A 288,358-nucleotide genomic window follows, 5' to 3' on the forward strand; every position below is an offset into this window, starting at 1 on the left:
ATCAGATATTTATATTATGATTCATAATAGAAAAATTACAGTTGTGAAGTAGCAACAAAAATAACTATGGTTGGGGGTCACCACAACATAAGGAACAGTCGCAGCAATAGGAAGGTTGAGAACCAGTGATTTAGATGACAATTCATTCCGTCCAAAGTCTCTGGGGTATTCTCACAACTTGACACTTCCAGTTTGGTAATAAGGTAATTCCTCAAAGTATAATTCATGTAAGTAACCCACATTAAATAATCCGTCTTGAATTGTGTGGTGTTAATGGGCTCTGGTGGAAGTAGAAAAAAGAGTTGCAGTAAGGGAGAAAGAAGGTAGCAAAATAAAGAAGGCTGAAGGCAGAGTGTCTTCTTAGCATGTGGATAGTTCTAGGTTTTGATTCCCAGCACCACAGATAAGTACAAGTTACATACGATTTCAGTGCAGCTAGTGAGACCTAGCTAGCTCAGCCCTATGCTCACAGCTTTTAAGGGATATTTATAAAGTTGAATTTTATATTGTGCTTTTTGGTGAGTCTCAAATAGTTTAGAACATATAGCTAATAAAATCCTTTACAGTGCCTTAAAAACACAAGTATTATCCTCTTATTTTTATCTGAAATTAAAAATAGTTGTTTTCCTTTCCTGCTAAAGATTGGATGTGACTGGTGATAACATCACATAACTATTTTTAAGATAGGGTTTCACTGTGTAGCCTAGGATGGCCTCAAACTTTGAGCTGTCGATCCTCCTTGCCTCAGTCTCCTCTGAGTGCTAGCATTATAGTAAACAAAATTTATCAGTGTGTTTAGGCTATTGTATATAGTGCATTCTCTCTCTTGCCTTAACTACCAAAATATCATGAGGTTCCAGGCATGTGCCACCACACTTCAAAAAAATTTTTTTTTTCAAATTTAGTCACTATTAGGCTTTAGTTATCTGGGTATGCTGTTAGTTGTTACCACTTTCTATACTGGTCATGAAGTGTAGATGGAGCGGCAGGGCTGCGTCCCGCCATCCGGCTAGCTTTCACCCGAAATAATTACACGGAAACTGTATTCTTTTAAACACTGCCTGACTCATTAGTTTCAGCCTCTTATTGGTTAATTTTCACATCTTCCTTTAACCCATACTTAGTAATCCATGTAGCACCACGAGGTGGTCGCTTACCAGGAGAGATCTTAACTTGTGTCTGTCTTGGAGAGGAGAAGCATGGTGACTGCCTGAAGCGTCTGCCTTCTCTATCCCAGCATCCTGTTCTGTCTACTCCACCCACCTATGTTCTGACCTATTGGGCCAAGCTTTTTTTTTTTTTTATTAATTAACCAATGAAAGTCCTCCATCAATGAAGGTAAAAATAACTGGAGATATGGAGGGTCTTGTGACAGGCAGGATTGCTGAGCTTGCTAACTTCTAGTTTAGTTGATGTACATTTCTTATTTTTTTTTCTTCACGTTTAGTCTGCCATCATCCAAGGTTTGATTATTTCAGTGCTTGGCCTTTATACCAGCACAGAGAGAAAAGGGAGGTTATTCTGATCCTTTAAACGACTTTCAAAACAAAGGGGCAGGGAAAATTGATGACTTTGACAGACATGGATAATAAAAAGTTGCAGTGATTTTAGAGCTGTCCATCCTATTTTTAGTATTTTTCCCCCAGCATGTAGGATAACAGTAAGCATTGTAGGATTTGGCTGCACTGTGGCATATTTGATTTACCACTTTAGCAAAAAAGGTGAGAATCATTGTTTTCTTCCAAGTTTGGTGACAACGAGGAGGACGAAATATCTGGTGTAGTAGTTTCTTTTCCACTCTTCTGGCTTACTCTAGTGTTCAAGGGAAAGAAATACGTATAGTGAGAAGTTTCCATGGTATGTCACATTCCTTAAGTCTTCAAGTAGGCCTGCTAGAAATGAAGATGGATCATCAAACAATCTGTAGATTAACAACCATCCAATAGTTGGTTACAGATTTTATCTTAGTGCCAGATTCTGTACTTTAAGGAGTTTTCTTGAGATTTTGTACAAGACCCTCAGATGCAGAGGCTGCTGAGCTTGCCAGCAGAGCTGGAAGGGCCTAGTGGTTAAAATACCTGAGACTGTAAAGTGACTAGCAGTTTGGCAGGTCATGGTGAAATGACATTAAACCAGGTAAGTTAAAGTCCCTGGACTCCAGTGCACACAGTGGTCTCTGAGATGTTTGGCAGTGCTTTTGTTACTAGGACAAAGTCAATTTTAGAGGCCCTTTTCCAACTTCCAGAACTTTTGACTCAAGTTTTCTGCAAGTGAAGTTTTCTAGGTTCTGTAGGAGCCTGAGGGACCCCAGGGAAGCTGGCCATCACTGAGGCAGCTTCTTTCTGTGCAGAGAACTGTGCTTGGACTTGTTTCCAAGAGAGCCTCCATACGCTGAGGGGTGTAGAGTGCGGACCGCAGACTGGAGAGTGATGGCAGCATGGACTTCCAAGGAAGAGCTCTGCACAAGGTTTGCGACAAACTGGAGGGGTCTCCTGTGCTGAATTACTTAAGAGCATTTTAGTTCCTAGTGCACTTGGAGCAATCAAAGCCTTTACAAAGCAGTGTGCAAACTAGAGCATCTCTACACACCATCCTCCTGTGTAGATGTTGGCAACTACTCTTCATCCACTGACTGAAGCTTTCCACATTTCTCTGAAAGACTTGACGTTACTATTTTATTACCCTTGTTTCCAAATTCAGAGGGAGACACAGGTTCATCTGCTTCATAATCTTCAAAGGAACTGAAAGGACAAAGCAAATGTAGTTAATTTTTTAAAATAAAAACATCTGGATACATGGCAATATAGCAAATACAGAGATTTGGAAGATCAGCCTGATAAAAATCACCTTCACATAACTAACTGGCAGATTACCCACAGTGAGCTGTTCTGAGGAGGTACCAGTCTAGAGAAGCCTCTACCTGCTCCCTAAAGCTCAAGTCCATGTTAGGATTTGTCAAAAGCAGAATTAGGAGTTTTAAGAGTGTTCTCACTGGTATTTCTACAGAGGGGAACTTTGTCATTGACTGCTGTATTACAGCCTCCCTCCTCGGGCCCTGTGGATACATTTAGATGTGCAAGTGTATCTGCTGTGGACTTCAAGTCTGCCTGTGGATTTTCCTCCTAATTCTCATTGCTCCCTTTAAGCTTTGAAATGCCATGACTCCTAGATTCAATATTTATCTCTTGTGAATGACGGTTGCCTGCCCTGAGGTACTGAAGTATCCTGATACTAATTTGAGCCTAGAAAATGTGATCATCGACTGAATTATGCCCCCCACCCCCTTTTGAGACAGGGTTTCTTTGTTTAACAGTCCTGGCTATCCTGGAACTCACTTTGTAGACCAGGCTGGCCTCGAACTCACTGAGATCCATCTGCCTCTACCTCCCAAGTGCTGGGATAAAAGCTGTGCACCACCACCACCACCGCCCAATGACTGCATTATGTTTTATGTTAATACTTAACTTCATTGGTGTAGCCTTGTTATTTGGACCTTGCACATACTAGAGAATTGTTTTATCCTTGAGCCATTGTTTTATCCAGCCCCCTAAATTGTTTTTTTTTTACATTTATTTATGTGTATAAGTGTGACCTGCATGTTAGTAATGTGTACCTTTTGTGCCCATGGAGAAGAGGGTATTGGATCCCCTGGAACTGGATTATAAATGATTGTGAGCTGTCATGTGGGTGCTGGGAACTAAATTTGGGTTCCCTGCAAGGGCAATAAGTACACATAACCACTGAACCACCTCTAGCACTCCCCCCCCCCCCAATCCAAAACATTTTAAGTAGAGGATAGAGGTTTAAAAGAAAAGCCTACCTAATCTTTGGAAAACTTCCCTGTGATTCTAGCTTGTGATGCTCAAGCTTGGTTACTGCAATGTGTTCCTATTGTACTATTCTCCATCCTCGGCATCTGTGGCAATTAAATGTACTAGGTAAGGAAGCAATATGAGAGCAGTATTGCTTTATGGGGCATGGAGTGGCATCAAAGTTAATTTTAGCAATGATAAGTGACAGGAAGACATTTTTTTTTTCCCTTGGTCCCTTTCTGTGTGCAAGCTGCTAGTGTCTAAAATACTTCAGCATAGGTCTGAGAAAAGATGTATTTTCAGAGTTAAAGTCAGAAGTGACACCAATTCAGTAAGTTAGTTGAACTCAAATTGCTGAGCTCGAACCAAATGCTAGAATACAATGTCATGGGATGAATGGAAGCAGCCTCCTTGAGCTATGGTGGCCTGATGGAGGTCACTTGGTGGATTTAAACATGGGTTATGGAGCCAAGATTCTAAATTCAGATTCTAATCTGCATCTGATTACTGTGTGACTTTGGACATGTTACTAAACCTCATCTTTTCTTGACTCATGAGCTTCTGACTACCAGGTAGGGGTGCTAAGAATCTGATACATCAGAAACTACCAAATGTAGCTCTTGTTTTCATAGAGAAGTACTAGGGCTTAGAGTATGACTGTGACACACAACCCTATTGGGGGCAAGAATATTTGTGAAAAAAGCCAGCCCCTTCCCTCCAACACCATGTAAGCCTAGTTCCAGGCCAACCAGGTAAGGTTACGAAACAAATTAAACCAAAAGGGATGGCTCAATAACAATTCTTTTTGTTGGTGCTGTGGAAACCTCATTAGATAACACCTGGAGATACCTTTGACTCACAGCTGGGAGGATCTGTGGGCATCTAGTTAGTACAGTTCAAGGATAAAACTAAGAAGTCAGCCACCTCATAGAATCACCCAACTTAAAACTGGTGCAGTTGAAGACTGAACTACATCTTTACCTCTTCAGCAACACTGTGAACAGGCTGTGGACTAAACTCTTTATTTGAACTTCTGGGCAACTATTGTCTTTCCCATGGTTACTCACCACTTCACCTGTGCTGCTAAGCCTCCATAGATCTGGCTGCCTACTAGAGGGTGACCACATACGGCTTAAGCCTGAACTTACTTTCCTGCTGATCTGTTTCTCCCTGTTAACAGTGAGCCATGTACCACTCACAGCCAGAATCCCAATAACCCAATTATGTCCTTTTCCTTCCTCCCCTTTTTGAATCCAGCCAGTTTGCTCAGCACACTATACCTATGGAGACAGCTGTTTTCCTGCTACTGACTGGTTCAAGGCCCCTGCTTTCTTGTTTGAATAATGTTTTCTAGTGACTGACTTCCCTGGTCTCACTTCTGCATGGACCCTTTGCTGCTGCTATATCCAGATATCATGTTTGGGATGAGTTAAAGCCTTGGGGTTTAATGCCACTCTGTCTTGCAGTTTCCAGTAACCCCTCCCTTTTTGCAGATTGTGTTCATTTTGTTTATCTGAGATGTCACTGAAAAGATTCTCCAGGCTACAGAGGCAACTCATTGGTTACAGGTGTTTACTACTCTTGCAGAGGACCTGAGTTTGGTTCCCAGCACCATTTTGGTGGCTCATGGCCACCTGTAACCACCTACAGAAGATCTGATACCTTTGGACTCCACAGGCACCTGTCTGATCAGACAGAGTCAGTCTGATCAAAACTTAAAAAGAGCAGAGGCAGGTGGATTTGGAGGCCAGCCTGATCTATACAGTGATGTCCAGGCCATCCAGGGCTACATAGTGAGACCCTGTCTTGATTTAAAACAAAAACAAAAACAATTACTTAGCCAGGTGTGGTGGTGTTCATCTTTAATCCCATTACTCAGGAGGCAGAGGCAGGTGGTCAAGCCAGGACAGCCAGGGCTGTTTGACAGAGTAACCCTGTCTTGGACAAAACCAAAACCAAACCAATTACTTTATGAGGTGTTATCATTAAGCCATTTTTTTAGTTTCATTTTTTTAATTGATTTTTATTGAGCTCTACATTTTTCTCTGCTCCCCTCCCTGCCTCTCCCCTCATTAAGCCATTTTTGAATGAGCAGAGGAGTCAGGATAAAAGCTGGCTGGAATACTGAAGAGTCCAGTATTCACTAGAAACAAGTATAAAAGAGCTTTCTTAGGAATTAAGTACAAAAGTATGAAGACAGATAATGTTCAGTTCTTCTGGCAACACCCCTGCTTTTAGAAACTAGCCTTCCTAAATAAGATTTCCCTCTCAAAAACAAGTTTTGGGGCAAAAGTATTATGCTGGTTCTGCAAATTCCTGGGATGGCATCACTACCTAGAGTGAGCAGAGATGGTGCTGGCACATACAAAGGAGTGTGTGTAGTTCAGGTGTTAGCTGGGAGTTGTGGTTTGAGCCAGATTTCTGAAATTCTGATTATAGAAGCAAAGGGCTAGAATATTTCACTCAGGGCTTGCTGTGGGAAATCTTAAACATGGCGGGTATAAGCATGGACTAAAATATCTACTAGTTCTTTACTGTGAAGCCTTTTATAATCCAGAAGTAGAAGTGTGAATTACAGGTTTACTTTCTCGAGACAGGGTCTCTCATGTAGCTTTAAACTCACTCAGGATCCTCCTACTTTTATCCTCTGTCTTCTACGTACTGGGTCTGCAGGCAGGCACTACCACACCCAGTTTATGCAATAATACTGTGGCTAGAACTTGGGGCGCTTTGTGCGTGAAGACAAACACTCTACCAACTGACCTAGCTCTCCACCCTACCTCCCCTTTGTTGAGACAGGTTCCCTCCATATAGCTCTGGCTAGCTTGAAAGTCATGTAGACCAGGCTGGCCTTGGACTCACAAGAGCTTCACCTGTATATATCTCTAGAGTGATGGGATTAAAGAGGCGTGCCACTATGTTTAGTTTATTTTTTGATATATTTCCATTCTTTGAGAATTTCATATATGCATACAATGTATTTTGATCATACTTGGCCCCAATTCTCCCACAACTCCTTTCATATCCATTCCAATCTCCTAATTTCATGCCATTCATTCCATGTTGTACACACACACACACACACACACACACACACACTCTGTCTCTATGTTAGCCTATAATGGCTGAGCCATCGCTCTAGCTTTTTTTTGTTTTTTGTTTTTTCGAGACAGGGTTTCCCTGTAGTTTCTAGAGCCTGTCCTGGAACTAGCTCTTGTAGACCAGGCTGGCCTCGAACTCAGAGATCCGCCTGCCTCTGCCTCCCAAGTGCTGGGATTAAAGGCGTGCACCACCACTGCCCGGCTCAGCTTTTTTTTTTTTTTTTTTTTATCTGTGTTACCCTTATACTCATGGGTGTGGAACCACCTGGCGGAGCATGGTCAACCAGAAGGCATGCCCTTAATGCCTCTTCCTTAAAAGCCACCAATCAAGCTGGGTGGTAGTGGCACACGCCTTTAATCCCAGCACTCGGGAGGCAGAAGCAGGCTGATCTCTGTTAGTTTGAAGCCAGCCTGGTCTACAAGAGCTAGTTCCAGAACAGGCCCCAAAGCTACAGAGAAACCCTGTCTTGAAAAAACAAAAACAAAAAAGCAAAAGAAAAAAAGGCCATCAATCATCAATCAAGCAGAGCTCCTCTGTTCATACTGAAAGTTAATGGGTTTGATCTTGTATTTTAAATTAAAAACATTCCTTGAGCCTTTATTGAAATTCAATTAAATGAAATATTTTGAAAATTGGACATTTAGTTCATGGAACTTTATCTAGTTTCTTTTGAAAATCTTTTATTCCAACTTTAGCAAGTTTCCTGATGTAGGCCTGTGTGATGCTCAGCAGATAGCGGCGCTTGCTGCCAACCTGAGTTCCATTCCCATGACACAGTAGGAGGGAACAACTCATAGGCTGCCTCTGACCTCCACATGTCTATCATGACATGCCCATGCCCATATACATACACACAAATGCAATGAAAGTTCCTAATGTCTACTAACCTACTTTTCTGCCTCAGAAAGTTGATCTTAGTTGATCCGTCTTAATTAAGAACTTTTAATAACGCTGGGAGGTGGTGGCACACACTTTTAATCCCAGCACTTGGAAAGCACAGGCAGCTCGGCCAGCTTGGTTTACATAGCAAGTTCCAGGACAGCCAGGCATACACAGAGACAACCTGTCTTGAAAAACAAAACAACCCCCCTCCCTCAAACAGTAACAAAAAGAACCCATAAAACTCCCAACAACAACCAAAAAAATCCCCCAAAAATTTACAACAGAAAACTAAATAAAGATTATTTTATGTGTGCTTTGCCTGAATGTTATTATGTGTGCCCAGTGCCCACAGAGGCCAGAAGATTCCTGGAACTGGAGTTATAGATGGTTGTGAGCTGCCCAAGTAGATGCTGGCAACCAAACCTGGGTCCTCTGCAGGAGCAGCAAGTGCTGAGCCACCCTTCCAGCCCTTTAAATCTAAAACAAAATACACTTTTGTTTGTTTTGTTTTTAAAGATAAGGTCTCCTTATATAGTTCAGGCTGACTGCCTCAAATCCTCCAAGTGTTAGGATTACAGGTGTGTGCAACTCTGTCTGGACAGAGCAGATCTTATAAACTATCTTAAAGGACGAGTAACTGTGTTAAGGAATACTCCAAAGCAGCAAAGCCCTGTTTTTGAATGCTAGTAACACTGCTACTTAAGTATACTGAAACATAAATAGTTCTTTCTGGATTGCTTGACCAGAAGTGTTTTTGGTTTTTCTTTTTGTGTTTTTGTTTTTTTGAGACAGGGTTTCTTTATGTAGCTTTGGATCCTGTCCTGGAACTCACTCTGTAGACCAGGCTGGCCTCCTGAGTGCTTGTATTAAAGGCGTGTGCCACCACCTCCTGGCCCAAAGGTGTTTTTAAAATTATTTATCATGTGTGCATGATGGGTATGTGTGTGTGAAGTCACATGTGGAGGCAGAGGACAGCTTAGTGAAGTTGGTTCTCTTCACCTTTATGTAGGTTTGGGAGATCAAACTCAGTTCTATAGATTTTAACAAGTACCTTTACCTGCTGATTCATCTTACTGCCCTCTCCCAATATTTAATTTGGATGTGTAGCTGTCTGGGTGTATGTGCCTGTTTATGAGCGCCCATGCCTGTGTATGTGAAAAACAGAAAAGGCTGTTAGTGTCCTCTTCTGTTACTTTCTACTTCTTTCTGTGAGACAGTCTCTCAGAAACTGGGGCTCAGTTTTCTCACCTTGGCTAAAAGCCAGCAACCGGGTTCAGAGCTGGGGTTGCAGGCATTTTTGGGAACATTTGTCTTATTGTGTGGCTGCTGGGATCCTAATTTATTTTGTTGTAGAGAATGAATGCAAGGATGCTAACTATAAATAATTGTGTAGCCTGCTTTCCTCATATACATTTGTGCAGGTGGGACCCTGGACTTTGTGGGTCACTATTGGGTTGGATTTTCATGCTGTTCTCAGTTCTGAGCATCTGTCCTCAGGCCATGCTTATCTGCAGTGTATGCAGCCTTCGGCCTGGAGTCTCGACTGGCTGCTGACTGAAGCCGGAGGTAGAGCATGATACAACAGCAACCTATGACTTAAATGGGGAAGAATTTTGAGTGCCTTTTGAAAGGCTGTGTGTTCTGGGCTGGGGTTACATGCAAGATTGAAACAAGGTTCTCTGCTTTTGAGAAGCCCACAATCTAGTGCTAAGATAAGCAAGTAGGTCCATCTGTTTTCATCATATGCCAGGTTCTCTTGGAAATATTACATACACCGTCTCACATATATAATGTGTCAGTGGTGCCATCCTGTGCTCTGGGATTGCTGAGTATGGCTGACTAAACTCTCCTTTGGTAGAGGTTGAGTAAGTGTGGCCATGGTCACAGAAGCTGTAGAATAGCCACCGCTTTTTGTTACAAACAACAGGCCGAAAGACTTTATTTAGTTATATACATATTGTTCTTTAAATCTTAAAATAGCTTGGTGTGGCAGAGGTTGCACTGTGGAGGGGATACTAAGGCTTGGAGACCCAGGATCACAGTAGTAAGTGGTGGAACAAAGATTTGAATTTAGTATTGCCTAACTCCAAATTTTCATGTGTGTAATGTTACAGACTCCAATTCTACCCAGAATAGTCATAGCTACCATTTCCTGTAGCTGGATGCCAACTGTTTGCCTGTACCATCTCTGAGCCTCACAGTGACTCTGGAAGGTAGTTACCAGGATCTTCTGAAACTGAGCCGGAGGAGTCAGGTAACCCGCCCAGCTGGTGACTTGGCCAGCTCTCAGTGGCTCCTAAGCCTCAAACATTCTTCCCTTTTCTGATATGAATCTGACAATTTCTTTGTGACATTTATTCATTCTGACATCTGTACTTCATGAGAGGAAGCCCTGGGCTGTAGCTGGTAAGGTGTAGAACAAGCCTTCCCCGTCCTCACTGACATCCTAGCACTCCTGTACAGGCTGTGGCTGCTGTCTTCTCCTCCCCAGAGACTTCAGCACTCACATGTGTTCTCTATAAGCCTTATCTCCCACCACATGAGAAGAGGAGTTCGTGATGAGAGCGTCTCATATGTACTGGTTGGATTTCACAGCAGCTGGTGACTGCATCTCCTCCCTTGACCCTTAGCCTGCATCCCTTGTCTCCTCTTTGTTCCATGCACACTGGCACTTTTCTTAGTGCTACCACAACTTGAAATTCTTTTTTGCTTGATCCAATTATATTTTATCTTTAACTGATAATAAGTTTCTCTTGTGCTTATTCAAACATACTATGTATTTAGACCTGCTACCTATTTTTTCCTTTTCTTTAAAGGAGATTACAAAAAACAGAGTTGGAGGATTTTTAAAAAGGGTCTAGAGAGATGGCTCAGAGGTTAAGAATACTTACTGCTTTATTAGAGGGCTAGAGTTTGGATCCCAGCACCTGCACTGGGTGGCTCACATATGCCTGTTAACTTCAACTCTAAGGAATCTAACACCACTACTTTCTGGTCTCTCTGGGTACTCACACAAACACAAACACATAGATGCACACATATAAATAAATCTTTCAAAAATATATAAGCAGTACTTGGTGGTGCACACCTTTTATACCAGCACTGGAAGAGCAGAAGCAGGTAGATCTCTAAGTTCAACGTCAGCCTGGCCTACACAGCCAGTTTCAGGCAAGCCACAACTGCCTGACATGGTGCTTCGAACTGAATTCAGGTTTCTGCAGGAGCAGTATGCACTCAACTGTTGAGCCCTACAGATGAGAGAGATCATCTGAGTTACAACTATTCTAGTTTTCTCCTTTTATTTTCTGGGAGTTAAGAGACTACTTTATGTGGATAACCAAATAAAAACCGTCTCTCATAAGCTCCTATGTTGAACTCTTGGACCTCATGCTTCCCTGCCATGATGGACCTTTGGAACCGTAAGAAAAATAAACTCTTTCTCCTCTATAACTTGGTTTGGTCATGGTGTTCTATCACAGCAACAGAAAGTAACTGAAATATTTCATTGCCTTTGTGGGGGGTGGGAAGGTTTCTGGGGACTAAGTTTAGGGCTGTGCACATGTTAAGTGTTGCTCTACTCTAGCACTGAGCTGCACCCGCAGCCCACAGTTGCTCGGAGCATTTCACCGGTTCCTATGTGAAGGTCCCCTGACTCTCATGATGAGTACCACCTGGCACTTCTTTTAGACATGCTCTCTGAGGACCAGCACTTTGCATCTGTGAAATTCCAGAAATGTGCTGTCAGAACCTCACATTCTTAATAGTGGAATTTTGTTTGAAGTTTTCTTTTTAAAACAGTTTTATATGAATGTCTTGCTTACATATAAGTGCACTACTGTGCACCCTTGGAGGACAGAAAAGCACATTGGATCCCCTGGAACTACATACAATTGTAAGCCGCGATGTGGGTGCTGGGAACTGAATTGGGGTTCTCTGAAAGAACAGAAAGTGTTCTTAACCACTGGGCCTTCTCTCTAGTCCCTAAAATTGTTTTCATAGTAGTACTTGAATGATATTTATGATGTTAAGTTTGACTGCCAATTTGAAGTGACATCTCTAGGCATGCCTGTGAGGGGATTTTTGAACATTAGGCTAATTGAGGTGAGGAGAGCGGTCCTAAATGTGGTGTCACCACTGCATGGGCTGAATACAAGGAAGAAAGGAGTTGAGCAGCAGCATTTATCTCTGCTTCCTGATCAGGGATTCAGTAACAGCTGCCTCTAGCTTCTGCCCCCATGATGGACGGAGCCGGAACAGACTTCTTCCTGAAGCTGGTCTGTCAGGTAGTAAGTAGACAGTCTTGTTTAATTTCTTTTTACATTCCTTTGTGGGTAATTATTGTTCTTACTGAAGATTTTTCAGTTCTTTATTTTTTTGGACAGTGAATTCACTCTCATGTAGGGATTGACAAACTATATGATGAGCCAAATCTACCTTCACACCTGTTTTGGTACAACTGAGCTAAGAATACATTTACCTTTTTAAATTTCAAAGAAAAATCACAGGAATATTTTGTGATGTGAAATACTATGCAATGAGTACCTTCTAGTTTTTTTTAAAGTTCTATTGGAATACAGTGGCAAACATTTGCTCATATTATTATCTGCACACTGTAACAGAACCCATAAGACCTGAAATATTTTTAACTGGGGTAGAAAAAAAATGCTAATTCCTGCTTCCATGCATCTTTTTGTTGCTTCAATAGCTAAAGTTCTAGAAAATATTCCTGTTGTTTTCTAGAGGTGTTTAAAATGCCCAGCATTTCAGTAAAATAACAAATAATATTTTCAACTGTGTCCATTCCACTTGGCATCATGCTGCAGCTTTCACTACAACATTCTTCCTTGGCTGTGAGGTGGCCTACATGCAAGTCTGTCTACCTACGTTGGATCCCCGGATCCACAAGTGGCAAGAATCTGTCTCTGAAAGTGGACCTTTGATCTCCAAATGCATACCACAGTGTACGAACCCTTACCGTTATATCCCCATTTCTAAAACACTAGCTGTAGGCTTTAGGAGCACATTTGCCATTCCTCTGACCACTCATTTTGATTTCTTGTTCTTATTTCTAAATTGACTTCTTCCATTTGTATTGGATCGGTATTTCTCAACTGTCTGGCATTTGTTCACTTGTTGTTGTAGCTGGGATTAGACTGCTGCCTCTGTTTTACTGGTTGCTTGGGAAGGGGCAAGTGGGATCGCTGGTGTTTTCATCAAAAAGGGTTGGGAAGATGGTTTGGTCTGCTCTGTGCTGCTAAGTGTCTTTCAGTGGCTCTTCTTTTTTCTAAGTTCCCCTATTCTTTGCTTTTATCTTTCTTTTAGGGACAGGATGGGGTATACAGAGCTGGACCTATGTGAATGCGACTTGTGGTGTCTTCCTTGTTCTAGGTTTTAGTCAAATTCAGGTAGGGATCACTAAACGCTGCTCCGACCATCTGTAACAACTGCCTCTGTGTACTCTGTTACAAAGAGCCTCTGTTATTGGCGCCTTTGCTCTCATCCTTTTCTCTCTTCTTCCTGAAGCTTTCTTATTTTAGGTTGGCTTCTGATTTTTTTTTTAATTATCATCCTCCAGATGTATCCTAGGCTGTCCCCAACTCATGATCTAGCAGCTTGCTCTCTTGGATGCTAGGGTCACAGGCATGAGCCACTACCATCTGTACCATCTGTAACTCTTATTTACGTGGTGTGGAAGCTGAAAATTGCAGCATACAGCCAGACCCCCTTCTTTTAATCAGAAGGTAGTTTGTATTGCTATTTTTGGATGCTTTGTGTCCTCATATGTATTCTGTGAATACTTTATGGGCAAAACTCAAAAAGATTTTTAGTTTAGGAATAGGAATTAGGAACTACTTTACTATGTCTATAAATAATAGGCTTTTGATTTTTATTTTTGCTTCTTAAGCCTAGTAATATCAAGACAGCTTTTTAAAAGGGTTTTTAAATTATTACTAAAATACTGTTGTTTTTGGTGGTGGTCATTATTCCATAACTGAATCATTTTAAGAAGAAACTTTACCCATTTTACATTCATTGATCTAAAAACATTTGCCTTGTTTAGTTCATCATTTAGCTACGTGGTCTGTGCTTTTGTGTGTATGCTTTGTGACTGAATAAAAATGTTTGAATTTGGCTTCACTATTCTAGGTATTTATTTTAATTAACATCTAACTCTCCCTCTAGCTTGACTTAGTAGCTTTTTAGGGTGTCTGCTGAGACTTGCTAATTAAACATGTATTTTCTTCTGTGTCTCCTTTGAATTGTTACTGTTAATATTTACACAAAATTTATTTTTCTTACATGTATTTCCCAGCAGATTGTATTCTCTTTAATAGTTCTCTAGTTCAGTGGTTCAACCTTCCCTCATTCTGCAGCTCTTTAGTAGAGTTCCTCATGTTGTGTGACCCCAACCATAAAATCATTTTCGTTACTTAATAACTGTAATTTTGCTACTGTTATGAATCATAATGTAAATATCTGTTTTTTGATGTTTTAGGAGACCTCTATAAAGGGGTGTTTAACCGCCTCAAAGGGGGTTGAGAACCACTATTCTAGTTGGTTAGGTTTATTTTTTATATTTAAATTGATTGAATTCTTACTATTTGTTCTTTTTTCCATTATTGTAAGGCAACTGGAAGCAAGGGTGTCCTCCCCCACGTTGTGATTTGTATTTTTTAATTAAAATTTTTATTTTATTATTTTATGTGTATGGGTGTTTTATCTTTGTATTTGTCTGTGTGCTATGTGTGTTTGGAGCCTTTGGGACGCCAGAAGAGGGCATTGGATCCCTGAAACTAGAGTTACACACTGTGGTGAGCAACCATGTTGGTGGTGGGGATGTAACCCAGGTCTTCTGTAAGAGCAGCAAGTGCTCTTAACTGCTGAGCCATGTCTTCAGCCCCTGTGATTTGTAATTTTAAAAGGTGGAGAAACAAGTAGACAAAACTACCCTACAAAAGAGGCAAATCAGACCTTTGACCATTGTTGCATCCCAGTAAATTCATAAGGCACAACTGCAATCAGTTATTATTAATATTCCCTGGATATATTTGGCTTCTGACCCTGCCCCACTTGGGACATTTTTTTTTTACAAAAGAACTTTAAATATGAAACCTTAGTTTTATGACTAAAGAAATAAAAATAATCTACATATTTAAAAATGGGTGTTGGTGATGGTATACTCTACACCTTCAAAAAAGATACCAAAGACACCATGGGCTAGGTACAGGGTCTCCAGTATTTGAGAGGTTCAAGGAGGATCAACAAGTTCAAAGTCAACCTCTGTCTCCCTGTCCCCCCAAAAGGGAATCATGGAAAGATAGGAAATGGTGCAACTCTGGAGGACTAGTTTACATCACCTGGACTGGACATTTCCTGTGTACTCTTCCTTTCTCTCTGTGCTCCAGGAGGCTAACCTGATGGGCCACATCAGGGCCCTCCCTGGTCTTCTGAGGTCATCACCGGCTGCTGAGGGTATGGAGAGGGCCGGACGTGGGCTTCTAGTAGCTTGCTTTCAGGTGAGTTGCCTAGGATTGCAAAATTCTAAATCTTCCCAGGTTCCCTTTTCACACAGCTACTTTTTTTGGCTCTGGTATTTCATGTCCTTGTCCCTTTAGGCCACGACATGGAAATGTTGCCCCACTGCTGCTCAGCATGAGGCTCTGCACCCATCATTGCTTGGTTCCTATAAAACTCTTTTATGTCTTTGTAGACTCTCTACAACCTAGTTTGGATATGCTTATCTGCTTGGTAAATTCTAGGAATTCATCTTATATATTAAACAACATATATATTGGATGATTTATCAAACACTATAATCTGTAACAGTGGAATGTTAAAAATAAAATATCAATATAAGACTGTAAAGTAATGGTCCATATATACAGTAGAATATTAGAAAACTATAAAAACTGAGAAGATGGCATTTTCCCTGCAACTATGCAGACCTGAGTTCATTAGATATAGTACAGCATGTCTGTATTCCCAACAAAGACAAGGAAAAATTAGAATTTCTGAAGTCATAAAAAGTAATAGAAAAACCAGAAAATGTTACAACTGATGAAATGTTCCAAATTTTTGGACAGCTTTCTCTCTTAGCATGATCCATGTGCGGAATTTTCTTTTGACTATTTCTGATAAAGGTTCATTTAACACATGGTTCATTTATTATTTAGGGGAGATTCAGTTCTATAGCCCCCTTTTAACCAGACTGACTGTTACAGAGTTGTGCTCAGTGATCTTGGATTCCATGAAAGGTGTGACTTATTAAAGGAAAAGGGACACCAGGGTATCAGGAAATCAGTGAGGAATGCAAGAGGAAACTGCAGGAGTGTGCTCATCCCAGTTAAGATAGCTAGCTATGTTAGTCAAAAGTGGAAAAACTACAGAAGGATTTTAGAGGCAGTTTTAGTATTCTGCATGGGCAGTTAAAGCCCTTAACCATCAGGAGATGCACTCACCCTTCCTGGAGCTGCACCTGGGCGGACTCCTCTGTGACAAGAGCCTCATACTCCTCAGCTGCAAATCTGTCCCAGTCGGAGGGCTCAGGGCCATCATTTTCAACATCCTGATTAAAAGGAGGAAATTAGAATAAAGACAAAAATTGGACTTAGGGCATCATAAATGTGTATTGCTGAAAAACTCATCTGAAAGTGTTCTAACATATTAAAAGAGGGGCCAAGGTAACACTCCCACAGTGACCTGCACCTGAAATTACAAAATTATGTGTACTAAGCAGCTTACATTATTTTGGTCATGATTCTCTTAAAATAAAACTGTTTTGCCTGCATGTACATATGTGCACCATGTGTATGCAGTGTCTGTAAAGGTCAGAAGGGGGTGCTGGATCCTCTGAAGCTGAAGTTAAGACAGTTGTGAGTTGCCACGGGGGTTCTGGAAACCTGGGTCCTCTGCAAGAGCAGCAGGTTAACTCTGAGCCATCTCTCCAACTTCATGATTCCTTAAAAAAACAAATTCCGTTTGTGGTTATTGTGTGTGTGTGTCCGTGACCTGCGTAGGTGTGTGTGTCACGGTGCATGTGTGGCGGTCAGAGGACAACTTTATGGAGTCTATTGTCTCCTTCCTCTCAGGGTTTACTGATGGTCTAACAGATATTTGCTCATGGCAAAGGAACTTGTCTCTATTCTCATGCAGAACAAGATTTAAAACGGATAGCTTCACACAGGAATCATTAGTACTTGAAAAGGTATTAAATTATCTGAAGTTGTCTATTATGGAGACGTTCTGGTGTCACTTAGAAGGGTAAAGCTGTTTAGCACACTATCTTCAAAGTGTACAGCACAATTAAATCAAGGTCAGTATAGCTTGTTAAGATGTGTTACTGATGTAATTTTTCAAAAGTACTGTTTGGGACATCTTTCTAATGTGAATGCAATTACATGCAGCAATATAATCTAATAGATAGAAAGGACTTAGAGTTAGAAATTACCTGACATGCCTATTGGTTGTGGGTGAGATGTGCTCTTAGTATTTATTTGTGAATTTATTTTGATACAAGGTCTCTCTGTGTAACTCTGGCCATCCTGGAACTTGCTAGGTAGATCATGCTGGGCTTGAACTCATCGATGCCCATCTGTCACCCAGCTCTTAGATCTTTATATTAATTCTCATTCTTTTGTTTATATTCTTTCTCTCTCTCCATCCCTTTTCCCCTCCCCTCCTTCTGTTTCACAGAATTTATTATCTCTTTGATGAAACATTTTAGATGTTATCTTTTTAAATACAGAGATCCCTACATGCGCAGAGCATTTAATACACAGCATGCAGCCTTTGGTACTCAAGCTCTGAAAGTCCAATTTCAGTGTATACCATTACCTTCTGGACTGCAAAAGGATCTCTTTGTTCATGGTCCAAGTATTTCTCCAGGTTAAAGAAAGTGTCATAGAAGATATGAGCCATTCTGCACCTTTTCAGGTCTCGTAGAGTTATTTTGCCTTTGGAAAAACAAATATGCCCTGTAAATTTTACTGATAGCTCTTTTGACAAACAAAAAACCATAAAAACCTCACTGATATTGAAAAGTACATGGGTATGTTGATTTTATTATAAAACACATTAAAAAATCAAGGTGAGTCATTTTTAACTTGTACACACCAGTGAATTTTAAGCACACTCATGGTGGTGTGCAACTGTCAACACTGTGACATGATGCCTCTTCTCCCCACAGTCTCTCCTCAATCCATACTCTCAGTCTCTGTATGGAAAATACTATTTTCCTTTCCTTTCCTTTCCTTTCCTTTCCTTTCCTTTCCTTTCCTTTCCTTTCCTTTCCTTTCCTTATTTTCTTCTCCCCCCCCCATTTTTTTGTTTTGTCTTTGAGACAGGGTTTCACTGTCTAGCCCTGAACCTCAACTCTGTAGATCAGGCTGTCCTCGAATTCAGTGATCCGCCTGCCTCTGCCTCCTGAGTACTGGGATTAAAGGCGTGCGCCACCACTGCCTGTATTAGAAAGTTCTATTTCTTAAATAGTGGATTTGATACTTAAAGTCAAGGAGAGAGAAACTTTAAATTCTTTACTTGGGAAGCCTGTAAAGGTAACTCTGGAAAGCTAAATACATCAGATAATACAGAACTCCGTGTTCCATTTTGTTAAAGGATGAACAGAGCAAAGTTGTTCATTCAGTCTCACCATCACTAGCTGGCTTCACCAAGTCAAGCATCTGGCACAACAGATCATGGAATGGCAAAGGCTCAATGCCCATGGCTTCCATTCGTTCACACTGCTCTTCGTAGAAGTACTCCAGCTCATACATGGAAAGTATACCGTCTCCATCCACATCCATGCAGCGGAACCAATACTCAATGCTAGAAGGTAAAAGAAGAAAATTAACATGGACCTGATAGAGGTTCTTTATTTACTCAAGTACTATTGCATGTTTTAAAAGTAAATTTACATGTTTGTTACAAATATACCTTGATGTGGGATTCCCCTCTGTATGCTATGAATATGTTTTATTACCACTGATTATCAAAGAAGCTATTTCGGCCAATGGCTTAGTAGAGTAAAGCCATGTGGTAAATCTAAATAGAGATAGAGAAAGTAGATGGAGTCAGGGAGATGCCATGTAGCTGTCGAAGGAGAAAGATGCCAGCCACCAGCCAGAACTTTACTGGTAAGCCACAGCCTCGTGGTGATTTATAGATTAATAGAAATGGGCTAATTTAAGATGTAAGAGTTAGCTAGAAATATGCATAAACTATTGGCCAAACAGTGTTGTTATTAATATAGTTTCTGTGTGATTATTCATGTCCACATGGCTGGGAAATGAATGCGCAATCTCTGTCTACAATACCTAGTTATAAAGGTTTGTTAGAAGAAACAGTGGAGGGGTATAGAGATGGCTCAGCTACTAAAGGGTAGGGCTCACGATCAGAAATATAAGGAAAAAAAAGGAAGGTCTCTTCTTCCTTCTATTTTTATATTTTTGGTTGTGAGCCTAGCCTTTAACAGCTGAGCCATCTCTCCAGCCCCTTCCTTCTATTTTTAAATTCCAGAGTTGGTCATTTCCAAAGGCCAATCATTTTGCTTTTTATCTTGTATTTTCAGAGCACTAGTCCACATTCCTCTCCATTTTTCTGTTTTAGAACTGTGTATTAATTTTATACAAGAAATAAGATCTTGGCCTTTATCACTTCCATTCACTTAATGCGGTGAACTTGTTTATTATTCAGAGTTAAAAACAGTACATTCCTTCTAACTTGTTATTGTATCAAATTTCTACCAGTTGTTTAGATCCACATTCAGTCACATCAGCTATTCTAACAACTGAATTTTCTTTAGTTTCTTCTGACTGATTCTCCTATGGTCTGTTTGGTCTCTATGCCTGACAATTTCATCTTGAAGTTCCTTTCACTGCTGTGTCTCTTGGACCTCACATTTCCCCATCTTTTGACATGGCACCTTAACTAGAAATATCCTACAAAGGAGTCATACAGGCAAGTTTTTCTGTGTATCTGTGTGTGCATGTGGAGGCAAAGGTCAGCATTGGGATCTTCCTCAACTGTTTTTCAACAGGGCCTCTCACTAGCCAAATGGGCTATGGTAGCTGTCTAGTGAGCCCAAGGGGTCTGTCTACCTGTCTCCATCTCCTCAGCACTGGGACCACAAATGTGTGCCATGCCTGCCTTTTATTTTAAAACAAACAAACAAAACATGAATTCTGAAGATCAAGTGCAGATCTAACCTTAACCCCAACCCTCTAACTCTAATCCTAACCTTACTCTAACCCCTAAAAGTTAGTTCATTCTGGCATGGCAAGCAATTTATCAAGTGAACCATCTCTCCAGCCCATATTTTTTTTTCTCCTTGCTTCCGATGTTTATTTGGTCCCATCTCTTTCCCTCATCAAATTTGTTACAGAGGGCTTGAGGCCTCCAAAAGGTCCAGGGCAGGCAGGAGATGGGACAGAGAGAGTAGAATATGTTCTTTAGGTACAGAATCTCTGACTGAGGAGTGCAAAGGCTCTGGACCTACCACCAGGAAGCTGTTCATGCCCACAGCCCGAGCCCCCTGGTAATTGCAGGGGTAACTATCCCCAATATGAGTTGCTACTGCAGGTTCTACATGAGCAAGTTGCAAGGCCTCATGGAAAATTCATGGGTCTGGTTTAGGTCAGCCCATAGTCTCAGAAGTCAAAACAAACTCAAAATGTTCTCGCAGGCCAAGGCCTACTAGGATGTCCTCTAGTCATTGGTCAAAATTGGAGATCACAGCCAGCCTCAGACCCCGCTTGCAGCACTCCTTCAGGGTAGTCTCAGCCCCCTCCAACACCTGCCAGGTGGAGGGGCTGCTGAAGTCCTCATAGAGACGATCAGCAATGGGAATAATGGCCTGGGCATCTGGGACCCCTGCCAGGTGGAAGGTGTGGAGGACCAAGTCCTTCCACCATTGACGGGCGGTAAGGCCACAATTCTGGCCATAGTTGGGAAAGTTGTGGCTCTGAGCCTGGTATGCCTGCCCAAAGGCTTGTTCCAGGGCTGTGGCTTCTACCACCAGCCCATGGACCCGGGCCTTGTTGGCATATTCCTCCCCAACAGAACGGCGGAGCTTTATCAGGGTATCCTTTATATCCCATGTCAGAAGACGCATCTGCAGCCGGTGTGCCATGGACAGCAAGGTCACTGTAAGTCACAGATCAAAGAAGACACTAAACTGGTTCACATCTCCTCTACAGCTTCCCAGGCTGTGTAGGTCAGAGTTGTAGGCAGACACGAGGCACTTTGGAAATGTCTTTCGGCACAAGATCCTGGTTCAGGGAAAGAGACCAGAGAGGCAGCGGCTCCTCCACTGGCTCCACATAGACGCCGCCCATAATGTTTTTTGATCTTGCATTTATTTTTTCCTTTAAAATTACTTATTTTAAATAAGTTATTAATATGTAATCTAAAGTGGCCTTTAACTCCGGGCTCCCACGGTTCTGTTGTAGCTTGACTAACGGGGCAGCAAGGACACGGTACTCTCCTGACTCAGATCATGGATACGAAAATGTTCCTTTTCCTAACCTCTAATTTGGTATTTTGGCTAATTCTAGAATTAAAGATTATTAGTGCTTTTCCTTCAGATTTTTTTACCTTTACCTTATTTTGAGGGTGTCTCACATTGTATAGTCCTGGTTAATAAGGAACCATGTAGATCAGACAGACCTGGAAATCAGAGAGATCAGCCTGCCTCCCAAGAGCTGGGACGAAAGGTGTGCTCACCACCCCCTGCCTTCTTGCAGATTTTTTTTTTAAATTTTGAAGCAGGGTTTCTCTGTGTAACAGCTCTGGTTGTCCTAGAACTCGCTTTGTAAACCAGGCTGGCCTTCAACTCACAAGATCCACCTGCCTCTGCCACCCAAATGCTGGGATTAAAGGCGTGAACCACCACTGCCCGGCATTCTTCAGATTTGTAAAGGCACAATTTATAGTCTTGGCTGGGCATGGTGATTTCACAAAAAGAGCTAGGAAGTGTATTTTCTTTTTCCACTTTATGGAATAATTTGAGGATGAGTATTATTAGTTCTTTAAAGGTCTGATAGAATTCTGCAGCAAATCCATCTATACCTGAGCTACTTGAATTTTAGGTAATTATTTTTAGGTGTGTATTTTCAAAAACTAAGTGCTCAGTTTTGTGTGTGTCTGTGTAGGCATATGTGCATGCAAGTGCAGGAATCCACGGAGATGAGATGCATTGTTCCCTGGAGCTGGAGGAACAGGTGGTGTGAACCACCTGACATGGTGCTGGGAACTGAACTGTGGTCCTCTGCAGTATGTGTTCTTAACCTCTGAGCCATCTCTCCTGCCCCAGGACCTGGACTACTTTTTGTTGAGGGTTTTATTATCATTTTTAATTGATCTGATTGTTTATCTTAGATGTTTTTATATTATAGTATCTTGGCTTTACATAGGTAGTTTATATATAATTTATATAATATAATCTATACACTTAAATTTTAGATTTTTCTATTTAATGGAGTAAAAAATTGTTAAGTTTTTAAACTTATGCCATTATAATTTTCTAAACTTCAGTGGTATCTATTGTAATGTGTTTCTTTTAATCTCTGATTTTGCTTTGGTTTTCTCAATCAATATTAATTTTATTTTCAAAGAGCCAATTCTTTCATCCATCTTTTGTATTTTTCATCTGTCATTAATTTTTGCCCTGCTCTTGATGGTTTATTTCCATCTACTGCTTTTGCCTTTCCAAGGTCTTAAGATCTAATTTTTTTTAAGGCCCGTGGAACCATAAATGTCCCTTTAGGGATGACCTTTTACATCCAGTAGGTTTTTGTTTGTTGTATTTTCAATTTTATTCAATTCTAGGAAGTTTTTTGGCTTCTTTATTTCTTTAGTGACTTGCTCATCATCCAATATTGTTTAATTTCCACAAATTTAAACTTTTCTTTTAAACTTTCTTTTGCTATTAATTACTAGCTATATTTTATGTGGTTAGATAGAATACAAAAAATTAATTGAATTTTCCAATTTTTATTCAGACTTGCTTTATGTAGTAATATATAATCTATTGTAGACAAAGTACTATAAGCCGTTGAGAAGAATGTATATTCTATAATGCTTGAATAAAATGTTTTGTAAATGTTTAAGAACAATTATTTATGATGTCATTTAACTCCATCTAGTAGTATTTGCTATATCTATGTATGAATTTAAAATATTATTATTTACATGCATGCGTGTGTAGATAATGGCAGAGGCTAGAAGCAGAAGTGGATCTCCTCTGGAGTTATAGGCAGTTGTGAACCACCCGACTTAAGTGCTGGACTGAACTCAGGCCTCTAGAAGAGAAAGAGGTGCTCTTAAACCACAAAGTCATCTCTCTAGCCCGTTATCTTAAGAAATATTTTATTTTTATTTTATGTGTATGAATGTTTTGCCTGCACACAAGTATGTGCAGCAACGTGTGTTTGGTGCCCTTGGAGGCCAGAAGGATATCAATCCTCTGGAACTGTAAAAATGGTTGTGAGCCACCACAGGGTGCTGGGGCTGAATATAAGATTCTATGCATTTTTTTAAAAGATTTATTTATTTACTGTGTATACATTGTTCTGCCTGCCTACCAGGAGAGGGCAACATACTCATTACAGATGGTTGTGAGCCACCATGTGGTTGCTGGGAATTGAAGTCAGGACCTCTGGAAGAACAGCCAGTGCTCTTAACCTCTGAGCCACCTTTCCAGCCTGATTCTCTGCATTTTTATGTATTGAGCTATGGCTAGGCCTGGTCACTTTACTATGTAGACACCATGCTCTTTCTAAGCTTTGTGCATGTGTTTACACAACAAAAACTTACCTGGTAGGGTTCCGTTTGTCTTCCTCAGAAATCAGAAACCAAACAAAATCTGCATAGCTCATTCTTCCCTCTTTTTGTACTGTCTTTCCTCTGAAAAAAACATGGTTATGAAATTTCCTGAGCAATTAAGAAATAAAATAACATCACTGTTTAGAAATGTACTAAATTAAAAAAAAAAACTCATAAAGCTGGATAGTTCAGAAAGTGCAACCCCTTTGAGGCCTGTCTTATTTTCAAAGGACTACAAGGTGCAACTAGAAGGTATTTGACTAAATGGAAAAAAAAATTATGCTGCTTTTGTGGTGTTAGAGTTTGAACTTAAAGCCTAATACAAGGCAAGCAAGTACTCTACCTCCGAGTTACATCCTTATCCTTCTTTTTACTTTTATTTTGTTATTTAATTAACTAATTAAATAATTTTTGTGAGACAGGGTCTCAGTATGTAGCCTTTAGTGGCTGGAACTCAATATACAGGCCAGAATGGTTGTGAACTGACAGAGATCCATTTGCTTATGTCTCCAAAGTGTTGAGATTAAAGGCATCTGTCACCATGTCCAGCTTACTGTTATTGAAAAGTCTTACTAAATTGCCTAGGCAGACTTTGAACTGACTGTGTGGTCCAAGAAGGCTTCAGTTTGTGAACCTCCTGCCTCAGCCTACTAAGTATCTGGGGATTACAGGCCCATGCCAGTAGGTCTAGCCCAGGTTTCTAATTTGATAATCAATGGAATTAGATATTGTTACTTATATTTTGACATTGCAATAATATTAAGGAATTTATATTTTTTATTAGGCCATGATTTTATGCTTTTTAGATATAATTTGATTAATGGCCCCCACTAAATTATGCAGAAAGCTTTGCTAAAGTGAGAGACTGCTGCAATGTTATATTTCATTTTGAAACTCAAATTGTTTTATTTCACTTTCTATTACTTATTGCTAGCCCACTAAATAAAATTCAAATTTAAAAAATTTTCATACCTTGTTACTGCTCCCGAAAATATTCTTTCAATAATTCTACTTGATGAAGCTAAATGTAAATAAAAATTACAGTTAGAAATATTCCTGACAAATTTGTTTTTATTTGCTAGAGCTAACCCTAAGCCATTTAACAATCTTCCACAGTGAGAATATCAACAGTTAAATTCTTTTCTTTTTTGAGACAGGATTTTATATGTCCCAGGGTGAACACTATTTTGCTATATAACTGAGGATGACCTTGAACTTTTGATTTTCCTGCTTCTACAACTGAGAGCTGGGATCATAGGTGTGCACCACTGTACACAGTTTATGTGGTGCTGGGAATCAAACCCCGGCCTGTATATGCTAGCCAAGCACTCTGTCAACTCACTGACATCCCCAACCCCTCAATTCTATAAAAAAATAAAATTTATTCATTGAAAATTTCATATAATTATACAGTGTATTTTGAGCCTATCCATTCACCTTAAGTTACCTCTCTATAATGCCAAGTGTCCCTTAGTCTGTTTCTCTCCCTATTCCATGGCCTCCATTTTTTAGGTCATTAAACCAATGAGTCCATATCTTCTCATATGCACATGTGAGTATGGGCAAAATACCCAAAGAAGAGTAAGTCTTCCTCCCTCAGTACTAATCAACAATCAAAATCTACTCTGTCAAGGGTGGAACCTTGAAGGTCCCATCCCCATGTGTACAGGAATAAATTCTTACTAATGCATAATTTATACTTTTTAGAAAAATGAAGTAGATTTAAATTATCAGTCACTAATTTAAAAAAATATCAGGCAAATGAATGTACCTGACATCTATTTAGTTATTTATCTAGTTGAGTTCTTAGTTAATTCTGAACATCCTGACAGCTAAGACAAAAATACACAGAATTTGTATTGATCTTGGTATCCAATAAAACAAAACTAATTTTCTAAAACAAGACAAATTTTATCCTAGCATTCAATTCAAGGGAAACGGATTGTGCAGCTCCTGAACCAATGTAAGATGATGGCGAATACTCCAGAGCAGCTTTATAAAAGTTACCAAGACACACCATAAACAAGCTTTTCTTACATTCCCATTCTACAGAGGCTCAGATACAATATTTAAAAGAAATACCATCAATAGGCTTTATTTACAGAGACAGTTAATGGCCTTTGCTGTTGTTATTGGTTCTACCGGGGTACTGAACCCAGGGCTTTGCACATGCTAGTCAAGCAACCTTCCACTGAGCTACATCCTCAGTAACAACTGTATCTTCAGAGAGTATGTTTGTCTTTGATGACAGACCTTAGAAAATGTATTAACACTCCCTTTCTATATTCAAAATAGCCAAGGGGGGAGGGAGGGAAGGAAGAGGAGGGGAGAAGGGAGAGGAGAGAGGAGAGGAAAGGCAAGGTAAGGCCAGAGATCTCTAGACCTGTTCTTTTAACAAGTACCCCAGGCAATGGAATGCACTCTAAAATTTAAGGACTATCAAGGATTTCAATAGAGGGTAGAACCCCCCAGCATCTTTTCTTTTTAGAGTAAGGTATAGTCAACATGAAGATGAGTCAATTTGGCTAGGAAAATTAGAAATATGTGTGTCAGGATAAGCCATGCCTGGCAATATACAGAAGCCTCTACAGTTGAACTTTGACTAATGAATAAATATTTTATACTAGAGACAAATAAGAAAGCTATATAGAAATTGCAAAAAATATTAAATTCTAACACTAACATCTTTAAAGCCAATTTATTTTTACTTTCTATGTATGAGTGTTTTGTCTGCATGATGCCCTTGGAGACTAAAAGAGAACATCAAGTCCTTGGCACTGGAGTTACAGACATTTGTGAGCTGCTATGTAGGTGGGGATGGAGCTCAAGGTTCTCTGCAGGAGCAGTAAAGTGCTCTTAATTGCTGAGCTAGCACTCCTGCTCCCTACCGCCTCTTAAAAAAGGTTGTTTTAGCTTTGGAAGGTTTATTATTCTAAAACTAAAGACCATGTTCTTCAGCAGAATTTGGCGAGTGGACAAAAATGTGGAGTTTTAATATCCCCTTCACCATATCATTATCATCAATCCAGTGGGTTTATACAGTATCTGGAAACAATGCAGGAGAGGGCTTCAGAGCCCATGGGTTATGTGACCTCTGGAGGCTGGCTCACAAACATGGTTAACAGGAAGGTGCATAGCTAAGGCTGACCTGAGACTCGTTATCATAATGATACAAATTAGTACAAAGACTTCCCACCTTTAAAACTGTAGTCTTAAAACTCTGGTCTCTTAAGGTTGAAAACTGACTTTTGGCTAGGGTTGGTGGTGCACACCTTTAACCCCAGCACCGGAGGGGCACAGGTAGGCTGCTCTCTATGAGTTCAAGGCCAGCCTGGTCTACAGAGTGAACAAATAAAAAAATTTATCTTTGTCCATTCTCATTTAAAAATTATGGGCCCTATACAGAGACTTACTAATAGAATTTAAGAAAGGGAATTTCTCATAATGAGGTGAGACAATTTATACAACTTTGACAAAAGGGTTAGTTTTAGCATCTTTAGAATCAGTCACTCACCCTGGTCATTGTATCGAGATAGATCATCCTGGCTGATGTACAGGTCATGATCACCATCTAGTTCCCAGAATTTACAATAAATGACATAGAAATGTTCATAAGAGAAGTAATCGGTGATTTGATTTATATCTTCTTCTTCCTCCAAAAGGGCCAGGGTCTGAAATGGTATGAATAAAACAATTAATTTTTAAATGATGCACAACTACCTGTGGCTATTTTAGAGTCTAGAAAACATCTGTTCATTAATTAGAATTTTGCTTTTGGTAACAAACCAGGAACATTTTGTATGTGTTTTCTTTCTTCTTTCTTTCCTTCTTCTTTCCCTCTTTCCTTTTTAAAAAATCCTTTTCATTTTAATTGTTTGGACAGGAATGTGCTATATATTTTCCCCCATTCCCCTTCACCCTCCTCCCTTGCCTTCTACCCTCCATGCTCCAAATTTACTCATGAGATCTTGTCTTTCTTCCCCTTTCTAGGTGGATCCATATATGTCTCTTAGGGTCCTCTTGGTTACCTAGGTTCTCTGGGGTTGTAGCCTGCAGGCTTGTTGTCCTTTGCTTAATGTCTATTATCCACTTATGAGTGAGTACATATTATATTTGTCTTTCTGGGTCTGGGTTACCTCACTCAGGATGTTTTTTTCTACTTCCATCCATTTGCATGCAAATTTCAAGATGCCATTGTTTTTGACCAATGTGTAGTACTCCATTGTGTAAATGTACCACATTTTCCATTCTTCGGTTGTGGGGCATCTAGGTTGTTTTCAGGTTCTGACTATTACGACTAATGCTGCTATGAACATAGTTGAGCAAATGTCCTTGTGGTGTGAGTGAGCATCCTTTGGTTATATGCCCAAGAGTGGTATTGCTTGTCTTGAGGTAGACTAACTCCTAATTTTCTGGGAAACTGTTATACTGATTTCTGAAGCAGCTGTACAAGATTGCACTCCCACCAGCAATGGAGGAGTGTTCCTTTTGTTTCACATCTTCTCCAGCATAAGCTGTCATCAGAATTTTTTATCTTGGCCATTCTGACAGGTGTAAAGATGGTATCTCAGAGTTTTGATTTGCATTTCTCTGATGAGTAAGTATGTTGAGCATTTCCTAAAGCGTCTTTCAGCCATTTGATTTTCTTCTATTGAGAGTTTTCTGTTTAGATATACCCCATTTTTAAATTGGATTATTTGGTCTTTTGATGTCTAATTTCTTGAGTTCTTTGAATAATCTTTCGTTATTTGCTGCTGAGAAGATAGCATACATAAGTGACCCTAAACATTCTACCAGAGAACTACTACAATTGATAAACACTTTCAGCAATGTAGCAGGATACAAGATTAACTAAAAAAAAATTAGTAGCCTTCCTATATATAAATGATAAATGGGCTGAGAAAGAAATCAGAGAAATAGCACCCTTTACAGTAGCCACAAATAACATAAGATATCTTGGGGTAACACTAACCAAACAAGTGAAAAACCTGTTCGACAAGAACTTTAAGTCTTTGAAGAAAGAAACTGAAGAAGACATCAGAATCTAAAGATCTCCTATGCTCTTGAATAGGTAGGATTAACATAGTAAAAATGGCAATCTTACCAAAAGCAATCTACAGATTCAGTGCAATCCCCATCAAAATCCCAGCATAAGTCTTCAAAGACCTCAAAAGGACAATACTCAACTTCATATGGAAAAACAGAAAACCCAGGATAGCCAAAACAATCCTGTATAATAAAAGAACTTCTGGAAGCATCACCATTCCTGATTTCAAGCTCTAATATAGAGCCATAGTAATGAAAACAACTTGGAGTTGGCACAAAAACAGACAGGTGAACCAATGGAATCAAATTGAAGGCCCTGATATATATCCACACACCAATGAATACCTGATTTTTGACAAAGAAGCTAAAACTATAAAGTGGAAAAAAGAAAGTATCTTTAACAAATGGTGCTGGCATAACTAGATGTCAACATGTAGAAAATGCAAACAGATCCATATCTATGCACAAAACTTAAGTCCAAATGGATCAAAGACCTCAACATAAAACAAACTATACTGAAGCTCATAGAAGAGAAAGTGAGAAGCAGCCTTCAATGCATGGGCACAGGAAACCACTTCCTAAATATACATCCAGTAACAGAGACACTGAGAGCAACAATTGATAAATGGGACCTCCTGAAACTGAGAAGCTTCTGTAAGGCAAAGGACATGGTCAACAAACAAAACGGTAGCCTATAGAATAGGAAAAAGATCTTTACCAATTCCACATCTGACAGAGGATTGATTTCATTTTTTTTTGACACTAGGTTTCTCTATGTAGCCCTGGCTGTTCTGGAACACTCTTTATAGACCAGGCTGGCCTCAAACTCACAGAGATCCTACTTGCCTCTACCTCCTGAGTGCTGGGACTAAAGGCATGTGCTATCACCACTCGGCGCTTTTTTTTTTAAATAAATAGAAATGGACTAAATTTCCTTATTAAAATACTATAAAAACATCTCTCAAACTAATATATATATGCATGTATATATAATGCCCATAAGAGATATGTCTAATAGGGCTAATGAGATGGCTCAGCAGGGGTACTTGCTACTAATACTAAGCCTGATGAATTGACTTTGATACCAGAGCCTACACTGTGCAAAGAGAGAACAGATTCCTGACTTCTGACCTCCATCTGTCCTCACACAGCACACACAAATGTAATAAAAAGTTTAAAAAAATTTCCGAAATAAGAGTCTTATAAAAAACAGACAAACAAGCCGGGCGGCAGTGGTGCACGCCTTTAATCCCAGCACTCGGGAGGCAGAGGCAGGGGGATCTCTGTGAGTTCGAGACCAGCCTGGTCTACAAGAGCTAGTTCCAGGACAGGCTCCAAAGCTACAGAGAAACCCTGTCTCGAAAAACCCAAAAAAAAAAAAAAACCAAAAAAAAAAAAACAGACAAACATAGTAGCTAACTGTTAATAAAAAGAAAAATAGCCAACGATACTAATTGGAAATAAAGTAGAATTCAAGGCAGAAAACATAAAGGACAAAGAGGATTATTTTGTCATATAAGAATACTACTCGGATAAATTATTTTTTAATGTATACAATAGGAAACAATTTTATAAATTGAAAAAAACCATTAAGTTATATAAATCTGTTTATTGAAAGATTATGAAGTAAGCAAAAATTAAATTTATAGCTTTCATAAACACAAAAGAATGTGGTATTAAGTGTAAATTAACTCCTGTTGTTGGTTGCCATCCTGCTCTGCCTGGGTTCCCTAACGAGGAAATGAAGACTGGTCAGAGAAACAAAACAGGCACACACATATACAGTACAGTAAAGCTGGGATCAGGTGGGGTTCTCTAGCACTAGCCTGGAACCTTACATGTTTAGTAGGTACAACATAGGCTGGTGGTTGAGGTTTAGCTATTCTTAGCGGGAAGTCTCTGTAGGTGAGCAGTATCAGGCTGTAAATATCCAGGAGGTGGAAGTCACAGTTGCTAGTCTTGGCACACGCTCATTAATCATCCATAAACACACATACTTGGCCTCAAGAAAAGCTTTGCAATTTCTCTTGAGCCTACTTCACATGGTTAAAGCCTTTGCCAATTTCCCATGGGCTAACTGGTCTTGGAGTTCTCCACAGGCTGTCATCCACTCAGGAGCTCACTCGCTCAGGTCTTCCTCTGCTTCTTAGTTAGTAAACATGTCATGAAAACGATGAGTAGCATTTTTAAGGGTTAACAAGATTTATCAAAGATCCAGAAATTTTTCCTTTAGTAGGCTATTCTAGAGAAATTTTTATTCATATGCACAGAAGAGCAAGATACAAGGATGTTCACTACATCCTTGTAATAGAGAAAATATAAAAATGCCCTAAGTCTCAATAGAGGAATATATAATCAATTACAGCATAGCCGTGCAATCAATCATGCAGTACAGATGGACCAAAAAGGAAGGAATCTCAAGATATTTTTAATGAAACAAAGAGCTGGTTCTTTGAAAAAAAAAATCAACAAGATAGACGAACCCTTATTCAAAAATAACCAAAAAAGCAGAGAGAGAACATTCAAATTAACAAAATCAGAAATGAAAAGGGGGACATATGACCGTGAGGGGTGCGTTCACCCATTGAGACGGTGGGACAGAACTAACGGGAGATCACCAAGTCCAGTTGGAATGGGACTGATGGAACAGGAGACCAAACCGGACTCCTGAATGTGGCTGATGGTGGAGGAAAACTGAGAAACCAAGGACAATGGCAATGGGCTTGGACTCTACAGCATGGACGGGCTCACTGTGAGCCTTGTCAGTTTGAGTTGCTCACCTTCCTGGACTTAAGGGGAGTTGGGAGGACCTTGGACTTAACATAGTGAAGGGAACCCTGATGGCTCTTTGGCCTGGAGAGGGAGGGAATGGGGGTATGGGTGGAAGGGAGGGGAGGGAAGGGGGAAGGTGGAGGGGAGGAGATGGAAATTTTTAATAAAAAAAATGAGGAAAAAGATATAAAAAAATCATGAAATTATGAAAAAAAAGAAAAGGGGGACATAGCAACAGACACTGAGGAAATCCAGAGAATCACTAGGTCATACTACAAAAACAGGTACTCCACAAAATTGGAAAATGCAAAAGAAATGGACAATTTTCTGGATAGGTACCACATACCAAAATTAAATCAAGACCAGGTAAACAATTTATATAGACCTATAACCTACAAAGAAATAGAAGCTGTCATCAAAAGCCTTCCAACCAAAAAAGCCCAGTGCCCCATGGTTTTAGCACAGAATTCTACCAGAACTGCAAAGAAGAGCTAATATTTATACTCCTCAAATTGTTCCACATAATAGAAACCAAAGGAAAATTGCCACTCTTTTTATGAGGCTACAGTTACCCTGATACTGAAACCACATAAAGTCTCAACCAAGAAAGAGAATTACAAACCAATCTTCCTCATGAACACTGATGCAAATATACTCAATAAAATACTGGCAAATCGAATTCAAGAATACATAAAAAAATCATCCACCATGATATAGTCAGCGTCATTCCAGTCAAGCAGGGATGGTTCAACATACGAAAATCTATTATGTAATCCACTATATAAATATACTGAAAGAAAAAAACCGTATGATTATTTCATTAGATGCTGAAAAAGCATTTGACAAAAAATTCAACACCCCTTCATGATAAAAAGGAACATATCTAAATATAATAAAAGCAATATACAGCAAGCCAACAGCCAACATCAAATTAAATGGAGAGAAACTCAAAGTGATTCCACTAAAATCAGGAACAAGACAAGGCTGTTCACTCTCTCCATATCTATTCAACATAGTTTTTGAAGTTCTAGCTAGAGAAGTAAGACAACAAAAGGAGATCAAGGAGATACAAATTGCAAAGGAAGAAGTCAAACTTTCACTGTTTGCAGATGATATGATTATATATATATATATATATATATAAATATATATATACATATATATAAGTTATCCCCAAAATTCTACCAGGGAACTTCTATAGCTGATAACTACCTTCAGTGATGTGGCAGGATACAAGATCAACTCAAAAAAATCAGCAGCCCTCCTATATACAAATGATAAAGAAGCTGAGAAAGAAATCAGAGAAACATCACCATCCACAATAGCCACAAATAACATAAAATATCTTGGGGTAACACTAACCAAACAAGTGAAAGGTCTGTTTGACAAGAACTTTAAATCTTTGAAGAAAGAAACTGAATAAGACATCAGAAAATTGAAAGATCTCCTATGCTCTTGGATAGGTTGGATCAACATAATAAAAATGGCAATCCTACCAAAAGCAATCTACAGATTCAATGCAGTCCCCATCAAAATCCAAACACAATACTTCACAGACCTCAAAAGAACAATACTCAATTTCATATGGAAAAACAACCCAGGATAGCCAAAACAATCCTATACAATAAAGGAACTTCTGGAGGCATCACCATCCCTGACATCAAGCTCTACTATAGAGCTACAGTAATGAAAACATCTTGGTATTGGCATAAAAACAGGTTGACCAATGGAGTCAAATTGAAGACTCAAATATGAATCCACATAACTATGAACACCTGATTTTTGACATAGACGCTAAAATTATACAGTTAAAAAAGTGTCTTCAACAAATGGTGCTGGCATAACTGGATGTCAGCATGTAGAAGAATGCAAATAGATCCATACCTATTCCTATGTACAAAACTCAAGTCCAAATGGTTCAAAGACCTCAGTATAAATCCAAGCACTCAGAACCTGACATAAGTGAAAGTGGACGCAGCCTGCAATGCATGGGCGCAGGAGTCCACTTCCTAAATATAACTCCAGTAGCACAGACACTGAGAGCAACAATAAATAAATGGGACCTCCTGAAACCGAAAAGCTTCTATAAAGCAAAGGACACAGTAAGACAAAAGCACAGCCTACTGAAATGGGAAAAGATCTTCACATCAGACAGAGGACTGGTCTTCAAAATATATAAAGAACTCAAGAAATTAGACATTAAAATATCAAATAATCCAGTCAAAAATGGGGTACAGAACTAAACAGAGAATTCTCAACAGAAGAATTTCAAATGACTGAAAGACACTTAAGAAAATGTTTAGCATTCTTAGCCATCAGGGAAATGCAAATCAAAACAACTCTGAAATACCATTTTATACCTGTCAGAATGGCTAAGATAAAAAACACCAATAATAGTTTATGATGGTGATGGAGGATTCTCATTGGCTAATAAAGAAACTGCCTGGCCCATTTGCTTGGCCGGCCCTTAGGTGGGTGGAGTAGACAGAACAGGAAGAAGGAAGTGAGGTAGATGGCTCAGCCACACCGCCATGCCTCTCCTCAGAAAGAGAGATGCGATGAAGCCAGCCACCAGGTCAGACATGCTGAATCTTTCCCGGTAAGACACCACTCATGGTGTTACATAGATTATTAGATATGGGTTAGTCAAGATGTGAGTAAGAGGCTGAAACTAATGGGCCAGACAGTGTTTAAAAGAATACAATTTGTGTGTTGTTATTTTGGGTTTTAAGCTAGCCGGTGGCCGGGAGCCGGGCGGCAAGAAGCCGCTGGCAGCTCCTCACTACATGATGGTGAGGATGTGGAGTAAGGGGAACACTCATCCATTGCTGGTGGGAATGTAAAGTTGTACAACCATTCTGGAAATCAGTATGGCGGTTTTTCAGAAGTTGGGAATCAACTGCAAGACCCAGCAATACTACTCTTGGGCATATACCCAAAGGATGCTCAACCATACTACAAGGATATTTGTTCAGCTATGTTCATAGCAGCATTATTATTAATAGTCAGAACCTGGAAACGACCTTGATGCCCCTGAACTGAAGAATAGATAAAGAAAATGTGGTACATTTACACAATGGAGTACTACTCAGCAGTAAAAAAATGGTATCTTGAAATTTGCATGCAAATGGTTGGAACTAGAAAAAACCATCCTGAGTGAGGTAACCCAGGCCAAGAAAGATGAACATGGTATGCACCCACTCATAGGTGATTACTAGCTGTAAAGCAAAGGATAAAGAGCCTATAGTTCACAACCCCAGAGAAGCTAAGTAACAAGGAGAATCCTAAGAGAAACATACATAGATACCCCTGGGAAGGGGAAATAGACAAGATCTTCTGAGAAAATTGGTAGCGTGGGGGTGGGGAGAGAAGGGAAGGCAGAAGGGGAGGAGAGGAGGAGGAGGGGAGAAGGGGAAAGGGGAAAGAGAACTAGAGGGAATGGGATGGTCACGATGTGGGGAGGACAGACAGAGAAAAAGGAAAGAGATATCTTGATTGAGGGAGCCATTATGGGACTAGCAAGAAGCCTAGCACTAGAGAAATTCCCAGGAATCCACAAGGATGATCCCAGCTAGGACCTTAAGCAATAGTAGAGAGGGTGCCTGAACTGGCCTTGCCCTGTAGTCAGATTGATGACTATCTTAACTGTCACCATAGAACCTTCATCTAGCAACTGATGGAAACAGATACAGAGAACCACAGTGGAGCATTGGGCTGAGCTCCCAAAGTCCAGTTGAAGAGAGAGAGGAGTGAGAATATGAGCAAAAAGGTCAAGGCCATGATAGGGAGGGATACCGCTGAAACAGCTCACCTGAGCTAATGGAAGTCTTCCAACTCCCACCAGACAGCGAGGGAACCAGCATAGGACCAAACTAGGCCCTCTGAATGTGGGTGACAGTTGTATGGCTGTGGCAGACTGTGGAGTCACTGGCAGTAAGACCACTACTTGTTCTGGCTTTTTGGAACCCATTATCTTTGGAGGGACACCTTGCTCAGCCTAGATATAGTGGGGAGAGCCTTGGTCTTGCCTCAAAGCAATGTGCTGGATTTTGTTGACTCCCCATGGGAAGCCTTATCCTCTCTGAGGAGTGGACGGGGGTCGGGTGAGGTGAGGGGGTGAGAAGGGGGAAGGATGGAGGGAGTAGGAGGAGGGGAGAGAGCGGGAAATGAATTTGACATGTAAAATAAGAAAAAATAGTTTTTTAAAAAAATAAAAAAATTGGTCATGTAAAAACAATGAGAAAAAAAAGAAAAAAGAAAACCCAACCAAATTTATAGGGTAGTAAGTATCTTCCCCCCTCATACTTTAAAAAAAGAATATGAAGGGCCAATAGGATGGCTTAGAGGGTAAAGGCACCTGTTGCCAAGCATGATGACCTGAATTTGACCTGAGACCACATGGTGGGAGGAGAGAATCAACTCTGGCAAGCTGACCTTCTGACAACAACATTTGTATGTGACCTGCACTCCCAATAAATCAATTAACTAATTTAAACATCTCTATATAGGAGTCTCAGAAAACTAAACTATATACTACATAAATAAAATAAGACTACAGGGCTGAGAGATGGCTCAGTGGTTAAGAGCACTGGCTGTTCTTCCAGAGGACCTGGGTTCAATTCCCAGCACCCACATGATGGCTCACAACCCTCTATAATTCCAGCCCTAGGGGACTTGACACCCTCTCTGGCTTCTGAGAGCACACATGTGGTGCACTACATGCATGCAGACAAAATATTTATACACATAAAAAGATAAGTGAATAAAATTTAAGAATACAGATTATGAGTTCTCTCTATGGGAAAGTCCATGGAATGTTGTGTGAAGAGATAAACCAATTTTTGCTTATTTTTTACCCTAAATATATTCACAAGTTAGAATGTTTTGAGCATTTGTTCATGGACTCAGTGGAAGAGTAAGGAGATGGACAGGGAAATAAAGGAAGAGGGGAAAATAAGTTACTCTGTAGAAACAGAACATTTGAATTCTACTCTCAGTTCTGCAACCTACTAGCTAGCTGTGTGCGTCTATGCAAGTTACTCAACTATGCTTGTCTCCAATTATATTATTACAAAAAGAATTTATTAAAATAACAATGATTTGAAGGCTGCAAAGTTGGCTCAGGGGTTAGGAGCACTTACTGCTCCTGCAGAGAGGATCTGGTTCAGTTTTCAGTCCCCACATGGTGGCTCACAATGATTCACGACCCAGTTCCATGGGATCCAACACCCTCTTCTGATCTCCTTGGTAACAGGTATGCATGCACTGTATATCCATATATGCATTAAGAATGTGAGAAATTGGGGCTGGAGAGATGGCTCAGCTGTTAAGAGCTTCTGACACCCTCAAAGAGACATATGTAGGCAAAACGCTAATGACAATAAAATAAAAATAAAAAATATTCTGACTCAAAAACAAAGATGAATAAATAGAATGCTAATAATAAACATAATTTATAAAAAAAGAAAAAAAAGAATGTGAGAAATTGCTGGGTGGTGGTGATGCACATCTTCACTTCGGTACTTGGGAAGCAGAGGCAGGTGGATCTCTATGAGTTGGAGGCCAGCCTGGTCTACAGAGTGAGTTCCAGGACAGCAAGTGTTACACAGAGAAATTCTGTCTTGAAAAACCAAAGAGGGATAGGCTTGAGAGATGGCTCAGTGATTAAGAGCCATGGCTGCTCTTCGAGAGAACCAGGTTCAATTCCCAGCACCCACATGACAGCTTACAACTGTCTGTAACTCCAGTTCCCAGGGGATCCAGCATCTTCACACAGATATACATGCAGACAAAACACCAATACCCATAAAATAAAAAAGGAAAAAAAACATTTTGAGTTTTTAAGAAAATTTCTACCTTCTTAATCCATTTTATAATACCTACTAATAGCCCAGGCAGGTACCAGATTTTCAATAAATATCAACAATGATTGTGATGATGGCTGTTCATTTTAAACAGTGATTCACAACCTTCCTAATGCTGTGACTCTTTAATGTAGTTCTTCATGTTGTGATTACTCCCAATCATAAAACTATTTTTGTTGTTGCTTCATAACTAATTTTGCAATTGTTATGAATCATAATATCTGATATGCAACTTTTATGAAAGGGTTGTTCAGCTTCTAAGGGAATTACAATTCCAAGGTTGAGAACTACTGTTTTAGAATAATAAAATTATTTGTCTATACATTATGGATTGCTATTTTTCTAGGTCTCCAGTGCCTTGTCTTTTCATATGGAAATGAAGATAGGATGAATATAGAGTATAAAAAACTGTTATCAGTATAAGCTTCATTTAGTATGATCCATTTAAAATATATATTTTTTTCTTTCAAATGTGTGAACCATTCCATTTTCTTTACATTTATAGAAGCATAAACAATCAGGTATCAAGATTACCTCAGTAAAAGGCTCCCACTAGTGGTCAATCATTTTTTTGATAAAATAACTAAATAAGATGTAGTATTTCCAGCAGCAACAAGGTAGAGTCATTACCGAGGAATCAAGTGCATATACTTTCATCTCTTTGGTAAGCCCAGTTTTCCTACCTAGTCACTTTCACAGCAGCCACAGGACACCTCCACTGGTCAGAAGTTCTTGAACACAGGACACTTTCTGTCTCTGGCTTTGGCTTCTGTTGCTGCTGCTTATTGGAAACCCCTTTCTATTGCTACTTATCCTGGTAAACTTCTGATATTCACCAAGATGAAGATGATATGCTGATCCTTCTGAGGCTTCCTCTGCACCTTCTCGGCCTATCTATCAATTCAGGTGGAAGTACACTTGTGTTTTTGTTTCATATTGTATGCCTTCAGGCAGAAATCCCGTATTATTTTACCTTAGTAGCCCCTCCCCACCACATGGGTAATTGATAAGTGCTTACATCCTGGAAGCAGTGATAGTCAGTGTTTTGCAATAGAATAAGAAAAAATAAATAAGTAAAATTATAAAATTGTTCTTTATGTATCTTTATGACAGACACACCTGTAAAAAGTTGCTCTTCCTTATCTCTGTTGAAGTAATTTTTCCACTCCAAGATCTGTTGACTGTGTAGAATATCCTCTGAACAACCTGGTTCCAAAAGGAAAACAAAAACAGAAAGGAAATTAAAAATAGTTCAGATGTCTATTACTCTGTGTTTGGCTGGAACCTCCAGCTCACCCCTGCATGATATGGAAAGCCCCATTCCTTTCTTTTATTTTCCAAACTGCACCTTCTCAGAGAATCTACAGCAAAGAAAAGGTGCCAAAAAGTCCAGTTCTTCATTCCTGGTGACTATGACAACTTCCTCCCCTATTGCTGCCAGCAGCCCAAGCTTTTGAGCACACTTGTGCACAAACCCAGCTTGTGGTGGGCACATCATCACCCTTTGTCTACAGTCTGTATAATCTCCCTGCTTTAGTTTGGGCATGTGACTTCTCTTGGCCTTAATCTCTGGGACTGGAGAAGCCACGTGGGAGTTGCTTTATTCAAATAAAGATGCTATACTTTTTCAGTTCTTGATCTGGCTTACTGCACTGGTGGAGAAACCTATTATTGGGGGATAGAAAACCTATTACCCTATCTAAGGCAAGATTATGAATATATAAAATATATACAGTGGTATATCATTTGTGTTTTAATAAATAAAGCTTGCCTGAAGGTCAGTGCAAAGCAACCACACTAGTGAGCCATACAGGCCAGGCAGTGGTGGCACACACCTTTAATCCCAGCAGCCACACTAGTTAGCCATAGAGGCTTGGCAGTGGTGGTGCATGCCTTTAATCCCACACTAGAGAGGAATATAAGGGGGGACGAGACAGGAACTTGCTCTCTTTCAGTCTGAAGATTTCATAGAGGTAAGAGCTCACTAGTAGTTGGCTGCTCTGCTTCTCTGATCTTCAGGTTAACCCCAATATCTGTCTCTGGGTTCTTATTATTTGTGTTACACTAATTTAAGTAACAACTTTTGATACCAATTGCAATTCTGAGTAAAAAATAGAACTGTGTGTTCTAACTCTACATATGTAGTTTGAAATTGCCCAGACTAGTTTTTTTCCCCAAACCCTCTCAGCCTTTCCTCTTAGCTCATCGCTATACGTTCTGTCACCTGGTGCTCTCAGAAATTTTCTATCAGGGACCCACAGCCACCACACTTGCCTTGGATCCAGAGAGGGCAACAACAACCAAAGAATATAACATTTACCCAACAAAGACAAGACCACATATCGACACCAAGAAACTCTTCAGACATCATACTCCAGATGACTAGCTCCCAGCACAAGGAGCAAACAGGTATAACCATTTTAGTATCTAACAAAATAGACTTCTAGACAAAACTAATCAAAAGAGATAGGAAAGGACACTACATACTCATTAAAGGGGGGAAACATCAAGATAACATTGCAATTCTAAACATTTATACACCAAACACAATGGTACTCAAGTTCCTAAAAGAAGCACTACTACAGAGTACTTCCCACTTTGTCCTCTATCAAGCTCAATGTGTTCAGATTAATATTGAGGTCTTTAATCCATTTGGACTTGAGTTTTGTGCATGGTGATAGATATGGATCTACTTTCATTCTTCTACAGGTTGACATCCAGTTATGCCAGCACCATTTGTTGAAGATGCCCTCTTTCTTCCATTGTGTACTTTTGGCTCCTTTATCAAAAATCAGGTGTTCGTAGGTTTGTGGTTTAAGATCCGAGTCTTCTATACGATTCCATTGGTCAACTTCTCTGTTTTTATGCCAATACCAAGCTGTTTTCAATACTGTAGCTTTGTAATAGAGTTTGAAGTCAGGGATGGTAATGCCTCCAGAAGTACCTTTATTGTATAAGATTTTTTTGGCTATCCTGGGTTTCTTGTTTTTCCATATAAAGTTGATTATTATCCTCTCAATCTCTGTGAAGAATTTTAATGGGACCTTGATTGGGATTGCATTGAATCTATAGATTGCTTTTGGTAGAATTGCCATTTTTACTATGTTGATCCTCCCAATCCACGAGCAGGGGAGATCCTTCCATTTTCTGGTATCCTCTTCAATTTCTTTCTTCAAAGACTTAAAGTTCTTGTCAAATAAATCCTTCACTTCCTTGGTTAGAGATACTCCCAGATATCTTATGCTATTTGTGGCTATTGTGAAAGGTGATACTTCTCTGATTTCCCTCTCTGCTTCCTTATCCTTTGTGTATAGGAGGGCGACTGATTTTTTGGAGTTGATCTTGTAACCTGCCACGTTACTGAAGGAGTTTATCAGCTGTAGGAGTTCTTTGGTGGAGTTTTTGGGGTCGCTTATGTATACTATCATATCATCTGCAAATAATGAAAGTTTAACTTCTTCCTTTCCAAATTGAATCCCCTTGATTCCCTTATGTTGTCTTATTGCTATTGCTAGAACTTCAAGCACTATAATGAAGAGATAAGGAGAGAGTGGACAGCCTTGTCGTGTTCCCGAATTTAGTGGGATAGCCTTGAGTTTCTCTCCGTTTAATTTGATGTTAGCTGTCGGCTTGCTGTAAATAGCTTTTATTATATTTAGGAATGACCCTTGTATCCCTAATCTCTCCAAAACTTTTATCATAAAAGGGTGCTGAATTTTGTCAAATGCTTTTTCAGCATCTAATGAGATGACCATATGGTTTTTTTCCTTCAGTTTCCTGCGCATAACCCCAGCTGCACAGACATTAAGGGCAACATTGAATAAATGGGACCTCCTGAAGTTGAGCAGCTTCTGTAAAGCAAAGGACATTGTCACTAAGACACAAAGGCAGCCTACTGACTGGGAAAAGATCTTCACCAACCCTGCAACTGACAAAGGTCTGATCTCTAAAATATATAAGGAACTCAAGAGACTAGACGGTAAAATGCCAATTAACCCAATTAAAAAATGGGGCGCTGAACTTAACAGAGAATTCTCAACAGAAGAAGTTCGAATGGCCAAAAGACACTTAAGGTCATGCTCAACCTCCCTAGCTATCAGGGAAATGCAAATCAAAACAACTTTGAGATATCATCTTACACCTGTCAGATTGGCTAAAATCCAAAACACCAATAATAACCTTTGCTGGAGAGGTTGTGGGGTGAGGGGTACACTCATCCATTGCTGGTGGGAATGCACACTTGTGCAACCACTTTGGAAAGCAGTGTGGCGGTTTCTCAGGAAATTCGGGATCAACCTACCCCAGGACCCAGCAATTCCACTATTGGGAATCTACCCAAGAGATGCCCAATCATACAACAAAAGCATATGCTCATCTATGTTCATAGCAGCATTATTTGTAATAGCCAGATCCTGGAAACAACCTAGATGCCCTTCAGTGGAAGAATGGATGAAGAAACTGTGGAATATATACATGCTAGAATACTACTCAGCGGTAAAAAACAATGACATCTTGAATTTTGCAGGCAAATGGATGGAAATAGAAAACACTATTCTGAGTGAGGTAACCCAGACCCAAAAAGATGAACATGGGATGTACTCACTCATAATCGGTTTCTAGCCATAATTAAAGGACATTGAGCCTATAAATTTGGGATCCTTGAGAAGATAATAAGAAGGTGAACTCCCAAAAAAAGATATAGTAATCCTCCTGGATATTGGAAGTAGACACGATCGCCAGGCAAAATTGGGAACTCGAGGATTGGGCGAGACTGGGCCAAGGGAAGATGGGGAGAGAAAAGCGTGAAGGGGAGAATGGGGAGAGCTCGGAGGAATGGGGTGCTTGGGATATAGGAAGGGTGGATATGGGAGCAGGGAAGCATATATCTTAATTTAAGGAGCTACCTGAGGGTTGTCAAGAGACTTGACCCTAGAGGGGTTCCCAGGTTTCCAGGGAGACGCCCCCAGTTAGTTCCTTGGGCAGCTGAGGAGAGGGAGCCTGAAAAGGCCAGTTCCTATAGCCATACTGATGAATTTCTTGCATATCACCATAGAACCTCCACCTGACGATAGATGAAGAAAATGACAGAGCCCCACATTGGAGCACCGGACTGAGCTCCCAAGGTCCTGATGAGGAGCAGAAGGAGAGAGAACATGAGAAAGAAAGTCAGGACTGTGAGGGAACCTCCAGCTGGCGACAGATGGGGAAGGTGACTGAGCCCCACACTGGAGCACTGGACTGAGCTCCCAAGGTCCTGATGAGGAGCAGAAGGAGCGAGAACATGAGGGAGAAAGTCAGGAACGTGAGGGGTGCGTTCACTCATGGAGACGGTGGGACAGAACTAAAGGGAGATCACCAACTCCAGTTGGAATGGGACTGATGGATCATGCGACCAAACCCGTCTCTCTGAATGTGGCCAACAGCGGGGGCTGACTGAGAAGCAAAGGACAATGGCGCTGGGCTCTGATTCTTCTGCATGGACGGGCTCTGTGGGAGCCTTCTCAGCTTGGTTGATCACCTTCCTGGACCTGGGGGGGAGTTGGGAGGACCTTGGACTTAGCATAGAGTGGGGAACCCTGATGGCTCCTTGGCCTTGAGAGGGAGGGAGGGGAGGTATGGGTGGAGGGAAGGGGAGGGAAGGGGGAGAAGGAGGGGAGGGAAGGGGGAGGAGGAGCGGAGGGAGGGGGGAGGAGGAGGAGGGAAGGAGATGGAAATTTTTAAATATAAAAAAAATAAACCATGAGGAAAAAAAAAAAGAAGCACTACTACAGCTAGAAATCACATATAGACCTTTACATAGTGATAGTGGGTAACTTTAATACCCAGCTCTTTCCAATAAAAAGGTCATGCAGATCATCCAGACACAAATGAAACAGAGAAATGCTGGGGCTAAATAATGTCATAAATCAATGGGACACAGTAGACATTTATATAGAAGAATATACTTTATTCTCAGCAGCTGATGGAGCGTTCTCCAAAACTACCATATTTGGACATGAAACAAGTCTCAACAGATACAAGAAAACTGAAGTAACATCCAGCCTTCTTCCTGACCACCATGGGTTAAAGATGGATATCAACAACAGAAACAACACAGAGTGTACAAATGTGTGAAAACTGAACAACTCACTACTGAGTGAAAAATGGGCAAAACAGAACTCAAGAAGGACTGAATGAAAATGCAAGCATGCTGTCCTCACACCTATCAGACACAATGTCCTCACACCTATCAGACACAATGTCCTCACACCTATCAGACACAATGTCCTCACACCTATCAGACACAATGTCCTCACACCTATCAGACACAATGAAGGCAGTTTTAAGAGGCATGTTCTCAGCATTGAGTGTCTACGTGAACTGGAGAAATCTCAGTAACTCAGTGACACACATGAAAGCCCTGAAACAACAAGAAGAAATAATACCCTGAAATAGCAGAATGCAAGAAATAATCAAATTCACTGATGAAATCAATGAAAAAAAAACCCAAATTACAAAGAATTAATGAAAGTTGCTTTTTTTTTTTGAGAAAAATCAACAAAACTGACAAACCCTTAGCCAAACTAACTAAAAGACTGAGGGAGAAGTAGAAAGTAGAAAAAGACAAGATCTCCTGAGTAAACTGGGAGCATGGGGACCTTAGTGGAGGGTTGGAAGGGGAGGGAAGAAGAAGGATGAGGAATAGAGAAAAATTTAGAGCTCAATAAAAATCAATAAAAAAATGGAAAAAAGACTGGGGGAGAATATGTAAATTAATAAAATAAGAGATGAAAATGGAGACATTATAACAGACACTGAGGAATCATAAGGACATAACTTAAAAAAATCTATACTCTACTGAACTGAGAAACTTAAAAGTGGATGAATTTCTTGATATATATTACCTACCCAAGTTAATTCAAGACCAAATAAGCAATTTAAACAGACCCATAACTCCTCATCTCCTAGCGAAATAGAAGTAGCAATTAAAAATCTTCTAACCAGCCACATAACTTTTGACTTATAATTTGCCCTGCCTACAAAATTTGCTGGGGTAAAGCTGGTACAGAAATTAAGGGAGCAGCTAAATAATGACTGGTCCAGCTTGAGGCCCCACACCATAAGAAGGAGTCCACTTCTGACCCTGACTGAGAGCTAGGACCCAGAGGCTGGACAGTCCAGAGACCTAGGATAGAACCATACATGACTGCAAAAAAAGTCAATGAAATGATTCTGGTATACTCATAGATTTCTGCCTAGCCTAATTGTCAATAGCAAGGTTTCACCCAGCAACGGATGAAAACAGATGTAGAGACCCACAGCCAAGCATTGGTGGCACTTCGGGAGTTCTGTGGAAGAGGGGAAGGAAGGACTGTGAGAACCACAGAATCAACTAACCTGGGCTCACAGAGACTGAACCACCAACCAGAGAGCCAGCTTGGGACTGACCTTGGCCCTCTGCATATACGTTTGTTGTGTAGCTTGGTTGTCTTTTGCAGAACCCTAACAGCCGGAACGGGCTGGCTCTGACTCTGTTACCTGCTTTTGGGACCCTTTCCTCCTACTAGATTGCCTTCTCCAGCCTCAGTAGAATATGAGATGCCTAGTCTTCCTGCAACTTGATATGCCAGGGTTGGCTGATACACAAGGGAAACTGTTCTTTTCTGAACAGAAAGGAGGAGGAATGGGTGGGGGGAGTAGTGAAGGTTACGGGGAGGAACTGGGAGGAGAGGAGGGAGGCAGGGGAAACTGTGATCAGGCTGTAAAAAATAAGTTGATTTAATTAAAAAAAGCAAAGATCAGGGCCAGATGGATTCAGCATAGAATTCTACCAGACTGTCAAAGAAAGAATTAACCTCTGTTCAAATTATTCTGCAAAATAGAAACCGAGGGACTTTTCCTATTTTAAAAAATATTTATTTATTAAATATACAATATTCTGTCTGTGTGTATGCCTGCAGGCCAGAAGAGGACACCAGATCCCATTACAGATGGTTGTGAGCCACCCTGTGGTTGCTGGGAATTGAACTCAGGACCTTTGGAAGAGCAGGCAATGCTCTTAACCTCTGAGCCATCTCTCCAGCCCATCCTATTTTTTTTTTAAGACAGAGTTTTTCTGTGTAGTCCTGGCTGTCCTGGAACTCAGTCTGGAGATCAGGCTGGCCTTCAACTCACAGAGATCCACCTGCCTCTGCCTCCCAAGTGCTGGAATTAAAGACATGTACCACCACTACTTAGCTCCTAATTTGTTTTTATAGGTCACAATTACTCTGATATCCAAACCACACAAAGAGCCAACAAAAAAAAAAAGAAAATTATAGACCAATGGCCCTTATGAATACAGATGCAAAGATTCTAAATAAAGTACTTGCAAATTAAATCCAAGAATACATCAGCCGGGCGGCAGTGGCGCACACCTTTAATCCCAGCACTCGGGAGGCAGAGGCAGGCAGATCTCTGTGAGTTCGAGACCAGCCTGGTCTACAAGAGCTAGTTCCAGGACAGGCTCCAATGCTACAGAGAAACCCTGTCTCGAAAAACCAAAAAAAAAAAAAAAAAGAATACATCAAAAATATTTTCCACCATGATCAAATTGGCTTCATCCCAGAGATAGTGATGGTTCACATGTGTGAACATAATCCACCAGATTGAAAGACAAAAATGACATGATCATCTCATTAGGTGTAAAAAAGGCCTTTGAAAAAAAGCATCCATTCATGATAAAAATCCTGGAGAGATTAGGAACACATGGGACATACGTAATAAAGGCAAGTCTACAGCCAATACCAACCTAACAGAAACTCAAATCACATCTACTAAAAATCAAGAACAAGACAAAAAAATTCACTCTCTCCATACCTAGTTAATATAATACTTGAAGTCTTAGCCAGAGCGGTAAGACAACTGGATAAAGGGAATACAAATAGGAAAGGAGAAATCAAAGTACCTTTATTTGCAGAGGATATAATTTTATACATAAAAGATCCTAAAAACTCCACATCTGATAAACATTTCTAGCATTTTGCTTGATTTGCTAGATACAAAATCAACACACAAATCAGTAGGCTTCCTATATACAAATGACAAACAGACAGAGAACAAGTACTTTTCACAACAGCCTAATAAAGATCTTGGAATAACTCTAATTAAGCAAGTTAGACTTGTGTAAAAAAAACTTTAAGAATGCCAAAATAAATTGAAGAAGATACCAGAAGATTGAAAGCTTTCCTATGCTCACGGATTGATAAGATTAATATTGTGAAGATGGCTACCTTACCAAAAGCAATCTACATATTCAATGTAATCTCCATCAAAATTCCAATTCTTCACCTGACTTTCGACAAATAAGACAAAAATACACATTAAAAAAAAGGACAGCATCTTTAACAAATGGTGTTGGTCAAACTGGATGGTTGCATGTAGAAAAATACAAATAGATCCATATTTATCACCCTGTATAAAACTCAACTCCAAATGGATCAAGGACCTCAGTGTAAGACTTGCTAGCCTGAGTCTAACAGAAATGATAAGTGGGGAATAGATTTGACTAACTGGTACAGGAAAGACTTTCTGAACAAGGCACCAATAACACAGGCACTAAGACCAGAAATAATAAAAGGGATCTCAATGAAGCTGAAAAGCTTCTGTATTGCAAAGGACATTGTCATTTGGGGAAAGCAGCAGCCTACAGAATAGGAAAGGATCTTTACTAATTATGCATCTGATAGAGGATGAGTATCTAAAACTAAAACTAAAAACACTGAACAACAATAAAGCAAGCAACCCAAATTTAAAAAAATATGGTGTTGAACTAAGCAGAGAATTATCAAAAGATGAAACAGAAATTGCTGGAAAACAGTTAAAGAAATGTTAAACATCTTCAGCCATCAGGGAAATGCAAATTAAAACTACTTTGAGATTTCATCTTACCACAGTCAGAATGACCAAGTCCAAGAAAACACATGGTGACACATGCTGGCAAGGATATGGGGAAAGGGGAACATTCATCCATTGTTGGGGGAGTAGTAGATGCGGTTACAGTTACTTTGGAACTCTGGCAGTTCCTCAGGAAGCTGGGAATCATTCTATCTCAAGATCCAGCTATACTTGTTCTGGGCATATATCCAAAAGGACTGCCTTTACATTCTACTAGAGAGATACTTGCTCATCCACATTTAGTGCTGCTCCATTCATAATAGCCATTAATTGAAAACAGCAAAGATACTCATCAACTTATGAATGGATAACAAAAATGTGTTATATTTACCTAATAGAATACTATTTAACTATTAAGAAAAATTAAATTATAAAATTCTCAGGTAAGGGGCTGGAGATATGTCTTAGTGGTCAAGAGCACTGCTTGCTCTTCCAGAGGTCCTGAGCTCAATTACCAGCAACCACATGGTCACTCAAAACCATCTGTAATAAGATTTGACACCCTCTCCTGACCAGCAGGCATACATGTAGACAGAATACTATATACATAATAAATAAATATTAAAAAATTCCCAGGTAAATGGATGGAGCTAGAAAAAATCATCCTGAGTGAGGCAACCCAGATCTAAAGAGACAAATATTATATGTTTTCTCTTCTATGTAATGTTAGCTTTTAAGCTTTCAACATGTGTGCTACAATCTGAAAAACCACAGAGGTTAAGTACTGAGTAAAGGTCTAGTGGGGAGGACCGTTCTCCCAAGGAGGGGGAATAGGATATATTGTATGGAGATAAAAAGGAGAAACTAGAATTAAGAAGATTAAATAGGGAGAGGGATGGAAGAGAAAGGTAAATGGGGGAATATGGGGAGGCACAACTAACACTAAAGGATGTTTAAAAACCTTATGGGAACTTATTACTGTAGAAATGTTCTAAAATATATACATATATGAAATAAATCTAAATGGAGTCACCAAATAATAGGAGAGACAATGCCTGCCCCAACTAGACATCTTATGTTACCAAGTTAAATAAACCTCCAGTGCCAGAATTGAGTTACATCTTGTTGAGACTTTGGTCCTATGGAAACCCCAAATATTACAGGTTATTGCCAAAGGTATTGGCTACTCTCTGCAACCTAATGATAAGTAAGCCCCATTGCCGAAGACATATTTATGTATGTCACTGAATACAGAGAGGTAAAGTTGGTGCTAACTAGAAGCTTCACTCCTGCTGGAATTCATGGTATGGGAATATACTCTACATGCTACCAGAGGAAAAAGGTAATCATCAATTTTCTAGCTACAAACCCTGGTTACCTGTAACAGTGACTTGCCTGGAAGATATAGCAATAGTGGCACAAATGTTATAAAAGTAACCAACCACTGTTCTTTTATTTTTTATTATTTATTTATTTTTTAAATTTGAAACGGTTTCACTGTATAACAGCTCTGGCTGTCTTGGAAATCACTCTGTAGATAAGGCTTGCGTCCAACTCACAGAGATCCACCCACTTCTGCCTCCCAAGTGCTGAGATTAAAGGCATGTGCCACCACTGCCTGGCAACCAACCACCTTTTAATTGGGCTTTAAAAGCCCACACTGTGAGATGAAACCCAGACCTGACACTGCTAAAGCGGCCATGAACCTGAGACTAGATCGTCCATGGGCATAGGGGAAACCTACTACTATTATTCTGCTAAAGGAATATAGCAATAAAATGACTATAATTATATTTTATATATAGTAATTTTATAATTAATATTTCCTTCAAATCAGTATTTTTGTCTGTGATACATAAATATGTAGAAAATATAAAAGTGAACAATAAAGATATTACTCATGCAGCAAAGGCTGAATCTAAGGGAACAGACTGGAGTGAAGATGTCGTCACAATCTGAACGTCTGACTCCTGGGCAGAAGCAGCAGTTGGAATAGAGGACAGAATTAGAACCACTAAGAAGAGCCCTTATACTCATCAAATGCTACAATATAAGGGAGACTTTCCAAAATTAACTCTATATAAAGCAATGGGTTTGTATGAAGTCATGAAGTTACTTTTTGTCAAGTTCTTAGGCTGAAGTGGACAGGACTGATTGATGTATTAGGTAGAAGCCAGAGGTAGCTGGTGTTTAATTTCTCCATTGTCCTAAGCATTCAGATTCAGAGGTTCTTGATGAATGAGGATACATGTTATTTATTTGTTGTTATGAGTTTATATGCACTGCATGCATACAAGCATTCTTAGAGGCCATAAGAGGGCTTCAGATCCCCTGGAACTGGAGTCACAGGTACTTGTCAGTCATCACAAAGGTACTGGGATCCAAACAGCTCTTTTGCAAGAGTAGTAAGTTCTTTTAACCACTGGACAATCTTTCCAGTCCCAAAAGATGTGTCTTATTCAGTGTAGTATCCTCTCCATAAGCTTGACATTAAAAGTCAAGTCATTTAAAAAGAAAAAAAAGGACTCTCAGTACAGAACAGAAATTTCATTTGACTTGGAATGGTGATACATGCCTGTAATCCCAACAGAGGCAGAAGGATCACAAATTAGAGTCCTGTCTGACCTACATAGTAAGTTCTAGGCTAGCCTGGGTTATACTGTAAAACCCTGTCTCCAATAAAACAAAGAAAAAACCATTTATAAAACACCACACGCTCTTTCATAGTCAATTTCTTAAAAAAGAAAGAAAAAAAGAAACAACTACCACCCCCCTCACCAGGTTCTCACTATGTATCCCTAGCTAGCCAAGAACTTAATATGTAGACCAGGCTAGCCTCAAACTCATAGATCCACTTGCTTTTGCCTCCTGAGTGCTGGGATTAAAGGTGTGTACTACTACTTCTGGCAATTCCTACAAAAATTTAAATCTATCTATCTACCTATCTATCTATCTATCTATCTATCTATCTATCTATCTATCTATCTATCTATCTATCTATCTATCTATCGAGACAGGGTTCCTCTGTAGCTTTGGAGCCTGTCCTGGAACTAGCTCTTGTAGACTACTAGGCTAGTCACTAATTTACAGAGATCCGCCTGCCTCTGCCTCCCGAGTGCTGGGATTAAAGGCGTGCACTACCACTACCCAATGTAAATTTATTTCTTGGTTTAGATTATTTTTATTATTATTAAGTTAAAGTATGTATTCTATTCAAATATATAATTTATGAAAGCAAGATATATTATAAAACTTTGCATTATTTTTTTCTCCTACTTTAAAAAATTTTTGTAATATGTAATAAATTTTGTAATAAATTATGTAATATGTTTATGTTAAATGTGATCAGAAGCACCTATATGTAAGTGGGTGTCCATGGAGTCCAGAAGAGGGCAGCACATTTCCCTGGAGATGGAGTTACATGTAGTTTTTTTTCTTTGGTTTTTTGATACAAGGTTTCTCTGTAGCTTTGGAGCCTCTCCTGGATCTAGCTCTTGTAGACCAGGTTGGGAGTTACATGTAGTTTTGAGCTGTCCATGTGGGTGCTAGGGCCAAACTCTGGTTCTCTGGAAGAGTTTTTATCTGTGGAACCATTTTTTTTTTCCAGCCTCTTATCTACCTTTTGGCAGAATTTAAAACTTCCATGTTTTATGTGATGGAGAGATACATCAGTGATTAAGAGCACTTGTTGCTCTTGCAGAAGACCTAAGTTTGGTTCCCAGCACCCACATGGTGGCTCCCAACCATCTGATCCAAGGGATCTGATGCCCTCTTCTGACATCTGTGGCACCAGGCAGGCATGTGATAAACATACATACATGCAAGCAAAATACTCATACATGTAAAATAAAATAAACCATAATTTTGTTAGGTGTGCTCTGTTGTGAGTCTTTGCTAAGTGGCTTCTTTAGCAAAGTAAAATATTGCATTTGCATCTTGCATTTCCCAGTCTCCACATTCTGAGGCTCAACTCCATAGCACATTTATTTGTTTCCCCATTATGGAGTCTGCATTTTTCATCACTGAAGTAGGGCTACCATCTAGTGGTGAAAGCAATATAGCAGCTCTCCATCATGCTTGCTATTTAACATTTTAAAATACAAGAAAATAACAAGAATCATTATTTACTGCCAGTGAGAGGAATGAAACAATCGCTCACCAAGATCTAGTCAACCTGACAGACAAGTTGAATCTATGTCAGTTTCATATATATACATGTGGAAACTAATTCACAATATAGGCCGAAGGGAAATGTTTGACTCTATTACATGCTAGTTTTAAAAGTAGATTAAGTACAGACAGAAATTAACAAAGAATTCTAACTACAGGTGATGAGTGCAGATAGACACACTCAAACAACAGGAGCCTGGCTCTTCTACCTGGAAAGGCATAGTGAATGGAGCACTAATTCATTCTTTCATTGTTATGGCTATGAAATTTCTTCAATGTCTTTCTAAATAACTTGGAAAACTAAAAATTTTCAAAAACTGTGATTTCTTTCTCTGTCAAGAGAAAAGGGGAACGGGTTTAAAAGTTCTTAGTGGTGAGAAGTAGCAATGGCACAGCTTAGTCACTCCAGCCTAAAGTGATAGATACAGGCCAAGCGAGACACCATCTGCGTGAGCCTCAGAATAACTGCACTGCTGATGCCAGTGCCATGAAGAAGTCTTTGAAGGCTTATTGCTCACTTCAAAAACTTAAACGGGCCGCCTGCTTTTTCAAAAGCTGGCATATGTTAGCATGCATAAGCAGAGCATTTATTCACCAACACACAAAACTGCAATCCAAAGGCTGTAATTTACTAGTATTTCATATTTCACTTTCACTCACAATCAAAAGGCTTTTTTCCATTGGTAATGTTCAGGAAATAAAGAATATGGGCTTATTTATAGAGTAATTTTTTACTTAGTTGATGTTCTTTCTAGTCTAAAAACTGACAAAACAGTTACCAAAATAAAATATATATTCCTGTATCACAGACTTTCATGATTTATGTAATTATGATCTTCACTGTTTTTGCTATGAGCAGGCTCTCTTTAGCTTGGTCACTTTCATGCCCAAGAATACAATTAAACAATTTATACTAGACCTTATGTTGCATTTGTTCTAGAAAAAACTCACTGTACTTTAAAAAAATATCAAAGTTCCAACTACTTCATGACATTATTTGACTAGATTTCATCATGGAAAGAGCACTCGAAAGAACAGATAAGCAATGAAAAGTTCTGCTTTTAGATACTCACGGTTATATTTTTGTTTTGACCTATTTGTGGCACTGGGACACTGCATGCCAGACAAGTGCTTTACTGCTGCGCCACACACATTCCCAGCCCTTTATTACTGCACTTCTTCTCTGCACTTCTTTTGGGGGGTTGGTATAAGATTACTGCAGTAGCAGTTATTCCGTATCTCTGTATGGTAGAGTCACATTCTGTACTTCCAAGTGAGTCTTGATACTCCAGTTCATGCTGCTGTCTCAACTGCTCTATTATTGTTAAAAGTACTTTGCAGCTTAATGCCTATTTCTGAGCAATAGATTCATTCTTGTAAATTGGAGACAAAGTAGCACAATATTAACACCAAAATATGAATAAATTATAAACATGTAAGCAATCATATGCAAACACCATAAAAATGGTAACAGCAGAGACAACTAACTGTATCCTATGAGTGACTATTTTTTTGTACAAAAATTATTGAGCTGATTTTCTAAAAAAAAAAATGGGGTTTTGTGGCTTTTTTCTTTAAAATCATAAACTTCTTGGGTCCTAGTTGCTGGAATACCATTGACTACTATAGGTTCAGGCATATCAAAAAATAGCACACTAGATAGAATGAAGAATATCTCTTCACTTTTCTGTTCATTAAGTTCTTTTCTGATAATGAATTCAAAATAAAACACTTTTCAAGATTTTTCTATCTTTTTTTTTTTTTTTTTAAAGAGGACCTTACTTCATGGCCCAGGCTGGTCTTCCAAACTTCCTTCTGCCTCAGCCTCTGAAATAGCTGGAATTATATTCACACACTGAAAAACTTCAGTTATGCTGTTAATGTGCCCTGAGTTTACAGACTAGCTAATAACCAAGACTGAATAATTCCCTTTGGATCTGCAGAATTAATGTAGAATTATTTAAAAAACTTGGTGTGTATGTATGCGTGTGTGCCCACACATGTACGTAGGATGAGAACCACCTGTAGGAGTTCTGAACTGTTACTATGTGGTCTGGGGACTGAACTCAAGTCCACTTACCACTTAGTGGTAAGTACCTTGACCTGCTGAGCCATCTCAAGAATGCAGACTCCTTAAGCAAGAATAATTTCACAGTATTAGGCATGTAGCTCAGTTGTAGGATACCTGTCTAATCTCAAAAAAGAAAAATTTTAAAAAAGAGAATTATTTTGCTTACTTAATATTACATGTGTGGCTGTTAAGTGGCATCATATTTGAGTACTGAACCAGATAAATAAAATATGTAAATAAAGTTCATTTTCTCATGTAGTTTATATTATAGACAGACAATAAGCAAAAAAATTAAATGTCAGAAAAGAGTTAAGAAAAATGAAGCAGAAAGTGATCTGGGGCAATCTAAGCAAGAATCTGGAAGTGAGGGTGAATCAGTGTAATGTGAATGAAAACCTGCAGGAGAGCATTCTATGTCAGGGAGGAGGAGGAGCAAAGCACCCGAAGCAGAAATGGGCTTCCTAGTCACAGTGAGGAGAGGCAGAGGGCAGAGAGTTATTAGCAAGCAAGGTTAGGAATGAAAGGTTGGTTCATCATATGTAAATCAATAAATATAATTGCACCACTTAACTATACTTAAGGACAGAAATCACATGATCATTTTGATAGTACAGAAAAGGAGTTTGACAAAGTTGAACATACCTTAATGATAAAACTACTGGAGAGACAGGCGGTGGTGGCGCACGCCTTTAATCCCAGAACTAGGGAGGCAGAAGCAGGTGGATCTCTGTGTTTTCGAGGCCAGCCTGGTCTACAAGAGCTAGTTCCAGGACAGCTAGGACTGCTACACAGAGAAACCTTGTCTTGAAAAACAAACGAATAAACAAAACCCCCCAAAACAAAAAATCCAAACCAAACCAAACCAAAAAAACTCCTTGAGAAATTAGTAATAGATGGAAAATACCTCAAAATAATAAAAACTATATATGACATATCTTTATGTCAACATTATATTAAAAGGAAAAAAATACTAGTGTTTTTTTTCTAAAATTTGGAACAAGACAAGGATGCTCACTCCCTCTACTCTTCTGAGTCTTAGCTAGAGTAGTAAGAAAAGAGAAAGATATAAAAGAGATACAATGAGGAAAAGAAATAAAACTCTCTATTTGCAGATGACAAAATCCCATACTTAAAGACCCTGCCATAGCTGGGTGGTAGGGTGCATGTCTTTAATCCCAGTACCTGAGAGGCAGAGGCAGGCATATTTCTCTGAGTTTAAGATCAGCCTGGTCTACATAGTGAGTTCCTGAAAAAAAACCCTTACATTTTTCTTTTAAAATTTAATCTTTCCTTCCTTCCTTCCTTCCTTCCTTCCTTCCTTCCTTCCTTCCTTCCTCCCTCCCTCCCTCCCTCTCTCCCTCCCTCCCCCGTCTCTGTCTCTCTGCCACCCCCCCCCCCCCCATATACACATGCCATGGTGTGTGAGTACGGAGGTCAGAGAACAACTTATGGGAGTTGATTCTCTTTTTCCATCGTGTTGTTCCAGGTACCAAACTCTGGTCATTAGGTTTGCTGGCTAGGGTGCTGAGCCTTTTTTCTTTGTTTGTTTGTTTTGGAAACAGGGTCTTTCTGTGTAGTCCTGGAACTTGCTTTGTAGACTTGAATGGCTTTCAAATTCATAGAGATTCACCAGCCTTTGCCTCCTTAGTGCTTGGATTTAAAAGCAGGCATCACTGTCTAGCTGCTGAGTTTTCTTACTGGTCAACATCTTACAAAGTTTTCTAGCATCAAAAGAAAACCAATGGAAAAGCAAAGAAAGATATTTCAACAAGAGGAAACTACTCAAATAATGTAGTAGCCAACTGTTATATTAGAACTATACTCTCAAAATGACAGAATTCTCCCTAGAGGAGACTACCCTGTTGAGATGTTATCTAAGTAAGCCATTGGCAAAGGCTGTCTCATTTGAATCTATCTGTGAATATGAGGTGTGCCTTGAGCTTGTGTTTTGAATACCCATTTGGGCCGAGGCATCACTGCTGGCCTGTACCCTCTTACTCATGATGACATTTACCTGTGACTCACTAGATCAGACTGTACCTCAGAAACAAGGAGTGTGAGCACCTCACAAACTGGAGTTGTGAGCATGCTATTCTATATTCTAGATTCCTACATGGTCTGTTCTCTGTTTACACATAAGCTACATCTCCTTATCTCTAGACACAACGTTAGGGGTCTAGAAACATCATTTTTGAGGAGCTAAACTGTTTTTTTTTTTTTTTTTTTTTTTTTTTTTTTTTTGGTTTTTCGAGACAAGGTTTCTCTGTGGCTTTGGAGCCTGTCCTGGAACTAGCTCTTGTAGACCAGGCTGGTCTCGAACTCACAGAGATCCGCCTGCCTCTGCCTCCCGAGTGCTGGGATTAAAGGCATGCGCCACCACCGCCCGGCGGAGCTAAACTGTTAACAATTATTTTCAGTATTACTTGAAAATGCTAAAGCTCAACCAAATATGAAAAATTCTAAGAGCAAAGACACTGGATAGAAAGGTGGATTAGAGGTTAAGAGCACTGGTTGCTCTTCCAGAGGATCCAGGTTCAATTCCTAGCACCCACATGGTAGCTCACAGCATTCTTGAAGCTCCAGTGGGAATCTGATCCCCTCTTGGCTTCCTCAGGAACCGCATGCACGTGAGCACTGACCCTCATGGAAGTGAAACACTCACAAAAGTAAAAATAAATCTCAGAAAAGAATAATTATATGTTTCATAATACCAGACAGAATATCAGTGCAATTTTATACCACAGACCTCTGTTAAGTATTGACCCACATATGAAAGGATATAAATATAAATAAAATATTACCCATTTATTTTTACTTTTTACCTTCTTTCCATTTAAAATAATCATTATAGCCCAAATTACCTTCTGTACAACAGTGTGAAAGTCTGGATGCTAGACAACAATAAAGAGATGACTTAAGCAGTTTGATTATGACACATCAGCACTCATCTTACCGTGGTGATATAGCGGGAATGGAATTCCGGAGCATCTTTCAGGAAGGTGAGGCCAGGGTGTGTATCTACCACATCCTTAAAAAGATTGAAATCAAAACAAAGTTAATAAATAAACATTAAAAAAATTATTCAGAAACCTTTCCTTCTTGTGGAAAAAGCAGATAGTTGAGCAAATATTCTATTCTGGAATACTGTACAGTACACTGAAAATTTAAGCATGTTTATAATACATGATTTTCTACACACACAATATGCTTAAAAACAAAATTTTAAATTAGCTATATTTGGTGATGTGTGAATCAAATGTTTTAGAAGTATGTAATGTAATTCTAACACATTAAGGGTTGTTTGGAAAAGTTATCCTACAGATCTTGGTAGAGTATACTAAGAATAATGACAGAGACAAGCCAATGAAAATTATTTTGTTTCCTAATCTATAGGCATCAAATTTTTGGGAAAAATAGCACAAAGTCAAGTTAATGCCCATCAGTTTTTATTAAAGTAGTGGTAGCCAGGTGTGCTAGCATACTTGCATTTCTACAAATGAGAAGAGACTATACTGATTTACAGAGTGAGACCATATTTCAAAAGGAAAAAAGAGATTATTCAGAAAAATTTGTTTTCAATTTAAGATTTTGTTTACCTAAAAACCATTATCTTGTTCTCATGGAAGATTATGAGATAAAACTTTTTTATTGTCTAGCTGGAATTTTAAAGAACCTTTACCTTAGAGACTGTTAAGAGGGTCTCTAGGTTCCTCCTAAATTAATAGCCAGAGGCAACTGCAATACCTACCAAAACAGACATATGATGTGTGATGTCCTGCTGTATATATGTTGCTTTTATTGGTTGAGGAATAAAGATTTTGGGGCCAATGGCTTAGCAGCATAAAGCCAGGCAGGAAATCAGAACAGAGATAGAGAAAGAGTAGGCAGAGTCAAAGAGACACCATTACACAGAGAAATCCTGTCTCTAAAAACCAAAAACCAACCAAACAAACAAAAAACCAGAACACACACATAGACACACAGACACCCTACCACCGCCACCACTACCACTATGGAGTTCATTTTATGTTGGCCAACTATTTCTGAGCATGAGGCTTGCCCTGAAGTATGGTTGATAAACTCAATGTCATGCTATTAAGAAAACTGATTTTCTCTCTTCCAGCAGCTATCAGTTCCTCATAGGTTCTTAACTATGGCTGATATTAGTATTTTCAAAGCTATCTTTCTTTTTTTAAGATTTATTTATTTATTATGTATACAGTGCTCTACCTGTATGCCAGAAGAGGGCACCAGATCTCATTATAAATAGCTGTGAACCACCATGTGGGTTTTGGGAATTGAACTAAGGACCTCTGGAAGAGCAGCCAGTGCTCTTAACCTCTGAGCCATCTGTCCAGTCCCTTCCAAGCTATCTTTTCCATTTCTAAGGTTTCATAAGATGTTTCACTGGTTTCTGTGAATGACTAAGGAGAAGGCCGAATGCGGTGGAAGCAGACCTGCTTTGTCTACTTTATACTGTGAGTTCTGTTTTAGATTTCGTTTAACAAAAGATTTCACTACTAAAACAACTATAAAAACCATTCTTAGTAATCTGGCCTCTAGATATATGTAGCTCTACTGACATAGTATTATAGTTGCACCTTACAATAAAAAAGAAAAAAATGTCTTACCAGTCAATGATGTGTACCTTAATCCTAGCTTTTGAGATTAAAAGTTTGATGTTAGCCTGGACTATACAGTAAGATCCTGTCACTAACAAACGGACAAACAACCCCAGAACCAACTAGCCAACCAGCCAAACAAACAACCCGCCCCCACTTTCAAACTCCAAAAGTAAACTCAAAATATATATAATATCAATATATATAATATATATATTATATATAATATATATTATATAAAATCACCTGAAGTAAAGGAATAAAATCCTCCTGTTCCAGATAGCTGCAGCTGGGTTTTGCTAGGAGCCAGATGAACTTAGAGGCATCATCATGATGGTTATTTAGCAACCTACAAAAGAAGCACTAGTTAGTTCTAAAAATTCTATACGGAGCTTATTACTGGAGCAAGTCAGGAAGCATATTTATATGCCAAAATGTTTGAATTTTATATTATCACCTGCCAATTATTCTTTGTGCTTGAATATTTATGGACTTTAAAGAAATAGTATCTTACACTGTAGCCCAGGCTAGATAGGAACTTACAGCAATCTTTCTCCAAAGTGCTGTGATTATAGGCATGAGCCATTATGGCTTAAACGTTTTAATATACTGTATTTGCAACTCAAATTGCTTTATGTGAAGGGTGAAGTTTGCAAAAAAGTTAAAAACGAAAGCTCCTTTCCTAGGGATAAGACTCAAACCATCCTTCACTTAGTCTCCTTACATTCTCACACAGAATCTGGCTTTTCAATGGCATTTTAAGAAGAACTCCCACTAGAGGGCACCCAAACCATTTGGTAACCACAGCAGAGAAGGAACTCTGAGCAGTTTCCTGCAGACTTGCCCATCATGACTTCTTGTTCATTGACTTTTTGCAAAAGTTGTTTTTCCCCAGAGTCGGCGATTCATTTCCATAAAGTGGCATGGCCGTGGTGGCCACGCCGCAGTGCTGCGCTACCCGATAGAACAACTGTCCGCTCTCTCTGAGACAGACTTAACTAAAAACTGGCTGTTTTTCTCAAAGTAAGCATGCTGTCCTTTGTTACAGTCAGCTTCAGCTTCTCATACTGTCCTAGATTAAAAATATCAGCAGATCTATTTCCTGTGTTTAGGTCTAATGTCTCTTTTACTAGACTATCTCCTATTTATTTTCATCCCCCAGCTTGTCCACAGCTTTCTCTTAATAACGCTCACACCTTGCTGTTTTCCTAGACTGCTAGGTGATCTTTTTGCCAACAATAATAAGTTCAGTGACTAAAGATGCCTCTGACAAGGGCTGTGTCAATTATTTACTCTTTTAACTCCAAGTTAATGCTCCAGATGAGGACTTTTCAGGGCCAGGCAGCTACCTGGATAAAGGAAGATCATTGAAGAGAAGCCAGACCATCTAGAAATTTTAAGTTCTTAAATCCTACTACTGTTATTATATGCCAATTACAAACAAAATCATCCCTCTCAGTTCAAATTTTGATTTTGCTATTGGGAAATGGAAAGATCAAGATGAATTCCTCACTATGTTTCTTTGTTTGTTCTTGTGACAGGGTCTCACTAAATAGCCCTGGATGGGCCTGGAACTTGCTATGTAGACCATGGTGGAAGGTTCCTACTATTCAGGCCATAGGATCTTTTCTGGCTCCATGTCCTAGAATGCAAAAATACCACAGAGAGGGAGGGACACACAATTGGGAGGAGAGGTAGAAATGATATAAATATATACTCATGTATTGCTATGGAACAATCTTTTGGTACACTATGAGTATGTATTACTTTCATTTGGCTAATAAACAGCCAAATGGCCAATAGCTGGGCAGGAAGAGACTGAGCTCCAGAACTAGACTAGGAGAGTTTTGGGAAGGGCAGAGTTAGAGAGTTGCTGGAAAACCCAGAGAAGGAAGATGAAAATGCTATACTGAAAAAGGTACCAAGTCATGTGGTAAGAGATATTATATTACCAAGTAGAGATAAGAATTATGGATTAATTTAAGTGTAGGAGTTAGCTAGTAGCAAGCCTAAGCTATTGGCTGAGCATTTATAATTCATATTCAGCCTCTGAGTTGGTTATTTGGGAACTGGCAGGTGGGAAATAAGTGTCAACCTACAATGTTTAAAATTCTCAAAATATTTTTCTTAAAACAACAATAATAATGGAAAACCCAAGGACAAATGATTTTTCTCTGTTAGTTTATGCTTGCTCATTAGTACTTTTTTTCCTTCTTTCTTTGTGCTATTTCTAGCTTACAAGGAAGCCTCTTACTTTTACCTCTACTTAAACACATTTAAAAAGGGATGTTCCTTACATTTTATCAAGGCTATTTTTTTTTCTGCTATAGGAGAGGTGGGGTGACTTTGTAGTATCATCCAGATGGTATAGATTGTCTTAGGGATCTTATATTCCTTGGTATTTGTACAACTCAATCCAAGAATACAATGCTAATCCCCACTGGGACAACATGAAGCAACTGTACCCTTTGGCTTGGGTGTACTTCTTTGAAGAAGTTTATTAACTGGAAGTGTCTTACCCTTATCACTTCAGTCCTAATATAATGAAGAAAGATGTGATTTACTGTTAGATTTTTAAGACTAGGAATGCATAATGCATTTACTAATCACTCATTTTGTTTTCCAACATCATACAACTAAGAGTCATTGTGTAGTGAGTTAGTAAGGGTGTTGTGAATAGACACCAAGACCATGGCAACTCTTATAAAGGAAAAAAAAACATTTAATTGGGTAACTTACAATTTTAGAGATTTAGTCCATTATCCTCACGGTGGATATGATGACAAGAAGGCAGGCATGGTGTTGGAGAAGGAACTGAGAGTAGAGAAGGAGCTACATTTTGATCCCACAGAAAACAGGAAACGAACTGAGATACTGAACGTGCCTTTAGCATATATGAGACCTCAAAACCTGCCTCCACAATGACACATTTCCTTCAACAAGACTACACCTATTTCAATAAGGTCACACCTCTTAATAGTGCCACTCCCTTTGGGAGCCATTTTCTTTCAAACCACCACAGACAGTATGAAGGGATTAGAAGGAACCTCTATGTTTAATTCTGCTCGTATTATGTATGTATTTTAAATAGTAAGAGGACAGCAGCTCCATTTTACTAAGAGGAAGGGTATTTAGGCCAGAAAGGGCGAGGACTTGTATAAAGAAGGGTTATCAGTAAAAAGGAAAGACTGGCTGTGCTGGCTAGTCTTATGTTATAGTGATATTTTATTTATATTTTATAAATAAAGCTTGCCTGAAGACCAGAAAGTCAAACTAAGCCACTAGAGGCCATCCAGTGGTGTCACACATCTTTAATCTCAGGATTTGGGAGACAGAGGCAGATGGATCTCTGTGAGTTCAAGGCCACCCAGAGCTACACAAGATCAATGCAGAAACAGATCCAGGTGGTGGTGACTCACACCTTTAATCCCAGTACTAGGGAGTTATATGCCTTTAATCCCAGGACTAGAGAGGAATATAAGGCAGGATGAGACAGGAACTCACTCGCTTTCAGTCTGAGGATTGCTGAGAGGTAAGAGCTCTGACTGGCTTGGCTGCTTTGCTTCTCTGATCTTCAGGTTGAATTCCAGTATCTGTCTCTGGGTTTTTATTATTATGACATATTACATTATGTCAACTTTACACACAAACTAGAGTTATCTAATAGGAGGGACCTCAATGGAGAAGATGGCTCTATAAGATATAGCCGTAAAGTATTTTCTTAATTAGTGATCAGTAGGTGAAGGCCCAGTCCATGGTGGTGGTGTCACCCCTAGGGCTGGTGGTCTTGGGTTCTATAAGAAAGCAAGCTGAGCAAGCTATGGGAAGCAAGCCAGTAAACAGCACTCCTCCATGGTATCTGTATCAGCTCCTGCCTCCAGGTTCCTGCTCTGTTTGACTTCTTGTCCTGACTTACTTTAATGATGAATAGGAATATGGAAGTGTAAGCCAAATAAATCCTTTCCTTCCCTACTTGCTTTTTGGTCATAGTGTTTCATTGCAACAGCCCTAACTTAGACACTGGCCGTGATCTCCTAGATCCGTGATTCTTAACCTGTGATTTAACGGTTGCAAATTTAACAGTAGTAAAATTACAGTTATGAAGTAGTAATGAAATAATTCTATGGTTGGGGTCACTACAACACGAGGAACCATATTAATAAAGGGTTACAGCATTAGGAAGGCTGGAGAAGCATTAGGAGAAGCACTGTCCTAAATGTTAGTGGTTTAAGGAATGGCACTTGGGGCTTAAACGTAGATTACAGGTTTGCCTAGCAAGCACAAAGCCTTGGGTTCAGTCCCCAGTACTGCACACACCCAGTGCATAATCCAAGAATTTGGGAAATGGAAGCAGGAAGGTCAGAAGGTCTAAGTCATCACTGGTTACCTAGTGAGCCCAGGGCTACACGAGATGTTGCCACAAAACAAAACAATATCTAATAGCTGGTGCCCAAACATAGGGCAAGAATTTCCACATACAGTCTGAGAAAGTTTTATAAAAAAGGATTCTAGACAGATGAGAACAGGTCAAGTGCAACTTCTCGGTAACCGTCTTTACTCCGGTAGGCTGTTTGCTGGTGGTGAGTAAGAGAGGCACGGCTTCTTTAAGAGAGGCTTCCTGACTCAGCCTTAGCAGCAAACACCACATGGCTCTGTTAAGAGGCCAGGCCACCAAACAAATAGTGTTTATGAGCAGCTAGGTATTGACCTAGAAACTCCGTAGAGTTGTGACAATACACATAGTTCCTTCCAATATTTACACCATGAAGCTAGACTCTCAGGAGGTCAAGGAATGGGGTGGAGCCAGTCGCCAAAGCTGCAACTTTAATCCTAACCAGGCTGCTGAGCAGATTAAAGACTCTATGCTCAGAAAAATATAGAGATAAACAGTAAAGACAGATTCAGATGGAAAAAAAAAACTTCTAAAATGGTTTAGTGTCTTTAAAAATATATGTAGGCTTGGGAGAGAAAAGAAAAAGGATAGAGAAAGTCCTTCAAAAGAGAAATAGAGTGTCTGGGGATGGGGCACACCCTTAATCCCACCACTCGGGAGGCAGAGGCAGGTGAATCTCTGTAAGTTTGAGGCCAGCCTGGTCTGCAGAGCAAGATCCAGGGAAGTCAAAGATACACAGAGAAATCCTGTCTCAAAGAACCAAAAATTAAAAATAAAAGAAATAAAGTAAAAAAAGGCCACATAAAGATGGAAAATACGCAGAGAATCTGGATCCTGTATGTTACTGTGCTGTCTTTGAATTGTTTGACTGTTGAGGATGGAGCAACAGCTACTAAAAGCTACTATAATCAAATCAAATGTTTATTTGATTATAAAAGTTGCTGGATTATTCCAAGCTATATATTTTGAAAATGCCTTAACTTCAAAATTTATGTCAAAAGATACGTTACTTTGGAGAAGAGGTTTTGCTTTTGTTTCCACAGGAAGTGAGAGGCTGTGGATTTATTCTGGATTAAGAAAAATAAGGTTTGATCAAGGAAACACCCTGAAAAGTCTTCATTGGGAATGGATGGCCCAGATAATCCAATGTTTCAGAGCACCTCTGTTGTAGTTTCCTCTGAGTTCTACATCCAGAACAGCCTCAAGACTGCTGACTGAGTGATCCAGCCCACAGAATACTCCAGTCAGGACTTCATTATAATCCTAAATTTTCTTTTGGTCCCCATAAGATTATCAGTGCCCCAACCAGTAGGAAGTAGCTTAGAAAACTATGCCCACATTCCCAAAAAACGGATTATGGATATTTGTCTTTGTTTAGAGTGTTGGTTACAAGTTGTTGTAGATAACAGTCAGAAAAAAGCTTAACAAAGGAGATTAAATTCGAGTTCTTATTTTGAAAAGAAAAAAGGGGAAATGATGTGGGATAATGCTCTTGGACACTGTAAAGATTTGTCACTTGTATTAATTAATAAAATGCTGATTGGCCAGTAGCTAGGCAGAAAAGTATAGGTGGGGTGATCATACTAAGAGAATTCTAGGAAGAAGAAATGCAGAGTCAGTCTCTAGTCAGATGCAGAGGAAGAAAGATGAGATCTCAGATGCCTCACTGAGAAAAGGTACCAAGCCATGTGGCTAAACATAGATAAGAATTATGGGTTAATTTAAGTTGTAAGAGCTAGTTAATAATAAGCCTGAGATAAGAGGCCAAATAATTTATAATTAATATAAGGCTCTGTGTGTGTCCTTAGGACTGAATGGCTGTAAAACCTGACAAGATAGAAGCTTCCATCTACAAATAGCATCTAAGGAGGGGATTTAAATAAAAAGTTGGGTTTGAATTTGAGATTATTTATCAGAATATTAAAAGTCAAGAATATTTGATAAGTAATCTAGTCTTTTGTTCCTTGACTGTAGTTCTTAAAAAAGTGGATTAATATCTGTAAGAATTTAGTGATTTTGATAAATCAATCACATATAATTTTCCACTAGATTATTTAAGACTGTAACTATATTTTTCTTTTTTTACCTTTATTCTGGTGTGTGTGTGTGTATGCCTGTGAATGGTGCATTCACAGGGATGTGCAGGTACACGTGCATGTGTGCTGTGGTGTCTAAAGGACATTCGTTTTCTACTACTTTACCTCTTCACTTTATTTTTTTTTTTAAACAGGGCCTGTCATTGAACCTGAAGCTTTAAGTTTCTGCAAGGCTGGAGGCCACTGAGTCCTCGGATCTGCCTCATGTTTAGGTGACAGGCTCGCACAGGCACACCTGTCCTTTCATGTGGTCCTGGGATCCGAGCTCGAGCCTTCCTTCCACTTGCACTCCTATCCACAGAACCTCTTCTCCAGCTGCAGATGTTTTCCTGTGATACACATAGTTCTGCCCATAAAGCAGAGTCTTTATTTACTTTTATTATTGCTGTTGGATTTAAATCCCAAGTCTCTACTTTTATAGGTAAAACCAAGAAAGAAACTGTCAAATTAGTAGCTACTTAAAAATGCATTTTTTAAAAAAATTATGTGTATGGGGTTTTTGTCTGTATGTACCACATACATGAGGAGGCCAGAAAAGGGCTCTGTATACCCAGAATATACAGATTGCTGTAACTGTGAGTCACCAAGTGCTGGAAATCAAACCAAGGTCATCTAAAGAAGCAGTCATTGCTGAGTCGTCTCTCTGAGCCCTCTTACTCACCTACCCTTGAGATAGGTTCTTACTATGTAGCCCTGTATAGCCTAAAACTAGCTATGCAGACTAGGCTGGCTTCAAACTCACAGATCTGTTTGCCTCTGCCTCCACAGAGCTGATATTAAAAGAATTTGTCACCACACCTGTCATTATTTAAAGGCAAAAAGATAAAGGTTTTATAAAGGTATAATTAGTAATGAATCATAGAATTTTCCTTTTTGAACTATAAGACACAAGGAAAATGAATAAGATATTAAGATAAATACTTTTTATAAGGACCACACAATTCTTTGCTAGTCTCAGAATGACTGTTCACATATTTACTTTTTCCACATGGCAATGAATGACTGTGCTGTCACAAATCCAGTCTTCTCTCCTCCTGCAGCCCTGAACATGGGGGCTTTCCAATAGAGTGGACAACCACAGACCTGCAAACAAAAACATACAGAGTAAGCTAAGAGAAGGGATGACATGTCAAGAGACATGGACTTTTACCTGTCATGCAACAGTGGATAGAAGGGCTATTGGGGTCAATGAGAGAGAGGGGAGGGAGCAGGAGGGAGAGCAGAAGAAGAATAGAGGGTTGCATGTTCAGTGAAGAAAGTGGAAAACTGTTTATCTTTTTCCCAATCAATTACCCCTCCCAACAGTAGCTGAAGAAAACCAGCATCTCTCCCTGCCACTTTTACATAATATATATTTCCACCTTTTAGAAAGAAATGACTAAACTTCTGGTTGTATATACCCTTCATTTCTTGAACAGAAAATGTAGTCACTTTTATTACCAGGTCATTTGGTATTAAAACACCTAGTACCAACTTCCTTATTTCTTCTTGCATATTGTTATGAAACGTCAGGTTTACAAAACAACAAACAAAAAACTAAACTAGAAAATGAACTTTAGAGATGGCTAACTGGCTAAGGAAGTACAATGCTCTAGCATGGGGCTAGAGAGCGACTCCCAGCACCTTTAAAGGTGGCTCACAACTGTCTATAACTCAAGCTCTAAGGTTATCTGATACCTCTGATTTCTGAGGGCACTTGTACCTAAATGCATGTCTCATAAACACACACACACACACACACACACACACACACACACACACAATTTGATAGTTTCCTCTTTTGAAAATTCTAGGCTGTGTAAGAAACAGCTATCAAATCTATTTAAGTGATTATAAGTAAGAGATGAAAGGCAAGAAATAGAATGCTATCATTCATTTATATTGGAAGGTCACTATACATTGTCATTCATTTATATTGGAAGGTCACTATACATTATAAAAATTTTAGTAAGAACTTAGAATAAAACTTCAAGACCCTAAAAATCACCATCTTATTTCTCCTAATAAAATGTTCTGCTTTTTAATTAAAAAGTATCCTTCAATACTATCCATTTACTCTTTTAAGAAAGAGTTCTTACTAAATTACCAATTTTTCCTTAGAGGGAAAATTTATTTCCAATAATCAAGAACACATAAATATTAGTAGAGAAAGACTTCAAATCTTCCTATTTTTGTACACACACAGAAAGCTTGTTTCCAGTCTAGGATTTTGTGAAAGGGGGGGGGGGTCACACCTTGTTAAAAGATAAAGATACTTTCACTGCACAGCATTGTTCTGCAAAAGGAAGATTTTCCTTTGGAGGTTGACTAGATGTCTATCTACCTTGGGCTTAGAGGAAGTGTTTCTGGTATGAAATTCTGCGCAGGATCCTGAAGAATACCTAGCTGGACATTGTCTGTCCTGGGAGATCCCAAGACTGCTGCTAGTTCATGTTAGAGATGAAGATGTGGAAAGCAGGGTTCAAGCCAAGGGAGGTAAAAACAGAACAGGCAGAAACAAGAGACTGTTGCCTGTAGGAACAATGAAGTTTATTATATCTATCTACAAGCGGATAGAACTTAGGGTTTCTTGAGAACTAGTGTGGTGGTTCTAATAAAGCAATAGCTACTTGAATAGTCCTTCTATATTGGGAAGGTCATCCCCTTTGACTGAGAATGAAACCAGGAGAGACAAACACTGAGCAGCGAGTAAGGGCAGTGATACATAACTAGCCAGCCTGATCAGCAGAATCAACCCTGCCAAGAAATTCAGTGATATGTTGCAGGCTAGAGTGTCTTACAACCAGAATTTAAGACTGCTTAAGTCCAGAGGCTGAAAGCTTCTACAGAGGTCAAGAATGAGAAATAGTACAGCTTAGCAGCCACAAGATTCTTGTCTATTACAGAAATTATGATTGTTATGGTACAAAGCTTAAAAATTAAGATACTTTGGGTAGCAAACTGACAAATCCACCTCACCCAGTCCAAGTCCCTCTTTTCATGTACAATGGGTTCTAAGGAAAGGCTCCTAGGCAGCCTTAGTGACAGGTCATTGGCTGTGGGGGAGCCATAGATACAAAGTTAGGTTTAATTGTTAACCTGACACAGTCTGGAGTCATGTGAGAAATAAGCCTTGATTAAAGAATTGCTTAAATCATATTGGACAGTGGGCATGTCTTTGGGTGATTATCTTGATTGTTAATTGATGAAGGAGGGTCCAGCCTACTGAGGGTGGCACTATCCTTAGGTAAGTGATCTTGGATTGTTTAAGGAAGCTAGATGAACACTGACCACACAAGGAGACAGCAAGTAGTATTCTTCATGGTTCATGCCTCTAAGTGCTTGCTTATTCCTGCCCTGAATAGTTCAATGATGAACTGTGACTTGGAAGTTTAAGCCAAATAAACCCTTTCTTACCCAAGTTGTTTCTGGTCAGAACATTTTGTTACAGCAACAGGATATAAAAAAAACAGTCAAAACACAAGGGGCTTGCCAAAGAGTTTGAAACTCTAACCATGGAAATCAATCATGAACTTTTCAGAATTAGAAGAGCTCAAGAATCAGGAGAGTCGCCAACTTCAGCTGAAGCCCTCCCAGGAGATGCATGCTTATCACCTTTTGTAGGGCAACTTTTTTTTCCTTATATGAACAGTGTGTATTTAGTCTCTCATATATATATATATATATATATATACAATATATATAGGTTTATATATTGTATACATATATAAGTGTGTGTATATAACATGCAGTTATTTGGTGCACCATCAACTTCAAACCAAGTTAGAAGAGATAAAGATGTCCAGTACATATTAATAAAAAGAAAAAATAGTAAGAAGATACAACAGTTCTAAATATATATGCACCAAAGGTTGTAAACAAATATTAATGGATATAAAATGTCACATAAGTCTTGGCATAATAATAGTGGATTATTTGACATACAGGTAAGACATACAAACTAAAAATAAACAGAAACTTCACTTAAACTACACTTTTAGATGAACAGTATATCCCATGCAGCATATAAGAGAAATGTGTCCCCTGCCTCTAGCATCTGCCAGAAGCCTAGAGTTCTCTAGGATTATACAGGCACCATGAACCCTTCCCATCTCCAGTGCAAGGGCCATGTCATGCCCAGAAGATAGTGTTTATTGTCCTCCCCCATCACCCGACTCTTACATTCTTTCTGCCCTTTCTCCTTAATGTTCCTTGAGCCTTGGAAGGACTAATACGTTATAGATACTACATAGTTGTGTAATCAACAGTATTGTAGGGCAACTTCTATTACTAAACAACTTTCACTCCCTTGGGTTAAGATCTTTTCTCCCAAACCTTCTACTGCTATTCTGCTAAAGGAACATATCAAAAAATGATTCCTAGTGACATATTGCTGTACCCACAGATCAGTGTATCACTCAACCCTCATCAAGGAAGTCTCTTGCAGTAGATGGGAATTAATACTAGTAGACAATGTGCAGAGAGTGAGAGCCTTTGGAGCACTCAGTTCTAAAGGGGATGTCTTCATCAAAGCACTCCTCAAGGCTCAGGGATCTATGTAGGGGAGAGAGCAGAAAGATTTTAAGAGATAGAGGTGATGGATGACTTCAAGGGAACAGGGTCTCTAGACACAACAGAACTGATGCACATCTGAACTCTCAGAAACTGTGGCAGCACACACAAGACCTGTACACGATCAAGCCAGATGGGGTCTCAACAATGAGAGGGGAAGTAGACACAGGATCCCACCCCTAACTAAGAAACTATTTGCAACTGATACCTGCTGGCAATGGAAAACTAGTTTTCTCCAATGTTACCGGGTGTATCAACCACATTCCACGGCAAGCCTGATACCCAGGAGTAGTTGATCAACACAAAACGAACGCCATTGTTTTTGTGGTGAGATTTTTCTTTTTATCATTTTTTGTCTTATTGGTCTTTTGGTTGTTTGTTTTGGTTTTTGTTGTGTATGTGTATATGCATGTATTTATTTCAAAAAGAGAGAGTGCTTACATATAATGTTGGGGGTGGTACTTGGCAGGAGTTGGATAAGGGAAAACATTATTAAAATATATTGCATGAAAAATAATTTTAAGTAAAAAGATACAGAGTAGAAAAAAAACCCAATTTACTAGCTGAAAATAACGAGACAAAAAGGCATCAAACAGTCCTGTCTGCAAATAAAGGGAGAAAGAAAAATATGTTTTCTTCAAATGACTGCTGTTAAAGCACAGGTCTGCAAATTGAGGCGGGAAAGGAAAGAGTTTTCCTCCCTATAACTGCTGTTAAAGTGCAGATATGTCTGTTCATAAGGAATAGTGTAAGTTACCAAGACATTAAGACATGAACTCATTATGATTCAAAGGCAAAACCCCAACAATAAAATTTAACAATGAAAATGCTTTGAAATAGATTAGAAAAGATCATCCTTTTTTCATAGTACCTGAGTACCCAAGTGTTAGTGGCAGGAGACAACTGTCCAAGGGAAAAAATGGATAATGTAATGATGGCCAGGCTCTGGACCTATACTATGATATTTTAAGGAAACACATGGTTAGCTGCATTTGTTGAAAGTAAATGAGTTAGGGTAAAGGGAGCCAGTCGATCAGTAAGAACCTGGAAGTAAGTGACATAAATCTGAGAGCACTTAATGGGGTTTTTAGTAACACAGGAGAGAATTAACCAGTATGAAGACTCATTTTTTAAAGGAAGAAAATGGGTGACAAGTGATATAGAAAATATATTTAGGAAACAGCTTTAGAAGAAGCACGAGTAATAATGTGGTAATTAAAGTTATCTGAGTAAAGAAAACTCGACTAACACCTATAGTTTAATCTAAGAATGGCCCCAAAACAAAAAGAATCTAAAGCAAGGTGGTTCTGATATACACAGGGATTATTTGATATTTGTCATGTTCTTTCAGTATTTTAAAATGGTTTCAAGGCTATTATTTTATTGGGCATTGACATGATTTCCCATGCATAAGAGAGTGGGTGTCTTCATTTTTATGCTACTTTGTAGAAGAGAGATGTAAGTACAAAGGTGCCCCTCTATAAGTCACAGACATAATTAGTCCAGATGGTGCTATACCCTCCAGAAGAGAGGAGCTACAGGGCTCTGCATGATTCAGATGAGACTTTTATTCTTTTCTTCAATGTTATACTGGGTGCCTTGTCTCTGACAAATGCTCTTCCTGTTGCTCACTTTCCATGCCTACCCTACCCTGTTAGCTTTATCTTCTATTCACTTTTCCCCATCGTCACTTGAAGGTATGTGAAAAAATTATAAAATTTAATTTTATAATTAAAACACACTAAAAATTTAACCAGACATTAGTGGACATTAATTTCTCTGTGGCTGTGTGAGGTCTAAGATGAGCGGGCTAAACTATACCAACAGATGCTGATTTCATAAACATGTTTTTTTGTGCACTTAAAAAACTGACTCCTGTCTTTATAGCTACACTTAAGCACCACCAAGAGGGGCTTACAAACACAAGCTGGTCTTCCAAATGTTTTTATAAACTGCAAGAATTCATCAACATTCGTTTACTGCTCAACACTCTCCTCCCTCCCTGTTCCTTAATGGCAGCCTCTCTTCTCCCTTTTCTACAACACCCTGCTGCAAGACAATGGGCAGTAAGTGCTAGAGACAGAGTTGACTGCCTCATGGCAAAAGAAGACACTTAGTAAAGAATGTTAAAATAAAGATAATTTGGTTAAGTGCTAAGAAACTAGAGCCAAGTAAAAGCTAAGTTAAGTAAAATTAGGTAGCTATTAGGTAGGTAATTTTGGAAGGTACAAACAAATTTTTAAAAATAAGTGGTTTGAGAATAAAGAGGCAGGGCTGGAGAGCTGGCTCTGTGGCTAAGCAAACAAACTGCTCTTTCAGAGGACCTGTTTGGTTCCCAGCACCCATATCAGCTGCTTAAAACCCCCTGTAACTCCAGCTCTGGTAGACTGATGCCCCACTTCTTCCAGTTTCTGTGGGTGCACGCGCGCACACACACCAAACAAATAAATAAAATAAATACTAATGAATGAAGAGGCAAAATTAAATAAAATTAGCTGATAAAGCATAAAACAATAAAACAAGTTCAAATTCATATGTAGTGAGGTGCTCCGTGTAATTATTTTGGGTAAAGCTAGCTGGGTGGCCAGGAGCTGGGCGGCGAGAAGCCGGCCCGCAGCTACCTCACTACAGAATGGCGCCCACATGGATAACCGAATCCGCAGAAAGCTTGAGAAAGCTTGGGAAAGAATAGAGTAAAGCTCTATTTTTCAGGTCTGGCAAGCAAGCACTCCCATCTAAGGGAGGCTTCCTTACTCAGCTTCAGCTGCAAAACATTGCAGCTCTTTTAAGAGGTTCGGCTACGAAACACTTAAATGCTGTTGATGAAAATCAACTGCATGCTTTTCGGTTTTCAGCCGTAGCAGGAAAAAAGCTGTGTTGTTTTAAAATGCCAGCTTTCTGGGCCGTTCTGCCAGGGCAAACTCTGACTCTTTCAAGCAGGTGGTCCTGACTACGGAGCTTTTCATTGTTGTTTAACACTGTTGCAGCTTGCTTGCTGGCAGGGACCTTGAACCGCCACAGAGTTGTGGTGATAAACAAGGCTATAGCTGGTACCTCTGCCATGAGGCTGGAAAGCTAAGGAATGGGCTGGATCTAGCCACCAAAGTCATGGCTTTAATCCTACCTATATTGCTTGGTAAATTAAAGACCCGTGTGGTCAGAAAAAGAGAGATATACAGTAAAGAGAGATTCAAAGACAAAGAAAACCTCTAAATGGTTTGCAGTGAGTTAAAAATACATGCAGGCTAAAAGTTAAAGTTCTTACAGTTAAAAAAAAAAGAGAAAGAAAGAAAGAAAAAGGAAGTAGTTTGTTGTGGTGGTTTACACCTTTAATCCCAACACTTGGGAGGCAGAGGTAGATTGACCTCTGTGACTTCAAGGTGTGGCAGGACACACCTTTAATCCGAATGCCTGGGAGGCAGAGACGGAAAGATCTCTGTGAGTTCAAGGTGTTGTAGCACACACCTTTAATCCCAGCACTGGGGAGGCAGAGACAGACGGATTTCTGAGAGTTCAAGGACAGCCTGGTCTACAGAGTTATTCCAGGACAAAGATATACAGATAACCTGTCTCAAAAAATAAAAGTAAAATTAAACGAAATAGAGGTTAAAATAAAGCCGCACAAAGATGGAAAATACACAGAGAATCTTGATACTGTATGCTATTATGCTCTTTTTGAATTGTTTGAATGCTGAGGAAGGAGCAACAGCTGCTAAAAGATATTTGTTTACAAATGCTGCTGAACTAATCCAAGAAAGATATCTTGAAAATACCTTGACTTCAGAAGTTGGATCTAAGGATATGATACTTTGGAAAAGAGATTATTCTTTTGTTTTTACAGAAAATGAGACCCTATGGATTGCATCTATCCCAATATGGTATGATAGACCACGCCCTTCTGAAAGGTTGCAGTGAACACCTTCAGAAAATTACTGTACCCAACTAATGACTGAGATGAACCTGGCACACGTTACACCATGAAAGATCTGATTAACAGCGCCCCCATTCAGCAGGAAGCAGTTTGGAGAGAAATAACTGCGCCCATGTTCCCAAATATTGTTTATAAATGTTCTTTACATTTAAAGGGGGAGATGATATAGATATAAATAAGTTGGATTGTTGTGAATCTTGGTTAATGATATTAAGGTCAATCTTGTTATATGTATTTCTGATCTTGATTAAGGTATTGTGATTGTGTAGTTCTTTTAAAAATGTAATGTATAATTAGGAAATATAGGTTGTTAATGGATAATTGTCGATAATAGTAAAGCTTGTAGTCATGTTAGTTAGATTTTCTAGATATATAGATATATTTCAGTTAGATAGACATTCTTCATACCTTTCAAAGACTGCAAAATATGGCATTTAATGTTTTAATAACTTAGGGTTTTTCATGACAATGAGACACGTCTGCCTCTGGCAGCACCAGCTACTTCAAGAGGAAGATGGGCATCGAAGAGGCTACTTATGGAGTTTGATAGCCATTTTGACAAGAAACTGTTCTTGCCTGGACTATTGGCATAAACTGGACACAAAGAACCCTCAGAGAGAGGACTGCTGAAGTTGCCTAAAAGTGAGATGATCTTTCGGGGTTCCTGATTCATGAAAGAGTCTGTGAGACATTCTGCAGGACACAGCAGAAAGTGACTGAACTGCCTTCAAAATTTCCTGCTTCGTGGAAATGTCTGCTGGAAACTATGGACCTGAAGGCTGAAGATGGATGCCCTAAAGGTACAAAAGAACTTTGGGTGACTGTCCAGGTAGCAAGATGTCTCTGTGATTTCTAGAGTTTTGGAAGTAGCTTACTTCTTGTTCACGTAGGTAATATTATATCCTTCTGGAGTCTTTGATGGAGTTGAAGAATAAATAGATAGTTATAGTTTTCCTTAGTTATGATAAAAGATAAAGTAGATATAAATATTGTAACTGTAATTCTTACTTGATAACTGTTTTGTTATATGTAATTTTACTATGTTAAAGTGAAAGCTTTTCTTTTTTGTTTAAACAGAAAAAGGGGAAATGATGTAGGTGTGTCTTCTATCTATTTGATGATTTCATTGGATAATTAATAAAGAAACTGCCTGGCCCATCTGATAGACCGGCCCTTAGGTGGGTGGAGTAGACAGAACAGGAAGAAGGAAGTGAGGTAGATGGCTCAGTCAGATGCCACGCCTCTCTTAAGTTAGGCAGACCACCGTGCCTCTCCTCAGAGAGAAGCCAGATGCGATGAAGCTCCAGCCCAAGTTGGACGTATGCTAGAAACTAAACGGTAAGGCACCACTTCATGGTGCTACACAGATTATTAGATATGGGTTAATCAAGATGTGAGTAAGAGGCTGAAAATAATGGGCCAGGCAGTATTTAAAAGAATACAATTTGTGTGATGTTATTTCGGGTGCAAAGCTAGCCCTGCTGGAGTCGGGTGGGATGAGAAACAGGCCTGCCCGCAGCACCTCACTACATTCATAGCTGTCTCGATGAACAAAAAATACATAAGCAGAACAAATGAAAATAATCATAACCTTCATTTTTGAGACAAGGTTTTGCTTTGTAGCTCACATAGAATTTGAAATCAAGATTGTCTCAGTCAAACTTCCTGAATGGTGGGATCACAGACATGTGCTATCATGTCTTGCTCAAAATAATTTTTGAAGTAAAAATATACATATACCCTCATTTTATATGCAATTGTAGTTTTAACTCTTTAACAGAATGGACAGTATATCTTGCTATCTAAGCTGACAGTTAATGTCCAGGAACAATTAACACAAAGATTTGGCTTCTAAGAACAAAATTTTGGGCTATCATCAAATTAATATCTCTCTCTCTCTCTCTCTCTCTCTCCATATATATATGGATATATATATCACATATGTAAAATGGCTACTATGCTATATAAACAGTAAACAGTTAATTAAATGCTTAGGAAAAAATATTCTTGTTTTTAAAATTCCCCCAGTGTTGGCTTCAACACAGGCAATTTTCCATGTTACCACGTATGGATTGATCTTCACTTTGTATAGCTGGTAAAGTCCTTCCTTAGGTTCCTACCACCAAAGGATCCTTCCCTGACTTCACTATAATCTGTCTTCATGTCCTTTGACTAATATGGGCTCAGTAGGCATCCCACTTTCCTCTCATTGCATCTGTGGAGGGACAGCAGGACAGTGCTACTGAAGTACCGGGGTGCGAGGGCCAGATCATTAGGCTGTGTGGAACAGGGTAACAGGCTCCTCACTTAAGGGGTTGGGAATATTCAGAATAACAGGGAAATCCCAGGAATCTTTGTTTAGAACAGGATAAGCTGCAGGCCTGTACTCATCGCTAGGATAAGTTTTGTATTAGTTACTTTTTTATTGCTGTGATAAAAAACACCATGGCCATGACAACTCACAGAAAGAATTTATTTAGGCTTATGGTTCCAGAGGAATAAGGGTCCACGATGGTAGAGTGGATGCATGGTGGCTAGGGTAGGAAGCAGACAATATATATCTTGAACCTCAAGCAAGAAGCAGAGAGAATGAACTAACAATGATGCAAGGGTTTATACTCTTGAGGCTCACCCCCAATGACATACTTCCTCCAACAAGATCACATCTCTAAACCTTCTAAACAGCTTCATCAATTGGAGACTAAGTATATTCAAATGCCCAAGACTATGAGGGACATCTCATTCAAACTACCACAGTTCTCTAGACATGGGTCCCCTAGCCCCATAACAGAGATAGTTTCTCCTTATCTATCCATTTGAAGAATTCCAGGAAAATTAACTCTCTTATAAATTGTTCCTACTTAAGAAATAACCATTTGGCACTTATGCAGTGAACATCTGATAAAAATTCTGAGAGATTCTAATAAATTTAATTATGAAGACCAGTGTGTGTTTATGTTTTTACAAATAAGCTCTGTTTATTTAAAGACCTTTTGACTGTTAACTGAGCTAATCCAGATGACCCTCCTATCCCAAACCTATCCCTGCTTTGCATTCTCCTGTCCTTCTTATCTATAGCCAGTGTATGATGTGGGATTCCCCTCTGTATGTTGTGAATACCATTGGTTAATAAAGAAGCTGCTTTTGGCCAATAGCTTAACAGAATACAGCCAGGCTGGAAAAGATATATAGAGAGAATAGGTGGAGTCAGTGAGACACCATGTAGCCACCAATGGAGATAAGACACCAGAACTTTGCTGGGTAAACATGGCGACACACAGATTAATAGAAATGGGTTAATTTATGATATAAGAGCTAGCTAGAAATATGAATAAGCTAATAGGCCAATCAATGTTTTAATTAATACAGTTTCTGTGTACTTAGTTTGGGTCTGGGCATCTGGGAAACAAACAAGCAACCTCTATGAACAGAATGGCATGCCAACTTGGTTTGAAATGTTTGGGGCTGATGCCTGCCATCTACTTTGGGTTTAGATGCTTTTGTGGTCATTCAGAGTCGGGAGGTAAGTAGCTGAGACCATGTCCACAGCTCATTGCTCCCCGCCTAGGCAGGCAGCAGAATCAGGTCTGCTATGAGTGCACAGGCAGGAGAGCATGACAGATTCCTGTTGCCATACACAGAGATACTTCTAGGCCACGCAGTGCGCTGCATAGAAGATTTAGCATTTACTCAGATAAAAAGGACTTATGTGTTGCACATTTCTCAGAGTTAAAGTGGTGAGCGTGGTTTCCTACCTGGCGGTCTCAGAGGTGGCGGTAATTTTACCTCTGCCATATTGAAAGACGGAGAGAGGTGGAGCCAGCATCCAGGGTTGCTGCAACCACACTGCTTACCATTTTAAAGCATTCCTGGTCAGAAAATAATTACAGATATGCAATAAAGACAGATTCAGACAGAAACAAACCTCTGGATGTGTCACATTGTGTTTAAAAAATGTACATAGGCTTATGACAGAGAGGGAAAAAAGTATAGAAAAAATAAAGTTTTTAAAGAGACAGAGTACAGACAGATGAAAAATACACAGAGAATCAGGATTATATATATTTTCTTTGAATTTTTTGACGTTGAATGAACTAAGTACAGAGAGACATTTCATTGTACAGGCTGGTAAGCTAAACCTATACATATGTGTGTGTGTGTGTGTGTGTGTGTGTGTGTGTGTGTGTGTGTGTGTGTGTATATATATATATATATATATATATATATATATATATATGGTATCTTGACTTCAAAATTTGAGTCTAAGGATATGCTGCTTTGGAAAAGAGGTTCTGCTTTTGTTTCCACAGAAGATGGAAACCTGTGGATTCCTTCCAGGCTAATGTGAAGTAGTTTGGAGAGCACTATGCCCAAATTCCCAAATATTGTTTATAAATATTTATTTACATTTAAAGGGTATGCTATAGAGATGGATACTTTGCATTGGCATGAATCTTGGTTTATTGATACAAATTTAAGATCAATTATGTTATATATTTCTGCTCTTGATTAAGATATTATGTTTGTACAACTCATTTAAAAATATAATGTATAATTAAGAAATATAGGTTAATAGTCAAGCTTGTATAGGTTAATAGTCATCTATAATAGTCAAGCTTGTAGTTATGTTAAGTTTTCTAGATGTACAGGGATGTCTTTCAGTTAGACAGATATTCTTCAGATCTTTCAGAGACCTTCAGAATATGGCATTTAAAATGTTTTAAGAACTTAGGACTTTTCATGGCAATGAGACACATCTGCTCCTGCCAGCACTAATATACTTCAAGAGGATGATGGGCATCAAAGAGGCTCCTTATGGAGTTGGCTAGCCATCTGGTAAGAAACTGCTCTTGCCTGGACTGCTTGATGCTATGCTTCATGAACTGGACATGATGGACCCACAGAAAAGTGACAGCTGAACTTGCCTAAAGGTGAGATGGTCCTTCGGGGTTCCTGCTTCATGAAAGAGTCTGCCAGACATTCTGCAGGACACAGAAGAAAGTGACTGACAAACTTCCAATATAGGTAGAACTGTCTTTGAAATTTCCTGCTTCTTGGAAAAGCCTGCCGGATACTATGGGCCTGTGTGCTAAGGATTGGATGCCCCAATGGTACAGAAGAACTTTGGGTGATTGTCCAGGCAGCAAGATGTCTCTGTCAATTATAGAGTTTTGGAAGTTGCTTACAATGCATTTCCTGTTTACTTGGGTAATATTATATCCTTCTGTAGTCTTTGATAGAGTTAAAGAATAGACAGCTATAGTTATAGTTTTCCTTAGTTATGATAAAATATAAAGTAGATATAAATATTGTAACTGTAATTCTTGTTTGATAACTGTTTTGTTATATGTAATTTTACTATGTTAAAGTTAAAACCTTCCTTTTTATTTAGACAGAAAAGGGGAGGTGATGTGAGATTCCTCTCTGTATGCTGTGAATACCATTGGTTAATAAAGCAGCTGCTTTTGGTCAATGGCTTAACAGAATATAGCCAGGTTGGAAAAGATATATACAGAGAGTAGGCAGAGTCAGTGAGATGCCATGTAGCTGCCAGAGGAGACAGATGCTGGAACTTTGCCCAGGAAGCCATAGCCACATGGTGATACACAGATTAATAGAAATGGGTTAATTTACAATGTAAGAGTTAGCTAGAAATATGCATAAGCTAACAGGCCAAGCAGCGTTATAGTTAATTTAGTTTCAGTGTGATTATTTTGGGTCTGGGTGGCCAGGAAGTGGCCTCTGCCAACAAGTGTACATCATGGTGATTTCCTGGAATGTCTATAAAAATGCTCTTAGTTTTAATCTGGTAGACACTTTCTAACTGCTTCTAACCTGTCTGGTGGTAGTTGCTGAACCTTGTCTCAGGACCTGGTCATTGTTTTTATTTTTCTGGTTAGCATCTGTAATGCTTCAAAACCCTTTCTTTACAGATACCCTGGTCTCTAGAGTTTTGGTTTAACAAATTGCTTCCAAATGAATATTTCACTCATTCTTGCTAAATTTTATGTTTCATATTCAGATCTGTAGCTTTAGCCTATTCAGGGAATTTAGCATCTTCAGTCTATCATCTAACACAACAGCTATCTCTCAGGAAATTGGGTAAGGAAACCCGATGCCCTAGAAAGAGAACTTCTAATTTAGATGGCCATTTTCTGATGTTGCCTTTTTTGGTGCATGCTCATCTAGATAATGTAAATACAAACAGCACCATGTTGGAAATAAGAGGAACTGTTTTCTCACATGAACTTGTTCTATGACTTCTGCTAAGTTCTTGTGGGACTACTTTCCTCATAGGTAAAACAGTGCAGATAGGTAAGCTCTTATTTCTGCAATACAAATTTTTATTAGAAACATCTCATCAAGTAATTTCTGACATGGAGAGAGGGTGAAGAAATAAGAAAAATTATTTTTCAGTGATCCATTTAACAGCAACACAGCTCAATAAGGTCAATTAGGGAAGTGGGTGGAACATGATTAGAAAGTACACTTTTGCAAACAGAATGAGAAGGTCTTTAAAGTAGATGCTGGATAAACTGGTAGGAGAAGAAATCAACCACGAAGGAGAGAGAGGACAGTATAATCTACCTACACTCGTGAGCAGGCAAGAGAGCCTGGCTCATGCACCAAACAGGCATTAGACAATTTTAGAAAGTATCTCTGGTATCTTACTCTGGAGGCAATGAAATCCAAAGGGGAGAAGGTAGGGATTTATCTCAAAGAATAAAAGTTTACAAGTTAAAAAAAATTATTTCTTCTACATGAAAGTATAAATGGGTTCTCAGGCATTCCTTGATCTCCTTCTTGCTTCCATGTGCCTCTCAGGTCACTATAACCTTTAGCCTCTTAAAGTACAGCCTGGTAAAAAGTGCTAAATTAAATTCTAAGGTCAGTTAGTCTACAAAATGGGTTCAAGGTCAGTCAAGGTTAAAAAATTCTATGAAGTAGGACCACAGATGTATTAAGATTAAATAATTTTCCTCATAAGAAGACCAAAACCTGTCTGTTTTTTTTTTTTTTTTGGTTTTTTCGAGACAGGGTTTCTCTGTAGCTTTGGAGCCTGTCCTGGAACTAGCTCTTGTAGACCAGGCTGGTCTCGAACTCACAGAGATCCGCCTGCCTCTGCTTCCCGAGTGCTGGGATTAAAGGCGTGCGCCACCACCGCCCAGCCTAAAGTCAGAGCAAAGAGGCAGGAAAGAGGGACACTGTTGGCACTGCTAGCAAAAGGGAATCATCTACTCAACAGTTGTATTACCTTTGCAATTTTTCCCATTTCATAAATGTCTGCTTTCTGATCTTCAATATCCATGAAAGCAGTTTCAACTCTGCTGAGGATCTGTTCATAGTTACTGCAGGTGTCTGGGAGTCCTTCAGGGAAGTAGAACTGTGGAATGTTTATGGACAACGGTGCAGTCACAGCAGCATTCACACGAGGAGTCGGGGAGGCAGGCTGGGGACTACTGGGAAGGGCAGCTGCAGATGGAAGTGGTGATGCAGGTTTCTTTTCTGGTTTATTTTGAATCTGGAAGAAAAATGTGAATATAAGATACAAAATTCTAAGCAGTATATATTTTTCAAGAGTCCTCATCAGCAATAAAAAGTATATAAATACAAGAATGTGCAAAGAGACACACTTTAGAGTATTCTAGAGGACAGTAAGCATGCTTCTAGGGAATGTTTTCCATATTACAAATTAACATATTGTTTGTCAATACTTGTTATTCTAGATTCATGGTTTAAAAATCCTACAGTAAATTTTTCCATCTATCAGTTACCAAGTATTTCAAGATAATCAAAGAGCAATATCAGCTAGAACAGTATCAGTTGATCAAGATTTTTAAGTGTATTCTTCTTGCTGTTGTTAGAACAACTAAGTAAAATAAAAACCCTTTTATCTTTGGGCTTTTAAAACCATTTCATAAAAACCAACTACTTATAGTACAGCTAAGTAAATACATATAAAAAAGTTACTGGAATGCTTGGGGAAAGATCTTGCTTTTGTTTTTTGAGACAGGGTTTCACTGTGTAGCCCTCACTGTCCTGGAATTTATTCTGTAGACCAGGCTGTCTGCCTGCCTCTGCCTCTCAAGTGCTGAGATTAAAGGTGTGTGCCACCGCTGTCACCTATCCTCAACTCCGGCTACAAACTTTTTTTTTCCTTTCAGAAAAAATGTATAGTGAATATTGTCACAGCACAAATAGAGTCATAGTAGGACAGGGAACACTCTGAAGGCTGGTTTGGTCACCCATAATCGTTAAAAGTGGCTGACCCCTAACAATATGTACAAAAATAGAGAGCATATGTCAAAAATATTTTCCCTTTGAAATATCTTTAAGAAAAAAAAAAAACAAGGCCTTGGAAATTTTGGTTCTTTTTTGTTCCTCCTCTGTTGTAAATTCATGCTGTGGTTTTGGTGGGAAGGTAAAAAGTACATGTCATCTGTAGATGGCACTGCCCAATAGGCAGGAGAGCCTGTTCTACTCAAAGGTGGCCACATTTAAACTCTGACAGGTAGCCTTAAGCTTAGCTTTCCCTTTCTGTTGTCTAGTCATCCTCAAAGACCTTCTGCTTCTTGGTGTCAACATCATTATCCCCTTCATCTTCAGCTACCTGCTTGCTCATAGGAGCCTCAGTTTCCTCATCTTCATTTCCATCCTCTGCCTTGCCATCACCTTCTTCCTCTTCTTCTTCTATACTTTCCTCACTAGCATTCCCATTGGCAGGTGCACCTCTTCCATTCACCGCTTCCTCCACAACTTCCTTCATTTCCTTCGTCTTTGTCTGTGGACTCAGAGCTGGTGTCCACGGACACATATGACATGGTGGGGCATGCTGGTGATACAATATAGTGGGTGAGGCTTTGGTAAGAAGCTGTGGCAGCAGCCAGCTAAGTCCATCAGGCAGAGAAGGTGGCTTCAGTGAGCACAGAGTAGACCCAGGGACAGTGCAAAGATGGCTTTTTGGAACAGTCAGTGCAGTTAAGGTGTATTCTTAATCTGCTGGAACTTTACTAGTTAGGCTCTTTTAGAAAACTGTTCTTGGGCCAGGTGGTGGTGGCCTTTAATCCTAGCACCCAGGAGGCAGAGGCAGGCAGATCTCTGTGAGTTCAAGGCCAGCCTGGTCTACAAGAGCTAGTTTCAGGAGAAGCTCCAAAGCTACAGAGAAAAAAAAACTGTTCTTGGTCTTTGTGTGAATTTCCAACCCTCCATCAAATGGAAGAAATAATAATTTCTTTAAAAATATACATCTAATATCTGCATTGGTGGTATAGTGGTGACCATACTGCCTTCCAAAATGTATAGACTTGGGGCTGGGTATGTAGCTTAGTGGGTAGAGTTCTTGACTATCTCCCATACACGAGGCACTGGATTCAATACCCAGTACTTTATAAAACCGGTGTGGTGGTAACAAGCTTGTTGTTGCAGCACTTAGAAGCAGCTGAAGGCCATCGTCTGCTCTAGAGCAACGTGGAGGCCAGCCTGGGATTCAAGAGACTCTTTCTTAAAAAAGAAGATATACATACTGAAATGTATCTGGGATATGAGATATTTTAAATGTCTTTTCTAATATGACTTTACCAAAGTAGAATTACTGACAGTATTTGACAAGCACTTCAGAAAACTTCTGGCTAATTTGTTTGCCACTGACCCTGATATAGCGGGCTATTTTCCCTAAGATAAAAATTTAACTCATTTGGTATCCTCTAATAGGCAAAAACCATGGTTGCTAATTTCATCATTACCAGTCTTTATATTTAATTAAATGTTAATTTATAGTTTATATCTTTTCTTTTCCCAAAAAGTATCTGTTGTAGTGTGCTCCATGGGACATTAGAAGGGACAGGGAAAAGAGGCGTGGTAAGGCATCAGAGAATTTGGTATTACTCAGGATCGAGGAAAATGTCAAGGGAGGTGTACCATCATTCATATAGGAGGTTTGTTTTTGGCTTTGGGTTTTTTGTTTTTGTTTTTTCCTTCTTTCATTTTTTTTTGATATAGGGTTTCAATGTAGACTAAGCTGGGCTTGAACTCTAACTATATAAACTACAAAGTCAAGGTTGACCTTGTTCTCAGTATTCTCCTGCCCCCATCACCCAAGTGTTGGGATTACAGCAGTATGCTATCATGTGCAGTTTTTTGTAAAGATTTATTTTTAATGTGCACGAGTGTTTGCCTGAATGTATTTCTGTGCACCATGTATATGCTTGGTGCTGTAAAGGTTGGAAGAGGGCTTCAGATCCACAGGGACTGGAGTTATAGATGGTTGTGAGCTGCTATGTGGATATTAGGAATCTAACCCATGTCCTCTATAAGAGCAGCAAATGCTCCTACTGCTGAGCCATCTCGCCAAACCCAAATGTACCGCTTTTTAGGAGTTTATTTTTAGTAATGAAGACTAAATTCAACTTTAAGATTCCTAGCAGAAAAAAATAAAAAAGGTGCCTGGCATTGGTTGTGCGCGCCTTTGATTCTGGCGCTCGAGAGGCAGAGGTAGGCAAATATCTGCGTTCTAGGTCAACCTGGTCTACAGATAAAGTTCCAGGACAGCCAGGGATACACTGAGAAAGCCTGTCTCAAAAAACCAAAATAAATTAAAAAAAAATATCATGTAGGCTTATAGGGTTCTAAATTAACAAGGGTCTGAGCATGGCAATGTAGTAGATGCTACATAAAACATGAAAGATAGACATAGTTATTGAGTAGTTAGGTTTTGAGGTGTGTGCTAGAAGTCTCACCCAGTACTGGTAGGCAGGTTCTCTGCCACTGAGCTACCTCCCAAGACCTAACTGAGGTTTTTTTTTTTTTAATTTACTACAAGGTAATATTCAATGACCTTGCTATTCCTAATGTTTGGACAGTGATCCCATATAAAGCCACAGTCAAAGGAGCAGCACAGAAGGAAATGAGGCCAATGAACATAAAAAACACAACAGTAAACAGTGACGGCTTAAAAGTCTGTGACCTCAGGAGTGTTACCTAATCTTTTAGAATTTCAGTTATAAAAAGAAATCACATTTCCCATTTTTTGCAAGATTGTGGGGACTTAAGGAAATAACAGAATGCAACATATATAAACGGTTCCAAACAGTGCTGAGCACATATTTGTCCTCATGAACAGCAATGACTGACAAAGCTAAACAGCGGGGTTCTCAAAAGATTATAAACAAAGCAGAATTTGGCACAGTCCTTTAGACTTAATAATAAACAATCATGTCCACTTGTAATGCAATCCAAAGTTTATAAACTTCTCTTGATTTAGCAAAGTGACAATCTAGTCTGAACAAACATTTCTTTGCTTTTAATGCTAAATCTGCAAATATGAGTCAGCAACACTAGAAAGTATTCTTGAAATTCTGAAATAGGGCAGATCTTCAGAGGCTCTACCTAGATCCGTGTATCAACGCCACGTCTATTCTGTTATTTTGTGCAGAAAATTCAATCATCAAAATTCTGTTTCTTCAAAGTGTTTTCAACAGTATGACATCCAGTGACGTGAGGTTTGATTTCAGGGCAGTGGTGGCATTAGAATGAAGACCACTGCTGCCAGTGAGTACAGACACATGCGGAGGTCTAGAGCACGACCTTCAGTGTTAACTGCATTTGTACCAACAGATGGGCACAACATTCAGAACAAACACTGACTGCTAAAATTAACTGAATGGGAAAACATTTGATGACCTACTATTATCTTTTGTGTGTGTGTACTTCTTAATACAAAGCAAATTACTAATAAACAAGTATTTATCAATTCATTAGTTAATAAAGAAAAATAATATAAAATATGCGTTTATTCTGAACTTTCAGCTCTATCAATTTACCTGCAATTGTGTAACTGGGAGACACATACTTTAAACTTTAAAGTAGCATAATAAAACTGACTTTGTGAACATACATAAAAAACTTGCAATTGTTTCCTGACTTGCTGGCAAGTTTGATATAGCCTCACTTTAAATAAAGCTGTTTTGATCCAATATAGGACTGGTAATAAAAAAGAGTACACTGGAAAAGTGTCTCAATTCTCTATTTCAGGTTTTCAGCACCATTACATTACTTAGTGATTCTGAACAGTCGCTGATATTGTCACTATAATAGTTCCAATAGTTGACACATTTGACATTTTGACACATGAAAAACAAATCACAAGCCTCACCCCTAAATCTGAAGTTTTTCTGGGTCAGAATCACTATGAAATTATGGTTCTTTGCTGGTATTTGGATTGTTAGCACTTGTACAGTCCTTGACTTGTATTGTATTCCATTTTAGGCAACTTGTGTGATGACACAGACATTGGCCCTAAGATTATAAGCAATGAAGCACAGACTCTGTAGTCGCTGCAGCCAACAATCAGTCTCAGCTTGCTAGGGGAAGGCATTTGTTTAAAATTTAGAAGAAATTGTTATGCTTCATTATCTACATGTCCACAGTTACTGTAGACATATACTGTTGTCTTTATCTAAAAATACCTTTGGGAGCTGGCAAGATGATTCAGTGGATAAAGGCACTTGCCTCACAAGCCTGGTAACCAGAGTTGAGTCTCCAGGGCCTACATAAAGGTGGGAGCAAGAACTGACTTTTAAAAGTTGTTCTCTGATCTCTACATGTGTGCTGTGGTCTGTGTGTTTACATACATCATTCACACACACTAATAAATAAAGTAAAAGATACTCTGCTTTTATAAATATTATCAGGATCCATATTCTTTTAGATAAACATTCATTATAACTATATCGTAATACAATCTACTTACTTAAACTTACAAATTGTGTTTCTACAGGAATTACAATTTTCTAGTATGTTTTGTAAATAATTGTTAAGTTGTATTTATTGTCTGCTGGGTGAAAATGTGAGTACTGTACTCCAGCCCCAGAAGCTCTATTTTTAAACCTGTTGGAATCCTCTACAAATAGCTTTCTGCAAATAGCTGAACAGAGAACACAGATTAATTCCTTGACCTAATACCAACTACAAGTGAGTAATAAAATTATTTGTGTGTTAGTTTACTGGGTGATTTTATTAGTAATTAAAATATTTAAAAGAAACACCCAAATTTCAAACCTGTGACTGCTGAAATGACTTCAGTCGCTTCTTAAACCGTGATGGGAGAACAAAGTCACAGCCCCTTGCTAGGAAAGCTAATTCTCCCCTTAAATCCGGGTCCCTTCGCAAAGATGTTTCCTTGATCATCATCTTTGAAAAGTGAATGTTTACTTTCCAAGCAGTCAGCTCACTTCCGAAGACAATGTCAATCTTGTCAGTAGATAGGTTTTCTTCTTATCTTCCAAATAAATTAAATTGAATCATTGTGTTCTCTCAGCCTCCTGGGACCACAATCCATGCTTGTCCTGACATGCAGCTGGTTCCCAAATACAGCCTGTGACTCCCAGTGCCTTCTCATAATATTCCGGTTAGAAACACAGCCTGCAAAGGGCCTACTGCTTCTTGTTGGTAGCGTTATGTGAAACTGACCTGTACATGTTTAGAATGCAGAGCCTTCTGGGAGAGAAAGTGCCCACTCCTCCCAGCACCACAATTAGAAACATTACAGCTGGACATAAAAATAGCAACTTCTCAGATAATGCCAACTTCTGAAACAGCACAGGGGCGCTGATACACAAACTTTACCCTCAAACCAGGGTGAAAAAGATTATGTGGAGCATTTTTGTCTTTTGCTGCTTGATATTGTTTTAAAAAACAAAACAAACTGAACTTCAAATTTAAAAGTATTATTTCAAGAATAGTTTTTTATTTATTATCTAAGGTATTTATTTCATACCCCTAAATCTTTGCAAGCAAAATATGACAGAAATGGTCATTCTCAAGTGATAAATTACAGAAATATTTGTTCGTTTTTAAACGCAAACTATTTTAGCTATTAAACATATTTTTTGAAGTGATTATGGATATAGTTTGAGCATTTATCATCAAAAGTGTTTTTAAGAAAGTGGAACAACTTAATATCCTAACAAAGAAATATCAGATACATATGAATGAATGATATTTAACCAAACGGGCCACAGAAGATGATCAGAGAGCAGTAACAGTACACCCTGAGGTTAGGAGACTTTTTCCTCAGACAAAAACACCTCACCATTTCACTATATATTAAATATTATCCTCATTTTAGTATTTATAATTATCAAAATTTTATTTTGCTTGTTTATATTTCACTATTTATTTTTAATTAATCTCACTAATCAGTTTTTTACTTTCAGAAAATATAAAACACTATAAAGAATAAAACTAAAAATGTGAGTGCATATATATATAAATAAAAATAAAAATATAAAATATTAAAATATAAATATAAAATATAAAAAAATTACAATATTTAAGGTATACATTTATATATGCAAAGGTGGTTTATGCTTCTCTACTGATTATCATACTTAATCACATTCAGGTGAAAGAGTTAATATTTGTAAAATTTTATGAAATAATAATAATCCAGTGGTGTATAAATTCTCCAGGGCAAGTTCAATTTTAAGTTTTTCATTCATTCAATTATTTTATGACATATGTACCAGATGCTGACTTGGACATAAATACAGAGATAATGTGAAGGTGCTTCTTAGGCCTCTTACTTTATTTCCTAGGACAATGGTGAATTAGTATAAAGGACAAGGAATATTTACATATTTCATTTACTTCTTTTATGTTTCTGAAGTTTCTGAAGGTTAGAGCAATGTTTAAAGTCCAGTTTCTGGTGGAGTGTGGTGCCAAGTGCCTTTAAACTCAGCACTTGGTGAGGCAGATGCATGCCTCTGTGAGTTCTGGGTTAGCCAGGGCTACATGATGAGGCCCTATCTAATACCCCCACTAAAAATGAAGGCAAATGCTGCTTAAAGCTCCCACGGAAAAGTTACTCTTTGTTCTTAAGGAAACATTTCTGTATGTTCTCTGATGATGAAATAAGCTCCAAGTTTTCATTTATAAAACTGTTTTATAGCTGGGTGGTGGTGGTACACTCCTTTAATCCCAGCACTCGGGAGGCAGAGGCAGGCGGATCTCTGTGAGTTCGAGACCAGCCTGGTCTACAAGAGCTAGCTCCAGGACAGGCTCTAAAGCTGCAAAGAAACCCTGTCTAGAAAAACCAAAAAAAAAAAAAAAAAAAAAAAAAAAGAAAAGAAAAAGAAAAAAGAAAAGAAAAAAACTGTTTTATAACAAAAAAAAATCAGAGAGCACAGGTCACAGTCCCTTAAGAGTACAGAAAAAAGCTGGTCAATAAGTTATTGACAGAGACGACTAGCATGAAGTTATTTGCTTTTTACTATTTGTGTCTGCATGGAATTTGGCTGCTTGGTCTTAGTAAGGATTTGAGACTGTCTTACAAGGAGTGCACCTGGACAGCACCTAAGATCACTGCTGTGAGAGGCCTCTTCTCTACTGGGAACTATCAAGTATAAGCAGTCTTCACTCCACATCTTTTCTCATCATGAGGATCCGGTATGAAGATACAGGCAGTCCTAGCTGTCCTATGTGCTTACTGTGAGTCTCCAGGACAACAATCGTAAGTGATCTTGACTACAGGATACAAGAGACTAGTGCTGTCTGTTGTAAGCATGACTGGGATTTTTCAGCTGTTATTTTGAGATCTGGCTGCCAAGGCTGGAGTTCCTTTCCTGTGAACCATTCCCCCCGAATAAGCATTCTTGGGTAAGGGAGATAATTTTGTGACGGCTTCTTTCACTTTACATCTTTCTAAGGCCTTCCAGGTAGTAGCATGTATCAGAACTTTGTTGCTTTTAATGGTTAAACAACAGCCAATTGTTTAGACATTTAGGTCATTTCTACTTTGGGGCTACTATAAATAATGTGGTAGTGAACATTCATGTAGCAAGACAGATGATCTCAAGTTCAGAAAGATTATTTCTCTGGTCCCAAAATGCTTGTTCTAGATGCAGTGGTTCTCACATTGTGGGTCATGACACCTTTGGGGATTGTATGACCCTTTCACAAGGGTCATCTAAGACCATCAGAAAACACAGATATTTACATTACAATCCATAACAGTAGTGAAATTACAGTTATGAAGTATCAATGAAAATAACTTTATGGTTGGGGCCACCACAACATGAGCAACTGTATTAAAGGGTTCTGGCATTAGGAAGGTTGAGAACCACTAGAGGAAGATACATGGAAGGACAAGCTCCTGAGTGGGAACTTTGTGGGTTCCCTGGCAGAGGCATATAAGAGAGAGGATGGCCTTATTGCTAAGACCCTAAAAATATAGCATTTCTTCTGAAATAGTACTATCTAAACTAAGAAAAAAACGCTCCCTTCCTATGTCATCAAAGGATCTATGGAACCCAGGAGAGCAGTTCTAAGTTTGGAGGAAGAAGATGTGCACCAAAGGAAGGTGTGACTTGTAAGGAAAAATGGAATAAAATTGTATGTGAAACCCAGCACATTCCCTCTTACAGAATTCTTTCTGTAAGGCTTAGTCTGAAACTCGGAATTGTTTTTAAAACAATTTCTAAACCTTAGAATTCTCTGACCTTCTCCCTTTGAAAAGGAAGACAGTGATATATAACCTTAATTATCTCTGGAACGAGTCAGCTCTGGGCAATGTTTTAAGAATGGGTTGCTTAAAAAAATTTAAAGATTGACTGAAAAACTAAATCACTTATTTTGACTTATGTAATAATGCCAAGCACAATTGTATATACAATGTTCTATGCTAGGAGCTGCAGTTGTGGTTGGTTTAGAGGTAGAATATTTACTTAGAAGGCACAAGGCCCAGGCCTGAAAAAAGAAAATACACCTGTACACACACCAAAAGAACCCCCCCACACCAAAATGGTGTTTGTTGCTTATCAACAATGTGTTATGCCAAAGTACGTCACGTCCTTATTCTGTTCACATGGTAGTTACAATCAGTCACTAGCCACAGCTGACAGTAGTTATGGAGGCCAAGATAACACCAGCCAAGGACTTCTAGTCAGGAAGGCCATTTGGGATAATTATTTCTAAAAGTATTCTAAGAAAAAAAAAAACTTAAAATACTACAGGAATATAGAAAGTCTCTAAAAAAAAGTTGAACACTGTCAATAAATACCTCAAGTATCTATTGAGCTGCGCAGGTTAGATTTTGCCAACTTCACACAAACTAGAGTCACTTGGTATGGAGGGACCCTCAGCTGAGAACTGCTTCCATCAAGCTTGTAGGGCATTTTCTTAATTAACGGCCCTCTGTGGGTAGTGCCATCCTTGGACAGTGTTCCTGGGCTGTATACTGAAAGAGGGTTGAGCAAGCCCTGGAAAGTATGTCAGTAGGCAGCATTCCCCTGTGGCCTCTGCTTCAGTTCCCGCTCCAGGTTCCTGCTTGAGCTCCTTCCCTGGATTCCCTGGATGATGTATTCTAACAGGCGAGATGTAAAAATACCTTTCCTTCCCGGCTGGTTTCACTCACTGGTTTATTACAGCAGCAGAAACCAAACAAGCACACGAGTGACCCCTAAGAGTCTGCTACTGATCTAGGTGTGGGCATACAGTGGGTGACGGAACAAAACTAATGTGCTAGCTAGAAATCATCTTTACCACATTACTGAAATCTGTGCTTGGCAACATGTTGACAATAGTTTCAAATTTTAAAACATTATTAAAAAATGTTAAGATTTTAACTTGTACTTTCCCTCTCCATTTTTCCTTTTGGTGCTAGGAATGGGCACACTAGACAACCACTGAGAAACCTCCCCAGCCCAATTTACTTTTCTAATTTAGGCATGTTAAGTTGTTAGACTTACAGTGTTGACACTTACTAAAATTAAATTAAAACAAATGTTTATAAAAAGAGGGTAGGAGACGGGTGGTGGTGCACGCCTTTAATCCCAGCACTCGGGAGGCAGAGGCAGGCGGATCTCTGAGTTCGAGGCCAGCCTGGTCTACAAGAGCTAGATCCAGGACAGGCTCTAGAAACTACAGGGAAACACTGTCTCGAAAAACCAAAAAAAAAAAAAAAAAAAAAAAAAGAGGGTGGGCTTTATTTCTTAACTTTTGAGTTATGATTAATTTGCTATTGCCCCATTTAAACTAAATGTCATTTAAACTATAATGTCATGTGCAGGTAAGAATCAGATAGTATTAAAATATGATTTACTGACATTGGGAAGACGGTTCTACCAGTGAAGTACCTTAGTGAAAGCATGAGAACCTGAGCTCAGATCTCTGGCACTCACATAAAAGCTGGACATTTGACAAGGTGGTGTGTCTGCTATACTAGCGCTAGGTGGGGGGACAGGTAGGGACGGAGACAGGTGGATCCTAAAACTCATTAGCCAGCTAGTCTAGTTAATCAGTGAGCTTCTGGTTCAGTGAAATCTCATCTCAAAAATAAGGAGGAAAGAGATTAAAAAGAAAATACCAGATGCTGGCCTTTGACCTCCACACGCATACAGAGACACACAGAGAGACAGAGAGAGAAAGAGAGAGAGAGAGAGAGAGAGAGAGAGAGAGAGAGAGAGAGAGAGAGAGAGAGAGAGAGGAAGTATTACCTAAGTGATATAGTTTTCTAGTGCTTACTTTTATAAAAGTATTCCAATATTCCCCATATTAAAATATGGCCTCATCACAGTAATTCATTCATTCATAATTATGAATTATGGAATTTTGGGAGACCTTAGCTGGATCACTCTTTCCCTACTCTACAGGCTGTTCTTAGTTGTATTTGACTTATTTGAATCTGCATGTATCAGTTATTCTTGATCTTACAGTTACTTCCTGTCATATACAGGCTTTATAGAAAAGCATATCCTCACATGTCATGTGTTAGTCAATGACTATGTGAGAAAGTTTCCCTAAAAACAAGGAAAGGTAAAGTTGATAGACGGAACAACAACCAAACAAAGAAAAAAAAAGCTAGTTTTCAGAGATAAGTCAAGAATAAAGATGATTACGGAAAACAGCTATCTGTGATTATTCTGGTCAAAACTTCCTTTTTAAAAGTGGTTCTCCTGTCTGGGCATCTAAGGTTGCTGGGATGCAGTAGAACATCACCACACCAATGTTACTCACTTTGCAACTGTCCAATGCTACACTGGCTGGATATCATAATCCATAGGTAGTTTTTGTTATGGATCTTTAATAATGTTTCCAGGACTTCCAGTGCATTAAACAAAACAGGACACTGAGCATTATCAAACTCTGCTTTGTTGAGTTAGTATGAAATTCTACCTAGATAGGAGTCAGAAAACTATCTCTACAAATGCCCATGTAGAAAAAAAAATACTTTAGGTTTTAGGATCTCTATCACAACTACTCAAATTAGCAGGTAGAACACAAAAGCAGCCATAGATCATTTAATGAGCAGGTGCGGGTATGGTCCTGGCAGCAGCAGGGTGGATTTGGCCCAAGGGCTTTAGATTGTTGACCTTGGTCTAGGTCAATATCCAGTTTCTGAATATCCTCTTAGTATTTTCTTTTTGGCTTCCTCTCACCACAGCAGCTTGGATTTTATGTTTATCTAGTCAACACATACTGCTTACTCTTGGGAAAATATTTTGAATCCATATTAAAATATTAATGATATGCAATACTGTCAAGTCTCTTTTCATGTATCATCATTAGTGTCATTTAAAAATACTGCCTACATTCCCATTAATTAAAATGTTTCCAGTAACTAGCAGTTTTTCAGCTGTCTAAAACAACAAAAACAACAACAAAAAGGACATAATTTAAAAATAGTTCTTAAAAGAAATCAAAGGCCAACTGTGGCAGCACATATCTATAATCTTAATACTTAGGAGACTAAGCCATGAGCATGGCAAGTTCCAAACCAGACTGAGATACAAAGCAAGACTGTCTTGAAACAAAACAAGGGCGCAGAATCTAGCTTATCAGTAGAGTCTGCCTAGCTTGTGCAAGAAAATAAATAAACAGACCAACAAAACAAAACAAAGCAGATAAAAAGCTTACACAGTAGATAAACAATCTTAGAATAGTAGAAACTTCTGGAAAAAGGAGAAAATAGTGAGGAGGTGTATCCTATGGGTTTCTGTTGCAGGAGGGACCACTAGTTATTTCCCTGCTGCTTAGCCCTGAAATAATCACACAGAAACTGTATTGATTAAATCACTGCTTGGCCCATTAGCTCTAACTTCTTATTAGCGAACTCTTACATCTTAGTTTAACCCATTTCTAGTAATCTGTATGTCACCACAAGGTTGTGGCTTACCAGCAAAGTTTCAGCACATTTATCTCTGGCCATGGATCCATGGTGTCCCTCTAACTCCACCTTCCTCCTCCCATGCTATAGGCCGAGCCAGTTCTTTATTCATTAACCAAAAAAAAAAAAAAAGCAACACATAGACAGAAGGACCTCCCACACCAGGTTTCACTGTATCTAAGATAATTTCTGAAAGATCAAGATGCTAATGAAAGCACTAAAGCAGCCAAGCCTCACAACAGACCTATAACTGCACTATCTGGGAAGCGGTGAAAGGGGACTGCAAGTTCAAGCCTGTGTGGGCAACAGAAGGCATTTAAGACAGATCATGTCTTAAAGTGAACAAATAATAACAAAAACGAATAACCAAAGCAAACAAACTGTTCAATTGGAACCTCCAGACTGCCCCATTCCTTTCTCTCTCCAAACACTGCTCATGCAGTCTCCAAAGAAAAGGTGCCAAAAAAGCCATTCTTGGTGCCTACTATGACTTCCTCTCCTGAAGTTGTCTATGCCTAAGTCCCTGCCTAAAGCACTCAGTTTTTGACCATACTTGGGCAGAAAGACAGTTTGTGGCAATCATCATCCCTCGCTTATAACCTATAAAGTTTCCTTGCTTCCATTTGTGGGCACAGCTTCTCCAGCCTTGAGCTCTGGGACTGGAGAATTTGCCTGGAAGTTGCTTTGCTCAAATAAACGTTTTGTTATATTTTTCCAGTTTGGCTTGATCTGGCTTACTGTGGTAGCTGAGAAACTTATTTGGGGGGAAAAGTGGGCAGAAAAACCTATTACAAATCAAAACCACTAATGTAAAAATCTGAAACATATACTGTAAAAACTGATAATGGATAAACCTAAGTGGTGGGTGATGAGAGCGCTTTTTATAGAACTCACCACACTTTTCTATTTGCTGAAAACAAGAGCTGGCAAACTGTGGTCCATGGGCTAACTCTTGTTTAGTGCTTGCTTTTTTAAGCGTCAGCTCTGAGACTTGTCTAACATTTTCTGTGTGTGATATGTGTGTATATATATGCTGTTTGCTTGGGTGCAGGGGCATGTTTCCATGTGAGCATATGTAGAGGCCACAGGAGGATTACAAGTGTCTTACTCTATTACTCTCCCTCTTTATTCTCATGAGACAGGGTCTCTCACAGACTTTAAGTCCACCATTTTGACGAGGCTGGCAGGTTAGTGCTAGTCTCTGCTCCACAACACTGTGATTATAGACATATACTGTCATGCCAGACTTTTTAGGCAGGTGCTAGAGATTTGAACTGAAGTCCTCATGCTTGCACAGAAAACACTCTTACCCTACAGGGAAACCCTGTCTCGAAAAACCAAAAAAAAAAAAAGAAAACACTCTTACCAACTGAACCATCTCCCTAGACCCTAGTTTAACATTTTTAAAGATTTAAACACATACATAAACACACACACACACACACACACACTCACAAGCTAACACTAATTTTATGACATACAAAGCCTAAATCATTTGCTATCTGAAATTTCATAGAAAAAGGCACTCAATTCTTTTCTTAAAACAATTCATGGGAAGAAAAGATTAAATAAGGACAAATCACTAAAGCAAGGGGATACGGCCTCTTGCACAAAGCAATCTTTCTATATAAAACATCTCATATTATTTGTCTCTTTAAATTAACTTTCATTAATATTTTTCAACTTTTAACAAGTAGAAATATCATCAAATTTTATTCTATTTTTTGATATAGGAACTTATTTAAAAGAATGTTGGGAGATTATATTTTAAATCACATTCTGATTTCAGTTCACATTTGTAAACAAAACCCTAGGAAATTCATTCAGCGCCTGGTGTGGAATTGTTAGCTGCTGAGTGAGACTGAGAATGTCACCAGGGAGCTACTGACAAGACTGAGAGTATCATCAGGGATCCATTCCCTAAATGTCTGCTTTTTTTCCATAGGAGATAATATAGGAAGAGAGCTTAATAAACATTCAAAATGTGGTAACACAGTAAGTGTTTCTGGTTATAACGGTTGTGAGAAATTATAATAGATCATCAGAAAAGGTGGGCATTTTCTGCTCAGTAGGTAGATTATTGAGGAAAATATATCCAAATGTCTTAGCAGGCTTAGCTTACAATAACTGTAGCTCTTAGTATATCATTAGCATTCTGAGGTTACTACATAGATATATTTTATCCTTTATAACATGTTAAGCATGTCAGTACTATCTTGAATATGAAGATGTATTTTTTATTTTTATAATTAATTTATCCAGTTTATCTCCCAGTGATGACCGAATTTTTTTTAAATTAATTTTTTTTTCTTTTATTAAAAAATTTCTGCATCCTCCCTGCCTCTCATTTCCATCCCCCTCCCCCCACTCTCCTCCCCCTCCCTCTACAGTCCAAAGAGCAGTCAGGGTTCCCTGCCCTGTTGGGAGTCCAAGGTCCTCCCCCCCTCCATCCAGGTCTAGGAAGATGAGCATCCAAACAGGCTAGGCTCCCACAAAGCCAGTACATGCAGTAGAATCAAAACCCAGTGCCATTGTCCTTGGCTTCTCAGCAGCCCTCATTGTCCGCCATGTTCAGGGAGTCCGGTTTTATACCATGCTTTTTCAGACCCAGTCCAGACCGAATTTAACTAAAGAGATTATAATAGGGGCTTAGAGGCTGTGCTTGCTAAAGTCACTGACTCTTCATTTGGGAATGAATGACACAAAGAAAGATAAAAAAAAAAACCACTTGGTGTTATTTTGCACCTATTTCTTTTGCTACCCTAAAATTTGGGTCAATTTTTAAAATTTATTATATTTAAAAAAAATACCAATCCAAGTTTCTACTCCCTCCCCTCCTCCCATCCCCTCCACACACCCTCCCACCCTACCCCCATCCAATCCTCAGAGAGGGTAGGGCACGTTGCCTTGTGGAAGGTCCAAGGCCCTCCCAAGTAAGGTATACATCCAAAGAGAATAGGATCCCAAAAAGTCAGTACATGCAGTAGGGATAAATCCCGGTGCCACTGCCAGTGGCCCCTCAGTCTGCCCCAGCCATGCAGCTGTCAACCACATTCAGAGGAACTAGTTTGGTCCTATTCTTGTTCTTTCCCAGTCCATTGGGTCAAATTCTTGCTCATCTCTGCACATAGATGTGTAAGCCATTTAAAGAATGTCTGTCTGAATCTGCTAATCCTCTCCTACCCCCAGTACACCCAATAAGAGTAACTGAGACTGGATGTAGTATCTGAACATTTCCAGTCTTTGCTCTAAATACAAAAGAACTAATTCTACCTTGCTTTTCTTCCCTGCAATCACCTTGTATGCCAGGAGGAAATGATCTGATAGATAACTATCCCATGAGAAGAACTGGAACTACTCCCACAAACAACAGCAACTTTCTCTGTGACCAAAAAGCAAAGGTTACCACCTAGAGATAATGATCAATCTGACCAGGGATTTCCCAAGACTGCTTTATTTGCTCAGCTATACAAAGCCTTTAACTTTTGCCTCTGTTCCCTTTTCTAGAAATGTAAAAGCTATGTCAACTTGCTGAAGACAGGTCTTAGGTCACTGCCCTCTTTTTCCTCTATGGCCACAGGACTTTTATAAAACTTCTGTCTACCTTCACCACTGTTGTCTCTTGGACTGCATTCTGGAAACAGTAGACAGACCAGGTCCCTTGGGACTCTGAGTTGGGCTTTTTCTCTAAAATTAACATTACCAACATTTGTGAATCAATAAATGAGATCCAGAGTTTCCATACTCAGTGAACACCTGAAAAAAACCATAATCTAATAACTGAGTATGTACTATTAAACTTTAAAATTTAATGTTTCTGGCAACTAAAAATGTGCACAGAATAATGGCCATAAATATGTACCAGGTAGAAATTATTCACCTGATCACAATTCACCTTTTTTGTTCTGTCAAATAATCTCCCCCATGCCCCACTGCTGTTGAGAATTCCATGATAGGCAAGTGTTCTCTATTACTGAGCTGTATCCCTAACCCTTGCATTCTTGAGACAGGGTCTTTTAGGTAGTTCAGGTTAGTCTTCAACTTACTATATTTCACATTGGCCTTGAACTCAAGGTTCTTCTGCTTCTACCTCCTTAGTTCTGAGACTATGGAACTGAACTACAATGCCAAGAACAAATGAAGTTTTGAATTTCTTGCATATCACCATAGAACCTCCACCTGGCGATAGATGAAGAAAATGACTGAGCCCCACATTGGAACACCGGACTGAGCTCCCAAGGTCCTGATGAGGAGCAGAAGGAGAGAGACCATGAGAAAGAAAGTCAGGACCGTGAGGGGTGCGTTCACCCATGGAGACGGTGGGACAGAACTAACGGGAGATCACCAACTCCAGTTGGATTGGGACTGATGGAACATGAGACCAAACCAGACTCTCTGAATGTGGCCGATGGTGGAGGCTGACTGAGAAGCCAAGGACAAAGGCGCTGAGCTTTGACTCTTCTGCATGGACAGGCTCTGTGGGAGCCTTCTCAGCTTGGTTGATCACCTTCCTGGACCTGGGGGGAGTTGGGAGGACCTTGGTCTTAACATAGAGTAGGGAACCCTGATGGCTCCTTGGCCTGAAGAGGGGGGAGGTATGGGTGGAGGGGAGGGGAAGGAAGGGGGAGGAAGAGGGGAGGAGATGGAAATTTTTAAATATAAAAAAATAAACCAAAATAAAATAAAATAAAATAAAAGGCATGATGTCATGCCATTAGCAGAAAAAAAAATAAATAAAAATTATATATTAGGCTGGATAGATGGTTCAGTAATTAAGAATACATACACTGTCCCAAAGGACTTGTTTGGTGCCCAGCATTGACACTGGGTAGCTTACAACTGCCTGTAACTCTAACTCCAAGGGAGCCAACAGTCTCTTCTGGCTTCTGCAGACACTATACTCACGTGTACATACATTTACATTTAAAATTAAAATCTTGCTGGGTGTGGTCTGTAATCCTAGCACTCAGGAGGCACAGGCAGGAGAATCTATGAGTTCCAGGCCAGCAAGGTTTACATAGTGAGTTCCACGTCAGCTAAGGCTAAATAATGAGACCTTGTCTCAAAAACAAAAAAAAAAATTAAAAATACTTTAAAAACATATATTATTATTGTGTAAGTGTGTGCATGATGTGTCCGTGTGGGCATGTGTGTGCAGGTGTCAGAGGACAACTTGTGGAGTTAGTTCTCTTCTTTCCCTGGGTCCCAGAGATTGAACTAAGCCTTGCATGGAAAGTGCCTTGACTCTCTGACCAATCTTGCCCTCAAATAAAAATTTTAACGAGGTCAATCTTAAACTTTTCATTTATTCATTCATTCATTCATTATTTTTTATTCATTCATTCATTCATTCATTCATTCATTCATTTATTTATTTATTTCAGGACAGGGTCTCACTATGTATCTCTGGAACTCATTATGTAGATCAGGCTGGTCCTGAACTCTGCCTCCCAAGTGCTGGGAATAAAGGGATGAGCCACTGTGCCTTATTTTTTGATTTAGCCATATAAGTGCTACCTCTAAAATTCAACTTTTAAAAATTGCCTAATGTTTAGGAATATACAAATGGAATAAATAACTTGAGAAACTACTTACTAGATGTCTATAACCCAGAGCAGAAAGATGACATTGTGAAAACTACTGAGACCTTTTGCCCATTTTCCTTGGCTGGACATTTCCCCCTTCTCCAAAGCTATTTTTCTGAACACTGTATTTGTTGTATCCTTGCACTTCCTATTATTAGTATGATTCTGTGCATTTCAAAATAACTAATTCATTTTTAACTTATTTTTATTGATTTGGCTTTATATCTGTGAACGAATACATGCTGATATTTATAAACTGTATGGTAGATATCAGTTTAGCAAACAATTGATGTGGTTTTTTACTGTCATGAACTTTTGGTCAGTAGCAGTAGTTTATGAGTCAAATTGAAGTCTGTCATATTTGGGACAGACCGATAAGAACACCATTCTTTTTTTCTTCTTAATGAATTCAGAGGCTATATATTCTATATATTCTGCATATTCTAGGTTGTGCAATAGGACATCAAGAACATGGAGGCTTCATCAAACAGAATCCTTATAAATGGGTGACAAAGCGTCCCTTACTAACCCCTGGACATTCTGAGAAAGAATAATCCTGCTTCATTGACAAATGCATCTGCATAAATGGTTAGGTTACTGTCTTCCTCCTCGTATTCACAATCAGTATAGTAAGTAGGGGAAAGGTGAAAAACCTTTGACAACACCTCTTTGATTCTAGATTCTTAATTATTCTTACTTGCACAGCAAAATAAGTCTCTCACACACATGCTTTCTTTAAAGGCCTGCTGCATGGACAGTATTTTGTTTGCATGCTTAAATACTGTTCAGAAACATTAGTTTTGTCTCATCAGCTAGATATTTAGCTCTTTAGGAATCAGGCTCTAGCTGGGCAGTGAAGGCACACATCTTTATCCTAACACTTGGGAGGCAGAGGCAGGCGAATTTCTGTGAGTTTGAGGCCAGCCTGGTTTAGAGAGAGTTCCAGGATAGCAAGGGCTACACAGAGAAACCCTGTCTAGAAAAAACGAAACAAAACAAAACAAAACAAAACAAAGAAAAACAAAATCATGCTCTCTTGCCTTTTGTACCCTATTTTGCACCTTACAGAAAAATGCACATATGTGAAGAACTGGTTTCTTGGTTACCTGGGAAAGATGAGGATTAATATTAAATTATCTACTCTGTGTAAGTGTCATATTTCACTGCTCCTGTTTTACATGAGAATATTAAATATATATATGTACATATATATGTACATATATATATATATATGTATGTATGTATGTATGGATAGATACTAAGGCTAAGTGACTTTCTTTTAGTCACAGAACCTAGAAGGAAGGTGAAGTGCATGGACAGGACAGATGAAAACAATCTGTTTAATTCAAATGCTTTGCTTCTTTTTGACTGAACTAATATCATCCTAGCACAGAACTTGAAATGGCTAACAAAATTAGTTTCTGTTTATACATTTTACAAACAAAATGTGCATTTGGAGAATTCTAAGGACTCATGACTTTTGGATCTTACCTTGATCACCTCTGGCGTCTGCTGAATCAAAACAACCGAAGCATTATCTTTGGTTTTCTCACCAGCAGAGCTCCTACAGACTGATGGACTGGCCTGGGAGGAAGTTGTCAAGGTTTCCTGTAGAATCTGCATCATTTCCTTTTCTTGTGATAGGCTCCCTCTGCCTGACTTGCAATCAACTAGTTCTTGAGCAAAGTCTTCAATGCTTTCCAGAATTCGAAGTAAGAGGGCTCGGTCTTCTTCCTCTATTTTGTGTCCATTGTTTTCAATAATCCTTGTTAGACAGGAAGGTGAGGCCTTTTCTGAAGGTGAAGAGTCTATAGGTTTAGACTCAAGATCTTCATGGATCTGACCAGTCAAACGACTATTTAATGAACTGACGCTTTCACCCTTGGCAAGTGGTTCTCCAAGAGAGGTTTCCATCTTCTGTGAAAATGATTCCAAATCCATTAACAGTTTGTCTATCTCTTCTTGACTATTAGGGTTCATAAAGTGTTTCTGGTCTTTTAGTTCTATGGTAGGAACTTCTAATTTAGATTCTTCTTTAGGTGGATGAACCATCGTTGGCTTTTCAAATACCTTACCAATTTCATTTTGCACTGAAGTAGGACGTTTCTTAAGATGAGTATCATGGTCTGAAAATTCTTTGTGTTCATTTACTTTTAGCAGACTCTGACCTTGTCCATTCTCTGTTTTCTGTTCTTTTTCTAATAATGACTTCTTTCCATCTGATTCTTCTTCAATATAAAGAGTTTCCATTAAATTACTAGAAGAGACATTCTCTAAAGGATTCACGGTTAATGATGGTGATTGAACTTGCACAGGTTTTAGAGTTCCAGAAGTGTTTACCTCCAAGCTACACAAGGAATTTGTGCTGTTTGGAGTGGCTTTTACAGTGTCTGTTTGTTTAAAATTATGCTTGTTATCTTGCAATTCAACAGTCTGAAACTGTCTGGAGTCAAGGGCTGAGAGGTGGACAACATCCTCATATTTAGGGGGCTGTTCAGTCCCATATATTGGGGAGAATGGAGTCAATTGTAAGTTAGGTATATTGCTGACAAGTTCTGTTAAATCTACAGCCTCACTATTCCCAGACTGCATAAATTCGAATGGTAGCTTTCTTAGGTAGCATGCCAGCCTTGTCATCACATTCATATAGACAGCTTCAGAGTTAGAAACTGCATCATTGCCACTTCCTTCATTGATACTATTTCCTGACTTTTTCTTTATGCATTGTTTTATGATATCTGTACATTTTTTCAAATCTTCAGAGCATTTCAGTAAGATGTCCAAGCACATTTTTATGTCTGTCCCAGAAGAAAAATGATCTATTTTATGTTTTTCCAAAATCTGAGTAACTAGGTCTTCTTCAGAAAAGTTCTGAAGAAGCATGGAAGTCAGGTTTGTATCAAACGAATTTCTATGAGATAAAGATTTTTCCTCAACTGAGGAACTCCGGAGTAAGCCAAATGATGGAGAGGTACCATCATTATTATAATGGCCACAGAGTAAGTCAAAATCAACTGACCTCCTATTAAATGAGTCAGATTTAACTTTCCTTCCTTTTTTATAAGCTGCATGGTTTGAGTTTCTGAGTCTTTCAAGGGAAAATTCTTTTATTTTCCCACTGGCAAAGCTGATTGCTTCTCCAGCAATGTCCTTTAAGTTACAGGTATTCTGAAATGTAGATGTTCTTTTGGCCCTGGGTATGCCTGTGAGGGCCTGATGGTGATAGTCTTCAGCTGAGGAAAGCCCATTGTCATGGGGCAAAAACACAGAGTTCAGATCCACATCTTTGAACTGAGACACAGGGATATGCAAGAGGTCTGCACAAACACTATGATGCACCACAATGCAGTCTACTCCATGTGTGAAGGTGTGGCAGGTTCCAGTGCAATAATGTATGGCTTGCTCAAAACGCCGGTCTATCAGCACACTGCTGTAATGGTTCACGGTGCTAACTACAAGTCTGTAAGTTGCTGCCATAATATCAAATTCACTTGGTAAGATGTGGAACTTTATACACTCTGTTTTAAGAAATTATTCTTGAAATAATACTTTGCTGAAAAAAATTTAATGATAATGTTCAGTGGCGTCTTGCAAAATATACCAACTTTTCCATGAAGGGAAATCTTTAAATTTGAGGTTTGGTAACTATCAGTATACAGTAGCTGCTGCACATGTATGCTTATATTAGCAAGTCTAATAATTTAAATATTATACATTTTAGTTTTATTTAGTAACTTGATACTATAGTATTATTTTATGAAGAAATATCTTCTTTTAATTCTTCAGTGCTTCTATATTATGAAAATTTATTGCCATAAACTGTCATATAAATCTTAGTTGGTGGTACAGGAGTATTGTGATAACTGAGTATCCCAAAGTCTTAAGTGATCCATTTTTCTGTGAATGACAGAGAAACCTAGAATAAAAGAAGAAAATAATTAAACACATGCAATAAATCAATGATCTCTACACTCCATCACAGAACTTGCTACTGATATTAATATAGGACTTTGTTTTCTCACATTCTATACTCAGTACTAGAAGTAGTACCTCAAGTCTGCCTTCTTGCATATAATTCTAGCTGATAATTCCTATATTACTCTTCTTGCTTTTTTATATGGCAGTAACAAGCTCATATATAGACAGTTGTCTCAACCTCATGGCTCACGAATGAACACTATTGTTCTCTTCATAGATCAAGACTAGTCTTTTGATCCACTTTCAAGCCCCTTGACATGTTCAAGCCCCTTGAAATGTTTCTAAGCCACCTATCCCCATATTTTCTACTGCTCTCCTGCACCAACTCTCTGCTTGTATCAACCTAGTTTCTTCTCAAAGACTGTCAACACTTGGGACCTACTCCTAATTTTATAAGTTCCTCTACAGTCAGTAATTATTCTCCTATAATCTTCTCTGTTCTAACATACAGAAAAGCAATCTTTATTATTGCTCTTGGTTCGGCATTCTCAGACCCTGCTTCATGTGCATTTCCTTCTCTCTTTTTACCATGTGCATAAGATTTCCTTAATTATTCTTACTTAAAAGACAGCTTGGAAAAAATCTATAGAAGTAGCTTTCCAAAAATGTCCTGCCAATGCCATTTAATCACAAAATATAAAACGCCTATTATGTCCTTGGCTGTTCCTAATTTAAGTGCTGGAGGTTACAGTAGTGAATGAAAATGGCCTTGCCCTTACTGAGGAGAAAAATCTGGTTGGAAAAAGAGTAACATGTAAATAAACATATAATTCATTAGATATGTATTATGGGGAAAATCAAGCAGGGTAAGGATTCAGAAGAAATATAAAGGTATTTAAAAAAAGAAACCAGAGGCAACCTTATTGACATCTGAACAAAGACCTATAAAAGGAGAGGGAGCAAGCCAAAAAGGTATTGCCAGGTAAATCATATGGCAGTTAAATCTTAAGTGCAAAGGTCCTGAGGTGGGATCATATTTGATTTACTAGAAGAATAAGGAGATTAATGTGGCCAAAGAAGAGAAAGTAAGAATAGTATGAGGTAAGGTCTGAAAGGACAGGTGGAGCCTAATCATGCATGATCTATAGCTCTCTATAATGGAATTGTTTTACTATGAGAGCATGGGGCACAACTGATAAATAGTGAATGGAGAAATGACGCAATGAGAGTTACATTTTAAACTGATGATTTTAGATGTTGTTTTCAGGCACATAGAAGACAAGGAAAGAAACAAAAATAAACAGGATCACAAGTGGCCAGGCAGGAATGCTGGGAATCTAGGACCAAGATAGTAACAGTGCAACAGATGTTTAGATGTATCTATTTCAAAGGTATAGCCAACACGATTTGCTGAACCACAGAATGTGTAATATGGATGAATCAAGAACAGTGCACTAAGGCAATGATAGGAAAGATAAATAAAGCAGTGAAGGAGAATATAAATTTCACTGGATCATTGGTGATTGTTTGTTTTAAGACAGGGTGTCACTATGTAGCCATGGCTAACATGGAACATGATATGTAGACCAGGCTGGTACTGAACTCTCAGAAATATACCTCCTCTGCCTTCTTAGTGTTGACATTAAAGGCATGTTCCATTATGTCCAGTACTATCATAATTTCAATAATAAAAATATTTACCCATTTAAAAACAAAAATGTGTTCATATTTTATATTTTTAATCCTATACAATTATTGTACTTATTCATTTATTTTGGGTAGGCTATCTATTATTACCCTTTACTTACTTAGGTCTTAGAAAATTAGTGACTACAGAAATGATGTAAAAAAAATAATTGTTCTGAGACAGGGTCTTACTATGTAGTATATGATGGCCTCAAACTCCCCAGTCTTTGCCTCCTGGGTGCTGGGATTACAAACATTTATTACAATGTCCTCAAAGAAATTTTTCCTGCTTTGAAATTTCATAATGGTTACAGTATTAACTGCTGGTTCTTTGGATATAAGGTCACTGTTTTTGTACCAGTACTATAACATTATAATTAATATTAAAGTTTTGTTAACTAGAGATACAACTCACATCCCTAATTTCTTATTCTTTATCTTCTAAATACTCTTTAATTTTATTCTAGATAAACTGCTGAACTGTCAACTTCAAGATAAATTTTCCTATGATTTGAATACAAATATAGCAAATTTATGATTTGGAAGAAACACTGCTTTCATCATAATTTTTGGATTTCCACCTGGAAGATATAAATGTTAATTCTAAAAGTCTATCACCTTTCTCTTCAAGGTTTTCTTCCGATGGATCTAAATGAGTCTCACAATGTAGCCCTGGCTATTTTCCAACTTGGAGAACCTCCGTTCTCAAGTGCTGGGATTATAGGAGTTTGCCATCATACCTTGCCCCTGTGTTTTAATTTAGTTGCAATGCGAATGGAGTTTGAACAACCATGGCCTCATCCTCAACTTGTCTGTCTTCACCATTCCCAGTGGTGTATATAAAACTAGATGTATTCAGATGGGATGGAGCTGTATAGAAAGAAGCTTCACATTAACAGAGGTAACAGGTGTCCAGTAACTAAGGAAAACTGCAAAGTAGCCCAACCATAAAAGTATCATGGAACAAAAGTTAAACACAGCAATGGAAGCGATAACGTTTTCAAAAAACATACAACCCAAACAACCCAAACACAGAGCATAGAAATAGCATCAAGTTGGGCCAAGATGGATGACTCAGTTGTTAAGAGCACTTGCTGTCCTTCCAGAGAACCTGAGTTCGGTTCCCTGCAACCACATCAGACAGCTGTGAGCTGTCTCCAGTTCCAGGGAATATGATGCCATCTATTGGCCTTTGAGGGCACCTGTACACACATGGCATATACTTACACAGACACACAATGCACATAAATAAAAACTAAATTAAAAAAGAAATAATGTCAAGCATTAAGAATGGATATACCTTTTTAGAAACCTAAAATTTTTTTGAGGGGCACTGAGACAGGGTCTTGCTATATAGCCTTGACTGGCCTGGTACTATGCAGCCCAAGTTAGCCTCAAACTTACACAGTTGTCCTACTCAAAGCTAGCCACTAGTTACCAAAGCAGTCTGAATGTCTGTTTAGACAGACAGGAAGTGATATGGCTGGATGGAGAAAGGAATATAAGGCAGGAAGAGACATGAGTGCTCTTTTCAGCTGAGGAGTTAGCAAGGTAAGAGCTGGCTGTGGCTTGCACCTTGTCTCTTTAAGTTTCTACCCTGATATCTGGCTTCAAGTTTTGCACCTTGTCTCTTTAAGTTTCTACCCTCGTATCTGGCTTCAAGTTTTTATTAAATAGACCAATTAGAATTCATGCTACAGCAGAGCTTTGCCAAGACAAGGTAAGACAGTTCTTCAAAATTCCATGCTTCACAGGAAAGTCTGTCAGATATGCTAGGCCTGTAGGCCAAAGATGGATGTCCCAATGTTATAGAGGAACCTTGGGTGACTGTCCAGGAAGCCAGCTGTTTCTGTCATTTCTTGCATTTTTGGAAGGCACTTGTTTTCACTTCCTGCTTATTCAGGTAATATTATTTCCTTATTGGCTCTTTGATGGAGTTGAAGACTAGATAGTTATAATTATAGTTTTTTAAGTTATGATAAAAAGGTAAATTAAATATAAAACTTTAAACTTACCAAGATAGGCTAGATAATTAAATATTTTCTTTAATTTTGTCAAATACAAATAGACTAGATATTGTAACTATAATTCTTACTTGATAACTGTTTTACTGTCTGTAATTTTACCATATTAAAGTTGAAAACTTCCTTTTTGATTAGACAGGAAGAGAAAAATGCTGTAGGATAACCCTTCTGTACACTATGAATATATATGCCCCTCGTTGGTTAATCAAGAAGCTGCTTTGGCCTATAGCAAGGCAGAATTAGGTCAAGTGGGAAAGCCAAACTTAAATACAAAGAGAAGGGCAGAGTCTAGAGGAGAGACTAGCCAGCTGCCGAGGAAGCAGGACATAGGAAAAAGGAGTTAATAAACCATGAGCCATGTGGTAAAATATAGATAAGAAATATGGGTTAATTTAATGTAAGAGATAGCTAGTAACAAGCCTGAGCTATTGGCCCAGATTTATACTAGTAGGCCTCTGAATGAGTTACTTGGGAACAGGCAGGTGGGAGAGAAAGGTTCAACAGTGCACTTCACTATATCACTACAGTTCAATGATCAAAACCAGGAAAGTGATACTAGTACTATGAACTATGAAACTCTATTTAGATTTTATCAGTTTTCTATATAGCCACTCCTTTTGAAGTTTCTTGTGTATCTACCAATACATTCAAGATACATAACTGTGCTATCCCACCTGCCCAGAAGCATCTCATACTACTTTCTAAAGCCACACACCTCAACCAGAAATCCTGACAAATGAGGATCTGTTTTCCAAAGCTACAATTTTGTAATTTAAAAATATTTTACTTTTCTAGTCACAGAAGATCACCTTCTTGTTTACTGATAAAACTACCATCATTCAATTGGTATTAGATTCTGACATGCACAGGTAACATTCTTCACTGTTAAAAATATGTGTGATGCTGTGTTACTGGAATACTTTCCTAAACTATTATTCAACTGTTTCTAGAAAAAACATGATTCTTTACTAATGAACAATAACAAAATTTCTCAGAAATAAATGAAAGGATGTTGAGGCTCACCAGTCATCAAGGAAGTGCAGGTTAACATGTCTGTATTTTTATCTATCAAATCAACATACAGAATGTATCCTTCCAGGAAAGCAAGGTATCTATCTCACTCTAATAGTAGAAATATAATTTGGTCATTTTTCTGAAAAAGATCTTGGCCCTATGAATCTTAAAACCTTTAAAAAAAAGTGCATGTTGTCGGGCGGTGGTGGCTCATGCCTTTAATCCCAGCACTCGGGAGGCAGAGGCAGGCGGATCTCTGAGTTCGAGGCCAGCCTGGTCTACAAGAGCTAGTTCCAGGACAGGCTCTAGAAACTACAGGGAAACCCTGTCTCGAAAAAACCAAAAAAAAAAAAGTGCATGTGTATACACACACATATTTTAACTCAGCAATTTACTATTTGGAACATAGTGTAAGAAACAACTGGACAACTATGTAGATCAATTTCTCTCAATATCTCATATTACCATATATGACAGATATCCCTTATTACTGCTGAGTTAGTATCATACTACTTTTTGTTTACCCATTCATTTATAATAAATTCATGTGATTGCACATCTTTTCAGTGCTAGGGATTATAATTAGGGTATCTCACATATGTTAGGCTATAACACCTAGGACAAAGGAAATGCTTAATAAATGTTATTGCTCTAATTTATTCATAAAACGTTCTCTTTGATACCAGGCATTAGGAGAATGGTGCTGAATAAGTCATGATAATGACTCTTAGGAATTCACTGTTAAAGAGGCAAGGGGAGAGAAGCGCAGCAGATAACAGGAAAAGCATGAGCTCTAACACAAGGGCGGGCATAGAAAAGATAAAAATTGGTTTCACTGTTACTGTGGTATATGGGCAGGTACCTACTGAATACCTAATGGTGATGACTGAATAAAATGTGAACACAGTCAACAGAAAGATTACAGGTGGAGATATAGCTCTGAGAAGTTACTCGGGGGTAAGTATGTAAAATGAGGACACCTCTGGACTGAGGACACAGGGACCATTCACAGTTTTGGGTTAAACAGAGGAACCCAGAGTTTTGAGGTCAGAAAGAAAAAGATAGAAAAGTAATGGAACAAGGAGAAGTTGGGCATGGTGGTTCATGTCTGCAATTTTAATACTTGGGAAGTAGAAGCAGGAGTTCAGGAGTTCAAGAGTAGCCTTTACTACACAGTAAAGTTGAGACTAGCCTGGTTTACATGATACTGCTCTAAAAACAAACCTAAGGCTTGCAAGGTGGCTCATCAGGTAAAGGTGTTTGCCACTAAGTCCAAGGGCCTGAATTCAATCCTTGGGACTTCTATGGTGGAAAGACAGATAACTAACTCCTACAAGTTGTCCTCTGCATATGTGATGTGTGGGTGTGCTGTCTGGGCAGTCAGACCAATGTACAGAGTCGATTCTCTCCTTCCATCTTTACGGAAGTTCTGGGGAGTGAACTCAGACTGTCAGGTTTATGGCGTATGTAACCTTAGCCACTGAGCTATCTTGCGGGATGTCACAGATTTCTTTTAAAATCTAACAAAAATAAAACTGCCCCCCCAACTTTAAGCAAAATAAGCAAAGATAAAAAACCTCAAAGCAAAAGAAGAAGATTGTATACATTTTCACAAAAAAGATAAGGCTTGAAAAGTAAGGTGCTGTCGGAACAATAAAATAGTGTGGGACTATTTCACTGTAATCTGCAACAGTGAGGCTTGGATATAAATATATTTTAATAAAGTAGCGATGAGAAAGATTTTGCTGTTAGGATCATATTAATTACTGGTAGGTATTCTTAGACTACACGGAGAAGTTTAGCAGTGATCCTAAAGGTGAGAATATGGTATATCACTAATTTTTATCAATCCAATTATTCTATTTTTCTTTAACAGTTTATCAGTCTGTATCTTAAAGTAATTTACCACTCCTATGTTCATAAAATTCTTTCCTGTAGCTTAAAAAACTATTTTATTCTATGTGTGCAAGTAGTTTGCTTGCATGTGTATATATGCAGTACTAGCAGTGGCTAGAAAAGGGCATAAGATCCTCTAGACCTGGAATTACAACTGGTTATGAGCTGCCATGTGGGTGTTGCGAACTGAACCCAGGTTTTCTGCAAGAGAAGTAAGTGCGCTAACTGCTGAACCATCTCTGTAGCCCCTTCTTTGAGCTTTTTGTTGTAGTTTTATATTTTAGCTTTTGTGTTTAGATATGTGACACATTTTGAATTAACTTTTATATAATTAATTTTTAATAAGGTTGAGTTTAAACATCAGTCAATATCATTTGTTCAAAAGACTGACCCCTGGGTCTAGGTGTGTAGCTGCATACAATGCTCGGTGAGTACACAAGTCTAGCAAGTCATATCCCAGTACCATAAAAAAGAAAAGAGTATTTTATCCTCATTGAGTTATGTTGGTACCTTTGATGAAAATAAAAACAAATAACCATATATACTGCTTAAACTTTCTTATGTATAACTAAACTTGTCAAATATATTTTTTGTATTCACTGTGAACATATAACCTTATTCTTTACTTTGTTAATGTGGCAAAATAGTGAGAGCCGAAGTTCAACTAAATACTTAAAATTAATGAATAATGAATTAGAAGAAGGGATGTACTTAGAAACATGAAGATAAATTACAATAGTAAAGAAAAAGTTGATAGTGATTGACTCTAAAGAGTAGGCACAGACAGAAAAACTGTCATTAAAAAAAGCATTTAGAATTGATACTTTAAATATGAAGTATCCAAATAGCACTTATAACAAATTCTAGCAATTAAAATGGGATTTTAGAATAGTGTGAAGATGAGATTGGGCCTGCTTATGTGTTATGGCTAGTTGAGGTCAATGATGCAGGGAGAACGGATTCAGCTTCAGGCGTGGGTTGTTTCAATAATACTTTCAGGAGATATTCATGATGCAACAAAGAGATGGAGTTGAAAATAAAGATTTGGGAGAAATTACTAGATAAAAGTTTTAAAACCTCAAAAATAGATAAAATTGCGTATACACAGGACGAGAAAAACTCTAAGGAATGCTGGGACACTGAATGCAGGAAGAGGGACTAAAGAAAGGAGAAAGAGCTAACAGTGGTGGTTCATGCCTTAATCCTAGCACTCAGGAGGCAGAGGCATGCAGATCTCTGAGTTTGTGGCCTACAGTCGATGGAGTGAGTTCCAGGACAGCTAGGGCTGTTTCCACCGAGAAATTTTGTCATGAAAGATGAAACAAAAAAAAAGATGGATGAAAGAATGAATTATCAAAGGGCAGGTAAAGAACTAGTCAACTATGTTACAAAATTAAATAATAGAGACTATTTATTCTTGCAATATGTTTAATCACAAAGATTGTGTGTACCAACGAACACAGAGCTAAGCTTAACTTTTATGGATGTTTCTGCTTTATTTCATAGAGAAAGATGAGATGTTAATAAAACCTTAAGAGCCATAAACATTATGATGGAAAAATAGAGAATGGCATTACACATATCATTCCACTCCAGGAAACATCTGGAATATGAGGTAAAGAAATTCCATTGTTTATCTTGGTCAGTGAAAGGGTTCAAGAAAAAATGAACAACATAATTGTAAACACTGAAATTGGTTGAATTTACAAGTCACTCAAATAGGTCATCTGAAGGATCTGAAGAGAACTGTAGAAATTTTTCTTTAAAACCCTTTATTTAAGAAAGTCCAGAAGGTATGATGACTCAGAAGTAATGAGTCATTTCAAAATAATAAAACTATTGCTTTGCCTGGAAAATAAAGGGAATTTTGGTTGATGACTCAGTATGGAAACTGCTTCCAAGAGGACTGTTTGGAAGAATACAAAATAGGTACCACAGAACTACTTGGGGAAACAGGAGAAGGAACCTAGTATTCGTTGTACTCAGTTCTAAATAGTTGAGAAAATAAATTGAAAAAGAAAAATATTTTCGTGAGATTTTCTTATGTTCTAAGGAAATGTATATGGAAGTATAAAAGAATATTTTGACTTTCGAAATAATGTTTCAATGAAAGAAATATAAAGAATATTATAAGAATATTTTAACAAATGACCTAACTTGAGCATACATGAGGTAGGAAGTACTTAAAAACTTTATCCTGTTCTATTTATTATCTTTTTGTTGTTGTTTTGAGACAGGGTCTCTCCATGTAGCCCTGGCTGTTCTGGAACATGTTTTGTAGACCAGGCTGGCCTCAAACTCAAAAAGATCAGTCTGCCTCTGCCTCCCTGGTGCTGGGATTAAAGGTATATGCCACCAAAAACTTACACTTATCACCAGTAACCTGGAAGGGGGAGTTCTTGCAGGGCCACACCTCTAGACAAAGAACCACAGGCAATTGATGATTGCTGAGAGAAGAATTAATCTTCCCCTAGCATGAGCCCTGAATTGGTTATCCAATACCAAGTGGTCAGTCCTGAAAGCATATATGTATACATATAAGAAACACTAAACCAACTTAGAAGGCTGTTATGCATTTTCTCTCTCTCTCCTTCCCTCACTTTCTCTCTCCCTTCCTCCCTCCCTTTTTCCCTTCCTCTCTCAAGAGAAAGAGGCCATGAACTTGAGAGGGAGTAAGGGCAGGATATGAAAGTACTTGATGGAATAAAAGGAGGGGAAATAACATAATTAGATTTTAATTTTAAAAATCGCAAATAACCCCTCTTATCTACATTAAACTGGAAAAAGAGTGTGGCTGAATAAAAATCACCAAGTGAGTAGTACTAGGGCTCCTTGCCCAGTTTCTGCTTCCGTACCAACTCAATCTGATAACCTGGTCAAGCCATTTCCTTCATTGAGATTTCACCTCTTTCGGGAAAACAATGTATAAGATGGCTCTGGGGTCCAGAAAATAAGAGAAAAGCAGAATTTTATTTTCTTAGTTTGAATTAGGAAAAACTGTTTATCAGATATTATTTGATGTGGAAGCATAATGAACTGGTGATTCATTTTTATTGCATGCCATCTGTAAAGCTAATTTTTCCAAAAATAAAATTTGAGGGGTTAGAAAGATATAACTCTGTGGTTAAGAGCACTGGTTGCTCTTCCATTGGACCTGGATTCAATTTCCAGCATCTATATAGTGGCTCACAATTGTTGATCTTTAACTGCAATTCCAGGTGATCTGATGCCCTCTTCTGGTCTTTGTTGGCATTATAGGCATGCACACAAACTGACCCCCCCCTCTCTCATCTATCTATCTATCTATCTATCTATCTATCTATCTATCTATCTATCTATCTATCTATCTATCTATCTAAAGGAGTAGGAGGGGAAATAATGTAATTATATATGTGTGTGTGCGTGTAGTTTGTGTGTATGCCTAGTGCACACCCATACACATATTTTTAAAGAAAAATTGGAGTTAAACTGTTACAGTTTTAAACACAGAAACACTAAAGTTAGGGATACAGCTAACTCAGTGGTAGAGGATTTGCTTGGCATGTGTGAGACCCTGGACTGAACTTCAATCACACCACAGAGAATCACTATTATTTTTTTAAAAATCATTATTCCATATTGTAAAATAGTAAAAGCAGTTGCCTTGGACATTATACAAGAATTGACGGTATTTGAATAGTTCAGAGGAATGACTATGCTCTACGGTGACAAGCACAGCTACAGATCAAATACTTATCAAGATGCACAACTACAGACTCCATGGAACTGCCTCACACCTATCACAGTGGGATCTGGAAGAAAAGGAGAACCTAACCTGTAGTTCAAGGAAGCCATCCCCAAATGGGGCCTGCCATGCCTATTCTTGGAGCAGAATTGACACACCTGGCTGCAGGACAGCAGGAGAGGTGCTGGGTGAGTAGAGGGAACAAAGCAGAAGGTGCCTCTGAGCACCATCTGGACACAAAGAGTAAAGCTGGATTAGGCAGGCATCATGGAAGTCTTGTTGCAAGTTTTAGATTGAGGAAAGGGAATTCAGTTTATAGAGAAGGTCTATATTACTTTATATAAACTACTGTGGAGAGTAAAATTTGGGAAGCAGAGCTAAGCAAGCAGGGTTAGGATCTCTGTAAGCTCCAGAGGCAAACAAATGAGGTTATAAATGACGACAGCTCAGAGTGCTGTTATTTCTTCCAAACCGAAACATCCCCTCCCAGAGGACGGCTTCTTAAGATTGGGACTTGAATGACACTTAAAAGGCTCAAAAATAAAGCTTTCAAATCTCAGGAAACTCTTTAAACTTAGAAGATTCACAAGTTTTCCCCCACCCCCACCCCAAAGTGATAATTGCTCCAGAGAAGAGACTGTAACTTGTTAGGCAGACTCACAACCTATCAAGCTGTCTGGAGTTCCACAATGAATTCCAGCAATGAAACTTTTGAGTCAGTGTCCATGCTGAGCTAGGCTTTTCACTAAGGGCAGCTCTCTCTGACTCAGCCATACTCCTCTAAGTACTCCATCACTGTGCTCTTTTAAGGAATCCCAATACATTCAGGGGTTCACTAGATTTGTGTGAAATTGTGTCTTTGGTTTGCAGTTGGTGTCCTACCTGAGCTGAACAGATTGTTCACATCTTCCTAGGAAAGACCATATAACAGGGAGTAAGCGACAAACTCATTAGCAAGATCGGAACACAATTATTTTATTTTTAAATCCTGCCTTTCAATATTTCTCTGCAACCACAAATTCTAGTCATAAGGTAAAAGAGATTTATTTTTCCTGAATTATACCCTCAGCCACTAAGAACTTAAGTAGATTTAAAAATATTAATTTACATTAGTATATATAATGTTCAGAGTACTGTAGAAAAAACCAGCTTTTCTCCATATGTAGGAATTTATGTGATGAAGGAAATGAGACAAAAAAACTAGATTTCAAATAATTTAATATGTATAATAAATATTAAATGGACATTGATGATGTTTGGGGAATATTTCTCTTTAAATGTTATTATTATTATTATTATTATTATTATTATTATAGTGTGTGTGAGAGAGAGAGACAGACAGAGAGAGACAGAGAGTACTAGGGTGTGTCAAGGAAAGCATATGGAATGAGAGGACACCTCCCAGGAGCTGATTCTCCCCTTCCACCATAGTCTATAGACCAAACTCATGTCATCAGGCTTGCTCAGCAAGCGCTTCCTATAGAGGGTCGCCTTCCAGCACTATTCTTTCTATAGAGGGTCGCCTTCCAGCACTATCCTTTCTATAGAGGGTCGCCTTCCAGCACTATCCTTTCTATAGAGGGTCGCCTTCCAGCACTATTCTTTCTATAGAGGGTCGCCTTCCAGCACTATCCTTTCTATAGAGGGTCGCCTTCCAGCACTATCCTTTCTATAGAGGGTCGCCTTCCAGCACTATCCTTTCTATAGAGGGTCGCCTTCCAGCACTATCCTTTCTATAGAGGGTCGCCTTCCAGCACTATCCTTTTTATAGAGGGTCGCCTTCCAGCACTATTCTTTCTTCTATAGAGGGTCGCCTTCCAGCACTATCCTTTCTATAGAGGGTCGCCTTCCAGCACTATTCTTTCTTCTATAGAGGGTCGCCTTCCAGCACTATCCTTTCTATAGAGGGTCGCCTTCCAGCACTATCCTTTCTATAGAGGGTCGCCTTCCAGCACTATCCTTTCTATAGAGGGTCGCCTTCCAGCACTATTCTTTCTTCTATAGAGGGTCGCCTTCCAGCACTATCCTTTCTATAGAGGGTCGCCTTCCAGCACTATTCTTTCTTCTATAGAGGGTCGCCTTCCAGCACTATCCTTTCTATAGAGGGTCGCCTTCCAGCACTATTCTTCCTATAGAGGGTCGCCTTCCAGCACTATTCTTTCTATAGAGGGTCGCCTTCCAGCACTATCCTTTCTATAGAGGGTCGCCTTCCAGCACTATCCTTTCTATAGAGGGTCACCTTCCAGCACTATTCTTTCTATAGAGGGTCGCCTTCCAGCACTATTCTTCCTATAGAGGGTCGCCTTCCAGCACTATCCTTTCTATAGAGGGTCGCCTTCCAGCACTATTCTTTCTTCTATAGAGGGTCGCCTTCCAGCACTATCCTTTCTATAGAGGGTCGCCTTCCAGCACTATTCTTCCTATAGAGGGTCGCCTTCCAGCACTATCCTTTCTATAGAGGGTCGCCTTCCAGCACTATTCTTTCTTCTATAGAGGGTCGCCTTCCAGCACTATCCTTTCTATAGAGGGTCGCCTTCCAGCACTATTCTTCCTATAGAGGGTCGCCTTCCAGCACTATCCTTTCTATAGAGGGTCGCCTTCCAGCACTATCCTTTCTATAGAGGGTCGCCTTCCAGCACTATTCTTCCTATAGAGGGTCGCCTTCCAGCACTATCCTTTCTATAGAGGGTCGCCTTCCAGCACTATCCTTTCTATAGAGGGTCGCCTTCCAGCACTATCCTTTCTATAGAGGGTTGCCTTCCAGCACTATTCTTTCTTCTATAGAGGGTCGCCTTCCAGCACTATCCTTTCTATAGAGGGTCGCCTTCCAGCACTATTCTTCCTATAGAGGGTCGCCTTCCAGCACTATCCTTTCTATAGAGGGTCGCCTTCCAGCACTATTCTTCCTATAGAGGGTCGCCTTCCAGCACTATCCTTTCTATAGAGGGTCGCCTTCCAGCACTATCCTTTCTATAGAGGGTCGCCTTCCAGCACTATTCTTTCTATAGAGGGTCGCCTTCCAGCACTATTCTTTCTATAGAGGGTCGCCTTCCAGCACTATTCTTTCTATAGAGGGTCGCCTTCCAGCACTATTCTTTCTATAGAGGGTCGCCTTCCAGCACTATTCTTTCTATAGAGGGTCGCCTTCCAGCACTATTCTTTCTATAGAGGGTCGCCTTCCAGCACTATTCTTTCTATAGAGGGTCGCCTTCCAGCACTATTCTTTCTATAGAGGGTCGCCTTCCAGCACTATTCTTCCTATAGAGGGTCGCCTTCCAGCACTATTCTTTCTATAGAGGGTCGCCTTCCAGCACTATTCTTCCTATAGAGGGTCGCCTTCCAGCACTATCCTTCTATAGAGGGTCGCCTTCCAGCACTATTCTTCCTATAGAGGGTCGCCTTCCAGCACTATTCTTTCTATAGAGGGTCGCCTTCCAGCACTATTCTTTCTATAGAGGGTCGCCTTCCAGCACTATCCTTTCTATAGAGGGTCGCCTTCCAGCACTATTCTTCCTATAGAGGGTCGCCTTCCAGCACTATTCTTTCTATAGAGGGTCGCCTTCCAGCACTATTCTTCCTATAGAGGGTCGCCTTCCAGCACTATCCTTTCTATAGAGGGTCGCCTTCCAGCACTATCCTTTCTATAGAGGGTCGCCTTCCAGCACTATTCTTCCTATAGAGGGTCGCCTTCCAGCACTATTCTTTTGTGTGTGAGATGCAGTTTTGTTGCCCCAGGCTGCCTCAGTCTAATCCTCCTGCTCAGCACTCAGCTTCCAGAGTGTTGGGTTACAGGCCACCAAGTAGGGAATAATTTTTATAGCTTCCTTTTCTTTTCTGACAAGTTCATTTTGGTACAAATGAAGAGTGAAGGTATTCAAAGCCAAGTGGGCAAGTCTAGAGAAAATGAAATAGACAGGCAAAATCAGGAAATTTTGTTTGAGTGGAATGATAAAGGAACTCTGAAGTATGGTATGGGAGGAGCCTCAGAATACCTTAAATATGGGTTGGAGATGAAACACCAAAGTTCTGTTCTGTTTCTGGTTTTGTTTTAAACAATGGGTATTGAGACCCTGTCTCACAAACAAGTTTTTGTGTGTGTGTGTGTGTGTGTGTGTGTGTGACAAGGGCTTATTATGTAGCCCATGCTGTCCTCAAAACTCTAAAGTTTTCTTTTGCTCCCAAATATTGGGAGTATTGCATTACAGGCATGTGCCACCACACCTGCCTTGCAAATATCCTGGTTATGTATACATATAAATAGACACAATGAGTTCTGTGCATATTTTAAAATAAAAGTGATATTACAACTTATTTTTTCTCAATTTAATAAAAATACTACTTTATATGAAAACTAAGATCAAAGGTCGAATGTGCTTTTTTGTTTGTTGGTTTGACACAAACTTAGACTTATCCGGGAGGAGGGAATTTAACTGAGAAAATACATTCATAAAATTGACCTGTAGACAAGTCTGAGGGGTACTGTCTGAGTGACTCATGTGGTAGGGCCCAGCTCACTGTGGGCAGACCTACCCTAGACAGGTGGTTCTGAGTTGTGTAAGAAAGGAAGCTTAGCAAGTCATGGGAGCAAGCCAGTAAGTAAAGTAATACTCCTCTAAGGCCTCTGCTTCAGCTCCTGCCTCGAGCTCCTCCCTTCCCTTAGAGATGTAAAGCGACCTGAGAGTTATAAGCTGAAATAAACCCTTTCCTTCCAAGTTGCTTTTGTTTATCACAATAGAAACTCCAGTATATTATACATATAGCTAATACACATTATATGGATATGCCATGCTAAATCTATTAAATTCTCTGCTAAGGAATGCTATAGGCTGTAGGATAAGATGAAGAAAGAACTGGCAGAAGCCTGGCAGTAAAGATGCTTGCATGTAGACATGACATCTTGAGTTTGAGCTTTAGGTCACACAAGATGGCAGAAGAACTCTTCAGGGAATTGTCCTGATCACACATGCCTGCATGTACCCACCAATATGCGTGTGCATATACACAATAAATAAATAGGCAGATAGAAAGATAATTTTAATAAAGGAAGAAAGCAGCAAGGAAATAATCAAACTAACTTCTGCTGTGGTGGCTTTCAAAATACTCTGAAGGAGAAAAGAATTAAAATATGGAAGCTCAGGAGATTTTAATCTTTTAGATATACATGAATTATGTCCAAATCTTGTATTATAGATGAGGAAAAACTTACAAAAAGAAACAGACAATAAAAAATACTTTCATCTACAGAATACACAGAATGTCAGAGAAAGAACTTAGACAACTAAAATCAGGGATAGACTTTCAGGAAAAACAAGTTTCAATGATCACTCACAATCACTACTTACCAAGGAAGTATTGGACAGACCCACCTAACACAAGCTCAATGAGTCCTTCTTAAGTGACTGGGTAACTAAAAACCATATGTGTCCTTGGGGCTCCGCTTCCTCAAGAATTTGGGGGCCTCTGTGGTTATGAACTGTGCTTGTCAGAGTTCCTGCTTTGACCTTTGTAAATAGGAGAGCTTCAGAAAATGTTTCACTTGAAAAAAGTAATTCCGTGGTTAAAGTGCTAACACATTTACCCTTTGGTTCATTTGTTAATCAAAACTGGAAAACGTATTCATAACAGAGAGATCTGAAAGTTACCACTTAACATAATTAATTTTAGCATTTACTAACAGAATAGTAATCAGGCAACAAGTACTGTCCCACACAGTGTAATACGTCGATTATAGTATCTCCTATGGAATTTTCTTATAAAAATACTTCATCTTTTAGATCTAACGTCCAGTGATGGTAAATATAGAACCTAAGGAAAGAAACTAGTACTATAAGGACACAGATACAATGAAGACTGAACAAAACACAGCCTAGTTCTCTTCAGGGAGCCCAGTATCACGAAATTGTTATGTGTGTCAGGGGCAGGCTAAAGAGGAAGGAAGCAGAAAGAACATCAGATGAAAAGGATTTATAAGCCAAGTGCATGTTGTGACTATTTTAACAAGAGTGATAGACCAGTGAGTTCAGAGTAGGACTCCTCCCTGAGATGGAAGCTTCTGAAGAGCTCTGTGCTGGGAAAGAACACGATTTCACTCACCTTTTAAACAAGAGAATCTGGGTATCATGATGACAACAAATGACAAAGAACAACAGTAAAAGAAACAAAAAGGAGACCAGAAAGGGGTTTCTTGAACAATCTAGGCAAGAATGATGTTGGTTTGGATCAGGTAGTGGAAGACAAAGGGTAAAATGAAGGCCAAGACTCTAGATGTATTTTGAAAGTAGAAGCAATGAGACAGATGTGCAGGTTTTGTGGGAAAGGAGGTCAAGAATAAATCTTTTAGTTTTTTTTAATGTGCTTTGAGGGCTGGAGAGGCGACTCAGCAGTTAAGAGCACACTGGCTGATCTTTTTGAGGACCTGTGTTCAAATTTCCAGCACCCACATGGAAGCTCATTAATTGTTTATAATTCCAGTTCTAGAGGATCCAACATCCTATGGCCTTTATATATCAGGCATGCATGTGGTACACAGATATACATGCAGGCAAAATACTAATACAGATAAAATAAAAATTCTAATGCTGTGTTTTGTTTTGCTTGAACAACTAGAAGATGTGAATAGATGTTAACTAAGCCTGGAAAACATCAGAAAGAACAGATTTGTTGGTGGGAGGAGGTATGGTGGTGGCATATAAGGTAAGGGTTCCATGTTGGATGTCAGTTTTAGGATGCCTATTAGATATTTAAGCAAGGGTGTCCAACTCCAAACAGAACAGAGACTGTAGATTAAGGGAGGACCATGGGCTGGAGATCTGGCAGGTGGATCTCTGTGAGCTCAAGGCCAATTTGATCTACATATAGTGAATTCCAGACCAACCAGCACTATACAGTGAGACCCTGTCTCTTAAAAAAAAAAAAAAAACAAAGTTTGGGAAAGAGGAATCAGCAGAAGAGACTGAGCAGTGGCTAGGCAGAGAGAAATTGTAATAAACCTAGTTCCTATCTGATTCAGACATCTCATATCTTCTAATATTCATGAATCCATGGTAGGTTAACTTAAATGTTTAGCGAGAATGAAAGCACCAGCATACAAATCAGGCAAACTCTTACATCCTTCTAAATTACTGATGAGTATCCTAAAAGGCAAATGAAGATGGTCTTCAAAGAGAAACCAATGAACTCGTGAGAATATTAGATAAGTTCTGAGAAATGGCAGAGGTAGATAGACATCAGTGCTGTTAAGTGGTAAGTCAGACTCTGTCCCTACTCCTGGAATTATGGGGACAGAAATATGGTGGTATAAGTTTAAAAAAAAAAGAGAGAGAAAGAAAAGAAAAAAAACTATTAAAATATAGAAAATTGCTTCAAATGTTTTCTGTGAAGTTTATGTAAAATAAGGCAAAACTTAAAAGGGGAAGTGAATGTAAAAAGTATTGATTTTTAACCTGGGAGAGAAAAATGAATATTTTCATGCAGAAGGGAATGACTCAGGAGAAGAGGAAGCTGCTGACCAACTACTAGTTCTTTCACGGTAACAGGAGAAAAGGCAGAGTACATGGATGGCACTACAAGTGGGTAATGGTAGCTATGATCTGAAAAGGCCTTTTCTGACTTGGTGGAATAAGAAACAAGGACTTCTATTCAAAGTAAAAAGCGGGAAGGAGACGGTGACCATAAGTGAGTGAAGATATAAACAGTCACCCTGGAGGAAGTGAAACCAACAGCAAGTGACGAAGGAAATGTATGATTGCCAGGCAACATTAAAGGTCAACTTAAGGTCATAATCATAAATTTAAAGTATCATATATGTGTATGTACCATACACACACACACACACACACACACACACACACACACACACACACACACACGGTTTTATAGGCATGGACCAGGCAAAGAATTGGATTTAATTGGCCCTATGATTTAAGCCATGCATGGCAGCTGAAATCAAAGATACCTAAAATAAGAATGTACAGGATACAAGTGAAAATGTATACCATACAAAGGAGAGATGGTAATGAGTGAACACGGATTCTAAATGTATACTTTTCATATCTCCTGAAACTCTAATCCTTCTTCTGAGCCTATGGAACTCATAGGCAGCTAGCACCAAAATCTTCATATCCTTGACCACATCTCAGAAACTTTCAATGCCCTCCAGCTTCCTGGACACCCCAGTAAGGATGCAGCTTTTTTAGCCCTTTTAGAGGAGGACTCTTTTTTTTCCACACTCCTCAAATGTAAGGGAGGACTGGCAAGTGCCCTTCTTATTCCATACCGCTAATTACAGAATATTCTCCCTTTGTCCTGTACAAAAATCCCCTGCTCTGAGTCACATATCATCAGGCTCCATTACCCTACTACCTTTCCTACTGTAGTACAAGGTCACCTTTTTAATTCCTTGGTAATTTTAGCTTCTGGCTCACTGACACTCCAATACTATTTCTGTCATAATTCTTATTGATTTCAACATCCAAAAAGAAAATCCACCCGATATCCTGGCCTCTTCATTTCTCGACTATTTCTACATAGTAACATTGATCCTGCTCTCTTTCCTATCTGAGCTTCTTTTCCTCATGGTCACACCCTAATTGGTCATCTAAGAGTAAAGTTTAATATTTATATCTGAAGTTACATCTTTATTGTTCTTGTTGCTTTGACTTTTATTTATTTATTTTTAAAATAAGATTTATGTATTTATTATATATACAGTTCTGCCTGCATGCAAGCCTGCATGTCAGAAGACAGCACCAGATCTCGTTACAGATGGCTATGAGCCACCATGTCATTGCTGGGAACTGAACCCAAGACTTCTGAAAGAGCAGCCAGTACTCTTAATCTCTGAGTCATCTCTCCAGCCTGTTGCTTCGGTTTTTAAGACAGGATCGCACGCCATAGACTGGCTGGCCTTAAATGTACAGGCCAGCTCAGTTTACCTGTCTCTGCCTTCTGAGTACTGGGATTAAAGATATGCACCACCATACCTGGCTTTTTTTTAACTTTCCAGTGAGGCTAGAAATATGTCTTAGTATAAATTTATATGGTAGATTTACCTACATGTTCAGGTTATATGATATAGTCTGGCTCCAAGGCTATAAGCCTATAGACTTTGTTACTGTATTGACTATTGCTGGGAGTTATAATATGTGATAGCTAATCTTTGCTGTCAACTTGATGGAACTTAGAAACATACCTGGTGTAGGAGTTCCTTCTGTTTGTGCGTTGCTTTCATTGGGTAATGAATAAAGAAACTGCCTTGGCCTAGTTGATAGGACAGAACTTAGGTAGGCGGAGTAGACAGAACTGAATTCTGGGAAGAAGGGCAGAGTGGCAGACGCCATGGATCTCCTGCCAGAGACAGACGCTGGTTAGAATCTTGCCGGTAAGCCACAGTCACGTGGCGATACACAGATTAATAGAAATTGGTTAAATTAAGATGTGATAATTAGCCAATAAGAAGTTAGAGCTAATGGGCCAGGCAGTGTTTAAATGAATACAGTTTCTGTGTGATTATTTTAGGTTTAAGATAGCCGGGTGGCCAGGACAATAGCAGCCTGTTCCTCCTGATACACATACCTCTAGGGATGCCTATCAGGGTGTTTCCAGAAAGGTTAAGACCTACCCTGAATGTAGGTGGCACTATTCCATAGGCTGGGGTTACGAACTAAAGAGGAGAAAGCCAGCTGAGTACCAGCATTCATTTCTCCCTGCTTCCTGATGGTAAAAACTCCCTCATGTTCCTGCTATCATGCCTTCCTTTTCATAGCAGTCCATCCTGCTATGATGGACTACATCATCACAAACTGTAAGCCCAAATAAACTCTTCTTTTAAGTTGCTTCTTATCAAGTATTTGGTCACAGCAGTAAGAAAAGTAACATAATAACATAATGGTGAGTACATGTACATCCAAACAAAAAAGATATACTCTCTGAGGCACTTACCACACATAGAATTTACAGGACTAGAGTTTCTCTCAGTGGTTGTGAGAGAACTGTCAGTGAATATGAAGCCTCAAGGTATGACTGTAGGCTTTATAAGGACTATACTTAGACTACAGTAAATTTGTATTTAAAAAAACTACCAAAAAATTATTAAAAACAAATTAACCTTAGCTTCTATAGCATATTTACCTTTTGAACTTTTGACTTTCATAATGAGACTCAACTTAAATACAGACACACTGCACAGTTGTATAAAAATATTTTCTTAGCTTAAGTCTAGACAGATTCACTGTTTATTTTTACCAGATCTTCAAAGACCATCAATGAGCTTCAAATTGTTCCATAAAACACAGGGGTGACCATCCAAAACTCATCCTATGAATCCTCTACCCTAATAAAAAGGGAAGCTTTATTTAATTTTCCTTGATGAACATAGATACAATATTCAAAAATCAAATTCAAGAACTCATTAAAAAGATCATTCATCATTATCAAACTAGTTTTATTCCAGAGACACAAAGAGGTTCAACATATACAGATTAATGAATATAATACCACATAAACAGAATAATATATAAAAGCACATGACCATCTCAATTGATACAACAAGGCATTCATTTATACAGGTAGAAAGATGAGCAAAATCATGTCTTTTTAAGGAAAATGAATGGAAATGAAATGGCAAATAAAATAAGCTAGACTTGGAAAGGTAGGTTCTTTCTGTCTATTATAAAGGGAATCTAGAAAAAAAAAGATGGTATAAAAGTAAAAGAGAACTATTATAAAACAGGAGAGAAAGTGAGGGAGACAAAATATGGAGGAGTAAAAATATGATCAAATTGCATTATATGCATGTATGAAAATCTCACAATGAAGTCATTTTTGTATACTATGTGCTAAGAAACCAAAGAAAACTTTATAATCTTTACATTGTTAAATATTGAGGCTTACATAGGGCCAGAATTATTAATGTCACTGTCTTTCACTTCTGCATCTTGTCCCATTAGAAGTTGTCCGGAGGTAATAATACTTATGAAGCCATCATCTTCTGGATCTTCCTTCTAGAATCTGCCTATCTGAGTTACGTTTCTATTGCTGTTAAGACACCATGCCCAAGGCAACTTATAAAACAAGGAGTTTAGTTGGGCTTACGGTTCCAACAGGTAGAGTTTATGAAGGTAGAGTGAGGGCATGGTGACAAGTGGCTGGAGAGCAGCTGAGAGCTCACATCTCTATCCAGAAACAGGAGGTAGAAAGCACACTGAAAATGGTATGAGTCTTTTGCAACATTAAAGCCAGTCCCCCATGTGCCACACTTGCTCCAACAAGGCCATACCTTCTAATCCTTCCCAAACAGTTCCACCAATGGGGACTAAGCATTCAAACGTGAGTGGCAGTTTCCCCTTCCACAGCAGATTTGCTTGCAAGTAGACTGTGCCTCAGGAATTCTCCTAGTAACAAAAATCTATCAGTGTTGGGGGGCCGTCCATGTTTTCAAACTTTATCTTATTTTATTTATTATTATTTTGGTTTTTTGAGACATGGTTTCTCTGTGTGTCCCTGGCTGTCCTGGAACTCGCTCTGTAGACCAAGCTGGCCTTGAACTCACAGAGATCTGCCTGCCTCTGCTTGGATTAAAGGTGTGTGCAACTAATGTCTGGCTGTTTTCAAACTCAAAAAAAAAAAAAAAGAGAGAGAGATTCTATTTTTATTTTAAAATGTGTGTCCATGTGTTTTCTGGTAGATTATGTGTCCACAGAAGGCAGATGTGTCAAATCCCCTGGAGCTGGGGTTATGAGCCACCTAATGTGGGTTCTGGGAACTAAACTTGGGTTTTCTGCTGCAACTCATTTCTCCAGTTCCATTTTCAGACTTTTTAAGGATAATGTTGAGGTCTAAATAAACCCCTCACTGTGAATTTCCTTAGAAGTTCTTTTTTCTTCACATATAGCTTTCTTTCCTTCTTTTTCTTCCAAAGCCATGGTGTATGAGGCAATGGGATTTTTTTTAGCTCCAGTATAATCTTTTAGGACCACATTGGTTATGTGGTGGTCCACTGTTGGCCAAAATATCATTATGTGGTACATGAATGTTCTCAAATATATTAGGACTGGGTTGAGAATTGAAATGTAACATCTAATTAAATTCTTATGCCAACAAAAAAGCCAGTGTTACCTAATAGACAAGGATACTGAGGCCAAGATAAAAATAACAAAACAACCAAAACCCCAAGTCCAATACGTGGTCATATTATCGAGAAAATTTAAGAATTATGACTTGAACCTAAAGCTTTCTAATGTTTACAACCCTTTCCTCCTTCACCACCACTGTGTTAAGTCTAAATGAACATGGAGAATCAGTCTCTGTTATAGTTCCAGGTTTCTTGATGTCTCTTAATAGGAAGAAGGAAGGAGGAGAAACATGCACAGGAATGGAGTACTTCAATGGATAGAACTTAGATCAAACTTTTTAAACTCTAATTTTTCACAATGTCTGAAATAAAGTCTTTAAGAAGTAAAGTTATGACACAAAACAGCTATATAAAATAAAATCATAGCAAATCAATGGAGTAAAACTTATGACTTTTAAGAGGATGAATAATGTTAAATGCTCTTTGAATGTCACACTATATTATCAAACTTTGTAATTATAATTAAAACAAAGAGCTTGTACAACAATAAAACTGACTAGGACATAATTAAAGGCACATGAAAAAGCAGAATCATATCCAGAAATAGAACACCATGTAAAATATGCCATAAGGCCAAGCATAAAGCTTAATTTAAAAAAATAAAAACAAGTGACCTGTGAGATTAAGTCGACAGGAGGGAAATGGAAAAGGCACAAGGCTTTAAATGTGAAAAAATGCAAATGTCAGGGTAAGAAAATACAATTTAAAGAAACTTAATGGAAGAGTAAAATATGAAATTCAATTTGGAGAAAACAAATTCAAGGATGAAGATTCAGTGTCAAAAGTTACTGAACAGAAAAAAACTTAGAAATACTTTCCATTTATTCATAAAGTATTTATTAAGCATTTGCAGCACTACTGCAGTTTCTCCGTGAGGGGGTGACGGGATTCAGGAGGCAATGTGATGGGTCAGGGAAGCAGAAGCAGATGAAGCAAGAAACCACTACAATCTATTCACTCTATGTAGCATGCATGAGGCCCCTGTGGTCCAGTCCAATGAAAGAGTTGAAAACCTGGTGTGGTGGCACACATCTGTAATACCAGAAGTTAGGAGGTTGGAGGCAGGAGGACCAGAAGTTCAAGGTCATCTTCCACTACACAAGTTAAAGGCTAGTCTAGACTACATGAGGCTCTGTCTCTAATAAAATAAAATATAATGAAAAATGAGTAGTTAGCACCAAATTAAACAAAACCATTCAAGGAAAACATTTGAATTATCATCTCTAGCAGTAATTCCAACAAGAAATATTTAATTTACTTTGAAATTCAATGGAATCCAATTTGGAGAAAACATGATAGTAAGTAAGATCATACTGGAAGGCAGAAAGGAGAAGAAAGTTCAACTTCAGGAAAAGTCAGAGGAGACATGATGTAGTCCATCCCAAAATTCTGGAAGAGGCATGAAGACTGAGAATATAGTCAATAATTAGAGAGCAAGAAAGTTGAGAATAAACAAGAGTTGTATTATATATATAAGCAAGCATGCACAATAATTTAAACCATTAATTATATAATATATGTGTATATAAGCTAGCATGGAATTAAAACCAAGTAAATATCAATGGCAAAGAAACAATAATAAATGGGACTAATCAGAGTCTATTATTAATCAGAGTCAATGCATATATTTGAGGAATTAGCAACTGGTAATTGATACACTATTTACTATAAAGTTATTCAAAATACACAACCAAATAAATATTTGGGGAATTCACAAAATTCACACTATCCATAAAAATAAATTCCAAATGAGTTAAAGACTTCAATCTGAAAAATATATAAAAGTATATAAAAAAGACTCTAGTTTATCCCCAACATGTAGCCAGTACACAGCATGAAAATGAAATTTAACAGTATCTTTTTAATGTTAATAGCATAAAACTAATTAAAAAGTCACTTTAAAAAGTTTTGCGCCTAAAACAATACAGGCTATTGCTACTAGTTTTCATTGCTACCGGAGCAAGATGGAAAGATTCCATTACTAGTATGGTAAGACTGCACTTTGGTCACAGAACATAGAAAAATGAAGCTGAAACTGAGCTAGAAACTTCTTCTCTCCTGGCTAGCTTTTATGGTGATAGAAAGTGTCATGCAGATTGTTATGGGAGGAAAGTCATCAACTGTCTTACTAAATAAACCCTTTGTGCTGCATTATCAATCTAGCTGACAAGATAAACCCATTAGTGTACTAGTGGCATGGCTGTTATTGGGATCACTAATCACTTTCTGATTAGATTAGAAGCCTGCTCTAATCTACAGGAAGGAATCAACAATAGCTGGTACAATAAACTTGAGGGATGTCACAGAACCCAGTGGGATGATACTATTGCTACTTTACTAAATGGGCATGCATTTATCAAACTACCTGGTTTTAAAACAGGTTTATGCCTAATGATTAATGCTATTTTCAGTTTTGGTCAGAAAAGCTTTTTTGCAATGGGTGGCAGTTATTATATAGATTGATCAACTAGTCAATGTGTTGAACATTAGTGATTGCTGAATGAGAAATCTTTGTATCAGTCCTTCCAAGGCTCAAGGAACACTGTAAGAGTGAGGAAAAAGACTGTAAGACCTGGAGTAAGGAGTAGAGTATTGTAGAATATTGTTTTTTGGCATGACATGAACTCACCACAATTGCAATTTCCCGCAAGAGACCAGTACAAGATGGGGCCCATCAAGAGGGAGGAAGTGGGAGGGAAATCACAAGGCTGGGGAGCCTCCCTAATGAGTTACTGGCAATTACTGTCTGCTAGGGTAAGAGGATACATTTTCATTTTTCACCCCCTAATATCTGACTCCAGGTTTTTATTACTATGACCAATTAGAATTTGTGCTACAAGCAAATCTGATCTCAAAACTAACAACTTAAAAATACCACAAAGGGGTAGAAGTCCAACAGAACAGAAAAAAATGTTTGCCATTTTTATAATAAAGAATGAGTATATGGAATACAAATAAATAAATATTTTTTATGCTGTACATAAATAGGATGTTTTGAAAGCATATCCAACCAGTGTTTTATCACATGGGAGGGTAACTACAGAATTAACAATAATATACTGGACGCTGTATGTGCACATACCACCACCCCAACAGGCACACAATTAAATCTACCTACCTACTCTCACACACAAAAAGGAAGTGTATTAAAAAATAAAAAATTAAATAAATAATGAATTATTTTTAAATATAATAAATCAAGAGAAAATACTGCAACCTCTTATAACACACCAGAAGGCCCATATAGAAGCCCGCAGGTTTGGAGAAATGCTGGCTCAGTTGATGTTTCTGAACTTGCTCAACACATTATTTTCCTATTACATCGGACCCTCTCCTGCCTTTAATACTCACATCCAGGTGGTGTGGGCCTCTATTTACTTTAGGAGTATTCACCATGGGTTTCCAACCAGATCTGCCAGAAAAGCACTAAGGTTGTTAAGACGTACCAAGTTCAGAGGAGACAAAATGCTAACCCCCGAGCCACAGAGCTTATAGGAGGACATAGTATGGCAATAATACATCAGTACTATTCTCAATGGCATTCAGGGCCTCAGTCCCCACAACTGTAAAATAGGGAATACACCTGTGAACTACAAATAAAAAGAACTGTGCCCTGCTACGCTATCTACAGTTTTAATGACATATTCCACGCATAGCCACTAATCTTGGTTTTAGGTTTTGATCTCATAGACAGGAAGTTTTAAATTTTTTAAATCCAGTTAAATGACAGTTGGGTAAATAAATAAATAAAGATAGGTAAATAAATAAGGAGAATTCACACACGTATAATCCTAGCACTTAGGTGACTAAGTTTCAGGCCAGTCTGGGCTACATAGTGAGACCCTGTCATTGGCGGAAAAACAAAACCCCAAACCAAAGTAGAATAAACAAACAAGAAGAGGGATAACCTCAGGCACTCATCTCAGATGTAGGGCAGAGAGAATAACCATCAGAACCCTTAGAACGCTGAGAGGCAGTCTGAAGAAGAAGAGAAGAACTTCTAGGAGAAGAAGACTTGTACAAGATCCCACAGAAATGAGAGGGAAAGCTCTATTAGGGTGACTGCAAAGGTCTGAGGTAGGCATGTTGGGAGAAGGGTGTTATTTGTGACTCAGTCAAACACAACCACAAAGGAGAACAGAAGATGAAGTAAGAATAATACAGGCATGTGTGATCGGGGTGGAGGGGATGGGGCTTAGTGGTCCTTAAAGGTTAGCCTAAAGCCTAGGAGGAGAGGATTTAACTTTCCACAGAGCACTGAAAATTCTTATTCCTGTGTTAGTAACAGGTTGTAGAAGAGAAGGGACACATCAAGAAAAGGAGGGTATTGGAATAGTGCAAAGCAATGTTCTCAACCTTCTTAATGCTACCACTCTTAAATAAAAACACTTCGTCATGTGGTGATCCCCAACCATAAAATTATTTTCATTGCTACTTCATAACTGTAATTTTGCTACTGTCATGAATCATAATATGGTGTAGGAGGTCCTTCTGTCTTTGTCTTGCTTTTATTGGTTAATAAAGAAACTGCCTTGGCCTAGTTGATAGGGCAGAACTTAGGCAGGTGGGGGAGACAGACTGAATGATGGGAGGAAGAAAGGCAGAGTAGAAGAGACACCATGGAGCCGCCAGAATCTGACATGCCGAATCTTTTCCCGTAAGCCACTGCTATATGGCGATATAAAGATTAATAGAAATAGGTTAAATCAAGATGTGAGAGTTAGCAAATAGGAGGCTAGAACTAATAGGTCAAGCAGTGATTTAATTAATACAAATTCTGTGTGATTATTTTGGGACTAAGGTAGCTGTGTGTCCAGGAAGAACAAGTGGGCCGGCTCCTTGCACCAGTAATACAAATATCTATATTTTCCTATGGTCTTAGGTGACCCCAAGGTGTCACAACCCACAGGTTGAGAATCACTGGTCTGCGCAAGGCAGAAACAATGAAGATAGTAGAAAGTGACTTAATCTAATGACTCAACACTTTGAAGGTAGACTCAACAAGACAGATGACAGATTGAACATAAAATGTAAGAGAATCAAAGGTGACTTAGGGTTTTTGCTTCTAGAATAATGAAACTACTTTTTACTGAGATGGGATAGGTTATTAGAAATGTAGTTTTGAAATAAAGCTCTGTAGCCTTCAACTTTTCAGAGGTTAGAAAGATAATGAGAAACTAGGGGGGAAAGCTGAAGTGGAAAAAAGCCTCAGTAAGGTAAGAGGAAGTAAAGATGAAGTGTGTTATACGTTTAGTGAAGAAAGCATTAACAAAAAAAACTAACAGTGTAAGATGCTGTTGAAGGAAGACAGAGAACTGATTCATTCACTGGTTAGCAATGTGAACGTTAGTGTTGAACTACTTTGGCAAGAGGACATCAGTGGAGAAGAGTCCTAATTAATATAGATTCAAAGCCTAATTAGTAAGAAAAGAAAAAAAGAGTCACTGATTGGATAACTGTGGAAGGGATAAAAGTTAGAAAGATTTCGATAGAGTCAAGAGACTCTGGAGAATATAGCACCTTGTATCACAAGGTACTGCATTTCCAATACTAAAAAACAAAACAAAAACAAAAACACAGTACCTGGAATATACAAGTTACTAAGTGAATATTTGTTGATTGACTGAAGTCATCAGATATTTTATCAAGAAGCAGCTTCTAGAAAATACAGTAAAATATTAGGGTTCTTGGTTCAATATGGAAATCTGGCCTTTTACTTTACTGCTATGACTGAAAACTTCTTAGACTTTTACACCTAAAATAGATGTCCCAATGTTGTGGAACAATCTTTTTGTACTGTGAAGATGTGTTTTTGCCAAGGTGCCTTCTGACTGGTTTAATAAAGAGTCGAATGATCAATAGCTAGGCAGGAAGAGGTTAGATGGGACTTCTTGGGAGAGAGAGAGGGAGGTGATGAATCTAGGTGTGAGAGAGACACCAGAGGACATGGAGAGGAAAGAGGAGGTGAAAGATGAAAAAGAGCTAAAAAGCCACAAGGCAAAATGTAGACTAATATAAATGGGTTACACCTTATTTAAGTTATGAGCTAGTGGGACAAGCCTAAGCTATAGGCCGAGCTTCCATAATTAATAATAAGTCTTGGTGTCATTTTTTGTGAGCTGCCAGTCCATAGGAAAGTCCAACTACATCTCATAATTTGAGAACAAGGACAGTATTTGAGAAATCCCTTTTAAGTATATATGTTCAATTCTAGATATATAATATTATCTCTCCAACGACTTCCTATATCTGAGGCCCCTGTTTAATGACTATGAAGCCAGAATGAGACATGCATAAAATCACACAGCCTCTTCCCACAAACAGTACCAGACACCAGGATATTCATCTGCAAAAGAATGAAGAGGGGCCTGACTTCATATACAAAAATAAGCCAAAATGGTTAGGAGACTGAAATGTAAAGACTAAAATTACATACTCTTAGGAGAAAACCATAGGGTAAATTAATGTGATCTCGATGGTGACAAGAGCATAAAGACAATGACAACAGAAAAGAACTACGTTTTTTTCCGCAAAGGCAACTATCAAGACAGTGAAAGGGCAGCTCACAAAACTGGAGATTTTCAAATCACATATGTGATAAAGTCTAATATCTAGAATGTATAATCAACTCTTTTGTCCCTTTTCTTCATTTTACTTGTGTGTGTGAGCACATTTACACAGGTGTCTGTGTGCACACAAAGGCCTCAAGCTATTTCTGGGAATTTTTCTTAATTTATCTTTCATTTATTCTCTTTAAATTATTCATTTATGTATAAATAAATTTATTTATGTATATGTGAGCCTGTCTGAATGAGTTTATATGCAGCGCATGCATGCAAAGAGGGCCAGAGTTACAGTTGACTGTGAGCCATGATGTAGATGCTCGGAACTGAACCTGGGTCCTCTTCAAGAGCAGTAAGTACTCTTAGCCACTGAGCCATCTCTCCAGCTCCCCACCTCATCGTTTTTAGGTAGGATCTCTTACTCAAACTCAGGATCATCAATGTAGTCAGTCTTCATAACCAGCTTGTCCTGGGGATCCTGTCTCCACTCTAAGGTTGTAATTATAACTTATATGAGTACTAGAGTACTTGCACCCCGTGTTTTAACCACTGAGCTATCTCTCCAGGCCCCTATAATCAATTCTTATAATTCAACAACAAAAGGCAACACAATTTAAAAATGGGCAAAAGAAATTTTTCTTCAGTAGAAATTTTTAAAAAGAAAATACCAAATAACCAAGAAATATATGAAAGATGTTCTATACCATCAAGTCATTATGTAACTGCAAATCAAAGCCATACTGAGATACTACTTGAATCCAGTAGGGCAGATGTGTACAATTTAAAACAATGACAATAGGACTAACCACTGCCAACAACAAAGAAACTAACACGGAAATTAATGAGTATTAGAGAGGATTCAGGGAATTTTCAGATATTGGTGTGGCAAACAGTTTGGTGGTTCCTTAAAAAACTCAAAGGCTGACAATTTAACTCAAACAGAGTTATTACCTAGCATGCACCAGCTCCTCAAAATAATCCTTAATACCGCAAAACAAACACCTTAAACAAAAGAATTACCATATAGTCCAGCAATTCTATTCTACCTTTACATACCAATGAACTGAAAACAGGCAGTAAACAAATCCTCTTAACAGCATAGTTTAGAAGATCCAGAAAGTACAAACGACCTAAATGCCACCAACTGATGAAAGCAAAGTGTGGCAAATTCATAATTCAACGAGAGAAAGAAAGTATTGACACACACTATGACATGCAACGAGTCTTGTAAACATTACACTGAATGAAAGAACATGCATGTGCGTGCACACACACACACAAAAGGTTTCTATGAAATGTTTAGGATAGAAAGCAAAAATGGTTATTGCCAGGAATTTAAAAAGAAAGGAAATGACTGCCTAGTGGGATACAGAGTTTCTTTTGCGGGTGATGAAAATATCTGAGAATTAGATGTGGTATTTGCAAATTCTGAATTTATTGAAAACCACCAGTTAAAATAATTAATTTCACCTCAATTTAAAAAAATTATGAACTCAGGCCTTGCATCTGAGAACTTAGTCTAAGGACTCAGCTCATCCAGTCAACTGTGCTCTCCACACACCACAGGAGAACTGCATCAGCAATGGCTATTCACCCTTCAGGTATGGTACCTAACCACTGTTTTTATGTGAGAATTCTCACTGCTGCAAAAGTACATATAAATTTCTAAATAAAATTATTTTCTAATAATAGATTCTGGTACAAATCATATTGAAGCTATGTTTGCTTTATATATATGTTGCCATCCTATATATATATTTATACATATATAGTATTTATATATACTATATGGTATACACACAACCCCCCACATATATACTATTCATCTGATATATCAGTGATAGCTGTGGGTCTCATCCCTACAAGATATTATTTCTATGTGCAAAAGAGTACAGTAATAAAGTTTATGCTTTCAATGAATAAACACCATTTTTCACTAATAATCATGGCATCTCCCACTTTCTATGCTTTCTGTGCCTTTTGTTTGCTTGTTATATTTTTGTGAAGACTGCAACTCTTAGACACCCTGAATTAAAACTGACCTTTAAAACCTCCTGCGCCAGGCTAAGGTCACCAGTGAAGAAGAAACAGAAAGGGTATATCCATTTGCATGACAACCAGTCTTTTTTTCTTATTGATTTTTTTTGAGCTCTACATTTTCTCTGCTCCCCTTCCTGCCTCTCCCTTCCCCTTCAACCCTCTCCCAAGGTCCCCATGCTCCCAATTTACTCAGATCTTGTCTTTTTCTACTTCCCATGTAGATTAGATCTACATGTCTCTCTTAGTGTCCTCATTATTGTCTAAGTTCGCTGGGATTGTGATTTGTAGGCTAGTTTGCTTTATGTTTAAAAACAACTTATGAATGAGTACATGTGATAATTGTCTTTCTGTGTCTGGGTTACCTCACTCAAAATGATGTTTTCTAGCTCCATCCATTTTCCTGCAAAATTCAAGTTGTTGTTATTTTTTCTGCTGCGTAGTACTCCCTTGTGTAAATGTACATTTTTCTTATCCATTCTTCGGTCGAGGGCATTTAGGTTATTTCCAGGTTCTGGCTATGACAACCAATGCTGCTATGAACATAGCTGAGCACATGTCCTTGTGGCACGACTGAGCATCCTTTGGATATACACCCAAAAGTGGCATTACTGGGTCTTAAACAGTGACTCTGAATACTCACAGTACAACATTTATACATTCTCTCCCACCTCCCATTCTTTCTTTCTTGACAGAGTCTCACTCTTCCACCCTGGCTGGCTTGGAACTGGTGTAGACCAAGGTAGGCCTTGAAATCACAAAGATCAAAATGCCTCCCTCTTCCAAGTGCTGGGATCAAAAGCATGCACCATCATGTTCAGTTTTCACAAGTCTTTTTGATACCAAAGTGTGTTCGGTTCTCTTTCTCTCTGATCTCAACTAGGGCATGCACTTCCAATTTACAGCCACCCCACCAATGATAATGATTTCAAAGAATGAAACAATTTACATGTATGTAACTGGAAAAATCAAGTTCTAATATCAAGTTAACTGGAAAAAAATACTGCAAAACTGCTCCTGGGAATCTGATAAACACACATTTCCTAGCACAGCCAAATACTCCATTTTTAATATGCAAACAATCTGGTTTTTGTTCATCACTTGAATGGAAGGATGATGTCAGGGTTACTGGAGCCCAGATCACTACTGGCCTTTAGAAACTGTTGCCTTTCTAGATAAGCAAAAGACTTACAGCCAAATAGCTAACATCTAAAACAAGTCCTTCAGGAGTCTTCAGGTCCTAGAAAAATACCTCATCAGTGAAAAGCAGTCTTCAAAACAAATGCAAAGAAAACCCCCTCTACAATGGGAGACAAGTGATCAGGGACTGTCTAGCTACTTCTCTGAGAAGTCAGAAGTGTTTGGGTACTCAACATACTGAGTATCTGCTATACAGCCACAGATACCAGCCCCTCCCTTACCACACCTTCTCAGATAAACTTTTTGAAATCTTTATCGATCTAGGCTGGTAATAAAGCACAGAGGTAGAGCACTGAGCATGTGCAAAGCCCTGGGTTCAATCCACACTGCACAGAGACACAGATGATTTTGAACATTCACTATTTTCTTACGGTGTACTTATTTCAATCTGGTTTCTACCTTTTCCATTCCAGAAAGGCTCTTGCTGAGGACAAAGATGTCCATCTTCCGAAGTTCAACAGATTATTTTCAGTGCACTTAACTACTTTTTTGGGGGGGGGGGGGGAAGCACTATCTTTTTTTGCCTTTATGGCATACCCTAAACTACAGTTAGTTTTTTTTTTTTTTTTGAGACAAGGTTTCCCTGTATAACAACTCTGGTTGTCCTGGATTTGCTTCATAGACCAGGCAGGCCTCCCAAGTGCTGGAATTACAGATGTGTACACCACTGATTGGATATTAAACTTTTAAAGAAAACATATAAAGCAAAGATCAAATACGGGTTACTATTTTAAAATATTTTATTCATTTATTGTTATATGTGTATGGGTATTTTGCCTGAATGTACATGTAAACATGTGTGTGCTGGTACCTATGGAAGCCAGAAGAGGGCATTGGACCCCTTGGAATTAGAGTCAGATAACTGTGAACTGGCATTTGGGTCTTGAGTCATCTCTCCAGCTGCAAGTATAGTTTACTTTTAAAAATCTCATTTAAGTACAGTGCGCTTGCCTATGTGCAAACCGACTTTTTCTGCTTAATTTAATCAGCAACTCCATAGTATGTATTCAGTTGTCACATACCTAACATCAAGCAAGGTGCCACCTTATGGTATCTTTCTATTTACTTCTCATTATCTTATTCTAAAACAACAACAACAGCAGCAACAAAACACCAAAATTCTGAGCCCTCTTCTGTTGCTAATCTTGGGTCAGTGGCTCTCTTTCCACTAGTCAGTGGAATCATCTGAGGAGCATTTAGACAAGGCTGCCAGCACTAAAGAGACTGAACAGAAAGAGCAATGTTACTTAGAAGCCATCTAGTACTTCAACAGCAAATACCTGGCCATCCAGAGCTACCTAGCTAGACACCGACTACAAAACCAAAATACTGCCACTACCACCACACAACACAAGCACACAAAACAAGCAAACCCAACACTGCAATTCAGACCAAATAAATACAAACAAATTGCTTAGATGAACCTCAGCAGTAGTTCTTTTTTTAAAGTGTGTATGTGTGTGTTTAAAAATGTGTTCATGGGTGTATATGTGGTACATGTGCACATATGCATGCTGGTGTGTGTGCCCTGCTTATACAGAGAAGCCAGAAAAGATCAACAGGGTCTCTCACTAAACCTGGAACCATGCTAGTGGCCAGCAAACTCCAGTGACCCTCCTGTCTCTGTCACAGCACTGGAGTTACTGAGGACTGTACTGTCATGCATAGATTTTGACACAGACACTGGAGATTCCAATTCAGGTCCTCATACTTGTGCAGTTATCTCCTCAACCCCAGCATTAGTATTTTTTTAAAAAAATTATTCAGTGTTTCCAATGTAACTCCAAGAAGAAAATCACACTCTCCCTTGATCAGGGATTATACATACATTCAAAATCACACAGCATTAGGTTAGCACGTTGGTTCAGCTGGTAAAGCACTTGTACTCAAGCCTGAGTTTGATCCTCAGAACTGTGTGGAACATCTACATGCATCTTCAGTACCAGCACTCCTACAGTCAGATGGGAGATGGAGACAGAGAAAACCACCAGAAAGCTCATGGGCCACCAAGCCCGGAGGTGGCAGCACAGGAAAAACAACAATCCTACATCAACAAGGATATCCAACTCCTGAAAGTTATCTTTTGACTTCCACATGTGCACACACACTCATCTGCAAAATACAGAAGCAGAGGCAAAGCAGCGCAGGCATAAGTTTTAGGGTGTGGCTGACTGGGGCCAGTTGGGACTTAACCTCTGATCACTGTTGCTTTACAAGAAAGAACTTAACGTGTCATTCATTTTCTCTCTCTTCAAAAATCTTGATTTAAACATATTGGCAACTAATGCAAAATTAATGATGAAACCACCTCATGTACAAAGTAAAACATCTGTGGGCAAGATTCGATGCTGTCCTGTTGGTTTGAAACCTCTACAATGACTAATTTCACCCATACACTTCAACTTAAACCTAAAAGTGTATGTCTCCAGTTCTATGCTTTCTCCCCCATGTGTTCTGAACTGTCAAGTGCTTACATGACATGTTTAAATGAAAGTTTAGCATCCCAATGAGAACGATGACTTATGTCTATCTCAAAACTATTCTCTTGATGACCTCTATTTCAGGTAACAACTCCACTATTCACAGTTTTGGGCAAGCTAGTGCTCTGGAATTCATTGTAGGATGGTTCTTTTTTAACCCTTAACATTTGTGCCATTATCTTCTAAACAAGTGGTTCTCAACGTCCTAATGCTGTAACCCTCTAAATATAGTTCCTCATGTTGTGGTGACTCCCAATCACAAAATTATTCCATTTTGCTACTATTATTAATAGTAATGTAAATATCTGCTATGCAGGATATCTGTTGTGACCCCAGGGGGGCTTGACTTACAGGTTGAGAACTGTTGTTCTAAATCCTACCAGCCATGACTCTTAAATACATTTCATACATACATGTTATCTCTTTCTAGTTCTATTGCTATAATCCCAGTCCCAGCTATCATCTTTTAATGTTTTAGCTACCTTGTTCAAATCATTTTTTACATATGATGATCTTTCACAAACATATTTGGTCCAGTAATCTTATTTCTATCAATTTACCCCACAAGTATACTCATACACATATGAACTGGCATATTTAAAGTGCTCTTTATAATAAATTGAAAACATTTACATGCTCATCAATAGGAGTCTGGCTAAATTATCTATAATGTAGTACAAAGAAATACTATGTAATCATTCAAAAATAAAGAACATATACACCAAAATGGATAAATTCCCAAGGGACTATTAAAATAACAGAGCACAGTGGGTTACTATTTGTGTAAACAGGATGCCTATCAAAAAAAGTTCAGAATGGTAAACAAACTATTACCACTGTCATCTATCCAGAGGCACAGAGGAAGAAGTGGCTGAACAGAAGATACTGTGATATAATGCACCTGGAGAAGGGCCCAGCACTGTTGGTTTCAGTCCCTGCATGAGTCTAGAGGTCAGCTAGACGGAGATCAATCAGTAACAGAGAGCTTCCACCTACTTCCTACTCGTTTCATATCATTCTGCCCCTAACTCTTCAAGTTCCAGCCACACTAGCTTCTGGGTTCCCAAGAAAAAAACTATTCTTTTAGGACTCACAGTTCTTCCTTCTGTGTAGAATACTGTCCCCCAAGCTTTACTTAGCAAGTCCGTGTTCATGCTCCGAGTCCATCGCAAATGTTACTTCCCCCAAAGAAACATTCCTCAGTTTCCAGACTAGGTCAAGATGAACATTTTAGGTACTCAGGGAAACCTGTACTTCGCCTTTCAGAATTTAACACAGCTGTAATGAGATAACTGTATAATCACACGTTTACACCAGTTACCTCTTTAGACTACACAAACCAGAAATGCAGATATCATACCAGTTGCTTTTATCTTTATCTTCCTAGACCTAACCTGCCATCCAGTTGGCAAAGTAGGCTGCCACATATAAAATGAGCAACTTCTCTTGCCTTAAGGTTAGGAAAGCAGACAAAGTCAACACATCAGCAAACAAGGGTAATGCATCATGGGATTAAGGTAGCAGTCAGTTTACAATAGTAGTTTTCAACTATGGATAATGTGGCCCTTTCTGCGGGATACCTAGCAATATCTAGAACAGTGGTTCTCAACTTGGGGGCCGAATGACCCTTTCAGAGGGGTTACCTAAGAACACCAGAAAACACAGATATTACGATTCACAACAGTTGCAAAATTACAGTTATGAAGTAGCAATGAAATAATTTTATGGGGTCACCACAACCGTATTAAACTGACGCAGCATTGGGAAGGTTGAGAACCACTGGTCCAGAAGTGCTTCAGATTGTCATTAAGTATGTGTGTAGTACTATACTAGTAGCTAGGATTCTAAGTCAGGAACATAGCTAACCATCCTCTATTGCACAGGCTAGCCCTCCATAACAAAGTATTATCTGATGTAAAATGTCATCATGGATGAGAAACCCTGATAGGCAATGCTCAAAAGTCAATCCTACTCCTTGCTCTGGAGGGGTTTTGTTGTTGTTACTTTTGTTGTGGGGGTGGGGGTGGTGACTAGAAGGACTGTCAAGAAGAATGTCAGAGATGAAAAGCTTGAGTTACTTGTTGAAAGCTGACAGAGGCCAGATCACTCGGAACTATCCTGATCAGAACTGAGTCGCTGAGTTTATCACCTTCAAATATCCTGTACTCCATAATTGCCCAACCCCTTTATTCTCTTCCTGCTCAGGCAAAACTTCCTTTCTCTCAGGATACTTGGTTTCAGCTGGACCTCACGGCCAGATGAATTCAGACCAAGATAAAGTCAGACAGCCCCTTCACTATGTAGAATGCTAAGCATAGTGACAGTTACAATGTGCAAATCTTATGCATAGAAATAAAGCAGTAACTGTTTACTCTTCAGTGTATAAAACTATCACCGAATCCAATAACAACATTGGTCCTGGTAAAGACTTCTCCAAAGGCTTTCTATTAAAACAAACAAACAAAACGCACCAAAACTTTGTATTCCTGATCTGAGCTTCCAGATTGCATAAAAGATCAAGTCCCCTCTCCCCCAGTATTTCATGACATAAGTCTGTCAGAAATGACCAGAGAGCCTTTTGAATGCAATAAACGTGAATAAATCGAGTGCAAATCAGAAGCCATCTGTAGATTTTTTTTTATTAAAAATAAAAAGCTTTCAGTAATGGAGACCAGTGAAGGAAATTGAGAAAATTTTTACGGTGCCAAGGAAAAAGCTCTGTGTTTTACTACAACACGAGTCTGCTGCCTGCTTAGCTGGACGCCCATGCTCTGACCTAGTATGGCAATTTTTAGGGTCCCTGGGCTTGATGCTCTGTTTACAAGAAACTGAGGCCAGACACTAAAGAAGAACAAAGAAAAATGCCTGGCACCAAAGAGGCGGGGGACGTTTTGTACATAAATGAAGATCCGAGGAGGAACTCTTCTTAGATTTTGAAAGGCACTACAAAGCATTCCCTTTGCTAGCGCGTTAACGTATTTATTCTGTGTTTGCAAACTAATTTCTACAAAAAAAAAATGCCTTATAATTTACAAACTGTAATCTGTCTCCCCCACCATCCCTCCTCATTTGGAGAGCACCGAGACGGATAACATTTCTTTAGGCTTTATCAGAGTGGGAGGAATGGAAATAATGTGAGCACTACACAGTTCCGAGGCATCATCAACTCCAAGCCCGGCCAGCTGGTTTCCATCGAGCGGGTCCCCAAGGAGAACGCCCCTCCGAGGCGGGACCGTGGGAGCCGCCGAGGCCCTCGCAGCTCAGCCACTCGGCCGCCCTCTACCTTTGTTTCAGGTGCCCCTGTTCCCCGAGTGGCTGAGATCCCGCCCGCAGCCCCGAACGAGTGACACATCCTTCTTTGGCCAAGTCTGGCCGAGGTCGGACAGGGGGCGGGGAAGGAAAATAAAGCCTCAGCGCCGAACGACGTGACTCTCAGTTCTTCCAGAACCTTGGCATTTGCTGCCTTGCCAAGCTTTCCTGTTAACGAGTTCCCGGGCCGGGCGTCCCGCGAGGTGGGAGGCGCCGGTCACCCTGTCCCCCGGCCTTCTCGACGGGACACTCCGGCCAGCGCTCTCCTTTGCCGCCGGCCCCGGGAGTCCTCCGGCGAGCCTGCGCTCCACCCGGAGTCCCCGCACCGCGCGCGGCCCCTGCGGCCAGGCCAGTCCCCGCCCCCGGCCCCGCCCGCCCCGGCCTCCGCGCGCCGCCCCTCGGCCTCGCCAGCCCGCCGCGGGCCGGGGGCGCAGACGGAGAGCTGGCCTACCGCCCCGCGTCCGTGCACCTACCTCAGTGCCCGCCGCTCCTCCTCCCGCGGCTGCCTCGCCTCTCGAGCGACGCGCCACACACCACCCCGGCTTCCCGCAGCGCGGGGTCTGGGCCGCTTTCGCCGCGCGTGAGGAGCCCAGGCCTGAGTGCGCCCCGCCCAGCCGCCCAGCCACCCAGCCACCCGCCAGCGCCTCGGCCCCGCCCACCGGGCCCGCCTACCTGGCGGCCCCGCCCACCTGGCCGCGCCTGGTCCCACTGCGAAAGGGGGACCCTGAGGGGCGCCCGGAGAGCCGTGGTGGCGGCAGCAGCCGCCGCTGTGCACTGCTTTGTATAACGGAGTCGGCGATTCGTACTGTTTGGCGAAGGAGTTTCATGCTAAAAGTATGCGTTTTATGATGGCCATCATTGTTTTTATTGCCCTTTTTACTGTCCTCTTCGTTAACTGTCTTGCCCTTCTGGGCGTTTATGTGAGCCAGACTACCGTCTACACTCCTCGCGGTGGCTCGCACCTGCACGTTCTTTTTCGCTCAGCCCAAGCTGTGTGAGTTTTGAAAAAAGAGTTTGTATTTATTTTTTTAAACGTATTGTTAAATAAAATTTAAAAATTGCTAAAATAAACAAAACTACATAAAACAAATGCACAGCTTAATGGGACTGTTCTGAAACATTTGCAGTCTTGATGCCTGAACCTTTGACCCTAGCTAAAATAATAAACAAGGTTTGCCTTTGCTAAAACGGGGAAATAAATGGATGGCTGGACTAGGGACATAGCTCAGTTTGTATAGTGCCTACCACCACATAAAATCACATAAACTGATAGAGTTGACACAAGCCTGTAATTCCAGCTCTACAGAGGTAGAGGAGGCAAGAGAATCAGAAGTTCAAAGTCATCCTTTGCTATATTGCTAGTTTGAAACCAACTTGGCCTACATGAGTATCGCAGGTCAATGACAAAAATAATGGACGTTCAATTCTGAATTGGAAAGTCAATCGTTATAGAAGAATATAGATAACAAAAACAAGTCGGTCAGTCAGGAGAATGCGCAGTGTGAGTGACATGCAGGTAGAGATGAAGAGTCAGATGTAGAAAGAGCCAAGAACAGGACAGCTGTGAGGACAGGCTCTGGGTACATGGCTTGTCCCTTTATTACTGTCAACAGCTCTTAGCATGGCGCCAGTAAGTGTCTTATGTGTGCATGTGAATACATCCATTATACATTTATGTATAGATGGTGCAAGAGAACAGCATGTATATAGTTTCACATTCTGTAGCTATGTGTAAGCTTGATTACAAGAAGTATTTTTTATTTTTAAAAGAAAAATGTATGTAAAATTTTCCCAAACAGGCTTTATTTCCTGAACCATTTCACCAGGTTAGTCTTTCCAGTAGCTAAAATATGGGGAAAAAAAGAATACAAACCATTACATACCCAACTTTATACCTTCCCATTTGAAAAGGCCTTCCACACTGAATGTCTCTTCTCTAGTCAGAGCAGTCCTGTGAGGAAGGCAGAGCAAGACACAGAGAGGTGGCAAAGGTCACAGAACAGTTCTTGATAGTAAGGACAGAAAGTACACTGTGACTCACAAAAGGACTTCAACACCTCCCTCCCAGCTTCCACCTTAGGACTCCTGCAGGGCATTCACCTCTCACTTCCACCTGGTCTCAGTGGAATGTGATGGACACAGTTCCTGGGCCTGGAGGCACAGGCCTGTAATCCTGGGTCGTAGGCAGAGAAACAGGAAGGAGTTCAAGACTGGCCACGGTCCCTAGAGCTTGGAGGCCAGCCTGGGCTACCTGAGAATCTGTCTGATAAAAGGGAAAGTAGATAAAACTCCCATTCCAGAAAAGGACCCAATTCATGCCTGGAAATTTGGTTCAATACAATTCCTCTGTCATGGGTAGCTCGGTGAATTGTCAACTTCCCACAAATTACTGGGCCCCAGACTCTTTGGAAGGTGTCTGGACAAGAAAGAACATACAGTTTTTGATTATGGTCAAGAAATGGAGAAATTTGAGAAAAAAATGAGTAATTTGTTATGATAACAGAGGAAAAGTCTTGAACACAGTTCCATTGAGGTAGAGAGAGAGCAGTAAACATTTTCTCATCAAGAGGGCATCTGAACAATTTTATGATGAAAAAAATCCAGAAGTAGTAATAATAAATATCAAATATTTTTCTTGCAAATATATAAAATAAAAAAATTCTTACGTAGAAAGAACAAGAAACATTGTGCACCCCCTACTCAGATTAACAATTACCGTTCCGTGGCTGATTTTTTCCATCTTTACATTCCTCTTTGCTTTCCTGGGTTATTTGGAAGAAAATCACAATTAGAGTATTATTTGACCTGTAAATATTTCATTATGACCATAAGACCTAGTTTAATTAATAATTAAAATAATAAGACCTATTTTAAAAGAATATTATAAAATTATTAAGGTATATGACATAGCATTCAAATTTTCCATGAATGTCTTATGAGTTATTTTAAAATACAGGACCCAAGCAAAGTCCTCACAATGCATTTGGCTATCTCTTTCTCTACATTAAAAAATTTTTAGTTATGTGCTGACTTATCAGTGCTGGGTATTGAACCTAGGGCCTTGTGCTTGCTGAGCAAGCACTCTCACATGGAACCAAATTCCCAGCCCCAGCATTTGGCTAGTCTCTTAAATCTTTTTCATTCCTTGCATGTTATGATTTATTTTAATTATTTGAAAAGTATGTGTAGATGTATGTGTCTGGTTGTGAGAATGTGCATGTGGATGCAAGAGCCCAGAGAGTCCAGAAGAGGGAATCAAATTCCCCTAAAGAGGAGTTACAGGCAGTTGTGAGCATCCAATGAGGGCCTTAGGGACCAAACTGAGGTACTTTACAAGAGCAGTATCCACTCTTAATCTTTTTGCCATCCCTCCAGCTCTTCTCTTTGCATTTTACATGCTGTTAAAGAGATGGGTACTTTGTGGAGTTTTCCATGTGCCACATTTGCTAATTGTGTAATGTGGTGTTTTGCAACACAAATTTGTAATTGGTCTTAATAATAAAAACCCAGAGTCAGATATAGGGGTTAATGCTGAAGATCAGAGAAGCAAAGTGGCCAGCCACTGGAGAGTTCTTACCTCTACCAATGCTCAGACCAAAGGGGCGATCCTGTCCTCTGACTTTATCTCCAGACTGTATCTGTCTCCATCAAACCTCAGACTGCCCTGAGCTCCTATCTCCTCCTGCCTTAGATTCCTCTCTCCGCCCAGCCACATCACTCCTGTCTCCACCTCCCCAGTGCTGGGATTAAAGGAAAGGAGCAGGATCCCAAGTGCTGGCATCACCCTTGTGTGCGTTCTGTTTCTGGTTTAGACAGATTCACTCTCCTGTAGCCCAGGATGGTCTTGAACTAACAGAGATCCCTCTGCCTCTGTCTCCCTAGCGCTGAGATCAAACGTGCGTGCTACCACTCTCTAGCCTGTAGTGGCTTGCCTCTGTACTCTGATTTTCAGGCAAGCTTTATTTTTTTAAAACATAAACAAAATATCACTGGAATGTTTACCATATGCCTTTATCCTCTTTGTTTTCCATGCACTGCTAGAACAAGAGGCTTGATGTTACAGGAAAACATAATCTATAATGAGAAAATCAAAGCATATAAAAAACTGTCGTAGATATCAGAATTAGCAGACAAAGGCATGAAATCAGTTGCTTTATATTCAAAATGTTCAAAAAGTTGGAGTCAGAGGAGACATAACAAAGACCCAAAATGTACTTTTATAGATGCAGACTATAATGTCTTAGACAAAAATATGTTGACATCACTGGATATGCCAGTGCACACCTGTAATTTTAATTGCCTCCCAGATAAAAACTGGAGTATTGTGAGTTCTAGGCTAGGATGGGTTACATAGCTAAAGGTCACAAAAAGAAAAAGTTGGGCATGGTGATGCATCCCTGCTATCTATCCCAGCAATCAGGAGGCAGAGGTGGGATAATTACTGTGAGTTCAAGGCCATTCTGGGCTACATAGTAAGCTCGAGGCCAATCTAAGCTACGTGGTAAGACCCCACTTTAAAATAATTGAATTGGACTAATGGAAAATTAAATATTGCTAAACGAAAAAGATTTGTGAACTTCAAGACATATCACTAGAAATTGTCTAAAATAAAACATTCAAAGAAAATGAAAAGAACATTAGTAATATGTGAGACAACCATAAATCACTGGCCATGTCTAGATAGAGGAGTTCTTAAGGGGAGAGGCATGAGAACAAAAATATGTTAGAATAGATAATAGTCATGGCTTCCAAATGGAATGAAAATCATGTACATGTATGATGTGGGAGTCCCCTCTGTGTGCTGAGATTACCATTAATGAATAAAGAAACTGCCTTGGCCTGTTGATAGGGCAGGGAAAACTGGACTGAATGCTGGGAGAAGGAGGTGGAGAGAGGGAAGCCATGGAACCTCCACCAGAGATGGATGCTAGAACTTTAGCCAGTAGGCCACTGCCACGTGGCAATACACAGATTAATAAAGATGGGTTAAATTAAGATGTAAGAATTAGCCAATAAGAAGCTAGAGCTAATGGGCCAAGCAGTGATTTAATTAATACAGTTCCTGAGTGATTATTTTAGTTCTGAGCTGCTAGGACGAACAAGCAAAGAGCAGTCGGGAACCAAGTGGCCTCCTCCTACACATGTATAAAAACTTGGTATCTTCTGGGGTTTTGTTTCAAGATCCATCTCTAAAATTTATTCATGTTCAAATTGTATTTAATAAGTGCCATAGCACTTTTTTGAGAATGTCTCAGCAAGACAAAACTTCTCTCTTGGCAAAAAGAGTACACCACTCACAAAACAGAAAAGCAAGCAGTTATAATACTTTCCTATAACTTGTGGACATCCTTTTGTATTCTTTAAATCATACCTAGTTAGTTATAATAGCTATTTTAATGTAGTCACTATATAAATAGTTGTTATACTATATTATTTAGCAAATAGACAATGGGGAAACTGTGATTATAGTCAGTGTCTTAGTTACTGTTCTATTGCCGTGAAGAGACACCATGACCAAGGCCTGCTCTAGCCTAGGTCGTTCATATAACACATCTTTATATAGTTAAATATTCCACAACACTGGGCAGATAGAAAATATTTGGGAAAGCAGATTCTTTGCTGACTGTAGTGGGGTTGAGTGAGAATGGCCTCCACAGACTCAAATATTTCCATGCTTGGTCTCCAGTTGATGAATGGTTTAAGGTTACTACCGCTATGACAAGACACCATGACCAAAAGCAAGTTTGGGAATAAAGGGCTTATTTGGTTTACACTTCCGTATTACATAGTCCATCACTGAAGGAAGTCAGGACAGGAACACAAACGGGGCAGGAACCAGGCAGCAGGAACTGATGCAGAGGCCATGGAGGAGTGCTGTTTCCTGGCTTGCTTCCCATGGTTTGCTCAACCTGCTTTCTTATTGAACCCAGGACCATTAGCCCAGGGATGGCACTACCCACAATGGTTGGGCCCTCTCCCATCAATCACTAATTATGAAAATGTCCTACAGGCTTGCCTACAGCCAGATCTTATGGAGGCATTTTCTTAATTGAGGTTCCCTCCTCTCAGATAACTTTTGCTTTTGTCAAGCTGACATAAAGCTCTCCAGCACACCAAGGCAACTCTTAAAAGAAAGCATTTAATTGAGGGTTTGCTTACATATTTAGAGGGTTAATCCATGCTCATCATAGGTGGAAGCAGACAGGCATGGTACTATAGCTGTAGTTTACATCCTATCTGGAGGCAGGAGGGAGGGGGGGAGGGGAGGAGGGAGGGAGGGAGAGAGAGAGAGAGAGAGAGAGAGAGAGAGAGAGAGAGAGAGAGAGGGAGGACCTGGCATGGGCTTTTGAAACATCAAAGCCCATCCCCAGTGACACACCTCCGCCAACAATGCCAAACACCTAATCCAACAAGGCCATACCTAGTAATTCCAAACAATTCATCAACTGGAGACCAAGCATGAAAATATTTTAGTCTGTGGAGGCTATTCTCATTCAAGCCCACTACACTCAGCAAAGAAGCTGTTTTCCCAAATATTTTCTATTTGCCGTGTGTTGTGGAATATTTAACTATTTAAAGATGTGGTGCATGAGTGACCTAGGCCAGAACAGGCCTGAGGCAGGGAACTCCACAGGACCAGGACTGAGCCAGCAACCTGGGCCAGAGCAGGCCTGGGACGGTGAACTCCATGGGAGCAGGAGCAGATCCAGACCAGGGATATTTGCTGAAGCAGGACTGGGCCAGCGACTTAGGCTGGAGCAGACCTGAGACAGTGAACTCCAAAGGGGCAGATACAGGGGAGCAACTGCTGAGCTAGTGGGCCAGAGCCAGAGACCATTGCAAGTCTGGGCATGAATCTGGGACCTTCAAGGGAGTAGACCTGAGCCAGGATCCCTGCAAGTCTGGGCATGAGTCTGGGACCTTCAAGGAACAAGGCCTGAGGCAGGAACTCTGCAGGTCTGGGTGTTGGTCTGGGACCTCCAATGGAGTAGGCAGAAACCAGAAACCTCTGCAGGTCTGGGAATGAGTCTGGGACCTCAGAGGGAGTAGGCCTGAGCCAGGTCCTGTGCAGGTCTGGGTGCACCAGAGTCTGGGACCTCCAAGGGAGATCAGAGCCAGAGACCTTTACAGGACGTACCCCAAACCAGGGATCTCCACCGGGGAGGATCCAGATCAGGCACATTTTCAGAAACAGGTCTGAGCTGGCAACCTAGACCAGAGCAGGCCTGAGATAGCCATCTCCATGGGAGTGGAGGGGAGCGGAATGCTGAGCAACCTCCAGGAACACGGAGTGACCAACAGGATAACAAGAACTGTGACACTGACTGTACCACGAGGAACAACCATCTGAGCCTTGGATCCGATGGAACCTGGAAGATTAATCACCAGAGTCACAGACAGCCCCAACCACATCAATTAGAGGAAAAGATGAGTAGACAAGGTGAGAACGCATGCAAAGCCACAAAGAGCAGCACGATACCAGTAAAATCTAGAGACCCTACAACAGCAAGACTTGAACAACCAAATATAGATGAAGCAGAAGAAAATGACTTAAAAATAACTTTAGGAGAATGTTTGAGACTCTTAGAGAGGAAATGAGAAATTCCCTCAAAGAAATGGAGGAAAAGACAAACAAAAAATTGAAAGACATCAGCAAATCCCTTAAAGAAAACCAAGAAAAAGCAATCAAACATATGAAAGAAACTATTCAAGACTTGAAAACTAAAATAGAGACAATAAACAAAACATAAGCAGAGGGAATTACAGAAACAGAAATCATGAGAAGATGATCAGGAACCACAAATGCAAACATAAACAGCAGAATACAAGATATGGAAGAGAGAAACTCAAGTGCTGAAGATATAATAGAGGAAATAATCTCATCAGTCAAAGAAAACATTAAAACAAACAAAAGCTTAACCCAAAATATCCAGGAAATATGGGACACCATGAAAAGACCAAACCTAAGAATAATAGGTGTAGAAGAAGAAGTTCAACTCAAAAGAACAGAGAATATATTTAATAAAATCTTAGAAGAGAACATTTCCAACTTAAAGAAAGATATGAAGCATACAGAACACCAAATAGACTAGATAAAAAGTCCCCTCGCCACATATTAATCAAATCACTAAACATTCAGAATAAAGAATGAATATTAAGAGCTGCAAGGGAAAAAGGCCAAGTAACATATAAAGGCAGACCTATCAGAATTACACCTGACTTCTCATTGGAGACAATGAAAGCCAGAAGGTCATGGTCAAGCATTATGCAGACATTAAGAAACCAAGGATGCCATCCCCCCCCTTTTTTTTTTTGCTGGTACTATACCCAGCAAAACTTTCAATCACCATAGAAGGACAAAACAAGGTATTCCACAACAAAACCAGATTTAACCAATACCTAGCCACAAACCCAGTCCTACACAAAGTTCTAGAAGGAAAATTCCAACCCAAAAAAGTTGGCTACATCAACAAAAACACAGACAATCTCACAGCAGCAAATCTCAAGGAAGGGAAAAACACACAAATTAACATCACCAACAACAAAAACTAAATTAATAGGAGATAGCAATCACTGGTCATTAATATCCCTTAATATAAATGGACTCAATTCACCTATAAAAAGACACAGGCTAACAGTTTGATATTAAACAGAATCCATCCTTCTGTTGCATACAAGAAACACATCTCAACCTCAAAGACAGACATCGCCTCAGAGTAAAGGGTTAGGAAAAAAATTCCACTCAAATGGACCTAAGAAACAAGCTGGTGTAGCTATCCTAATATCAAACAAAATAGACTTCAAACTAAAATCAATCAAAAGAGACAAAGAAGGACATTTCATATTTGTCACAGGAAAAAAATCCATGAAGAGGAAATCTCAATACTGAACATCTATGCCCCAAATACAAGCCTAGGAGCAGATGGTTTTAGCTCAGAATTGTACAAGATTTTCAAAGAAGAATTAATATTAATAACCCTCAAATTATTCCATACAATAGAAACAGAAGGAACTCTTCTGTTTCTATTGCTAAACTCTTTTTATGAGGCTACAATTACCCTGATACACAAACCACATAAAGACATCACTAAGAAAGAGAATTACATACCAATCTCACTCATGAACATTGATGCAAAAATACTCAATAAAATACTGACAAATTGAATCCAAGAACACATCAAAAAAATCATCCACCATGATCAAGTCTGCTTCATTCCAGAGATGCTGGGATGGTTCAACATACAAAAATCTGTCAAAGTAATCCACCATATAAACAAACTGAAAAATAAAAACCATATGATCATCTCATAAAAAGCTTTTGACAAAATACAACATCCTTTCATGATAAAGGTCTTGGAGAGAGCAGGGATACAAGGAACATACCTAAACATAATAGAGGCAATATACACCAAGCCAACAGCCAACATCAAATTAAATGGAAACTCACAGCGATCTCACTGAAATTAGGAATAAGACAAGGCAGTCAACTCTCTCCATATCTATTCAATACAGTACTTGAGGTCCTAGCTAGAGCACCAAGAAAACAAAAGGAGACCAAGGGGATACAAATCAGAAAAGAAGAAGTCAAACTGTCACTATTTGCTAATGATATGACAGTTTATATAAGCAACCCCAAAAATTCTACCAAGGAACTTCTACAATTCATAAACACTTGCAGTAATGAAGCAGGATACAAGATTAACTAAAAAAAACAGCAGTTCTCCTGTACACAAATGATAAATGGGCTGAGAAATAAATCAGAGAAACATCACCCTTCACAATAACCCCAAATAGCATAAAATATCTCGTAATAACTCTAACCAGACAAGTGGAAGACCTTTATGACAAGAACTTTAAATCTTTGAAGAAAGAAACTGAAGAAGACACCAGAAAGTGGAAAGATCTTCCATGCTCTTGGATAGGTAGAATTAACATAGTAAAAAATGGCAATCTTATCAAAAGCAATACACAGATTCAATGCAATGCCCATCAAAATCCCAGCAAAATTCTTCACAGACCTCGAAAGAATGGTACTCAACTTCAGATGGAAAAGCAATAATAATAATAATAAATAAATAAATAAATAAAAATAAAATAAATAAATGGAAAAAACAGCCCAGGATAGCCAAAACAATCCTCTACAATAAAAGAACTTCTGGTGGCATCACAATCCCTGACTTCAAACTCTACTACAGAGCTACAGTACTGAAAACAGCCTGGTAAGCCTGGTATTGGCATAAAAACAGAAAGGAGGAACAATAGAACCAAATCAAGAACCTGGATATTAATCCATACATCTTAGAACATCTGATCTTTGATAAAAAAGCAAAAAATATCAAATGGAAAAAAGAAAGCATATTTAACAAGTGGTCCTGGCATAACTGGATATCAACATGTAGAAGAATGAAAATAGACCCATACCTATCACCATGCACAAAACTCAAGTCCAAATGGATCAAAGACCTTAACCTAAAGCTAGCCACACAGAACCTTATAGAAAAGAAAGTGGGAGGAAGTACACTTGAACAGGTACAACTGTCCATTGACACAAGAGACCACTTCCTAAACATAACCCCAGTAGCACAGACACTGAGAGAAACAACCTCCTGAAACTGAAAAGCTTCTGTAAAGCAAAGAAGATGGTCAACAATACAAAACAACAGCCTACAGAATGGGAAAAGATCTTCATCAACCCCACATCAGACAGAGGTCTGATCTCCAAAATATACAAAGAACTCAAGAAATTGGTCATCAAAAGAACAAATAATCCAATAAAAAATGGAGTACAGACCTAAACAGAGAACTTTCAACAGAGGAATCTAAAATGGCTGAAAGACACTTAAGGAAATGCTGAACATCCTTAGCCATCAGAGAAATGTAAATCAAAACAACTCTGAGATTCCATCTTACACCTGTAAGAATGCCCAAGATCAAAAACACTGTTGACAACTACTGCTGAAGAGGTTGTGGGGTAAAGGGAACACTCCTGCATTGCTGATGGGAGTGCAAGCTGGTACAGCCCCTTTGGATACCAGTGTGGCGATTTCTCAGAAAATTAGGAAACAGCCTTCCTCAAGACTCAGTAAGTAATACCACTTTTGGGTATATATCCAAGGGATGCTCAACCATGCCACAAGGCCATGTGCTCAATTATGCTTATAGCAGCATTGTTTGTCATAGCCAGAGCCTGGAAACAACCTAAATGCCCCTCAATCGAAGAATGGATAAGGAAAATGTTGTACATTTACCCAGTGGAGTACTACACAGCAGAAAAAAATAGCGACATCTTGAAATTTGGAGGCAAATGGATGGAGCTAGAAAACATCATATTTAGTGAGGTAACCAAGACCCAGAAAGATAATTGTCATATGTACTCATTCATGAGTGGGTTTTAAACATAAAGCAAAAAAAAAAAAAAACAGCCCACAAATCACAATCTCAGAGAACAACAATGAGGACTCTAAGAGAGACATACATGGATCTAATCTACATGGGAAGTAAAAAAAGACAAGATCTCCTGAGTAAATTGGAGCATGGGGAACTTGGGAGAGGGTTGGAGGGAAGAGGCAGGGAGGGGAGCAGAATAAAATGTAGAGCTCAATATATATATATATATATATATATATATATATATATATATATATATATATATAAATATGTGCTACATTTGTTTATGCTGTGGACTATTCCTTTAACTGTGTAAAGGTGTGTTAGTTTGTTTCTGCTGAATTTGTTCACTTATGAAAAAATATGGTGCTGTTTCACCTTGCCTGCCTAAGTCACCTGATTTATCTAATAAATAGCTGAATGTCCAATAGCTAGGCACAAGAGGAATAGGCGGAGCTCGCAGGCAGTGAGAATAAGGAGGAGAAATCGAGGCTCACGATGAACAAGGAGAAAAAGAGAGGAGAGAACAGAACGAGGGAGAATCAGAGGGACATGCTCAGGGCCAGAAACCAGGCAAGGGCAAGTGCCGGCCAGAAACTGGAGGAAGCAGGAAAGCCAGACAATCAGAAAGAATGATAAAAAAAGGCTGGAGGCAAAAGGTAGATAAAGAGAAACAGGTTAATTTAAGTTAAAAAGAGCTAGCCAGATATGAGCCTAAGCTTGGTCAAGCATTCATAACTAATAAAAATTCTCCGTGTCATGATTTGGGAGCTGATTGGTGGCACTAAAAGAAAAAGCCTGTTGAATATAAAGATATTATTCATTCCAAGGTATAGAAATGGCTGTGGTGGACTGAAAGGTTGGGAGCTCTAAACTGGGAGGAGCTCTTCGCCCTGCCTGAAAATCTCTCAACTCAACTGGAAACTAGAGACCAATGGCTCTGGCAGTTTCCCCAGGAGATTCTGCTGTACACTCTAAGTTGAATTACGGTATCTATCTGCTACTTGCTCTTTGTTTTTTCACTTTTGTTTGCTACGTGCATATGCATTCACTAGATTCAAACTGAAAACAGAGCTTGTATAGATTATTTTCTGTACAGCAAATTCCTTCCTCATTTTGGGCTAAGGTATCAGCTACTCCGTGACTTAAGTCAGAACACTTTTATTAAAAGAAACCAAAACAACAACAACAACAAAACAAACAGATTACATTTGGAAGAGCTGGGTTTTGTTGCTCCGTTTGGTGTTTCAAACAGGTTCTCATACAGTCCGGGAGGCACACACACCATGTAGTGAAGGCTGTCTGCAGCTCCCATTCTTTCTGCTCCCACCTCTGGACAACCATTATTGGCATCACCGGTGTGTGCCATCACAGCTAGCTACATGCAAGGCTTTGATACATGCTTCCAATGTACATATAGCAGTACATTCAGGTTAAATGTATCTATAGCCTTAATGTTTCTCATGTCTTTATGGTGAAAACATTCAAAATCCATTTCACTAGCATCCTTAAAATATGTAGCATATTCTCATTAACGACAGTCGCCCTACTGTACCGTGCAAAAACAGGATTTGTTTCTCCTCAACCTGTAACACGGTACCCACTGAAAAAACTCTCTCTGTACTTCCCTACCCTCCGTTCTCCTCAGCCTCTAGTAATAACTATTATACTCTTCAACTTCTATGAGATCAACTTTGTTAGATTCCACAGATGAGTGAGATCATGTGGGGTTTGTCTTTCTGTGCCTGGCTTATTTAATTTAACATATTATTTCCAAGTTCTACCCATGTTGTTCAAAATAACAATGTTTCAGTCTTTTTATGATAGATGTACCATTCCATATATACACATTCATCTGTCAGTGGGTACTTAGGTTTGTTCTTAATGCATAGTTCTTTGGCTTTTGTGACTAGCACTACAATAAACACCCGCGCTCATATATTTCTTCGACGTACTGATTTCATTTCATTTGGATGTGGACCCAGCAGAGGGATTACTGATCATATGGTAGCTCTATTCTTACTGCTTTCTCTTCAGTATTTAAGCCAGAAATTCTTAATTCCTTCTGCTCCCTCATCTCCAATGTGCAACAAAGTCTTCACATTCTGCTCAGTTTTTATTCAAATTGTTTCCTAAATTTCTTCCCTTCTCACTGCTTCTCTTACTACAGCTTCAGTTCAGGCCCGTCTCATCTCTCTTCCTGGGCCAACAACAACACCCCAACTGCTCCCTCTAATTCCCATATCTTTCCTCTTAAATTCCCTTTCCTGTTGAATGTGTTTCTTATGATTAGGGTGAACTCTCAAGATGGAAGCTGGGTTACACTTCTCTATCTCCTTTGAGACCAGAGGATGCTATCTGCTCTAGGGTCAATCAGAAGTCCACTGTGTGAAGAAGCCAGGTATCGCAGCAGGGTACAGTTGGTAGATACATGTGCAAGGACTTCCCAGACCTGCTTGCCTCCCTTCCTTGCCTGCTTTTCATAGTGGCTTCACTGAATATAACCCACATACCATATAATTTTCCCATTTAAAATGTAATGGTTTTGGTTTATTCAGAACTATAACATCATCGTCAAAACTAATTCTAGAATATTTCTTCACTCTGAAAAAATTTCCCTAATGATTGACTTGTTTTTCATCTCTACCCATGCCCCTTCCTACCTGTAAGCAATCTCTCGTTTACCTTGGGCATTGTTAAACAATCCTGACGTCTCATAAAAGTGCAGCAATATAATAGATGTTTTGTGTTTAGTTTCTTTCATATCTGTAGCATGTTTTCAAGGATCATCTATTCCATTCTGATCCATGTACCAGTCCTTCATACATTTTTATTGCTGAATAATATTCTACTAGATGGCTATACTAGAATTTATTTATCCCCTGCCAATAGATATTTGGGTTGCTTCAAGTGCTTGATTAGTTTACAAATAAGGCTTCTATGAACATCCATGTCCACTCTTTGTGCGGGCACCTGCTTTCCTTTCTCCTGAGTATGTATTTAGCAGTGGTCATGTGGTAAATGCATATTTAAGATGTCTGTGGGCCAGGGAGATAGCTCAGTAGGGGAAAGTGCTTTTTGCTTAAGCCTTAAAACTTGAGTCTAATTCCTAAAGCTCATGTGGGAAAAGCCAGATACAGTGCTGTTCACTTGTAATCCTATAATTCCCCAAGTGAGATGGGAAGCAGAGACAGCAAAATCTTCCAGAAGCTTGCAGGTCAGCCATCCTGGAGTACATAGTGTAGCGGCAAACTAGTGAAGACCTGCCTTAAGTGAGGTGGAAAACAAGGACCAGCACCCAAGGTTGTCATCCCCTTGTCTTCACACAGTGCCCGGTGTACCTGCACACGCACAGGGACATTTTACATAGGCACACATCCACAAATAAAGTCATACTTTTTGTTAGCCAGGCATAGTGGTGCACACCTTTAATCCCAGCACTTGGGAGGCAGAGGCAGATGGATCTCTGGAGTTCAAAGTCTGTTCTACAGAACAAGTTCCAGGACAGCCAGGGGTGTGTAGAGAGGTTCTGTCTCAAAATAATAATAATAATTATTATTATTTTTTTTTTGGTTTTTTCGATACAGGGTTTCTCTGTAGCTTTGGAGCCTGTCCTGGAACTAGCTCTTGTAGACCAGGCTGGTCTCGAACTCACAGAGATCCGCCTCCCGAGTGCTGGGATTAAAGGCGTGCGCCACCGCCGCCCGGCTAATAATAATTATTATTATTTTGTTTTTTCGAGGCAGGGTTTCTCTGTACCTTTGGAGCCTGTCTTGGAACTAGCTCTTGTAGACCAGGCTGGTCTTGAACTCACAGAGATTTGCCTGCTTCTGCCTCATGATTTTTTTGCTTTACATTTATTTGTGTGTGTGTCTGTGTGTACATGCATGCACACATATGTGTGTACCATGGCATACATGTGATGGTCAGAGGACAATCTGTAGGAGTTAATCCTCTCTTTCCACCATGAGGGTCCTGGGATCCAGTTCAGGCCATCAGGTTTGGCAGCAAATGCCTTTACACTGAACCATCAACCCAGCTCTCTCTCTCTATTTTTTTTTAATGCAGTGCTTGTTTTTCTTTAAAGGCTTAGGGGATGTATTTTTGTCAATGAGAACCTCACTTGAGACAAGGCAGTCTTTCATCATTTGAGTTTTCCAATGTATGAGATAGAGGTTTTGTGCAAGAAAAAAGAAACAAAAAGTTATTTTTGCCTATTTGATGTCAATGTAAAATTTATTTAAGATCTCTAGCTTTAAAATCTATTTTATTAGGCTTCTAAACTTTTAATTGTTGCTTTTTATAAGTAGAACACTCTAATAGAACTTACTATTAGCTTACAAGTACAAAAAATTCTCTAAACATTTACCAACTTAATGGAATTTTTAGATCTCAAACTATAACTAAAATGCAATTTATCTTTTCATGTACTCAACAAGCAAGTTTACAAATCTAATAAGCCAATATTCCTAGGTACTTGCACTTTATTTACAAACCTAATAACTCAAAAGTTATAGATTCAGTACCTCAGAATTCTGGAAAATTCAAACACAGCTTATAAGCAGCACCAATCCAACTTTTACATAGCTCAAATTTAAATCCCAAATCTACCATCGATTAAATTTATTTAAATATTTCAAGTCAAAATCACAAGTCTAAATTCAACATTTGAGATGCCCCATCTGTCAAACAAAATACCTGTAAATTGCCAAGATGATTAAAACATAACTTGTTCTTAATCTCAACACAAAAATGTTGAATTTTAGGTTTGAGTTGGTCCTTCACTCTTATTCAGCACCTGCATCAGATTGGCTGATAGAGAAGCTAGAGTGGAGAACCTCATACATAGTTTAACACTGTAAGTTAGAGGATTGGAAATCATAAATATACATTAATTTCCCTGCCATACTCTTTCTCTGGGTATGAGACTGTTAATTAGAACTCCAAGATATCTGTGCTGCATAAGTCATTTTCATGCTGTGTGCTAGCTACACAATTTCCAGTCTGTGTTATGTCAAAATGGATCAGAAACGTTAAACCGCTGCAAAGCAATATAAATGTAGATTAATTATATATTTTCATTGCTCCTTGCAATCTTTCATAGTTGGTGTGTGTGTGTGTGTGTGTGTGTGTGTGTGTTGGACGCAAGCACACCTCATGTATGTGTTTCTGGGGATGTAACCTGGGGTCTCGCATAAGCTAAATAAGTATGTTTTCCCACTAACGTATACTTACTGCCCGCTTCTAAATTTTGTTCACTTGATTTTTTTTAAAAAATTGAGGTATTTGTTCATCTTAATGGGGTACAGTATGATAATTTAATATATGTATACTATGTGCTGTGACCAAATCAGGGTAACAGGCCCTTCTAGCTCCTCAACCATTAATCATTTCTGTGTTGAACTTTTCACGATCCCCTTGTCATTTTGGGATATATCATAGATAGTTGTAAACAATAGTTACTTTTCAGAGCTATAGAAAAACAGAACCAGTTTCTCCTACCATCCTCTTTTAGTTTAAGACTTTTTTTTTTAAAAAAAAAGCACTTTGACTTTATCAAGTCTTTCCAATCATTCCTCCTAATTTTCTTAGAAACCTTAACTATCTTCTGTACTCATATTTCATGGGCAGTGACAAATTTGATTAAATCAGGTAACTGCCATAACAAACTCACCTACTACCTGAAGGTTTTGTCTCAGACAAACTGATTCTTGCTATGAGTTATACTCAACTGGAGGCCACAGAAAATACCAACTAGAGAAGGAGCTATGACCTATAAACATGACCCGAGTGTCCTGGGCACCAATTAGTGTGTTTCACAGAAGAAAACAAGAATGGTGACTAATTTAGTGCTTGAACTACATGGAGATTAGTTTTAAAAGTCCTATTAGAATCCATGTTTTAAAAAGTTGAGTTGAGCCTGGAGAGATGGCTCAGTAGTTAAGCTGCTCTTCTGGAGAACCCACATTCAGTTCCCAGCACACACGGACAAGACAGCTCACAACCTGCTGTAACAGTCCCAGGGGATCAGACACCATCTTCTGGATTCTATGAGTGCTTCGTGCATGTGGTGCACAAACATGCATGAAGTCAAAGCACCTGTACACAACAAATAGAGATTAACCATCTTTAAAATTTAAGTAGTTATGTGCAATATGAAGTCTGTCCTCGACTCTGCATTGGCTTTTTTTTGTGTTTTGTTGTGCTGTGGTTTAGATTAAAAAGGTCCCTTCAAGCCAGGTGGTTGGTGGTGGTGCAGACCTTTAATCCCAGCACTTGGGAGGCAGAGGCAGGCGGAATTTGAGGCCAGCCTAGTCTACAAAGAGAGTTCCAGGACAGCCAGGGCTGTTACACAGAGAAACCCTGTCTTGGAAAAATAACAACAACAAAAACTGATCCCTTCAAAGCAGAGGCTCTCAATCTGTGGGATGGAACCTCTTTAGTGGGGTCATCTAGCATCACTGGCAAAAACAGATGTTTACATTACAATTCATAATAGTAGCGAAATTATAGTTATCGAGTAGCAATGAAAATAATTTTATGGTTGGGGTGTCACTACAACACGAGGAACTATATTAAAGGGCCGCAGCACGAAGGAAGGTTGAGGATCACTGCTCCAAAGGCTTATGTGTTGAAGTCGTGATCTCCAAAAGGTAGCACTCTGGATATCAGCACATAGGGCTACCTTCCCCCAGGGACTGTCAAGAGGTGGTGGGGCTTCGTTGGGGGACAGTAGGTTACGATGGTGTGTATTTCAAGAGTCTTTCTTGCCCTAGTCCCATCTCCCTCTCTCTGTTTTCCAGAGTCATGAGGTGAGTTGCCTTTGCCACACTTTTCCCTCTCCTGCTGAGATAATTTGTTTCACCTCAGGCTTAGAGCAAGGGAGCTACCCAACCTTGAACTGAACCATGTGACAACAATGAGTCATTCCTCCCTTAAGCTGCTTTTCTCAGTGGTCACAAGACTATCATCTCTCACTAATTGTTCTGTCCTCCTTAGGATCCTGAAGTCTTTCATGTTGGGAAAGTGTCTCCCTCAGGCATCCCGAATCTGACTGTATGAAAATGCAATTTGTCTTCAATTTCTACCAAAACAGAGCCACGCATATAAATTCTACCCATAATGCTGAGTAGCGAAAACTGTGTTGTGAAAAACAGAATGTTCAGAATTACAAGGCATGTGTCTTTGGCACTGTGAAACTAAACAGTGAAGGTGATTATTTTATTAGCATGGGGACAACTGCTGAGTTGGGTGTTCTGTCCCTCCATTGCCAAGCTCGGAGACAGGCGGTGCAGCAAAACAAGCAGAGGTGAGAACAAGCCCAGCTTTCTGCCTTGAGAGCCACCGCTGTTCTCACAGTGCCTTTCTCGCTGTGGGACTCTTGTTGATTTCTCTCCTGGAGGTCAAGGGCAGAGATGTTCTAGTTCTTTCAACGAGGTCTCTCGGGGCTAGGAGTGGACTGGACTCTGGCCAGGGTCATTTGTGCTCAAAGAAATTAGAAGCCGGCGGAGCTATTGCTCTGCTTATTCAGAAAGAGTAAGAAATAAACCAGCGTGTGACAGGGCAAGGAAGCTGATCTCAATCCAGATAGACTTTTATCTTTATTGATATATGGAGATTTAAAACATGATGGGCAAAGCAGAAATGGTTGGTTGTAAAAAAGACATGGGGAGAAAATGAGAGAGTGTGTGTGGGTTTGTTTACGTGCAACAAGGATGTTTCAACCTTGTTTTCTCTTACAGTTGTTTCTCAAGTTGAAAAGTTTGGAAGAGGGCTAGGTTTGACGCTCAGTTACACAAACATCACAAAATCCCGGCATAGTGGCACCTGACTATATCCCAGCACTCAGGATGATCAGAATTCCAAGTTAATTCTTGGCTATAGAACCAGTTCAAGGCCAGCCTGGGCTACATGAGGCCTTGTGTAAAATAAAACACACTGGAGATTTTAGAGTACATACAGCATATAAAAGTATATTTTATTACATAATAAACAGCCCCAAACTCACCATCCCATGGGGACAAACATCTTCCCAGGGAAGCTCTGATGAGCCATCATCAGGGTCCACAAAGGAAGGGTCTCTGCTAATCATCTTCTTGGCAAAGGAAAGTGATGTCGCCGAGCCTGGTAAGAACTGGGCTCTCCCTTTGCCCTTTCCCTGCTAACCCCTTACTTTTTGATAGTTATCAAGACAGCAGGTAATGAGTGGAAGGGGAAGACCCTAAGGAGGAACAGAGAGCAGGGGGTCACACTCCCTTTCTCTTGAAGGACTCCAGGCCTGAGATGATGAAGGGCCGATTTCCCATTAAATGAATATGTAAAGTTTTAAAAGTGCTTTGGGGGATTATGCCTTGCTAGGCAAAGACTGACTCAAAATAACCTAAAGGATGAACAAAATGTTAGGTTTGGAGCTCAGTTGGTAGTGTTTTTGTCTGGCATGCGTGAAGTCCTGGGTTCTATTCCCTGCACCCATAAAAGTCAGGTATGGTAGTGCAAGTCTATAATCTCAACACTTGGGAGTAGAGGGATGAGAAATTCAAGGTCATTATTGGCTACATGTTTGACATCAAGAACTACAGGAAACCTTGTCTAAAGAAAAGAGGGGGAGAGAGAGAGAGAGAGAGAGAGAGAGAGAGAGAGAGAGAGAGAGAGAAAATGGAAATTAGATGACTGTAGTTGTGTGAGTTTATTTTTGGTGTTTTAAAGATTTATTTTCCAATTATTTGTTTTGTCTCTGTGTGTACATGTGGGTCATGTGCACCTGAATGTAGGAGACCGATGGGGCCGGAAGGCATCAGGTCCCCTGGAGCTGGAGTTCCAGGCACTTGTGAGCTGTTGGATGTGAGTGCTGGGAACTGAACTTGTGTCCTCTGCAAGAGCAGTAGGTGCTTTCAACTATTAGGGCCTCTTTTCAGCTCCTATTCTAGTCCATTGGCCTCCATGTGCATCTGAGCCAGCGCCATGCTGTTTTTGTTATTATGCTTCTGTAGTATAGTTACTGTATCCCTGTAGTATAATTTGTAGTATAATCAGGTTTTTTTCATTTTTCCATCATCTTCCTCCTTAAGAGTACTTTGGTTATTTGGGATCTTTTGTGCTTCCATGGGAATTTTGGGATTGCTTTCTTACTTCTATGAAGAATGCTAATGGAAATTTGATAGTGCTTACATCAATTCTATAGATTAATTTCCATAGTATAACCATTTTCACACTATTAATTCTGTCAATCCATAATCACGGGAGGTGTTTTCCATCTTCTAGTGTCTTCAGTTTCTTTCTTCAGTGTCAAGTTGACGTTTTGCTCCTGGGAGCCATGCCTGTCTCATACCACACGCACAGCACTTAACCAAGTTCAAGGCACTGCCAATACCACAGCAAGCTGTAATATCAGATGATAAGAAAGAAAAGAGATGCTACTTATGATATACAAAGTGAACTCAAAAGTCCACGATGAACAAAATGCCGCCATTTTAAATACAGTCAGGAGTGGGATTGCCAACTTTTCCTTTTGCTTTGATCTTTAATATGTTTCTGTTTGACATCACTGTTATGTGGACTGTTGAGTTTTTGTTCATCATGAGATTTTGCAGTCATTTAAAAATAATTTGTTGGTGTCTTTTTTTGTGGTCTCCTAAGATATTTTTTTTTATTTGAAGCAAAAGCCACCCTTACTTCACTCTAACTCCTCTGGGATATAGAGAATAAATAGATACATACACACAGAAGGGAGGGAGGAATGAACAGAAGAAAGAAAAGTGGAAGGAAGAAGAAGAATCCTCTGGTTTGTTTTTTTGTTTACAATTGCAGCTGGGAGGAATAGCCCGGCATAAGCTTCCCAAACAGCACTCCCTTCAAAGTCTGGCTGGAAAACAACAGCAATGGTCTAATTAATAGATCCAGAAAACACAGAGGAGGGAGATGTCACCTCCTGGAGAGGACTGCAGTTTATTGCTCAGGATGACAAAGGTCCGCAATAAGCCGCTGAATTGGCTCTTCCCATGCTGTTATTAAAGTATGAAGCAAAATGTTGTTGTGTTGATTTCCTCATTCCTGCATGTAAAGAAATCCCCTCTAAACCCAATAAAGTGTAAACAGACTTACAGCGCTGATGGGTAATAGGATACCTAGCATGCAGCTCTCTCTCATTTTTCTCATCTTGCTCCATTTTCATACCTTTCATTCAGTCCCCAACACTATCTCAAGGGCTAGGTAGGGGAGGCGTTGCCCTACTTTATGAGCAAAGTGACAGTCTCAATTTCCTGGCAAAGCTGATCTAAGTTCTATAAAAACTGCTGTCGAATGGGAGCCCGCACTCTGTTCTGTGGACTTCAATGACAGTCCCTTTACCGGACGCAGTGCGGTTCGTTTCTGAAGACATGTGGAGAGAAGCGTTGAAAGTGGCTACATTTGAGGGATTGTAGCTATAATCTGAGCTGGTTACCAGCTGATCTCCCTGAGGCTATATCCTGTCTCCTAATGCTGTTTCATATTAAACAGGTTTGGGAGTGAGTCACTTGGCTGGCACACACTAGCAAAGCGATTGCTTCAGCCAGGCTTGGAAACTCTAGGTCCTCCCTGTGCCTGGGGGTAGCAAACTCAACGCAAACCGCAGCTGTAATCTTGCAGGGCTCTGGGGCTGACTTAGCATTTCACTTATATAATTTCAGGCTTCATTTAGCATTCATCGTTTTCTCTTTCTGTGCTTACACGATCCGGCACAGTGTTCTCTTACACTGACACGCTCAGTCTACACACATTTTCCTTTGTTTAGGCAATGTTGGAGTAAAAAGGCAGCCGCACCCTACACAGTTAATGTTCCCTTACCAAATGATCAGGAAGCTCCGGTAGGCCTGGTGGACTGTTGCCTGACGTCCAGGTGGGAATTAGAGGTGGTAAAATTTTGACTGTTTGGAGAAGAGAAATTGGGTTTTCTGCTTCTTCCTGTTCAGGGCTCCCTATAATTAGCTCAGGGGCTAAATAGTCCCCTCCTAACCTCCTCTGACCTCCTTGTTGAGAGCAACTGACTTTTGCCTGACTAGGGACAAATCAGGGCGTGATCCCTCATTTGCCACCTGTGTCCTCTACACCCGACAGCGCTTAAGCATTTTATGATGTTATTTCATGTCAAATGTTTATTTACTCTATCTGACTCTGGGCATCTGGAGGGATCATGTCTTATTTTATAATCCCTCAAAGGTTGGGCCACCTTGTGGCCAGCTTTATTATGTGGCATCCAAGAGTGACACATGATCCCAGTTGCAAAGTCTCTCCAGGAGACCATGGGCAGAAATTATGATTTCTCTCTCTCTCTCTCTCTCTCTCTCTCACACACACACACACACACACACACACAGACACAGAGAGAGAGAGCTAAATTAATATTTTTTAAAGTGCATGGACGCTTTGTGTGTATGTTGTCTATGTACCACATGCATACCCTGCATGCCCTAGTGTCCATAGTGGCCAGATAACCCCTGGAAATGGAATTAAAGACAGTTGTGAGCTGTGAGCTGCCATGTGGGTGCTGGGAACTGAACATTGGTCCTCTGGAAGAGCAGCCCGTACTCTTAACCACTAAGCCATCTCTCTATCTCTGTTCCGGCCTTTTAAACTAGTTTGTCTGCTGAAGTCCTTTATCGACCCACCTGCTCCTAATTTCCTCACATCCCTACACCAGCCTCATTTACTCGCTCGCTCGTCTTCCATCATCTCTCCCTCCTGCCCTCTCATCTCTGGCTCCCGTCTTTATTAGATGATCCTTTTTGATTTCTTACAGTGCTCTGTTTAATTCCTTTTCCTAATCAGCTTAGCAAAGCTCCAGATGTGGAATATACAGGCAGAAACTTCTTTCAAAGTTTGGGGGTGTTTAAAAAGGGGGACAGAGGCCATGGATACATCTGTGTTAATATGTTCATCTTGCTTATATTTATCGTTGACTCCTCTGCACCTAACCCTGAATTTAGCATATACCAAGTTTCCATTAAATTAGCAACTAGTGAAACATATACTTGTGGCTTTAGCCGGAACATACCGTCAAAGCTGATCCCATTAGAGACAGGAAAGATCGGCAGATCCATAGTTTCAGTTCCACAAACCAGTGGGATTTAGATACAAATTCCTGACTGTTTTCTGACTGCCAGTAGCGGTGCCAGGTTCACCATGGCCACCCTCCAACAGAGAGTAAGCGAATCCCTCTCACGGCTTCTCATGCCAGCTGCCCAGCTCTCAGACATCCCAGATGGCCTGGTGGATGAGGTGGAGAAAGCCGTGCGCAGGGGCCTGCCTTACACATTGATATGCTAGCAGTCTTGCTTCCGGAGTCTTGACTTAAGCTCCTATGTCTCTGTACCTTAGTGAATGCCTTCTGTCTCACACCCCTCACTCTTCTGACCCATTTCTGTGAGTGGGCTTTAACTGTGGTCCTCAAAACTGGGCTGAGGATGTTGCATTTGCCTCAAATTTCTGTCTTCTATTGTTGATCCCCTTCTGGATTCACCGTTTCTTTTGCATTATCTGGAATATTTTTAACCCTACATTACATTTTTTTTTTTTACAGTTTCCTAGCAACTATTTCCTTAACTCTTGCTGAATGAAAACTTCTGACAGTTGTCTTTTTTTTTTTCCTTTTTGGGGGGAGGACTAAGGGGAATTTTTCTATGTAGTCCAAGCTAGCCTGTTACTCACATTGTAGTCCAGGCTGGACCCAAATTTATTATCTCCCTGCTTCAGGGGTTGCAGGAGTGCATCACCATAATGAGTAAGAATTATATTTTTTTTATAAGATTCTGGACCTCAACTTTGAAGAGTCGTGGTTTATGGGGAGGAGAAAGAGGAGACAAAGAAGGAAGGAGAGAATGGTGGCCGCTATCCCAAGAGCAAAGCACACTTGATGGTGGCCAGAGTTTCCTATGGAGAACTGAAGTATTAGGTACCGTGCAATGGCTAATCTTAGCTGTCAACTTGACGTGCTCAGGAAGAGGAAACCTCAGTTAAGAAATTGCTTCCAGGGGCTGGAGAGATGGCTCAGCGGTTAAGAGCATTGCCTGCTCTTCCAAAGGTCCTGAGTTCAATTCCCGGCAACTACATGGTGGCTCACAACCATCTGTAATTAGGTCTGATGCCCTCTTCTGGCCTGCAGGAATACACACGGACAGAATATTGTATACATAATAATAAATAAAAGAAGTTGCTTCCTTCAGATTGACCTGTTTGCATGTGGGCATTTTTTTAAATTGCTAATTGATGTAGGAAAGCCCAGCTCACTGTGGGCGGTGCCATCTTTGGGCATGAGTTGTATAAGAAAAGTAGCCAACCATGAGCCTGGAAGCAAGCCAGTAAGTATCCTTCCTCTGTGGCCTCTGCTTCAGCTCCTGCCTCTAGTTTCCGGCCTGACTTCCCTCATGGTGGACTGTAATCTGTAAGATGAAATAAACCCTTTCCTCCCCAAACTGTTTTTGTTCAGTGTTAACATCACAATAATAGAAAGCAGACTAGGACACATAGTTTGGTGAGAATATTGGATGGAAGTGGCAATGGATAGTTTGGCACTAAGATATATTCCAGTGGTCCAAATCAAACTAGAAGGTAATAGACATCTTTAGCTCTTTGAATGAAAGCATAGTTCATCTATAGGCATTCGGCATACTTTTGTTCAGACTTAGTTGTCATTAAATATTAGTCAGAGTTTGGCAGAAAGTCTTAAGATTATATGGATAATGTTGGATAATGTCAATATCAGTAATAGTGCTCTTAGTTTCCTTTTTGTAGGACAATATTTGCTGCTTTTAGTATTTCACTTATAGATGAACTTTCATATTCTCAGGTGTTGCTGTCTTTAACTGGATTGATAGACGTTAGTGTTGTGATACTGACTTAATAAGTAAGGTCTAAGTAGGCGAGGCGGGGAAGGTAATGCATGTGAGGTGGATTCAAATTGAATACTCATAGATTAGCGCTCAGAACTAGGCCAGAGTTTGTTTGCTTTCTTATGTGTCTGTGTTTGCACCCCGCCACCCTGTCATGTATATGCACAAGCAAGAAGCCAATCTTGGGTGTTGCTCCTTCAGTCTCTCACTGATTTGGCTAGGCCAACTGGCCAGTGAGGCCCCGGGATTCTCGTGTCTTCCTTTCCCAGGCACTGGGATTGTGTGTACGTGCTACTCTGCTGTCACCACACCCAGACTTTGTGTGGGCATCGGGGATTAAGCTTAGTTACTCATACTTGCAGGGCAAGCACTGTACCAATTAAGTTATCGCTCCAGTTTCTTTTCTTTCTTTCTCCTCCACTTCTCTTCTTCCTTCTTTTCTTTTTGTTAGTGGGGATTAAATTTATGTATTCTAGGCAAGTGTTCTGCCACTGAGTAACATTCTCAGCTCTTTAAAAACATTAAAGATTTTTTTAAAGATAAAGTCTCATTAAATTACTCAGACTTGCCTAGAACTTACGATAGAACTCAGTATATGTTGAACTATGATCATCCTGTCTCAGTCTCTCAAGTAGCTGGATTCTGGGTTTCCACCACCAAGCATAACTTTGATTCCAGAGAGAAAGAGAGAGAGAGAGAGGGAGAGAACTGGTAGCAGTTGTTGGTAGACTTTTAGAGTTTAAGTTGGCAGTGGTGACACAGTTCTGGGTAATGGTCACATTCAGGATGAAACCACAGGAATGACTGAAGGAGGGGCGGAGAGAGGGTGGTGGGAGTCTTGGCTAAAACAGCAGCTGGAACAGTAGGAGGTCTTGGAATGAATGAAGAATACGACTTTGGACACTGAGGATGGGAATCAGAATGTAAATATGCCCTAGATATTCGCATGATGCCTGAGGATGCAGGAAGTGCATCCCTGGAAAGGCAGTTTTCTTCATTGAGATACTGTTGAGCTTAAGGCAGAGCAGAAAGGAACCTATGGAAGAGTTCTATGGTATAAAAGGAAGATGGTTTACAAATGGCTGAGGACTTGAGAGGCCAGCAGAGGGTTATAAGAATAGGAAGATGTGTTAAGAGGAGATGGGGGTGGGTTAGTGAAAAAGGCAGGCTCCCAGAGGGACTAGCACTTAGGGAGGAGGCAAAGAACGCCAAGGCAGAGAGGTAGGTAAAGAGATATTGAGTAGTTTAGGAGTCTGGGCTGCTTAGCATAAGGGATGAAGAGAGTGCTGGGTAGTGCCCGAAGCTAGGTGTTGCCCACGCTATGATCTGGTCAGCAACAAGAGGCCTTGCCTCAGGGACACAGCTATCAGGCTGTTTAGTGTGCTTTACCACGAGCCAGCCTCAAATAAGGAAACTAGAATCATTAAACCTGAATTAAAGAGAAGAGAAATGCACACACCTCAAGCCTTTTGTGAACTGCATTCATTGGTTCAGCTAGCTGAAGACCAGGCTTTCAATTTACGAGTATTTGGGGGTGTGTACATCAGATCCAAACCACAAGGCTCGTGACTGTTGATAAAGCTTCTCTAAGATACCTGCTGTGGATTGCCAAGATGAGTACACCTCACCCAATGCTGTGCTGGGTGAGAGGCCCATCATCAAATCTTCGAACTTGGTCCACATTGGGAAAAATTATGAACGCATTCTGGAAAAATTGTGACAAATTGAGTCACATCAACTGTGACAAAGATTATGCTGTGAAAAGCAGCACAATTGCTGCGATGCTGAATCAGCGAGTGGTGCACTCAGCAGAAGGCAGCTGGGGTCGCCTGGCTGCCATAGCGAATGCTAAGGTTGGCTTAAGCCCCACCCTGGAGGAGGTATGGTGCTGTCCCCAGGTTTATGCACAGTCCTATGGGATGCGGTCTTCCTAGTTACCCCTGCTCTGTTCTCCAGCTTTCCATGACTTCTCTTCCATCCCATGTGCACCCATGGAACTTGGTTCCTTTTTGATTTCTTCCTAAACTGGTACTCAAAACAGTTAGCAATGTGTTGTAGATCACTGACTGATGATGTTCCTCCCACCCCCGTGGTTTTTTTTTTTTTTTTTAAATGTATGGACTCACTAGCTCAGACTATTCTTGAATTTGCCTGAACTCTGGACATCCATGCATCAGCATGTTCACCTTCTTATCTTGCTTCTTTAAAATTTATTTTAATTTATGTATCTCTCTGTGTGTGTCTCTCTGTATGTGCAGATGCTCCCAGAAGCCGGGGAGGACGTTGGATCACCTGGAACTGGCATTATAGGTGGCTATGAGCTGTCTGAGATGGGTGCTGGAAACAGAACTGGGATCCTCTGGAAGAATGGCAAATGGTCCAAAGCACTCTCTAGGACCCCCCACCCCCGCCCCATTTTTCAAAGTTGTTTAGTTACTTGTCTCAGAACTTAACCTCTTCCTTACCTAACTTTTCAAGGTATTTTCCTAAACAAGGTAGTTTCGCCCCCCCCCCCCGCCACACAAAAAGTGAGCTGAGTAGAAGAAGGTTTTCTTTACTTCTCAATTTTGTAATTTATATTTATGTACAGAAAACTTAACAGTGTGTACATTTAACCCAGTTTAGGGGCAAGTTCTTTGGCCTTTGCCTTTCTCAGCCTGGTAATGAAAGCCACAGATTTAGGACCCAGAACACTGTCTCCCTAGCGGCTGAGGATCTCTTTTTATCTGTCGCAATTGGTCCAAACAGCTTCCACCAGCGTAGCCAGAGCACCCTTGTCTTCCCAGTCAACCTGTGTGAAGGCAGCAGTGGGGCACGTCTTTCTGTGGACCAGCCGCCCCAGCCTGGCCTTCCCCTTGATGATGTAGTAGGGGACCCCCATCTTCTGACACAGGGCAGGCAGGAAGACCACCAACTCAATGGGGTCTACATCGTGGGCAATCACCACCAGCTGAGCCTTCTTGTTCCCCACCAAGGTGGTGACTGTATTGGCCTCAGTTTCCTAAACGTGTGCCAGCAGCCTTTGCTTTTTCTGTTTTGTCTCTGGCCTGTACTTGCAGGCAAACTCAAGCAGCCGGGTAGTTTCCCCGTCCAGGGCCTGGGTGAACTGATTAAGGGCAGGAGGTACTTTGAGCCGCTTACAGGGGAAGGCCCTTTGCTGCCTGCAGCCTAATGTAGCCAGGCCATTTGACAAAGTGTGTGAGATTTCTTTTGGGCTGGATTTCCTGCCCAACGTCGAAGTTCTTAGACCTTTTCTCAAAGGATTCACCGCCTTTTTGGCCTCCTGTTTTCTCAAGGCGGCAGGGGAGCAGAGTTGGGATTGGGGCCACCTTCTTCCCCTTGACCTTCTTCCCTTTAGGCACAAAGTTCAGTTAGAGGAGAGAGAAAAAGAAACACTGTTGTTTTTTCAGGGTCCTCAACACCATGTCCTTGTGAGACGACTCTTCTCTGTTGGGGCAGCTGGCCCAATCCCTGCGTTCAGGGGCGTGGCTGCCCCAGGGGAGTAGGGTACCCTTAAAAGGGACCGGGTCCCGGAAGGGCCCCCCTGTTCTTGTCCCCCACGTTACCTTCTGCTTTGCTGGACCCTTGGTTTTGTAAGTTCCCTTATTTTCTCCTTTTATTAAAACTGATTTACTATAAAAGGACTATTTTGGTTATTTCCAAACCCCTCCGACCGCCGGTACACTTGGCGCCCAATCTCACGACAAATTCCCAGACCACCCGTACACTTATTCCTGGAAAGTGAATCGGCTTCTTTTAATCTCTTTCAGGTCACAACGGGTCCTCCATTCTTTCTTGGAACACACGGCTCAACATTATTGTCCTCCTTTCTCATAGGAGGAACGCAGACACAGGCAGCCCTTTGTTTAGGCCTTGAAAACTCGGTTTTTCTTTTCACCTCATTAGAAGGAAGTATTTTTCCATCCACTTCATTTTCTTCTTGGAATTTGCTAACTGGAGTCCTGAGTAGTTGAGTTTGCACACAAGGTTTGTTCATTAATTAATAGCCTCCAGGCTGGGTTGCCCTTATCAGGACTTAATATCTAACCCAGTGCTGGCTAAACCAGAAACAGTGCCAGATTTGCTGGTTGGGTCCCCTGTGATGGCAAAGGCTCTCCAAGAGGGTGTGTGTGTGTGGGGGGGGAAGCCTTTTGCTGAGAGCCCTTGTGAAGACTAAGGTCCAAGGAGAGCAGCCTGAAACCTGAGCATCCTTATAGAGACCCATTTCTTGTTGGAGTGAGACACATGACTCAGGACTCTGGAACATGGAAAACAGAGGTCTGAAAATTACTTTCAAATACAGTTATTTTATTTTCTTGTCAAGACACAAAAATTACTGGTTACAGCCTTGCTTCTCCTTCTTGACTAAGGGTTATGATAGACAGAATTTTGGCTCATGACTTTTACTCTGGTAATTATATTATGCTAATGGGTGAAAGAGACTTTGCAAATGTAATTAAGGTTACTAATCAATTGACCTTAAAATGGATTCTGAGTGGGTCCGACGTAATTACTTGAGCCCTTAATGCAGAGTATTTTCCTAGCTGCAGAGGACATCAGAGACGAGAAGGGCACATGCAAAGTCGTGAGCTCTGAGGCTGTGAGGAAGTGTACGAGGACCAGAGACAGACTGCAATAGCAAGGAACCGGGAAGTGAATTTTATCTCAGAGTCTCCAGGAAACACAGCCCAGTCGACAGTTTGGCCTGGTGAGACTGTAAGTAGAGAGGTCAGGTGAGCTACACTGTATTTAGACGTGATTTACAGAAACAGTGAGATGGTAAATACGAGCTGGTCTAGTCTTCATAGTCGGTGAGAGTGTGTCAAAATTACCGGACATGACTCCAAAGCCGTTCTATCTTTTATTTGAAGACAGTGGAGACCTCCTTTTTCTCTTTTGGGACAGGGTTTCATGCAATCCAGGCTGGCATATGATCAAGGTTGAGGTTGAACTCCTGATCCTCCTGCCTTTACCTCCTAAGTACTAGGTTTACAGGCAAGTGCCTCCACGTCTGGATCCTCCCCCCCCCCCCCCCCCCCCCCCCCCCCCCGTGAAGCTCAATCCAAGGGCTTCCTGCCAGCTAGGCAAACATTCTACCAACCGAGCTACATTCCAAGCCTTCACTATTGCCTTTCCTTCTTCCTTAAGAGGGCCTGACAGGACTGGAGAGATGACTTAGTGCAGGCCCAAGGTCTTGACTGTAGCATTTCCAAACTCCATCCATGTGGTGTGCCGTGAGTGCTGGTGACCCCAGCGCAGGGGCAGGGTGGTGTAGCGAGGAGCAGCGGGCCGCCCTGCTCCCTGCTGCCTGGCTGGCTTATGCCCCGGAAATAACAGCACACAAACTGTATTCATTTAAGCACTGCCTGGCCCATTAGTTCCAGCCTCTTATTGTCTAATTCTCACATCTTGATTAACCCATTTCTAATAATCTGTGTAGCACCACAAAGTGGTGTCTTACCGGGAAAGATTCAGCATGTCTGATCTGGTGGCTGGCTTCATGGTGACTGACCCAGAGAGGAGAGGCATGTCGATTGACTAACTTCCCTTTTTCCCAGCATTCTGTTCTGTCTACCCCACCTATCTAAATCCTGCCTATCAAAAAGCCAAGGCAGTTTCTTTATTAACCAATGAGAGTCCTCCATCAGGGTGGAGGGGGCAGAAGGATTTGTGGGGCTTTCTGACAAGCTGGTCTCGCTGAATTGGTGAGCTCCAGGTTCAGTGGGAGCGCCTGTCTCAAACAAACAGGTGGAGAAGCCTTAGAGGAAGACAGGGTCAATCTCCAGTCTCCATGCACACACAAAGAAGAGATGACCAGGCAAGGGTCTTTCTGATGATGATTTGTGGGCACATTTGGTAACTCTAGTCAAAGAGATGAGTGATACAGGCTTCTATTTTACCATTTAGGTCTGCACAGTCTAATGTGATAGCCAGTAGCCATGTCTGGCTTAAAATGAAAATGAATACATTTGAAATTTTGTCCTTTAGTTGTGTTAGCTACATTTTAGGTGGCTTAATATTCATATTGACTAGTGGCTACTGAATTGGGAGGCACAGGTTTAGAACTTATGGCAGAATGTTCTGATGGAGAGAATTGGCCTAGGATGATGTAGTCAGTGATGACATTGGCCTAGGGTGATAGTTAGTGATGACATTGGCCTAGGATGAGAGTCAGTGATGACATTGGCCTGGGATGAGAGTCAGTGATGACATTGGCCTAGGATGAGAGCCAGTGATGATACCCACATCCATTGTTCTTTCCTCAACTGAGACACTGAGGATTCCTTTCTTCTCTAGTAGTCATTACAAAGCAGAAAGCATGCAAATTCTTCCAGCTCCAAAGAGACATGCATGACTTTTGACTTTTGGTGGAAATGAGAAAAAAATAATTTATGTGTGAACGTGCATATGTGTGTGTATGAATGCACATGTATGAATATGTGCACTCTAGTACACCATGCATGTGAAGGTCAGAAATCTGCCCAGTTCTCCCATTCTGCCATGTGACTCTTGAGGATTGAACAGAGGTTGTCAGCATTGGTGGGCAGTGTTTTCACTTGCTGAGCCATCCCACTAGTCCTGTGGAAAAGTTTATGTCTCTATTTTCTTCTTGTGTCACTTGTATAAATCCTCTCTCGGAGATAGAAAGCTCTGGTCTTAGAGTAGAGCATTCTGGGAAAAACAAGAACAAGGTCTTGCTTTTTTACTTAAATGGAAAAAGAGTTATAACATGGTGAACAACCAATAAGTTCTCTGGTCTGGACTATTGGATTTCCCAAGGAAATCTGCAATAGCAAGGCAAAGCTAGCTGCTGGAGCAGGTCAATAAGGTTACCCCCCTGGAGCGAACAAAACCAACAGATAGAGGCTGCTGGAATTGCCACATTGTGTTGGTCTCAGTCTGCAAAGGGACATTAGCCCATAAGAGGCCTATTCCCCCAGGGGACTGTAGCCTCTGACCACAGAATGAGACTTCTGTCTCAGGCTCAAACAATGAAAATTGAAACTTAAGGATTCCTGGGTAAGTCACAGAGAGTCTGGAAGTCATGGGCGAAAACGTGAAGGTGAGTCAGCTGAAAAGAATGGTTAAAGGCCCAGGGAAAGAGCCTAGTTGTGGGACCATGAGACTTGAATTTGAATCCTGCATCCATTGCTGTCATTGACCTTTAGCTCTGGGACCCACCCTTTTGTCATATGTGATGGAGATGAAATAAGACAGTCTCCAATTGTTGAGATGATTATTGATTGATTGATTTTGATTTTTTTATGTTTGTTTGTTTTGAGACAGGGTTCCTCTGTGTAGCTTTGGAGCCTGCCCTGGAACTCACTCTGTAAACTAGGCTGGCCTCGAACTCATAGAGCTCTGCCTACCTTTGCCTCTCAAGTGCTGGGATTAAAGGCGTGCCCCACCACCTCCTAGTGAAGTTATATTTTTAAAGATGCATTTTATTTTTAATTATGAATGTGGGGAGGGAGGGAAGGAGAGAGAGGAAGAGACAGAGACAGAGACATGGTATCTTAGGAGGCTTCCTGGATCTTCCTGGAGCTGGAGTTATAGTTTATAGGTGAGGCTACCTGAAGTAGGTTCTTGAAATGAAACTCAGCAAGTGCTCTTACGTGCTGAGCCATCCTTTCAGCCCAATCCTTGAAGTGATTATAGAGGCTTTGTGATATCCAGGAGGCACTCAGTAAACATTAATTAAAGCCATTAATCACAACTATATTACATTGAAAAAGACCATCTAACTCTCACCCTTTCTAGCCTCTTGTGTAGTTTGTCTCCATTCTCACCTCACTCACCATTCCTACTGTTGAGCCTCTAATGTAGTCATCTCAATAAGAACGCTTGGCCGGGCGGTGGTGGCACACGCCTTTAATCCCAGCACTCGGGAGGCAGAGGCAGGCAGATCTCTGAGTTCGAGGCCAGCCTGGTCTACAAAAGCTAGTTCCAGGACAGGCTCTAGAAATTACAGGGAAACCCTGTCTCAAAAAACCAAAACAAAACAAAACAAAAAAAAAAAACAAACAAAAAAAACGCTTGGCATTACTCTTCTCTTGAACACCCTCGATCACCTGTAAGACATCTCACCTTTCCCCCAAATCATCCCCAGAACACCGGGTTCTCTAGGTATACCTTAAGATTTCCACCAAGACTTTTGGTTCAATATGTTGCTGAAGAAAATAGAAGTAACCAGCAGGGAATTCCCCCCAAAGCTCTCCTCCCCTGTCCACCCACCTTCCCTCACTGGTGGACACACTGTGGTGGGTGAACTGTGAGGCCATCTTAGCTCAGCCTCAGGCTGTGCTCTGCTCCCAGCTCCTGTGTCTACTCCAGACCTCCACCCTCACAGGGATTCTTCTCTGTTTGCACTGTTACTTTCCTCTTTCTCAGTGGTTGTTTCCATTGCATTAAATACACTAGACCCCTTCTCGTGTTTAGATATGCTTCCAGCCTGTTTTCCTTCAACCACTGTCTCTTTCCTCACCTTCCTTTGTAGTAGTGCGTCTCCGCTTTTTAATCTCCCGACTTCTAAATGCTCAGGGGTTAGACTTTAGTACTCTGCCTATACTCGTCTCCCGGGGATCATCTTTAGTTCCATGACTTTAAGTTTCTTCTATACACTTTCTCTAAACTATAGATACTCATATCCAACATCCTACTGGACACCTACCTCTCTTTATATATATATATATATATCACCTACCTGGATATATATCAAGCATTAAACTTTTATTCCAAAATAGACTGTTAATTTTCAGTTTCCTCAAGTCTACCCCTCTCATATTTATACATGGCCCCACCTCATGACTTTTCCTGAGGAGACATAAAAATACCTATTCATTGACAGACCAAAGGAATTATTTCATCCAAGTCCCTTTGGGTAAACCAATAAGTTTATTGGGGGTTACTTGTAGGGAGAAAGATGATAAAAGAAAGATATATTACCTGAAAGTCCCTATGAAACCTATAGGCAGTTTCAGCACTGTAGAGTCCCACCCTTGTAACAGAAGACATATGAAATCTGTACCACTGAAGAGTCCTTGTAACCTATGAGCAGCCATGCTATTGAAGAGTCTTACACTAGTAAAGTGTTTAGTTCTTAATAACTGTGGGGAGTAAAGGGCCTTGTGAACATCTTCTGAAGACTCATGAGCCCGCCCCTCCCTCCAGAAGGGAAGGTAAGTAGGCCTAATAGTATGTGGATGATCATGGATGTTCTGAATTAAGACCACACAAATCATGTTCAACCCAGAGGAAATAGTTGCACCACAGGCTCAATAAACACAATTCTAGTCTTCTGTTTGCTCATGTTGAAAATCTTTAAGGAGCTGGAGAGATGGTTCGGCCATTAAGAGCAGGTGCTGCTTTTGCTAGGAACCCTGAACCCCAACGCCAGGAGATCTAACATTCTCTTCTGAACTCTGTGGGTACTTGCACTCACATATGCACATCCCCCCCCCCCAGCGTACACATCATTGAAGAGAATAATAAAACAATTTTAAAAATCCTGTTTCCATCAGATGCTCTCTGTTTCTCTTATGTACTTCATCTGGTCAATCGGAAAGCAAAGGGAGGGCAAGAGCCCTGGAACACTCTTGTCTAGTCAAGGAAAAATTCTGTGACATAAGAACATAGTGTCCTCTAGTGACCAGAATTAATTCATAATCTACATGCTCTGCCACTTAATTCAACAAATATGCATAGGTAATGTAGGTGCTGGAAAGTAGTAATAAGTAAAATATGGTAAAAATGTCATTGAACTTCAATTCTACTAGAGCAAAATGGAAAGCTTGCCACATGGTTAAAGGAAAATAATGAAGACACCATGACCTTCAGAAACAGGGCTCAGAGACCCCAGAGAAGGAACTGACCTGAACAAACTCTCCTTGAGTACTAGCTTTCATGGTACCAGAAGATGCCATGAAAGCTTCCAAAGGAGGAGGAGATAACTAACAGTTTTGCTGAAAGATGATGCCTATGAATCACAGCAACCAGCACAACATGTTAGCCCTACCATCACAATAGTGGCACACATACCTTGGCGGTAACCAACAGCTCTTTAATTGTACTTAAGACCTGCTCAACAAAAGGGAGACCATGTTTGATAGCAGAAAGTTAGCTACTCAGTGCTAGTGAAGTCTTGGTATTCTGAAGGAGAATCTACACCCACTAATTGACTAAACTTAGTATAATCTGTAAGAATAATCTGTAAACTTTTGTCCTTATACCAATACGTAAGTGCAGTCTTCACCTTTCGTCAGGGAAACATCTCTTTGCAACAGATAGAGACCATTACAGAAAACCACCACCAATTAAAATGCAGAGTTGTGGAGCCCAGTCCCAGTGGATATACGCACAGAATGCCCCACCCCTAACTAAAGCTCAGGGAACACTGTCAAAGAGGGGGCAGAATGGCAAGAGCCAGAGGACCAGAGAGTTTACTGTGAGATTGTGTCTCCTTGTAACATCAGAAACTACACTCAAAAACTCTTACCAACACCTTTGTCCATACATGAGCTGAACAAGGATGGCACCATTGAACATGTCAAACTGGACAGAGAAAAGCCCATAAGGCCTCAGTACTACACAAAGAACTATAGAATACCGAGGGAAGCTGGGAATGGGAGCGGTAGCCTTCTCCAGGGAAGAATACACACATTGCTTGTCCAGTGTGAAATGATAGCATTATATGGGCAGAAAAGATTATGCACATGTAAATACAATAACAATCGGTGGATAAAAAGGAGACCATACATTTAGAGGAGGGTGGGGAGGAAGGAAAGAGAAGGAAGAAATACTGTAAATAAGGTGTGGGTGTGCTCACATAGCCTTAGCATCCAAAGGATGGGTTTGAGATTGTTTTCCCTGACATGAAGGAAATAGGGAGTGGGTTTTGAGCAGAGGCACACCATGTCCTGACTTTACATGTCAGGAAAGTCAGTCTGACAGGTGGCTGAAGAACCTACTTCAGGGAGTCAAGAGCAGAAGCAGAGAGACAAGTTTCATTTACCCAGGTATGAAAAAGTGGCCTGAGCTAGATGGTTGCTGTGCAAGTGATGTGAAGTGTTGAGTTTAGAATCCTTTAATCCTTTTCTTTTCTTTCTTTTTTTATTTTATTTTTTGGTGATATATGTGTGTGTGTGTGTGTGTGTGTGTGTGCAGGTGTTCTCACCTCTGCGAGGCTAGGGTGTGTTTCATGTACCCATATATGTCACATATCATCAGGCAGACATCAATACTGGTTGTCTTTCTCTATGACTTATTTTATATATTTTTTAAAAACTAAAGTTAAGCATTTATTTACTTTTATTATTATTGTATATATGTGCATGCACAAGGACATGCATGCACATGTGTGTGTGCAGGTATGTGGAGATCAGAGGACAACTTCAAGAGGAGCTGATTCTCTCCCTGTGGGTCCCAGGGATTGAACTCAGGTTGTCGGGCTTGACAGCATGAACCTTTACCCACAAAGTCATCTTGCCTGTCCTCTACCTTATATGGTTTATGTTTCAGGATCTCTCACTGAATCTGGGGTTCACTGCTGCCTAGAATGGTTAGCCAGCAAGCCCCTAGGATCTACCTGTTTTTACCTCCCCCACATTGTGGGATAATGCTCTCATACACTGTAAAGATTTGTCACACATATCAGTTTAATAAAATGCTCATTGGCCAGTAGCCAGGCAGGAAGTATGTGTGGAACAATCAGACTAGGAGAATGCAGTGACATAGTCACCAGTCAGACGTAGAGGAAAAAAACAAAATGAGAATGCCTTACTGAGAAAAGGTACCAAGCTGTGTGGCTAAACATAGACAAGAATTATGGATTAATTTAAGTTTGAAAGCTAGATAATAATAAAACTGAGCTAATAGGCCAAACAGTTTATAATTAATATAAACCTTTGTGTGTTATTTTGGGACTGAACGACTGTGGAACCGGGCAGGAAAGAAACTTCCATCTATACCCCAGTGTGAGGACGACAGATGTCCACTGCTCTTAAATGGGTCTAGGGACCCAACTAGTGCATGCTTGTGCTACAAGCATTTTGCATGGCAAGCCATATCCTGACCCCTAGAATTCTCTTGACGGATCCCACAGGGTTTGCTAAGAACACGGTAGGAGCACAGTTTATATTGTTAAGTGGTGGATACACAGGAATAGTCTGGTTTGTACTGTGTCGTTTGTGTTCTGACACTGAGAAGAATATCCTTAAGCCTGATGAGGAAGACATCACCACTGGAAAATAGCTCTATTTTTTTTTTTAGTAAGTTGGGATTCTAGATTATTGTGATTTTCTTGTTCAGTTTTCCTCAGTCTGGCCTTCTCTGTATTGATGAAGTGAAGTTTCAAATGAAAAACTGAAGCCCAAACCAGAACAGGGTTTTCCACGTGATTCTTTCACAGTTGACCCCATTCTGAACTATTGGAATTTATCTTAGCAAATAGAGAAATCTTTATTGTAAAATTTCTGATATTGGTATTAGTATAATTGGCTAGGAAGCCAGTTTAGAGGCAGATTCATAGAGGCGTTCTTACTTTCCAATTCCAATTCTACTGGTATCAGGAACGACCGGTAAGGACAAGAATGGAGCCAGTGAGATGCTGGACATGCAACGTTTATGGAAACACCAACCTTTAGGGTTCATGCAGCTTCTGGGCCAACCCCCAGAGGAAGTACTTCCTTAAATGTTGTGCTCTGGGATCCAGCTAGCCTTACCCTAGCCATTGTCCTGATGTCTACAAAGAAAGTTTTCAGTTTATTAACCAGGCAACTGTAGCATCAAGAACAGGACCTGTTCCCCCATTTTTAGCTGTGCCTATGCACGGTGTGTCAGAGAAAGCACGTGGTGTGGAGAGGAGCCATTTTTTTCTGGAAAGTGCTGTCAGCTTTGAAATAAAAACCAGTGGGAAAAGGGGGATGGCCATTGTGGAGTTTTGCTTCGTAATTAACTCAATGAGCCATTGGAATGCCATTCATTGAGGGCTATCTGGATCCATCAAGCCTAGACTTAACTTTTCCATCATGTTTCTCATTTTCTTGGGTCCAGCATTTGAAAAATGTGTCCATTCTTTCCTGTCTTCTGTGCCTTTTCTATACATATCACAAAAATGAACCGACAAATAATTGCAGTGGTAGAAACGCTTTGGACAATCAGGTAATGGCTTATTTTTAAGGCTGGGTTAACAATTTCCATTTTCAAAATGAGTTCAAATTGACTGAGTGATTTTAAATTAGCTCTTTAGTTTTTACCCTAAGCCACCGATAATGCCACTATTAATTTCAATTATTCAGAGGCAACATTAGTACATGTGAAACAAGAAGAACGATAAAGACAGAGAGGAATAAATTACTTGCTGCAGGACAGAATGACATTTTGACTGACACAGAGGCATTTTTTCCCCCATTCACACACTCTGTGCTTTGACATTTCACTTGGCACAAACATTTCACAAATTCTTGACCTAATCTGATGTACTGTTGTTTAGCGATTGCTGACATGACATGTTTTAACCTCAAGCTTGCTAGCTTCCAAATGTTACCTTTTCTTGTTCATAAAGGTTGGATGACCTCCAAAAACCAGTCCAAGCAAAGGCCCATGAACCTCGGAGGTTAAGTGTGGTTGCTGTTTGCCCAGAGTGGAGAAGGAGCAGTTTGAAATTGGAGTTGGGGGCAGGATGGTCAAAGTGTTGTTTTTTTTAGGATGTTGTGGAATGAATAGAAGACAGATCTGTTGGGAACCCTGCCATCCTGAAAGAGACAATAGCCCCAAGCATGAAATACTGAGGAACAAACTTAACAAGAACTAAATAGAGCTTATATTGTTGTTTGAATAGTAAGTGGGGCTGGAGATGGCACAGAGGTTAAGAGCACTTGCTGCTCTTGAAGAAGACCCGGGTTTGTTCCCAGCACTACATTGTGATTCACAACTACCCATAACTCCAGTTCCAGGAGATCTATCACCTTCTTCTGGTCTCTGCAGGTGCCGGGTATGCACATAGTGTACAGACACATATGTAGGCAAAATACTCATACATATGAATAAATCTTTAAAAATAATAATTTAGGGACAGAAAATATTTAAATAACAGAGAAATACATCATCTTTGTACAACAGAAGAATGTATGGTATAAAGATGTAACTTTTCAAATTACTTTATATAACTTTGTCTCCAGGTCTCTGCCTGGTGGCGTGGAAGGGGTCGCATTTCCACTAATATGCATGCTTTGCTAGTTTATTAATTTTATTGACATCTACTTTCCAGGTTTTTATTCAAGAATAAGCCAGCTAACATTGCTCTGCTCTGATATTAAAAATAACGTGTATGTTTGTGTGAGTCTACATATATGTGAGTTTGCATGCATACTTGAGCGTTAAGGCCAGAGGACTTCAGAATTGCTATCCACATCCTTTTACACAGACTCTCTCATAGACCCAGAGCTCACTAAGTCTATCAATCAGATAAGACTGTCCAGACATCAAGCCCCAGGGGTCCTTTTGTCTTGTCTCCTAGCTTTGGGGTTACAAGAATGTGCTGTGATGGCATATACCTTTAATCCGTGCAGAAGCAGACGCAGGCGGATCTCTGTGAGTTTGAGGTCAGTCTGGTCTACTGAGCGAGTTCCAGAGCAGCCAGGACTACACAGAGAAACCCTGTCTAGGAAAAAAAAGGAAGGAAGGAAGGGAGGGAGGAAGAAAGAAAGAGAGAGAGAGAAAGAAAAAAGAAAGAAAGAAAGAAAGAAAGAAAGAAAGGAAAAGAAAAGAAGGAAGAAAGAGAGTGTGCTGTCACACCTGACATTCTTCCTGGGTTCTAGGCTCATACTCAGGTCTTCATGTTTGCAAAGGTAAATATTTTAACACCTGATCTGTTTCCCCATCCTTTTTCTGTTTCATTTCTTCTTTCCTTTTCTTTTCTCTTCCTTCTTCACTTTTGAAACAATGTCACCGCAGTCCATGCTGTCTTCAAACTCATTCTATAGCCAAGGCTGCTCTTGAACTCCAGATCCTCCCCGTTTCCACATTTTTGGGCTGGAGTTATAGGTGTGTGTGCTACCACTCCGGACCTCTGACCTGATTTTTATGGACTAGCAGTTAGAAATGCTTTCGGTAGCAGGAATCAACCAGCTCCACCCATCGTGTTTAAATAGTCAGGGCAACTGATCATCTCATAGCCGTAGTCCAGAGGGAGGCAGTCTCAGGTGTGACGCTTTGACTCACTCAACATAATCATCAAGGGCTTAATCTCCTTCTATTTCCACTCTGCCATGGCATCAGAGGCGCCAATCACTTGGGAAGAAAATTGCTTTTTGCCCTTGGGCTATATCACCTTGATTCAAGTCCAAAGAATCATAACTCCAACCACAGCATCCACACCTAACCACGTCCAAGGCAGGAAAGTGGGTCCGGAACAAAAGCGCTTTCTTCTCACAAGGCTGCTTTTATCCAGCAGAAGCCTTTTCATTCCCGTTGACGTACTTCCTCTCCCCTTCCTCCTTGTGCATCTTACTCACCAAGGCTGAATCACGTCGCCCTCCTCTAGACTAATCCCTTGTCCAGAGAGCTCCTGCCACAATAGCTTTGACTAGACGCCATGCATCCATGGGCTCTGGGAATGTGGCTGCCAGAATTAAACTATGATTTTTGTTAGCTATGAAGAAAGGGACCTGGCAACCAACAGCATCTGCACAAAGATATAGAAAAAGTATGGGCTCTGGGAAAAGACTTCCTCAAGACCATGGGTATGGTGGCTCTCCTCTGACCTGCAAGGCACAGGCCTTCTCTGGCTTCGCTGATTCTGTTGCTGTGACAGAGCACCACGGCTAAAGGAACTTGAGGAAGAAAGGGTTCTTCTGGTTCATAGTTCAAGAGGGTCCATCATGGCAGGAAGGTCAAGGTGACAGGAGCCTAAAGCAGCTAGTCGCATGACATCAACAACAAGGCAGCAGAGAGCATGAATCTTCTGTTTAGTTCACATCCCCTTTTTGATACAGTCCAGAATCACATCCTAAAAAGAAGTATTACCTATAGTAGGCATGTCTTCCCATCTCAGAGAACCTAATCACTATAACCATCCATAGACATACCCAGGGACCTGTCTCCCTGTGTTTTCTATATTTTGCTAAATTGGCCATTAACCTTAACCCTCATTTTTTTCCCCAGCGGTTGTTTGGAGTCCTTAGATATTAAAGCTGCTTGGCTACCTGCAAGTCAGGGCAGGCAATGTCTTTCTTAGTGAAACTCACTGTTGCCTGGACCCCACAGCAACATTGGGAACTAGTCTTGCCACTCACAAATGGAGACTTTGTGGCAGATCCTATGGTAGGCTCTCTCAACATCTTTTCTTACCTTCTTCCCACCACTTCCATTTTAGAGGCTGGCAGTTACCCGTCATCTTGCAGCTGTATTGCAGTGAAGGACAGTTGTGTTTGTGAAAATTTTGGGCAATGCCAGGTGGGCAGAAATTTGCTGGAACTTCTGAGAAGAAATTAATTTTCCTAATTAAGGTATCAACATTGTCTAGAATCCGTTTAAGTTTAGCACAGTCCTGTGAATTTTGGGAGAGGACAGCAGCCAGGTTCATATTCAAGAAATAAAGACAGCTAGAATATGAATATCATTAGAGTACATATTCATATGGTAATTCCTTTTTGTTTCTTACAATTCTTTTATGCTTTGACAAACTTCCTCACTATGAAGTCTATCACACATTTATCTAGTTTTGTTTTTTATATTGAAAATCCTATGCAGGAAAGTATGAGCATCAACAAATATCAGAGATGAGCAACAACTGGGAGTCTTTGCCTGAGCACTGGGCCAGAGGGACATGATGCTGGGATAGGAGTGTGAAGCAGGGTTGTTGGAGGATAGAGCTCCCTTACAACAATATTATTTCTGAATATCATCATCATCATCATCATCATCATCATCATCATCATCATCATCACTTTGCCAGTAGGGCAATTCAGAAGGCAGTTTGCCCAATATTAAGTGAGATGTACTGGAATTCAAATCCAAAGTCAGAATCTTTACTTTGTTCTGTTATACTCAATAACCAGACAGAGCATGGATAAGAAAGGTTATCTTTTCAAATGAATTAGAAAGGATCAGAGGAATGGGACATTACACATCATGTTTTGAAAGATGTGGAATAGTGGTTCTCACCCTATGGGTCATGACCCCTTTGGGGTGGAATGACCCTTTCACAGGGATCTCCTAAGACCATCAGAAAACATAGATACATTACAATTCGTAACAGTAGCAAAATTACAGTTATGAAGTAGTAACAAAAATAATTTTATGATTGGGAGTCCCCACAACAAGAGGAACTGATGTGGGATGCCCCTTGAACACCCCTCAAAAAATTACTTCACCCAACTACTGACTGAGATGAACCTAGCACACAGGATACACCATGAGAGACCTGATTAACAGTGCCCCAACCAACAGGAAGTAGTCTAGAGAACTACGCCCAAATTCCCAAATGTTGTTTTTAAATGTTTGTTTACATTCAAAGGGGGATATGATATAGAGATTTGCATTGGTAGGGATCTTGGTTTATTACACAAATTTAAGGTCAATTTTGTTATATGTATATTTCTGTTCTTGATTAAGGTATTGTGCTTGTCCAGCACATTTGAAAATGTTATGCATAATTTAAAAATATAGGTTAATAGATAATCAACTATAATAGTCAAGTGTGTAGTCATGTTAGGTTTTCTAGATATATTTCAGTTTCTAGATATATTTCAGTTAGGCATTCTTTAAACCTTTCAAAGACTACAGAACATTTAAAATGTTTTAAGAACTTAGGACTTTTCATAACAATGAGACACATCTGCTCCTGGCAGCACCAATTACTTCAGGAAGATGATGGGCATTGAAGAGGCTCCTCATGGAGTTTATTAGCCATTTGGGCAAAAAACTGCTCTTGCCTGGCACTGGCACTGTCTTTGAAATTTCTTGTTTCATGGAAAAGTCTATCAGATACTATGGGCCAGTAGGCTGAAGATGGATGCCCCAATGACACAGAAGAACTTTGGGTGACTATCCAGGCAGCAAGATGTCTCTGTCAATTCTAGAGTTTTGGAAGTTGCTTATAATGCACTTCCTATTTGTTTAGGTAATATTATATCCTTCTGGAATCTTTGATTGAGTTGAAGAATTTATAGTTATAGTTTTCCTTAGTTATAATAAAAGATAAAGTAGATATAAATACTGTAACTATAATTTTTACTTGATAACTGTTTTATTATATGTAATTTTACTATGTTAAAGTTAAAATCTTCCTTTTTTATTTAAACAGAAAAGGGGTGATGAGGGATGCCCTTCTGTATGCTGTGATTGCCATTAATGAATAAAGAGACTGCTTTGGAGCTATAGGAGGACAGAACTTAGGTAGGCGAGGAAAACTAAACTGAATGCTGGGAGAAATGAGGCAGAGATGAGAGAGAAGCCATGTAGCCCTGCTGGAGCCAGGTGGAACTTTATCCGGTAAGCCACAGCCAGGTGGCGTTATACAGATTACTAGAAATGGGTTAAATTAAAATGTAAGAAGTTAGAGCTAATAGGCAAAGCAATGTTTTAAAGAATATAGTTTCTGTGTGTTTATTTTGGGAATGAGTGGTTGGGAACCAACAAGCAGTCCCCCCCCCCCCCCAACAAGGAACTACATTAAAGGGTTGCAGCATTAGGAAGGTTGAGAACCACTACTGTGGAGGGAAGGAAACATACAAGCTAAGGAGGAAAGAGCAAAATGAAAGTTATCTGCAATCTAAAAACTACCTCAATGTACCATTCAATTGAGTTTAGGGCAGCAGTTCTCAACTTATGGGTTGCAGCCCATTTGGGGTTGCATATCAGATATCCTGCATACCAGATATTTGTATTATGATTCATAACAGTAACAAAATTACAGTTATAAAATAGCAATGAAATAATTTTATGGTTAGGGGTTCACCACAACATGAGGAACTGTATTAAAGGGTCTCAGCATTTGGAAGGTTGAGAATCACTGATATAGGGTCACTGGGAATGGGTGAGTTGGATGGATTGATAATCTATGTATATTTCCTGGAACCTGGGCTGAATGCTTGTTCACACAAAGCCAAGACAGTATGTGGCAGGAAGTGCACAGACCTTTATATCCAATCTATTTTCTTGGATCCCCTTACTTCCATGAGTAATCCAAAGGCACCCTCCATCAGACCGCAATTTCCCCTTCTCCAAAGGTGCCACAGGTAGACTCTTCCGCCAGGTTTTCAGATTCCCGCTACACTGCATTCCCAGACAACAACTGTGCACTCCCAGAGCCACGGTTACTCCCAGAGCTACGATTAAAGGCGCAGCCACAGCAATGGAATCTGTTAGTTCACACCAAGCATCCCAAAGCACAATTTTATTCTGATTGGATCTCCCTAAATCCCACTGTTAAATAATCCATGTTAATTTACTTAGATCGACATAGCAAAAGATTGTACGGCTGCACCCACAGTCATCCAGATGATGACATTTTTTATAGGTTTTCTGCGTTCAGAGAGAAGTGCTCATTATGTACTGGCAAAGATAAACAGTTCTGCTCACCATGTAGAATCTCTGTCTGTCTTATCCACGTGACTGAACAATGAGATCCGTCATAGAACAGTTTCACTCAGAGCTAACATGGCTCAATTTATGGCCACCACATCACTCAACACAGTTATAGCTGCAAATAATTCAAACTGATTAAACTTTAAGATAAAAAATTCAGTTTATTAAAGGCTTCCAAGCAGAGTGAAATTTAGCAAAGCTTATTTGTAAGCACAGATCAGATAGCACATGGGAACAGGCTTACATTGTTTGCAAAGAAATTCTTAACACATGTAATATGTTAATAAAATGCCAGTTTATCATATCAATCAATAGACAACTGAACATTGTGATAATCATTTTTATAAGTAAAAATGAAAGATATGAGATTTTATATTATATTTTCCTCTTTATAATAACTAAGGATATTTGATTAAAAATAGCCATTTTCTTTTTCTAGTTAAATTTATTTGACCAATTTCCAGAAGCTCTGATGGTTGTCTTAAGGTCTGTAAAAGTTATAATTTTTCTGAAAATTCAAAATTTAGAAACCTACTGATATTCAGTTTTTTAAACAAGCAAAGAAGCAGACAAAGCTAATCATAAGACCCTGGTATGAACATTATTTAGAGAGAATATGTGGGTAGAAAAACACATTCTTGCCTCAGATGGTTCTCAAATATTTATTGATTCATATTTATATAGGAGATTTAAGCAGATACCAAGGCAGCCCCTGGGACAAAGTAGATACTTAGGAAATGCTTGTTAAATGGTTAACATACGTCACCAAACACAGATACACTCTTTAGAAACTACAGTATTTTAAACGTTAGGGAAGTCTTCCCAAATGCTGAGTAGAGTGTGTTTGTGGGAAGGGGCAGGGCAAGAAGTCATTTCACACATCTGCTTTGTCTGCTGCACTGCCTGGCAATGCTAACTGTCTCTGCTGTTATGTTCTTCGGCTTCTGCTCCTGGGAATTTAAAACTCAAACATGACCAAAGGGTCCCGTCCTTCTCCCAGGGAAGTCATAGTTTTCACGTCTTATTTTTAGAAAGAAGGTCTGTTGTATTGGATGCACGTATACATTTTACTATTTTTTTCAGGAGTTTTTACAAAAATTATTGCCTTGGCAGTGGCACCAGGATTTATCCCTACTGCATGTACTGGCTTTTTGGGAACCTATTCTCTTTGGATGTGTACCTTGCTCAGCCTAGATATAGTGGGGAGGGCCTTGGACCTTCCACAAAACAATGCGTCTTACCCTCTCTGAGGATTGGAGGTGAGTGGGGTGAGAGGAAGTGTGGAGGGACTGGGAGGAGGGGGGGGAGGGGGAATTTGGATTGGTATTTTTAAAAATCTTATAAATTAAAACAAACAAAAAACAAACAACTACCACCACCACAGAACAGTTCTGGATCCAACTTGAGTATCTGTCATTAGAGGAATGGCTAAATAAAATGCAATAATATACATAGTAGAACTTTTCAGTCATAAAAAAATTATTGCCTTATACATCTCCAGACTTGAAGGACCAAATTTTGCTTTCAGCATTCAGATTATTTTATTGTTTCTTAAGAGTGTTACTGGGTCATAACATCTTGATTTCCAACATTTATTTTAAATCTCAGACCTGTGGAATTTTGTCTCACTCATCCCTCCAAATGCTTAGTGAGCCCAACCAATCTATTAATAATTACACCAATGCTATTAGACTTGAAAAGTACTTTCTTTATCTGCCACATTAGCCTAATAAGCATTTTTACTTGAGGACATAGAAGGCATCTCTCTACAGGCAGTGTCCCTTAGGGATGACCTGAGATCTCCGATAGGCCATATAGGTGTCTGGGGGTAAGGGTGGGATACAATGAGCAGGGCCACTAATTAGGTTCCACTAATGGGTTGAGTAGAATTTATTCAAGAATGGTGTGTGTGTGTGTGTGTGTGTGTGTGTGTGTGTGTGTGTTCTCACCAGAGGACTTATATTAAAGAATATTTGGTGTCTGCCTCCTGGCTTTTCTCCATTCCTTTGTCCTTCCTCACTGAACATTAGAGTAAGTGCTAGAAAGTTTGCTTTACCCTAGCCTCACACAATGGATTGTTTTCCTAGTGCATCCGTTTTGCTGCCTTGCTCTTTCTCAAATGTGCCACTTTTACATAGGCATTCATCTTACCATCTCTTGCCCACAGCCTACTCCCTCAAGGGACTGAGAACCTCTGTCCAGAACTGAGTGTGATAAGTCCAAGGGGATGCTGATTCCCCTTGTCATGGGTTGGGTAATGGATGGTCATGTGACTCAACAAAACCCAATGATATGTGAAGGGAGGGTTGCTGCAACTTTTCCATGGGAGGGGCTTAAATTTAAAAGAGCAAGCAGTGACTGACTTTCTACTCTTAAAGCTATAGACACACAGATATAAGGCCAGGGCATTCAAGCGTGTTGCTTCCAGTTTAGAGAAGAAACCAAGGAGCAGAGACAAGCAACGCTGGTGAGCAGAGTAGGTGAACATATCCTGAGCCCCTTAAGAGTCCAGAGAGGAAAGTAGTGACTCCCCACCAAAGGATAGCTAGGAGAGGAGAGTGATCTCTCCCACGGGCCTGGTAGGATGACCTGCATCTGCCATGACACTCTACACTAAGCCACTTTCTTGAAGCTTGGTCAGTTGCTGTCAGCCCTGGCAGGAGCCAGCAAGGCTGTCCCCACCCAGTGAGGCAGAGGTGAGTCACTGAGGCTGGTGACCAACTCCCTTCTGGAGAACTCCAGTAGCCTGCTGCAGAGAACAGGGCTGTATCATTGCAGGAACAAGCAGCCAAGCAAGATGTGGCTCGTGTCTACGGGGATGTGTCAGGACTGTTGATCAATGCACAGTGCTCACGCCTTAGATTTGCATACGAAAAAGGCAGAGCTAGCCAGAGGCAGCTGAACCCTGGAGAAAATCTTTACTGGCTCTGGAGGCCCAAAGGAAAGACAAGGAAGGTTAAGAGAAGAGATGGGCAGGGGACCACCAACAAGCCACACTCCATTTTCAGGGCTGCCATTTGTGAAGAATAATGAGGAATGAAAATGGAAGTGCTGGCTCCACCTGCTGTTAGGCAGCAAAGATTCTAGATTGTGGTGGTTGATACCAGCACTTCTGGCAGCGATTTGCCTGGGCCTTGCAGTCAATCTGGGAAGACCAGTTTGGCAGGAAAACGCCTACCTAACTGAAAGATTCCATCCCAAAATGTGAAGAGTTGGGGAGCAATTGATCTAACAAAACAATCAAGTCAGGTATCAAGGAGGGTATAGGAAAAATATGGAAACAGGGATTTCCTTATGGAAGCCTTCAGGGACTGGGTTAGAAAGGGTGTGCGGCTTTTTTGCTCTATACAGTGTGGCGCAGAATCCTGGTAGCAAACAAGACCTACTTAACAGTGAGAAAAACACCAGGAACTAATGGCTGCTTGGGGCCTGAGACAATGCAAGAAGTGTCAGTAAGGCTGAAGCTCCGAACAAGCTGGAGCTTGTGGAACACAAAAGGCTAAAGACAAGCAAAAGTGTGGGTTTTTTTTTTCTTGTCTACATTTGGAACAAGGAGAGATGGAAGGTGTGTGCCTGCAGCATGGCAAAGTCAGTGCGATATTTGCAAATGATAAACCCTGTCTTTGTGTTGCTTCTGTCTCTCCCCACAAGAGTGCTTTTCAGACTTCATAGATCCCAACACAGAGAAGAGAAGGCACTGAATGCTTATCTGCCAGGATGTGTTGGCTGAACCAATGTTCTTAATCAGTTTGATGCAAAACAAACAACCCCACAGAACAGTGAGGAGATAAAAGACCTTTACACGTGGGGGTTTGAGACCCTATTTTAGAAAGATTTCCCCTCTCCCTGCCTCCTGCCCTCCTGCCCTCCTCCCACCCTCTCTGTCTCTCTCTTCCTTTCTCTCTCTCCTGTGTCTTTGTACACACATGCCAAGGTGTCCATGTGAAGGTCAGAGGGCATTTTGCAGCTGTCAGTCCTCTGCTTCCACCTTGGGGTGCTGGGATTTGAACTCAAGTTGTCAGGCTTGGTGACAAGCACCTCTGTCAGTTGTCCAGCATTTCACTGGCCTAGCAGATGCCTCCTTGTGGGCTCTTCTCTCCCAGCACTCCAGGAGTGTAATGGACTGGCCTTGCCTGTGCTAGCCCCAAACTCTCTAGTGCTAGGGTACAGAGAAAGTGCATAAGAGAGTCAATGGAAGGTTGCAGAATGAGATCGGCAGTCGTACTGATTTCCCATTCTCAGAGGTAGATGCAGGTAAGAGCAAAGGTGGAAGGGCAAAGAGCAAAGTTGGCAGGAGCTCAACTGATCCTGGGATCAGGGGAGGAGTCAGGCCATGCTCTGTCTACCTGACACCTCTTCTCTGCAGCTGACTGTCACTAAAGCCTCAAAAATGCAGTTTGCTCCTGAGACATTTTGGGTTGCTAGTAAAACAGGCTTTTAATTTGCTTGCTTGTTTGTTTGTTTGTTTGTTGCAACATCTAGTCAGAGAACAGAATTTGGCAAAGTATTTTGGAAAGCATGAATAATAATAATAATAATAATAACAATAATAATAACAATAATAATAATAATAATAATGATAAAAAGCCAACTTTGACCCAATTTCTTAGAAACAGCCTGTCAACGTTTTCTTTTACAATGTTTACTATAGATTTGGAACAGACTGTTTATTATAAATTTAGACTGTGGAAAGGAGCTTCAGGAATGAAACAACTGCTTATTATTCTGCCACCACTGAGATTTTGGTGCTTTTTCCCTTCCATTCTTTCTTCTGGGCGCATATACGCACATTCGTATGCAGAGACACATGTGTAATACAAAGTGAATCCCATCGGAAATGCATTTGTCTTGTATCCTTTACACTCCAAATTATATCAGGGACCTTTCCCCACCATTAAATGCCATTTGAAGGAATGTCTGTAATGGCTCTGCTCTCTGTTAGCCTGTCGCATTTAGCCACGACCTCACTGTTGGAATTTGGCTTCTTTCCAGCTTTTGCCGCTTGAAAATAATGTCTTGTAGATACCCTTGTATGAAAAGTCTCCACTTAGGCTCAATTTCCAAAGGTCGAGTTATGAAGTTAAGGAGACATGCATTTTTAAGGCTTTTGATTCGTATTGCTGGGTCTACTCCATGTTCCCAGCGGGCAACTGAGTGGCTATTTCCTATCAACTTCTATAATGATTTTCAGTCTCTCTTTGATGCTTCAATACCTCTTCCTTACTTTGTACAATCTCATCACACCATCGCCATCCGGTATATCTTGTATCCTTCCTCCCTGGCTCTCTGCCTGTCACTCCCATCTTCAGAACACCAGCATTTGGGTTATTTAAAATAATGTCTCTATAATTCTCTAAAGTCTTTTAGTGCCTCGTGGCCAATCTTATGCTGTTGCTCTGAGGGACTTTTAAAAGTGTTTCTCATTCTCTGACAAAAACCAAAACCAAAACCAAAACAGCTTAAGTAAGTGTACAGACCACCGTGGTGGAGAAGGCATGGCAGCAAGGGTAGGAGCTGGCCAAGAAGTGGAGAGCAGATAGGAAATGAAGCTAGGCTCCCAAATCTCCAGGCCTGCCCTGAGTGACCTGATGCTTCCAGTAAGGCCTCTACTTCCTAAAGTTTCCACAACCTTCCAAAACTACCTCCCAGCTGGGGGCCAGATAAGAGCATTTCACACTCAAACCACTACAGGTGATATGGATTCTCCTCCACTCCAATGGGGGTGGAGGATGGGTAGGTGTGTGTGTGTGTGACTCCTATTTGTCCCAGACCTTGTCCCTTCTTCAAAGCTTGCTCTGACTCCTGAGGTTGGCTTCAGAGCTTCTCCTATCTGCTGCTCCTGACATAGTTCTTCCCCTTCAAGGCTTTACCACTCCACGCTGTGCTGGAAGCTGTCTCCTCAGCAGATGTGGGTCCTGGAAGGTAGAACTGTGTCTTTTTGTCACATTATCCTCGGTGCCTAGAGTTATCCTTGGTGCATTTGTTAGCGATGGATGCTCAACAGATGTCAAACAAATGCTTATTTAATTTTAAAGGTGTGTGTGTGTATGTGTGCGCATGCACACACACACTTCCCTGTGTGTAGATGTTAATATGAGTCTCACCTGGAGGTCAGAATCATTTCTCTTCCTGTGCCACATGAGCTCAAACACTGGTTGCCAAGCCTGGCAGCAAGTGCCTTTACCCACTGAGCCATCCTGCAGGTCCTAAATATTTATTTTAAACATTCCTTAAAGTTTCATCTATTCCATAATTTCCAAGTCGATCCTACCCTCCTTAATATTTACTGGAACATTTTCTGGTTTTGTAAGTATCTTGAATAAAATCCAGAATTCGGAGCACAAAAACCAACCAAAATAAACAAACAAACAAACAAGTAAATGAAAACAAAGAAGGGAAGGAGATGGAGTGAGAGAAAGAGAAGAGACAACGAATGCAAGCAATAAGCTCGCTCTACACTCCTGTGCTCGCTATCGCTATTTCATTGCAGGGCTCGCAGCCCCCTCTGGGAAAGGGCAGATGCTCACGCCATATGCAGAGACAGCGCCGTGCAATTGTTGCCATATAGTCATTAGTGTTCACTAGCACTGCGCTCAGCACACCCTAGCTAGTCAGTAAATATTTATGAACTCGGAAGACAAAGCATCATATTATCTCCATCTCACAGGAGAGGGAGTGAAGCTTAGAGAGTTGACATTTCTATCTGGGGAGCTGGATTCCAGATTCGATGCCTCCCCCTCCTCACTACATGTGAGGCAATGGAGTGAGCTTTCTTCTCTCAAGGGAAAACACCTAGAAGTGGATGGACACTGGAAAAGGGGAGAAACAGGGAAGGAGGAGAGAGGACAGGAGGAAGGAGGAAGTAGGTCACAGAGATGGAGAGAGCAGAGAGGAGCAGTCTGACGTTGACATCTTGGTGAAGAGAAGAGAAGCAGGCACACATCCACTTAGGATGTGGCCTTTTACCATATCACCAAGCTTAGCAAATCAGCTTCCTTAATGAACCGCTGCAAGTATACAACGAGCACTGGAATCCAATAGTTCTCCCTCCAGTGTAGTTTTCTATCTTCTTAGGTGAATGAATGACTAGGTTGAGTGGCAGCAGGAGGAATGGTTTTCCAGAGAATCCATGGGCAGGATTGGGTTGGCTCCTCTTGGCTTTGTACAGCACAAGATTGTGTGTGTGTGTGTGTGTGTGTGTGTGTGTGTGTGTGTAGCAGGGTTGGGTGGAGTTCTGTAGACAGGAGATGTGCCTTCTGGAACATATGTGTCTATAGTAGCATTTCTGAGCTGTTGCGAGGCAGCAGAGCATAGAGGTTGAGTATAGCCTGAGAGCTGAGCCTGGTATGCAGGCTTGTAATCTCAGCTGCGTGGGAGGCAGAGGCAGAAAGGTGGTAGAGTCAAGACTTACCTGAGCTATGGAATGAGCTGAAGGGCAGTATGGACAACTTAGTGAGACTCTGTCTTTAAATACAATGTAAAAGGGGAGCTGGGATTGCAGGCTAGTGGTAAAGTGATTGCCTAGTATGTGTGAGGCCCTCAGTTTAATATTGTGCATGTGTGTGTGCGCGCGCACGCACGCACGCGCACACACACACACACACACACACACACACACACACACAAGTGCAAGTTGCTAAGGTGACTGCCTTGCCTGGAATTCTGTCAGTCATTTCCTGTAAGGGCGTGGGGAAGTTACTTAACCTGTTTGTGTTCCTGTTTCCTCATTTGTTAAGTAGGACTAGGAAAAACAACCCCCTCATGGAATGTGTGCAGCTATAGTGCCCAAGGCATGTAAAAGCTCCCAGAACAGAGTCCAGCAAGGTAACTGGCTTAAGATTACCTTTGAGCTCCAGGCATGGAAGATCACGTAGTTTTATCTCTTAAGCAATGGGCACAGAACCAATATTCCCCCTACAATTCCCTCAGCATGTTGTGTTGTTCTTTGGAGAAACAGAACCAATAGAATGTGTGTAGAGCAATCTCATTGGACTGGCATACACACTAGAAGCTGGGTGATGCCCATGCGCAGAGGACCAGGTTCTCCCTCAAGGAAGCAGGGTGCCTCAGCAACCCCAGTCCAGCACTGGAAGCCTGGAAGTTCTCTGGAAAGTCACTTGTATGGAGTCTGCATTGAAAGCATGAAGAAACTGGACTCCGCCAGTGGAGGGCATCAGTAATGGATGCAGGCATGAGCTGAGTGCCTTCCTCTGACTTATTTTTCTATTAGGGCAGCCTGTATGCAGATTTTTCTTTGGACCACCAGGTCACAAAAAATAACACGGAGAATTATTATTAATTATGAAAGCTCGGCTTATAGCTTAGGCTTATCCTATTTCTATTCATCTACATGTTGCCACGTGACTCATGCTTTTACCTTTCCTCCTGCATGTCTTGCGCCCTCTGTGCCCTGTTGGCAACTCCTCCCCTTTTTTTTTCTTCCCGTGAGACCTCTCTGTCCTCAGAAGTCCCACCTAGCCTCTTCCTGTTTATCTATTTATTGGCCATCCAGATCTTTATTAAACCTATAGTAGTGACTATCTTTACACAGTTTGAAGGAATATTTTGCAACAGTCTATTGGTAGGAACCATAAATATTTAGGATGTCCTTTTACCCCATATGCTGTATATCAGTCCTTGCTGGAAACCCCTCACAGACACACAGTCTTAGACGTCTCTTAATCTAGTCAAGTTGACAATGAAGACCAACTGCTGTAGATGCTTAGACTCTAGAAAGTGTCACAAAGTCTAGGTCCTACCTCAGTGTGCCCTGCCCTTGGTCAGAGTCTTTGGGAAAACAAGTGGGTTCTTTAGGATCCACCGATAGCTAACTCTTTAGGATTCTACTACCCCTACCTCAGCCAGGCTGCAATGGTCCTCTGACATTCTCTTTCCTCACTGTGCATTGATATCAGTTTTAATATGGTAATGGTCAGAGATTTGGAGTCTCAACTACTATGAGCATCGCAAAGACCAGGTCCTGGAAAAGTTGACAGCCAGGGTTCAATATTTTCTTAATGTCCAGACCAGAGCTGACATTTGCATTTTCTCTCCTCTCTTTCTCTGAATGCTCTGAGTCTGGCTGGTGTTCTTCAGTCTGTTGGCATTTATGTTTCTTGCTGGAGCACAGAGATGCCTCTGTTACAGATGACTTGGCTCAGCAGAAGTATCAGTGGTGCTGTTTTTAGTGTCAGTGGGACACATGGTCTTCTGTGTCCCCTCTCTTATGCTAGTTCCCCACTGTGTGCCTGACACTATCTGGGCTTCCCCAGGGCTTCCTGCGTCTCACACTGCTGTCCACTGACTCTGTATCCCCCAGTCCAGCTCATAACATCAAGCTTCAGCCACAGGAACCCAATTGATTCCTGATAATTTCTATACATGCATTTCCCCCATAGTCTGTGTTCATCCTGTCTGCCCATTATCTGCCCACCTGTCTAAGACTTTCTGATTAAGACCCAGTCCTGATGGAGGAGAGTTATCTGTCTATGTTACTTTTATTGGTTAATTAATAAAGAAAACTGCCTTGGCCCTTTAAGAGAATGGAAAATTAGGTAGGCGGAGTAGACAGAACAAAATTCTGGGAAAGAGGGGGAGACGCTTCAGGCAGTCTCCATAGTGAGTCACCATGATTCTCCTCTCTGAGATGGACGAAGGTTAAGATCTCTCCTGGTAAGCCACACCTCATGTTGCTACACAGATTACTAAATATGGGTTAAAGGAAGATGTGAGAATTAGCCAATAAGAGGCTAAAACTATGGGCCAGGCAGTGTTTAAATGAATACAGTTTCCATGTAATTATTTTGGGTAAAGCTAGCCGGGTGGAGGGACACAGCCCTGCTGCGTTCTTTCTACACAGTCCAGTCTCCATAAACACTTGAAAACTTAGGTTTTTTTTTTTTTTTTTTTGCTTTTTGCTTTTTGTTTTTTTTGTTTTTTTTTTTTTGAGACAGGGTTTCTCAGCAGCTTTAGAGCCTGTCCTGGAGCTAGCTCTTGTAGACCAGGCTGGTTTCGAACTCACAGAGATCCGCCTGCCTCTGCCTCCCGAGTGCTGGGATTAAAGGCGTGCGCCACCACCGCCTGGCACTTGAAAACTTAGTATGACCTACTTGTGCTTAGTCAGATTTTCCTCTAAATTGTCCCAAACTACATCAACCAAATATCTATTCTATACCTGTTGTATTCTAATTTACATACTATGTTTTTTCCTCATTTTCTCATTCTTCCTGACAATAGAAGTTGTATCTAACCTTCATTTACTGATATACTCTAGGCTCCTGCAGTATCTGCTGAATAATTTCCAACAGCTATGTAAAAGAAACAGTAAGAATGTGAGAAATTTATGAAACACCATTAGGAAGAATGTAGAAATGTAAAAATGTAGAAAACAGAAACACATATATTTTATAGGAATCACAACAAGTGTAATTAATGAAACTAGCAATCTAATGGATGATCTAAACATCAAATTAGTCGGCAGATAAGAGAAAAATCAATGAACTCAACACTGCCACAGAGAAAACAGAGAAAATATGAAAAAGAACTTAAGATACACACAGAGAGTGATAGATGATAGGAGAAAAAAAGAGATATCCAAAGGCTAAAATGGAAAATAGTTTGTAGAAAAACAATATTTGAAGATGTAATGGCTGAGAATTTTCTGGTGTTGATGAAAGATACAAGCCCTTTGATTTAGGAAGCAGAAGGCGAGCAGAATAAAGAAAAAGGAAAATTTATTCCTAGACACACAACAATGCAAAATGCTAAAGAGAAAACAATATCATAAAAGAAACTCTCTTAGGGCTTTTATGGCTGTGAAGAGACACCATGACCATGACAACTCTTATAAAGGAAAACATTTAATTGTGGTGGCTTGTTTACAGTTCAGAGATTTAGTCCATTATCATCATGGCAGGAAGCAAAGCAGCATTCAGGCAGACATGGTGCTAGAGATGGAACTGAGAGTTCTTACATCTTGACTCATTGGCAACAGGAAGTGGTCTGACTCACTGGGCATGGCTTGAGCATATATGAGACCTCAAAGTCTGCTTTTACAGTGACACACTTCCTCCAATAATCCAACACCTACTCTAACAAGGCCACACCTCCTAATAGTGCATCTCATTTGGGGGCCATTTTCTTTTAAACTACCACAGCAGCCATGGAGAACATTATCTATCTATCTATCTATCTATCTATCTATCTATCTATCTATCTATCATCTATCTGACAGTTCCACCTATATGAGATTCCAAGATTAAGCCAACTTATAGAGGCAGATGGTAGAATACAGATGATCAGCAAATAGGGATAAGTTGGGGTAGTTATTCAATACATTCAGAATTTCTGTTTGTAATAGTGAAAAATTTTGGAAACAGACAGAAAGGTATATAATGTTTCAAATGCATTTAGTGCTGTTGAATTGTGCATTAAGAATGGCCTAAATGACAAATTTTATCTTATATGTATTTTATCACAATAGGAATGCTGAAAATACACTAAATATTTGTTGCAGTTTCCTCTGAGTTTTACATCCAGAACAGCTTCAAGACTGTTGGCTGAGATGATCAAGCCTCACAGTCAGGACTTGACCATATCCTAAATTTTTTTGGGTCTCCATAAGATTTCTAGCACCCCTAATCATCAGGAAGTAGCCTATAAAACTATGCCCACATTTCCAAAATAATGGGTTATGGATGTTTGTCTTTGTTTAGAGTGTTTGTTACAAGTTGTTATGGATAATGGTCAGAAAAACTAAACAAAGGATATTAGATTCAGGTTTTTTTTTTTTTGAAAAGAAAAAGGAGTTAATGCTGTGGGATAAGATTTGTCACTCATATTGGCTTAATAAAATGCTGATTGGCTAGTAGCCAGGCAGGAAGTACTGGCAGGGGAACCAGACTAGGAGAATTCTGGGAAGAGAAAAGGCAGAGAGTCAGTCACCAGCCAGATACAGAGGAAGGAAGATGAAAATGCCTTACTGAGAAAAGGTACCAAGCTAAGTATAGACAAGAATTATGGGTGAATTCAAGTCATAAGAGCTAGTTAGTAATAAGCCTGAGCAATAGGCCAAACAGTTTAGAATTAATATAATCCTCTGTGTGTTTATTTGAGACTGAATGGCTGTGTGATTGGGTGGGACAGAAACTTTTGCCTACAAATATTAATTTGGAATTCTTGGTCCAGGTGAATTAAAAATCAATAATGAGGGAAAGTAAAAATACTTATAGATAAAAGGATATTGGATGAGTTATCACTAATAGGTATCTAATAAATGAAAATGCAAATAGGAGAACTCAAGGAAGTTTTTTTTTTTTTTTTTTTTTTTTTGGTTTTTCGAGACAGGGTTTCTCTGAAGCTTTTTTAGAGCCTGTCCTGGAACTAGCTCTTGTAGACCAGGCTGGCCTCGAACTCACAGAGATCCGCCTGCCTCTGCCTCCCGAGTGCTGGGATTAAAGGCGTGCGCCACCACCGCCCGGCTGGAAGTATTTTTTTTTTTAAAGGAATGGTAGGGAGTGATCTAAAGGGGGAAGTGGGAAAAATGGAGGAGGCTCTAATTTGGGGGGAAAGAGATAAATACAAAAATAGGAAAGAGGTGGGTAATATAATAGTAAGAATGTCTAAAAAATTAATAAGGATTCATACTATTTACTGTCTACCTAAAAATATCTCAAACCCACATAAGTCAGTATATAAATATACATGTACAGTTTAAATGAGATTTTCCCATCTGGGCTGACAGTGATCTTTCCAAGAGCTAAAGATCACCTAAGAGAAACCCCAGCTCTCCATTGAGAAGCCCTCTTTTGAGTTGTTGGCCAGGGTTGCCCAAGAGACTCCCCAAATGTTACAAACTATTGTTATTGTCCTTGGCTCTTCCCCAGAGGTGGAAAGTAAGTTTCTCTTGCTGAAGATACCATGCACTTCAGACACAGGCTCCAGAGATCCCTGAGTACTAGCTTTCATGGTATCAGAAAGTACCCCACAAGCTTCCGAAGGAGGGAGGGAAGCAACAGTCCTACCCAGCTATGATGCCTATGAACCACAACAATAACCAGTGTGACATGATAGTCGTAAGGGTGCAATAGTGGCTTGCATTCCTTGCCAATAACCGACAGCTCTCTGATCGAATTTATGACTCTCAACAAGAGGGAAATCATACCTGGTGCTGGAAACCTAGCCAACTATCAAGGGCTAGTAAAGTCATGGGTGAAAATCCACAACTTTACTAAGCCAGCATAATCCCTAACTGCATTCTAAATATTTGTCCTTATACTTACAGATAAGTGTAGTCTCCACCCTTCATCAAGGGACTTCTCTTTGCAGCAAATGAAGACCAAACCAGAAACACACAATAAATCAAAATGTAGTGTTGTAGAGTCCAGTCCCAATGGATAAAGCTACAAAAACTCTTGTATCCAAGGCTCAGGGAACATTTTGGAAGAAGGGATGGAAAGACTATAAGTTAGAGGATCATGGAGTTTGTTGTGAGACTGTGTCTCCTAGGAATGTTAAAAGATATGCCCATACAGTCTCACCAACATGACTACCTACACATGAGTGAGCAATAACAACCATAGACATGCTTCATGGACAGGGGAAAGTCCTTGAGATCTCAACTCTATACAAAGAAATAAAGAATACCAACAGTGGGAGAAATACTCTTTCCTAGGGAAGAGTACACCAGTTGGTTATCCAATACAGAATGGTCAACACTGAAAACATATATACAAGTAACATTATACAGACTGAACAGGTTATATTTAGGAATATATATATATATATATATATAGTAACAATAATTAATGAAAAAAGAGATTATTAATTTGAAAGAGCAAGGATGGTTATATGGGAGGGTTTGGAAGGAGGAAAGGAAAGGGGGAACTGAAGTAATTATAATCTCAAAAATAAAAGAAATAGTTGAGAAATTAAAAGCGTGCTAGAAGACATTCTAACCAAAGTAGATTTAAGAAAAACATACCAATACAGGGACACTGTAATGATAAAAAATTTCACTGATAAGAAATTGTTTCTAAACTTAAAAGCATCTAATAACATAACTTCAAATAATATAAATAACACATTTACAGAATTATGAGAACATGATCATTACATACGTATAGATTTGAATGGTATGTCATTGATGAAGTACTCAGTGCTTTAGTAAATAATGTAGCACCTTTTAACAATAGAACTAATAAACTTAATCTAACCTACATAAAAACTAACCTTATGAGCTTGTAACTCCTAAGTACTCAAACTAATAGGTTCTTCTATAATGATGTGTGCAAAAGCTTTTTGTATATTTGAGGATGTAAGAAGCATACTTGTGCATGCTCATGAATGATAGAAGAAATCATAAGGAAGACAGAAACCACTGGATCTGAATAGTAATATAAACACAATGTGTTGTAAATGATTTAAGGACGGGCTGCCTAGAAGACACAAAGGGGGTCGCTTCCACTTGAGATCTTTAATAGCAATTGTAATTAGGATGAACTTTTTTCTGGGCGAGGCTGCCTTGAATCCCTGGAATGGCCATGTCGTAATGTGGATCACAGATGCAGTTCCCATGTTGGGTGCATTGCGCAGGAAGTGCGCTCTTGTCTGTGTTTTACTGGGATGAGTAGTCCAACAGTCAGTCTGCTAGAGAGCAGAGGGACAGTACAGTGCAGGGCGATTTCAGGATATTGGACTTCGTGTTATTTTGAAAACTCACTCTAATTGTCCTGGTCAGCAATACTTTTGCTAAGAGAAGGGAAGGCCAGACTAGCACTAACATGGAGCAGGATGAAGTAATGGAATATAGACCTGAGATCTTGGAGTTTGGAAGCCGAAAAACGGTTTGGGTGTGGCTTTCTGTCACAACACCAAAATTCTTCCTCATCTGAGTTCTCAGTGGCGGAGGGTGGGGGTGAGGGGAAGAAAACCCTTAGGCAGTTTGCAGTGTGAACTAGAAACTGTACCCCTCTAGTATGCTTGTTATGCGGCAGGCAAGACTGTCAGTAGGGTGTGGCCATAATTTAACCAGTGCCTCTGGTCTTTCAAAGTTGAAGTACGAGTAAAATAGACCCAATGTTGGCTGATATGAAAAGATCTCACTTCCTTCTTCTATGATGAAAAGGGGAATCTTGTGGCTACTGGTCCCCAAGCATACTTTCTTCTCTTAGTCTAGAGCACCCAGTGCCTCTGGCAAAGTCAGCCTGGTGTCCCAAACTCTGGTTTTCCTTAGAAGTCATGACTGACATGGAGTTTGTGAAACACTGGCCCAGCCAATGTTCTTAGAATGAAGTGTGAATGTTGACTTCTCGTTGTCTAGACCATCTCCTGTTACTCAATCCAAACTTCCTGACCTCCTAGAAGACATAGATGGGCCCAATCAAGTTGGCAGTACAGCACCCCCAGAAGCGCAAGACAGCCGTAGCTCTGTCAGATCAGTGATCCCTAGCATTTAATCTAATAAGCATCCATCTAGGAGGGTACACTGCAGCACTTTCCTGGGCCTTTTGCCCAGAGAGTATAGATTTGCATTTGGGGTGAGCTCCTTGGTGGTGCAATACTGAGCCAAGATCCTCACTATGGAATTACTGTAGAAAAAAATGGAGGAGACACAGAGGCTGGGGAAGGAGACAATAAATAGTGGGAACCCTTTTATATTTTGGGGTGAGAGGTGGGTGAGTCTATAAAGTCACAGCTGTCTCTCTCTGCCATCTAGAGACTGTCTGGACTTTGTTTCTGATTCTTCTCTATACAATGAGGCTCAGAAACTAGAGGCTGAGGGTGTTAGAAAGACAGGGAGGTGAAAGGGAGAAGGAGGAAGGACCAGCGTCCGGGGATGTGAAATGTTTTCCAGGCTGCTTGGATGAGAGGTGTTGGAGAGGCTGTGGGGTAGGAGGAAAGTGATGGGAGAAGAAAGAGAATTTCTTATTTGAGTGCCATGGCCCTCGGGATGCATGACCCGAGACAGCCCGGAGGTGTTTTGACACGTGTAAGAAAGAACTCAGAGGCTCTTTTGAAATCATCGTTTTGGATGCTGGATGGCATGTTTTTAGGGTGTGACACTGGATCTGGTCTTTGACTTCATTAGGGTTTCAATTGTGTGATGCCTGGCATGTGGGAGACAAGAGGAACTCAGATGTGGAGCCGGAATGTGGAGACTTTAGAGGGTGGATCTAAAGGCAGAGAGAAACACAAGGGGCCTTGCTAAAGATCCTGCTTGTACTGGGATTGTCTGTCTCCCCAGACCTGGGCTGTCCAGCTGCCACCAGTAGCCAATTAAAATTAATTAAAAATGAAATAAAATTAGAAATCTGATCCTTTAGTTTCACTTGCCATATTCCACCGCTCAATAACTTACTGCATTACCTAATTTTATGTCAACTTGACATAAGCTAGAGTCATCTGGGAGGAGGGAGCCTCAACTGAGAAAATGCCTCCATGAGATTGGGTTGCAAGCAACCCTGTAGAGCATTTTCTTAATTAGTAGCTGATGTGAGTGGGCCCAGCCCATTTTGGGTGGGGCCATCTCTGATCTGGTGGCCCTGGGTTCTAGAAGCAAACAGGCTGAGCAAGCCAGGAAGCAGCTCGCCTCCATGGTCTCTGTATTAGTTCTTGTCTTCAGGTCCCTGCCCTGTTTGAGTTCCTGTCCTGACTTCCTTCCATGATAGACTATGGATGAGAAAGTATAAGCTAAATAAACCTGCTCCTTCTCAGTTTGCTTCTGGTCATGGTGGTTCATCATAGCAATAATAACCCAAACTAAGACACAAATTGGTACCAGGGTAGTGAAGTATTGCTGGGGCAGACCTGGCCATGTTGTTTTAGGGAGGACAGTGGAAGGACTTTGAACTTTGGTCTAGAAGAGCCATCCATTGAATGTTGAGAGCTCAGTGGGCTATTATACAAAAGTGTAGAAGCTAAGAGTGTTGAAAGCAATGCAGAGGATGGAGGCCTGGCTTATGAAGTTTCAGAGGGAAGCAAAGACTCTACTGGGCCATTGTGTGAAGACTGTGTGGTGTTCGGCCAGCTGGAGCTAAAGAATGGACTGATTAAGGAAAGGCCAGCATCATTGAGGTGAAATCGTCTGGGAAATGTTTCCTCAGGGTCAGCACATTCACACTGTGTTCTTCCCTCTTGAAGTAAAAAAGTATTTAACTTGTTTTTGATTTTATATGTGCCCACAGTTGACTTTAAAATTTTAAGAGAGATTTTGGATTTTTAAAAGAGACTATTTTTAGTTTTAATCTCTTTCAAAAGAGATTAAATAACTTTTAAAGTGTTTTAATTAGTAAAGACTAGGGAATTTTAAGTTTGTAATATGTTTTATATTTGTGATATTTAGTAATTTAAGATCTTGGGAATGAACAAAAAAGAGAGAAAAAAAGAAATGTTAAAAATAAGTGTTGTGTGATGGAGGATTCTCATTGGCTAATAAACAAACTGCCTTGGCCAGCCCTTAGGTGGGTGGAGTAGACAGAACAGGAAGAAGGAAGTGAGGTAGATGGCTCAGGCAGATGCCACGCCTCTCCTAAGTTAGTCAGACTGCCGTGCCTCTCCTCAGAGAGAGAGATGCGATGAAGCTAGCCACCAGGTCAGACATGCTGAATCTTTACCGGTAAGACACCACTCGTGGTGCTACACAGATTATTAGATATGGGTTAGTCAAGATGTGAGTAAGAGGCTGAAACTAATGAGCCAGGCAGTATTTAAAAGAATATAATCTGTGTGTTGTTATTTTGGGTAAAGTAGCTGGGCGGCCAGGAGCTGGGCGGTGGGAAGCCTGCCCACAGCCCCTCACTACAGTTGTGTGTCAAATTGACAAGGCGGTCACTTGAGCTTGCTAATTTTATGTTAATTGACACAGTTTAGAATCATCTGAGAGGAGGGAACTCTAATTGAGAAAATTCCTCCATAGGACTGAGCTATAGGCAAACCTTAGCCTCTAGAGAGTTTTCTTGATTACTGATTAATGGAGGAAAATTCCGCCCATTGTGGGTGGACCCATTCCTGGGCTGGGGGTCATGGATTCTGTAAGAAAGCAGGTTGAGCAAGCCATGAGGAGCAAGTCAATAAGCAACATTCTTGCATGGCCTGCTGCCTCAGCTCTTACCTCCCGAATCCTGCCCTGTTTGAGTTCCTGTCTTGGCTTCTCTCAGTGATGGACTATGCATGTGGAAATATTAAACCAAATAAACCCTTTTCTTCCCAACTTGCTTTTGGTCACAGCAGTAGAAACCGAAACCAAGACACTGCCACAGCTGAGGGCTTATTGTGTGGTGTAATGTGGACACAGAACATTTTACCATCAGAGAAAATCCTCTTTGGACAATGCTAGAATTGTATTCTGTTGTCCCCTTCCTTTTGGCTTTTAGAGACAGGATTTTTCTGTAGCACAGGATAGCCTTAGCCTCATGATCCTTCTGCTTCCCCCTCCCAAAGGCTGCTATTAACCCCATTTAAAGTTATTTATTGAATAAATATTAGTCACATGCAATTAAATAAACTTTTATTGATCTCTCTGCTTTGATTTCTGGGCTAGCACTGAGCTGAAAAGACACAGGGAAGTGCATGTTCTGATGCTGTTTTAACAGGCTACACGTGGCTGTAGTGAAACCTTGCTTCTTTGTTCCATGGATTCTCTTCATTTCATGTCTTTAGGAGGGACCTTTGGTCCATCATCTTCTTCCTGAGGTGTGTTCCAGGTCATTTTCCAAAGACTAATCCAGAGCAGCAATCCTTATTAGTGATGCCTGCTCTGGAGGAAAGAACGGGGCATGTAACAATGCCACCCAGAGGAGGTCAACTGTCAGACCCCATGCCTACAGTGGTCAAAAAACAGAGACACAAGGACACCCAAGGCCATGAGCAATGAATGGGTTTTTATGGTACCTTTTCATTTTAAACTCCTGCAAAAGCAAAAGAGCCTTCTGGGAAGAAAAGGCCAGAATGACCACAAGAGGGCACCAGTGTACCTTAAACAGCCTTTACTACCAAAAACCTCTGGCAGGTTGGCCTGCATTGCCAGGGAAAGAGAATGAATACACATGGGAAAGGAATAGGGGGAAAATCATATTGTTACATGTAACTAGAAGGCTTAGCATATTTATGCATCTAGGGCCTCTTAAATACAGAAATCACAAGAACATTAGACAATAATAGGCAGGTAAGGGATTAGGTTGAAAATACCTCAAATACAGATGTGAATAGGTCAGTAGATTTTAAAACAGAATAAACCTCACTTCGAAGCAAGGTAGCTATGGAAACATTACCAAAATTATTCTGTTACTCCATGGCTGCTGTGGTTTCTGCAGCCTAGAAATGCTGTCAAGGGAGGGCAGAATATTATTTTCTTATAAATAATACAACACAGGATCCTATATGGAAAGTTGCAAGAAATTAGATTTCAGAGGTAGAGATGTTTCAACAAAAATACCCAGCAGCTTTAATTTGCTTTCTGATAACTTAGCTCTGGGTTTTCAGTTGTTAAGTTTCCCTCCAGTTCTGCTCGCTGCTGCAGGAAGGGAGCCAGAGAGAGATTTATCGTCACGTCTCTGGATATGTTATACACACTCGCATGCTTGCACATTTAACACGGCTGGTTGAAGTCACCCATTTTTCTAGGTACAAGCCACATGAGTGACCTATCGCTAGCATTTAAGGGTCTTATTTGTTCACAGGGGAATAGGGCTGGAACTGTTTAACATAGGGTTATTGGTTTCAGCCACTGATTCTCAGAGACCCCAGGTCAACCGCCTGGGCTCTTGAATTTCTTGGAAAATTCCAATGAGCACATGGTGATCATGAGCCTAGCTGTTCCTTGGGTATGTTGAGAGCACAGCTGTAGGTAGAGTGAATGTCATAGGTTCATATGGGGGGGATACATGCATGGTGATTGGGGGAATCATACAGTCCTGGAGATGTGATGAGTCTTACGCTGGTAGGAACTAGAAACTGAAGATGAATTTTTGATGTTATTACCAAAATATTCAGGCAGAGGTCCAAAATGCCCATATTCTGGCTTGACAATAGTATCCTTTCTCCAGAGAGTAAAGTAACCTGTGTATCCAAAGGACAATAGCACTCTGGAGTCAAATACATACTCTGGAGATTGGGATGTTTATGTGTTCAAGATCCCAACATAGTAGAAGTAGGGTCTACTAGCACTTCCATCCAAACCCAAATATTGGGTATCCATTCTGTCGTGCTGACCATATGGAGAAGGAAAATCACAAAGGCAAGGAGAGTAGATAGCAACATACAGAGCAGGCCATGGCTTACCTGTGTAGAGAAAGAATGGAAAAGAACAGATGAGTTCAAAATGAAGATCAGGAGCCATTAAATGTCCAGAGCATGGAGCTAGGGTAGGAGTTTGTAGAGTCAAACGTGTCCCAGGGAAACAGATCTATTTCTCTTTGTCTGGAGAAGTGGGCCATGAGTCTAACTCCTCTGTGGCATCCAGGGCACCTGAACAGCTTGTTGATATATGTGTTATTGGACTTCACCCCACACAGTTCATGAGTTAGTAGGAGAAGGCCAGGAAATTTGTTAACAAATCCCCATGGTCCCACAGTGGGCAAAAGGCACAGACACAGGACACCCAAGGCAATGAGCCGTGAGCATTTTGTGGTAGCCTTTCGGGGCCCACACACGGAGAAGCACAGTTGTAGATCACTGTGAACAGTGAGAGTCAGGTATCCACAGGAACGAGAGGGATTTAAATTCTGCCGAGAGCAGAAACTCACCAAGGGCTATTACTTTATTATTATTTTTTTAAATTTTGATATAGTTCTTCACATACCATCTATATAACTTTAAATAAAAGATTTATGCTGAATGTGGTGGTGCAAGCCTTTAATCCTAGAATCTGGAGGCCAGAGGTAAGTGAGTCTCTGTGAGTTCAAAGCCACCCTGATCTATATATATATTGAATTTCAGGCTAACCGGGACTACACAGTGAGACCCTGTACCCCTCAAAGAAAAGATCTAACCAAAATAGTGAAATGGGCTTTGTTTGTGCATGAGTTCAGGAATCCTCCAGCACATCCTGCTTTTTACATGGGTCCTGAGGATCAAACTCAGGTCACTAGATTTGTATGACAATTGTTTTTCACCCACTGAGCCATAACCCAAGCCCCAACCTTTGCATAACTTCTTTGGAAAAGGATCTGCTCAGATCCATTGCCCATTTGGAAGTTGGGTTATTAGCTTTTATTAAAATTTTATTACATGCATGTGTGTGTGTGTGTGTGTGTGTGTGTGTGTGTGTGCATAGCTTGTGAGAGTTAGTTCTCTGCCTTGACCATATAGGTCATGGGATCAAACTCAGGTCATCAGCCTTGGTGGCAAGCTCCTTTCTCCACTGAGCCATCCCCCTGTCCCTGAGCCTTTTCATTGTTAAGCTGTAAGAGTTCCTAGTATGTTGTAGGTACAAGCTCCTTATTAGAATTACTATTTGCATATATTTTCTATGATGTTTGAATTGTCTTATCATTTCCTTCTTTAAAATTTTTGGGTGCTTAAGGGGTTTGAGATAGGTTTTAGTATTGAGACATGGCTTAGAATTTTCTGTGTAGACCAGGCTGGACTTATACCATGGGGAAACTCCTGCCTGTGCTTTTCAAGTGCTGGGATTACAGGCATACCCCACCATACCAAGCTGTCTTGTATACTTTTTTGATGGTGTCCTTTGAAGAACAGTTTTTTTTTTAACTGGAGGTCAACACCAGTGAGGGGGGCAGAGGGTAAAAGTGGTTAATGCCTGAGTTTGGTCCCAGGAACTCATGTGGTAGACGGAGAGAGTCTACTTCCAAAAGTCGTTTTCTGAATACATAAATGGCATAGCACATATGTCATATCACACACACACACACACACACACACACACACACACACACGCACGCACAGCATGCACGCAGAGCATGCGTGCACACACATGCATGCATGCACACATACAGAGTAAATAAATAAATGTGTTTTGAAATTGGAGGTTGGCTTTTTTTCCCTTTATCATGCATGTTTTGGTGTCATGTCTGAAAAATCATTGTCCAATCCAACATCTTTTAAAAACATTTATTTTTATATGTTTGTATTGCATGTATGCCAATTGCATCTTAGAGGCCAGAAGAAGATATCAAACCACATGGGGCTGGAGTCATGATTGTGAGCTGTCCTCTGGGTGCTGGAAACCAAACCCAGGCTTTCTGGAAGAGCAGTCAGTGCTCTTAGCTGCTGAGCCATCCCTTTAGCTCTGGTGGTCTTTAGTGTTTCCAGTATATGAATGTGTTGCCTACACATGTATCTATGCACCACATGTGTGCCTGGTGCCCTTGGAGGCTAGAAGAGGGTGATGATCCTCAAGCTGGAGTTACAGACGGTCAAAGCTGTCATTTGTGTGCTGGGAACTAAATCTCTGTCCTCTGGAATAACAGCAAGTGCTCTTAACCACTGAGCCATCTCTCCAGCTTGAATTTTGTAGTCTTAACGTTCACTTTTTTTCTTTATAGCCAACTTGGAGCCAGCCAAGGAAGAGGCTCAATCTCATCCTTTATCATAAAAAATATATCTAATCAGCACCCTTTCTGAGCTGGGAGCTTGTAAGGGTCAGGTGACCTTTTCTCTGTTTGGTCTTGCCCTTTCTGTCAACTAGATGCCAAGGATCATGGGACTTAGAGGATAGTGTAGCCACAGATTAAAAGGAGGCTAGATCCCTGAATCAACAAAGATGTGTTGGCCTAGAAATGCTTGCTTGCCTTGTACTGTTCTGTGAGCGAGCCTATACCTCTTTTGTATTTGAACTATTTTATCCAGGGATATGTTTGTTTCACCTATTCAGGTTACTATAACACAAACTAAGCTTGGACTAAAGATGAAAAAATAACGTCTTAGAAAGTTGGCTTGAAGGGAGCTAAGATTGAGCAGCATGCGTGATTGGGTCTGAGAAGTTCCGTGAGGGAACGGCTTCTCCCTGGTCGTAAGCATCACAGTCTAGCTTTACTCTGGTACTGGCAGTGGTGGTGAAGGGATGGGTGTGGGTGAATGTGGAGGTGTGGCCGTGCCTATGGGTCAGGGAATGGGTGACTCTCGAGTGTGTCTTTAGGAACGTGTGTCCAAGTGGGCAAAAGTGATCCTTGACTTCGGGAGTGTCACCAGGTTGTTGATGGTACTGTTGGTCCCTGGATGTGCCTATCTTCTCTGTAATGTCAATAGGCTGAGGTCAGTAGGCTCCTCCACAGATCGTCCACAGAAATTGTGCTGTTTGGTTTCTCCAGTGCAAGGATTATAGGCATAGGTTACTGTGACCCACTTTTTACATGGATATTGGGAGAATTTGAACTCAGGACCTTATACTCATTCAACAAGCACTATACTGTCTGAGTTATTGCCCCAGCTCCAGGAAAGATCTGTTATTAAAACACTATAAGCTGAATTCGGTAATATTAGAATTTATCTATAAAAATTACCTATAATCAGTCAAACAGTTACTTATTCTTACACAATTCATGAATCAGGCAAAAGTGCTATCAACTTACATTAAGAGATTATAATAGACACTCAGTTCTTATGGAGCTAGGCCTCGGTTATGAGCACTGGTGACACTCAACTTTTAATGGAAAGAGAATTTTTTTGTGAAGCATTTTTATGAAGCAGAGTGAATTTGAGGTTAATGGTACTTTCTCTGAAGGTCACATGGTTGTCTGTGAAGCTAGGCTCAAACTACAGAGAAGAATAAAAGGTGAAAACATGCTGAGTTGGAACAAGCAAACTGGAGGGGTGGTAGCTTCAGGTGAGCACAATACATAAACTGGCCAGAGTGATAACGTCAATCTTCTGTAACTCAATTCCTTCCTACTGTGTGTGTGTCTGTGCATGCTTGTATGTGTATGCATGTGTATATGCATGTACGGGTGTGTGCATGTAAATGCGTGTGGGAGTCAGAGAACAACTTGCAGGAACTGGTTCTCTCTTTCAATTACATGGGTTCTGGGGATTGAACTCAGGTTGTTAGGCTTGGTGGCAAGGACCTTCACCTGCTCAACCTTCTTGCCCTACCTGCTGCTGGTAATTTAAAGATGAAGATTTTTTTTTTCAAGACAGGGTTTCCCTGTAGTTTCTAGAGCCTGTCCTGGAACTAGCTCTTGTAGACCAGGCTGGCCTCGAACTCAGAGATCCACCTGCCTCTGCCTCCCGAGTGCTGGGATTAAAGGCGTGCGCCCAGCTTTAAAGATGAAGATTTACTTGTAATCCCAATTTGCTGTGTATACATGTTCTCTGTTTCTTTCCCCCATGGAGTGGTTTTTTTTTAGATTTATTTATTTATTTATACAGTATCCTGCCTGTAGGCCAGAAGAGGGCACCAGATCTCATTATAGGTGGTTGTGAGCCACCATGTGGTTGCTGGGAATTGAACTCAGGACCTCTGGAAGAGCAATCAGTACTCTTACCCACTGAGCCATCTCTCCAGCCCCCGAGTGTTTTTTTTTTTTTAAGAAAACAATTTTTTTTAACAGGCCAAGGCAGTTTCTTTATAGTCAATCTTGTAGTCATGTTAGTTAGATTTTCTAGATATATGGAGATATATTTCAGTTAGATAGGTATTCAGAATATGGCATTTGAAATGTTTTAAGAACTTAGGACTTTTCATGAGAATGAGACACATCTGCTTCTGGCAGCACAAGTTACTTCAAGACAACAATTTTTAAAAGTTCATTTTTGTCTCAGACAGTTATTAAAGGTGCTTATTAAAAAGACGGGAAGAGACGCTGATGCCAAGGTAGTGATGATGGAGATTGTAGCTATTCCTCTTACAGGGCTGGGGCCAGGGACACAGAGCAGCCACTGGCAAAGGACTGGGATTGGATTGGTCCTCCCGGCCCTTGAGAAGTCTCTCCCCTCCCCCCTCTCTCCTATATCCTTCCTTCTCCTCCCACTTCTGTCTGTCTGTCCCTTTGTCTCTATCTGTTGGTTTGTTGTTGCTGTAAATGTTTTTGGAAATAACTCATAGAAAAGGTGAGCAGATGAGACATGGGAAACCCTCCTGTACTCTCTTCTCCCACCTCGGCTAAACATGTAACTGTTATCAGTGTCATGTACTCGCACACTCTAACACATCCATACATGCACACATGTTTTCCTTCCAAACAGTTTCAATGAATGTTTTATATGCCATGGCCTTTTATCTCCGGATACCTCAGGATACATTTCCTAAGGATAAGGATACCTTTAAACCATAATACAGTTATCAGTTTCATTAAGTTCAACAGTGATACAACACTTTGATCTAACCCCATCTTTTTTTTTTTTCAGTTGACCCAATAATGTCCTTTGTACTTTTTCCTGCTGCAGAGATGGATGCAGTCTGGGGTCAGACATTGCTGTGCTGTGTTTCTTTACTCTTCGCAAATCTGGAACATTTCTGTACCTTTTTATTTTCTTTGTCTTTGAAGATGTTGGCATGTTTTTTAGAAGTTAAGACGACTTCTTTCTTAAAGAACGCTCTTCATTATGGGTTTGTCTGATGTTTCTGCGTGCTTAGATGCAAGTTATGCATTCCAGGCCTAACCTTGAGGCACATCTGGAGGCAGAATCTGCTGCCTCTCATTGTGATGTTAGTTTTAATCACCCACCTTTAAAGAGACTCTTGCAGACCACATGTATGCCTTGGTCCTCATCAACATCCCCTTCAAGAATTGAGCAACTATAGCTGCCTGCCACTTGAACTAGTTTTTGCCCCAGTGGTTGCAAAATGATAATTTCCAACTCCAAACACTCCCACAGTTACTAGCTGGCATTTGGCATCATCCCATGTGTTCTGTTTCTGGGAGTAAGGCAACGTTCCTCATGGAATTTTGGGAAGACAGATTCCCATGATGTACACATTTGGACCCTATTTTTGTACATAGCTATAGGATGTTTTACATCTGACAACCTATAAAAATAAAGGTATTATAGGAAAGCTCCCAACCTTGGTTCAAAAATGTTGCTCTATCCGGAGACAGGCAGAGCAATGATGGTAAGTGAAGTCTTCAGGACTTACTAAATAAACAAACAACAAGCAGTAGGTGATCACCTCACTATCATGGAAAGGCCAAGTGGTTCTTTGGAAAAGGTCTTTCCCTGAGTCAGATCATGTCTTTCCTTCTAGAAAAGCAGATTTTTTTGTGTATTTTATGTGTGTGTATGCACAACTGTATGTGTATAAATTATTGTATGTATATATTATATGTATATTGTATTTATGTAGGTGTGTGTCATGTATATATTATGTGTGTGTTTATGTGTATGTGTCTTGTGTTTGTAGTGTATGTATAAGTATATTGTATATTGTTTGTATATATAAGTGTGTGCATTGTGTATGAATGTTTGTGTATATATGTGTATTTTGTATATTGTGTCTCTTTATATGCTTGTGTTTATTGTATGTGTATTGTGTGTATTATGTATATGTAATGTATGTGTGTATTATGTATGTGTGTATTATATGTATATGTAGGTTTGCATTGTATGTGTGTGTTTGTGTATTGTGTATATATAGTATATACATGTGTGTTTTATATGTGTATATATGTTGTGTGTATCGTGTATACTGCATGTGTATATTGTGTGTGTATTGTAAGTATATGTGTGTATCCTATCCATAGATATCATATGGCTGGATTCTGGTCACATTCTCTTCTTGGCTGCTGGCAGTGGGGTGAGGTAGAAGGTCAGTCTCTGTCATGTAGAATAGCAAAGTGATTAGACAGACAGACTGTTAATTAGAATGCTGACTGCCATGGCCACCTTCTTCCTGATAAGCTAGCTATGTGAAGGCAGTTGAAATTGTGAAAAGCTAAAAAGGAACCTTGTGGACTATTTGTTGGTGTTGAAATTGCTAATGCCCTAGAGAAAGAACCAAGTGTCAGCCCCACACAGAATTTTAACTCTCAGGAGTGGCACAGTTTGGATTCTAGTTTAATTGTTGGGCAAATGCCGAGTTTAGACCAATCAGATAGGGATTACCAGTAAAGATAATAATGAGGTGCATGTATTTCTTTAAAACTTGCTGTAAACACTGAGGCCAATTTTTATCTATGATATTATAGATGAATTAGTAGGCTTTGTTCGTTTAATAAACGACTCTATTTCCGTAGAAACAGAACAACAGCATGGAAGAGCATGTGGACTTTCTTCTCTCCGGTGGAGTCCTTTGTTCCAGTCTGTGGTCGCAGGTGCAGCATGAGCAGTCAGCTGATCTGTGGTTGTGACTAAAAGCGGGGGGGGGGGGTTCCATACGCGTGAACCCCAAACCCACAGAAGATGGCAAACAGTTTTCTAGAAGGAATGAGAAGTGAGAGAAGCCACAGAGCTGGCAGAAGCCCACAGGGTCAGGACAGGTGGCGCTCTAGAGCGGGGTGGGGCGGAGACAACTTTAGATTTAGTCATCAATCCAAGCATTGAGGCCTTGAGCAAACCAACCTCTTTCCTTCACACCACTGGGTGATTTCCTGTCATTCCCGCGCCTCTTCCTGCCATGTTCTGGCTTTCACTGTACTGTGTATTCTCAACTTTTTAGGAATCCCTGCCAGAAGCCTTGAAAAAATGTAAAGGGACAAAATGGGGGAAATGCCTTGGAAACCCCAGATCTACTCTGCAAAGGGCAGAGGCAAACACCACTTCAAAACCAGAATTAACCGGAGGAGAGGCAGGAAAGATGAAAACGAGGGTCAAAGCATTGTGACATTGGTTTTAGACACAGCTTACCATGGCCATGCTGTGTGACTTGGGAATGTTATCTAAATTCCACAAATAACAGCCTTTGCTGTTCTGTCTCCTTTGTCGGTCCTTTGTCGGTCCTCTGTGTTGACCCTTTTGGACACTAGCCAAGTGCTCTGTAGTGAGTAACATCCCCAGGCCTCGGGTTTTGTCATTCCTATCACAGAGCTAAAGATAATTACCTCTTTGTGCTATGAGGAGTACATTTAATAATTTACATTTAATAATTTATATGAATCTCTTGATACAGAGTGTGAAACACAGGGAGCATTAAATAAGAGATGGCGAGTGTTCCTAGCTGTCATTGTCGCACCTACTTCATTGTGTACTGAAATCTTTATGCTGTCTTTGTCCAAACTTCATAATTCTCTTTTGTACTAGCATCCGTTCATCCCTCCTCCCTAGTGATTTGTGTTTATCCCTTCATTTCTGTGTTCTGCATTCACTGTGAACATGTATGCAACAGGCTCCATCAAAGCCTGTACCCGCTTTCTTTGCCAGATTCTCACCTCTGCTCTTTCCGTGGCTGCTGGATGAAATGATCTTTCTAAGCTTTGCTTTTATTCATGGAGGCTCGACTGAGGCCCACTTCCTCCACAATGGTCTTTAAGATGATTCCTGCCCACTCTGGACTCTCTCTGAATCCCTGTTATAAACTGTTGATGTCATGGAGTTTAGTGGTGGATAATATAGATGAGAACTTCCTGTGAGGATGGAAATGCCCTATAAATATGTTGTCTAGTACAGTAACTACTAGCTGCACATGTCTATTGACTACTGGAAATGTAGCTCCTTTGATTAAAATGGAATTTAAATTTAATTTAGTCTGAATGAATTAAACTTTAGCCCAGTGGATCAACCATTCATGAAGTAATTATGATGTGTTTCCATTGATTTCTTGGGGCCAACACTCATCTTCTCTTTGTGAGGTATTCCTCTGCCCATGGGAAAATCAAGAGAAGACAAAACGGAAGAATGGTGTTCAATTAAGGGAGTTGTTGGTGAGCTCCGTTGCATTGGGGTGAATTGGAACTGGGCTGGATGCTTATTTCTGAATGTGAGCAAGCCTGAGAAGTGTATGCACCTTTAAAGAGGAACTACATGAGCTCTGTCCTGGGGGTTATCAGGCCTTGAACTCTACATGTGGGCAAGGCCTCTTTTGGAAACCCTTGTGTCATTGCGGCTGACCTATGGCATGACTCTTGGGGGGAGGGGATCTTTGAAATCAATGCAGTAGCATCCCACGTGGACTGGACCAGGCCATTGCTTGCCTCTTCTTATTCCTTGTTTTCACCCTGGGACTCAGCTCTGGCTCTTTATTTGACTTTTCAGATATACTTTTAACTCCTCCTTTGCTAGCTTGTCTTGATTCTCCAGTGTTTCTTAGTATTTCTGAAGTGATTAGGAGATAAACAGACTCCTCAAGAAGCTGAAGACTGGATACTCTTCTTAGAAGAACACAGACAACCATGTTCTTATGGAATTTTGCATACAGTTTTCACAAGGTTACAGATCTCTTGAAGCCCAGGCTGATACCTCAAACCCTTGGGTAAGAACACTTTCTTGGTCTGGAGGGATGGCTCAGTGGTTAAGAGTGAGTGCTTGTAAAGAAGACCTGAGTTTGATTTCCAGCACCTACATTGGCGGCTCATAACTGTCTATACGTTCAGCTCCAGGGATCCAATACCTTTCAGATGGTATCTGAGTACACCCATATACATACATACATACATACATACATACATACATACATACATACACACACAATTAAAAATTAAGCACAACTTAAATAAACCACTTTCTTTAGTCTGACCTTGGAAGTTTCTATGTGATTCCTTGCTCTCTCAGCACCAGCTCAGCTCTAACTAATTTTGTATGCACCGACTAGCATTTTGTTGACTGGTTCAGGGCTCTAGTTACCTTAATAACAGGAGCTGGCACTCTAAATAGCTGCAAAGAGTGCTTCAGACACTATAAATATCTACTCCTATTGGGTAGGTTATTAGATTGCCATTTTGGCTCGCAAATCTTTTCCCTCATACAAAAGAGGTTTCAGAGCTTAGCTGTGTCTGGGTGGAATTATAAAATTCATGAAATAGCAGCTCTGTGTGACAGCCCCTGGACTGAGCACGCCCTCCCCCACCCCTCCAGCTAATTAGAGGTATCTGGCCAGCGATCTGTCATGTAGTGCCACACATATCCTCAACTGAACTTTGAGCTTGTGTTTCTTTAGCTCATTTGGACTTTTCCCCTGCTGGTACAACTTCTTTCTTTCTTCCCCATAGATGACAAGTTAAGAGTTGGAGGGAACGCAGTGACCATTTGTTGCAGAAGTCTTAGAACAGAAGCGACTGGCCCAGGTCTCAGGGCTACAGGGTGATAGGGCGGAGCTGGAAGCTCAGTCTGTTTCTGCTCTGTGGATGATGTGTCCTTGAGTTTTGAGTAAGACAGCTTAGAAAGTTGAGCCTGTAGCTCATGTATTGGGAGACCTCATTTTATGCTTTAGCTATATTCCTGCAAATTTGATAATAAAGTGAATTGCAGTAAATTATATATCTTATCATGTTTTTCAAAGATTAGAGCTGTATTCTTTCTGTAAAAGTTTTTGGCCTTGGGTATACACTAGGATATAATAGAAAAAGTACATGCTTAAGGGAAAAATAATTTTCTGATGAAATATTAAAATAATGACCTGAATAAACTAACAAATATTAAAGCATGAAGCAAGAATCTTTTGTCCAGAGGAAGACAGAGTCAGCCTATTTCTTTAAATGTAACATATATACATATACCTATTTGTAAGTAAATATCTGTTTTGAAAAGCTCAAACATCTATTTCTTGATTATCTTCCATTTTCCGTGATTAGCTTTCATTTCCTGTGATTATCTTTCACGGTCAGTATTAATTGTTTATTTAACTACCTGGGTTAGCTTGCTGCAGTGTTTGCTTAGTGTCTTGTGTAAATTCTCCACCATTGAAATCATCTTTCCTGAGAGTGTTATTAAGATTATTTCTGTAAGTATGACTTTCTCTATAGTGAGGCTTCTGCAATTGGCATAGATAAACACAGGAACTGTTTGATATTTTACTAGACATAAGACACCATATATTATAATTTAATTAAACACCTGTAAGGTGGTATGAGAGGATTGGTTCCTTCCTTCCTTCAACATCTTGCTGTGTAGATCAGGAGGGCTTTGAATTTGTGACTCCCCTCCATTGGACACTCACTCAGCCCCCATCCCCTGTTCCCCAGGGCTAGAAGTATAAACATGGCCTTTTATAAGCAGGGCTAGGAATATAAGCATGGCATACTTGACCTGGCTAAATTTAGGGTGATTAATTTATTTGTTTATTTTAAAATTTTTTTAGCTTATGAAAAATTAGATTTTACTATGGAATTTTAAAAAAATAACTAGTTTTGTTCTTTCCTTCACCGACGCTTCTTTCCGCATCCTTTCCTTGTGCCCCCATCCTCAATGGACTCTTCCTGCTTTCACACCCATGTGACCTTTGCTCACCCCCACCCTTTCTCAGCACTCCTGTTCCCTCTTGCAGTCTCCTGTCTAGTTACACAATCTACACCTGTTCTCCAAAATCCTTCCTTTTTGTTTTGTTTTTCGAGACAGAGTTTCTCTGTGGCTTTGGAGCCAGTCCTGGAACTAGCTCTTGTAGACCAGGCTGGCCTCAAACTCACAGAGATCCGCCTGCCTCTGCCTCCCGAGTGCTGGGATTAAAGGTGCGCGCCACCACCGCCTGGCTCCCAAATCCTTCCTAAGACATCCACACGTGCACACATATTAAATGTTAGGATCCATATATGAGAGATAAATTGATTTTTTTCTGAGACTTGGTCACTCACTCACTATATAATCCTTTACAATTCTCTCAGTTTTCCTAAACTTTTCACTTTTCCTTTATTTTAGTATTTTAAAGTTATGTGCGTGTATGTGCGTGTGTTTCTGTGTGTATATACGTCTGTGTGAGCATGTATGTGTTTGTGTGGGTATGTGATTTAGAGGTAGGAGGACCCCCCCCCCCGAAGTTATAGGTGGTTATAAGCTGCCCAACGTGGGTGTTGGGGAGTGAATTTGGTTCCTCTGTAAAAGTAGTATATGACTTTAACTACTGAACAATCGCTCCAGCCCTATGATTTCATTTTTTCCTCAACAGCTGATTAAAATTCCATTGTGTATACACACCACACTTGTATTATCCATTTATCTGTTGATGGGCAGTTAGGCTGGTTCCATTTTCTTGCTATTGTGCAGAGAGCAGCAATAAACACGGATGTGCAAATATCTCTGTGGCAGGTTACAGAGTCCTTTGGGCACATGCCAGAAGTGGTGGAGCTGTTTCCCATGGCGGTCTTCTTTTTTTACTTCTTGCGTGCAATGCTGACTCTTACAAAGGAGACCCACCGTCAGCCTTCTTTAAATCACTTGCCGTGATCGTTTTCCTCTGACCGACATGACCATGGCGACTGTCTTAGCCTGATCCCAGCCAGTACATTTCATTCTATAGACGAGTTTAGGAGGAAAGAGGAAAAGACGAGCTCCAGAAGCAGTCTTCAAACTTCATATTCGTTCCGAATTTTAGTTTGCTTCCTCAGTAAACTTGTAACCAGAGCAGGTAGCAGGGAGCAAATGGGTGGGTGAGCTTGGAGTCCATCTTCCGTTTTCCTTGCTCACTCTCTGGAAGAGGGGCTAATGAGCAGTAAAATGACCAGACACTGGATTCCAGGAGAGAGGAGAGGGCCTGCCAGGGGATCTGGCTGTATAGTCATTGCATAATTGGCTCTTGTAGATCACAAGGTACTCTACAGTTTTCTGGTGTTATCTGAGTTTTCCCAGCTCCAGCACTGATGGGGAATGGGAGGAGAGAAGACGGTGTTGCAGTTGGCGTGGTGGGATTTGTCCACTGGTCTGGAGAGGCGTGCCCAGAGGAGGCTCTTTGTAGAAAGCATTTGAAAACAAGTGTTGATTGGCAAACTGTAATAAACCTACGAGTGTTTGCGGTGCAGATGCCGACACTGTTTAACCTAATGGCAAGCTGTTGTCTAAGCATCTTTCAGAGGGTAATTAAAAGGCTCCTGGATGCTCTGAAACCAATTATACTAAAATTTTCTTTGTAGGAGATGCTCAAGACTTATGTAAAAAACATGAAAAGACACAAACTGAAAAGACAATTTCCTGCCGTGGGCAACAGAGATACCTTCAGGAAGAGGTCCCAGTTCAAGATGAGGATTTGATTATAAAGGTGGAGACCTCAAATCAGCCTTTCGCTCCTCAAGCCAGTGCTACTTTAATGAGGGGGAAAAACAAGTTCACTGCTGTAAATCACCAAGTAGAAATCAATGCTGAGAGGAGTTGGAAGGCTGCTTTTTCGAGAGTGACTTTTTTAAGGTGTCAAATATTTTTTTAAAAAGATGTATTTATTACGTATATAGTGTTCTACCCACATGTATGCCTGCACTCCAAAAGAGGGGCCCAAGATCTCATTATAGATGGTTGTGAGCCACCATGTGGTTGCTGGGAATTGAACTCAGGCCCTCTGGAAGAGCAGCCAGTGCTTTTAACCTCTGAACCATCTCTCCCATCCCAAGAGTGGCCTTCTTTAGGCCTCGCGAGTAGGTCATGTTTGCTATTGCCTACCAGATCCAGATGTGTTTCATGGGAGGATACAGATGCGTCAAGAGATTCTAGTGTCCATTCTCAGACTGTCTTCAACAGGCTGTGTGGCCCCAGATAAATCAACGGGCACCAGCTACTTGAGATCTGTAAAGAGAAAGGAAGGCAGCAAGCTGAAAACAGTGGCTACGCTTTGAGAAAACGCTTCCTCATACGACACACCAGGATTGGCCAAAAGGTGGCTGCATCCTTTAAACCTCTCAGTGCTCTGACTGGAGGGAGCCATGAGAGTCTGTGGAGTGAACTGGAGAGCAAGGTGACTGTCACTTTTCAGAGGATGGTGAACTTCACAGTTGGCTTCAGGGCTAGAACCACACAGGAGTCTGGCAGAGGCGTTTTCCTCAGTTTTATGTGTTTTTCCAATTTCTTGAGACTCTTTAGTTCTTTGACCGGAATTCATCAACAGTAACTATGGTCAAAGAGTTCGGAATGAGAATGACGTCATCATTTTTAATGGGAGTTTGAAAAAGCTTTTTTTTTTTTTTTTTTTTTTAAATAAGGCAGTTTTTGCTTTATAGGAAAACTATAACGAAGACACAGGGGTGTCCTAGACACCCCCACTCCCCTGCCCACCCTCTGCACTGGGGACATCTCCCCAGTGACACATGTTTGCAATAGATGAACCTTTATTGACACATTGTTGTTACCCCCTACTTTACATTAGGGTCCACTCTTGGTCAAATCCACAGCAGATTTATCATGTCAGGTAAGCTACACTTAAGCATCCTGAAATAGCCACACATATCCTCTGTGTTCTGCCTGGTTATTCCTCCTTCTCCCTCCCCTCTCCCCCCCCCCCCCGCCGCTGCCTTGGAACCCCCGACCTTTCTACTGTGCACAGTTTTGCTTTTTCTAGAATGTCATAGAGTTACACCCCCCCCCTCTCTCTCTGTGTGTGTGTGTAGTGTACATGATCATGTGTGTGGAGGCCAGAAGTTGACATCTGCTGTGTGTTCTCCTGTTGTTCTCCATATTAACTGAGACCGTGTCTCTCAGTTGTATCCAGAGCTTCCCAGTTCAGCGACTCTGCTTGCCTGGCGGATCCCCTGTCTCTGCCTCTTGAGAACCGACATTGCAAGTGGGCACCATGCCTGTCTGGCATTTATGTGGGCTCCAGGGATTCAAGCTCTAGTCCTGCTGCTTGTGTGGCAAGCACTTCTCTCACTGAACCATTTCCCTAGCCCTGTATAGATTTCTGTACCGACAGTCAATAGATTACTCATTTTTAGTGCAGAATGGCATTCTTTTGGATATACCCATATTTTAAAGATCTACTTCTTTACTGAAGGGCATGCCAGTCAAAGGGCAATTTTGTGTTGCATCTTTATGGTGTCTTTTGTGGGATTGGCTGAGTAAGGCACGTGAGAAGGGAGCTTGCATGTGTGGGGAAACCTCATATGAAGTCACTGGTTTCCCATGAGATGGCTCTGCTGACAACCATTCTCCCTCCATGTTTCTCCTCACAGCTGCTGTCAACATGTGCGGCGGGTGTTTCCCATCTGCCCGAGTCTCCTTTCATCATTTGTGCGTTCACTACACAAGTATTCTACCTCTTAGCTAAGTTTATTCTTAAGTATTGTCTTCCTTTTGATGATGGTTTGGAATTTTCTTGGTTTCCTTTTCAGGCAGATGACTGTTAGTGCATCGAAGCACAGTTTTTGTGTGTTGATTTTGTGTCCAGCAGCTTCATTAAGTAATGTTTTTAGTTTTAGCTAATTAATTTCTTCTAGCACCCTCTCTTATTCTCCTTTTCTTTTTCTGGCAGAGTCTGGGTTGGCTTTGAATTTGGGACCTTCTTTGCCTTGGTCTCTAACTATTGGGAGGACAAGTGGACACCACCGTGCTTGGCTGCATCGTGGTATTTTTTTTTAAGTTGGAGTCTTTCTATACTTAATGTCTGTCGTGCCTGTCAACAGGAGCATTTTATTTCTTTTCCAGCTTGGGTGCCCTTTTATTTCCTTTTCTTGATCGATTCCTGAGGCTAAACTTCTACTACTACACTGAATAAAAGTTGACTTGCCTTGGTCCTGATCTTAGGGAAACACTCAGTTTTTCCCCATGGGGCCTTGCTGTTGGTGTCTGTGGGGTCTTCACATAGCGACTTCTGTGGCACTGAGAGACTTTCAGTTTCTGCTTTGTTGAGCTATTGAAATGAAAGTCTTTATGCTGTACTTGTCTCATGCCTGTTGGAAGGTTCATGTGATTTTTCATTTTTATGATAAAAAGTGTCTGCATTCTAAGGATAAAACCCATTTGATAACAATATATGCTTCTATTGGTGTGCTATTGGGTTTGATTTATTAGCATTTGTTGGGAATTTTTTTGGCATCTATAATTATTTGGAATCACTTCTGTGCCATCTTTTAAAGTTTTTTTTAATTATTTTTTTTTAGGTTCACATCTAAAGCAGTAGGCATCACCATGGCGATTTTATACACGTGTGTCATTGTACTTTGTTCCCATTTGTTCACCTTCTCCATTGCCCTGGTCTACTCTCCTTCCCTGCTGGACCTTCCCTTTCTTTTCTCGGTCAGACATTCTGTCTGTCTTATTACTCATATTCCGTTGTCATCTGTATTTTCCCCTTCTCTTATCATCTCCACCATTCTTGTGATCCCCGTTCTAGTGTTGGGACCCCCACGGGTATAAATCCATATACGAATACAATTTTGGATCTTACATATACAAGAAAATATTACTATTTCTCTTTCTGAGTATGGCATATCCACTTAACATAGTAATTTCTAGTTGCATCCATTTTCCACACAAATTTTTATGATTTCATTTTTCTTTAAAGATGTATAAATTCCACTGTGTATGTTCCTACATTTTATTTACCCAGTCATCTAATGGGCTCCTAGATGGATTCCATTCTCTGGCTGTTGTGACTAGTACAGCAGTAAACACAGATGTGCAGATGTCTCTCTAGGATGCTGTGTGGAGTCTTTAGATACACATCCAAAGTGCTATAACTGGGCCCTTTGCTAGTTCTACTTTCAGGTTTTTGAGGGTCCTCCATACCAGTTTCCATAGTAGCCATGCGAGTTTGTGTTCTTACCAGCAGTGAACAGGGCTCCTTCTCTTCCTTCAGCAATTTCTCGTCATTTGCTTTCTTGGTGATGGGGTTTTGACTGGGGACGGATGGAATCTGAGACAGTTTCAGATGCTGAGCACCTTTCTCAGTATGTATTGGTCATCAGTATTTCTCCTTTCAAGAACTATTTATTATTTTTTAGCCCATTTATTGATTAGATGATTTCACATTTTTTAAATGTGTGCTTCAACTTTGAAGTTCTTTGTATATCTTAGATATCACACCATCCTCTGATGTGTACTTTGCAAAGACTGTCTCTGTTCTATAAGCTATCCTCACTCTGGTGGTATCTATCTATTTACCTATCTATCTATCAATCGATTTATATTTTTTAAAAAGAAACAAACTATCTTTTTAAATTTTACTAACCAATCCCAATTCCCACTCCCTCCCCTCCTCCCATCCCCTCCATCTTTCTCCCATCCCACCCCCTCACTCACTCCCCAGAGAGGGCAAGGCACATTGTTCCAAGGAAGGACCAAAGCCCTCCCCACTATATCCAGGCTGAGCAAAGTATCCATACAAAGAGAATGGGTTTCAAAAAGCCAGTCCAAGCAGCAGGGGCAAATCCTGGTGCCACTGCCAGTGTCCCTGCCGTCTGCCCCAGTCATACAACTGTTACCCCCATTCAGAGGATCTAGCTTGGTCTTATGCTGGTTACTTCCCTGTCTGGCCAGAGTTGGTGGGCTCCTATTAGCTCAGGTAAGGTGTTTCAGTGGTTTCTTATTGTGTAGTTTAGAAGTACATTAATTTCATGGAATAGCATTTGCCAATTCTGGTGCTGTGGGATCTTTGATTATGTTGGAATGTTAAAATCTTTCCCCTAGGTTTTCCTTTAACATTTTCAAAGTTTCAATTCTTACATTAAAATTTTTGGTCCACTCTTTTTTTCAGGGTGAGAAATGTGGATCTCATTTCATTCATCCATGTTTGTTTTAGAGGCTATCTTTTCTCCAGTGTAGAATTGTTTTTTGCTATGAATTACTAGAGTATTCTGTGCTTCTATATAAATTTTAGGATTCCTTTTCTACATCTGTGAAGAATGTCATTGGGATTTTGGTGGCAATTATATTGAATTATCAATTCTTTCTGTGATTTAAACATTTTTACAGTATTAATTCTACCAATCTACAAAGATGGAAGATGTTTCTATCTCCTAATTTCTTCTTCAATTTCTTTTCTTATTTAGTTTTATTCATAATTATAAACTTAACTCCGCAATCCATCTAGACTGGGAGAGGAATGAGGAAAATATGGAACCCAAAGGACTTCAGTGAGAGCAGAGATTGTGGTGTATTTTGAGTAGATGGGGTGGGGGTGCTCTCCTGAGCTACAGAAGGAATGGTCTGGTGGGTAAGATGCTCACAGGTCGAAAGAATTAGAGTTGTCCAGTTATCCACAGTCAGAAATGGTGATCTTCTTGCTAGTCTTGCTGTTCCTGGACCCAAAATGCTCCACGGCCTCCATGATGCTCATGCCTTTTTCCACATTCCCAAAGACCGTGTTTGCCATCCAGCCACTCTGTTTGGCAATGCAGATTAAAAACAAAAACAATAAAAAACAGAAACGTGGGAACCATTTGTGTTTGGCCGGCACTGGCCATGAACAATATGCCAGGACCTTCAGGATGAAGTTCTCATCCTCAACTATTTCCCCAAAGATGGACCTGCCTCCAGTGTCATTATGGTATGTGACGTCACCACCCTGGCACATGAATCTGTAATGATTATGAGAAAGGATGAATCATTATATCCAAATCCTTTCTTTCCCATGCTCAGAGCACAAAAGTTTTCTGCTGTCTTTGGAACTTTGTCTTTAAGCAGCTCGGAGGAGATGCAGCTCAAGGGCTCTCCATCAGCCGAGATGTCGAAGAACATGGGGCTGACCATGGCTGCAGGAAGTGGTGACGGGACAGTGGCATTTGTTCTTCAAGTTCTTGCTCTCTGCAGCTGCCTGTCTGGGACTCCCCTCACTGTGGGGATGTGGCAAGTGAACAGAGATGCCTTGACTTGTGGATGTTTCTTGGTTTAGGCTTCTGAGACACTCGAGTTTTAGGCGATAGATTTTTCTCTCGGGATGACACTCAGCTGTTCTCTGAAGCATAGAGCTTGGCACATAGTGCTGGGGGAGACAGGGTCTCACAAAAGCCCAAATTGGATTTGAGACTCACTGGGGTTGTGGGCCTGTCCTGAGCATAGGACTGCCTGGCTTTCCCTTAGGAGCAACTGTTTCCTCTCCCACTCCGGGGAGCTGTGCCACGGAAGCGCCTCTGCATCACGTCCTACTCTCTTTCTCGTTCTGATCACCTCTTCGTGGGTTTCTTTCTGCGGAAGCTCTTCCTCTGTGTCTGTCTTTTGCCAGCTCACACACTGGCAGCCTCTATCTGCCACCTACCCAGAAGTCCGCGCGGTCGTCATCAGCTTCTTGTCAGCAGTGTCATGCTGACGTGTGGAACGAGTTTGTGACTGCTTTGTTTTTATTGTTTTTCTCTTGAGTTTCTTTTAGCCTATCCAGTTTGATGCCATTTATTTGTTTATAGCGTTGTTCTCTTATGATCCTATTTACATCAGGTATAATGCCCTTTTTCTAGATATCATTTGATTCTCTTCCCTTAGTTTAGTTAAATATTTGTCAGTTCGTTGATATTCCCCCAAAACTTTTAACTTCATTGTTTTTTCTACTGTTTTTGTTAATTTGTTTAGGATTTCTTTTTTTTTTTCCTGCTAACTTTACCTTTAGTTTACTCTTCCCTTTTTAAAAAAAAATTTCCTTAAGTTATTGTTAGGTTGCTTGAGCCCATGTTTGAGAGAATGAGAGAGAGTGAGGGGAAGTGTGTGCACACATGCTTATTGTGTAGATGAGAGAGAGTGGGGGAGTGTGTGCACACATGCTATGTGTGTAGGTAGATGAGAGAAAGTGGAGGAGTATGTGCACACATGCTATGTGTGTAGGTAGATGAGAGATAGTGGAGGAGTGTGTGCACACATGCTATGTGTGTAGGTAGATGAGAGAAAGTGGAGGAGTATGTGCACACATGCTATGTGTGTAGGTAGATGAGAGATAGTGGAGGAGTGTGTGCACACATGCTATGTGTGTAGGTAGATGAGAGAGAGTGGAGGAGTGTGTGCACACATGCTATGTGCGTAGGTAGATGAGAGATAGTGGAGGAGTGTGTGCACACATGCTATGTGTGTAGGTAGATGAGAGATAGTGGAGGAGAGGGTGCACACATGCTATGTGTGTAGGTAGATGAGAGATAGTGGAGGAGTGTGTGCACACATGCTATGTGTGTAGGTAGATGAGAGATAGTGGAGGAGTGTGTGCACACATGCTATGTGTGTAGATGAGAGATAGTGGAGGAGTGTGTGCACACATGCTATGTGTGTAGGTAGATGAGAGATAGTGGAGGAGAGTGTGCACACATGCTATGTGTGTAAGTAGATGAGAGATAGTGGAGGAGTGTGTGCACACATGCTATGTGTGTAGGTAGATGAGAGATAGTGGAGGAGTGTGTGCACACATGCTATGTGCGTAGGTAGATGAGAGATAGTGGAGGAGTGTGTGCACACATGCTATGTGTGTAGGTAGATGAGAGATAGTGGAGGAGAGTGTGCACACATGCTATGTGTGTAGGTAGATGAGAGATAGTGGAGGAGTGTGTGCACACATGCTATGTGCGTAGGTAGATGAGAGATAGTGGAGGAGTGTGTGCACACATGCTATGTGTGTAGGTAGATGAGAGATAGTGGAGGAGAGTGTGCACACATGCTATGTGTGTAAGTAGATGAGAGATAGTGGAGGAGTGTGTGCACACATGCTATGTGTGTAAGTAGATGAGAGATAGTGGAGGAGTGTGTGCACACATGCTATGTGCGTAGGTAGATGAGAGATAGTGGAGGAGTGTGTGCACACATGCTATGTGTGTAGGTAGATGAGAGATAGTGGAGGAGAGTGTGCACACATGCTATGTGTGTAGATGAGAGATAGTGGAGGAGAGCGTGCACACATGCTATGTGTGTAGGTAGTTACTGCAACAACCTTTTTTTTTTTTTTACTGCTCCTGTGGTTTTTAATGAGGTGTTTTCATTTTCATTGGTCTCCACGCATTTTCTGATTTCATTCTTTATTTCTCCTTTGACCCAGTGGTTGTTCTCAAATGTGTTGTTTAATTCACTCATGTTTGTAAAGTTTCCGGGTTTCCGTTGGCTGTTGGTTTCTAGTTTCACTCTGTTGTGATCTGGAAAGATACTTGGAGTGATCTCTGTCTTCTTTAGCACTTGTTTTGTGACCTAATATGTGGTCTGTCCTGAAGTATGTTCAGTGAGCGAATCAGGAGAATGTGTATTCTTCTGCTGTGTGGTGGAATATGTTCAAATCTGTTAAGTTCATTGCCTATAGGACTGTTCGGCTCCTCTCTTTTTAAAAATTGATATCTGAAGGATGTTATAACCATTATTGGAAGTAGGGTGTTGAAGTAAGTACCTTATTGTTGTTAACTTGATATCTATTCGTCCTTCAGTTCTATCAAGGCTTGTATTTTTAATGTCCTCCTTTGATACATACTCAAGGTAGACAATATATCATTATAGAAGTTCTTTCTTTGTCTCTTGAGATTAGTTTTGGTTTGAACGTTTTTTTTTTTTAACTTGAGGTAAATATAGCTACCCCCCTTTGTTCTGGTTACCATTATGTGAAGTGTCTTTTCCCATTCCTTTCCTTTCAGCCTATGTGTTTCTTTAAAGCTAGAGTGTACTTCCTGTAGACAGTGTGTAGCTAGACCTCCCCTTTGCATTCTGTTAACTCCTTTATGTCTCTCCCACTCCAACCTTACTCTGTGTGGAAACACACCTTAGGACTCCACCCGTCTCTAAGCAGTGTGTAAGCATGTCTGCCACACCACCAGTGTTAGAGTGGGCATTTCAGTGAGAGCAAGCCAGCAAAGCTTACAGTTGGGGCCCTTTGGCATCTTGGGTTTAACCACCTTAGGTGTCACAAAGGCTTGATGGCCTCTGTAGCTACACTCATTGCCTTCCCACCGTTTGCCTGCGTCTTCCTCAGGCCTTTCTGGTTAGGCTTCTAGGCAAAGCACATGTTCCTCGGGAACCTGGAGTTGACCTGTGAGGTTTATCGGCATGATCGGGATTTCTTGATTTTATTTCTGTGTCATTTTCAGGATTAGCTGCGTGTAATGTGCTTTTCAAACTTATATGCACTCATGCACACATGTGCACACACACACTCACCCACTAACAAAATTGTAGAGACAACAATGACATGCTATTCCAAAAAGTAAAAATCAGTATCCCAGAAAGCAGCACAGGTTTGCTACTGTTGCTGTGCCCAGGATGATCCGAGTTTATTAGCTTCTCCATCATCCCCGGGGAAGGAAATCCTCCGAGTCACACCATTACAGTTCTGATACAACACAGTGACAAGTCAAGACCATAAAGCAAGTAAAGATGTGTTATAGCCACGCGGCAATGATATTTTTTGGCAAATTTCATTTAAAAATGAAAAATGATTGTTTTATGTGTGTGGGTGTTTTGCCTGCATAACTGTCTGTGCATTATGTGTGTGCTTGGTGCCTGTAGAGGTCGGAAAAGAGCATTGGATCCCCTGTAACTGAAGTTGCAGATGGTTGTGAGTCACCATGTGGGTGCCGGGTAGCAAACCTTCATCCTCTGGAAGAGCAGCCAGTGCCCTTACTCTTAAAGAGCCATCTCTTTAGGTTCATCTTTATGTCACACCATATGGTTGGGTGATTGTTTGGGACCAGAACACATTACCTAACAAAGCCATAGTGAAAATAAAAGGTAGGTAAGGGTACATGTAGACAGGAGAGAATACTGGATATACCTGTCCCAGTTATTTATGTAGGTCTGGCTGATGGATAGAGAGAAGTTTAAGGAAAACAAAGCTAAGCAAAGGGGTTAAGGAAATGGTGCATCAGGATGAATGTTTCTCCATGAAGTTAAGGTCATGGCTAGAAAAACAGACAAAGGCAGTGACAGTCCTCTGGGTGTTCACACCACAGTGGTCCTGGTGAACAGACGGAAGGAAGGAAGACTGAAAGAATGAATGGATATTGTCAATACACACCTATGTCTATGAGCATACAAGGATGGGCGGATCAGAGTTATTAATATAAACAATTATAGTGGGCCACTGTATATCCTAGAAACCAACTTCAAAATCTATTTCAAAATGTTATTCTAAATCCTGTGTACATCCTCCTTTGCATTCCTTTAAGGAGTCATGTCTGTTGCTTACAGTTTATTACTTTTAAACATATAGGAATACATCTGATAGCTGTCCACTTCTCCCTAGAGCTAGTAAACAGACTGGGACCAGAAACACAATAATGTCCTCATTGTGTCATTGACCTTGTGCAGGCATTGACCTTGTGCATGTTCTCCAAGGTCAGTGATGTGGGTTGGATTTCTGTCAGGATTGACTTGTTTTCTGCAAGAGCTAGGTCTCCCGCCTGCTAACATTTATAATCTTTCCTTACTATCTAGCCTGCTGTAAAATTACTAGTACAGTTTCCCCAGGCAATGACTTTGTGATTTCCTTTTTTTTTTTATTGATCAATAAACAGTTTTAAACCAAAATCCCCACAGTGAGAATAGAAACTTATTTGGTACTTGTAACTACCTGCCTTGGAGAAGAAAGAGGGATTGGAAAGATAAGAGCCTCAGGCACCTGCTGCCTTCTTGATGCCAACACTGCTAGATGAAAATGAAAAGACTCAGCCATAGGTTAACAAGATGTGTGTCTACACTATGCTGAATAACCTTGCTTTCCATGGAATCAGCGTACTGCGTCCATGATCTCTGGATGTAAGCATCATCTTCTATAGATTCAGGGGGTAGGCTTCGGGCTGTGGCATGTACCACTGTCTTCATAATGCTATGCACAGTGCTTGGAATAGACTTACTACCCAAGAACTAAGAACTATCTGTTCAATAGGTGATTGAATAAATAATGTGGCTTCTGGGCTGAAGCCTAACGGGGTGAATTTATTTACGTGTCACAATGGGGTTGTTTTCTAGTAATTTCCTTGAAGAGGAGATACACTAAGCCCTGTGTTTTCTATTTCCCCAACATCAAGCTTATAAATTATAAGCATAAAGATCCTGTAGTTACTAATGATCCTGCCCCCAGTGGTTACACTTTCCAGTATCGTTTTCTTTTTGCTTTGTTTCTGGGTACATAGACTTTAAAAAATAAATTTCAAAACCAAAGCAATATTCTTAGAAAAACCAAATCAGTAGGCCGGTGGATGATTTGTGATTTAAACTCAGCATTCACATGGGCCTACTATGAAGGCCAAGGGGATCGTCTCATATTTGTCGATCTCGTCTTCTAGTCAAGGGAGATTTAGAGACAGGATACAAAGAATCGTATTTTAAATAACATTGCATCATTTTCCCCTTTCTGATAGGAAATGCCAAGAAGTACTAGCCTCCCAGTTTTCTTATTTCCCATGGTGGCATGGGTTGATCAACTCCTGTCTGTGCGATGGTCATGACCAGAGCTGGGAAATTCAGTGATGACCAGGGCAGGATCTCAGAATGAAAGGAAGAATAGAACTAGTTCATAGTTCACTAAAACAAGAACATTCTGCCCACCTTATGTGTGTGTGTGTGTGTGTGTGTTCGTATATGTGTACCTGTGCTATAGAATGTATGTGAAGGTTGGAGGACAGCTTTCAGGAGTAAGTCCCAAGAGATTTTTCAGTCTTTGTTTCCTGTCTTGCCTTAGACATGTTGGGATTGCAGACGAACGCCACCATAGCTTGACATCTGGTTTGTGTACTCTGGGGTTCTGATATCAGGTTGTCACGCTTGTGTGGCAAGCTCTTTCACCCACCGAACCATCGTCCTGACCTCACAAATCTTTTAAATAATAATAAAATTTCCCTTATTTACTAAGCCTGGACTTGGAGGCACTGGAATCCAAAGAAAGTTTTTATTTCTTGTTGTTCATTTTCTGTATAAGGAAGCTGAAGTTAAGCTCAAGACTGAGGCCAGAGGAGTCCTAACTCCAGTCCGAATCCCAGCTGTGAGTCCTGCCTACTGCTGTGCTGTCCTAACCTATCCTAGATGATCAGGCCTCTCAACCCCTCCGTGATCCTCCCTGGGACACCCACAGGAAATACATGTGCCTAGCACTGGTAGGAGCCCAAGTGGATGTTTCCTCTAGTACCTTCTCTGGCTCATTCTCTTACCTTCAGGTTGCCTGGCTGCTTGGGTCCTTCCCAGGACACTGACAAGACCCTGGGGTGTAGTTGGGTGTGCAGTTCACTACCATGAGGTTCTAGATATAGCTTGACATCCGGAAGGCTGCCCAGTGCCCATTGGCTCCATTTGTGATGCTTTCAGATTGGCAGACCTCAGTGGCAGTGCGGCACAAAGCCTTTCACACAGTCGATGAAAACCCTGTCCTTTTCGAAATGTCCCAGTGAGCCAAAATAACTCATATTTCCCACATAACATTTGAGCAGATTTATGTCCCTTTAAGAACACATGTGGTGTAAAAAGATGAAGGGAGAGAGGGCCTAAAGTTTTACATATGGTAGCAAGGTAATCCTAGCCGAGTTGGCTTCTCTCTGGAGAGGGCCTGTGGGGTATAATTAGCACAGTGCTAGCCATCCCGACAGATCTGTATTTGAGCAAATTGTGGCTAAGATAAAATTGGAACCAAGGCTAAATTTATCAATAACAAGATTTTTTTTTAAAAAAGAAAAGACAAATGAATTTGAAGTTTTTCCTTGTTTGTTTTAATGTCCAGAACATTTCCTAGCTGACTCAGGCCACAGCTTTGGTGGATTTTTCATTTTTTTTTATTTATTTTGCAGTTAATTGGATTTCCAGGTTTTGCAGCCAGTCACGACAATTGATCCCTGAAAAGATGGATTTATTGCTTAGCCAGGCAGAATTCTGACAGTCTTCAGAGGATGGAAAATAAAAGAAAACAGCCCAGACATAGAGTGCTATGGGTCATCATTGGGTCAGAGCAGCAGGATATGTTACAGCTGGCAGGTTTATGCTAGAACTTGAGCACAAGCAATCTTCTTGCTAAATGGGCAGCACCAGAGCCCAGTGGAATATTTTGTAGGCTACTGTCAGTGATTCATGTTTAGGAGGAAGTGGACCTCAGGATGACACTCTGAGGCAGATGTCAAATCCCAGACAGGTTAGACCTGTGAGGAGAGAATTGACTAATCTTGAAACAGCTCACACATCTGTTGTCTATAGCTAGAGTAGAACCATATTTTGCCTGGTGAGTGGCTCTCCTAGAATGCTATACAGGCTCAGCAGGCAGAAACAAGCCCTCAGCTACTCTTTGTAGAGGGTTCTAGAAATTTATTAGTTGAAAAGCAGCAGCAGGACATTGCACTCAGTTTGCAAATATCCAATAGCTATTGTAACCTGTCATCCACCTGCATCATCCTTCCATCCATGCAGTACTATTTATTTTAATTGAGTCCTTACTATACATTTTGTATTATATTTGGCCCAGGAAAGAAAGAAACGAAGAAGAAAATAGTTCCAATCCATGTGGTGTTTGTAGTCTGTTGGGCAAGTGGTTTAGAAGCCCAGGAAAGAAGTTTAGGTAGTTCTAAGAACAACATAGTTAGATCTGCCCTCACCTGGAGGCTGGAATGATCTGTCCTCATCTGGGAGCTGGAAGGATCTGCTCTGATCTGGGGGTTGCTTTCTAGGAGGAAATATTGCAAACTAACACCGAGAGACTGAGTATACAAATGGTCAATATAGAGAACTCTACCCATTCTCTCCTCACTAGCCTAGAAAGCCCAGCGACGACCAGGACTCAATTAGTAGCTAAAAGAATTCCCAGTTTTTTTCTTACTTCCAATTTACCATCAAATAGAAAACATGTACCCCAACCAATCCCTTAGCATCCTTCCTGTGGTCCACCCCATTCAGCTAGCCTTTCTGCAACAGTCTCCATTTGAGACAGAGCCAAGGTCTTCCTTTATCCCACCATAAAGGCTCCTTCCTCCCCTGCTAGCCTCTGTCTGTCAGAACTAAGCAACGGTGGCTGCCCTGCTATAACAGGTTCGGAATAAATGAGTTTTGTTTTCCTTTGTCTGGTCTTCATTTATCCCGCAGACCTGAAAGGTGAGAATGCATAGGTCAGACAGTGGTGGGGAAAGAGTGTTCTAGGAGGTAGAGCAGCATACACAAAGACTCTGGGGCAAGAAATGCTAGGATGCATCCTACAAGCTGTGAGCTGAGTGTGCCTAGAATAAGGAAAGCAAGAAGAGAATCTGGCATAAGATGTAGCTGAGACCAAGGCCTTGGTAAGGGTAAGCATTATGCATCCATATGAGCTGTGTTGGGAGGGTCTGGCCATTATCTTAGTTAGAACCTTGCTTTGCGTGGTGTCTGGCACTTTTTCTTTGAAATCATACGCTTCCATTGTGATTGCTTTCATTCCTGTCCATGGCTCCTAATATAAGCTGCCTCTTTTCTTGTTTTCTACATACAGGAAAATGCACCTCATCATGTATGAGTCTTACTCCTTGCCAGGGCTGGCTCCTCTGGCCTCTTAGGAGCTGATGAGGTAAGCTTAGGCTTGCCCAAACCTCCCCCTCAGGGAGGAACTCTCTCCTCTTGGTTGCCTGGGATGAGAAGGTGACTTTGGATCATGTTGTCCTTTTGAACCGTGTGCACCAGGATGATAGGATAACCAGAAAGAATAACATAAGGATGGGACTGAGGGGTGCTCCTTACTTCTTCAAATCACGAAGAGAGATTTATCTTCTTCAAGACTCTTTCATTTCTGTGTCTGTGACCACAGATGACCTATATCTAACCCAGCAGTTCTCAAAGTGTGATCCACCCCTGGGGATCTCTGACACCTTTACACAGAGTCCACAAGGCCAGCACTATTTTCATAAACATGTTAGAAGTCTGTTTCCCCTGTCACTCTCATTTATTTACCAGTGGATACTTAAGATTTCCAGAGACGACACGGACTGCAAAAGGTATGGCCATTTCCTATGAAGCCAGGCATTGAGAAGCCTTGTAAAGGCACAAATGCAATGTGGTGTTTTTTCTCAATAAAAGTGTTTTCGAAGGTAAAATTATTTCAAATACTTTTTGTTTTATGATTATTTCATGATCTCTGTGTACATATGTAGAAACATGTTTGTAGTGTGAATGCACATATGTGAATGTGTACACATCTGTATGCATGCCTGTGGAGACTGGAGGTCAATGTTGGGTATCATCCTCAATTGCTGTTCATCTTAACTTTTGAAACAAGGTCTTTCATTAGACCTGGAGCTCACCAAGTACGCTAGGCTAGGCAGCCAGCAAGTCTCAGGAATCCTCCTGTCTCTGTTCACACCAGTTGGGAATGGAGGCACATATCCAGTTTTGAATGTGGAAGCTGGGGTCTGAACTCAGGTCCACATGCTGTGCAGCAATCACTTTAATGACTGACCATTTCCCAAGCTCCATGGTATTTTAAAATTAGTGAAGCAATTATTATTTCTTCTCCATTTCAGTTTCATACAGTAAATATGGGGAGTTGTAGGTCATATACACAAAAGCACTTTTGGGGTTATCATCATTTTTAAGGGCTTAAAGAAGTTCCAAGATCAAAATGTTTTGAGGACTGTCATTTAACTAATACAGGCAGCCAGGCTTTCTTGCTGATCTTCAGCCACCAGCTCAAAGGCCCATGCATGTGCTGATTTCTTTTTTTTTTTATTATTTTTTTCTTTTATTTATTTATTTATTTTTTTAATTTTTCTTTTTTTCCATCTCCTTCCCTCCTCCTCCCCCCCTCCCTCCCCTCCTCCTCCCCCTTCCCTCCCCTCCTTCTCCCCCTTCCCTCCCCTCCCCTCCACCCATACCTCCCCTCCCTCCCTCTCAAGGCCAAGGAGCCATCAGGGTTCCCCACTCTATGCTAAGACCAAGGTCCTCCCAACTCCCCCCAGGTCCAGGAAGGTGATCAACCAAGCTGAGAAGGCTCCCACAGAGCCCGTCCATGCAGAAGAATCAGAGCCCAGAGCCATTGTCCTTTGCTTCTCAGTCAGCCCCCGCTGTTGGCCACATTCAGAGAGACGGGTTTGGTCGCATGATCCATCAGTCCCATTCCAACTGGAGTTGGTGATCTCCCATTAGTTCTGTCCCACCGTCTCCATGAGTGAACGCACCCCTCATGTTCCTGACTTTCTCCCTCATGTTCTCGCTCCTTCTGCTCCTCATCAGGACCTTGGGAGCTCAGTCCAGTGCTCCAATGTGAGGCTCAGTCACCTTCCCCATCTGTCGCCAGCTGGAGGTTCCCTCACAGTCCTGACTTTCTTTCTCATGTTCTCTCTCCTTCTGCTCCTCATCAGGACCTTGGGAGCTCAGTCCGGTGCTCCAATGTGGGGCTCTGTCATTTTCTTCATCTATCGTCAGGTGGAGGTTCTATGGTGATATGCAAGAAATTCATCAGTATGGCTATAGGAACTGGCCTTTTCAGGCTCCCTCTCCTCAGCTGCCCAAGGAACTAACTGGGGGCATCTCCCTGGAAACCTGGGAACCCCTCTAGGGTCAAGTCTCTTGACAACCCTCAGGTAGCTCCTTAAATTAAGATATATGCTTCCCTGCTCCCATATCCACCCTTCCTATATCCCAAGCACCCCATTCCTCCGAGCTCCCCCCGTTCTCCCCTTCACACTTTTCTCTCCCCATCTTCCCTTGGCCCAGTCTTGCCCAACCCTCAAGTTCCCAATTTTGCCTGGCGATCGTGTCTACTTCCAATATCCAGGAGGATTACTATATCTTTTTTTGGGAGTTCACCTTCTTATTATCTTCTCAAGGATCCCAAATTTATAGGCTCGATGTTCTTTAATTATGACTAGAAACCGATTATGAGTGAGTACATCCCATGTTCATCTTTTTGGGTCTGGGTTACCTCACTCAGAATAGTGTTTTCTATTTCCATCCATTTGCCTGCAAAATTCAAGATGTCATTGTTTTTTACCGCTGAGTAGTATTCTAGCATGTATATATTCCACAGTTTCTTCATCCATTCTTCCACTGAAGGGCATCTAGGTTGTTTCCAGGATCTGGCTATTACAAATAATGCTGCTATGAACATAGATGAGCATATGCTTTTGTTGTATGATTGGGCATCTCTTGGGTAGATTCCCAATAGTGGCTGTATGACCACACCTTTCCTTTACCACACTATGCCTTGGTTCTCATCTGATCTGGTTCTGCATGGTCCTCCAGGAATTGGCTTCACTTCATAGATTCCTAATCAACTGGATGTGTCTTCCTCCTCTGTCCTTCACTGGTTTACTTAGTCATGGAGCCTCAACCATGATAGGCTAGGCACTGTGCTCCGCGTGAGGGCCCAGCTTTGGCATGGCTTGCAGCACTATGGTAGAGAGAGGCTGTTAATGGTCAGTAGGACATGGCACAATAGTGGGTCACATGGCACAGAAATGAAATACAGGATACAAAATGCTCCTTGGAGATGTGGGACCAGAAGACAAAGGAGATTCAAAGACAGATATGACTGAGTGAATCTTAAAAATAAGCATGATTTTATTGAGTGTGGATTTAAGTAGGTGGAAAGGCACCCAGGTAGAGAATACAATGTGGGTGGAGGCACTGTAATTTTATAGGACAGAGTAATTTTGGGGAAAAATCTAAGTGGTTTGTTATGTAATAAGAAACTGAAAAGAGACAGAAGTCATTAATCCATGAGAAACAATTTGCTGTCTATTTTGAGGGCGGTGGCAAACCATGAAATAGTTTAATGTTTCCTGATTCAATTGTACTAGGCTTGAGGGCTGTACTATGGATCTTTCAACCTATTTATGGTGGTGCTCATTCGCCTCCAGGAGATGCTGTGGTTTTTGGGTATGTCTAGGGAGCATCCTTTATCAGACCCATGGTTCGTAAGTAACACTTCTGGTTTTTTTTGTTTTTTGTTTTTTTTTTCCTGTGAGGAGATAAGGGACAAGTGGTTCTGAGTACAAATAACAAAGTATATTTTCTTTACACCCATCTGTCTGGATGGACCCTAGGCATTGGTGTCTAAGGGAAGAAGGGCACTATAAATTATAGCTGTTTTTCTCTGCAATTATAACTTATATTTCCTTATAAGTCTTTATGATTGTAATTAATTGTGAGTGTTTTGACCCCTTTAGCCAGGTGCTTTTACTCATGCTGCTATGTCATTTTACCTCACCCTTTCAGAATCCCCATCAGGGAAGTCGTGTGTTACCCCACCTTTCACGACTAAGACACTGAGATGCAAAGCCCAGAGAGTTCATTAGGCTCTAATCAGTACCCTGAAGCCACACTTTCAATTGTGACCATACAGTGCTTCTGTCACTAGTAGGGAACACCATAAAAAAGAGTTGGAGGCCCTGGAAGGCCAAGTTCATTGCTGTGACAATTTCCTCTGCTCCCTAAGACAGCATGGCTAGAGCACCCTGTGTTAGAAGCCTCAGCAGCTGTGGCAATGTAGGCAGAGTTTCTCTGTGTCCAAACAACCACGTCCAAAAAACTGGGTCGAGACTTATTATTAATGATAGATGCTCAGCTAATAGCTCAGACTTGTTACTAGCTAACTCTTACATTTTAAATTAACCCATATTTCTTATCTACACTCTGCCATTTGACCTGGTACCTTAGTATGGCAAGTTCACCTCTCTGTGTCTCCTCTTGATTCAAGACGTCTCTTCTTCTTCATGCTCTCTTTTCTCTGCAAGTCTCACCTAACTTCTGCCTGTCCAACTATTGGCCAGTAGGCTTCTTTATCAACCCAACTACAGTGACACATATTCACGAAGTATAAAGGAATATTCCACATTGCATCACCTGGGAAATCGTTACAAAGGCTGCTCAGGCTGCTCCAGACCCTTAAATCAGGTCTGTGTCAAGGCTCTGCAAACCATTTTTACAAGGTCTGCAGCGATTTGTGTGTATGTTAAAGTTTGAGAGCTGTTGGGTCAGAATAAATCCCTGCATAGGGGGTGAGGAGTGAAGATGGTGAAGGTCAGGCCAGAAAAGACTGAAAACCAAGTGCCTATTTCTGAGGCTGTTGCCATCCCCAGTGTAAGAAATCAGAATCTAGATCTCACCAAGAAAGCAAACAACAACAAATGCTGGTGAGGATGTAGGCAGAAGGAAGCTTTATACACTGTTGGTAGTGAAAGAAACCAGACCAACCATTGTGAGAATCAGCGTAGAGTTACCATGTGATTCCACTCTTGTAGTCAGGAGGCCGCTCGTTCGTCTTCAGCTGCCTGAACACAAAATAATCACACAGAAACCATATTATTTGCAATACTGTTTAGCCAATCACTTAAGTGTATTGCTAGCTAGCTCTTATATTTTTGGGTAACCCATTTCTATTATTTTATATTTTACCATGAGGTTTGTAGTCTACTAGAAAGGTTCTGGTTGACAGCTCATGTCTTTCTTGTCAGGTGACTCCATGGTGACTCTCCAACCCTGCCTTCTTTCTCCCAGCATTCAGTTTAGTTTTCCCATTCTGCTAAGCCACTGGCAGAAACAGCTTTATTCATTAGCCAATAAAAGAGACACATAGACAGAATGACTTCCCACACCATTTCCCCTTTTATGTTTAAATAAAAGGGAAGGTTTTAACTTTAACATAGTAAAATTACATATAACAAACAGGTACTAAGCAAGAATTACAGCTACAATACTTATAACTGCTTTATCTTTTATCATAACTAAGGAAAACTATAATTATAAATTTCTGTTCTTCAACTCTATCAAAAACTCCAGAAGGATATAATATTACCTAAGTAAACAGGAAGTTCATTGTAAGCAACTTCTAAAACTCTAGAGTTGACAGGGATATTTTGCTGCCTAGACAGTCATCTAAAGTTCTTCTGTATTTATCATTGGAGCATCCATCTTCAGCTGACAGGCCCATAATATCCAGCAGACTTCTCCACAAAGCAGGAAATTTCAAAGATAGTTTCACCTATATTGGCAGTTTGTTAGTCACTTTCTTCTGTGTCTTGCAGAATGTTTGGCAGACTCTTTTGTGAAGCAGGAACCCTGAAGGATTGTCTCATCTACTTTAGGCAATTTTAGCAGTCATTTTTCTGTGGGTCCTGCATGTCCAGTTCATCAAGCAATCCAGGCAAGAGCAGTTTTTGCCCAAATGGCTAATAAACTCCATAAGGAGTCTCTTTGATACCTATCTTCCTCTTGAAGTAATTGGTGTTGCCAGGAGCAGATATGTCTCATGTCATGAAAAGTCTTAAGTTCTTAAAACATTTTAAATGCCATATTCTGTAGTCTTTGAAAAATTTGAAGAATATCTATCCATCTGAAATACATCTCTGTACATTTAGAAAACCTAACTAACATGACTACAAGCTTGACTATTGATGGAGGAGTGTCTATGTGTTACTTTTATTATTAATAAAGAAAACTGCCTTGGCCCTTTACAGAAAATTAGGTAGGTGGAGTAGACAGAACAGAATTGTGGGAACAAGGAAGTAGAGTGGGGGAGACGCTTCAGACAGTCTCCATAGGGACTCTCCATGCTGCTCCTCTCCGAGATGGACGCAGGTTAAGATCTCTCCTGGTAAGCCACACCTCGTGGTGCTACCCAGATTACTAAATATGGGTTAAAGGACGATGTAAAAATTAACCAATAAGAGGCTAAAACCATGGGCCAGGCAGTGTTTTAAAAGAATACAGTTTCCGTGTAATTATTTCGGGTGTAAAGTTAGCCGCTGGCTGGGTGGCGGGACGCAGCCCCGCTGCTTCATACTACAGACTATTATAGATGACTCTCTATTAACATATATTTCTTAATTATACAATATATTTTTAAATGAACTGCACAAACAATGCCTTAATCAAGAACAGAAATATACATACAACAAAACTGTATCTAAAGTTTGTACAATAAACCAAGATCCACACCAGTGCAAAGTATTCATCTTTATAGCATATCCCCTTTTAAATGTAAACAAACATTTACAAATAATATTTGGAATTTGGGCGTAGTTGTCTCCAAACTGCTTCCTGCTTTTGTTGGGTGAAGTATTTTTGGAGATGTTTATGTTGACTTTTTTGGGAAATTTTGATAATCAAACCATATTAGTCTCAAAGGATTCCACAGGTTCTCATCCTCTGTGGAAACAAAGGATTTGTTTTCCATAGCAACATATCCTTAGACTCAAATTTTGAAGTCAAAAACCTTTAAAACATATATGTTGGTTTAGCTTAGCAGTCCCCAGAATCAAATGTCTCTCTGCAGCCAAAACATTCAAACAAAACACAATAATATAAATAACCTAGACTCTGTGTATATTCCATCTTTATGTAGCTTATTTTTCTTTACTTCTTTTAATCTGTGATGGTCTATACTCTGTATCTTTAAAGACATTGTTTTTTTAAAGGATTTGCTTCTTTTTATAACTCTTTATACTCTTTCTCTTCTTTCTCCCAAGCCAATGTATATTTACTCAACACTGTGATCCATTTAGAGGTCTTTTTTAAAATCTGAATATGTTTTTATTGTGTATCTATAATTATTTTCTGACCAGAAGCACCCTTTTTTTAATGCTAAGTGGGCATGGCTAGGGCCAACAGTGGCTCTGCCTGCTTGCTCTGCCCATTCCAACAGAGTGGAAGCATGTTTGCTGCCTCTGAGAGCCACGTACATTGCCCCATTTTTAGGCACACAGCGGGTCTATGTTGCCATTAAGCAAGTTGTAGCACTCTGCTCATAAATCCCATTTAAATGCTCTGTAGCTGGATGTTCTGAAAGAGTCAGAGCCATTCCTGCTGGCAAACCAGGAAGCCTTCTTAAAGGAGCCATGCAGTTTTTGCTGCTACAGCTGAGTCAGGAAGTCTTCTCTTAAAATAATCATGCCTCTGCTTGCTTCTAGCAAACAGAGCCCACCAGAGAAAATGCTGCTACCAAAAAGTCATGCTTAACTCTGTCCTTTTGTGTTTAGAATTCCTTTTTAAGCATTTTCAGGTTTTATGTGAATATTGTTGACCACATTGGCATGCCAATTTGTTGTTGGCGGCGGCTTGTTTGTTCCTGGATGTTTAGACCCAAAATAATCACACAGAAACTATATTATTTAAATCACTGGTTGGCCAATCACTTAAGTGTATTGCTATCTAGCTCTTATGTCATCACCCAGATGCAAAGGATGCAAGATGAGAATGCCTCACTGAAAAAAGGTCCCAAGCCATGGGCTAACACAGACAAGAATTGTGGGTTAAGATGTAAGATATAGGGAAGGATGGGGAGAGCATGGGGGAATGGGATGGTTGAGATAAAGGAAGGGTGGACATGGGAGCAAGAAAGTATATATCTTAATTAAGGGAGCCATTTTAGGGTTGGCAAGAGTCTTGACTCTAGAGTGGTTCCCAGGTGTCCAGGGAGATATCCCCAGCTAAGTCCTTGGGTTGCTGAGGAGAGGGAGCCTGAAATGGCCCGATCCTATAGCCATACTGATGAATATCTTGCATACCACCATAGAACCTTCATCTGGCGATGGATGGAGATAGAGACAGAGCCCCACATTGGAGCACCGGACTGAGCTCCCAAGGTCCAAAAGAGGAGCAGAAGGAGGGAGAACATGAGCAAGGAAGTCAGGACTGTGAGGAGAGCACCCAACCACTGAGATGGTGGGGCTGATCTAATGGGAGCTCACCAAGGCCAGCTGGACTGGAACTGAAAAAGCATGGGATAAAACCAGACCCCCAGAACATGGCAGACAATGAGGGCTGCCGAGAAGCTAAGGACAATGGCACTGGGTTTTGATGCTACTGCATGTACTGGCTTTGGAGGGGCCTAGCCTGTGTGGATGCTCACCTTCCTAGACCTGGATGGAGGGGGGGACTGTGGACTTCCCACAGGGCAGGGAACCCTTACTGCTCTTCGGGCTGGAGAGGGAGGTGGAGGGGAGTTGGGGGAGAGGGAGGGAAATGGGAGGCGGGGAGGAGGCGGAAATTTTTAATAAAAAATAAAATAAAAAAGAATTAATAAGAAGCCTGAGCTAATGAGCCAAGCAGATTATAATTAATGTAGATCTCTGTGTGTTTCTTTGCGACTGAACAGCTGTGGGACCGGGCAGGACAGAAACTTCTCTCAACATACTCTACCATTCCTGGACATATAACTGAAGGCACCCAAATCAGCTTATCACAGACATAATGGCATAGCCACATGCACCTTCACAATAACCAATAGCCTGGATTTCAGTCAACAGAGGAATAGTTAAAGTACATTATATATAAAAAATGTTATGGGTGTTATTAAGCCATAAAGAACAAAATAATGTCAAGCCATAAGCCAGACTCAGAAAGAAAAAATATTGCATATTTTCTCTTATATGTATAATCTAGATTTTTTTTTGTAAAGGACCATCAAAGTAGAGGGTATCTATTTCAGAGTGGTAAGAGGGAGGAAGACAAGAAATAAGGGGATGTAGGAAAAAATGATAAAATACCATGCATACATGTATCAGTTTTTACAAAAAGTATATACTAATTATGAAAGGGAGGAAGGAAGGAAATGAAAGAGAAACCACAGCCTAGATCAAACTCTTAACCCAACTGTGCTTAGATTCATCTGGAAACTTTGAGCACATTATCAGCACAGTGGCTTTACCCTTGCTGGTTGAGTCAGAATCTTGGAGGAGAGAACCCTGGCTTCAGTTTTTTAAAAGAATTTCTCCAAGTGATACAAATGTGAAGCCAAGATTGAGAGTTAATGGTTTTTGAACCTGAAGATGCATTAGAATTTTCTGGAAAGCTGCACAGGAGCTACTGAGGTGTCACCTCCAGTTTCTGAGTGCATAGACTGGGTCTGGACCTTGAGAATCCCCATTCTCACAAGTTCCTAGGTGGTGCCTATACTGCTGGGCCAGGGAGCTGTGTGTGGTGTGTGTGTGTGTGTGTGTGTGTGTGTTACATTGTCTTCTGTTTTCATTGATGTCTTAGCAAAGGAGAAGTTGTGAGAATCCTAGACAGGACATACAAGGACCCCTCCCTCTGAGGTTAACTGAGCCAAGTCCAGCTATGACCTGGGGCATTTACCTCCCTGAAAAAGTGAAAAATTCACACACAATTTTATTATGTAAAAAGCTAAGGTTTCCAGTTTCACAAGTCACTGTAGTTTCTAGCTGCATGCTAAACAGCTACCCTGTGTCCACTCGTAAATGCAGCTCTCACCTCTCATCAAAGAAATCCCTTTTCTGCAGCAGATGGAGACCATTGCAGAAATCAACAACTGGTCAAAATGCAAAGGGCAACTGAGTGTAGGGCGCCCAACCCCAAGGGATACATCTATGGCCAACCCTTGCACCTAAGCCTCAGGGAACACCATGGAAGAGGGGGCAGGAAGATCATAAGCCAGAGGACCGGGATATCTGCCGTGAGATGATGTCTTCTGTGTATGAGAGGGACACTGCATACATGAAATTGCAAAAATACAGTCACCTAAATAAGAACTGCACAGTGATGCCAGTAGACATTCCAATATGGATGGGGGGAGTCTCAGAAAGTCCTAGTCCTTGATGAAGAACTACAGGTAATTAATTATTATTGGCAATTAGGAGCCCAAATAAATAAATAAATAAATAAATAAATAAATAAATAAGTTATCATGTTGGTTAGTTTGCTGTAAACATGATACAAGCTAGAGTTACCTGAAAGGAAGGCAACTTCAGCTGACGAGATGCCTCCATCTTATCTGTCTGCAAGGCATTTTCTTAATTAGTGATCAGTGAGGGAGGGCCCAGAATGTTATGAGCGGCACTATTCCTGGTCTGGCGGCCCTGGGTTTCTATAAGAAAGCAGGCTGAATAAGCCATGAGGAGTAAGCCAGTAAGCAACACCCCTCCATGGCCTCTGCATCAGCTCCTGCTTCCAGGTTCTGGCCTGGCTTGAGTTCCTGTCCTGACTTCCTTTGGTGAGGGGCAGGGACATGGAAGTGTAAGCTGAATAAATCCTTTCCTCCCCAGGTTGCTTTGGTCGTGTTGCTTTATCACAGCTAGAGTAACCCTAACAAAGACAATTATATTTAAAGACGATGCCATGAATTTGAAAAGGAGTGGGGAGGGGACGTGGAAGGGGTTGGAGGGGAGGAGGATGGGAAGAAATGGCTTAAATGCAGCATGTATGTATGAAGTTCTCAAAAAATGTAAAATTAAGTAAATGTAGGTCTAGAGGATGTAGCTCAGGGCTAGCAGGCATGCACGAGTCCCTGGATTCAATCCCCAGTACTACATTAAAAGATTATTTTTAGGCCTCAAACTTGCTTTCCCTCTAGACAGCAGTTATTTGAGATTGATCAAGAAGACCTAATTTGTAGACACTTCCCAGCTTCTCACCTTCAAAGTTTCCCCCACATGTGCACATGTGGGGTACAAGTGCTCTGAGGGGAAAGCCAAGGTTTGAGTTATCCCTTCAGATCTGTCTCCAGAAGTCAGGTCTTTAGAGTGATCACAGTCATGGGGCCTTCCACAAGACACACTCACTGCTCAAACCACTTCTGAAAATAGTCCGGGGCAATTCAGCTTTTATTCCCTCTCTAGAGCTTGTCACCATTTATTAATCTCAATTTCCTTCAACATTGCATAACTGATGAAAGACTTTCTCCTCTTCTGTTTCCATAATATTAATATTTAAATGACAGCGTGTGATACTCCAAACAGCTGTGGAGGAGTGGGGTGATATTCAATAGAGGAAAATCTAGATTCCATGCCATAGCAAGGCTTCTTGCTTTAAAAAAATGCCCCACTTATAGACAAGGAAGCACACAGAATGGAAAGACGAAGAGGGCTTGCCAGGGGTGACTTCCGTAAGAGGAACGACATTGTTAGGAAGCTTCTGGTGTAACATTGAAGCTTCGCTGCAAAGGTGGGGGTTGAAGAATGTGCAGGTGGAGAAGCTGGCAGGAGCCTTGACTGTGACCGTGCTGAGCACTAACTAACTGCTCACAAAAGAATCCAAAGCATGCTCTCTGCCAGTTGTGGTTCCAGGAGGGAATTCACTTCTGTTACTCTGGGTATCTGGTTGGCATCGATGCTGGGTTATGCTCTGGCTATTCAGTGGTCAGAGTTCCAGGATGGATGAGGATGACTCCAGCCTTCAAGCTTCTGGTGGATAAGACAACAGGCCGAGCCTCGTGGGCTTCATGCCACGGAGAGTTGTGAACAAAGTTCTGTGAGGGACAGACTAGGAAGGCACAAAGAAGAACTTTGTAAAGAAGAATTTCATTTTACTTTACTTTGTGTTTGCTTTGCTTGAGTGTTTGGCTGTGTGTCTAGTGCCTGAGGAGACCAGAAGAGGGCACTGGATTCCCTGGGACTGGAGTTACAGCCATGAGGTGCCAAGTGGGTGCTGGGAATTGAACTCCAGCCTCTGAAAGAACAGCCAGTGCTAACTACAGAGCCATCTTTTTAATCCAGAAGAACATAATTTTCAACAAATGGAGATCAGAAATCGTGGTGACTGTCACTACAAATTTGCTACAGATTTCTAAAGCATTCACCCTGCTCTGACTTTGTGTCATGTCCCCCTCTGGCCTTTGGGGCTACACACAGGGGCAGAATGAAGGCTCTTGTTGTTCTCAAGGAGTGGAAGAAAACGGGAAAGACTACACACAGCACAGTGAAATCTTCCTGGAGAAGGCAATCTGGGGGCCGAGTGCTGAAGGATGAGCAGGCCTGTCTACTAGGAAGGAAGGCAGTGGGGCAGGAAAGTGTCACAAAAGAGGAGTGATAGCACACAGAAAAGCCTTCCAAAGAGAGAATACGAGCTTCACAGGGCCCAAGGTGACCAGAGGATGGAGTTAGAGCAGGGAGCACAGGAGACAGAGCTGAAGGGCCATGGGGACCATGCCAAGACACCTAGCTGTAGAGGTTTGCCCTTGTGAAATGGACTCAGGATTTCTCTTTCATTCTTGGAGAACCTTCGGGAAATTTTAACATAGGTTCAGTATGACAGGTTTGAGGCTTAGGGAGGGTGTTCTGGCTGGGTATGGAAGAGAGTGTAGAAGGCAAGAGTGGATGTAGTTAATAGCTTAGGAACACATGATAGATAATAAGGTAGATGAGAGCTGAGGGGGTGAGGTGAACGGCTGGAAAGGAGGTTGAATAAAAATTAATGAAGCAGAAACAATACGCCTGGTGGAAAAGGCATTCAGTAGGAAAGACAGGGTCAAAAAGATTCCCTTTCTCCCCTTTGGATCGTACGTGTGGTGGTACCATCCCTGGTTATAAAATTAAGGAGGGAAGGCGTCAGGTGAGAGAGGAGACTAGATGATGAGAGGACAGGTGGGGTTTAAGGTGTTAAGGGTTAAGATCATTAGATCCAGGCAACAGCAGACAGATGTCAGGATAAGTTCAGACACTGTTTGGAGTAAGTCAGAGAAATGAAGAGACCACCTAGGACGTGGGCTGGAGCAGGAAGAGATAGGAGAAGAAGGATACATGTTCTCTATTGTTATTCCTCTGTAGCATACATGGATGGCTCCGGACAGCTCAATAAGGCAAGAAGAGGCTATCAGAGGCATGAGAGTGGGAAAGGAGGTAATAAAAGCAGTCATTGTTTGCAGTTAGCGATAATTTATGCCGAAAATTCAAATTATCTACAAATTATTACAAGCAATAAGAGACTTCAATATGGTGGCTTGGCACAAGAACAACGACACTTGCATTTCTCCATGTAACTATAAAGCAAACTAGAGAGAAAGCAGGTGTATAAAATTCTAATGATCAAATATAATACATCTGGAGCAATCCAAGGAGTGATCTCTTTAGAGGAAATTTGTGATTAATAGAGGCTTCTGGGGAAGGAAGAATCAGTCTTTGAGGCTGTGGCCCCTGGCAGGTTTTCTCATGCTCCAGTGGGTGGTCCCACACCTGTGCACATATGGACGGCACCAGTGGGACTTCGTGGGTTCTAAAAGCAAAAATAAGCTGTGGGGAAACTGTTGGGAGGATATGGGAGAGCTGGAAGGGATAAGTGGAGGAGTTATACGATCATATTTCATTGCAAACGCATATGAACTTCTCAAGGAATTAAAAAAAATCTTATAAAGCCCCAGATTTTGATTTCACCTATAGACGCAAGACACTTGAAAACTGGTGCTTTCTAGGATGATTTCAAATTTTTTAGGAAGAGGTGAAAAGAACCAGAAGTAGTTAGAATAGTTCTGAAAAATAGGAGCAAAAGAAATTATGGATTGATGTAGGGATCGGCAAAAAGATGAAAGGAACAGAGAAGTGCATGCTTTATCAGTGATGACAGATCAATAAGGAAGAAAGTCACCAAAAATTGCTTATCCATTATCAACATAGAATAAGTGAAGTTGGGGCATTGCCTCCCCCAGTAGCAACTCAGAACTGATTGACCATCTGATGATATTAAAAACAATGAGAGCAAGTTTAAACTCGGAAAGATATTCAGAATATGGAGAACTATGAAGGATTAACATTAAAATATGTAAAGAACTCCTCTAAGCTAATAAGAACACACACACACACACACACACACACACACACACACACACACACACACACACCAGTAGAAAAGTGGAAGGAACACGCAGGCAAAAAACCGTTACTGTATAGCCAATATACATGTAAAGGGATGTTCAACAGCATTGGTGACCAGGAAAAGGAAAATCAGAACATTGTGCAATGAGAATTATTTAATGTATTTATTTAGTTAGGTAAAAATGCAAGTGTCTGACAATGCCAACTAGGAATATAATAATCTTGGGAAAGTGTGACATTATCTGATGTTGAGTCTGCAGCTGTGTTCAGGAGCAGATGATTCATGCTTTCTCCAACCAGTAATTTATTTCCTAGTACACACCCGAGAGAAAGTCTGGGCATGTATGGAAACACATACAGCAATAACCCAGCAGCACGTTCACTATAGCAAAAACCTATAAGCAACCTGCAGTGCCTAGCTAGCACGAGGACACGGAGAATGAATGATAGCATAGTCATTCTACAGATCGGCACAGTACCCCAACAAAGCAAACCAAGGCAAGTTCCAACAACACGGATAAGTCTAGACAATATCATGCTTATAATAAAGTACTTCTCTAAATGTTACTTTAAGCGTGATACCAAAATTAAGTTAAAATGCTAATATAGAACATGTGTATACATATTAATATTTAATACGTGAAGCTATATGCAGAGGAAAGTGAGGGAATCAACCTGAGATTCTAAAGGATGCTTGTGTGGAATGGGGAAAGGAGGCAGGCAGGTGGAGTGGGACAGACGGAAGCATATGGCCGGCTGGAGGTCCTTTTGGCTTTCGGATTATGTACTCATGAATTCTTAATAACTTATTAAAGATAACTAAATAAAAGCAGCCAGGCACTGACCAGTGACAGGAGTGCCATCTATCAAGGCCTATGATGAAGCCAATTTTGTGCATCTGAGGTCCAATTACACAAAAACAGGTTTTTTGAGTTAATGGACTCATAAACAGAAATTCATCAGAGACAGCACAGAGGCAGAAACTTGATGCAGGTGGAGCGGCACTGCACCGCAGTCACACGGCACGATGTGCTTGCCTTGAGTGTCTCTTTAGGGGATTACAACTGAACTCAAGACAATTCATGGGGGAAAAGGTGATTAGGGAAGGTTATTCCTCACATAAAATTGTTCCTGGACCATTCCTAGAAGGGACATCATCTGCCAGCACATTGGGGCTTAATGGGTGGGGGCCTTTTATACTTTTCTATTGCATTTTTTCCTGCAGCTTAAATGAACTACTATTTGATAAGCTTTAATTGAGTTATATGGTGTAAGTCACACAGACTGAAGGAGATATATCTAAAACACAGCCTTGAATTTAAAATTGTTTAGATATTGTCTAAAATATTTAAAAATATTTAACATATTTGAAATATGTTAAGATATTTAAAATTGTCTAATTTAAAGGATGAGCAGAAATCCAATTTCAAATACAGTATTTTGAAAGTATTTAAAATTCTACACAAAGCATTACTTCCTTACTCATCATTGCCACCACTAAAATTTAATCCTTCTCAGAATCGGCCTCAGCATCTCACTCGGTGCTTCCTTCCTCTCTCAGTGTAACCTTGTGAGGTCGCAGTGGAACTGCTCAGCCTGAGCCTCCCACTGTGGCCTGCCCATTTTATGTGACCAGCAGAGACCCTGGTAATGGGATTTTCTCTGCTCACGGAAGTACAGGCTAACTGTGGGTGACTGCTGACCCAACTTTATGAGGATGACTCAGAAACAGTATTCTTGTTACACAGCAAACCTGCCCTTTCTCTGCCCTAAACTTGTTCAAGAGAATGAGGCCTGAGACATGGAGACTCTCACGAAGAAAGCGGCTCTAACTGTCCAGCACGGTGTTCTCCTTCGCAGCTTCAAGTAGAAACTTGGCCTTTGAGACCATAATGGACGCTAACGAACCCCACTCTCCAATCTGAGGTGTGTGTGTATGTGTGTGTGTGTGTGTGTGTGTGTGTGTGTGTGTGTGGTGGGGGAAGGAAGAGCCTCCTGGCTGTGGGCAGTCTCTTGGCACTTTCCAGAAAAACCAGTCAACCCACAGTTGGGGGTTTCACCTTCGCCAGAACTGTATGTGGATGTTTGTAACATGAACTTTGCAGCTTGTAGGAGAATCACTTCCTTTATCTTCCCATTTAATGTCTCCTCTTCTTTAGTGAATCTTTTTTTTCTGAGGCCCATCTGAAAAAACAAAAGTCTCCCTATAAGCTATTGCTTAGTTGCCCTGACCTCCTTGTTACTAAGTTCTGTAATGAAATCCCTTTTAAACATCCCAGAATCCATTTCAAATGTTCTTTCATGGCAGACACAGTTTCTTTGAGACAATGATGATGGAATCTTAACTTGCAAGGTGGGCAAAATGTTCTTCTAGCTCATGAGCCCCTCCAAGGGGCTTCTTATCTTTTTGTGTCAAGGACCAGACACAAGGGACAATGAGTTTTGGAGAAGGGAGTTTGTCTAGTGGTTTTGGCTAGTGTGATGGTTTTTTGGCTTGATAGTCAAATTATATCCTGTCTGGCTTCCCTGTAAAGATTTTGCAGCTTCCCTACCTCTGCAAAATCTTTACAGGGAAGCTAAATTTATAGCAGCTAAGTTGAAAGTCTGCTGGATGGCAATGCTGATATAGGGCTGGCAAAACTGGTTGGGAAACTGGCATAGGTTTGAGGCTAAAGAGAATCTCACATCCCCATCACTCCTAACCCAAATCTTAGGACCATAATGGTCAGGAATGGCTATGTGGAGATGAAGAGCAGATAAAGCTGGCCCATCCCAAGGCCCATTTCCCAGGACATTCTCAGAATAGCAGAGAATGACTAACAAGAGTGAGCGGCTCACCTCTCTCGCACCAGGAGCTACCTGGGTCTGAGGCAGGAAGGCAAGGGGTCCCGACTTAGTGTAAAAAGAAGGGCATCCTGCCCACTAGTGCCATGTGTGTCTCCCACTGGGGGTCCTCATCAGCCAAGATGAGGAGTTTTTCTTCCTCTAGAAAAGAGGATGACCAGGTAAACAGGAACAAAGATGGTGGAACCTCCTCTCCCTCAGCCGTCAGGACGTGTTTGTTAAAAGAATGAGCGCGATCAGGCGGTGTCACCAGGGAGTTGTCACTGATATTTGCTAGTGGACTTTACACAATCAGCAACTGGGAGCTGTTAGCAAGGAGGCTGATGGGCAGACCAATCTGCTGGGCTTCTGGTGAGATCTGCACACTGCTCTGCAGGCATCTGACAGAGAAGCCTGGTTTTAGTGAGGTTCTAATTTGGCAAATGAACATCAGTAGACAAGTTCTGGAATTACTGGAGGGAGATGAATGGATTCCACATTAAGCTCGGAACATCGGATTTCCTCTTCTCTCTCCTAATTCGGTTCCCCATCCCTAACAAACAGACCAAAGAAAATACAAGTTCTGGGGCTGGAGAGATGGCTCAGTAGTTAAGAGCACTGGCTGCTCTTCCAGAGAACCTGGGTTCAATTCCCCACGCTCATATGGCAGCTCACAACTGTCTGTAACTCCAGTCTGAGAGGATCTGATGCCTTCTTCTGGTCTCCTTGGGTACCAAGAATGCAAGTGGTATACTGACATACATGTAGACAAAACAATCACACACATAAACTAAAACAATAAATTGAAATGGAAAGGAAATGTAGTCCCAAACTTGCATGAGACGTCGTTTAAGCCAGGGCAGTTGTGGGGTTTGACATCCATATTTTAAAACTAACAGAAACTGGGGGCAAATCAGGAAATAGATTATTAAAAAGTTGGGGAGTATTGGGAGTAGAAGTGCTATTCAGAGGAGAGAGTCTTCGTGGATGTGTAATTGTGTGTGTGAAAGTGCGTGTGTAACAAGGTGTGTACACATGCGTGTGGCGGTCAAAGGACAACCTCGAGTGGTAGTCCTTGGGAGTTGTTTTGAGACAGGGTCTCTCCCTGGCCTGGATCTCACCAGAAGGCTAGGCTAACTGGCCAGTGAGCCTCAGAACTTCACCTCCCCATCATGCACCATGCAAGACTTTTGATGTGGGTTGTAGAGATTCAACACAGCTCCTCACAGCTGCAAAGCAAACATTTAGCCGACTGATCAATCTCTACAGCCCAGGAGAGAGTCTTTATCTCAGCTAAGACACAGCGGAGTTTAGTTTTAGCGTTTCAGCTGGCGATCACAAAACTCTAGAGGTTAAGGTACGTTACCAAGCCAAGAGGTTTGCTCCGTTCATAGGCTTGTGGGAAGGACACTGGCGTCTAGATGGCTCTAATGAGGGTTTTGTGCACAACCATGGCAGAATTATGTGTGAAAGAGGTGAGCGGTACGTGTGCAAGAAGGATTCAGGTGAGGTGCCAGGACTCTCTTAAAACAGCTTGATGCCTCAATCCCTCCTAGAGTGGCGCCCTTGACCTAATTACCTGCCTTTGGCCTGTTCTCTTAGATGTTCTATGACCTTAGCATGCCACGCTATACACCCAACCTCAGCCAGTGCATCCTTGGAGGACAAATCTATCCATGCCACAGCAGTCTGGGGAGCACATTACAATTTAGGATTGAAAAGATGACAAAAAATGTCAGGACATTTACATGTATAGCCCCGCCCAGTGTATATGAAAGGATAGGGAGTATTTTCTGAGTGACTGGCCAAGCCATGGCACTGTCATTTCTGAGGGTCTCATAGCCATAACACCCCAGTTTAGGTTTTAGATATTAAGGACTGATGGCAGCTGGCTGGATCAGTTCTCACATCCGTGTCAGTCCTTAGTTCTATACATGACCCAGCTTGGTTGGTTATTTATTTGAGAGCGCCTTTCAGCTGTGTCTGGAGACCACAGGTGACCTCACCCCTGCCACACAGACACCTGCTCACTCCTGCTCCCAGATTTCCCCTAGAAACAGTTAGGCTTCATTTTGGGTGGAAAACTCTTGTCATTATTTTTCCTGATCAGATCGCTATTTATTTGAATCACCAGGGCTGTGTTAAGCAGGTCCTGCTCCTCCACACCGCCTGTGCGTGATGCATGTGCTGTGAGGAACGGGGAAAGGAGCTCTTAGCGCTCATCAAATGGGTTTCCTGAGAGATGCTCCATGGCCTAACTGGAATTTGTGCAGTAGTCTAGTGGAAAAAAAGGATGGGGGGGCTTTGAGGGGAGGGTTCCTTTGGTTTTCAGGCTGTTAACTGTAATTAGCCTGGTTTCTGAGATGTAATTATCTTGCAATCTCAAAGCAAACACCCCGGAGGAAATTGCACTGTTAAAGACAGCATGGCATTAAAAATAAATTATTATCCCAGTGCCTGCTATTGCTGCTTATGCTTTGCCATTTGTCAGGGTTTCCATTAGTGAGCCCTTGTTCAGGGCTGCTGTTGGGCAGCCATGTTGCCTCTCCAGGGTGGGGATGGGAGGCCCGGTTTACTTGGTTATAGCTCTGCTGTGAAACCATGCGCCTATGGTAGCAACGGCGAAGCAGCACCATCCGCACTCCCTTTACCCGATCCTGCCACTAGCGTGACTTGCGTAGTGAAGAGAGCACTGTGGGAGACTCCTTAAAACATTTGTCTTCATGTGTGTTTCCTTACCGTGTGTGTTTGTGTGTCTGAAGAGGTCAGAGGACAACTCGCAGGAGCTGCTTCTCTCCTTCCACCATGTGGGTTCTAGGCTTGAACTCATGTCATCGAGCTTGGTACCTGGGCTGCCTGTATGTGCCGAACCTTCTCACCAGCACCGTGGGCCATCTTTGTCAGCAGACGGTGGCAAATGGCTAGAATCAACCATCGCAATCTAAAGCTCAAGCCACGCCAATGCTCCACAGAGGAAAGTTGAAATTGCTTGGAAGTGACTGGAAGGAAACAAGAGAAATCCTAAGGACTTGAGGGGCAAACCCAGAAAGTTTTAAATGATCATTTCTGGGAGACACAGAAGCTGGGAAGGTCATAAGCTTTGAAAGCAGATATGCGTGGGTTCACGCATGCTATTGTTCAGGTTGTAGACTCCCTGGCAGCCTCGGCTTCTGTACCCAGGGGGAGCGGCTGTGGGTGGAGTCCTGCTTAAGTTGTGGTCCCACAGCGTCGCTCTACCCAGAGGGGTGACAAACTTTTCTAATTTCTCCTTTGCTTGTACAGAAGAGCTTACGAAAGTGTGATGCAAGCCACTATGTAGGTCGGTGTGACCTTGATTGAATTATGTATTCTAGCGTTCTCATGTATAAAAAGGAGGATAATCACGACAATAATATTATTGCTGGGGTTATTTCAGGACTCCAAACTGCCCTGGAGAAGCATGTGCTCAATTGATAGCAGGGGTTTTGATGATAATGATGATTATGACCAGGGCAATCATTGTCATCAAGCATCTACCTGGATTCTAGCCCAAAGCCAGCTGTGGAGACCTGGGAGAGGCTGGAAACCTCGATTCCCTTTCTCCATGTTGCTAAGAGTTTGGACGGAGGGGGTAGGGCACAACGTATCAACTTTAGTTTGCTTTTGTGTGGGTTCTGTATGGTAAAATTTCCACAATCCCTAAGGCAAACATTTTAGATGTTAATTCTGTGGTAAGCCTGGCTTTTTATTTATATATTTAACATATAAGAAAGGAAGATGTGGTGATAACCCCTCTGTACTTCAGAGAGGATGTTGGCTGTTCAGACAGAGTGCAGCAAGCGTGAAATCAGAGGAAGGTGGACAGAAAACGTGGGGGCTGTCTATAACCCAAAGAAGGCTGGGAGCTGCTAGACAAAGTTTCTCATCTTTCAATGAGCCAAGCTGATTTGTGTTGGAAGCAATCTCAGTAATAGAAATCCACAGCTTTTTATTACAAAAACCTAATTTTATCTAACGTCTTTACCTTTTTCTTGTTAAATTTCATCTGCACCTCTAATGTTTCACTAAATGAATTATTAAATGGAAGACCAATTAAGTCCATCTAGAGTTATATATTACCATTAGGAATAAAAAGTTAAATCAGTTCCTAGTTGTTAGCATAGATTATTAACAAAATATACCCACAGGTTTTATGATTATATTGATTATATTTTGATTTTTTTTGCAGTGTTGGGGACCAAACCCACAGCCTCACATATAAACAAGTGCTCTACATTGATTCACACTTCCAGCCCTAGTTCAAGATAATTAATACTGGAGTCTGCCCAAAGAATTCCCTGGGATGTGTTAATTCTGAGAGGAACTTGACAGCTATGGACCTCACTCATACGCATCTCATGGTTGAAGAAGACTTCCTTTCCTGCCCTTCTTCCCTCCCTCTATTCTTCCCTCCTCTCCTTCCTCTTTTCCTCCCTTCCTCCCTTCTTCCTTTCTTTTCACTGTCTTCCTCTTTTTTTCCTCTCCTCCTTCCCACAATCTTTGTATAAAACATGTTCTTGCATATTTAACAAATGGCAATTACTAAAAAGTTTGGTTGCCCAAATATGTGAGCCAGCGTCAACCTGCAATTCGTTCTTCAAAGAAGGTAGAGGAAATCGCTATGGAAATTTCCACTTGTGGAAATTACCCCCAAACCAAAACCAAAACCAAAAAACAACCTGAAAGTGTGAAACCAACCAGAACGAGCACCACTCTGAGGGCCTAGTACAGATTTTAGGAATCAAGGATTGGAAAAGTCTATGAACTGAAATGTAGAGACCCTGAAATAGATGTGTCGGGCGGGTACTTACTAACCTAGGAGAAGCTGCCAGGGTCAGTTAGGCACAGGGCTTCTCCTTGAGAACCACAAGAAAAAGGGGCAGAGGCATTAGCAATTCCTGCAGCCAGAGATTTAACCTAAGATTCTTGTCCCAGACAAAACTCTCATGGTGTGTACTCTCTGTAAAATGGTGTATGAAAATCCATTCAATGGTTAAAAACAAAGCAAGAGAAACAAAATGTCTGAAGAGAATGCTGAGCTGGCTTCAGGGGAGGTAGCTGTGAGAATTCATAAGAATGATCTTGTTATATTTTTTTCTTGTGGTCCAGGAAATTATGGAGGAACATGCCTTAAAACCAGATTGTACAGGATTCCTGCAGCCAAAACTCTGCCAAATATGAGATCACAGCCCCCAAATTACAGAACACACAAGCAACCATTCCACCACAAGTCAGAGTCAGCAGAGCAACAAGAGAATTCCCCACAGTACTGGCTGTGTTCTCTAAATAAAGTGTGAGTCAAGAAGGGTTAAATAATGCAGTTAAAAATAACCAATAGCTATCAGCCAGTTTTGGGAAAAGAAGTAGCAGAGGTTAAAACATAAAATAATAGAAAATAAAAATGTTTAAAATGTAAAGTAGCAGACTGAGGATTACCGACAAAAAGTGAACTGGGAGATCTTTGGAAGAGATCAAAAGAAAGCAAGATTAAGATAAACATTCAGAGTAGCAAGAGAAGGGCTTCGGGTATGTGAGATGAGACTTTGTGAGGATGCCATATAAAGAAATGTGGAGAGGCAGGAGAGATGGTTTAATGGATAAAGCACTCTCCACACAAATATCAGTATTGGAGTTTAGATCCCTCAATCCATGTAAATTCTAGGCTGATATGGCAGTTGTCTGTAATCCCAGCACTGGGAGGTAGAGACCTGAGTTCCATAGGTAAGCTGTCTAGCTATGCTAGTTGAAATTGGTAGGCTCTAGGTTCAGAGATCTGATTAAATATATAAAGAGGAGTGATGTAAGATTCCCCTCTGTATGCTGTGAATATGTTTTATTACCATTGGTTAATACAGAAGTTTCTTTGGGCCTATGGCAGGGCAAAATAGAACAAGGCAGGAATTCCAAGCAGAGCTAGAGGAGAAAAGAAGGCAGAGTCAGAGAGATTCCTAATGGTAATATATAACTCTAGATAGACTTAATTGGTCTTCCATTTAATAATTCATTTAGTGCTGCTAAAGGAGACAGATGCTCTGAAATCTCACAGGTGAATTACGAACCTCATGGTAAAATATAAAATAATAGAAATGGAATGGGACTGATGGATCATGCGACCAAACCCGTCTCTCTGAGTGTGGCCAACAGCGGGGGCTGACTGAGAAGCAAAGGACAATGGCTCTGGGCTCTGATTGTTCTTCATGGACGGGCTCTGTGGGAGCCTTCTCAGCTTGGTCGATCACCTTCCTGGTCCTGGGGGGAGTTGGGAGGACCTTGGTCTTAGCATAGAGTGGGGAACCCTGATGGCTCCTTGGCCTTGAGAGGGAGGGAGGGGAGGTATGGGTGGAGGGGAGGGGAGGGAAGGGGGAGAAGGAGGGGAGAGAAAGGGGAGAAGGAGGGGAGGGAGGGGGGAGGAGGAGGGAAGGAGATGGAAATTTTTAAATATAAAAAAAAAATAAACCATGAGAAAAAAAAATAAAAAAAAAATAATAGAAATGGGTTAATTTAAGATGTAAGAGTTACTAAATAAGAAGCATAAACTATTGGCCAAGCAGTGCTGTAATTAATATATTTTCTGTGTAATTATTTCATGTTTGGTGGCCAGGAAATGAACAAGCAGCTTCCATCAACAAAATGGCAGCAACGTGGGCAACTACATCCACATAAAACCTGAGAGACCTTGAAAAGAAATTCTAGACACAAAAATACAGAGTTTAGCCCAGCTGATTGGTAGCCATATTTCTTTTCTGGTTGGGCTCTGTTTGCTGGTAGAGAGCAGGGGTACTGTGGTTCCTTTAATAGAGACTCAGCATTGACAATGAAGACTGCATGGCTTCTTTAGGGGAGAGCTTCCTGGTGGTTTGTGCTAGTTACATGCACAACTCTGGCTCATTGAGGAGGCTGAGCACTTAAGTGGAATCTGTGAGCAATGTGTTACAAATTGCTTAATGGTGACATAGACCTGCTGTAACTCTGGAGCTGGGGCGGTATGCATGGCTCTCAGAGGCAGTGAACATGCCTCTGGCATGTTGGACTAGATAGAGTCAACAGGCAACGCTGGTCCTAACTACACCTGCTTAGCATTAAAAAAAGTGCTTCTGGCCAGAAAATAATTACAGATACACACACAATAAAGACAAATTCAGATGAAAAAGACCTCTAAATGGGTCACAGTGTTAGATAAATGTATGTAGGCTTTAGGTAGAGAGGTAAAAGAGTATAGACAGTCATAATATAAAAGAGTACAGACATAGATTAAAGGAGTAAAGATAAAGTAAATATTAAACTTGTAGAAAAAGTAATAGAGTAAGAAAAACAAGCCATGTAAAGACGGAATATACACAAAGAGTCTGGATTATTTATACTATTGTGTTTTATTTGAATATTTTGACTGTGAATGAGCTAAGTACAAAGAGATATTTGATTATGGGGACTGCTAAGCTAAACCAACATATTACTTTAAAGGTATCTTGACTTCAAAATTTGGGTCTAAGGATTTGTTGCTTTGGAAAAGAAGTTCCACTTTTGTTTTCACAGAGGATGAGAACCTGTGGATTGCTTCTAGACTAATGTGGTTTAATGGACCAAGACCACTCGAAAGGTCTCTGTGAACCCCCCAAAATACTTCAATCAACAAAAAGCAGCAAACAGTTTGGAGAGAGCAACACTCAAATTCCCAAATATTGTTTATAAATGTTTGTTTATATTTAAAGGGGGGTAAGACATAGAGGTGAATACTCTGTATTGGTACAGATCTTGGTCTATTGATACAAATTTAAGGTTAATTTTGTTATATGTATTTCTGCTCTTGTTTAAGGTATTGTGTTTGTGCACCTCATTTGAAAATGTAATGTATAATTAAGAGATACAGATTAATAGTCATTTATAGTAGTCAAACTTGTAGTCATGTTAGTTAGGTTTTCTAGATATACAGAGATAGATATATTTCAGATGGATAGGTATTCTTCAAATCTTTTAGAGACATACAGAATATGACATTTAAAATGCTTTAAGAACTTAGACTTTTCTTGACAATGAGACAAGTGTACTTCTGGAAGCACCAATTACTTCAGAGAGGCTGATGGGCATTGAAGAAACTTGTTATGGAATTTGCCTTCAATGTGACAAAGTAATTTCACATTGTCAAGGTGACAATTTGGGCAAGAAATCATTCTTGACTAGACTCCTTGATGGTATACTGTATAAACTGGACATGAAGGAAGCACAGAAAAGTGGCAGCTGAAGTTGCCTAAAGAAGGTGTTCCTTCTTTATGTAAGAGTCTGCCAGACATTCTTCAGGACACAGAAGAAAGTGACTGACAAACTGCCAATATAGGTGAAACTGGCTTTGAACTTTCCTGTTTCGTGGAAAAGACTGATGTAGGCTGAAGATGAATGCCCCCATGGTACAAAAGAACTTTGAGTGACTATCCAGGCAACAAGATGTCTCTGTCAATTCTAGATTTTTTGAAGTTGCTTACAATGCACTTCCTGTTTACTCAGGTAATATTATATTCTTCTGGAGTCTTTGATGGAGTTGAAGATAGTTATAGCTATAAAAGATAGATTAGCTATAAAACTTTAGACTCAAAATGATAGAATATTTTCCTTAATTTGCCAAATGTAAATGGACTAAATACTGTAACTATAATTCTTGATTGATAGCTTTTTTGTTATATCTAATTTTGCTATGTTAAAGTTAAAACTTTCCTTTTTATTTAGACAAAAAGGGGAGGCAATATGGGATTTCCCTCTGTATGCTGTGAATATATTTTATCAACATTGATTAATAAAGAAGATGCTTTGGGACTATGGTAGCACAGAATACAGCAAGGCAGGAATTCCAAGCAGAGATAGAGGAGAAAAGAAGGCAGAGTCAGAGAGATGCCATATAGCTGCCTAAGGAGACACATGCCCTGGAACTTTACCGGTAAACCACAACAACCCTCATGGTAAAATACAAAATAATAGTAATGGGTTAATTTAAGATGTAAGAGTTACCTAAAGGATGCCTAAACTATTGGCCAAGCAGTGTTGTAATTAATATAGTTTCTGTGTAATTATTTTGGGTCTGGGTGGCTGAGAAGTGAACAAGCAGCCTTAGCTTATAGAAGAGAGAAATCAAGGAAGACTCCTTATGTTAAGTTTGGTCTTAACATGCACACTTGTATACATGAACCCCCACATTGTCATGTACTCACATACATGTGAACATGCATGCATGCATGCACACTACACACACACACACACTAAAAACAAAGAATGAAGTAAAGACATAATAACAGAAAATTGAGATTATTTTTCAAGATGTTAAAACATATAAATCATCAGATTCAGGAAATACAGTAAATTCTAATTATTTTTTTCATTTTCAAATAGAGTAATTCCATATTTAGGCACACCTTAAAGTATTGGGGACACAATGTTCCTTGTGCCCCAGAGATTACTAGGGAAACTAGTGATATTAAACACACAGGGGCCTCTTCTCAATGGAGGAGACAAAGTACATGTTTTCCCACCTGAAAGACTGTGAATGAATTTTCTTAAGGACCTGGTGACATTTTTGCTCTATGTGGAGGCATACCTCACCCACCTTTTGCTATAGAGGCAGCCTAGACCATTACACTTCCTTAGGGGAAATGTTACATGCACTTTATGCCCTGTTGACCTCTATACTGTCTCAGTCATAGACCATATTAGTTAGATTCTAGGCCTTTTAGCTATAGAACCCACCCTCATGCTCACATGTACTTTGTAAAGGAGTTTCTATGTAGTCATACCTTAAGCTTTATTGTGAGCCTGGACTGGTATGATTGTTTCCTGGAAATATTTCCTCAAACTGTGCTGTGTTTTTAAATAAGCTGACAATGAACTGCTTGGCATTAGATTCCCCAAAGTTTGATCTAGGTTGATGAAGTCAGTCTGATCTGGGTTTTCATTCTCATCTCTTCACGGATCACTGCCTGCATTGACACCTGCAGGGTTCCCCCTCATTAATGAAACTAGAAAACCTCAAAGAGCAAGAGAAAACTTCAAAAGCAGCCAGAAGATAAATTAGGCCAATTTTATGGATGTTAGATTGACAGTGTACTTCAGGAATAGTAGAAGGCAGAAGCTGGAATTCAACAAGGTAAAAGAAAATAACTGTCAATGTGGAAATTGGTATCTTCCCCCACTATCATTCTGTAATGGAGGTGGATATCTTTGCAAACATTTCCAGTTAAGAGCAATGGCTAGGACTTCTTACTAAGAGATTTTTGTGAAAGGATTTTTGTAAAAGGGAAGTGTTCAGTCCTGACTGCACGTCAGGATTACAGAAGGAGACTTAGATACTCTTGAGTAATTGCTCTGAGGTACAGACTGGGCATTGGATTAAAACAAAACTGTCGTAGGTGGTTCTGATGTGATGTCAAGTTTAAGACTCACTTCCTGAAGGATGGAATTGAACTCAGGAAAGAATAAAGAACAAGGAACTTCCAACTATGTGTTACATCTAAATACTCATTTTCTGAATGAAGAAATAATAAATACTAGTGAAGGATGAAAAAGCTAGGTTATAGGGCTAAAGTAATGTGTAAGAAGAAGGAACTGGTTGGAAGTTCAAGGAACTTGAGATTCTTTTTTATCACTACTCGGGGAGAGTTACTAATTAACTTAGTTAAGTAATAATATTAAAATTGGTGGATAATGATAAAAGAGTAGGAATTTCATATGTAGTTTTTGATCTGGAGGAGATGGTAATTTGTCTGGGGAGTGAACAGAGCATGTGGAGAGGCCTTTAAGAGATCTAGTGGCATGTATCAGACATGGGGTGACAATCACAGAGGCAGTAGGATTAGAAAGGGTGGAGTAGTTTTGGGAACGGATACTGAGGTTATTAATGGATGTGACCTGGAGATACATTCCTAAGAGGGCGTCAGTGGAGAGGGTGGAGAAGATACAGTGCATCTCCAACATAACATTATCTTGAGTATTTTAAGTCACAGGAACTTCAGGTTGCATGGAGATGCTTTGGCAGATACAGCTCTGAAGAGTCAAGTCCCAAAGAGTGCAGAGATGGCCACCAGGTGAGTGTGCTCCTGTCATAGCTGCTAAAATGAAAAGTTTGTCAGCCAGAGATTAAGAGCTCAGCTGATCTTTTCCTGTATTTCTTATCCACAATACCAAGTAAAAATGAAAGTAGCTTGTTTTAGGTCACTCAGTTGAGAAGTAAGTTGCTACACAGCAATGGAGAGGCATGGTAATGGGGACATTTTAAACAGTGTCTCTTATATTCATCAATTAAAAAAGCATAAGTCTATAAATCCAGAACTGGGGAGGTTGACACAGGAGGATCACAGATTGAAGCCAAACTTGGACTGCCTTAACAAGAGCATGTCTAAAATGTAAATAAATAACTAGTTTGTTTGTTTTAGAGTCTTTTTTGGTATTTATTTGTTTACTCTTGTTTTTACATCCTGATCATAGTTTCCCCTCTTTCCTCCCTTCCTAGTCTCTTTCTCCCACCTCCTTCCCCCCATCCACTCCTACTCTGTTTCTCTTTAGAAAAGGGAAGGCCTCTGATGTGGCATTCCCCTCTGTATGCTGTGAATACCATTGGTTAATAAAGAAGCTGCTTGGGCCTATTGCAGCACAGAATAGGGCAAGGAAGGAATTCCAAGCAGATAGAGAAGGAGAGATGAGGTGGAGTCAGGGAGACACCATGTAGCTACCAGAGGAGAAAGACGCTTGTATGCTGGTACTGGTAAAATATGAAATAACGGAAATGGGTTAATTTAAGATATAAGAGCTAGCTGGAAATACATGTAAGCTTTTGGCCAAACAGCATTGCAATTAATATACTTTCTGTGTCATTATTTCAGGTCTGGGCGGCTGGTAAACGAATGAGCAGCCTCCGCCTACAGGCTGCCCATGGATGTCAACCAGCCATGGTATATCAAGTTGCAGTAAGACTAGCCACCTCCAAATGCACCTCTTATTTGTGCTTCTGGGTCTTACCGTGAGCTGTCAGAAGGTGGCAACTGGTGAAGCAGCAGCATGAGTGATAGTTTGACAAGAGATGAAATACATTGACAAGCAAAGTAACATGGTTCCATGTGAGCATAGCAGATGGAAGGCCAGACATCACCAAGGTTGGGTCCGTGTTGGAGTAGCAAAGGGAAAAGCTGCTGTAGGTATTGTTCTTGGCTTCTAGTGACTGATGGCAGTCCTGGGGTTTGATTGGCTTGTGGCTGTGGAACTCCAGCCTCCATTCTTACACAGCTGTCTTCCCTTTGTGAGTCACTTCTTCCGATTATTCTGCTTATGCCTGCTTATCTGTGTCTCTTCCTCTCTTCTTTTAATTGCACTAACACATTGAATTAAGGATCTACCCTACTCTAACATGACTTCATAGTAAATGATTATATTTGTGAAGACACTATTTACAAAGATGACCATATTCTATGATTCCAAGAAGGACATGAATTTTGGGAACATTACTCAACATAGTAGTACATCTCTCTCATCAGGAAATCTTACTGATTCTACTTGTAAAATATATCTGTGCCCTGATCACTTCTCTTCACTTCTACCATCACCAGTCTGGTACAATCCATCTGTATTGTTGCAATAGCCTTTCTGCTGGTCTCTCTGCTTCTTCCCAAAGACCACATTCTTCTTTTGTTCAAAACCCTCCCATCTCTGGGAGTCCTCACATGGACCTAAATATATGTCAGTCTGTTACTCTCTGTCCTTATTTCCCTGTGTTGGTCAGTTTTTTATTCATCTGGATTCAAACTTGGGTCATCTAGGAAGAGGTTTAATGAGACAATACCTCCATCAGATTGGCCTGTAGACAAGGCTGTGGGTGGGGGCATTTTCTTGATTAATTATTGGAGTTGCTGGCCCAGCCCACTGTGAGCAGTGCCAGCCTAAGCAAGTGGTCCTGAGTTCTATAAGAAAGCAGTCTGAGCAAGCCATGGAGAACAAATTATGACCTTTAGGTTGCTGCCTTGAGTTCCTCCCCTGAATTCCCTCCAAACTGGACTATGATTAGGATGAGTAAGCCCAAGTTGCTTTTGTTCAGTGTTTATTAGCAAGAGGAGAGCAAAGTAGGGTATTCCCACTGTCTAACCAACTTTATTCTACCCTAGCCTGTTACTTCTTTGCCCTCCTTAAATATATAATTACTTTTCCTGCCTTGAGGGGTCAGTCTGATTGGAGGAACTATTATATATGTCCTACTAGAAAGCATTTTGTACTTCCTAATTTTCTCCTTCTTCAATGAGCTTAGCTATTTATTGGCTTGACAAGCATTTGTAGAGGTATAACAACATGTTAGGATTGATCTGAGTTTATACTGCTGGCCTCAGCTGTGTGCTGAGGGAAGCCGGTCTCCCCAGCTTCTTTGCTGGCAACATCTGAGAACTAAGTTGACACAAAATCAGGCTTTTCTCCATTAGTTACAAAGAGTAGGTTGGACTATAATCAAACGTGAATTCATCTGTTCCCAGAAGTTTAATTTCAAACACCAATGAGGGTTGGCTGTGCAGACTTTCAAGATTTAGCTGTGAGTTGAGATCGAGAAGCCTAGAGATCCCCATTTCTGTGAGCTCCGTGCCTTCCAGGGTACTGGGTTCTGGAGCACCAAATAGCATTTCCATGTGACACGGTGGTGCTGCCTCTGAGAGAGATGGAGCAGTTCCATGCTGGAAGGCACTCTGTGACCTTATGCAAGGCCGTTAGAAAGCAAGAGGCTTTATCTCCTTTCCTTTCTCTTTTTGGGCTGCCGTAGTTCAAGTTTTATTTACGAAAATTTTATTATTATACCAGCCTAGTGGCATGAATCAGAATTAGTGAAAAACAAACGATAGAAATTTCTGGCCATAATGCAAGCAGTATTAAGGGAATGTAGGGTTTTTTCCCCTTTCTTCTTGCAGCCAGCACAGCAATCTACACTAACTGCTAAGTGCTTCTGAGCTGACATTCGTCTAAGCCCGCTTTAATGAACAGATAACTCATTTATAATTAGCAGTAGCAATTAATTGGCATGCAAACAATTAAAGTGATTAAAGTGCTAAAGTTCTTAAGAACAGTTTTTCCTAAGTAGGTTATAGACAAACCTTCCCTGACCCTGCATCTTGTTTACAAGATTAAACCACTGGAGCCACGTTTCTCCTAGATGCTACACGAAGAAGTTTTAACTCAACCTTGGTCAGCCATCTCTGATCTGCAACGAGTGTTGGAGAATTCATCATACTCTGACTTGCCAAATAAATACTCAAAATATAAGTTATGTACACTCTTGGGCCTTTTATATATTAATACTCATCCTCTACCCTCTCCCAGAAGAGTCTCAGTGAATTTGAAGCAGCCAATATCTCATCTAGGTTACTGCTTAGTATCTATCTCATAGTCTAGAAAAAAAATGTGGGATTTTATTTGCATTGCTGCTGTTTTTATTTGTGTGTGTGTTTTATGTGCATGTTTATGTGTGAGTGTGTACTCTTGTGAGTATGCGCGTAGAGACCAGAGAGGGATGTTGGATGTCCTGCTCATCACTCTTTGACCTATTCCTTTGAGACAGGGCCTCACACTGAGGCTGGAGGCTAGCAAGGCACAGTGCTTTTCCTGTCTCTGCTCCTTTTCCCAGCACTGGGGTTACAGGTGAACACATGATCATGCCCAGACTTCCCATGGGTGTTGGGATACTGAATTTGGGATTTATAGTCATACCATCTGAGCCATCATCCCAGCCCACATTATTTTAGCTTTTAATGAGTAAACATCGTGCATATTTAAGGTGTACAAATTCATGTTCTGAAACATTTTCTCCTTGAGGATGTCCATGTTCTTTCCTCTTGAACCAAAGCAGTTTTGTGACTTATCTGCCTCTAACAGAACATTCCAAAAATGGCATTATACAACTTCTAAGGCTAAGTCAAAAGAGACATCATGGTTCCTACCTTGTCTACTGACATGTTCACCTTTTAAAAATACTTTTTGAGAACTTCATACATGAGTACTGTATTTACATAATTTCTGTTCTTTCTTCTTTACCTCCAATACCACTCAAGCCCCCAACTGCAAGTTCATGACTCTGTTCTTTAAATATATATATATATATATTTAATTATATACATATACATACATATATATACATACATATATATACATACACACACACACACACACACACACACACACACACACACATACTGCTGAGTACATAGAGTCGCTGCTTCACTGCTTCATTGTGAGAATAGCTGCTCTGGTTGGCAGCCCTGGCAGGGAGCCCAGCTAGCAAGCAGACACCTCACCAGAGATGAGTGCAAATACCGACATCCTCTAAGCTTCATGTTCCTCTAGGTGAGACCCCTGTCAGAACAGGGTAGAGACAAGCTACCTCATCGTGCTCTTTCTAAATGTTTGGCCCACAAAAATCTGTGATTGCAGTAAAATGGTCATTGTTTTATGCCTTTACCATTTTGGATTTTGCCTATAGCAATTGCAAGAAAGGGTTTTCCTGTTGCACTTGAAGCTGTTACAAAATGACCCCCACTTGTTTTTGCCTCCATGAACATTTTTTGGGGGATGTTCTATTTATCCTTGAATGCCTTTCCTTGTACTGTTTGTACTTTTTAGTTTTAAATAAAATCGCCGAAGCTCATTGGAAGGGTTGTAATTGTAATCTCTTTTGGTAAATTATTTATTCTAGGGCAGAGGTTAGTAACACCCGTTTTCAACTGTCTTGATGATAGAGATCACATCTACCTTAGAGGCTGTTGGGAGATTGCCAGTGTCTGGACAGAGTCACCCCCTAGTTCGATGCTCAATAACATTAGGAATGTCCAGAGCCCAGTTATATATCTCCCAGCATAAACTTCCACTCACCTAAAGTGCACACATTAGAGCGTGCAGTATTCTTAGAGGGTACGTGTCCCCCTTGTGCATAAACACAGTTGTTACCAGCTCTTATGCAGATGACTCTATGTTCTCATGGCTACTAATATTTTGTAAGACTGGGAAACAACAACAGTAACTAAACAAAACCAACTCAAAACAGACTAATAATAAAAAATCCTCAAACTCTAATTTGGCTGTTTCACTTAAGGATAATTGTATATGAGATGATACTAAGCAGATACTAAGCAGAATCTTCCGGGTGCGCCTCTCTGCTGCAGACCCTCAGTTCTGGAGTGAAAGGCTCACCTCTCCTTGGTTGGTCTATGTTGTCTTTCTGGAAAGTCACATTTACAATTGCAGAGACCTTGGCATTTGGTGGGCTGATACCTTCAGAAACTGTAGTTCTTCCCAGAATCACGAACATGCTCATTGTCCAAAAACATGTGCCTGCCATTTCAGAAGGTTCCACTGTGTTACAAATAACCAGAGCCCTCTCCAGAAGCTGATAGGAGTCGGAGTGCAAATCACAAATAGTCACTGCAGTTCTTACTGATAAGGAGGCCGCCACTTTTAGCTGCTTACAAGTGTCAGCCTTATAAACAAGCAGGTCAACATCTGCCAAACATTTCCTAAAGATCAGGCTCGCTTCTAGGGGCTCCATTAAGTACATCCAGTCCTTGGGAAAACATTGTAGGAAGTGTTCAAGTTTCATTGTAAGGTTGTGAGGGATGACTTTCCCAAGGACTCCTGATTAATAAATCAGTGGACCCAGGCTTGAGAGATTCCAACATCCAATGCTTTTCTATCTCTTGGCTTGTGTCTGGGGTGAGGTGGAAACCACTTGTCCTAACATATCACAATTGAAGAAGTTGCTAGTACCAGGCTTGCTGTTCAAATTTCTATATCCTCCCCCTCCCTTGTCTATTTTCAGCTGTTTTTTTTGGATACAGGAGTGTAGCATGGGGTGGGAGTGAAGGGCACACCAATAGAGAAAGGACAAGATACAGCACTAAGAACAAGGGGTCAATTTAGCCTCTGAGCTTGTTCAGGAGTCCACTGGGCCTCCCTGCACAAGACACAACCCCCACCCTTATTTTGCACCTAAGTTTTACACAGAAATTTTTAAATTTGATAAGGTAAGCAGGTCAAGCATTTGTATATCCACTTACAGCTGTGGATGCAGAACTCTTTTCCCAGGATATGGTCTTCCTTGTTCTTTAGCTTCCTTTCTAGGCCTTTTCCCCTCTTCCTTTTCGCTGCTTCCCTGCCCAGAGAACAAGGACAAGAAATGCCATTCTGAGAAATTGAAGCCATAAGAATGAAAGCACACTGCCTTTGGGCAGTATGTCATAAGTCATTGAGATTGGTAGATGGCTGTCCCTGCTCATGTTCCGGGAAGCAGCCATCACAAATGTAGCCAATGTAGAACAAGAATAAATTGGGAAATTGTAACATGAGAACACCTAATGGCAGTGGCTTTTGAATGATAAGGTAACTGATAAGGGCTATTGAGAAAGGAGCGCTGAGCCTAAGAATTTGAAAGATTTCTTTTAAGGTCTCAAGCCAGTGTGATCTGGTTTTGGATGACCTACACTGGCTCCTTTAGACTGAAATATTCCCTCAAGTGGAGAAAAGCAATTCATCAAGTGACAGAGCTAAAAGTAATTCTCTGAAAGAAAATCTGCTGGGCTGGTCCTTGCCCTCTGTTTCCTGGGAAGAAACCATGCAATATGGCCTCCCAAGAGCTGACATAGCCTGGGTTTTCCAGTAGTGGCCTTCTTCCTGAGGGCACACGTGGGTATTGGTCTATCCGTTACTCTACTGACTGCAACTCCTGTTTGCCAGCCTATTGCTGTCTGAGCCTCTTTACTAGGAGTGATAGAGGCCATGAGCCTGGTCCAAGTGCTGAGCGAGTTTCCACTTTGATGAACCCACACTTGGTGGCTCCTCACCTAAAAAAAGACAGCTTTTCTCATTGTGGACTTTGCGGACTGACAGGCACCGTGATATTGTCTTGTCTAACAACCCACGAGTCTGTCTAGCTCTGGGCAGAAGATGCTTCAGAGTATGAGTTTTGGTAAGACTCTTGTAGAAGACTCAGTAGGAGACTCTCAAACTTATTCAGATTTGTGCGTCAAACAGAGATGAAGTGAGCCTTGCTTCGGGAAGGTTAAGTGCCTATACTGGCTAGTTTTTGTCAAGTTGATAGAAACTACAGTTGCCTTGGAAGAGGGAACCTCAATTGAGGGAATCTTCATGAGACTGGCCTGCGGGCATGCTTCTGGGAATTTTCTTGGCTAATGATAATGTGGGAGGACCCAGCCCCTTGTGGATGATGTCACCCCTGGGAAGATGGTCCTGGGTTGTATAAGAAAGCAGGATGAACAGGCCATTGAAGGAAACCAGTCAGTAAATAGCCTTCCTTCATGGTCTCTGCTTTAGCTCCTACTTCTAGGTTTCTTCCTTAAACTCCTGTCCTTATTTCTGACAATGTTGCACTATGACCTGCAAACCAAATAAATTCTTTTAGTTTTAAAATTTCTTTGGGTCAGTGTTTTATTTACTAATCAACAAACCAACCAACTAACCAACCACCCACCCACCCACCCATCCAACCAACCAAAGAGGACAGTACCTGAGGGGCTCTTTTGAACCGAGAGTATACCAAGGTTTTGAAGAAAGAAACTCATAAAGAAAGAGCCATATCTTAGAAGGCAACAGGCCCTAGGGAATTAAGAAAGGAGATTCTCATAGAAAAGCAAAAAACCCAGGATAACCAAAACAATCCTGTATAATAAAAGAACTTCTGGAGGCATTACAATACCTGACTTCAAACTCTAATACAGGGCTACAGTACTGAAAACAGCCTGGTATTGGCATAAAAACAGACAGGGGGACCAATGGAACTGAATCAAAGACCCAGATATTGCTGCATACACCTACGATCACCTGATTTTTAACAAAGAATATAAATAAAAATATAAAATAAAGAAAAGAAAACATATTTAACAAATGGTGCTGGCATAACGGGATATCAACACATAGAAGAATGAAAATAGATCCATATCTATCACCATGCACAAAACTCAAGTTCAAATGGATCAAAGACCTCAACATAAAGCCAGCTACACTGAACCTTATAGAAGAGAAAGTGGGAAGCACACTTGAACACATTGGCACAGGAGACCACTTCCTAAATATAACCCCAGAAGCACAGAACCGAGAGAAATGATTATTAAATGGGACCTCCTGGAACTGAAAACCTTCTGTAAAGCCAAGGACATGGTAAACAAGACAAAATGGCAGCCTACAGAATGGGAAAAGATCTTCACCAGCCCAACATCAGACACAGAGAGGTCTGATCTCCAAAATATACAAAGAACTCAAGAAATTGGTCATCAAAGGAACAAATAACCCAATAAAAAATAGAGTACAGAGCCGGGCGGTGGTGGTGCACGCCTTTAATCCCAGCACTCGGGAGGAAGAGGCAGGCGGATCTCTGAGTTCGAGGCCAGCCTGGTCTACAAGAGCTAGTTCCACGACAGGCTCTAGAAACTACAGGGAAACCCTGTCTCGAAAAACCAAAAAAAAAAAAAAAAAAAAGAAAAAAGAAAAAAGAAAAAAAAATAGAGTACAGACCTAAACAGAGAACTCTCAACAGAAGAATCTAAAATGGCTGAAAGACATTAAGAAAATACTCAACATCCTTAGTCATCAGAGAAAAGCAAATCAAAACAACTCCTAGATTCTATCTTACACCTGTAAGAATGGCCAATATCAAAAACACTGATGACAACTTATGCTGGAGAGGATGTGGGGTAAAGGGAATATTCCTACATTGCTGGTGGGAGTGCAAGCTGGTATAGCCCCTTTGGATATTTGTATGGTGATTTCTCGGAAAATTAGGAAACAGCTTTTCTCAAGACCCAGTAATACCACTTTTGGGTATATATCCAACGGATGCTCAAATGTGCCACAAGGACATGTGCTCAACTATGTTCATAGCAGCATTTTTTTTGTCATAACCAGAACTTGGAAACAACCTAAATGCCCCTCAAATGAAGAATGGATAAGGAAAATGTGGTACATTTATACAATGGAGTACTACACAGCAAAGAAAAATAATGACATCTTGAATTTGACAGCAAATGGAAGGAGCTAGAAAACATCATATTGAGTGAGGTAACCCAGACCCAGATAGTCAATTATCACATGTACTCACTCATAAGGGTTTTTTTTTTTTTTGGTTTTTCGAGACAGGGTTTCTCTATAGCTTTGGAGCCTGTCCTGGAACTAGCTCTTGTAGACCAGGCTGGTCTCGAACTCACAGAGATCCACCTGCCTCTGCCTCCCGAGTGCTGGGATTAAAGGCGTGCGCCACCGCCACCCGGCTCTCATAAGGGGTTTTTAAACGTAAAGCAAAGAAAACCAGCCTACAAATAACAATCCCAGAGAACCTGGACAACAATGAGGACTCCAAGAGAGACATACATGGGTCTAATCTACATGGGAAGTAGAAAAAGACAAGATCTCCTGAGTAAATTGGGAGCATGGGGACCATTGGAGAGGGTTGAAGGGGAGCGGAGAGGCAGGGAAGGGAGCAGAGAAAAATGTATAGCTTGATAAAATCAATTTAAAATAAATAAAATATGAAAAAAGAAAGGAGATTCTTTTAGGACAAGTTACTACCAATCTGAAGGCTGAGAAATTGGTGATAATGGCAGTTAACTTTGGCTTCTAGGTACCCTTTAGGGATGCCTCTTGTGGTCCACTCACTTAGCCTTGAAAAGTGACCCATAGTCATTGTGGGGAAACCTGACAGAAAGCTAGGCCAGGAGAGAAGATCCCTAATCAGTGGATACAGCTCTCTGAGATTCCATTAAGGAAAGGTCACAAAGTAAGTGGACCCAGGATTTCTTGGGAATTGGCAACCCAGGCAGTTGGAGAAAGGGTAGAAGCTGGGCCATTTAGTTGCTGGGGAAACATGTTATAATATCCAACTGGCACAGCAGGGCTTGATAAGCACAGACATAGCTGGTGTCACTTGTGACTGTGATGTTGGGTGAAAATAGGTGTCATCTATACAGGATGGTGTCTGTATCAGGACTCTACACCATTTGTCAGGATTACATGAGATCATATGTGCAACATATTATCTGTATAGTGTTAATAGTTGTAACTAGCAAGAATTTAACAGAGTAACTACTAACATCATCTATTATCTATCTTCTTCCTCCATCTCTAGCTTACATTTCATAGCTATTTTCACATAGCCTTCAGAAAGTCTAAGAGTTGGTTCTAGTAAATTCAGTACTTTGCACTACAATTGGATTCATTCAGATGGTCTACGGTAGAGAAAGTTAGAAGAGCTCATGAAGCCAGAGCATAAATAAATACAAGGCTAGGGCCAGGAAAATATCAGGGACACATTAATCAGGGTGATGTTGGGTATCAGGGAGATTTGGATACCATGGGAACCTGAAGGACTTATGTCATATCCTTAATGGCAGTAGTATTCCAGCTCTAGCTGATAGTTGCCATGAAAGTAAGTGAACCCAAAAATTCCAGTTCCTTTGATTATTTAAGAGAGTCAGAATGCAGAGTTTTCAAATGAACTTTTGTAGTTTTAAAAATTCATATGATATGTATCGCCATGCCAGCCTGAACAGGCCCAACTTCCCCTGATCTCAAAAGCTAAACATACCATATGACTAACAGAATATGTGTTCAGGCTATATGGAACTTTCTAGCTGTCAGTGAGAGAGATTCTTCCCTAATTTAGAGTCTCTACTATGGATTTCCTAACTGGGGTCATTTAACAAATCCACATGAGATGATCTGATTGTCTTTCCTAAATCCCATATCTCTGGCAGTTCCCAAAACTGTAAATCCGAAGTAGGCCTGGGCCAGTAAAGCTGGGATTACAGTCATTTGTTTTCCATTTCAACAATAACTGGGTTATACGCAGACCTTTGGTCCCCACCTAACATTACCCTACTCCAGGTTTGAATTTGTATTTGAGCAGTTGAATGAATTATTGGTTCCTCTTGTTTTCTGTCTCTATTGATTGTTGTGGAATATTCTTTTACACTATGGCAAGTAGAGCCAGATGACCTTGGACAGAACCTCAGAAACAGAACTATGAGACTAAACAAAATTTTGTTCCTAATTATTTATGTCAGGCATTTTGTTACAGTAACAAAAATTCAACTAACACAGAACCAAGCCACATAAATAGACTTTGGGGTGGAGACCGTCTACGACTTACTTAATTTGTAATATAAAGTCTGTAGAAACTAAAGAGCAGGAAACTTCTTTTCTGACCATTAAATAAGATGGAAATTTTTCTGGCTGCTTTTTGACAAGTGGGAAAGGTGGATTTGGTGGGAAATAACCACCTTCTAGGATTCTTCTTCCTTATCTCAAATTCTAGAATAAGGAGCACAAGTAGGTATGGGATTAAGTGTATGCATGACCATCATGATAGAAGAATCTGAAGACAACATCCCCACGGGAGCAGATACAAATTATTTCCGGATTATTATTTTTTTCTGTTGTAATTGGGGAATGAGAATGAGAATAGATTTACTGATAAAAAACTGACTCTGTAGGTTTGGAACACAGTATCAAACAAAATCCTTGTTGTAGCTCTGTAAGCTTCTTTGGTAACATAATCACTTCTAGTTCAGTTGCCTTTTAATCCATTATACATATAATATGCCACAGAAATTTCAATTCTGGGACTTGGGGGATTTAGTTGGACAACCCAATAGAGACAGCCGTAAACATGAGGGTTTGGGCCACACGCCTTGCTTCTAGAACGCAAAGAAGTTAAGCTGGGATTGGGTTTAAATTTTTTCCTTGTTGGCTAGCCCTCACAATGCCAAAAGCATTATTTAGGCTGCTGGGGAGAGTTTTTATTAACAGCATTAGTCAGCTGTGGGCCTTGTGTGTGAGAATCCCAATCTGCCAAGTAAGATGACCCCATTGCACATTAGTGGCAAATATGTTGATTAACATATTTATGATTGAATTTTATGCTTATTCCACAGGAGATAATTCATATCTGATTTTGTAAACCCAAATGCTTGATCAGGAAGATTTTAGCCACTAGTCGGGGAAGCTACTGTTGTTGTCTTGACAAATGGACATGATGTACCTGTTAAACTGCCTTCTAAATAACTCCAAATAACAGTTTCTGCCTGTAGATTAGTAACCAGCTTCAGTCAAGAAGCTTCTTTGTGTCCCAGTCCATGGTGGATGCAGTCAGGTGACTGCTCAAAGTACTGAGAAGGAACTGACTGTTGATGTCTGGGCCTTTGGTAGGTCATCTATGCTACTCCTCCTACATGACTGAGGGGACATCTCAGAAGAGGGGACAGAGAGAATGCCAGCGCCAGAGCAATGGAAAGAGGAATAGTCTGGAGTGCTGACTTCTAGATATGATATATCTGCTGCTCAGAATTTCCCCAAGTTATAATCTGTCAGTACTCTGTCATGGGTTGGGGAGGAGTCCAAGGGGCTCCACCCCTCCCTGAGCAGTTAGTGTTTGATGGGAGGAGACACATTTTTAGGGGTCTAGCCAATGATAAAACTCCCAAGATCCTGTAAAGAAATCCTCATTTTGAAAACATCTCTTAGTCATTTGTATTTCTTCTGAGAACTCTTTGTTTAGGTCTGCAGCCCACGTTTTAATTAAGCTGTTTTCTTAGTGCTTAGTTTTTTTATTTTGAGGTCCTTGTGTATTCTAGACACTAATCCTCTGTCAGATGTAAAGCGGGCAGAGATTTGTTCCTTTCTGTAGGCTGCCTCTTCACTCAGGGAAGAGTCTCCTTTGCAGAAACTTTTCAGTTTCACGAAGTCCCACTTATTGATGGTCTGATCTCCTGGGTGACCGGATCCTATTCAGAAAGTTCTTACTTAAGCCTACATTCTGAAGTGTGCTCCCTACTTTTTTTTCTTCAAAATGCAAACTAAAACTACTTTGAGATTCACTTTACCCAAGTCAGAATGGCTAAGATCAAGAAAACAAATGCCGGCTTGGATGTGGGGAACATTATGCATGGTTGGCGGGAGTACAATGTGGTGCTGTCTCTGTGGAGTCAGTGTGGTTGTTACTCAGGAAACTAGAAATACATCTATCACAAGACCCAGTTATACCACAGCAGGGCATGCACACAAAGGATTCTATTTTCCACTGCAGTCACATGTACATGTATGAACATATTCATGTTCACAGATGCTCTATTCCCAATAGTCAGGACATGGAAACAACCAACATGCTCAGAACTGATGAACGGATAATGAAAATGTGGTACCTAAACACAGTGGCATTTTATTCAACTGTAATGAAACACAAGATCATGAAATTTAAAAGTAAATAGATGGGACTAGAAACATTGTACTGAATGAGGTAGCTCAGACCCAGGAAGACAAACAGCATATAATCTCACTCTTCCCCCCCCCTTTTTTAAAAATTGATTTTTATTGAGCTCTACATTTTTCTCTGCTTACTCTTAAGTGGATCTTAGTATTAAATATTTGATTCGTGTGTTTAATTTGGAGTATCTGTTGAATCCAGGAAACTAAAAAGGGACAATTGAAAGTTGAAGGAGGAAAAGATCTTAAGGGATATACTGGGGGCAGAACAAAGGTAATATGAAGTGGGAAGGTGGAACATTAAGGAGAGTAGCTTAAGTGGGGAGAGGGATGGGAGGTAAGGCATAGGAGGGGATCAAACTCTAAGTATATTTGAAAAAAATCATATGGAAACTTACTATTTTAGAACATTGCATATCATACAAAAAGTTTGATTGGAGTTGTCTTACACAAGGGGTTAAGTTCATTTCAGAGGCCATAGGTTTCCATGTAAACATTCCAGTGCCAGACGAGGAAGGCATACCTTCCTCGTGTTGTTGGTTAGAGTTGTCCCAGAGATCACCCAAAGCAAGACAGGATCTTGAGATTGTTCTTGGCTGCCTAGAACTTGATGGCAAGACCTATTGCTGAAAACACCACACACACACACTGATCATAGGACATGGGAAAAATCAAGTCAGTACTAACCAGGAAGCTTCATATCTGTTGATTAGGTCCCATAGTACCAAGAGCTACTATGCAGACTGCTGGGAAAAATTATCAGCAGTCTTATCCAGCTATGAGCTGTATGAGCAGCAATAATGACCAGCATGGCACACTATGTGCAAGGGTTCAGTAGCACACACATTATATGAGAGTATCCAATTGCTTTCTGGTTGGACTATACAGAAGAAAACATCTACCTGGTACTGTAGATCTGGCCAAGAACTCATGGTTGGGAGCTCACAGGCCCCGGAGTGAGTCTGCAACTGTCATTTCTGCTAGGCGGACATTGCCTTGAAATGCTCTCCACATCCGCGTCTCTCTTGCCACAGATTAGAGCAGCTCCCAGACTCAGACTCAGCAGAGTTTTTTTTTTTTTTTTTTTTTTTTTTGTGCGGTAAATGGTAGCTAATTCAGAAACTCAGTCAAAGGACAGAGAATAAGTGACTGTGGCATGTTCAGCTACAAATTGGATATGGCCCCCAAGGCTAAGGGACCATCTTGGAAGAAATGGCAGAACCATCCTAAGAGACAGGGTTTGCACCCATAAACCCATAACCTCAGCAACTGCTTCAGCTTGCGCATGATTATTAAGTCAGCCAACATTCTAGCAGGGAATGTGAAGGGGCTGATGAACCCCCACCCCTAACTGAGGAGCTATAGGCACAAAGTTCAGGGGGTAGGAATGTTGGGGAGAAGCTGGGAGAAGTAAAGAATGAAACATATTATGTGAAATTCTCAATGAATTAATAGAAAGAACAAACAACCCCTAAACAAACCTTTATCATGCTCCTTTAAGCAATCCTAATGAAACTCACTGGGTCACACACAAAAGAAGTAAATTTTAAAAAATTAAAATTAAAAAAAAGTAGAAGGGAAGCTAATTGGGAGTGGAAGGAAATTAATGAGGATGGGAGCGGGACATAAGAAAGCGCTGGGTATGAATATGACTAAAAGATGAGCATTGTGAAAATGTCATAATAACCCCATTATTATGCATAATTAATATATGCCAATAAAATTTAAGCAAAATGGTTCTTATGCTTTGGCTTTGGGCTTTATGGAAAGATTTGGGGGAGTGCTGCATAGAACCTGATGTGCGAGAAAGAGCAAGCTGTATTAGCACCTTCCTAAGTCACAAATACTTTGGATCATGAATTTTGTTCTGCAAAACTGGCATACCACCTAGGTTGAGCATTTGATGAATGATTCTAGCAACCTGTCCACCTGGGTTCTAACAAGGAAGCAAGTGTCCCTCTAAAGACTATTCTACCATCTCTGAATTCTAATGTTCAAATCTTGGGGACTAGAATTACATTAACTGTGTAGATAAATTTTGGGAGACTTGACATCATTATGACAGCAAATTCTCCCACCCAAGAGCATAGGATGTTCCTCAACTGGTTCAATTACTATTTTTATATCCTTTAGTGAAAATTTATGGTCCCTTTTATTTAGTCCTGTATGTTTCTTATTAACTTTGTCTCTAGATGTTTCATGCATTTCAATACTATTTTGAATGCAATCTTTTTTCATTATGCTTTCTAACTAATTACCTACTTCTTACTGGCATATTGGAAAGCTATTTTTATGTATTTATTTTGTAAGTGCTACTGAACTATTTTATTAGTTCATATAGTTTTATATCTTTGGGGGTAACTAATCATACAATATAGAATATGTGGCTTAACTGCTTTAAATATTCCTTCTACTAGTACCAGAGGGAATACTGGGTGAGTATGCCTCTCTTCGTGGAGGCCAGATACAGTGAAACATTCTCAATCTCCTTTATGTTGGAAGACAATCCTCCATGCCTCTGCCACATTAATGCACATATTCTTCCTTTTGCTTTCTGGAGATTGGATCACTCTGGGTAGCATCAGCCTACTGTGAATTTGAGATAATCATCCCTCAGCCTCCAGAGTGCTGGGATTTCGGGAAGTGCTGGAATTATGGGAATACGTCATCATGCCCAACTTTATGTAAACAATCTGACCTTGGCACTTTGCACTCTTCTGAGCCGCCCGTTCAAGGTTAGTTATATAGAGAGTGATCTCAGGAGATAACTGTGCTAGGGAAACAGATTCAGGTTTCTTAAGATCAAAATCCTTTTACAACATCTCATTGTAGTGCTGATAGTCTCAGGCCCTCTTCACATCCTCAGGTAGGAACTGGTACTATAATGCAGATAATAGCGGTGTCTACTGTTATTGATGAAGTGATCAATAGTCCTTTATCTTGCTTATTCAGAAGTCTTCTTTCTTCTATCATGAAATGTAGAATCCATGAAATGTACTAGGATAACTTGCTACCGTATAAGTGGGGTATAATCTCAGACTCTCTCATATTCTTAGTATTTTTGGTCATGAAGATGGGATGAGGACAGAATCATGCCTTTCTGAAAAAGAAAAGATGAGGATCTCATAATCTTATAACTGGTGCCTGGGCAAAGCATATGAAATTGGTAGCAAACATGTTCTTTAAATTGTATGGCCAATTGAATTATAAATGGTCCTCTACTTTATTGCCCATTAGTGAGAATGAATCGGGGGTAGGTTGGGGGAAATGGTTGCAGGATGAGTTCCAGGAAGTAACTTCAAAGTCAGCAGCCTAAATGGTGTCCTAGTTGGTGCTAATTGTTCCCAGACAGGGCATCTTTCTTTTCAGTGCAGTGGTCAGGCTGAAAATGGCTCCATTGGAGTGGGTAGTGCTAAGGTTTGCTCTGAGCAGGAATATGCTTCAACTCTACTCAGGTAATAGTTGCAGAGATGTCCACCTAGCCTAGGCGTACAGGAGCAAGCTGGTCATTAAACACTTAGAAGATGAGCTGAGCACTTAGATGAATGATCGTGTGCTGACGTAGGATGACATGAATTGGAACTCTCATGGCTCAACTTATTCTGTAACCTATTATGTCAAACTTAGATTCAAATGGAACCAAAAGAAAAGAAGAAAGAAAGAAAAAATTAAAAAGGTCTCATTTCTTTTCTGTTTCTTCTCCTCCTCTTCCTCCTCTGTCTTCTCCTACTTCTTCTTCTCCTTCTTTTATTTTGCTGAGTTTCAGCTGCTATAAGGGGACTTTGATCCCTTTGGGAGGATTCCTCTGAGAAATGCAAACTCCCGTGGGAATCCATAGTTGAAACATTTGGGATGTAATTGTCCTGGCTGGATGTACAATGTTGATAAAGGTGACATGCTGCAGAATAATAATGTGACTCAAAGCAATCTTGATATATTCCTGTGAGCAACTTGACTACAGTGGAAAATCTGAGCTCTTTTGTTGAAATCAGGCAAGGACTTAAACGATGTTCTGTTAGCAATGGCTGGGTGCAGGGACCAGCAAGCTTTCTCTGCAAAGGACTAGACAGTAAATATTTTAAGCTTTGTGGACCATGCTTTCTCCATTGCGACCAATGATCTCTGCTACCACAGCACAAAACCAGCCACAGGCATTATGTGAACAAATGGATGTGGCTTTGTCCCAACAAAACCTTATTTACAAAAGTAGGCAACAAGATGGCATGCTTCACAGGCTGTAGCTTGCTGCCCCTTGGCGCAAAAGATGTCTTGGATTAAGGTGGCATCTTCAGAGAAGGCTGCTGCTTTGTAAGCCAAGCTTAAGTCAGCAAAAGAGTGCAAATCCCTTGGCTTCAAGCAAAGAGCCATGTGTATAAAGGGAGGCTCAGAGAAGGAGTACCCATGGCTGAGGCAGCTTGCTTCAACCACCAGGGCTTTGTTGTCTGAGACCGAGTGTTAGGTGGGGAGAAAACACTGGAAGTTCATTTGTGCGAGCCGTGATGCTGAAAATCAAAAGCAAACAAGAAACAATCCTACCCTTTTTTCTTCCCAACTCCTATCCTATCTACTTAATTTCAGAAATAAGATTTAAAGTGGGATAGTGTTTTGTCAAAGAGGAGCAATGCTGGGGGCGGGGCTTCACAACGGGGTCCTCAGCTTTTAGGTCTGATGGACGTGAGTGCCTAAGTCACTGTCTTAGTCACAGATCTGCAGAATGGAAAGGCCCTGCATTCAGCTCTTGTATTCATGGCACTTGGACAATGGTAGTGTTGGACATTGTCAAAAATTTCCTTTTAAGGCTATTCACATCTGAGGCTTAAGACTGGCTCATTCTTACAAGGGCAGTCTCCATTATATATTAGCAGGGGTCCCTAAGTACCAATTGCTCTAGTGTGGGTTCAACGTGTCATCCTTCTACTGAAACTACATTTGTTTTTAACAGATGATCTCATGTAGGGGGGTATTAAGGTGAATGTGTCTCCCTAAAATTCTTAGGTTGAAACCTAGACCCACCCAGTGTGATTGTACTTGGAGACAGAGCCTTTGAAGAGGAAATTAAGGTTGGCATGGTGGCACATACGGGTAATTCCAGATATATGGGAAGTGGAGGCAGGAGAATTGTGAGTTTTGAGGGCTTCTTAGGGCAACTTAGTGGGACCTTGTCTTAAAGAATGGGAGAAGCAAAGAAAAATAAAGGCAATTAAATTGGAATGAGGTTCCATTAGTGAGGTTCTAATCTACTATTAGCCGTGCCCTGAGCAGAAGGAACGAGACCCCAGAGGTGTGTAGACAGACCAGAAGGCCAAAGGATACAACCTACAAACAAGGAGAAACCTCAGGCGGTATTAGATATGCTGATACCTTGGACTTTTGACCACCCAGCATTCAGGACTTTGAGAAATAAATTTCTGATATGCCTCATCCAGCCCGTATTTTGTTATATCAGCCCTAGCGGATGATTACAGCCGACAGATCAGAAACCTCAGTCTCCGAGGCCCTGGCTCTAGTTCTATCACACTTCTGTCAGCAGGGTCGGATGCTACGCCTCGGCATTTTTAGCCATCTCATAAAACAAAGATTCAGTAGAGGGGAGTAATCAAGGAAAAAAATTCCAGCTCTTCAGATTCCAATTTTACCTCTAACCCATCACTAAAAAGATGAATCAGCTTCTTGGTTCACTGAAAATTTTGTGGTGGAGTGCTCAAAGCAGATACGCTAGAGGAAACAGCACCAGTGACATTGTATATCAGATCACTGGACTGATTCCCCATAGTAAGCTCTGTTTTCCTCTTCCTAGTGGAAATTCCAGGAGTCATTAGGGCATACCTTACAGGCAGCTCTCTCTAGGATTGTAATCACACAGTAGGATAAGGTGGTATTGTCTCCTGATGTTAGCTGAAATGCTGAAGGTTCTCTGAAATGCATTCAGATCAGCCTCAGCTTGTTTGTTTGGGATTGTTGTGGCTTACAGAAGTGCCTTCGATCTTTTGGTGGACTAATATGGAGTCCGTGTAATCACTGGCGTATCTTGATATGTTTGGATTAGTATTTGGGTCAAGTTGAATGCTCAATACAAAAACCCAAGGACAAAGCCCAAAGTAGACCGTAATGATTTATAGTATCTATTCAACTGATTGAGTCTGGGACTCTGAGAATCTAATTTGTCACTATTGGTCTTACATGCTACCTGAGATAATGGGATTAATCTTAGGCTATCTTGACCTGAATAACTGGAATGGCCAACAAAGTAGGGTACTCATGGAACAATATTCCAGATGACCTAATACTGAGAAATGAGTGATGGGTATTGCTTGATACCCATTCCTGGGTCTCTTTACAACACATGAGTGAGGTACCTCGTGTCCTTTGTTTTAGACAATGTTTCAAGAATGTATATCTTCTTGGGAGATACCATTTCTTCTTCTATGTGGCATTAGGTTTGACTATAATCTTAAAAGTTAGAGAAGATACTGTCTCACAGCAGAGGAGAATAGCATTGCCTAAGTCCATTGTAAATGATTTGGATTCCCTAAGCTCAGAGTTCCTCTTCTGTGATAGAACCTGCTATGCTCAGTGGTCAACTGAGCCCTCTTCATGACCCTCTGTAGGAGCTGGACATGGGGAATTGTCACAAAAATGCTAAAGTTCTGTCTGCAATTGCAAACAATAAATGATCTGTCATCTCAGACCCAGGAATACCCTGTTCTCCATTAATGTGGCAGGAGGCTAACCCATTAAATTAGAAGAAAGGTAAAATATTAACCAATGCATAGCTCTTGGAGTGTGGAAGACGGCAGCTGGGCATGTGATACATCAGGGTATAAACTACTAGATTATCAGAGTGGGTGGACAGAAGGTCAGAGGGCCATGGCCGTCCTCTACTGGAGTCTATGACAGACCACTTAGTCTCTAGGTAGGCCATAGCTCTTTTTATTTAATAAGAAATGCTCTTCACTCTGACTTCTTCCATATTTCCTTAGTAAGAGAAGTTTTGTTTGATGTATTTTCTCTTCTGCTAGGGATTGACTTGTGACCTATGAAGAGATCGGAAAAATTTGTTATTCACTTCTGGCCTTTCTTTTTTGTGCTTTCCTCTTCTTCCCAGGTATCTTTTTTTCAATGGAAGCCCATTTTCATAGAAAAAACCATTAATGCTTAATTGCATAGATGAATTCTGATCCAAATCATTAAAGTGTTATTTTTCTTAGAGGATGTTCTTTGAGCTTATCTGTATTTTTTTTAAAATGGCTCTTGTAGGTGGAAGACATTTACAGCATTTTTGAGCAGGTGGAGGTATTTAGATGAACTTTCTGGTACTTTCTACCATGCCTGCAGAAACTTGACTTGGTCTATGTGACTGGTAAGGGCTGGGAATGGTTGGTTTTCTGGTACTTCCCCTCTATGTACTTGTGGGTTTTTTTTTTAAAGTAAAGTTGCGGTATCCTAAAACAGGAAAGAAGAGCTCTAGAAATACATTACCTTTTAAAGATCTTTTACAAATCCCAACTGGATGCAGTGCCCTAGGCCTTAATTTTTCATGCTATGGGGCTGTTTCTAGAAATTTGTAGGACATCTAAAGAGAGGGTTTTTAAAGCAACCTTCATTCTAATTAACTTGGCCTATTTTTGAAGGAATGGGAATGATTAACTCAGTGATTAATTGAGATTGCTAAAGGTGATGGCAGACCTGAACCCAAATGCTCTCATAAATTCCTCTTCCCTTGCTTCGAATGAACACACCACGGGCTAAAGGGCAGAGGTTGTTAGAGTGAATGAGGTTATTGCCTTTTAGAGGTGGATGGTGTCCTTTCACTTAGGGCGGCAGTTAGGAGCGAGGAGAAGAAATCTTCATTGCTCTCACATTTGGGCCGTATGGTGCATTCCCTAATGTAATGTGAAAGATCATCGTCAGAGTAAAGAAAAGAGTAGAGTGCCTGGAAGCTCAGGGCTGCTCCTGCCAATAATATCAGAAACCACTCAGGGAGAGGAGCTGCCCGCTAATGCGTCATCTCAGAAGATCTGACAGCTCTGAAAGGGCCGGCGGGAGAATGCCCTCGGATCTGCAATAGTTCTATTTTCTCTTAAGAAATTTACATTTCATTCCCTTTGCTCTGCCTTTCGACCACTTCCTCCCCTCCCGCAGGTACCCACTTCTTATATCATTAATATCCATACCCATGTTTATGTCTATATGTATCTAAATCCTGCGTGAGAGAAGACATGATGTTTGTCTTTCTGTTTATTTTCCTTAACCTGATCTCCATAGAAATTTTCCTGTAAATGACATAATTTTGTACTTAGAGCCTCATAGAACTCCATTGTGTGTATATACAATATATCCTATCCATTTTATTTGTTGATGGGCATCTAGGTTATTTATTGGTTGCACATCTTGGCTATTGCGAACTATGCTGCAATGAGCACGATTCACAAGCATGTCTGTAGTATGCTGACTTAGATTCCCTTGACTATGAAGGGATATATGGCCAGGAGTGGGGCAGCTGGATCATTCGTGAGTTAGACCTCTCATTGTGTGAGAAATCTCCACCCCGACTTCTGTTGTGGTGAACCAGTTTACGGCCCCACCAGCGGTCTGTAAGGATTCTTTTTCCTTCCATATTCTTCCCAGAGTCTGTGGTCGTTTGATTTCATGGTGACAGCCATTCTGACTGGAGTACAGTGAAATCTCAAAAAACTTATAACTTATATTTCTCTGATGGCTGAGGAACATTGAACGTTTTTTTTTCAAGTATTTATTTCATATTTATATTTCTTCTTTTAAGATTTTCTGATTGGATGGTTTCATTTTGGTGTGTAAGTTTTTGGATTCCTTGTAGATATTTATATTCTTTAGTCTCTTACCACTCTGTTGTTTCCTTTGCTGCCCAGGAGCTGTTAAACTTTGCGAAATCTTATTTGTTATTCTTTGAGGCTGTATCCTGTGCTGTTGAAGACATTTTAAAGAAAGCTGTCTTTACCCACGTATTGAGGTGTTTTTCTTTTAGCACTTTGAGAGTTTTAGATCTTATATAAGGTTTTTAAGTCATTTTTGTAAAGGTTGAGGCCCAGGGATCTACATTCTTCCGCATGTGGATATACAATATTCCAAGCACCATTTATTGAAGAGGCTACCTTTTTTCAAATATATGTTTCTGTCACCTTTGTAAAAAATTCAGATGGCTAGCTGAGTGTATTTATTTCTGGGTTCTCTATTCCTTTACTTAGGTATGTACATCTGTTTTTAGTACCATGGTAATTTGCTTCCATGGCTCTGTAGTATTTTCAATCCAAATTCTGGAATACTTCTGGCTTTCATCTTTCTTCTTAGTGTGGCTTTGCTTATTTGGGGTCTTCTATGGTTCCCTATGAACTTTAGATTTATCTTATTTGGCTTAGTGAAGAATATACTTGTAATTTTGAGAGGATTACAGTGAATTTGTAGATCAGTTTCATAATATTGTTTGTCCATGAGTATGGAAAATCTTGTCTTCTACAACATTTTTCTTCAATGTCTTACTTCAAAAGTTACTTTTGATGTCATCCATGGCCTTGGTTAGGTTTATTCCTAGATACTTTGCTGAAGCTATTGTGAATGAGATCTGTTTTCTGGATTTCTTTATCAGCAAGTTAGGTCATTCTGGTATACAGGAAAGCTACCCATTTTTATATGTTGATTTTGTATCCTACTTCTTTGCCAAAGATGTTTGTCATATCGAAGAGTTTTCTGGGTGAATTTTAAGAAATACTGAGATTTTCAAACACGTATATAATGTTTTTGATCATATAAACCTCCTATTTCCCTTCAATTCTTTCCAGACCCCTCCACTACATCCTCCTCCCAAATTCATGCTTTCTTTTTATAGTATACCCAGTCCAATCTGTCCTGTATTTACGTACATGGGTATAGGGTCATCCAGTGGACATGGGCATCCTAACAGGGACCATTTCCCTGAAAGAAACAGACTCCGTCTGCCCCAGCAGCCATTAATAGTCAAAGTTCCTCAGCTAAGGGTGAAATCTTGTGAGAGCCTTTCCTGAAAAAGTCTACAAGGTCTTTTAAGTTTATGGCATCTGAAAATAGGGATACTTTGAATTGTTTTCTATTTAAATCCCCCTTTCCCTTTTCTCTTGCCTTGTTGATTTAGTTAAGACTTCAAGAACTACACTGAGTACGAGTGGAGAGAATGGAAGAAATGCTTTCGGTGCTCCTTCATTTAGTATGGAGTTGGCTACAGGTTTGTTGAGCATAGCCTTTATTATTTTGAAATGTGTCTGGGCCATTCCTATGTTCTGAAGGGCTTTTTTTAATCACTAAGGGATGTTGAACTTTGTCAGAGACATTTTCTGCATCTCTTAAGATGACCTGTGATTTTTGTCCTTGAGTCTATTTATATACTGTGTAATATTTATTGATTTATTTATATTGAAACACTCTTGTGCCTCTTGAATAAAACCAACTTTATCATAGTATATGCTGCTTTTAATGTGTTCTTGAACTTGATTTGCAAGTATTTTATTGAGAAATGTTACGCCTATGATCTTCAGGAAAATTGGTCTTTTGTGTTGTCTATATGTGTTTTTGGTATCAAAGTAATGCTGGCTCTGTAGGATAAATTTAATACTGTTCTGTTCCTTTATATTTTATGAAATATTTATTTATTTTGGCCAAGAGACTCTTTGTTACTGCTTTAATATTGTTGCTCATTATGGATCTATTTAGGTTGCTCATATCATCTTGATTCAATTTTGGTAGAACTCTTATGTCTAAAGTTTGTTAATTTCTTCTAGATTTTCCAGGGGTTTGAATGTGTTTTCAAAGTATTCTCTAATGGTTCCCTGCCTTTCACTGATATCCAGTGTAATTTCTCTTTTGTTCTTCAACTTTGATTTTATTAAATTAGGTCTTATCTCACACTTTTGGTTATTTTGGTTAAGAGTCTGCTGGTCTTATGCACCTTTTCTAAGAGTCAGCTCTTTTTTGTTGACTCTTTTATTGTTTTTTTTTGTGCCTACTTAATAAACTTCTTTTCTGACCCTTATTATTTCTTCCCACCTAATGTACTGATTTTGAATTTGGCTTTTTTTTTCAAGCACCTGAGGCATATTGTTATTGTACTTATTTGAGCTCTTTCTGGTTTTAAAGCTTTAGTTTTTACTTCTTTTGTGTGCACATGTATGCATTTGAGCATATATGTTGGCATGTGTGTGGAGGTCAGAGGATAACCTTCAGGAGTTGATTTTCCCTTTCCATCATATGGGTCTTGGGCACTGAGCTTAGACTGGCAGCAGGCGCTTTTACCTGCTGATCCATCTCACCCACCCTCTCTGATTTTTTGATGTAAGCACTCATAACTATAAACTTCCTTTTAGGACTGCTTTATCTGTCTCCAGAGTGTCTTTTCATTTACATTTGACTCTAGTAACTTTTAATTTTCCTCCTGACTTCTTCATTGACTCATTTATCACTAAGGAGTGTATTGTTTAAAAGTCATCAGCAATCTCATTAACAGTCTTACCCAGCTGTAAACCTGTGAACTGCAGGAATGACAGACATGGAAAAATATTCTCATGGCTGCAGTAGTGGCACAAGTGTCTCGTGGGTAACCAAGTACTTTCTGATTGGTTTTAAGGTCCACTCCTCAGGACAAAACACATACTTGGTCCTGTTGATCTGGTCAAGGACCAATGGTTGGGGAGTGCACAGACCCCAAAGATGAACCCACTACTACTCTATTATTCTTCTAAATGGACATAGCTTTAAACTGCCCTCTAAAATAGTATCTCTCTGTCCATAGCTTAATGCAGTTTTCACACTCACCATAGAAGTTTCTCTGTGCAGTAGATGGAGATTATTGTAGAAGCTCACAACTAGTCAAAGTATGGAGAACAAGCATCAGTGGAACGCTTAGCCAGAAATGAAACATCTATAAGACATCCTCCTGTCCAAGACTCAGAGTTCATCTAGAAGAGGGAGTGGAAAGATTGTGAGAGTCAGAAATTAGAGAGGACAGGAGAAAAACAGTGCCTTTTAGGTGTCATTTATAAATTTATGGTATCTGTGGTTGATTGCAAAGACCTATGTAAGATCAAGCCAGTTAATATTCTAGCATGAAGTAGGAAGCGGTGTATCAACCCCGACTCTTAACTGAGGAGCTATGGATAGTTGGTGGCTTCTGGGAGGAGGAGAGTCAGTTTAGTTTAAGGGTATGTCTTCTGTAGACTGACTAAGTTCTAGTAGATGGCCCCACACCCAGAAATATAGATAGCACAAATTGTAGTCAGCAGGCTTGAAAAGAAAGAAAACACAGTATTTTTGGAGGTAGAGAGGTGGGGGTGGTTTTGAGAAGAGTCGAGGAGAGGAATTGGGGTGAATATGATCAAAATTGTATGAAATTCTCAAGGAAGTGATGGGGGACCCTTTATTAAAGATAAATATATTTTTATTAAAGCTAGTCTGGTTAATTTTAACCGCTGATCAATCATGCCCTTACAAGGAATTAAATGTTTAAAGATAAAAATTTTGAAAACTTAAAGAAGTTTATAATTCAATGCTCATGTACCCGTGAACCTTTTGTAGTTTTGCTTGCTATTGATTTCTAGTTTTATTTCATTATAAACTGAAAAGAACAGAATTTTAAAAGTTAAATGTTAAAAATTAAAAAGGTAGAATTTTAAAAATTCTTTTGTGTTTTTTAAGATTTGTTTTATGTGGTAAAAGGCAAGACATTTAGAGAAGTTTCCATTGCTTGGCCATAAGCTCTAACCTCCTATTGGCTAAGTCTCACATCTTGATTTAACCCATTTCTAATAATCTGTTTGTCACTATGAGGTCATGGCTTACCGGGAAAGATTCAGCATGTCTGACTCTGGCAACTCCATGGCGGCTCTCTATCTAACTCTTCTTCCCAGCATCCTGTTCTGTCTACTCCGCCTACCTAAGTGCTGCCCTATCAAAAGGCCAAGGGAGTTTCTTTATTCAACCAATGAAAGTGACACATAGATAGAAGAACCTCTTACACCGTGTGTGTGTGTGTGTGTGTGTGTGTGTGTGTGTGCTCACGTGTGTGCATGCATGCATGCGTGTGTGCCTGCCTGCCTGTGCATAGAGGCCAGAGATTAATGTCAGGTATCTTCCTCACTTACTTTTGTTCTTTTTTTTTTTTTTTGAGACACAGTCTCTCATCAAATCTGGAGCACACTGATTTGGTTAGACTGGCTGACCAGCAAGTCCCAGTCATGGATCCTCATGTGTCTGTCTACCCAGTTCTGGGATTATATTCCATCCTAAAGCCTCAAAACGAAGAAACAAAAGCTTCAAGAGAATACCATAAACTCATAAACAAACCTATGAGAATACATCTGACCACTCAACAGAAACTATTAAAATCAGGAACACAAATAATGATATTCTTCAAGCCCTGAAATAGCATACGTTACTGCACCTGGCTTTTTACAGGGGTGCTGGGGATCAAACTCACGTCCTCCCACTAATGTGAAACATTCTTTACTGACTGAGCCTTCCTTCCCCCAGCCCCTCAAGTGTGTTTTTTGGAAACAGCAATTAGTTGGATGTTGTTTTTAATCCAATCAACTTGTTTGCATCTTTTAATCAGAAAGTTAAGGCTGTTTAGAGGAAAGTTATGACTTATAGAGATTTACTGATTCTTGTAATTTTTTGTTTGTTTTCTTTTTCTCTATTCATATTAAGGTTTTATGGTTTACTGAACTGGACATAATTGATTATTTTAGTTCAATTTTGTATTTCTATTTTCATGAAATTTATCCCTTTGTCCACCCCTCATGATTGAGACATTTCTCCTCGTCTCTGTGTAGAATTTGATTAAGTATCTTCTACAATGCTCAATTGATGCTAATCAATTACTTTAGTTTTTGTTTGTCCTGAAATGTCTTTATTTCTCTGTCAATTTCAGAAGATAAATATGCAGAGTCTAGTAATCTTGGTTGGCAATTATGTTCAGGGCTTGAAGGATGTCATTACATGGGTTCCTGGGTTTATTTGTTTCTGTTGAGTGGTCTAATAATACTCTGATAGGTTTATTTATGTTTATGGTCTTTTCTCAGAACTTTTAACATTGTTTCTTCATTTGTGGTCCTAATATTTTGAGGGGTGGATTGTGGAGAGGGTCTTCTCTAGTTGTTTCTCTTTGGGAGTCTTAAACAATGATTGTGTTTGGACATCCTTTCTTTTCCTAGATTTGGGAAATTTTCTGCCATAATTTTTGCTGAATAGAGTTGTTTTTCCTTCCTTCCCTCCTTCCTTCCTTCCTCCCTTTCTGTCTGTCTGTCTATATTTCTTAGCTCCTTCTTTGTGCCCATGAATTCTTGGGTTTAGTTTATTGACCATTTCCTAGAAGTTGTGGGCACACTGATTTTTGTCTGTTTATTGATGTCTGAATCTAACATTTCCTTGACTTTTGTCTTCCATTTTTCACGCTCTTTCTACTTGGTCTAGTCTATCAGCACTATTTTCCACATCATATTCATCTATTGGGCTCTTCATTTCTAGCATTTCAAAAAATTTTTGTTCCTCCTACAGATTGTTTCCTGACTGACGTTATCATCTGTGATACTCTATTCTCTAGGTAT

The 288,358-nt window shown here is 40.4% G+C and overlaps 1 protein-coding gene, 1 non-coding gene and 1 pseudogene across 3 annotated transcripts; 1 reads left to right on the forward strand and 2 right to left on the reverse strand.

The window, feature by feature from the left end:
* Window positions 1-1,227: 1,227 nt before the first annotated feature.
* Window positions 1,228-141,319, reverse strand: Ppp2r3a (protein phosphatase 2 regulatory subunit B''alpha). Of its 2 annotated transcripts, XM_038321847.1 has the most exons (15): window positions 141,187-141,313; window positions 105,077-105,206; window positions 100,224-102,648; window positions 80,242-80,508; window positions 65,484-65,587; window positions 58,262-58,364; window positions 56,347-56,421; window positions 38,417-38,503; window positions 27,130-27,286; window positions 24,588-24,636; window positions 23,607-23,696; window positions 18,445-18,620; window positions 17,631-17,749; window positions 16,256-16,362; window positions 1,228-2,741 (listed from the first exon to the last, which is right to left on the reverse strand). In XM_038321847.1, exons 3-15 carry the CDS (start codon window positions 102,207-102,209, stop codon window positions 2,615-2,617), a joined length of 3,447 nt encoding a protein of 1,148 aa, XP_038177775.1. In that variant the 5' UTR covers window positions 102,210-102,648; window positions 105,077-105,206; window positions 141,187-141,313; the 3' UTR covers window positions 1,228-2,614. The 2 variants fall into 2 exon arrangements, with proteins under 2 accessions (XP_038177775.1, XP_038177773.1); XM_038321845.1 differs by lacking the exon at window positions 105,077-105,206 and having other exon boundaries at window positions 141,187-141,319.
* LOC119809097 lies at window positions 20,170-20,922 on the reverse strand (annotated as a pseudogene).
* Window positions 107,103-107,238, forward strand: LOC119810923. The gene has a single exon (XR_005284860.1). It is a non-coding gene; the product is annotated as a small nucleolar RNA SNORA24 (small nucleolar RNA).
* Window positions 141,320-288,358: the final 147,039 nt, after the last annotated feature.

This window comes from Arvicola amphibius, chromosome 3 (genome assembly GCF_903992535.2).
Source record: "Arvicola amphibius chromosome 3, mArvAmp1.2, whole genome shotgun sequence".
In the NCBI taxonomy this organism is placed as follows: domain Eukaryota; kingdom Metazoa; phylum Chordata; class Mammalia; order Rodentia; family Cricetidae; genus Arvicola; species Arvicola amphibius.

Excerpts from the sequence above, each read along its gene's own strand:
- Ppp2r3a (XM_038321845.1), bottom strand. The coding sequence starts at position 102,209 with ATGGCAGCAACTTACAGACTTGTAGTTAGCACCGTGAACCATTACAGC. Across the intron at positions 18,621-23,606 it reads GACAAACGGAACCCTACCAG|CATTGAGTATTGGTTCCGCT; the intron begins GTAAGTTTTTGT and ends TTTACCTTCTAG. Across the intron at positions 2,742-16,255 it reads CAGGTGCAGCTCCAGGAAGG|TTCCTTTGAAGATTATGAAG; the intron begins GTGAGTGCATCT and ends TTGTCCTTTCAG.